Below are 288,358 nucleotides of genomic sequence, written 5' to 3' on the forward strand. Positions count from 1 at the left end.
AACGGGCCACTAAAACCGGGGAAGCCACATCTGATGCAGCGACCCACTCAGGATGAGGGAAATGCTTCCAACGAACTAAATATTGCAAAGTATTGCGAAGGCGTCTAGAGTCCAAAATTTCTTTAACTTCAAAGTGTTGCTGACCATCAATCATGATGGGGGTGGGAGGTGGAGGTTGCCGATGCCAACGATCAGAAGGAATAGTCGGTTTGAGTAAGCTGCAATGAAAAACAGGGTGTAAGCGTTTCAGGTTATGAGGCAAATCAAGTTTAAAAGTCACAGGGTTGATCTGAGCTACAATTGGGAAAGGACCCACAAACTTAGGTGCAAGTTTCTTGGAAGGTTGTGATGACTTGATAAACTTGGTAGAAAGGTACACTGAGTCCCCAACTTGGAATGCAGGTTGGGGGGCTCGCTTCCGATCAGCATACAATTTATAATCCGCTTGAGCATCAGCCAATGCATTTTGAATCATTGGCCAAGAGTCAGCTAGTTGTGTTGACCAATCATCTGTAGTGACCGCACCTGCAGGAGGTTGTGGGAGATCAGTGATAGGAACAAAGTCTTTACCCAGAGCCACCCGAAACGGGGTCTGTCCAGTGCTTTGATGCACGGCATTGTTGTAAGCCACTTCAGCAAACGGTAGAAGGTCTACCCAATTGTCCTGCTGATAATTCACAAAAGCGCGCAGGTACTGCTCTAGAGTAGAGTTAACCGCCTCAGTGGCCCCGTCCGTTTGAGGATGCCAAGCCGTGGAGAGGGCTTGCTTCGTGCCTAACAGCTTGAGAAACGCCCGCCAAAACTGAGAGGTAAATTGTGTACCTCTGTCTGAAATCAAGCGGGAAGGACATCCGTGTAGCCTGTACACGTGTACAAGGAATAGGCGGGCCAATTGACGCGCTGACGGAATGGACACGCAGGGAATAAAGTGGGCTTGTTTGGAGAAATAATCTTTGACCACCCAAATGACCGTTTTGCGTTGGCTGGGTGGTAGCTCTACAATAAAATCCATGGAGATTTCTTCCCAAGGGGAAGAGGGGGCTGCTACCGGCTGCAACAGCCCCTGGGGCTTGCCCACCTTGCGTTTGGACATTGCACAAACAGTGCAGGAAGCAATGTAGTCTTTGACATCTTTACGTAATGTGGGCCACCAGAATTGCCTCCGAACGAGGTGCAAGGTTTTTACAAAACCGAAGTGACCCGCGAGTTTGTCATCGTGTGAACGTGTTAACACGTCTTTTCGGAGGCTTTCAGGAACGTAGAGGCGGTCGGATTTCCAAGCGAAGCCTCTGTCAAAAGTAACATTGTCTTTATTCGCCAGCAACCAAGTATCCGTTTTTAATTCTTTTAAAAACTTTTGTTGCAATTGGGAGGGAATTGACAAAGAGCTTGGCTGAGCAGCGCTTGTGGTGGGCGGTTGTTGCGCGCGCGTTTGGCTACGCGTCACAGCTTGCATGCCCAATTGGGGCGCCGACCATAGGGTGCTCACCACATCTGGCGCCGCCCCAGAGTCTTGAGGTTGCCTTGACAAGGCATCAGCCAAGAAGTTCTTTTTCCCTGGAATAAATTTGAACTGAAAATTGAATCGATTGAAAAATTGAGCCCAACGAACCTGTTTAGGGCTCAGTTTTCGAGGGGTACTAAGTGCCTCCAAGTTTTTATGATCAGTCCATACCTCAAAGGGGTGATTAGCCCCTTCCAGCAGATGCCGCCAAGCCTCTAATGCAGCTTTCACTGCAAATGCCTCCTTTTCCCAAACATGCCAACGCCTCTCAGTTTCGGAGAACTTGCGGGATAAATACGCACAGGGCTTGAGGCATCCTGCCTCGTCTTTTTGCATCAACAATGCGCCAATAGAATAATCGGAAGCATCAGCCTGTACAACAAAGGGCTTTGAAGGATCAGGGTGTTGTAAAATGGGCTCTTTGACGAAAGCTGCTTTCAGCCGCTCAAACGCCGTCTGACAAGCAGGCGTCCACCTCAACAACGCTCCGGGATTCTTGACTCGCCTAGTATCTCCCACCCCTTTCGTTCGAAGCAGGTCCGTTAAGGGCAAGGCAATCTCAGCGAACCCCCTTATGAATAATCTGTAATAGTTGCTGAACCCCAAGAAACTTTGAAGTTGCCTGCGGGTACGGGGACTCTCCCAGTCCATGATAGCCTGTACCTTGGCAGGGTCCATTTCTATACCTTTATCAGAAATCCTATACCCCAAGTAGTCAATTTGGGTCTGATGGAAGGCACATTTGGATAGCTTTGCATACAATTCAGCAGATCTGAGTTTACACAAGACTTTCTTTACCAGAGCTACATGCTCTTTCATGGTTTCCGTATAAATCAATACATCATCCAAATACACCAGTACACCTTTAAACAGATGTTCATGCAAAACTTCATTGATTAATTGCATAAATACCCCAGGGGCCCCAGCCAACCCAAACGGCAACACCTTATACTGGAAGGCTCCCAACGGGCAATTGAATGCAGTTTTCCACTCATCACCCTCCTTGATTCGTACACGATAGTAGGCTTCTCTTAAATCCAGTTTAGAGAAAATCTTGCCTTTGGCCAGATGTGACAACATGTCCTTTATCAATGGCAAGGGATATTTGTTGGAAATTGAGACGGCATTTAATCCGCGGAAATCCGTACAAAGTCTCAATGTCCCATCCTTTTTTGGGCGGAAAAGAACCGGCGCCCCCACGGGTGAATTTGCCGGCTCAATGAATCCGCGCGCCAAATTTTTGTCCACAAATTCCCTCAACAAAGTCAGTTCCTTTTGCGTCATGGAATAAATTTTTGGTTTAGGCAATTGAGTGTTGGGCAGCAGTTCTATGGCACAGTCCGTCTTTCGATGGGGGGGCAACTGGTCAGCTTCCTTTTCACCGAATACATCAGCAAACATCCTGTACTCGGCCGGCAAGCCCTCCAGAGGAGAGGCCGGGTAAGGCGGAGTCGCAGCTGCCGCAACCCCCACCATCTCCTCTGGGGCACCCTTCCCCTCTGCCGCTTGATAAAACCCATCCCTAAATGTGATGGTCCGGTAGACCCAGTTTATTTGGGGGTTTTGCTGCACCAACCATGGTACCCCCAACACCACCAATGGGCCCCCTACGGGAGCCACGACAAAAGACAACCCTTCCTGGTGACTGCCCAGTTGCAAGGCTACCCGCCCTGTAAAGTGGGTGACCGGTTTGCCCCCTGCCATGGACCCATCCAATTGAGTAAATGCGATGGGTCTTTGTAGGGGAAAAGTGGGGAGCTCCAAAGCCGCCACCACGTCGGGGTGCATCAGACACCGGGAACACCCCGAATCAATCATGGCCCATACTTCCACCGTCTTGACTTGTGAACCCAATTTCAATTTCACCATGAGTATGCGGTAAGTGCCACTCACCGCTGGAGGCTCGCGCCCGTCTTCTACCACCTGCCCAGCGGCGCCCTTTAGAGCAGGTGGCTGGCGTTTCCCGCCGGTTGCGGGATTTCGGTCTCCCCTTCAATTTCGTAGAACATCACATCGTCTCCCTCGGTCTCAGCCACCGCAGCTTTCTGTTTCCTCGGCAACGCAGGGGACTTCGCCGGCGGTTTTCCGGGCCGTTCCTCCACCTTTGCCTTCGGGCATGCTGCCACTCTATGCCCCTCCTTACCGCATCTCAGGCACAATCCTTTGGCATACCGCTTCTCACGCTCCTCGTCCCAGGGTCGCTGTCCCGGTTTTCCCCCGGTGGTCGATGTGCGGCTGGGCTTCATCTCCCGCCCCGACTTGACGGTCTTCCGCTGGGCAAAGACCTCTTGGGCATGTTCAGCCCTTCCTGCTAGCAGGATCCACTCATACAGCGTGTATGGGTCGTCCCTCCCCAGGGACCAGCGCAGCACCTCGGTATTCAAGCCATCTTTGAAGAGCTCGATAATGGTTGCTTGGGACCAGTCATCCACCTTCCCAGCTAGCGCTTTAAACTCCAAAGCATAATCGGCCACTGATCGGAACCCCTGCTTGAGTTCTTTCAGGGCTCGCTTTGCTCTCTCCTTTGCTAAGGGGTCCTCGAAGTGTTGCTTCAACGCCCAGAGGAACTCCTCGAGATTTTCCAGTTCAGGCGCTTCCGACTGGCACATCTGGACATACCAGTCTGCCGCCCTCCCCTTCAGTTTGGTGGCAATGGTGATGATTCTTGCCTTCTCCGATTGGAAAACCCCCCCCCATTCTTCCATATAAGCTTTCGCATTAGTCAGGAAGAACGAGAGTTTGGTCGGGTCCCCATCAAACTTGACAGGGAAGTCTCGCATACCGCCTCCCGCCGGGCTGCGCCCCACCACCGGGGCTGCAGCGGCTGGTGCTTCCCTGACTCGGAGCGGCACGGGGCCCCGGGGCGATCGCCCGGGCGCTGCTGCGATTTCCATCTGGACCGACTGGTCCCCTTCGCGCCTCCGCACCACCCGTCGCCGTTCCGGGGTCAGCCCCTGGGAGGAAGGGGTTGAATGCCTCTGGCTGGATTCTTCCCGGAGCTCTCGCATCGAGGTTACATCCAAGCTCAGCTGTTTCAGAATAGCCTCCAACGAATCCATTTTCGACTCCAGCACTCTGATTCGATCCGGAGTGGGTGAGCCCTCCGTTGGCTGCACCTGCACCACGTTGGGGGATAAAGGGTATCTCTGCCTCCAGGATGGGCCCCCCGCTGCTGTGGCATCTCCTCGGGTCTCATCCCAGGTGAGCAGCTCACCCGGAGAATTCACGGTGGTCTCCGGGGCCGTTTTCAGCCCCCCGGCTTCGCTCTCCGACCCGGAGCTCGCCTCCTCTCTGATGGCGGACAGCTCCCCTCCTTGGGACGGTCGGCCGGACGGCCTCACGGTCGAGTCCGGTTCCCCTTCCTCCATCATCACGATTTCGGGCTCGGTCCTCGCGGGCTCTCTCCCTCACAAGTTAGACGCTTGTCTTCCTTGGACAGGGGCCAGCGGAGTTAGGAACTGAGATTCTCAGCTTTATGTAATGATTGCCCCAGCCCCAAATACTCAGACTCACAAGAGGATGCTAAATGAGATCTGATTTATTAGAGTACTAAAAGCAATTACAGAGAAAGCTGAGAATGAGCAAAAGCGCGCCAAATACAAACTTAAACCCTTGCTTCAAACGTATCCCGCCTCCCTCATAACAGCCCCGCCCGGCACAGGTGCTAGCAATCGTCAGAGTTGCTAGCCTGGGAAAGTAACCTTGAGCGCAGTAGATAACACAAACACATTCCAAAGCAAAGCCAAAATATCATCGTTCCCATCCTCCCTAGACAAATGCAACACGCATCCAATTAATGACATGCGAAACGTTACGATGCATCGAATACATTGAAACGGCGCACATGACAGGTCCTGTTTTTCCATCTCTTACTTGTCCTCAAGTATCCATTGAGAACAAAGATTCAGCCTTGAGTGGAATCAGTTGGATGGCCTTCCCCATTCACAACCTGAGACAGAAAGTGTACAGTTGAGGCTGACAACCCAAAAGGACCATCCGCCCCAAGATGGTGGGGAAATGGCTGGTAGGAAAATCCGTAAATACGACAGAAGAGTGAAGATCTGGTTCAAATATCGGATCCTGCGGCCTTTGACAACGTGGTCTTCTGCAGATATGTTGGCTCTTAACTCCCCAGATTGGAAGCCCAGTGAAAAGTTATTGAAGTTGTATTGAAACATGACTTGGAAGTACATGTAGTCCTCACTTAACAACCACAATTGAGACCAGAATTCTGGTTGCTAAGCGAAATAGTCATTAAGCAAACCCGACTCGATTTTATGACCTTTTTTGCGGTGGCCGTTAAGTGAATCACTGCAGGCATTAAGTGAACCATATGGTCATTAAGGGAATCACACATTCCCCATTGATTTTGCTTGCCAGAAGCTGTCTGGGAATATAAAAAATGATTATCATGTGACCATGGGACACTGCAATGGTCATAAATGTGAACGGGTTGCCAAGTGCCCAAATCATGATCACATGATTGTGGGGACACTGCAATGGTCATAAGTGTGAGGACTGGTCGTAAGTTGGGTTTTTTGGCACTGTCATAAGTCCGAACTGTCACCAAATGAATGGTTGTTAAGCGAGGACCACCTGTAGCAGGTTATGGAAAACTAGTCCAGTAGAATCACGATTTCTTGCTGTGTTTCTCAACCTTGGCAACTTTAAGGTGGGTGGACTTTAACTCCAGAATTCCCCCACCAGAATGCTTTAAGATGGGTGGATGTCAACTCCCAGAATTCCCCTGCCAGCTGGGGAATTCTGGGAATTGAAGTCCACCTGTCTTAAAGTTACCAGAGTTGAGAAATATGATTTAATGGACCATTCTGGGCAGTAACTATTTAATCTAGGATTACTTCATTGATGGTCACAGGAGAAGGTTGTCCAATCATGTGATTATGCAGAAGATGCAAATGGAATCAATCATGTACATTTATATCATCTGCATAATAAGATCATTATGCAGATGACTTACTTGGCATCATTTGTGTCAATTTACATTGTTCGTCCATTATTTCGGAAGCATGTCCTGGCAGAAATTTTGCCTGTCACATCCAAAGTTGTTAAACGGAGGCCTGTTAGGGTTAAACTGAGATCTTGCCACTTCTGTTAGCAATATTTGGGTTTTCCTGCAGAGCCAAATGAAACCCTTCCAGTCTCTCTGGGCTGGATTAAAAGATGCTGCAGTATTATCAGTTGTCCTGAAGACATGTCACAATAAGTCACGGTTTATTTAATGGGCCACGTTGGTTGAGTTCACATGATGCCAGCCTTCCCAGGTGGACCAGACAGGAAGCACGACCAGATGAGCTAATTCTACTTGATTGTAAGGCTACATTGACAGAATCTGGCAAGTCTGGAAGTACAATTCTCCCCCTACCTCCTTTATATCCAGAGAATATATACCTCTTCTGAACCGCTTGCCCCACCCACTATCCAGCTGACTTCTGTGCCCTCTCTTTTCAACTGCTCCCTAGGCAGCGCCCCTTGGCCCTGTCTCCCAAGGTCATTCCCACATCCATTACACATGAGGAGTGAACAGTGTTTAATTTTAATTTAATTTAATTTAATTTAATTTAATTTAATTTAATTTAATTTAATTTAATTTAATTATTTAATTTATTCAGTTTAGGTGCCAGCCAACTCCAGAATGACTCTGGGTGGAGGTTTTGAAGGGCCAGGAGTTGCAACTTTCTGGAGGGTTTGATGACAAATTTGGTGCTACATCAGCTGTTTTTTGCTCCTGGAGCAAAGGTGGGGAATGACTCTAGCAAATACATACGGTCAAATTTTATCTCCCCAGATGGCTGAATTTTGGCAACCCGTTTTGGGGCTATTTTTCAGGATTTTGGGAATGGGAACGGAAGCCGTGTCCCATCGTTACTTTTGCCAGAGAAGAAGAAAAAATGTGATGCTGAATCAGTCCCTCTGTGGTGGAATTTTGAGGGCATTAGCTTGGGGTCAGCAGATGGTCCCGTTTGCGGGATCGAGTTACGCTTGCTTATTTATTTATTTATCGATTGATCAATTTTATATGGCTGCCCATCTCACAGGGAGTGACTCTGGGTGGCATGCAACAATTAAATAAGACAATATATAAAAACAATCGTTACAAAAATATTTTTTAAAAATTATTACTGGTAGTCCTCATTTAATGACCACAATTGGGACCGGAATTTTGGTTGCTAAGCAAAGTGGTCATTAAGCGAATCTGACCCGATTTTACAACCTTTTTGTGGCAGTTGTTAAGTGAATCATGCGGTTCCCCATTGATTTTTGCTTGCCAGAAGCTGGCCAGGAAGGTTGAAAATGGTGATCACGTGAGCACGGGCACTGTGATGGTCATAAATGCGAATCGGTTGCCAAGTGCCCAAATCATGATCATGTGACTCTGGGGACCCTGTGACGGCTGTAAGTGTGAGGACCGGTTGTAAGTTGGTTTTTCTAGCACTGTTGTAAGTCCGAACCATCACTAAACGAATGGCTGTTAAATGAGGACTACCTGTATTAAAAATTAAAATATAAAAATTAAAAATATATGCTTATGCACTCCAGCCTCTTGCCTGCTGAGTCCTAAGACTTTGGCCATACCCCTGTCTGGACAGAGTGCAGGTTCCAGCCTGTGCCTTTTGCAGAGCCTCCTAAGGGGAGCTCTGTGCTTGTTTTGGAACAGGGCAAAATGCACAACTGCCATGCGCAAACCAGTTGTGACAGTTGTGACCAGAAGCCAATGTCAAGCTCGGGCCTTCAGGAACACATGCAGAGCGCAGGCCCTTTAAAGCCACCTGGTTCTGTCTTGAACCTGGAACCAAACCAGGATGTTTTGTTTGGCACTCTGGAAGGGGGAAAAATGTTCTGTTCTGAGCCCAGAGTTCTTGCGACAGCCGTTCTGAGCTGGGAACATTTTGTGCCTCTGCGTTCCAGGGCATTTGCTGCCTTCCCACCCAATTTTGTTCCAGCTGAGCCATTTGCACAACGGAGGACAAGGACAGGGCCTCCCAGGAGGAGCCTGGAGGGGCTGCGGAGAAGTACATTGGTGGCGGATTTCAAGGTCTCTCCCCACCTTCTCTCTATCTTCTCTTGTTCCACTGTAATGCCACGAACAGCAAATTTCTCATCCTCCCTCCGCTTCTCTGTCAATGCTGCTTTTGTTATTATTCCCTCCCCCCCCTCCGCCTTCGGTAGAAGACCATCCAGGATAATGCAGTACTTAATCATCGCTGCAAGTTGTCTTTCGTGGCCTCCAGCTTGTCACTGATGTTGTCTGGTATGTGAGAGGCTTTGCCATTCTGCCAGCTAAGAAAATCACTGCATTGTTCGCCCAAATCATCATGCGAGCTTCCTCTATGTATATCTGCACCTTTTGATCTGCATTCAGTCTCAAGGTTTTTAAATACCTGCCCCCCGCCCTTGCCGCAACCGCACATACCTTTTAAAAGCTCTGCGCAAAATTACATTTGCAATTTGTTTTAGCCTGACAATGGAACAATTTTGTTGGAAACAACTTCCTTCCTTTCTCCTAGCCTTCTGCTTGTAATTCTTCGTTCTCAGACGTTTAAGGGGGAAAAGAGAGGCGCCGGGCTTGCCTTGGCTCAGCTCCGCAACTTGGGTCTGCGTATGATGCTAAACCACCATTTGCTGAACCATTGTTTGCGGAATATACCACCGTGAGTTGGGCTTGGGGATTAGGCCAAGGCAGAAGCCAGGAAGCTGAAATGATTTGAAAAGGTAGAGCAAACTTTTTCTCGTCAAGAGCCAGGTGTGTTCCAATTCATGGTGATTTATGAAAGAAACAATGGTTAAGCAAAGCATGGTTTGTTCCAGCTGGAGGAGTTGCATCTTAGTGGGGGGAAATCAGAGCAAAAAGCCCCTGAGGTGACTTCTGTTTCCTTTCATTGAGCCCATCTCTCTCTTGCTGATTATCTTACTGATAATCCCTCTGCCACTCCTTCTCCCCTCTTTCATATATTCCCACGAGGATGGCACCCTCCTCCTGCCTCATTTCTGTTATAGCAGAACTTTAGAAAAAAAAAAAGGTTTGCCAGTGAGATTTTTTACTATATCCAGTTCATCGCTTATTTTTCTTTCTTGCTTTTCAGAAGCTTATTTTTTTCCCTTCTCTTTGATGCCTCCTCTTCTGTCTGACATGCCAATTTCTTTCTTTCTCCCCCCAACACCTCCTCTCCAACTCCCTCTGCTTCTCACACGCAAAGACACCTCTCCTTCTCTCTGCCTCTCGCCAGCTGCAGACACACTAAAGGGAAAAACCTTTCAAGCACTTTTTCCGTTTACACCCCCACCCCACCCCAGAATATGAGTCCTGTTCTGGGTTGAAGTTTTGGGCTTCTCAGATGCTGGGTGAAACCTAAGTTGCCACCCTGTCGGGCAGAAGCTAAAACCCAAGAAATGCCATTGGGGTGAGGGGAAAGCAGAGTCCTGCACAAATATTGCAGTTTGAGGGCCGAGCTTCCCCATCACTGCTTTGGTGGGCAAAATGGTTCTTCTCATTTCCTTAATGCACCATTTCTCAACCTTGGCAACTCTAACATTTGCAGAGTTAAGGAAAGAAATTTCACCTCTCCCCTCCTGACAAATCTAACAAGGAGTGGGCATGTTTAATCAATCTTTTCTTAGTAAAAATTGTGAGAAAAGAAAGGGAGGAAAAGGGAGCTGAATTGGATGGGTTGGACTACAATCAGTGTTGGTCAAACTTGGCAACTTTAAGATGGGTGGCCTTCCACTCCCAGAATTCCCCAGCCAGCATGCTTTTTGTTGCCAAGTTTGAAAAACTTTGGACTACATTATACTGCAACCAGCATAATTTTGGGAGAGGCCTGGAACAGCAGCCACCCCTTCTTAAGGGTGCCAGCTTGGAGGAGCCCCATAAAATTGGGAAAGGTCTCCAGAAGAGGTGAGGATATATTGTGACATTTTGTGGCACTGCTTGCTTGCCTTTCGGAGTCCCTGCAGCCGAGCCCCATGAGCCAGCCAGACGGGTAGGGCTTTCCTGCCGGTGCCAGGAGGGAAGAAAGGTGGCCTCCCATGGCTGGTTCCAACCCCCCCTCCCCGCTCTCCTGCCAGCCGCCCTGTGCTTTCACACCCACCCATCCTCTCTACGAAAGGGGGAGGCAAGTTTGTCTAAAGTTAATTGCTGTGGCGAGGAGACTTGTCAGATCTGGCAGGTTTCCCCCCATCTGCACCTGCTTCTGGTGGAGTTGCTCCGGTGATTCAATTGCCCCAGCGTTGTTTGTAAAACAGGCGCCCCAAATCCGATCAGTGACCTCTGTTCTTTGCACATTCCCAGGCAGGAGCCTGGAGGGACTTTTTGCTTGCCTTGTCGGGTGAACAGTTGGCAGGTGCCTCCTTCAGGGGCGGTGTGCGTGTGTGCCCGCTGAAGGAGGGACTCGGGTGGAGAGAGGGGAGTGGGGAAAACAGCCCGGCTTCCTATGGGATTTGAGCAGCAATTATGGGGCAGCTGTGCCACATTCAATGGAGGTCTACGACTGGGGGCTTATCCCTCCAGGATGAGATCATGAGAAGAGTCCTGCTGGATCAGGCTGGTCCTCAGGGGTATCTGCAGGGTGTGGGGAAAAAGTCACAATGGTGGCCACGATGGTGTGATCCCAGCTCTGCCTGCTGTTCATGTGTGGTGCAGTATGTGTGATGAAAACAACAATACACTCCAAAAATAGATATATTTTTTAATCAATTCAATTGGGTCTGATTCTCTGAGGCTGCCTGGACAGTTTTCTTGGCAAGATTTTTGAGAAGTGGCTTGCCATTGCCTGCTTCCTAGGGCTGAGAGAGACTGACTGGCCCAGGGTCACCCAACTGGCTTCGTGCCCAAGGCGGGATTAGAACTCACAGATTCCTGGCTTCTGGCCTGGTGCCTTCACCGCAACACCAAACTGGCTTTCCCCAAAATATTAGAAACATTTGTTCATCCCTTTATAAAACCATCCAGCTGAGAGACCATCCTACACCTTGTGGCAAGGAATCCCACAGGTTATGGATAGATTGTGCTTCTACTAAAGCTTTCACCTGTCAGCTTACTTGGATGGAATTTGGGGAAGGACAGAATAAATTCCCCTTGTCCATTTTTTCAAGGACAGGAGTGAAAAATCTGCTCCCAAATTTTTAACATGTCTTTCTAGCTCAGTGTTCCTCAACCTTGGCCACTTTTAAGACGTGTGGACTTCAATTCCCAGAATTCCCCAGCCAGCATTGCTGGCTGGGGAATTCTGGGAGTTGAAGTCCACACGTCTTAAAGTGGCCAAGGTTGAGGAACACTGTTCTAGCCGAACAGCTTCATGCTGTTCCTGCTGATGCCCACCCAAAAGGTTGTGCATTGTCTCCATAACCTTTTTCTTGATATCCACCTCTTTAAACTTTAAATATTTTCTTGTGACACCACCTCTACTCACCCCAAACCACCTTAGTTTTCCTAAAAAGTTCTCCCTCTGCTGTGATTTGTAAAATACTTTCCTTGCTCTATTTGCTGGTCTGATTTCCCTGCTGTAGTTGCTGGTTTGTGACCAAATAAAAATGGGTTTGATATGATTTGTAAAATATTTTGCACAGTGGCATTGTCTACATCATACAGTCTTACAACTCCAGAGCCCGTGTGGCAAGGCGACTGTAGAGAAACCTGGCCAGCTTGAAAACATCTGGAGCTTTTACTGAACGGATGGCATGGGTAATATTTGATGAAAAATGGAGAAAGATTTCCCCCCTCCCCACGGATTCTGTGGCCAGCAATTAGAAGACCACATGGAACATCTGGATTTCGTCTGAGCTGCACATGTATCAGGCCTTGAAAGGAAGAAAAGGGATTTTTAAAAGATCGGAGTGAGAGATCAGGTGACCCACTGTTTTTTACATAGTGCAAACATTAGCAAGCCTAAGATTTCCAAAATGTTAAGTACCTCAATCACACCTGGGACACGTCATTCCATCCGGAATGATCAGCAAGGGAGTCAAGAAGTCAAGAGGGTGACTTTGGTCGCATGGCGCCATCTTGACTTTTTTGACCACCTCCCCTGTGTATGCCCCATGCATCCTTTAACATCATGTGCCTTTGAACAGCCCCATTCCATTGGCACCTTTAAGTTCTTTGTGTTGTCCAAAAGGCAAAGTAGAAATATATTTAAATAAATGTAACCCATCTCCTCTCTATGAAGTGTGTGTGTGTGTGTGTTTGTAGAGAACAGAACGCTCTCAATAATCTCTCGAAGTGACAGTTTATTGCTGAGTGATGCATTACAATTAGGTGGAATTAAGCTAACGAGGGCTGATGAAATCCAGGGCTCCCCCCACATCATGTTTCCCTGTACTTGATCAAGCTTTGCAACACAGCTGGGAAAAATAAAGCTACAGGCTCAGTCCAAAAACTGTAATTTCCCACATTACAGGTAGTCCTCGCTTAATGACCATTCATTTAGCGATGGTTTCGACATACAACAGCGCTGAAAAAACCAACTTACGACCAGTCCTCACACTTATGACCATCGCAGCATCCCTGCAGTCACATGATCACAGTTCAGATGCTTGGCAACCAGTTCAGGTTTATGACTTGCAGCATCCTGCCATTTTCGACCTTCCTAGCCAACATCCGGCAAGCAAAATCAATGGGGAACTGCATGATTCACTTAACGACTGCTTCACTTAGCAACCAAAATCCCGGTACCTGTACCGAAGGATTAATTTGAACCGGAAGCAAGAAAGAAGACACAGAGGCAGGAATGTTTCCAAAACATATGCCCCATAGGAATGGGACAGAAATTCTACTTTGCATTTGAATGCAGAGTTAGCCCAAATTCCACCTTTTCAAACCAGCACATAAATAGAACTGAATTATCATTAAACATTCACAGCTCTCTCACTTTTGCAACACAACCTGCCAGTGCTGACAATAGAAGTGTGACTTGGGGGAAAGTCTATACAAAAACTCATAAATTCGTGAAAATAACATGCCAATAACCAAAGTATTCTGGGAAACTGTTGTTTTAAAAAATGTATACACATTGCAACTTCAGCAAAGGATCGTTACCTTGTCGTGGTGCTGGAGCTTGAGCACCTCAATGATGCCATGAGCTAAACCGTGAAGGGCCACCCAAGACGGGAAGGTCATGACAGAGAGGTCAGACTAAATGCGATCCCTGGGGAAGGTAATGGCAACCCACCCCAGTATTCTTGCTGTGAAAACTAAATGGATCAGTACAACCAGAGATATGTCGGTATACCATCGGAAGATGAGACCCCCAGGTCGGAAGATGGTCAAAATGCTACTGGGGAGGAACAGAGGATGAGCTCAACTAGCCCCAGACGTGATGACGCAGCTAGCTCAAAGCCGAAAGGACGGCTAGCGGCCGACGGTGCTGGTGGTGAACGGCGAATCCGATGTTCTAAGGATCAACACACCATCGGAACCTGGAATGTAAGATCTATGAGCCAGGGCAAATTGGATGTGGTTATTGGTGAGATGTCAAGATTAAAGATAGACATTCTGGGCGTCAGTGAACTGAAATGGACTGGAATGGGCCACTTCACATCAAATGACCACCAGATCTACTACTGCGGACAAGAGGACCACAGAAGAAATGGAGTAGCCTTCATAATTAATAGTAAAGTGGCTAAAGCAGTGCTTGGATACAACCCAAAAAATGATAGAATGATCTCAATTCGAATTCAGGGCAAGCCATCTAACATCACAGTGATCCAAATATACGCCCCAACCACAAATGCTGAAGAAGCTGAAGTAGAGCAGTTCTATGAGGATCTGCAGCACCTACTGGACAACACGCCTAAAAGAGATGTTATTTTCATCACGGGAGACTGGAATGCTAAGGTGGGCAGTCAAATGACACCTCGAATTACAGGTAAGTATGGCCTGGGAGAACAAAACGAAGCAGGACACAGGCTGATAGAATTTTGCCAAGACAATTCACTCTGCATAACAAACACTCTCTTCCAACAACCTAAGAGACGGCTTTATACATGGACTTCACCAGATGGACAACACCGAAATCAGATTGATTACATCCTTTGCAGCCAAAGGTGGCGGACATCTGTACAGTCGGTAAAAACAAGGCCTGGAGCTGACTGTAGTTCAGATCACGAACTTCTTCTTGCACAATTTAGGATCAGACTAAAGAGATTAGGGAAGACCCACAGATCAGCTAGATATGAGCTCACTAATATTCCTAAGGAATATGCAGTGGAGGTGAAGAATAGATTTAAGGGACTGGACTTAGTAGATAGGGTCCCAGAAGAACTATGGACAGAAGTTGGCAGCATTGTTCAGGAGGCGGCAACAAAATACATCCCAAAGAAAGAGAAAACCAAGAAGGCAAAATGGCTGTCTGCTGAGACACTAGAAGTAGCCCAAGAAAGAAGGAAAGCAAAAGGCAACAGTGATAGGGGGAGATATGCCCAATTAAATGCAAAATTCCAGAGGTTAGCCAGAAGAGATAAGGAATTATTTTTAAACAAGCAATGCGCGGAAGTGGAAGAAGACAATAGAATAGGAAGGACAAGAGACCTCTTCCAGAAAATTAGAAACATTGGAGGTAAATTCCAGGCAAAAATGGGTATGATCAAAAACAAAGATGGCAAGGACCTAACAGAAGAAGAAGAGATCAAGAAAAGGTGGCAAGAATATACAGAAGACCTGTATAGGAAGGATAACAATATCGGGGATAGCTTTGACAGTGTGGTCGGTGAGCTAGAGCCAGACATCCTGAAGAGTGAGGTTGAGTGGGCCTTAAGAAGCATTGCTAATAACAAGGCAACAGGAGACGACGGCATCCCAGCTGAACTGTTCAAAATCTTGCAAGATGATGCTGTCAAGGTAATGCATGCTATATGCCAGCAAATTTGGAAAACACCAGAATGGCCATCAGACTGGAAAAAATCAACTTATATCCCCATACCAAAAAAGGGAAACACTAAAGAATGTTCAAACTATCGAACAGTGGCACTCATTTCACATGCCAGTAAGGTAATGCTCAAGATCCTGCAAGGTAGACTTCAGCAGTTCATGGAGCGAGAATTGCCAGATGTACAAGCTGGGTTTATAAAAGGCAGAGGAACTAGAGACCAAATTGCCAATATCCGCTGGATAATGGAAAAAGCCAGGGAGTTTCAGAAAAACATCTATTTCTGTTTTATTGACTATTCTAAAGCCTTTGACTGTGTGGACCATAACAAATTGTGGCAAGTTCTTAGTGGTATGGGGATACCAAGTCATCTTGTATGCCTCCTGAAGAATCTGTATAACGACCAAGTAGCAACAGTAAGAACAGACCACGGAACAACAGACTGGTTTAAGATTGGGAAAGGAGTACGGCAGGGCTGTATACTCTCACCCTACCTATTCAACTTGTATGCAGAACACATCATGCGACAAGCTGGCCTTGAGGAATCCAAGGCTGGAGTTAAAATCTCTGGAAGAAACATTAACAATCTCAGATATGCAGATGATACCACTTTGATGGCTGAAAGTGAAGAGGAACTGAGGAGCCTTATGATGAAGGTGAAAGAAGAAAGTGCAAAAGCTGGCTTGCAGCTAAACCTCAAAAAAACCAAGATTATGGCAACCAGCTTGATTGATAACTGGCAAATAGAGGGAGAAAATGTAGAAGCAGTGAAAGACTTTGTATTCCTAGGCGCAAAGATTACTGCAGATGCTGACTGCAGTCAGGAAATCAGAAGACGCTTAATCCTTGGAAGAAGAGCAATGACAAATCTCGATAAAATAGTTAAGAGCAGAGACATCACACTGACAACAAAGGCCCGCATAGTTAAAGCAATGGTGTTCCCTGTAGTAACATATGGCTGCGAGAGCTGGACCATAAGGAAGGCTGAGCGAAGGAAGATCGATGCTTTTGAACTGTGGTGTTGGAGGAAAATTCTGAGAGTGCCTCGGACTGCAAGAAGATCCAGCCAGTCCATCCTCCAGGAAATAAAGCCAGACTGCTCACTTGAGGGAATGATATTAAAGGCCAAACTGAAATACTTTGGCCACATAATGAGAAGACAGGACACCCTGGAGAAGATGCTGATGCTAGGGAGAGTGGAAGGCAAAAGGAAGAGGGGCCGACCAAGGGCAAGATGGATGGATGATATTCTAGAGGTGACGGACTCGTCCCTGGGGGAGCTGGGGGTGTTGACGACCGACAGGAAGCTCTGGCGTGGGCTGGTCCATGAAGTCACGAAGAGTCGGAAGCGACTAAACGAATAAACAACAATACACATTGCAAACTAAAATCTGTAGGTTTGCAAAAATGGACATGAAAATGCACACAAATGCAAGTGCAAACTTAAAAAAAAATAAAAATCCCTCCAGTTCAGCAAACGAAACTTGACAGATCTGCAGAAATGAGAACCTGAGAAAAAAACCAGAACTGACACTTTCCCAAAGATGAGAAGCTGACAGAAACCGAAATTGACAGCTTTCCCCGTCCTTCACGCCAAATACTTTCTCCAGGCCTCTGGAACTCAGCACTGGAACCGTGGTGTAATATTGGCAGCTAAAGGCCTTCTTGGCCTCCTTTGCGTGTGACTTTTTCGTGAGGAGATCACGGCTACCAGGTGCAAAGCTGGCTCCACACTAGGCAGAGAGAGTCGATCTGCTCCATAAACCATCGGATACTGGGTGCCCTCCGGATGTATGGATGTCTTCAGTTCCCAGAATTCCCCAGCAGCAATGGCCATGCTGCTGGGGAATTCTGGGAGTGTAAATCTACATGGGTAGGCATCAGCCCTACCAGGTGGACAAGACCAGAAAATCCACTCCACAGGAAGACTAAAACTACACTTTATGGAGATTGGCTATGATAACAGAGTCTTGCAAGTCTGCTTATAGCCCAGTGAGGACTGATCCACTTCCAAATATTATCCTGCCTCCCAGGACTTTCAATCCCCTTTGCTTGGGTAATGATCCTTGCATTTTTCCATCAAGGTCATCTCCCTTACTTTTTACAGTTGGGGGAGGCCGCTACAGTTTTCTTGAGAACTGCCGGTAAAACTCCTTGCCTGCCATCTGGCAATCCAGTGGTTGATGGACATCCGTCTGGGATGCTCCAATCTGCAGCTGTGAGCAAAGTTTTTTGTTACTGGTTTTTGTTGTTTAATTGTTCAGTCGCTTCCGACTCTTCGTGACTTTGTGGACCAGCCCACGCCAGAGCTTCCTGTCGGTCGTCAACACCCCCAGCTCCCCCAGGGACGAGTCCATCACCTCTAGAATAACATCCATCCACCTTGCCCTTGGTCGGCCCCTCTTCCTTTTGCCTTCCACTCTCCCCAGCATCAGCACCTTCTCCAGAGTGTCCTGACTTCTCATGATGTGGCCAGAGTATTTCAGTTTTGCCTTTAATATCATTCCCTCCAGTGAGCAGTCTGGCTTTATTTCCTGGAGGATGGACTGGTTGGATCTTCTTGCAGTCCAAGGCACTCTCAGAATTTTCCTCCAACACCACAGTTCAAAAGCATCGATCTTCCTTCGCTCAGCCTTCCTTATGGTCCAGCTCTCGCAGCCATATGTTACTACGGGGAACACCATTGCTTTAACTATGCGGGCCTTTGTTGTCAGTGTGATGTCTCTGCTCTTGACTATTTGATCGAGATTGGTCATTGCTCTTCTCCCAAGGGTTAAACGTCTTCTGATTTCCTGACTGCAGTCAGCATCTGCAGTAATCTTCGCACCTAGAAATACAAAGTCTTTCACTGCTTCTACATTTTCTCCCTCTATTTGCCAGTTATCCATCAAGCTGGTTGCCATAATCTTGGTTTTTTTGAGGTTTAGCTGCAAGCCAGCTTTTGCACTTTCTTCTTTCACCTTCATCATAAGGCTCCTCAGTTCCTCTTCACTTTCAGCCATCATTTGTTACTGGATGGATGAAGATTTTATTAGGAATGGCAGATTTGGACTGCAAGATACTACTGGCCACTAGATGGCAGTAAAGAAATATGGGAAACTAGTTGGTTTTTTTAGCTGCTATTTACAGCTAGTCCTCACTTAACTACCACAATTGCGATCGGGATTTTGGTTGCCAAGCGAAGTGGCCATTAAGCAAATCAAACCCTTTTTACAATCTTTTTGTGGTGGTCATTAAGTGAATCACCATAGTCATTAAGTGAACCACATGGTCATTAAGCAAATCACGTTCCCCATTGATTTTGTTTGCCAGAAGCTGTTTGGGAAGGTCAAAAATGGCGATTGCATGACCACGGGATGCTGCTATGGTCATAAATGCGAACTGGTTGCCAAGCACCCAAATCATGATTATATGACTGCATGGACACTGCAACAGTCATAAGTGTGAGCACTGGTTGTAAGTCATTTTTTTCAGCACTGTCGTAAGTCTGAACTGTCACTAAACAAATGGTCATTAAGTGAGGACTACCTGTACTGGCTGTGGGGTTTTGAGTCCAATTCTGGTAGCCCTAGTTTCTAGCTTTCACCGCTCAATACATCAATACTACTGATTAGGTTCTCGCAACACCCTTAACCTGGTTAGTTAAAGACTGAGAAGCTACAAGTGTTGAACACACTATGCTTGGTTAGACTTAATGTCTGTTTTGTGAGGAGTGCCTTAATGTCCTGTGTGAACCCAACCCATTTGTCCAATTTAGGATTCAATCTGTTGGGGAAACCCAGAAAAATTAGCTAATGCAATAACTAGGTTCAGCATTTAGGCTGGGTTTGGCACAATGCAGGGTTGGAGGCCCTGCGTTTCAGCGTCTGCAGGAACCTCACCATCTTGGCAAGCCATAATAAGGTGCATTTGGGTACTGCACATGCTACTCAGAGATGACAAAGTTTGGAGCAGTTTGCAAATTTGGGTGTCATCCCCCAGACCTTGGAGGTGAGAACGCTGCAATCTTGGGAGATGTGATTGATTGATTATGTGACATCAAGTCATTGTCAACTCTTAGTGACCACATAGATAGGTTTTCTCTGGGACGATCTGCCCCATAACGATGCCCCCACCTCTGCGGCAGCTGAGTCCATCCCCCTTGCTGCTGGTTGTCTTTTTCTCTTGCCTTCTACCCTTCCCACCGTTGTGGACTTCTCCATAATATGTCCAAAGTAGGAAAATTTGCGCCTGGTCCTTGGTGCCTCACGTGAGAATTCTGTGTGCACCAGTTTGCTTATCTTTGGTTTGTTTTCTTGGCTGTCCACGGTCTTCTCAATCGTCTTCTCCAGCACCAACCTTCAAAAGCATCAATGCTCTTCCTGTCCTGCTTCTTCAGTGTCCAACTTCTGCTTCCATAGAGGGTCACAAGGAAACCTTGGCTTGCACGATGCTGATCTTTGTAGGTAGAGGCACATCCCGGCATCTGAATATCTCCTCAAGGCCTTCATGGCTGCTCCAGTGAGTGCTCGTCTGCGGCGTGTTTGACTGCTGGTTCTTTTACTGTTGATGGTTGATCCTAAAAGGCAGAAGCTCTCCACCACTTTGTGGAGAATTCAGATGGTTTCGGGGTGGGAGGCACACCCAGAGCTGAAAGGATGGGCTCACTCTGGCTTAATGTCAGATGGGAACCTAAGCACAGATAAAGAGATACTCTGGTTAAAAGGACGTTTGACAAATCCTTCCTAGTTATTATTGTAATTTCAAATACAAGAAGCAAATCTGTGAAGAGATGCTTGCCTTGGTTGTGGTAGTGGTGGGGGAAAACTTTCTCTGGCCTTCCCAAAAACCTTGGGTCACCATGACTGGAGGGAACCCAGGCAGCCTTAATCATCCCTGGGAGGCAAAACGTGACGAGGCAGGAAATATGTCTTTTCTTTTTTATCATTGTGGTTTCACGTATTATGAAACCAGTTGGAATAACGTGGAGGTACTTTATGGGGTGGGGGATCATGGCAGGCGCAGAACAATATTCTTTATCTATTTGTTGGGTTCCCAAGCAGCCGCTCTCAATTTTGTGAAGACAAGCAATGCACTTTCTCGAAAATGTGTGATGCTTCTGTGGGGTGGAGGGGTGGGGTGAGAGTGGGCCAACCGGCAGTTTTTAAAAAGTGCTGAGTGGGGAACAGGATCTGCAATATTGCAGGACTATGCTCCGTTGAAGGAAAGAGCCAGCCCTGGTTTCGTGTCCTTCCCTCCTCCCTTTTTTCCCCACAACAACCACCTTGTGAGGTCGGTGGGGCCAAGAGGGGAGCCTTCAAGGCTGAGGGGGAGCCAGAACCTGGGCCTCCCTAGTCCAAATCCAACAACAATCCTGTGAGGTAGGCAGGGCTGAGAGAGAGGGACTGGCTCAAAGTCCCGCCAGGGAGCTTCTGTTATGAATCCTTACTATTATTATTATTATTATTATTATTAATTTTTATTGAAGAAATTTTTTACCAAATAAAAACAATACGAATTTAGAAAGGAAAAAGAGAAGTGATAAGTAAAGAAAAGAGAAAGAAAGAAAGATATAAAGATGCAACTTCCAGACTTCTGTATAGCAGTTATAAAGGCATTTATATTTTGTCTCAAAGTTACATCGTGGCTCCCTTCTTTCCATATTCTACCCTTTCTGTTCGTCAAAGCCATAAACCCCAAGTCCATTTTCTTCCGGTTTCAGCAAAAAGTCCATAAAGGGTTTCCAGTCGGGCCAATGCAGCTGTCTTTTCTCTGATCAAACAAGTCAATTCTGCCATCTTCACCAGCCATTCCTCCACTGGGGGTGTTTCAGAGTCTTTCCATCTCTGTGCATATAATAATCTTGCTGCAGTTACCACGTACAAAAACAATCTTCTGTAAGTCTTTCCTAGTTGTCTGTCCATTGGTCCCAGGAAGGAAAGTTCTGGCTGTGAGGCTTGAAACCTGATCCCCCGGCCCGGCCCGGCCCGGCCCAGCCCAGCCCCTTCACACCCGCCTGGCTGATCCGCATTCTCTGCCTGCTGCGTGCCACCTTGGACTTCAGGTTACATCTAGTTGCCTCCCGCTGCCCATTACACTCTGCCCTTCTGCAATCTTCAGGCCACCCAGACGTGGAGAAGCTAGTGCCTGGCATCAATCCCACCTGCCACAGGGCGCTCGGATGTGCCCCTTTGGGTCCAAACCAGCCGTTGCTCATCTCCTTTTTCCAGCAGATGCTGCCGGTGTTTCACTTGCCTTTGGAACAGTCATGGATTTGGGGAAAGCCTGCAAGCACCTCCCCGCTTCCGGATGCACTTTGGGTCTTGATACTGCATTGCAAAACACCAGATTATGACTAGATTATCACCATGAGACACAACACTCCAACTCAGTGTTTCTCAACCTTGGCAACTTTAAGATGGGTGGACTTCCACTCCCAGAATTCCCCAGCCAGCATGTTGAGTGGGCAGTTCTGGGAGTGGAAGTCCACCCATCTTCAGGCATGCTGGCTGGGGAAGCACTGGGCTAGATCTTTGCAACCCACAGGCATAATTCATTGGTCCCTCCAGTTAGTATTAGGCTCCAGGGCCCACAACTGAAGGGCCCTCGGTGGGGGAAGGCTGATCTAGGCAGGGCAGGGAAACCCTACCTGCACTCATTGGTGTGTGCGGATGTGCGAGTGTGGCTGGGTTGAGTCAGCCTGTGTTAGAAGCAACAGTTCTGAGTCACAACAGGATCCTGCCCATCTTGTCTCCAAAATACCGTAATGGCATCTCGCTGGGAAGGGGACAGGAAGAGGCACGCCCCAAACAGAAAGAGAGACAGCCAGGCCAAGGGGGCTTCCGCAGGAGGCCCGCGGCTGTCTTTTTATACTGGCCAATGAACAGCAATGCCGCACAGCATGCGCCTCGGTGTGTGTGGGCCTCTGTGTGAGTGGACTCAGGTGTGGCTTTATCAATAGCAACAATGCCTGGAAATGGGGAGAAGGAGGAGGGGGCTTGCTCATTGCCCCCCACCTTTATCCAGGGCGCCTCCAGAATTTAGATCGCTTCCAACCCCCACCGCAGCAGAAGATGGATAGATAGTTCCTGTCCACTCTTTACACCAGGCCTCCCCACGCCAAGGCACTCCGTGCTCCGGGAAAGGATGCACAGCCTCCCCACACGCCCCTTTCTGCCGGCGAGCGGCATCGAGCCTCCAGCTGCAGGAGCAGGGTACCCGCGAGGCCCAGGGGCTACCGGTGGAGGATTTAGGACGCCGGCTTGCCGTTAGGACGCCGCGGGGCTTCCCCGAGGCTGGGCAGGCAGGCCGATCCCCCTCCCCTCCCCTGGCCCGTATTCCGCGAGGGGGCCGAGAGGGGCCGGCGAGGCGAGGGCGGGCGGGGAACGGGCCGGCCGCCGCCCTGCCCGCGCCCCGCCGCCCTCGGCCGCCCCCTGCCCGGCCCTTCCGCGGCTCGGCTGGGCTCGGCTCGGCGGCGAGCTGGTGACATCACCCGCAATGCCCACCCCCTGCCTCTGCCTCTGCCCAGCCGCCGCCGCTCCCGCGCTGCCACCCACTCCGCCCGCCAGCAGCCAGCAGCGTGCCGGAGCTCCGGCGGGCACTCGGAGGCGCGCGGCGGGGCTGGCGACCGCCTCTCCGCGCTCTCTCGGCCGCCCGGCCATCCTCGGGCAGCGGCAGCGGCAGCGGCGGCGGCGGCGGCGGCGAAAGCGGGGCGCCCCTCCGGGAGCCGCCTGCATGACCCTGCGGAAAGGCGAGAAGCCCCCCATCAGCATCCAGGAGCACATGGCCATCGACGTCTGCCCGGGCCCCATCCGCCCCATCAAGCAGATCTCCGACTACTTTCCGCGCTTCCCGCGCGGCCTCCCCGCCGCCGTCAGCCGCAGCCACAGCCGCCGCGCCTCCGCCTCCGCCTCCGCCTCCGCCGGCCCGGCCAGCCCCAGCCCCTCGGAGACCCCCCCGCCGCGGGACGACGATGAGGACCTCGACCAGCTCTTCGGCGCCTACGGGACCGGGGCCGCCCCGCCGCCGGCCGCGGGGCGCGCCGCCCAGCAGCAGCCCCCCCCGCCGCCCGCCCCGCAGCCGCGCGAGGAGGAGGCGGGCGACGCCGACGGCTACGAGTCGGACGACTGCAGTAAGTTGCGAAGTCGCCGGCGGAGTTGGGCGCGCGGGCCGGCGCGGGGCAGCGGCGCCCGCGGGCGGCGCTCCCGGCCCGCCCCGGCTGGGGGCGGACGGGGCGGGCGCGGGGCAGGCGGAGGAGGTCGCGCGCCCCGCCCGGGAAGGACCCCCGCCGCCGGGATGCGGGTCCCTGGCGGGGTGGGGGGGCGGGGCTGCGCGCGTGCCAGACGGGGTGGGGGGGTTGGGGTGGGGCGGCCGGGCGTGCGGCGGGCCCGCGAGTGTGAGCGTGCGAGTGCGAGTGTGTCAGGGCGAGAGAGGGGAGCTGGCGAAGCGCCCTTCCGCCTCGTGGCTGGTGCGCCCTTCGTGGGTGCGGGGACGGGCCGCCTTTCGCAACTCTCAAGCTGCTGGGAAACTTGAACACGCCGAGGCACCCTCCGCCTAACACCTTCACCACCACCCCCACCACCCCCCTGGATCTCTGCTGAGTGACCATTCGCCGCTTCTTCTTCCCACTCTCCCGGGCTCCTGCGGTCTCATGCGCCCCCAAGTGTGTTTTACCTCTTAGGAACGGCCCCTTCCCCGCAACAGCACCCTGGGTTTCCAAATGTCTTTCCTGGGTCCCCTCCTGGAGTTTGCCCCCCCCCCCAGCAGTTCCACCCATTTCTAATTCCCAGAGGCCTCCTCCCTTTGCCCTCCAGCCCCCCGCCGCCCTCCCCTCGGCGTCCTTGCATCTCTGAAGACCACCTTGGGCGGGACGGACGGGTGAACACTGCGGCAGTCGCTAGCCCACTGCCGCTGCAGCAGGAAAGCCTTTCAGCCTTCTTCCTCCCCGCTGGACCAGCGGCAGCCCAGAAGGGAATCTCCCTCCCCACTTCCCTGCCTCCCCCCCCCCTCCTCAACCCCCTTGTCTAGTGCCAGGGTATTGCTGAAAACCACCAGTTGCATCTCTTTGCGAGATCAACACTGAATGGTGCGGCGACGACCGGGTGCACACGGGGCTGGGTGGGACCGAAAGGCGAGGCAGGGGGGCTTCTTGCAAAAGCGATGCGGGTAGCAAACGAAGCAGGAATTCTGCGCCTTTCGGGAGCAGAATTCCCTCGCCCGTATTCCTAGAATTCCCTCGCTGTATTCCAGTCGGCAGTGAGCAGAAGAGAGCTGTTGGCAGGGAAAATGCGGGCGGTCCGAAAACAAGGTCTCACTCACCGTCCAAGATGTTGGGGACAGGAGACAGACAGTCCCATGCAGAGATTCAGGGAAAGCAGGAGAACAACCAGGCTTAAATTCTTGGAGGACAGTGCTGGGCACAGTCAGATGCCAAGGGTGGGCTTGAGAAAAAAAAAATTCTAAAGTTTGGGTTTCTTTCTGTTTTGGTCCCACCCATGAAAACATTGGCAACCCCAGATACAAAGGAAGCCAAACAAACAAACCTGGATTGGGGGAGAGGGAAGAGGAGGAGGAGCTGGAGTTTGAGAAAAGGGCCGGTTCAGGCTTGGAGAGAAAGTGACCCCTGCCTTTTAAGAGAGGCAGTGTGGCATAGTGGTTAGTGTTTGGCTAGACCCAGGAAGATCCAGGTTCAAGTCCACTTTCCCTCTGGAAACTCATTGGGTGTGCCCTGGGGCTGGTCATTCTCCCTCAGCTCAACCTACCTCACAAGGCTGTTGTTGTGGGCATAAAAGGCAGGAGGATCATCCCAATGAGCAGGAGTGAGTTTGGGAGGAAATGTAAAAAATGGAACTAATGCAAAGAAACGTATACATTTTATCTCTTTCTGCCCCACCTTTTCTCCTACAAAGCAGCCTAGTTTTTCCCCCTCAACAACAACCTTGTAGAGTAGGAAGGGGAAAATTGCTGGTTTGAATTGCTGGTTTTAAGTGCTGCATTGAATGTTCAGTTGGACCATAGATGCTGTCTACCACCTTTAGTCATAAAATAGGTGTGGGCAGCATGGAAGTGGTTTCCTTTCCTGCTGTGATTAATTTTAATTGTTCTTTGAATAAGGGTTGCCCCTCCTCAGTTTTAAACCCTTCTTGCCTCTGTCTTGAAGGCAGAAATTCAACTGGAATGAGTTTTACTCACCACAGAGTTGCACCGTTATTAGAGAGGCTCACCTGTTGAATTTCTGTTCTCATTAAAAGCACAAAATCTTTTTCTCTCACTGTGCCAAGGACAGCCCTGGAGGTGAGCCCTCCAAGGGGCCCCTCCTGTCCCTGCTTTTCAGATTTTTCATGCCACTGGCAAAGGAGCTTGGAAAATTTGAATTCCAGTCAGTTTTGAATACTGAGGGTGGCTAAACCACCCAAACTTAATTTTACCTGTTTGTAAAAGTTCCTACTTTGCAGACAAGCAAGTTCGTGTAGAACAGCAGCACCCTCAATGAAAGGATTGCCAGGAGAAAACTCTGCTTTGACCCTGGAGGGATGCTCAGGCTTCAAAGGTGCTTTGGGGCTGCATATTCAAGACAGCAGCTAGCTCTCAACAGTGCTTTAAAATGCTGGGTCTGTGATTAGTACGAACCAGGAATTGCTGCAGAGATGCAAGATACTAAGTCTTTTTCTCTCCTCAAGAGGACTAGCAGCTTAGCTTTTCTGTTTTAGCAAGATATGGGGTTCCTGGGATCCCAGGCTTGCTGCCTGCTTTTATCAGCCATGTGTGGCTTACCACTTCTTGCGCTGAGCATCGGTCCCCTCCCCTTGATAACTTTGCTTTGGGGTTGTCGTTTCACTCCCAAATGGGAACAATTTCTGAATTAAGAAGGAGGAAACATTCTTCCTCTGCATTTACTGCTCTGTGCCTTGGCAGTTCCCTAAAACGCCTGCCATCTGCAGAAGATCCTCAGCCGGAGTGCCAGGGGTGGAGTGCCCACGCGCCCGAGACATGGCAGTTGTTCCAAATACACCAGAATGCAGAGGCTGTGTGGCTGCACGCTAGCAGGATTCAGCAGTGCCCCCTGCAATTCAGTGCTGCTGGTCTGTCTCTTCTGGTGCCACCAACATAATGTTCCTCAAAGGAGTGGATGGCTGTGTTCGGCTGCCAGCCGAGAAGGCTGGAATAATCCGGAGATGCGCTCGAGTGTCAGCGCCAGCCCTCAATTATGCTTTCACGGTGTTTATTCCCTATCTTGCCAGCCAGCCCAAGCAGGGCAAGCTGTAGCACGAGCGAAGACCTCAAGCTACGGTTTTACCCGGCGCACGCTTTTCGGGAGCCGTTGGGAATATTCCTGTGTTTGGATTTTAAGGCAGAAATGAGATGCAGCCTGAAAAAGCTCAGATGAGGGGGACGTGTAGCCTTTGAAAACGATTCTTCAGTTCAGGAATGTCCCCAGAGGGATCAAAATCTGCAAGATTTCCCATGGATCCCCCTGGTTTTGTGCTTCTCCCTCTTTCAGGTCCAGTTTTTTGGGGGTGGTCCTATCCAATCAGGGAGCAGGGCACGAAAGGGTTTTTGTTGCTGTTTGGTTTTTGGACAGCTTGCTCCCACTGTTCACATCGCAGCCCCTCCCTGTCAGGGTATGGCCAGGGAACAAAGATGCCACCAAGGTCTTGGCAGAAGTGGGGAGGGGGGACGGGGGAGAAAGGGTGAAAGATTGTGAGGCTTTTGAGCACAGCACTCACTTTTTCAAGGCTCCCACCCAGGTAGGGAGAGCATGCGGCTTGGAGGTCACATGCGGTACGTTTTGACAATGCCAGGAGCATCTTTTTGAGCATCGACCAGACAGCCTTGCGTACAGAACTTTATTTATTTATTTTCTTAAAGAAGGGGGCTACAGGGCTGGGGGAAAATGAAAGGCTGTAGATTGAATTGAAAACATGTTTCTGAGAATAAAACTAGCGTGGCATTTGCTGGGGATGAAGAAGCATTTAGTAAACTTCCCCCCCCCCAGTATAACCAGTTGCTTTGGTGGGGCTGTTCTGTCTGGTGTTTCTCTGGGCCCTCGTGTAAATCTTTCACCATGATGCTGCCTGGAATTGCAAGCAAGCGCGCGCACGGTGTCTTCCCACCGCCTGCTGCACCCTGGAGACATGGAGGACAGCAAGGCAGTTTGCGAGGGAAGCTGTCTTAGAAAGCTTTGGGGGAAAGGGAAGGGTAGGCTCCCAAAATATCAAGGAAAGCAAGCTCGCGTACTGATAGTCCTCAACTTACGACTACAGTTGGGACTGGAATTTCGGTTGCTAAGCGAAGTGGTCATTAAGGGAATCATGCCCGGTTTTACGACTGTTTGGCCATGGTCATACGAATCACTTGATCGTTAAGCGAATCCAGTTTTCCCCATTGACTTTGCTTGTTGGAAGCCGACTGTGAAGGTCGCAAATGGTGATCACATGTCCCCCGGGATGCTGCAACCGTCGTAAATGTGAATCGGTTGCCAAGAGCCTGAATCTTGATCACATGACCGCAAGGATGCTGTGATGGTCATAAGTGCGAGGACCAGTCGCAAGTAATGTTTTCCAGCACCATCATAACTTTGGATGGTTACTAAATGAATGGTCGTAAGTCGAGGACTACCTGTACTTCTATCAGTCTCCCTGGCTCCTGCTTTTCTCTGAGATGGTCAGAGATTCTTCCTGCTGACCCTGCCCCTCTGCCTTGATCAGCTGCCAACTGATTTGCGAAAGTAGGGGTGGGTTTCCTCTCCTGTTGGAAATTTAAAAAATGGGAATATGGAGGAGTTTTTAGAAGCCAAAGGAAGGAGCAATAACTTCAGCCTCCAGAGATTTACAGTCTCATTTTAAGAGCAGCTCAATTAGGTAGAAGCCACTGTATGATCACAGGGACTCTGAAAAACTAAGTGTGGTCAGAGTGGGTTAGCACGGGATGGGAGACCACCAGGAAAGCACCTTAGTTGTCTCTTTTTTAGTTTGTTTGTAATTTTATTTCTTTTTTTTTAAACACATGGTACTGTACAGTAAGCTAACCAGGAAGTTCAAAAAACATCCAGAGAGAGGTCCATGGCATCACTGGGACTGCAGCCCAACTCAAGGGAGTCTCTACCTGTTAAATAAGTGGGTGTGCAGTTTGGTGCAGTCTGTGGCGACCATCTCAGGAGGTGGCAGCACCTTGGCAATCTTGGAAGCTGAGCCGTCTGGACCAATTTCATACTGGGATGGGAGACCGCCACCAATGAAATCTCATTATTGAAGGCAATGCAAAGTACTACTCTGCTGTTGCCAGGAACACACCACGGTTTTGCCCATGGAATTATTAGCAGCTGAGCTGATTTAAGGGGAATTTTAACTTAACCTTAAGGCAGTGTTTTTCAAACTTGGCAACTTTAAGATGGGTGGACTTCAGCTCCCAGAATTCCCCAGCCAGCATGCTTTTAGATGGGTGGACTTAAACTCCCAGACCTAATGTATAAAGAGAGAAAAAAAGAAGCAAATAAGAGAAGGACAAAGCTAAAAGGGCAGGAAAAAAAAAGAAATATAAAGAAGTAAAAAACTGACCTCCAGATCTTTTCTGTAGCCGCCCAATATCACGATCCTGGCCCTGCTTACCTTTGATGCTGCCCAACCCTTCAGATCACGTCAACTTCCTTGGTGCTGAAAATATCTCATGGGCCGACTTCCACCAATGCTTTTCAGAGGTGCTGACTACAATTCCCATCCTCCTTGGCCAGAATGACCCCCTATTCCCCCCCGCCCACCCAGGCTGGGGAAAGCCCCGTGCTAAAGTGAGGCACGAGTCCAGCCATTTAGCTAGCGTGACCAGTCCAGATGGAGGGCAGCCTTTCCTGATGGAGTGAGAAAAATTGGCTTCTTGCTTGACAGCCGACAGGACAGCAGGGCGCCTGCTTTGCAGGATCAGCTCCCCGGAGGCTCTCTGACAACTTGTTTTTTCCTAGCTAGCAGCTCACCCATTCATCCTCTTTGGAATTGTACCGGCAGTTCTCCAGAGGGAAAAGTACAGCTTAAGAATAAGAGTCTCAGCACATGGAGGGGTTTTTCAGGGCTGGAAATGCGAACACCCCTGTGCCTGTTGCCCCTTTCCCTGGGGCAGCCTCGTAGGCACCGTCACGTCCTCCAATATCCTCATTTTGCAGACAAAATCTCCCCACCCTCCTCATCTGAGCTGGTTTGGGGCATCTCATTTGCTCCTTCCCCAGCCTGGCCCAGCTGCAGCATCTTTTCATCTTGAGAATTTTTTCAAACCATGTTCTTTTTCTCCTCTTGAATCCTCCTCCGTTCTGAGAATCGGTTGCAATTAAACATTTTAAAAAGACTGACAGAACTTTGCCAAGGCCATCTTTAAACTGGCAATGCATGCAGACTAATTATTGGCAACATCAGGGGACTCTTTAGCTTGGTGAAATATAATTCTGCCCGTGTGCTGTTCAACATCAAGAAATGTTTTAGAGAGCTGTTTTCCGATAAAATCATCAGCTATCCAAAGCAGAGGTGAAAACCAGGGACGGGGGCGGTTAAACTCCCAAATCTCTTGTGATCAAAGGTGAACCCACTTGGGGCAATTTAATTCCAGGCTAAAAAACAGGGGATCCTAATTGTGGGTTTGTAAGATGATGCAGGCTCTGGCCAAAAAGGTTGAAAAAAGAATTTTTCCCTCTTTCCTTTTTCACGAAGACAAGGCCCTAGCGGTCACCCGATGGGACTTGTGGCAGAAGACTTTGAGCGGAGATTTCAAAAAACGACTTTGTCTGTTGCACCAATAATGTATCCCATGGATAGGAGCAAGGAACAGGGTGGCCCTTTGCTCGGATGGCCTTCCAAGATAAAACCTACACAGGCTTGAAGTTCTTGATGGCAGCCTGTTTGAAAATGGGTAGTAATAGAAGCATTGCTGAGGATGCATGGAATCAGAATCATAGAATCACAGGGTTGGAAGGGACCTTGGAGGTCCTCTAGTCCAACCCTCTGCCCATGGCAGGAGTCCTCATACCATCTCAGACAAACAGGTGTCCCATCTTTTCTTGAAAACCTCCAGCGATGGAGCACCCACCACTCCGGGAGGTGAGCTGTCCCACTGCTCAATAGTTCTCACTGTCAGGAAATTCCTCCTCGTTCCCAGGTTGGATCTCCCTCTGAGGAGCATCCGCCCATGGCTTCTTGTCCTACCCTCAGGTGCCATGGAGAATAAATTGACGCCCTCTTCCCTGTGGCAGCCCTTCAAGAATGGGAAGTCTGCTGTCGTGTCTCCGCTCTTCGTGAAGCTAAACATACCCAGTTCCCTCAGCCGTTCTTCGTAGGATTTGGCCTCCAGACCCCTTATCATCTTTGCTGCTCTTCTCTGCCCTCTTTCCAGGGCCTCGGGATCGTTTTACTATTGTGGGGGCCAGAACTGGGCGCAGGATTCCAAGGGTGGCCTCACCAGGGCGGTATAGAGCGGCACCATCCCTTCCCGTGATCTTGACACCACCCCTTTGTCAATGCAGCCCAGGACCGCGTTGGCCTTTTTGGTGGCCGCAGTACCCTGCGGGCTCATTCTTAAGCAGTGGCCCACCAGGTCACCCAGATGCCTCTCGTAGGCACTACTGTTGAGCCAGGAACTGCTTGTGCATCTGGTTTTTCCTGCCTAAGGGCAGCGCCCTGCATTTCTCACCAATGCGGGTGGAAAGAGAGTTGCAATGCTCCTCAAATTCTGCTTGTTGCCTTTCAGAGGCTTCTGGGTGGCCGCGATGGGGCCGGGGCCGGCAGACGAGGCGAGCTGCAGCTTTGATCCAAGGAAAATCCTCTTATGTGTTTCTAATTCAGACCACAGCCACACGCTCAGTTCCCAGACTGTCTTTGCTGTTTCTTTTTTCTGAAAAGCCATATCCCTCCGCTCTGCAGATGATGTCAGGTGGCGTGCACGGGATGAAAAAAATCACCTGTGGATTTTTTTTAAAAAAAATAAGCTTTTCAAACAATATTTTAAAAGGTGGCAAGAAAAAAAAATCCTTACAAGCATATTAAGGATGCGGGCCTGCCAATCTTTGCTAGAAGAAGCTAAATCTTTGCCAGCGGTGTAAAAGGAAGAGATGGCATATTTCTGTTTAATTGTTTTTAATGTTTTAATGATTTGTTTGTTTGTACGCTGCCCAGAGTCACGTTTGTGAGATGGGTGGCTATATAAATTCGATGGAGATAGATAGATGATAGATAGATAGATAGATTAGATAGATACTGTAGATGACATAGATTAGATAGGTAGAGAGAGAGAAAGAGAGAGAGAGAAATGATAGATTGATGGATGATAGATGATAGATAGATAATAACGATGATATAGGAAGATAGATTAGATGAGTTAGAGATGATAGATAGGTAGGTAGGTAGGTAGATAAGATAGATATAAAGATAGATATTAGATAGAGATGATAGATAAGGATAGATAGAGAAGATAGATGGAAATGATAAAGATGATAGACAGACAGGCAGGCAGATGGACCCACCAAAGTCAGATGCCATTCCTTGGAAAATCCGTTTTCTAGTGAGCCTCCTGCTCCAGTTTTTGATGGCGGGTGTGGAGGAATGAAGCCCGGCCTTGCGGCTGGGGAAGGAAGGAGTGAACGTGAAGAAAAGACAGAGGAAAAATTACTCAGCCCTGAGAATGAGGAAACGACGAGAAAGGAACACAGAGTAACCCTGCCTTGATTTTGTTTGATGTGAGATAGGGCAGAGAAGAGCATGCCTGGAATCCCCACTCTTTGCGTTTCCTAACCTGGCTGACCTCGAAGGGCTGGCAGCAGGGAATGAAAACCTGGATTCTGACACTGAACAGGATCTTTTAATTGCCCTAAGGACAGTCCAAAGGAGGGCCATTTGGGGTCCAAAAAGTCAAGATGGCAGCTGGGACCACTCAATTGAATCTCTGCCCCCTTTTTTAAATATACAGTATGTTGCAATGATGAAGTGGCGGAGCTTTGATTGTTAATTCCCAGTCATCTGCACCAACCAAGGGATGGGCTGTGGCATTTTGTAAAATGTATTTCATGCATTTTGTAGTTCAGTGTTTTTCAGACTTGGCAACCTTAAGATGTGTGGACTTCAACTCCCAGAATTCATCCTGGCTGGGGAATTCTGGGAGTTGAAATCCACACATCTTGTAGTTGAAGGCAGCGTGACTAAGGATGATGGCATCCTCAAGTGATGCTACTACAGTGTAGGAATACAGATAGTCCTCACTTAACAACCATTCATTTAGTGACAGTTCAGACTTACAGTGGTGTTGAAAAAAACAACTTATGACCAGTTCTCATACTTATGACCGTCGCAGCATCCCCATGGTCACATGATCACAATTTGGGTGCTTGGCAGCCGGTTTACATTTATGACCATCACGGTGTCCCATGGTCATGTGTGATTGCCATTTTCCACCTTCCCAGGCTGGCTTCTGGCAAGCAAAATCAACCATGTGATTCACTTAATGACTGTGTGGTTCGCTTAACAACCGCTGTAAAAAACATCATAAAATCAGGTTGGATTTGTGTAATGACCACTTCGCTTAGCAACTGAAATTCGGGTCCCAATTGTGGTTGTTAAGTGAGGACTAGCTGTAAATCTTTACTGCAGTAAATTACTGCAGATGCTGACTGCAGTCAGGAAATCAGAAGACGCTTAATCCTTGGAAGAAGAGCAATGACAAATCTCGATAAAATAGTTAAGAGCAGAGACATCACACTGACAACAAAGGCCCGCATAGTTAAAGCAATGGTGTTCCCTGTAGTAACATATGGCTGCGAGAGCTGGACCATAAGGAAGGCTGAGCGAAGGAAGATCGATGCTTTTGAACTGTGGTGTTGGAGGAAAATCCTGAGAGTGCCTTGGACTGCAAGAAGATCCAACCAGTCCATCCTCCAGGAAATAAAGCCAGACTGCTCACTTGAGGGAATGATATTAAAGGCAAAACTGAAATACTTTGGCCACATAATGAGAAGACAGGACACCCTGGAGAAGATGCTGATGCTAGGGAGAGTGGAAGGCAAAAGGAAGAGGGGCCGACCAAGGGCAAGATGGATGGATGATATTCTAGAGGTGACAGACTCGTCCCTGGGGGAGCTGGGGGTGTTGACGACCGACAGGAAGCTCTGGCGTGGGCTGGTCCATGAAGTCACGAAGAGTCGGAAGCGACTAAACGAATAAACAACAAAAGCTGTAAATCGAACAAGGCAAGATTGCTGGCATGTAGTTGCCTGTTGCCTCTCCGCATGATGCTTGACTCTGCTCTATTTTTGTCTTCTCCTTTCTTTGGGGACCCTTTCAAATGCTGGTAAATCTCCAGTTTTGCAGTATGTACAATTGAGTCCCCTTAGCTTTTCTGGATGCAGAAAATTCCTACTGATCAAGGTTACTTGTCAACCTGGGTTTGCATACAGGTAGTCCTCACTTAATGACCACAATTGGGACTGGAATTTTGGTTGCTAAGCAAAGCAGTCATTAAGTGAATCTGACCCAATTTTACGACCATTTTGTGGCAGTTGTTAAGTGCATCCTGCGGTTCCCCATCAATTTTGCTTGCCAGAAGCCGGCTGGGAAGGTTGAAAATGGTGATCACATGCCCACGGGATGCTGCGATGATCATAAATGCGAACCAGTTGCCAAGTGCCCAAATCGTGACCACGTGACCACAGGGACGCTGCGATGGTAGTAAGTGCAAGGACAGGTCGCAAGTTAGCACCGTCGTAAGTCCGAATCATCACTAAACAAATGGTAGTTAAACGAGGACTAGCTGTAGTGCTTTATGCCACAAAAAGCCAGCGAAGATTGAAACGGAGTTTTGCACTATCACAGGTGATAGTTTTTCACTGACCTGCTTAGTGAGGACCCTACTATAGTGTCTTGGGATGAATTGGAGCATTCGGATTATGTCTTTCCAGCCAGCAGATGGGCACCCCGAACGGTGACTCACACAGATCCGTGACAGGTACACTCCTCTTGGCCCAGAGCATCCTTGCTTTCCTTGTTCATGATCTCCGTTTGGCCTCCACTTCAGATCGTCTCTTGCACATCCCGAAGCTCGGATGACTTTCAGAACTCCCTTTCCCACTCCGGAGCTTGTGACATTGTCGGACTACAATTCCCATCATTCACGTCGGCCTAGCAAAAGCGAGCGATGGGCAGTGTTGTCCAAATGCTCTGTTAAGCTGTTCTTCAATTTAACCAAAGCCAGATGAAAGTCCTCGGGGCTGGGGGGCTGCTTTTTCTAACGTGCTTCTCTTTTGATTCCTGTCCTTTCGTTCTGTGTTATCAACTATCGCACCCCCTGCTTATCAGTCAGAAAAAAAAAAAACCTTTCCAACCAGGCTGCCAGAAAAAGAAATAACGAACATTAATAAATAAGCCGGAAAGCTTAAAAATAGATTGGATACAAAAGATTTTTTTAAAGAGGAAAACCATGGCATGCATGGCAAGTGAAAACAGGAATAATAGTTTGGGAAGCAGCTGAGAGCAATTATAAATGGCTTTTTATGATTATGCAAACCAAAATGTGGGGGGGGGGGGTAGACACAAGAAAAGGGAGGGTTGGCAAAATGGGGGGGGTGTCTGGGGTGGGGGGCCATTGCCCAGCGTACCCTGTGCCTGGTCCACACAAACTGGGAGAATATACTGGCTTCACCCCATAATCTAGTTGATGGCAGGAGATTTTTTGCAGCAAGAAGAGAGATTAATTTTATTGGGCATTGGTGCCCCGGAAGAAGGTTTGAGGAGGAACAGAGAATGTGCCGCTGCATAGGATACATTGGGGCATCCACATGGGGTGGGTGGGTCAAAAAAGTCAAGATGGTGGCTGCCACCATGTGGTCAAAGCCCCACCATTTCTTTACATGCATCTTGACCTTTTAAACGGCTCTGGGACACATCACTAAATCTACTGATTCTTCACTTAGAGCCCCCAAAAGGTTTTGGGGAAAAATTTAAAGCAGCTAAAAAGGAAAGAGATGGGAGAGCATCTTTGGGGTGGGCTGTTGTTAAGGTATCTGCAGTGGGGGGAATGGGGTCAGACCGATGAAAGCAGCATTTTAGTGTTAGGCCACACTGCTGTTCATTTTGCACCATCCTGCATGTGCTGCTGCACATGTGCCATTGCAGCAAATGGAAGCACAGGTCGTCCTCGTTTAGCAACTGCCTTGTTTAATGACCATTTGCAGTTACGACGGTGCTGAAAAAGTAACTTTGTGACCAATCCTCGCATTGACGACCTTCGTAGGTCTGTAATGGACATAAGATTGTAAGCACAGTTGCGGTTTCACTTAGTGACTGCTTCACTTAACAGCCCATTGTGGTCGCTAAATGAGGACAACCTGTAACATTGTACAGCCCAGATTTTTTGGGCAAAGAAAGCTAAAGGAACAGGTTGGTCAGATTTGGGACATGCTGTATCACCCACATGGAACCCTATTGCTGGGAGGATTCCTTGAGGCCATCCAATCCAACCCCCATTCAGGACAGGAATTCAAATCAAACCTCCTTGACTGATGGCTGCCCACCTTCCACGTGAACAGATCCAGCAAGGCAGCCCACCCTCCCTCTGCATCATCGGCTCCACCATTAAGCAGCTGTTACAGGAGCTGGAAGATTTTTCTAGCATTCAGTTGGAATCTGCCTTTCTGAACTTAAATCCATTATCCTCTGTTCTTTGCTCTGGGAAGAAGTTGTAAGTCCTTCCTTTCTTTCCTGGGGCAATCAAAGGGTTACTGTGCCCCCTCCCAAGTCGTCTTTCCTTAAGGCTAGAGAGGTCCTTCCATTTTTCCTTGTAGGATTTATTTTCCAGCCCCCTGTTCATCCTTGCTGTCCTTCTGTGGACTTCTTCCAATTTCCCTGAATTTTTCTTAAAGCCTGGCGCCCTGAATTGGCCTCAGGTCTCAAAGTGGGGCCTGACTCCAAAGCCGAATAAAGTGGGGCCACAATTTCCTGTGATTTGGAAACTGGATTTCTGTGGAGGCTCCTGGAAATGGCATTCGGTTTTTTTTAACCGCCACTTCCTAATGCTGACTCATGTTCAGGTTGCAGCCAACTACGGTTCCAATTATAATAAATCCTCTTTAACAAAGCTAATTGTCAGCTTGGACTTGGCTTGGAAATCTAGAGGGATCCATTTATTCTGTGTCCTTCCTGGCAGGTGGATTCTCCGATTAAGTTTGGTTTTATCTGCTGGGTGGTTACAGACTGATAGCTGTTTTACAGTTTTAGGCAAGCCGGTTTGAGAAATCTCGGTCTGATAAACACTACGCAAAACACCTTTCTTACAACCTCTCTCTCTAGCCTGAGAGCTATTGAATTAGCAACTTTCAAAGGCAGTGGAATTACTGGAAAATGGCATTCCAAGCTTCTAGTCCCCATGACTGTTTATCGCAGGTCAACCACACAGTCGATACCCCTCCATTACTTTTTAATTTTCAAACGTAGCAGCGATCATAGGTGATGGTTAAATCCCTTGAGGATGTGGCTAGGATGTGCAAGATCTGCAGCTGCGGCTGCTTGACATCTTGTGAGATTTGGCACAATTTGGTGCGATTAAAAAAATCATTGGAGCTGTTGGGCAAAGCTTTATGAGGCTGTCTGGCTCCCCCCTCCCCCAGAAAGGTGGGTACACCTGATCTAAATCCCCAACAGGAAACATATGGATTTCCTCCACCCAATTTGGAAATATCGGGGTGATTTGGGTTAATGTTATGAGGTTTGCCCTTTAATCTTCACATCTGCCCCCCCCACAAAAGGGTGGAAAAAATTGGTACTGTAGCATCTAATTTGATGGTGGGGAGGGGATTATGCAGAGAGCCAGTTTGGCATTGTGGTTAAGGCATCAGGTTAGAAACTGGAAGGCCGTGAGTTCTAGTCCCGCCTTGGGCACAAAGCCAGCTGGGTGACCTTGGGCCAGTCATTCCCTCTCAGCCCCAGGAAGCAGGCAATGGCAAACCACTTCTGAAAATCCTGCCAAGAAACCTACAGGGACTTACCCAGGCAGTCTCTGAGAATTGGACACGATGGAATGGATTAAAAAAGAAGGTGGTGGTGGGGGTTAATGCAGCAAATCACCTTGCAAAATTTTTAAGATCCATCCATATTCCTAAAATACAGAATTGATCTTTTATGCAGAGCTTGGCAAAGAAGGTAAATTTTCAGAAGTGAAAAAAAAATTGTCCTGAGGTATAGATTAAAGATACTTGTTCGTTATCAGTTTGGGAACTGTCCGTATATTCTAAACATCAGCGGACGGAGCGCTGCGTTTTGATTTCATGAGCCATTCAAGGATTGAATCGATTTTAGATTGACACTCTATAGACCTTACGTACTTCAGAAGTAACCCCAATTTCAGCCCCCCCCCCAACCTATGGAACAACTTTTCCATTTACAACTTACGCAGGGAGAGCATCCTTGTCTCCTTTTCACGACGGTCATAATTTACTCCACTTACAAGGCTGCCTAATCAAACTGATTCCAGGCGGCAATCCGTGGGTTAAAAATAATAAAACTATATGGGAACCAAGACAGTAACAGCAATGCGCTAGGGAGTGCGCAGACATCAATCAAATGGTTTTAAACTTTTTCTGGAAAGTCGGCTGGGTTAGGGCCAACATGATTTGGGAGGGGGCTGTTTTTCCGGAGGGCAGGAACTGGGGCAGAGAAGACATTCCTCCAGGGTCCTAGAAGGTGATATCGTTGGGGTGATGCAGCCTGAATGTGTCTCTGCAAATATGGGACCGGGACACATCAAGATCTATGCCCTGGTCCTCTCCTATATATTGCTGCTGCTCTGTGCCAGGAGAAGAGTCTGGATCCAGCCAGTGCTTCCAATTTGCTGAGAAAATCTCTGGAAAATCAGAAACATGGCTGGGTGAAAGAAATGGTTTCCCTAAGAAGCTCTCGGAGCAGAGATGGGGTTTTCTGTTTTTCCTTTTTATTATGTTGTTATAAATCTTAATACGTTGTGTTGTTTCAATGCACTGATGGTTGTGTAATACATTTGAAAATTATTAATTTAGTTGGCTTAGAATATGGAGAATAGAAGGAGAAAGAAGAAATATTCTATCAACGTTAATTACAATTTAGGGTGTCAGAGTCACGAGCAAAGCATGATTTGGCTTTTTCATCCGAAGTCGAGTCTAATGTGGAAAAAAGCCACTGCAACTCACATCAAAATAATTGTTATATGCCAGAAGTTTTGATCTTAAGCTGATTACTTATTAAAGTTTTCCTTGTACTGTTTCTTCGTCTGTGTGTGTGCATATTAATAAAAGGAAAAAATAGAGCAATTATAAGGATTAATTACCCTAAATAATAATAATAATAATAAACTATAGTGTTTCTGACTCCCTCCTTTTTATACATCTGATCATTTGCAATATTTGTAGATATTCTGGGTCCCTTAGAAGCCAGACTGCTGCATGATGTGTTCTATATAGATGGGAACCATTCTTGCTTAAATTTAGTTAAACTTCTATTATGCAAATATACTGTTAGCTTTGCCATTTCTCTGTATTCTCCAAGTTCAAGTTCCCAATCAGATATTCTCAGAACTGTGTCTTTCTTCCAACATGAAGCAAAATTTGTTCTTGCTGCTATAAGCATATATCTCACTAAATTACGATGTTTCTTGTTGATTTTTTCTGAGATTTGTATCTAGTAGAAAAAGGCATGGATTCATTTCAAATTTAAATCGCAAGATTTCTGCATTATGCTATGAATGTCTTTCTAGAATAGGGTTATCCCTCCCTCAGCTGTTCTGTTTTTGGGGGGCTAAATGGTGTTAGAGGGTCCTCTTCTACAGGGCCGAGTGGGAAGAAAAAAGGCCCAGCGCCACTCTGGAGGTTACTGAACCGTGTTTACTTTCTGTAGGACACAGTTCCCCTGCCAGCTTTCTCCCTGTTCTGGTGAAGGTTCTGCCTGGAACAAAGAAAAGCAGATTATCTGGGGAGAGACTTGGAGGCAAGCTATTTAAGGGGTCACCCCAAATAGGAGAGTGAAGAGCACATTGCCAGGGGGTTGCTTATTGGTAGAGCTGCGTTCTTGGACTCGGTTCCTCTAAGTCAGTGTTTCCCAACCTCAGCAACTTTAAGATGGGTGGACTTCAACTCCCAGAATCCCCCAGCCAGCATGCTTTACGGTGGGTGGGCTTCAACTCCTAAATTTCCCCAGCCAGCATGCTTTAAGGTGGGTGGACTTCAACTCCCAGAATTCCCCAGCCGCATGCTTTAAGATGGGTGGACTTCAACTCCCAGAATCCCCCAGCCAGCATGCTTTACGGTGGGTGGGCTTCAACTCCTAAATTTCCCCAGCCAGCATGCTTTAAGGTGGGTGGACTTCAACTCCCAGAATTCCCCAGCCGCATGCTTTAAGATGGGTGGACTTCAACTCCCAGAATTCCCCAGCCAACACTCTTTAAGGTGGGTGGACTTCAACTCCCAGAATTCCCCAGCCAACACTCTTTAAGGTGGGTGGGTCTTTAAGATGGGTTGGTGTTCCCCGCCAACACAGGCACAGCAAGCCACTGTATACAAACAGGGAGCAAAGCCCACCCTCACCAGCACTGATGATGTTGCCTAGTTGGGTCATGAAACGTCTGCCAGCCAACAGCCAAGCTCAGAGGGCACCAGGGACTCCACAGGTCAACCCTGAGCTGCAGACATTCTCTTCTATTGGTGTCTTCCTCTGGTTGTGTGTGTGTGTGTTTTTTAATGGTGTCTGCTGCCCAGAGTTGCTGTTTGTGAGATGGGCTGTGTAGATTGATTAAATAAATCAGCAAGCAAGCAAGCAAGCAAGCAAGCAAGCCAAGATGGTTTCAGAACCATCTGAACTTTTGTTGGGAAGTTTTCATCGGCGTCCCCCCCCCGAAAGAGAAATGCTTGCGCGTGCATGCGAGGAAAAACAAGGCAATAACAGGGAAATGTAAATCAAACCTATAATTGTGCGCATAATTAAAAACACTGCCTCTGGCATTATGAATAATTAAAGCGTACCCCCTGCCTCTTTAGAAGTTTGCAGGTTTCTGTTTTGAAGCCAAGAGGCTGATCACTCTCTTCCTCTGCGTATGTGTGTGTGGGTGTGTATTTACACATGGGTGGAAGTATGCTGGTGAGGGCAGAAATATTCTTACCAAAAGGATCTAACAATGACAAATGCAGAGCAACAACCAAAATTAGTATTTACTAGGCAACCCGTGACCCGTTGGGACTGCGGAACTGCCTGCCACTTTGCTGGGGGGAGGGGATTTCCCTATTGACTTTGCTTGCTTCCTTCCCTCCCTTTTGGACCCATTCTGTAAGTTAGCCCATTTGAGGTATCTTGGTTGAAGAAGTTTTGCCCTGTGATGCACCGTTTTTCCAAATTGAAGGTTACAAACTATCAAACAGTCACAAGAGTATTAGTAGTATATAGATTCAGGCCAAATCTTTGATACCAAATGCATTCATCAAGAACCGCGTTGTATTCCAACAGTGAGGTCAAACTGAGATCTAGTAAAGTAGAGCAGAGTTTCTCAACCTCAGCAACTTTAAGATAGGTGGACTTCAACTCCCAGAATTCCCCGGCCAGCATGCTGGCTGAGGAATTCTGGGAATTGATGTCCACACACCTTAAATTTGCTAAGGCTGAGGAGTGCTGAATTAGAATTAGGCATGTGCGGCAGGGCAAGGGGACAGGTGGGAAAGATGGGCAAGTGACAAAATATGCATTGTGATGTCACAACAGAGCAACAATAAAATGGAGATTTTGTTGCAATGCTGCAACATCCCTTTCATCATTTTGATATCATTGTGACCGGGAACTCTGTATGTATGTATCCTGTGGTTTGTGGAATGAGTTATAACTGGCGGGGTTCACACAACAGCTGAAACCATCAACCATGATTTGCAAGACATGATGGCTAGGTTCATCAATTGCCCTCAGCCAAGCCTATATGAACCATGTTCTAGTTTTCTGAGTGGCGTCAATCCGGCTAGAACCCCATATGATACTTGTCTGTTGGCTGCAGTTGACCAATTATACTTTGTCATCTGTCTTAGTTTCTGTGGCACATTCCTGATCCGCTCAACTACAGTACCCATCTCTCAGGCTAATAGAAGATGGTGGAAATAGTAAGTGGGAATGATAGGCACAGCCAGCTGATACAGGCAGTCCTCGACTTACAACCATCTGTTTAACGACAGTTCAAAGTTACAACGGCCTCGGAATGGGTGCTTGACGTCCTATAAAGCACTTCCAAGTGTTGCGAAACATTGCACTACCCTCCTGCGGTCACGTGAGTGCATTTCGGTGCTTGGGAACCAGCTTGCACTTACAACCAGTTGCAGCATCCTGCGGTCATGTGATCATGCTTTGTGACATTTTTTGCCATTTTCTGGCAAAAAAAGCCAATTGGGGAAGCCGGATTCGCTTAACAACTGTGGTGATTCACTTAACAACCCATGATTCGCTTAATGCCTGCTGTGAAATGGTCATAAAATCGGGTCCGGTCACGTGGTGACTTGACTTATGACCGCAATGACTTATGATGGAAATTCCAGTTCCTGTTGTGGTCGTAGGTTGAGGATTACCTGTACAGATGGAAAGAGGCAACTAGGAACAATGTTTGGAAAGAAGGGGACTGGCCCAGCGTCATCCAGGGAGCCTCCGTGACAGAATAGGTGAGAACATGGGTCTCCCCACTTCTGGCCCCCCCTTTCCCCATTAGAGTACACTCGCATTATGGCTGAATTGGACCTCCGGGAAGTTTCCTGCTGAACATTAGGTGCCTGGTAGAATCCATGATGATGTCCCTGGCATTGTGATGGGGTCATCACGCAAATGACGTCATTGGTATCATTTGCATAATGAGGTCATGAATATGGATGATGCCACCCATCCCTCCGCAGATGTGCATGCTTCTTGGTCTTCCTTTGGGACTGAATGGAAGTCAGATGTGTAGGAGGCTGCAGAGCTGGGCAGTGGATTGCCCCAGGAAAGGGCACAGCCCCTCGATGATGCAACCACATACAAAAGGGGCGGGGCTTTGATTGTGATGCCGTGCCTGCCATCTTGCAGATTTTGACCATCCCTGCAGATGCCCCTGCTTGATACACGGGCAATGTTTAATTTAATTTAATTTAATTTAATTTAATTTAATTTAATTTAATTTAATTTAATTTAATCTAATTGCTTGTTTGTTGGCTGTGTTGAGGGCTTTTTATGATTCTCCGGCAGCTGCGTATTTTATTTCTTGTCTTATGTTTTCTACTGTACTGGGTATATTTTTATTTGTTTTTCATGTTGCGAGCCACCCAGAGTCAGGGACTTCAGGTGGGCGGCCATATAAATCTAAAGAAATAAATAAGCCAATATGCAAATATGAAGACCTGGTCTTTGTTAATTAGCCTCGGCAGGATCCATGCTTGCAGTCTGTTCAGCCTATAAAACAGATGTTCTGCAATAAATTATGTTCCTTTTCTTTACGAGCTGCTGACTGGCTAGTTTTGCAGGGCGACGAGGAATCAGCCCCCCCCCCAAAACAAAACCTGGGGACACATTAATTAATACCATTTTTGCAGCATCTCCAACAGTTTAGAGTGCTTTTGGGTTTAATGGCTTCATTATACTTACGAATGACCTTAGTCTATATTTATAAAGAAGTGTGAGCTTCAGGTTTGACCACTATTTTGCCTTGGGGGAGTTGGGGGCCTTTTTCACTCTGCCCCCTCCTCTTGGTGTGCCCTGCCAGCCCTACAAGGTAGACCAGATCAAGAAACTGACTCCACAGAATGGCTAGAACGACATTTTGTGGAGAGAGGCTGAAGCAACAGCATCTTGCAAGTCTGACTGTGTTTTTTCTCCCCTCCCTCTTACTGCCCCTTCCTAATCCCATCTCCTTTCCTCGGGCTCTGCTCTGGTTCTTTCTCAACCTTAGCAACTTTAAGATGGGTGGACTTCCACTCCCAGAATTCCCCAGCCAGCATGCTGGGTGGGGAATTCTGGGAGTGGAAGTCCATCCATCTTAAAGTTGCCAAGGCTGAGAAACACTCCTCTAACAGCTTCTGAATACTCCCTTCAAGGCCTTCTCCCCGGCTCTCTACGTTCCCCCAAACTTGCTCTAATTCTTACTCAAGGGTGTCCACTGGAGGGGGCGGGTTCTATAAAGTCAAGATGGCGACTGTGCGATTGAAGTCCCACCCCTTTTTATGTGCACATAAATGGGGCGGGGCTTTGATTGTACAGTCGCAGCTGCCATGTTGACATTTTTGACCTCGTGTGGGATGGCCCTGCCTGGGGTGAAGGAATGTTCACGGGTGTGTCAAAATTTGCAAGATGGCTGGCCCCAAATTGTGGTCCTGCAGATTCTGTCACACTCCATGTAGACATTCCCGCTGGAGGGGTAGTCAAATGGAAGGGCTGATGGAGCAGAATTGCCCAAGGGTGCAAGTATGTTGGGACAGTAATCCCCCAGAATTCCCAGTAAGCATCATTGAGGATGATGGACATTGCAGTCCCCACATATCTGACCAGTGGGAACTTTTCAGCAGAGCAATTCCTTGTAAAAATATGATTTTAAAATACACATTTTTTAAAAAAGCCCCATGCTTTGAAATATGTAATTCCCCCCACCTGCTTCCATTTTCTTTTCAAGGTTGCTGTTTTCTCTGCTAGAAAAATGAAGGGAAATATCCTTTCCAAAATGAAAAAGACCCCTTTCTCTTTGGTATATTGCAAAACCGGAAGTATTGCAGACTCTCCATATTAGCCTGAGAGGTGAAGATTGAATTAGTTTCCTCCTGAATGCTAGACAAACAGCATTATAGGCAGTCCTTGACTTATGCTCATTCATTCAGTGACCGTTTGAAGTAATAACAGTGCTGAAAAAAGTTACTTATGACCACTCCTCGCACTTACAACTGCCATAGCACCCCTTCAGTCACGTGATCAAAATTCAGGCACTTGGCAACCAGCATGTATTTACAACGGTTGCAGCATTCTGGCATCACATAATCACCATTTGCAATCTTCTCAGCCAGCTTCCAACAAGCAAAGTCAATGGGAGGAGCCAGATTCGCTTAATGTCTATATGCTTCACTTAATGACCATGGCAAAGGTTGTAAAATCAGGTGTGACTCACTTAATGACCACCTCATTTAGTGATGGAAGTTTTGGTCCCAATTGTGGTCGTAAGTCGAGGACTATCTGTATATGACACCTTGTGCCCTCTGCACATGCCTTTGGCACGTCTCAACCTTTGGGGGTTCTTGAGAACCAGCCACCATCTGCTTCTGCTGCCAACTCACTCAAGGGCTGTCTCGGCAACCAGAGTGAGCCTGCCTTCCTGCACCACGGCAAATGTGTCTTCTGGGTGTCATTTGTGGCTTCATTAAAATGCCCACCACAATCGCAGTCTTTGTTTCTTGCATGCAACTTGAGCCCTGCTGGAGTTGTCTGGGGAACCTGGTTCTTGCTTTGATCATTTTAAAAAACCCGCAGCTCTGTTTGAGTTGTCGGTTGCCGGCAGCAATCAAAAGATCCTTGGCATATTCCCCTTGGGAGTTCAGGAAGGATTAACCTGGGCCCAGAGTTGTGATGCACACAAAAACAAGACTTTCGATGCTTCTGGGTCCCACGTTTCTAAAGTGCAGCCTTGGCCAGTAAAGCTGGAATTTGAAACAACCCCAGGATTTTTCCTTGCAACTGGGTAAGCCCTCCTGGACAACTTTGCTGGGTGGAATGCCAAAAATTCCTCCTGGTGTTCCAGACAAGCTTTGGCGTTTGTTTGTTTTTTCCTCCAGAGAGAAAGAGGATTTGGGTGGCAGCCTCTTGGAGAGAATGGAGGGTGTGTGTATGTGTGACTTTGTGCTCCTTGAATGAAGAGAAAATTGTGCAATGGACAATCCAGAGGGAAATCCTGTCCTCCATTTGCCCCATTCTCTCCAAGGGTCTGCAACCTCCTTAGCTACCCAGGAAGGGTTCTCAAAACTGCTCAAGGCAGTGTTTCTTGACCTTGGCAACTTTAAGATGTGTGGACTTCAACTTCCAGAATTCCCCAGCCAGCTTTGCTTTCCCCAGGATTCTGGGAGTTGAAGTCCACACATCTTAAAGTTGCCAAGGTCAAGAAACACTGGTTCAAGGGATTTTCAGATGCCCTATAAAGGAGGGAGGGAACCCATTCTCTGTCACTTTGCAGGGCAGCCCAGAACCAGCAAGGAAATAGGTCAGGTGTAATGAGGAAGTTCTGGATAGTTAGAGCTCAGGCACTGAATTGGGTTCCCTGCTGTAAAACATTCTCTTAACATTCTAGTCCTCAAGAGACTTAAGGTTGGGGAATAGTGGACAGCCATTTTTGAGCTCATTCCAGCCTCAGTTTGGAGACCTCCAATGAACTGCCACGAGACAGCTGATGTGCTCTTCACCGAGGGATAGAAAAGCTTTCGGATATCCCGCACAGCACAGGGGTTGGACTAGTGGGCCTCTGAGGTCCCCACCAGCTCTGTGATTCTATAAAAGTGTATGCGCAGCCATTGGAGGCTTTGGCATGGTGGAGGAGCGGGCAACAGAACACAACGCCGCCAACAGAAGTCCCCTTCACCAGCCAAAACATGCCAAAGAGAAATGTGAAAGCGTTTCCCTCCGTAGAAAAACGGAAGCTTGTTTTCACAGAGGATGAAAACTTTTAAGGCTCTGCAAGGCATCATCTGGTACAGCCTTAATTGGAAGGATTATCCAGCAGATGCAAAGCAAACATGCTGAATGCTGTATGAAAACAAACATATTCCCTGCAGCACCCGGACAGCAAACTTTTCCATTTGGTTATACAATGCCCCATTTGCTTTCCCTTCAATGTCTCTCCCTCTTTGAAAAGCTTGCATTTATTTGCAACGCCTATCAGCTGCTGGATGATTTGAAGGGGGAAAACTTGCAGGAAGAGGAGAGAAAAGAGAAGACGAACCGCTTGGTTTCCAACGGAAGCCGATGACATCACACACCTTGTGACATCATCCCCCCAAAGACGGGCCTTGCCGTGAGCATCCGCGGATTAGACTTTGTGAACAAATCCAGCGTTTCCAAGAATGCCCCTTTATTGCTGCGGAGAAAACGCAGGAGCCCAGACTGAGCAAAACCTGCCTGCTGCATTTCTGCCATCGTGGCCTTTTTTATATTTTATTTTTGCTCCAACTAATAAAATGGTTTTTTTAAAAAAAAACCTCATACGTTAAACCGAGTAAAAGGTCAATTGTGGGAATGCTGCCGTGGCTCAGAGGCATCTGGAGAAGCAGGTTTGCATATATATATATATATATATATGGCTGTGGTTTTTTTTTTTTTTTGCAATCTTGGAGTTTCTAATTAAAAACGTGATTGGAGGATTAATGTCAAGCGTGAAGCACAGCAGAAGTGGGGTGGGGGGGAGAGAAAACAGCTTGCAAAGGGGCTGCTGTTTGTGCTAAGGGCCAGTGGCAGGGCATGAACCAGCTTGGCAGGCGAGAATTTGATCTCCTCACAACCCAGATTCCTTGCAGATAGAAATCCACTTAGTTGCACACTGCAGATATAACTGGTGGGGTGTTGAACTTTCTCTTGCAGCTTCTCAAAGTTTGCTTGCTCTGCCAGCTGATTCCTGTTTTTCTCCTTTTTCTCAGTATTGGTTCAGAGGCCATCCTTGGACCCAATAGTGTTGGACAGCTTTCATCCAGTATCCAACCAACCCATTTTAGGGAATGTTGTCAGCCTTCCCAGGCAGACCAGATAGGAATCTCAGCCAGATGAGTTAAATGCATTTGATCTTAATGCTACATTGACAGAATCTGGCAAGTCTGAAAGTACAATTCTCCCGCTGTCTCCTTTACAGCCTGAGAAACTAGGGAGGGTCCCTTCTGAGCCTCTTTCTCCGCCCATTATGCGGCTGTGGGCTATGCCGCCTCTTATCTGACCGTTCCCTAGGCAGCATCTCTTGGCCCCGTCTCTCCAGGTCTTTCTCACATACCGTTACAAAGGTTGGGAAGGTGATTGGCTCTCAGCTTCAGAGGACCCTGGAAGAAGTGGATTATCTGGACCCCTTTTAGTTAGGGTTCAGACCTGGGTATGAGACCAGGATGGCATTTACTGCACTCATGGATGATCTCTGGTGGGAGTGGGATGGGGAGGTGTATCCATCCTTGCTCTTCTTGACCTCTCTGCTGTGGTCACGTGATCACCATTTTTGACCTTCTTGGCCAGCTTCTGGCAAGCAAAATCAATGGGGAACTGCATGATTCATTTAATGACCATGTGGTTCGCTTAACGCCTGCAGTGATTTGCTTAATAACCGCTACAAAAAAGATCGTAAAATCAGGTCAGATTCGCTTAATGACTGCTTTGCTTAGCAACTGAAATTCCCCTCTCAGTTGTGGACATTAAGCGAGGACTCCCTGTAAATAAATAAATAAGTTTCTCTTTAATTTCTCTGGGTAGGTTTGCCAAGCTTACTCGTTAGCGTTTGGAAGTTCCTGCTGCTGGCGTAGTTTTTTTCCGTAAGCTTCCCTGGCTGTGTACATTTTCTAATCTGAGAGAGAAGAAAACTAAGACTGCTGCATGTTTTTCAACTACTTGCTATTTTTGATTTCTCTATAGACTCCTGGATAAGCCGAGAATTTTAGGTGCGAAAATGCGCCCCCAAAATTGGGTTCGGCTTATCCATGGTTAGGCTCCTTGCAAGTAAATAAGGTGATATTTTTTAAGTACCTGTATTTCCTGTATATCCTCAGGTATAAGCCCATCTGTGGATAAGCTGACCCTCGAACCTTTAACCGAAATGCCATGCAAGATGCGGTTGCCTTATCCGTGACTGGCACATTTTTCATGGTATTTTGGTTAAATATCGCGGATGGGCTTATCCTTGGGTATATATCACCCTGAAGCCTCCCTGGCTGCTGATCCATCATGTGCTGGAAAAGGCCCCTGGGGGAGAGTGTTTGCACAACCCATTTAACGTGACTGCTGAATTCATCTATTCTGTGCAAGCTACAATGAGCCACAAGCAACAGCAGTACAAGGTGGGTACAATTCCAGGTGCCACGTTTCTAGAAGGATGTTGATGGATTAGGAGAGATTCACAGGAGGGCGATGAAGATTATAGCGGCTGCAGGGCTTGCATTACTGGTTTAAGAGGATTGTGGTAGCTAGGTACCTGCCCAAAAAATGGGCCGCTGCACCCCAGGTGACGCTCTGCCAGGCGTGTGTCATGTCCGCCGTTGCAATGTTCAATGTACATCGTAACGTTTCTCATGCCATGGTGCTGACGCGCGTTCCGGTTGGGAGGGAGCTGCTGGGGGACCTTGTACCAGGCTGTCTATCTTTCTTCACTGGGATGGAATGTGTTTGGGTTATCATTTGTGTTCAAGGTCCTTTTTGCCCGTTGATTAGCAGAACTCGTTAGGGACACCTGGGATGGGGAATTTGAAATGGTTGAACGAGGGGAGGGCTTACATTCGCACCGAGGGTTTTAGTTTGTATTTGGCGCACTTCTGCTCATTCTCAGCCTTCTTTGTACTTGCACACTATTCTTAAATAAATCAGATATTACCAAGCTCCCGCTTGAGAGTCTGTGAGTGTTTTAGGATAGGCAACCGTTACAGCGTGATGCTCCAGGGGGCTGAAAACCATAGGATTTTCTATTGTAGCGTTTCAAGAAACTACGACTTCCTTCTTCTGTAAATTGGGGGAGAATCTAGAATACAGGTAGTCCTCGCTTAACAACCGTTCATTTAATGACGGTCAGAAGTTACAACGGCTTTGGAAAAAGTGCTTTATGACCTGTATTCACACTTACGACTGTTGCAAAATGTCACACCACCCCCACAGTCACATGGTCACAACTTGGGCACTTGGAAGCCGGCTCACATTTATGACCAGTTGCAGTGGCCTGCAGTCACGTGATCATGACTTGCAACCTTTTTTGCCAGTTTCTAGCAAAAAACATCCACTGGGGAAGCTGGATTCACTTAATGACTGTCATAAAAATAGTGTAAAATCGGGTCCGGTCACATGGTGACTCACTTAATGACCACACTGCTTAACAACCAGTTTTTTGGTCCATCATGGTTGTTAAGTGAGGACTACCTATTCATGATTTTGCAGTGTCCCCTTCAGTTTGAAATGGACAGGTCCAGAAAAGGACTGGGGGGGGGCATTTAGGGAAGAAGCTAGAAAGATCTGCAGGGAGGAAGGAAAGACAAATGATAAAAACAGCCCTGTTCTGTTGCAGCCCTACTCTGCTCCTTTTGTGTGTGCGGGTTGCGATGTTGCACACAGACATAAAAGCAGGGAGCTTGCATCATGATGCGCAATGCTGTTTCTGATGTTTCGGAAACAGGCATTCAAATTCCAGTTCACTTGCGGTTTCTTAGCCAATCTCCCTTTTCGCCTGAATTTCCCATCTTTAAATGGGACCTTTTGTTTCCTTATTTGATTGAATTCAGCCTTTATTTGGGAGAGTCAGCACAGCAGAGAGACTCTCCTCCATTAAATCAATGAGCCGATGGTGGTTCTCCTTTCTCATTTTTGCAAATCTTTCAAGCTGGGTTTTTCTCGGCTCATCAAAGTTGAAAATTGTTTTTAGACTTCGCTCTTCAATATTTCTGCCTGGTGGCCCACGTTTCTGCAAACATTTTGGTTTGCAGTTTTGCAGGCAGTTCCCTCTTTTCCCCAATAGATTAGGGAAATATATGCTATTTTCATAAATACATGATATTTGTATACATGGAGTCCTTGCTTAACGACCACAATTGGGACTGGAATTTTGGTTGCTAAGCAAAACAGTCATTAAGCAAACCCAACCCGAATTTACGACTTTGTTTTCAGTGGTCGTTAAGCCAACCATTTGGTCGTTAAGCGAATTGCACGGTTCCCCATTGATTTTGCTTGCCAGAAGCCAGCTGGGACAGTCGAAAATGGCGATGAAATGACCACGGGACGTTGTGATGGTCATAAATGCGAACCGGTTGCTAAGCACCCAAATCACAATCGTGTGACTGTGGGAACGCTGCGACGGTCCTAAGTGTGAGAACCGGTCATAAGTCGTTTTTCCCAACACTGTCATGTTCACTGTTTCAATGTAGTTTATACATCGTAACGTTTCACATGCCATGGCGCTGACACGCGTTTCTGTTTGGGAGGGAGCTGCTGTGAAACCTTGTGCCAAGCTCTGTATCTGTGTTTGTTTCAATGGAATGTGTTTGGGTTATGTTATCTGTTCAAGGCCTTTTCCCGCAGACCATCAGAAACTGTTAGGAGCACCTGGGATTGTGAGCTTGAGAAGATTCTACGGGGGAAGGGATCTCATTTGCACCGAGGGTTTTTAGTTTGCATTTGCGCGCTTTCATCATTCTCAGCTTTCTCTGTGATCCTGCATACTATTCTTTAATAAATCAGATATCTTTGAATTCCTGTTCATGAGTCTGACAGTGTTTTAGAATAGGCAATGATCACACACTGTTGTAAGTCCGAACCATCACTAAACAAATGGTTGTTAAGCGAGGAATACCTGTATACATTTGCCTGATATAATTGATTATCTGCCATTGAGTCAGGGTTGACTCCTGGCAACCAGATAAATACTTTTTCTCCGTGATGGTTTGTCCCTAATCTGGTCCTCCGAATCTTCCAGTGCTGCCCCATCGCCACTGTCACTGCGCCCCTCCACCTTGCTGCTGGCCGTCCTCTTCCTTCCAAAGGCAACCCCAATTTTGCCTTGTCTATTGCCTAAAAAACACCCCAACACGGAAGTAGATGGCATGATATTCGCAGGCAATCTAAATCGCTTTCTCTCCGACTTTGAAAACGTGGGCCGTAATTCCACTATCTTCTGATCTGAGCAAATGGCTTTCTGAGCAGCTGGAAGATTCAAGGTGACCTGGACTCAGGAGAGGGAATCCGTAGCACAGCCTTTCCATCCATCAGTGCCCGGTGCCAGCGCTGGCATTCCAGCTTAGCTACTTTGGGCAAATAACCCAAGGGGAGACAGTCAAGGGCACTACTGGCCTCTTTAAGGAGCAGGCGGAGCAGATGGGCCAGAGGTATTTCAACACGGGGACAGGGTGTGTGTGCGCGTGCAATTGTGCCCTGCGGGAGCTGGACTTTATGACACTAAGCCCCATGCTTCTGGATGCTGTGATGGCTTTTTGCCGGATTTCTCAGCCTGGTGTCTGCTTCCTCCTTCTCTCCACCCTCCATTTCTTCCCCCCACCATCTTTTTAAAAACTCTTTTCTTAGAGGTTTTAACAATAGAAAAAGATGATACCAACTGAAACGAAAAAGAAAGGAAAGAATAGAGAAAAGAAAAAGTGCAGAAGGAAAAAGAAAAGAGAGAAAATGAAAAAAGAATACTTAAAGAAATGACTTCCGATCTTCTTTAGAAGACATACAAGCAAACTTAGCATTTCTCTACCCTTTCTGATATTATGTTACATAAATCACTTCCTCCCATATTCCAACACTTATCCATCCACAAAAGTCATTAAACATTTCTGTCCAGGATCAGCAAAAAATCCATAAAGGCACCCAGAACCTTATAAAAGTCACTCCCCATTCCTTTTTCATGCATTTTCATGCCTCCATTCTCTAACCCAGTGTTTCTCAACTTTGGCAACTTTAAGCTGCGTGGACTTCAACTCCCAGAATTCCCCAGCCAGCATTGATGGGGAATTCTGGGAGTTGAAGTCCACACAGCTTAAAGTTGCCCGGGTTGAGAAACACTGCTCTAACCGTTGCACAGTCCTGGCTGCCATCTTGACTTTTTTGAACACACACCACTCCACAGATACTCCTTGTTCTGCTGTCTTTCTTTTTTGCTTCCTTGGGAAAACCTCAATGGAAAGCCTGCAATTTGGACTCTGGCTAGAACAATATATGTAACAATTGGCCTATGGAGCTAGAAAATACTGTGCAGTAGAGTTTACACAGTGCAGTTCATTTGATTTCTGCCTAACTTCCTTTCTGGTGGCTTTGCATGATACGCTGAGTTGTAGGCTGACCGAATGGGCTGGGTTGGCAAACCAGGACCGAGCCACCGAGAGACCCAGCAAATCGAGGTTAAGGTTCATTAGGCTTTGGAAGCTGTGTGGATCCAGGCATTGGGTAGATCGACCCTTGTTTAACTGAAACAAGGGTGATCCACACGTTTTTTCAAGCAACAGGGATTTGGAGCAAAGTCCTGGGTCGTATGTGGCTCCCCGTATAAAGCGATAAATGTTTTGCAAACGGTTAGTCCGGGCTGCGGGCAAAAGCGCCTCCCCTTTGGCAGCCCACTGGCAGGAGGAAAAGGACGGACAGAGAGAAAAAGTGCATAGAGGGAAACCAGAGTTCCAGAACCCTAGAACTGGAAGGGATCCTCTGAGGCCATCTAGTCTAACCCCCTGCTTAGGGCAGGGATGCGAAGTGAAGCATTCCAGGCAGCTGGCCGCCTCACCTCCAGCAAAGGGGAGCCCACCCCTTCTCTGGATCAGGCGTTCCCCTTTGAAACAGCTCTTCTCTCCCTGGCTCCCCCTTCTTCTATCCAGCCGCAGTTCTGTCTCCTGAAATCCCCGCGCTGCGTTCTGTCCTGCCCTTGGGGGTGACGGGGACAAGTGTGGGCCTTCTCTGCGTGTGGTGTGTTATCAGATATTTCGGGCTGTCGTATCTTCTCGAATTCTCTCTTCTCAAGGTGAAACATTCCTAGTTCCTTCCATCTCTCTGCTTAGGGTTTAAGTTTCTGTTTTCCGGTCTTCTTTTTGATTTTCTGTAAATCTCTTCCAGTTTCTCTGGATCCTTCTTAAAAGCACCAGAATGAGAATACAGAAGTTGAGGTGGGGCCTGACCAATGCAGGGAGAGGGAGGGAGGGAGGGAGGGAGGGAGGAAAAGAGAAAGAAAAAAAGAGAGAAAGAGAAAGAGAAAGGGAGGGAGGGAGGGAGGGAGGGGGGGAGGGAAAAGAGAAAGAAAGAAAGAAAGAGAAAGAGAAAGAGAAAGAGAAAGAGAAAGAGAAAGAGAAAGAGGGAGGGAGGGAGGGAGGGAGGGAAAAGAGAAGAAAAGAAGAAAGAAAGAAAGAAAGAAAGAAAGAAAGAAAGAAAGAAAGGGAGGGAGGGAGGGAGGGAGGAAAAGCGAAAGAGAAAGAGGAAAGAGAAAGAGAAAGAAAGGGAGGGAGGGAAAAGAGAAGAAAAGGAAGGAAGGAAGGAAGGAAGGAAGGAAAAGAGAAAGAAAAAGAAAAAGAGAAAGAAAGAAAGAGAAAGGGAGGGAGGGAGGGAGGGAGGGAAAGGAGAAGGAAGGAAGGAAGGAAGGAAGGAAGGAAGGAAGGTGGAGGGAGGGAGGGAGGGAGGGAGGTGGGTTTCAGCTCTGCCAATCTTTGTCATTTGACACTTGACACACAGACTGCAACAGAAAAATAAGATTTCCACATTTTCAATGCGTGGAGTAATCTTCCCAACGATTTGTGTAAGGCAGAGCAACCCTGCACTATATTTCATCTCCACCTTACTGAGAGGTGAAACGGAGGCTGAGAGATTGTGCCAGATGTAACATTTGCTCTGAGAAACACCATCCTCTCCTCCCATCTCTGGAAATCGTCCTTTTCGAATGAGACTGTTAGTCTTTTCTTGATGGCCTTGCGGAATAGAAAATGGGTTTTCAAAATATAGATCCCCCCCATCGTTTTTTTCCCAGGATGCTGAACCTTGCAGAACATATACAGTTCTTATTTTTGAGATATTTTTGTGGGTTTCCATGAGGGCTGGAACCTTAACAGATTGAACAGGGGGACCAGATGCCTTCTGCCTCCAGCCTCTGGGCCAAGGCAGGGGACAGGGGCGGGGATTCACCCATTGCATTGCGGCATGTGGCTAATTCGCCCTTTCTCACATTAGTGGCCGGGAACTGTTTGGCAAAACCGTTCTTACTGCTTGGATCCAACCAGAACCGCAGCAAGAGAGAAGCAGTGCTCTTCTGCCAAGGAAGACAGACTGCGTTTCTCACTTCGGCTTGCTTATTTGATTTAAACAAAGAGCGTCTGTTTCAATATTTAGCTTCCCTTCCTCATTGTGCGCGTTGAACTATCCTTGGATTTTCTCTGCACCTGAAGGTGGGGAAATTTCTTCCCCACCGTCTCTGGCTCCCACGCGTGCACACAGAGCTCGGCTTTTCAAGTGCAGCCTGTGGATTCCTGTCTGATTGTGTCAACTTGCGGAAAAGAGACGGGAACGTGGCTGCTCTAGAACCCCCTTGCGCAGCCCCGAGAATACAGGGGTTAAGCAGTGACTCAATTCAACAGGTAGAGATTAGAGTTATCCTAAAATCCCAATTTAACAATAATAATCTGGCTGGGTTGGACCGTACAGTAATTCAACCGGCTCCCAATGACCCTCAGGGTCAAGACGGAAGAATGTTCAGCCGTCACCCCCGATGGTCTCTTTCAGGCACCTTCCGGTGTAGCTTTGAGAACTGCTGGTGACACAATGTGTGTGTGTGACCCATTGGAGAGATTGTGCATTTGAAACTAGCTGCCACACCGTCATGAGGCTGACTTTATCTCCTCTCCTGCCCAGGAGCCATCCTGAACGTTTTTGGTCAAATAGAGGTCGTTCTTGCTTAACAACCATTCATTTAGTGAGGGTTCAGACTTATGATGGTGCTGGAAAAACGACTTAGGACCAGTCCTCACACTTACGACCGTCACAGCGGCCCCACAGTCATGTGATCATGATTTGGGCACTTGGCAACCGGTTCGCATTTAGGACTGTCTCAGCATCCCATGGTCACATGATCACCATTTCCCACCTTCCCGGCCAGCTTGTGGCAAGCAAAATCAATGGAACCGCGTGATTCACTTAACAACCGCATGGTTTACTTAACGCCCATGGTGATTTGCTTAATGGCCGCCTCAAAAAAGGTCATAAAATCAGGTCAGATTCTCTTAATGACTGCTTCACTTAGCAACCTAAATTCTGGTCCCAACTGTGATTGTTAAGTGAGGACTACCTGTAGTTCCTCCCCGCTGCTTATTCTGATGGCCCCATCCAAGGAGAGCCTTGTGTTACATCCAACCCAGTTTGCTTGGTCCCTCGATTAGGGACTGCAGTGACCTGAAACAGGCAACGGGGTGCAAGAAATTTCACATCAGCCTAGGGTTCGGCTGACTGCTGGGAAGCATTTTAATGCGGAGGTGGGGAAAAGTCCTTTTGTCGAGTGGCATGGCTATCCCTCACCGCTTGCTTAGGCTACTGCAAGGCGTTGTGCTTGGGGCTGCCTCTGAAGAGCACCAAGCTTCAGCTGGCGCAGAATGCAGCGGCACGAATGCTCACAGGGGCTTACCAGCGGGTACATATTGCAACGCACTTGTGTGTCCTGCGTTTTTGACCGGTGTTCCAGAAGTCCCTCAAGGCCTGGCTGTGTCCTCAGGCCTGGGGACTGCAGGAGACGGTGAAATTTTAAGACGGCTCCAGTACTGTGGTTAACACTGACTCCCTCCTCTGCCTTGTGGGTTTTTTTTTTAAATATATGTTACTAACGACTGGTTTATATTTTACTAATGACTGTTTTTATCTGTTTATTGTTTTAATTAATTGTTGTACACTGCCCAGAGTCGCTTTTTGTGAGATGGGCGGCCATATAAATTCGATAAACAAACCAATAAATAAAATAATGGCTTTTGCAGTTCGGCCTGGCACATCTTGCTGCTTTGATCATGCTGGGAGAAACAGCTGGCTGTCCCCCATTTGCAGGCGGTTAGGTGGCTGAAGCCCAGAGGCCTTGTTTTTTCTGCCTCGGGGGTGTCTCCCTGGCATGGCCTACAGGCCCCCAGTGTTCTCTGCCTTCTGGAAATGCAGTTTTTCTGGAGGGCGTTTGAGAGTTGGCACCAGATACCATCCTGGGATGCAAAGGATTGCTTGTTTGTTTGGGGTGTGTTTGATTTCTCATTACTCATTTCTCATTGTTTGCTTTATTTGGGGAACCTGCTGAGAGTCTATTTCAGATCGCATCAGGCTAGAAATGTGATAAATAGATATATGAATAAATAAATAATCTACAAATTTTTTTTAATCTGTTCAATCCTGTCTGATTCTCGGAGACCGCCTGGACAAGTCCCTGCAGTTTTCTTGGCAAGGTTTATCCAAAGTGGTTTGCCGTTGCCACCTTCCTAGGGCTGAGAGAAAGTGGCTGGCCCAAGATCACCCAGCTGGCTTCGTGTCCAAGGCAGGACTAGAACTCACGGTCTCCCGGTTTCTAGCCTGATGCCTTAACCACTACACTACACTGGCACTCTAATCTACACATAGCATTAGATTTATGATACATATCATAAATCACACCACCACACTGTCCTCTTTCAGGATAACTGCAAGGGTGTCTGCAGGAAGGGTCAGAAAAGTCAAGATGGCGGCTGCAACCATGCAATCCAAGCCACCCTCTTGACTTTTTTTACCCCTGTGTGTATACAAGCAATACTATGCAAAATGCAGAAAAGACCAGCAATGTTTGGCACTAAAACCTTTGTCTCTCCAGTCAGAATCTAACAACAGCCTTGTGAGGTAGGCTACATAGAAAATAGGATGGGTCCAAAGTCCCCCGGGGAGCTTCTGTGGCTAAGGGAAGGCTTGAACCTGTTTCCCCCTCCTCCTGGTTGAGCCCTTTGCCCGCTGCCTCACTCTGTCTCTCTCTTTTACCTTCTCCTCTGTCCCTTTGTCCCCCTTCTTGATGATGCCCTTTTCCATTTGAAATCAGTCCTGGGAGGATGCCAAGCCCCACATCACCCATGCGATACCCTTGCTAGCCATGCCCGTACGGCTGAATCCCATCCCATCCTGGTTGGGGATGGAAGGCCACCATCAGGGCAGGTGTGCAAAGGTGCCATCAATCACAGCTGGCATGTGGCTTTGCCCCAGCAACAGAGTGTAAGCCCAAAATGATCTCCATGCCAACCTGTCCTCACCTTGGCACCTGTACAACCCACTCCTCCCATTGGAAGGCTGTTATTAAGGCAAGGACCTTGGGAAGATGACCTGCATCTGCAAGCCTTCCGGCTCTGCTGGCAGGTGCCCAGGTGGGGGGAAGACTGTGCCGTGGATCGAATGCCCAAGATTTCCAACCCTTTGGGTTCTTCCTGCCAATCTGCAGGAGCATTTGGAAAGATGTTTTGCAACAAAGGGCTGCGTCTCAGTCCCTTTTGGCAGGAGGACTCTAAAAACAGCACCTTTGGGGACCAAATTTGGTGCAGGGGGAGAAGCCAACCAAAGGACATGCTGGCTGGGGAATTCTGGGAATTGAAGTCCACATATCTTAAAGTTGCCAAGTTTGAGAAACACTGATACAGGTAGTCCTTGACTTATGACCACAATTGGGACCGGAACATCAGTCGCTAAGTGATGCGGTCATTAAGTGAGTCACACCCGATTTTACGACCATTTTGCTGTGGTTGTTAAGTGAATCATATGGTTGTTAAGCGAATCCACCTTCCCCCATTGACTTTGCTTGTTGGAAGCCCCCTGGGAAGGTTGCAAATGGCAATCACATGACCCTGGGATGCTACAACTGTTGTAAAGACATGCCAGTTGCCAAGCAGCCAAGTTTTGACCATGTGACCATGGAGACACTGCAATGTTTGTAAGTGCGAGAACCAGTCATAAGTCACTTTTTTCAGCACCGTCGTAACTTCAAACAGTTGTTAAACAAATGGTCATAAGTCGAGGACTACCTGTATAAATTCTGCCTTGGGCTTCCCAGTACAGACATACACACACAAATACACATAGGCACAACACTATGTTGCTACCCAGTGCAGACCCCCTCCTATGGCTACCACTTCTGGTTAATGGGGTTGGAAAGATTTCCCTCCTTATCTTGCTTATTTTTGGTTTATCTCAACCGGCGAAGAATTCTGAAGATTTCAACAGGTGGCCCCCTCTTTTCATGGAGGTCTGTGGTGAGCCACCCCAACATCATGTGCTTAATTTGTGTGATGATGTTTGAGTACCGCACATTAAGTGAACTCGAAAGCGATGTGGTCTTATCCCGGATATGGGGCTGAACCTAGCTGGGGCTATTTTTGGAGGACACGCTAAACCACGATCTCGCCAACTCTATTTTCACCTACCGTGTTGTGCGAACCCAACCTGTGTCGTTTATTTGTGTGTGAATTCAGGGTGCCCTGCACTTCAGGAAACTGAGTGGGTGGGTGCCTTACCACTTCTTACCACTCCATGTACAAACCAAGAGAGGCAAGGGCTGAGTCTGGAGATGGCGTTTGCGGCCACATTTTTTTAAATGGGCTCTTTGTTTGCCTACCGTAATTGGAATCTTGACAGGGCTCTGGTGGATTCCTACCTGTCGGATTTGAACAGACTATTTTTACCTTCGGTGCCTGGCGACGGGAGAGAAAGCTGGGCCTTCCCCGGGTTGAAAACTTTGCAATCAAAAGCTTTAGTTTTGCTCCAAGGGATGTAGGGTGTTGCGGGATCTGACCTGAAGGCGTCTCGAGTGGGACGGGCCCCAACTTGCAGTCGGGAGAGGAAAAAGCAACTGCACGAATAAACAACAAAAGAACAAGATGTTTGTGAAAAGTTGGTGTTGGTTTTCTGGGCTTCCGTCTGTACATTCCCCCCTCCCCTCCCCCAATTCCTCTCTCCAGTTTATTTTCCCATCCTTTGGCTCGACGCACACATTTCCCCCAGAAATAGCACCAGGGGAAAAAGTTGAGTGCCTTGAATCATCTTGTGAAGTTTGACCTTCAGCGCAAGCCTCCTGGAGCTGCGGCCCCCGACAACTTAATGGAGCCTCCAGTTCCAAAGCCAGTCTACCTTTGGGAGCTAAATCTCCACCGTTCCCCTGCAACCTAACAGCATCTTGATTATGCTGAAACCTGCAGTTAGATCTTTTTAACTTGTACGGTATATTCGCTTCGATTGGTAGAGTATTTTAAGAGGGACAAAAAGAATTTTCCTTTAATACGCTCTGCTTACTTCCTTTGCAGCTGCGCTGGGGACGTTGGATTTCAGCTTGCTGTATGATCAGGAAAACAATGCTCTTCACTGCACCATCAACAAAGCCAAGGTAGGTGCCTACAAACCTCTGGCAATACATCGGTTGCTCTGTGAATCAAACATAATGCAATTACTAAAGTCGATGTCCTGGGCATGGCACCTTCCCGCTTGTATCTTATGGTTCAGGTGTTCAGAGTCTCTATTTTCCAGTTCATTTCAAAAGTTGCTACAGTCCATCAAGCTTGAATCTAGTCATGCCAAAACAGTTTTAGGAGCAGACGAGCACATGGAATTCATCACCACTGGCTGCATCAGCTCATGGCCAGCAGATATACACGTAGTCCTCGACTTATGACCATTCATTTAGTGACCGTTTGAAGTTACGACAGTGCTGAAAAAAGCGACTTATGACTGGTCCTCGCACTTACGACCGTCCCAGCATCCCCACGGTGACGTGATCAAAATTCAGGCGCTTGGCAACCAGTATGTATTTATGACAGTTGCAGCATCCCAGGGTCATGTGATCTCCATTTGCAACCTTCTTAGCCAGCTTCTGACAAGCCAAATTAATGGGAGAAGCCAGATTCACTTAACAGCCACATGATTCAATTAATGACCACACAATTCGCTTAATGAACACTGTGATTCTCTTAACAATGGTAGCAGAAAAGGTCGTAAAATCAGGCGTGGTCACATGATGCCTTGCTTAACAGCCTCATCACTTAGCGACTGAAGATCTGGTCCCCATTGTGGTCATAAGTTGAGGACTCCCTGTAAACACATTTTAGTTCTTCCACAGAATAAAGCGGTCAATATGAGATTCAGTATGAGATTTTTCAATCCCCAGCTCTGGTTATACTTTGTGTAGGAAAGCAGAAGGCCAGCAAATTATTTTTCCTATCTTATTAGTGTATCAGCTAAGAGATAAAAGGGTCTTCTGCTGGATCTGGGCTTTCAGGTTTTCAACAAAGGTCATCCAGATACCTCCAAGAACGAAAGAAAGGTAGCAAGGAAATATCTTTTTCCCTGTTGCTGTTCTGCAGAAACATAGACAGAACAGCCTTAGGCCTTAATCTTGGGATTTGGGGATTAACCATCAGGACTAGCACATACTGTACTGTCTTTAAAATATGGCCAAACATTTGAATATGTATATTCCCCATCTCTCCTTTTGGAGGTAGGATGGAAGGCAGGAAAGCTTTGAATAAATAGAAGTCTGGCCTTTTGGAAAGGGAAGATGAGGAATTGGTGTTCCCACAACACACTTGACCGGGTAACTGAATTAACACATTTTCTGGGTTCATGTGAGATGTTCCACCCTCTAACCAAATGTTCTGGCTTCAGCCAACCTGCAAAGCCACAAAAGAATCCACAAGCTTAGCTGGGGTTTCTGAATGACCTGGTTAAGCTTGTTGCAAGGGTGTCCCCAAGGTATGGTCAAAAAAGTCAACATGATGGCCCCAGCGGGGTGCCTGCTTTTTATAAGAGGCAGAGGCTATACAACATCATCCTGGCCTTCGTCATAACACTTTTGACCATATCCTAGAGACACCCCTGGCCTGCGGTGTCAAGGAAGCCCATGCCTCTGCTGAATACAAGGAAGAAATCGAGCTTCCACATTCAGAGGCATTCTATAGCACATCCCTGCACGTTGGTCACTGCCATCCTGCTGGAACTGGGGCACGTGTCTTTTGTTCGCAACCAGGAAAGATCTTATTTTTTTTGCCTGCTGTGAATTTGTCCTGCATGGCGAAAACGGAGATGCGGAGTCTAACCAACGAATGCCAAGACTGGGTGGTCCGTTGAGTGAAGTGCTGTGTGGCAGGGAGACAGTCAATAAGGTGTTAAAACCCAGACCGAAAACTGTGGCTCCTTCTTTCCCTGCCACTCTGAAGGTCCTCCCTCCCCTCATTTAAAAAAAAAAGGAACGTAGGAAGCTGAACATGTGGTGGTATTCAGCGCGAGAGAGCAGGTGGGCGGACGAATGGCTGGGCCTGCTCCAAAATTCAGGCCCCATGATGGACATACACATCCCAAGCAGTGAAAAAGTTGGTGGTGCAATTGGGAAGAATGAGTAATTCCCGCCTCCCCGCTCCATCTAATGTTGGTTCCTGAACCGCCCCCTGTTTTCTAATTCCTTTCCTATGCTTCTCTTTTCCCTCAATCAACATCACTGCCTGAAAATTCTGCTTTGGAAGATGGCCTGTTTAGCTGTTTCCGCTCCCACCATTTCTGAGGGAAGGAAAAGTTCCCGCTGGCCATATTGCTGGGAGTGGGAGTCGGTGTCCGGGTGTTCAGGTGGGGGCTTCTGCAGAGCAACGGGGAGGACCCATCTCTGTGGGGTTGAGGAGAGAGAGGGAAAGATCTGAAGCTGCACCGCATTTCATCTAATGAAAGCCCTACATTACAGCCCTTGGTGGCCTTTTGATGGTCCTACATAGGACCTTTGGTGGTCCCGATAGGACTTTTGGTGGCCTCAATAGAGGGTTTGGTGGTCCCACATGGGATCTTTGGAAGTTCTGGTAGCACTTTTTGGTGGTCCTCCATAGGAATTTTTGATGGCCCCAGTACAACATTTGGTGGTCCTACATAGGATCTTTGGTGTTTCTGATAGGACATTTTGGTGGTCTAAGTAGGAGATTTCAGTGGTCCTATGTAGGACCTTTGGTGGCCTCACTAGGATCTTTTTCTGGTCCTGAAGAGGAAAATTTCTTAGCCATTCTTGTAGTTAGCACAACGGCTAGGTAGAGGTTAAGAGGCTGAGGCTAGATCACCTCAGGTTACCCACCTTAACCTATGATAGGTTTCAATCGAAGTGAATATTTGTAGCTCAGGGCTGAACTGCAGAGTCCTGGGTGCTCTCTGAGCCTTGTTGTTTTCTTGCAGACGTTTCATTGCCCGACTAGGCAGCATCTTCAGTGCGAGGAGGGAGAGGGCCTTGCTCTCTGTTTATACACTATGGCTTGCCCTGCTTGTGTTGCTGGGGGGGGGGGGGTGTTCTCAGGACCAAATTGACTGGGCTGTTGTTTGCTGCTGGGTTGATGGACTGAGTTAATATGATAGGTTAATACAACCCAGAGCTGTCCAGCTCGGTGGGAACCCAAGCCCCATCATCTCCAGCCACCTGGGATTGCTGTAGTGAAGCATAGCTGGACATTGCTGTAATGAATGCCTTTACCAATGAATTGCTCAGACTCAAAAGCAAAGTTTAAGTTCTGATTTTATTAGGGATAGAGTGCAAACACAAAGAAAGCTGAGAATGAGAAAAGCGTGCCTAAAGTCAAACTAAATAGCCCCGTTACAAACAGAGTCCCACCCCCCCTTCATTCATCACAACCCCACATTCCCAGGTGCTCCTAACGAGCTCTGCTGATCAACGGGCAAAAAGACCTTGGCACAAAAAGATAACCCAAACACATTCCTGCTTGGCACAGTGAGATACAGCTTTCGGTGCAAGGTTTATCAGCAGCTCCTTCCCAGCCCGGAACGCGCGTCAGCGCTCTGGCATGCGAACCGTTACGATGTACAGACACATCGAAACGATGAACAGGACAATTGCCCACTTAGAGAAGAGAGGTCTAAATCTTGGTGGGAAGATCCATGTTCTGCCCCACATCCTGTTTTAAAGGCTACCGTGGCTGAGTGGGCAAAGCAAGAAAACTGGTGGACAGACAGTAGAGCTGGATCTCTTAGCTGGAAGTTCTGCAAATGGTCAGCAAGTATTTCTGGTGTCCAGCTGTTGAACAGTGGCTGTAGGCAAACCATTCACTTCCTCTGCCAACATATGGCCCCTAAGCCCCTTTTCTGTGGAGGATCACCGCCTTCACCTGGTCAACACCCCTGAGATGCAACAAGGAAAGTACAGATCCATTTTATGATTCATCTTATGTTCCTGACACTTGTATTCTGTTTAGACTGCATTTTTTTTGGTTTTTGTTTTAAATGACAATATATTGAGTTATCTACAATCAATTAACGATATACTGGAAAATCATTTCTACGATACTTGTAAATGCCTTGTTTTTTTCCCTTCGTTTGTCTCTTTTTGACCCCCTTTTTTAATCTTTACCCTTCTTCATTTGCATATATTTGTTTTCTAAAGAAAAAATATACAAATGAAGAAGGGTCAAGATAAAAGAAAAAATAATAATAAAGATAAAGGAAAAAATATATTAAAAAGCATCATCTCAATATCTTCAAAAAAGTAATGTAGGACTCAAAGAACTGCAGAAACAAAGGAGAATACTTAGAGGCTTGATGGAATCTGAAAATGGTATACAGGTAGTCCTCGACTTATGACCACAATTGGGACTGGAATTTCCATCATAAGTTGTTCCGGTTGTAAGCTGAGTCACCACATGACCAGACCTGATTTTATGACCATTTTTATGGCAGCTGTTAAGTGAATCACGGGTCATTAAGTGAATCACTGTGGTCGTTAAGCGAATCCAGCTTCCCCAATGAGCATTTTTTTGCTGGAAAATGTTAAACAAACAGTCATAAATTGAGGACTACCTGTGACACAAAATTTGGAGCATTTGCTGGGCCTTATTTACAAATTGTGGAGGAAATGATTTCTAAACTGAGCAAGTTAAAGTTATGATTAAATCGCTGCAGAAGCTAGATACAATAATTGCTAAGTCAGAATGGAAAAAGACATTAAATTTACACTCAGTATTATAGTTAGAGAAAACCAATATAATATGTTTTATCAATACTGTACTCCAGTATTGATTGCTAAAATGGACCACTAATTCGCTAACGTTATTGGAAATGTAACAACCAGCTTGGATCTTTTTTATCATCTTTGGTGATGACGTGAAGTTCAGGGATTTGGGGAAACCATTTTTACCTAAATGAAATTCTAAAAATTGAGTTTCTTTTCCAGCCTGCTGCATTTAACAAAATGTTGCTAAACCTTAATTTCCTGCACTGAACAAGTTCTGTGTTTCCTGTTGGAAAGTACATGGTGTTCCTTCTGCAGAAAAATGGCTAATTAAGGTGTGGGGGCACACTTTGATGTGCAAAATAACTTCCTATTTCCAAAGTAAACCTGACAGAATTGAACTGCGCTTGGAAGCCATTCTAAGAAGATAACTTTCTGTGCCACATCTGAAATTTGGGTTTCTCTTAATATTCTAGCTCTAAAGGAGTCAGCATAGATCTTCAGAAGCTTGGGTAGAATTTACAGTGGCTTTTAATCTTATTTTATGATTGAGATAACTATTTCTATAGATCAGTGTTTCTCAACCTTAGCCACTTGAAGATGTATGGACTTCAGCTCCCAGAATTCCCCAGCCAGCATGTGGTTCCATCTTCAGCTACCAACACCCAGATAAGCAGGGATTAACATCAGGCAAGCAATCAAGCTGAAGTCCAGACATCTTCAAGTGGCTAAGGTTGGTTTCATGGAAAGAACCCAGAGCATGCCCTCCCAGCTAGATCTGGTAGAGTTGGCAGAGACAACAGGGGACTATTTTCCATCTTAATACAACTAACATTTATGTTGCAGATACAACTGGACCTTTTTTTCTGACTGTTCCATTTGTGGTGTGGTCAGGTGGTTCCCTCTTCCAGAAAATTAGAAATTAGAAACATCGGAGGTAAATTCCAGGCCAAAATGGGTATGATCAAAAACAAAGATGGCAAGGACCTAAGAGAAGAAGAAGAGATCAAGAAAAGGTGGCAAGAATATACAGAAGACCTGTATAGGAAGGATAACAATATCGGGGATAGCTTTGACGGTGTGGTCAGGGAGCTAGAGCCAGACATCCTGAAGAGTGAGGTTGAGTGGGCCTTAAGAAGCATTGCTAATAACAAGGCAGCAGGAGACGACGGCATCCCAGCTGAACTGTTCAAAATCTTGCAAGATGATGCTGTCAAGGTAATGCATGCTATATGCCAGCAAATTTGGAAAACACCAGAATGGCCATCAGACTGGAAAAAAATCAACTTATATCCCCATACCAAAAAAGGGAAACACTAAAGAATCTTCAAACTATCGAACAATGGCACTCATTTCACATGCCAGTAAGGTAATGCTCAAGATCCTGCAAGGGAGACTTCAGCAATTCATGGAGCGAGAATTGCCAGATGTGCAAGCTGGGTTTAGAAAAGGCCGAGGAACTAGGGACCAAATTGCCAATATCCTCTGGATAATGGAAAAGGCCAGGGAGTTTCAGAAAAACATCTATTTCTGTTTTATTGACTCTTCTAAAGCCTTTGACTGTGTGGACCATAACAAATTGTGGCAAGTTCTTAGTGGTATGGGGATACCAAGTCATCTTGTCTGCCTCCTGAGGAATCTGTATAACGACCAAGTAGTGACAGTAAGAACAGACCACGGAACAACGGACTGGTTTAAGATTGGGAAAGGAGTACGGCAGGGCTGTATCCTCTCACCCTACCTATTCAACTTGTACGCAGAACACATCATGCGACATGCTGGGCTTGAGGAATCCAAGGCTGGAGTTAAAATCGCTGGAAGAAACATTAACAATCTCAGATATGCAGATGATGCCACTTTGATGGCTGAAAGCGAAGAGGAACTGAGGAGCCTTATGATGAAGGTGAAAGAAGAAAGTGCAAAAGCTGGCTTGCAGCTAAACCTCAACAAAACCAAGATTATGGCAACCAGCTTGATGGATAACTGGCAAATAGAGGGAGAAAATGTAGAAGCAGTGAAAGACTTTGTATTTCTAGGTGCGAAGAGGACTGCAGATGCTGACTGCAGTCAGGAAATCAGAAGACGCTTAATCCTTGGGAGAAGAGCAATGACAAATCTCGATCAAATAGTCAAGAGCAGAGACATCACACTGACAACAAAGGTCCACATAGTTAAAGCAATGGTGTTCCCCATAGTAACGTATGGCTGCGAGAGCTGGACCATAAGGAAGGCTGAGCGAAGGAAGATGGATGCTTTTGAACTGTGGTGTTGGAGGAAAATCCTGAGAGTGCCTTGGACTGCCAGAAGATCAAACCAGTCCATCCTCCAGGAAATAAAGCCAGACTGCTCACTTGAGGGAACGATATTAAAGGCAAAACTGAAGTACTTTGGCCACATCATGAGAAGACAGGACACCCTGGAGAAGATGCTGATGCTGGGGAGAGTGGAGGGCAAAAGGAAGAGGGGCCGACCAAGGGCAAGGTGGATGGATGATATTCTGGAGGTGACGGACTCGTCCCTGGGGGAGCTGGGGGTGTTGACGACCGACAGGAAGCTCTGGCGTGGGCTGGTCCATGAAGTCACGAAGAGTCGGAAGCGACTAAACGAATAAACAACAACAGGTGGTTCCTAATTACTGGGGATTAATATTTAATTAAATGATGATGATGATGCTATCCGTTCTACCATGTCTGATTCTCGGCGATTCTATGGGCTAAATATTAATATCTGTTAAACATTTATTTCAATATTTAAATTAAGTTAATATTTAAATATTTATTAAGTGTTTAATATTTAATTAAATATTGCAGTCATTAATGTTCCAATAGAAGAGAATCTCTGTAGCTCAGGGCTGAACCGTGGAGTCCCTGGTGCCCTCTGAGCTTGGCGGTTGGCTGGCAGATGTTTCATGACCCAACTAGGCAACGTCATCAGTGCTGGTGAGGGTGGGCTTTGCTCCCTGTTTGTATACAGTGGCTCGCCCTGCCAGGGTTGTTGTTGGTTTTCGCCTTGATGGTTCCTCGATTAGGGTATTGTTCTATGCTTGATTGTTTGTATGGTGTTAATCCCTGTTTATCTGGGTGTTGGTTAATTAATGCTTTACCCATCCTCAATTTATTTCTTTAATGACAGGTACTCTGTGCATTTAATCCATTGCTCATCCCATCAGATAATAATCACTTACAGTTGCATGGTACAACTAAAGCTCTGTGGGGATTGAGAGACATCCCCAACCTCAAACATTGGTGCATTTTCTGGATGAACTCAGGCATGCCTTTGACTCCTGCTGCAACGGAGATTTTTTTTTGTCCCTCTGAAGCAGTTGCATCTTGACTAAGTTCACCCACTGTTTAAGGTGGGCCATTGTGGGCCTCTGTGTGAGTCCCTGCTTCACTCTTAGCTTGCCCTCTTGCTCAGAGGAACAGAGATGCATGCAGAGTGACGTGGGTGCACCTCTGTCAGATGCAATATACTAAATCTTATTTTTTTTCCCCACCAATATCTGGGATGGGCAGATAAATTAGAATTACTCTTTTTTAAAAGTACATCGGATAGCTGAAATTTTTTAAAAAATGCTTCTTTGTACAAGCAATCATTTGTATCACTATGCCATCCATTAGAACTCCGTCATCCTTGCCTCCCCTTGCTGGTGCTTTATTTTAAGTGAGAGCCACAATCAGTGATTATTTACTTGATGTTTATCACCAGCTTGTCTGCTTAGGAATGGCTCTGTTAAACGCTCCTCATCACGTTCTGCAAATGGCTTTTCTCAGGCAGTTGCATAATTGGCAACTACAGTGGTTTTTTTATGTTCATTTTTGCAGAAGCAGGCAAAAGGAGATAGGTAGCTGTTATGATGCTCTTAGCTGTGATTGCTTAGGAATGAAACTAAGCTCTTAGGAAGCTGGAGAATACTGAAAGACATGGGTTGATTTACTATGTGCCATCAAGTTGGTGTTGACTCTTAGTGACCACCTAGATAGATGTTCTCCAGGAGGATCTGTCCCCAACCTGATCCTTCAGCTCTTCCAGTGGTGCCCCCATCACCACTGTAACTGAGCCCATCCCCCTTTCTGCTGGCCATCCTCTTCTTCTCTTTCCTGCCATCTTTCCCAGCATTAGAGCCTTTTCTAGAGAGCTGGTCTTCCCATAATTTGTCTGAAGTAGAATAATTTGAACCTGGTCATTTGTGCCTCAAATGGGAATTCTGGGTTGATTTGTTTGATGATCCATTTGTTTGTTTTCTTGGCTGTCCACGGTCTTCTCAATCATCTTCTCCAGCACCAACCTTCAAAGGCATCAATACTCTTCCTATCCTGCTTCTTCTGGGTCCAACTTCCACTTCCATAGAGGGTCACAAGGAAACCTTGGCTTGCATGATGCTGATCTTTGTAGGTAGAGGCACATCCCAGCATTTGAATATCTTTTCCAAGGCCTTCATGGCTGCCCTACCAAGTGCTAGCCTGTGGCATATTTCTTGACTCCTTGTTCCTTTCCTGTTGAGAGTTGATCCTATCAACAACTAAAAAAAAAAAAGATTTGCTGTGCTTGTGGAAATCTTAGTTTAGATGTTGTTTCTTGCATGTGAGTAGTGCCTCTTTCAAAAACTTGAGCTTCCAATATGGAAGGAACGATGGGGAATTATACAAGGGTGTGTGTCTGTGTGTTTTTAGTCTTCCTACATCCTGACAATACTGAGATGGATCTCCCTCCCCTTTCAACCTGTAATGGTATGTGGGAAAGACCTTGGGAGACGGGGCAAAGAGATGCTGCCTAGGGAATGGTCAGATAAGAGAGAATTGTACTTTCAGGCTTGCAAGATTCTGTCAATGTAGCTTTCCAATAAAGTAGAATTAGCTCATCTGGTTGTGCTTCCTGTCTGGCCTACCTGGTAAGGCTGACATCAATCTTGCAAGTCTGAGAGTACAATTCTCCTGTCATCTCCTTTGCAGCCCAAGAAACTAGGGAGGGTCCCTTCCGAGCCTCTTTCTCCCCCCATTATGCAGTTGTGGGCTATGTTCCCTGTTATCTGACCATTCCCTAGGCAGCATCTCTTTGCCCCGTCTCCCAAGGTCTTTCCCACATACCATTACACAACCACAGGTCCAAAGACCTTGTGCATTGATTGATGCTGGGCACTGCGTAATAACTGTGGCAAGGGATGGGCCTTTCTTAGCTGAAAAATCAACTGACCCTTATCTGAAGGGGAGAAGCATGGGCCTCAGTGATAGATGTGCTAGGGATCTCAAGGTTACATTAACGTAATGCGTTCTTCACAGAGCAGCCCTTGAAAACCGTCCAAAAACTGCAATGGGTCCAGAATGCCAGCCCGTGATCCCTAAGTGGTGCTGTTCAGAGGGTCTACATCACCCCAAATGGACTTGTTGCCAGTTGCTTTCAGTTTGGAAAAAGGACGTAGACCCTTGCTTGTTCACTGATTCCTGCACAGTCCGCACAGTGAGCTTAGCTATTCAGTGGGACATGTTTTGAAAAGAGACATTCTGTTTTTCTGTGGTGGCACTTTTACTGTGGCATCTACTGCCCTCCTGCCCCTTATTCCAATTTTGCAGGAGGCTTCAAGCCTTTATCCAGCTTGTAGATACAGGAAGCGATAAAAAGTGGGTGGCTCATGAACTTTAATTTTTTTTTTAACCTCCCGTCTTTCTTTCTGAGTTTGGAACTTTGCTGTGTAATGGCCCTTGGTTCCAAAATCTGTTTCCTCTGCCACGTCTGCAATCTCATTTTGCCCGGGGTACAGCCTGGAAATCTTACCAGCTTAGGACGCCATCAAAAGACAAGTAGCTGGGCCACCTTGTGCCATGCTGTTTCCTGTTTATTCTCTTGCTGACCCCAAAGATGATTACCTGTAAAACCTTTTGCTGGTTGCAGATCATCCCTCTCCATTTTTTCTTTAAGCCTTGAAAATAACCAATTTGTTTTCCTTCTTCTTGCCATCAAAAGAAGTATCATTTATATCACTTCTGATCCCCGACTGTTTTTCTTTTGGATGCTAATACGCTTCCCTTCCTTTGCCTCTTCTGTAAAGCTTAAAGTTCCAAGGGGGGGCACAGGAATCATAGCTGGTGCACATGGCAGGCGTGACTTCCCTTCCACTTTCTTCCATTTGTCTCCTCTCCTCTCCTCCAAGGTTAACGCTTGATTTAAATGCTGGGCAATTTAGAAGCCGACCAACCATCCTTGGAAGCATCAGAGTTAAGAATTAGGGCCCTGTTCAATCTGAGTGGCTAATCCAGCCTCTGATTTCCTGCGGTGTCCACTAAAGAGCAGGGCAGAGCCTTCTCTGGCTCTTACGCCCCGGCAGTTGATATTCACAGGTATACTTCCTCTAAAGGTGGAGGATCCATTGAGGTGGCATGACAAGGAGCAGTGACAAATATGCAGAGAAAGGCAGTGGCAAACTTAGACGAGATCATGAAGGACAAACATCAGAAGGGTCAAAGAAATCTTTTTTCCAGTGAGAATGTGTAGCTGTGAAAGCTGGAGATGGAGGGGGAGAGAGAAAGAAGGAAAGAAGGTAGACACCTTTAAATGACGGGTCTCTAACCTTCCCCTGTAGGAAATTCTTTTCCTAGTCTTTGTTGTGCTTTATTTCCCCTTATTGTCTTTGTTTCATCCTCTTTTCAACTGTAAATCTTGTAAATAGGATCTTTCCCTCCCTCCCTCCCTCCCCCTTTTCTCCATTCCCCTCCCTCCCTCCCTCCCTCCTTCCTTCCTTCCTTCCTCCCTCCCTCCCTCCCTCCCTCTTTTCCCTTCCCTCCCTCCCTCTTTCCTGCCCTCTTTTCTCCATTCCCCTCCCTCCCTCCCTCCCTCCCTCCCTCCTTCCTTCCTTCCTTCCTTCCTTCCTTCCTCTTTTCCCTTCCCTCCCTCCCTCTTTCCTGCCCTCTTTTCTCCATTCCCCTCCCTCCCTCCCTCCCTCCCTCCTTCCTTCCTTCCTTCCTTCCTTCCTTCCTTCCTTCCTTCCTTCCTCTTTTCCCTTCCCTCCCTCCCTCCCTCGCTCCCTCCATCTTCCTTCCTTCCTCCCTCCCTTCCTCCCTCCCTTCCTCCCTCCCTCCCTCCCTCCCTTCCTTCCTTCCTTCCTTCCTTCCTTCCTTCCTTCCTTCCTTCCTTCCTCTTTTCCCTTCCCTCCCTCCCCCTTTCCTGCCCTCTTTTCTCCATTCCCCTCCCTCCCTCCCTCCCTCCCTCCTTCCTTCCTTCCTTCCTTCCTTCCTTCCTTCCTCTTTTCCCTTCCCTCCCTCCCTCCCTCTTTCCTGCCCTCTTTTCTCCATTCCCTTCCTTTCCCACCCACCCTCCCTCCCGCTATGCTTAGTATAATGTTTTTGCAACTGGGGCTAGGCCGTTGGGTGCACCCAGGTCTGCTTTTGACTCCTGGCAATGGCATGAACCAGCACCACCCTCTCAGCCTGTCCCCAGGGACACTGCGTAGCTCTCCCAAGGGCACCCCTTTTGTCCCATCCACCTCCTTCCTGTCTTGTCTTCCCCTTCTTCTACTCCCGACCCCCTTGCTGATTCTTCCTACTCCATCATCCACTCGCACGACCTGCCCCAAGCAACTGAGAGTTTGCTGGCTGTTAGCCTTGGCCTGGCCGGGGGCTGATCGATGGGTTTCTCTTGCAGCCCGTGGCACTTAGTGAGTGTCTACCTCCTTTCTCTCTCTCTCTCTCCCCCTCCATCTCCAGCTTTCACGGCCATGTGTTCTTACTGGAAAAAACATTCCTTTGACCCTTCTGATGTTTGTCCTTCGTGATCTTGTCTAGGTCTGCCAACGCCTTTCTCCACAGGATTAATCTCCTCCTTGTTCAACAGCACCCTGTCCATCTTTATCTAAACTCTGCCACCTTCACCAATTGGCCATCAACTGTGAAGCCAGTCAGCCCGCTGGTTGGCATTAGCAGCGCCCTCTTCATATTCATCTTCATGTATTCTTCATTACCCTGGATTTTTTCGGTTTCTATTTTTACTTTCATGAAAGCTCTTCTGAGTATTTTTTTTCCCCTTTGGACTAACGTAACGGTGACATCCACCTATCTCAAATTATTAGTGTTTCTCTCTCCCATTGAGGTTCCAGCTGTCATCGCTTCCTGCTGTTCTCCTAATATATTTGCTATTGTTAAACAGATGCAGAGAAAGCATCTGTCTTTATCTCTTTCCGTTTCTTCAGACTAATTTCTTACAGTCGCTTGTTGTTCGTAGTTAAGCTTCTACAGTTCTGCTACATCCATAAGCTTTGCTGGATTTTACATTCTGCCATAGTCTGGGCCGGTGTTTCTCAACTTTAAGATGGGTGGGCTTCAACTCCCAGAATTCCCCAGCCAGCATGGCTGGCTGGGGAATTCTGGGAGTTGAAGTCCACACAACTTAAAATTGCCAAGTTTGAAAAACACTGATTTACAGAATCTTGAATAGGAGGTTGGATAATGGAGAAAAAGGAAGACTCTAAAAAAGATGCCTTTGCTTTATTGATTAAAGCAAAGACACCTTTTTTAGGGTCTTTCTTTTCCTCCATTATTATTTATTTATTTATTTATTAAATTAAATTTATATCACCGCCCATTGTGCAACTCTGGGCGGTTTACAATAAAATGACACTAAAAACATAACCACCTAAATTACCATTAAAATATAAATAAAAATAAATGTAAAATCCAAGTGGAGATGGAACACAATCACTAAGAGGTGCTATGGCGCCAGCCATCCCCAGGTGGAGCTATCACTCTCCCCGTCCCAAGCAAGGCGGCAGAACCAGGTCTTCAGTTTCTTCCGGAAGTCCCAGAGCGAGGAAACCCGTCTCACCTCCGGGGGCAAGGTGTTCCAAAGGGCGGGCGCCACTGCAGAGAAGGCCCGCCTCCTGGACCCCACTAGATGCAATTCCTTTGCTGGTGGGGTCCGCAGCATGCCCTCCCTGCCTGACCGGGTGGGACGGGTCGACGTTATGGGGATGAGATGGTCCCTCAGGTAGCCTGGTCCCATGCCATGTAGGGCTTTAAAGGTGATAACCAACACCTTGAATTGGACCCGGAAGCAGACTGGCACCCAATGCAGCTTGTGTAACAGTGGTGTCACACGGGCTGATTTTACAGCACCGGTAACTGTCCGCGCAGCCGCATTCTGGACCAGCTGAAGCTTCCGGATGCTCTTCAAGGGTAGCCCCATGTAGAGCGCATTGTAGTAGTCTGTATGGGAGATGACAAGGGCATGAGTGGCTGTTTGGAGGGCATCTCAGTCCAGGAATGGGTGTAGCTGGCGCACCACCCGGAGATGTGCAAAGGCCCTCCTGGCCGCGACTGCCACCTGCTCTTTGAGCAGGAGTCGCAAGTCCAGGAGGACCCCCAGGTTCTGCACTGGCTCCGAATGGGGCAGTGCCACCCCATCCAGAACCAAAGATGACAACTTCCTGGGACCCGAGGGGCCATCAATCCACAGCCACTCTGTCTTACCAGGGTTCAGTCGAAGCCTGTTGTTCCCCATCCAGGCCCCCACAACTCCCAGGCACCTGGAAAGGGTGGAGACCACATCACTTACTTCACCCGGGTTGGAGATATATAGCTGAGTATCATCGGCATATTGATGATACCTCATCCCGTGGTGACGGATGATCTCGCCCAGCGGTTTCATGTAGATGTTGAATAGGAAAGGAGAGAGAACCAAACCCTGCGGCACCCCACAAAGGAGGGGTCAAGGGCCGGATCTCTCCTCTCCTATCACCACCGACTGGGACCGGCCCTGGAGGAAGGAGGTGAACCAGCACAGAACTACGCCATCCACCCCCAACTCCCTGAGCCGTCCCAGAAGGATACCATGGTTGATGGTGTCGAAAGCCGCTGAGAGATCCAAGAGAGCCAGGATGGATGCACTCCCTCCATCGCACTCCCTCCAGAGATCATCCATAAGTGCGACCAGTGCCGTTTCTGTCCCATATCCTGGCCTGAAACCTGACTGAAAGGGGTCCAGATAATCCATTTCCTCCAGAATTCTCTGGAGCTGCAATGCAACCACTTTCTCAACCACCTTTCCCAAAAAGGGAAGGTGGGAGACAGGGTGAAAATTGCCCAGTACAGTGGGGTCCAAGGATGGCTTCTTGAGGAGGGGGTGCACCAGTGCCTCCTTAAAGGCAGCCGGAAATACCCCCTCCCTTAAGGATGCATTAACCATCACCTGGACCCAACCACAAGTCACTTCCTGGGCTGATTTTATCAGCCAGGGAGGGCATGGGTCAAGCTGACATGTGGTTGCATTCACAGTCCGGAGGATTCTGTCCACTTCCTCAGGCCCAACAGGATCAAACCGTTCCCAGATAACAGGGTAAGTACATTCCCCAGGCATCTCCCCAGACTCCGCTTCATGCTTAGAGTCCAACTTAGAATGGATCTGAGCAATTTTATCCTGCAGATGCTGTGAAGACTCCTCCGAACGGCCCTGTAGGGGGATCCCTGAATCTACCTGACCCAGAAGGGATCGAGCGATCTTAAACAGGGCCGTCAGGCGGCATTCTGTGGATGCAATAAGAGCGGAGAAATACCCGCGTTTTGCCACTCTTACCGCCACAAGGTAGGCCTTAATAGTGGCTCTAGCTTGTGTCCGGTCAGATTCAGTCTTCGTCTTCCTCCAGCGATGCTCCAGGCGTCTCTTGACCCTCTTCAAAACCTGCAACTCCTCCATAAACCACGGGGAGTGACGGGTTGAATGAGGCAAGAGAGGTCGCACAGGCGCGATCCTGTCCAAGGCCCCAGCTGCGGCCCCGTTCCAGGCCGTGGCTAGGGCCTCCGCTGGACCATGCAGCAGGCCCTCGGGAATAACCCCCAGCTCCCTCTGAAACCCTACTGGGTCCATCAGTTGCCTGGAGCAGACCAATTGAATGGGTCCCGGCCCCCTGCGGAGCGGGGTGGCACAATAGAATCACAATAGAATTATCCAACCTCCTATTCAAGACAGAGTTAGTTTAAATACAAAACGCTGAGCCTGGGAATTGGATGTAGAGATGCCCTACGATGCTCCAACCTGTGTGTAAAATCTAACTTTGAACCCTCCTCCTTGCTTTCCCATTTAGGTACAGTATGTATGTTTTTCCTATGTAATTATTCATTTTTGCCAACGAATAAAGCAGAACCTTGAAGGAATCGTCTTCAGATTGTTCCAAAAAGGGGTGAAGCTGAAGACAGTTGAATGAGGGCGTCATGACCCAGGAAGTGTGCCTTGGGTATCACCTTCCTGTCTCAATCGCTGGGCATGATGGGTGTTGTAGTCCAGTGTATCTGGAGCATGCCAGCTCAGGGAAGGCTCATCTGGGGCATGGATGAATAACACATGGGCACCTGGATGTTGGCTAGGATGGCCAAGGGGGATGATCAGGCAGTCCTAAATGACTGGGAGATTCTCTTAATATAATTGCTTCAATGTCCTCTGTACAGAGCTGATTGCTAGACCGTCTTCCTTGGACTTATATCTGCGTCTCTGTCTCCGTTTCAAACACCTTGTGAAGATCAGCCTGTTTCATCTCTCGTGCCAAGCTCATTCCAGAGGCTTTTTTAAAGGCCTTCCGTCCTCCCACGGGGCATATTCAAGGGCGGAGGGACCTGTAACCAAATGTTGCAGTATTTGGTCCTCTCCTCCCAGGACTTTTACATTTCCCCAGGACGCTATAAGGAGAAAGGAATGGTGATCAGACAAGCCGCACGTCTAGTTCCCCTTTCTTATCTCTTGTTTGCCGAAAAGGATTTTGTGACACCGGCAAATGTCAGTGCTCTTCCAAGCCTCCTGATTCTGCCCTTGCGTGTCCCGGGGGCTCTGTTTTAATCTGTCTCTGGCAGGACTCCCTGCTTGAGACGGTTAGGGAAAGAGATGAGGATGTTTTATTAAGAACTTCATCCGTGCAAGGCCTATTCAAGGCTGCTTTAGCCTGAACACGTCCATCCCCTGCAGAAAATTCAGCATGTGAGGATCTTCCGTCATTGCCATCTCGACTTTCGCCTTTTCCTTCTGGGTTTTAAAGGATGCTGTGGCAAAATCTCTCCGCAATTTTCTTCCCCTGCTCCGGGAAGCTTCTCTTTGCTTACACTATGCTCAGGAAGCTTGGGAAATTCTTTCAAATTTCTCTGGGATGGTTTTTTGCTGACTTTAATGTTGGAGGTGAGGGAGAAAATCCTGGAGTCCTTGGGTTGGAAGGGATGCTATAGGTCCTCTAGTCCAGGGTTCCTCAACCTTGGCAACCCTAAACTGTGCGGACCTCAACTCCCAGAATTCCCCAGCCAGCAAAGCTGGCTGGGGAATTCTGGGAGTTGAAGTCCGCAGAGCTTAGGGTTGTCAAGGTTGAGGAACCCTGCTCTAGTCCAACCCTCTAGCTGGGGCAGGAATCCAGATACCATCCCAGACTGATCATCTGACAAAGAAATCATCATAAATCCTTCCTGATTTTCCCTCTAGGATTTAATGGAGGAATGGGAAGCCAAAAGATCCGAAGAGAGGAGATTGCAAAGGGAAGGACAGGTTAATGCACACACAGATAGTACAACCACCTTATTATCACAAAATAACTGTAAGAACATTTTCCACTAGTGGGGACAGTGCGTCTGTAACAAACTACAATGACACTGAAATAAAGGGAGTCCTCATTGAGCGACCACAATTGGGACAAACAACTCGGTCATTAAACGAAGCGGTTGCTAAGTGAAACCGCAACTGTGCTTACGATCTGACTTCAGCTTTCCTTTGTTTTGCAGACCTGCAGAGGTCATAAATGTGAGGGTTGGTGGTAAAGTTACTTTTTCATCACCACCCTAACTGCAAATGGTCACTAAATGAGGCAGTTGCTAAACAAGGATTACCTGGAATAACTCATGTGCGATGTTGTAATCGTATAAATGCCGCAGTTAGATCATTGTATCAGGACATCAGAGACGGGTCATGGCATTTGCATGATTGCAGCATCACGCGTGTGTCATCATTTGCCCCCCTCCCCTGTGAATGCCCAGGATTAGGGAAATGCCCCCCGGGTGGAACCTTCTGCTCTTAATTCCTCTTTTCCTACAAAGAAGGATTGAAAGCTCATTCCATTTCATCAAATGGACAAGAATGGCCGTATTGTTTTTCTGCAAGGCGCAGAGCCCTGGAAATGAGAGGGAAGGGGGGAAAAAAACGGGATTACAAGAAATAAATTAAATATGGTGGTGATCGTGGCATCCATTGCAATGACTTCTGTAGGTTTTTAGGAGGGGAGATTTCCAAACCTGACTGAGCGAAAGCAACTTCCTGTGTCCACCATCCAAGCATGTTATTCATTTATTCTTTTGTTATTCTTTACTCATTTGTTTTCTCTTTTTCTTTCTTTTTGTGCCTCCCCCCCCTTCCTTTTGGTTGCTTCTCCCCTCCCATCTTCCATTCCGCCACATTCATTTCATTTCTCGGCTGGGAGAAACAGATGCCCCATGCTCACTACCAAAAGGTAAGGCCTGTTTTAGCCATGTACAAGTAGTCCTCGCTTAACAACCATTCATTTAGTGATGGTTCGGACTTATAACCTTGCTGAAAAAAAACTACTTTTGACTGGTCCTTACACTTATGACCATCACAGCATCCCTGCAGTCATGTGATCACAATTTGGGCGCTTGGTAACCAGTTTGCATTTATGACCATCACAGCATCCTGTGGTCATGTAATCACCATTTTCAACCTTCCTGGCCAGTTTCTGGCAAGCAAAATCAATGGGGAGCCACATGTTTCACTTAACGACCACATGGTTTGCTTAATGCCCACAGCGATTTGCTTGACGACTGCTGCAAAAAAGGTCATAAAATCGGGTCAGATTTGCTTAATGAGCTCTTCACTTAGCAACTGAAAGTCTGGTCCCAGTTGTGGTCGTTAAGTGAGGATTACCTGTAGCCCACTTAGTGGCCTCTCCAGCAGGACTGTTTTGATTGCCAAAATGTGCTCCAGAGAACCCAGGGATGCTTACTTGGTACTGAACAGCAGCAACTTAAAACGGCTGCATCAGTTCCTGGGAGCATGCGGCCATGCAACAGCTGCCGCTGCTATGTCATCCCCGGGGTGGGGGGGTGGGCGGAATGACTGTTTTTTAAATTTGAATGCGAAGACCCGGCTCTGCTGCCTTGCCTGGGGTAGGAAGGGCAATAGTTTTTCCTGGAGGTGGCTGGCACTGTAGAGCCCTCCTCACTGAATTAGATCTTATCGCAACTTGGATTTCATACCTATTTTTTTATTTATATCTGGCTGTTCGTATTGTATTTTTATATGTTTGTGGTTATAATTGTTAATTTTATTGTAAACCGCCCAGGGTCCCCCTTTTGGGGGAGATGGGCGGTGATAAAAACCTGAAAAACAAACAAACAAACGAACAAAAGCTTGCAGACCGACACTACATGAGCATTCCTGCACCCTCTGAAGCCCATTTGGAAACTGAATTGAAAACGTAGCGCAACCTGAATACCGGTGAAATGTCGGCCTGCAGAGCTAAGAGAATAACTAAAAACATAGCCGGAAAATCCATCGCAAAGAAGAAATGGGTCCAAGCTGTTGGCGAGTCTTGAACAGGGAGAGGGCCCATCCATTCAGTTGCCTCTGTAATGTCTGGGATTCAGCCCTGGGAGGAGGTCTGCAGCTCTCCGAATCTTTTAAAGCAGCCTGAGACTCAAATGCATGCCGGGGCGTGTGTTACGGAGACACAGATATATGTGTGGAAATTAGAGACGAGCGCACACGAGTGCACATATTAGAACTGATATCTCTGTACAAATTATAACGCAGGTTGTTCTCATAAAGAAATGGAGCAAAGGCAAACGAAGTGAATCAAATTTGACAAAAGCCCAGTTCTTGTTGAGAAGGCTGTATCTAGAGCAGTGTTTCTCGACCTTGGCAGCTTTGCTGGCTGGGGAATTCTGGGAGTTGAAGTCCACGCATCTTAAAGTTGCCAAGCTCGAGAAACACTGCTCTAGACGATGTGCTGTTTTGCCGGTGCACTCGAATTTTGGAGATTTCCAGCTTCCCATCACCCTCAAACCTGTGCCCTCTTTGATTTATCTTAGAATATTATATTCCTTTCCTGACAGTAGAGCTAGGAAGTTTTCTACCCCCGCCTCCCCCTTTATCATCACAGCATCCTTGTGAGGATGATTAGATTAAGAAAGGGTTGTGGACTCTGTTGCTTCATGGCAGGGTGGGAATTGAACCTGGCTGGCTCTTCCCAGCCTAGCCTGGCACTCTAACCTCTACACTGCAGTGTCAGCAGAATTGGCCAATGGAAATCATGCTGTCTGGTCCCCTCGGGCTGTGAGCTCTCTCAATCACTTCTGCGTAAGGTATTTTGTACCATTCCAGAATCACCTTGTGGCCCCTTTTTCTCACCCTGTCATCTGAGTTTCGCAATGAACTGATTTCTCTTTGGAAAGGTCTACCCTAGTTGTATGTGTATACATTTATTTGCAGCCATAGGTTTGAGCATATACAATTGCAACAGTCCATATCAGTTCAGTACTTCCCCTCTACAATTAATGCCGCTGCTTGTCAACATCTGCTTTCCTATCTTCCTGGCGGCCATTGCAAACCTTGTTTTGCTACGTGTTCATCAACATCAGTCGACGGAAAATAGATTTATTCTCCCAGAATTAGAATGATTCAGTTGGGTTAACAAAGGCACGATGAATTTAGCTCTGGGTTCCTGATATAATTTGCAAAATATCTGCCCTAGTTTAAGGTGTAAAGTTTGCTAGAGCGGAACGGTTGGGCTCCCCGTCAAACACACCATCAAGAGTCCGGTTTGTTCCAAGATACCAGACCTCACCGGTGTCTTCCAAGGTCTCGGCTCATCCAAGTACCGGTTAGCCCCATGGCACTGCGGATTGCCAGCTTGGCACAAACTCACTTAGCCTTCTGTCTTGCAACAGAGCAGTTTGACCTGGGAATTGTTCTCCTCTTGCTTCCCAATGTTAGCCTTTTAAAATAAATTGGCCCTACTTTTTGCTTGATGTGGTATTGATAAATATGCAGTACCTGAAAGACACCAGATGCAGACATGTTCGCTGTCCTGGTGGCTTGGAATCCAGAGGGGAGATAAATATTTTAAATTTAAAAAATGGCAGGCAAGACTCTTTGGCTTGCTATTTCCTGGTATTTGTAGGAGAGGTGTGCTGCAAGAACCCAAGTTGCACATCTGGATAGAGGCTGCCGATTTCTCACAGCTGTGCCCCAAGATGCACTCATCTATCTTCCCAAATTTTAAAACCAAGACCGCCCCGCTGAGCAAAGCCTATGTTTCTTGGTTGCTCCAGAATGCGTGTTCATGTATTCTTTCTGTTTTGCCTTGAGATTGTGACAGCCAGGTGCTATTACAAAGTGCTGCTGTGCAAGTATGTGTGTGTGTATGAGCATGTGCTCACATATCGTTGTGTAGGTGTGTGTTTAAAGGAAATTGATGTGACTCAAAGAGTTTCATTCAAGCAGGATCCAGCTGAATCGCCCTGCAGCAAAACAGATGCATCTGAAAAGCCACATCACAGCACCTGACATTTCAAATGCTCTCAGTATTTCAACAGGGGCTGAAAAGGCTTTATTCTTAGGTTCTTTAATACTTCATCAAAGGCTCACTTTTCCATGAAGCTTTCACTTTCACCCCTGGGCCATTGTGACTAAGGAAAACTTAACCTAAACACCTGGAATGGAAACACCTATTTTTCCCACCTAGCCCTGCCTCCCTGCGCAGAATTTCAATGGAGAAGCTTGTAGGAGGAGAACCGTGTTAATCTATGGTAGCAAAAAAATCTACAGGAGTCCAGGAGCTCCCTTTCAGACGAACCCGTTTTATTAAAAGGCAGAAGCTTTCATGAGCTCTGGTGTATTTCATCAGATGCATGGAGTGCTTCAACCAATGTAGAATTTAAGTTGAGATGAGGCGGGGAGAGGGAAGAGAGATGCCAATGCAGGTTACATGTGAGGAAGGTGGCCAGAACCTGATTAATTAACAATTGGACTGTGCTCAAACCCCAGTGTGTTTGTTGAGAACTGGGAAGTTGGTTCAAACTGGGAAGTTTGTGAACAACGTGCCTGAGCTCAAGCTTCTAGCCCTCATGGCTTGCAAGATTGCAATATTCTATTTATTTATATTATAAGATGCAGGCAGGAACAGCATGCACTGAGCAGCCCAACCAAGCGGCTGGCATTGTGTACAGGAACATCTGTGCAGTGTATGGGCTGGACCCTCCCAAGTCCAGATGGGAGATTCCACAGAGGGTCGTGGAGAATGACAGGGCTAAGATCCTGTGGGACATCCAGATCCAGACGGACAGGCAGGTACTGGTCAATTGACCAGACATCGTGGTAGTAGACAAGGACCAGAAGACAGTGGTGGTGATAGATATAGTGGTACCAAGTGAGAGCAACATCAGGAAGAAGAAGCTGGAGAAGTACCAGGGCCTGAAGGAGGAACTGGAGAGGATGTGGAAGGTGAAGGCCAAAGTGGTCCCAGTGGGGAGAGCTGGGAGAGGGGCTCCAGCAGATCCCAGGGGCAACATCAGAGCTCTCTGTCCAGAAGAGTGCAGGGCGAGGAACAGCCCAGATCCTGCACAGAACCCTCAAACTCCCAGGCCTCTGGTGCTGGGCCCGAGGCTGAGGAAGACACACACCACCCATAGGGGTGAGAAGGGAATTTTTTACATCCATCCATCCATCCATCTCTATCAATCATCCATCCATCCATCCATCCATTATCTATATCTATCCTTATTAAAATTTTAAGAAGATAAAAACTAACAAGAACTAACATTTAGAATGAAGAGAAAAAAAGAAGGAAATTAAAAAAATAAAGCCAAAAAGTGCAGGAAAAAAAAGCAGCAGCAAAATTGCATTATGCTAGAGGGAATCTGATGACGTTCTTCCCAGCCATGATGAAAGATGGGAGTTTTTGCAGTTGGTCTCCATTATAGAAGTCACAGACTTCTTCAGGATGCAGAATTTTACAAGCAGGGCCCCTGAAAAATTCAGAACGGGAGCGCCTGGGGTAGGGGCATCTGCAGAGGGAGGGGGTCAAAAAAGCCAGCAGTGCAATTGAAGCCCCACCCCTTTTTGCATGTCACCTGTGAAACGGGCAGGCCTTAATCACATGGTGGTGGCTGCCATTTTGACTTTTTTGACTTCCCTCCCCTGCAGGCACTCTGGTCCAGAGAAATTGGGAACAAGGCATATGTTTGTAAAAAGCAGGCAGTGATGTGGCTCCTGAAAAGGCGCATACAGTTTTAGGTTGCATCAGTGGAAACACGATTTCCGAATTGGTTTGGAAGTTAAGAATTAGTTGGTTAGACCAAATCTGGAACAGGTAAGAATTGGTTTGGTCAGACCAGTGTTTCTCAGCCTCAGCAACTTTAAGCCGTGTGGACTTCAACTCCCAGAATTCCCCAGCCAGCCATGCTGGTTAGAGAATTCTGGGAGTTGAAGTCCACATATGTTAACGTTGCCCAGGTTGAGAACCACTGATTTATATAGTACAGCTGGAGTCTGAATGAGGATCAGCAAAAGTACAGTGTCTGCAATATGTCACCAGAGGGTGGTTAGCGGTTGATGGCACCTCTTGTTCCAGAGCAAAACAAAATAATTTAAATAGAGATTCCTGTAGGGTTTTTTTTTATTAAAAGGCTAAGCCTTGCAAGCTGAAATTGCATTTCTTGCCCTGACCCTTTGGAACAGCTTCCCCACTGAGATTCAGAGGGCCCCCACCTTATTAGCCTTCTGTGGGGCTGTGAAGACCTGACTATCCAGCCAGGCATTGAGCTAGGAGAGAACTGAGTCCAGTAAATATGCAGGTAGTCCTCGCTTGTTGTTTATTCATTCAGTTGCTTCCGACTCTTTGTGACTTCGTGGACCAGCCCACGCCAGAGCTTCCTGTCGGTCGTCAACACCCCCAGCTCCCCCAGGGACGAGTCCGTCACCTCTAGAATATCATCCATCCATCTTGCCCTTGGTCGGCCCCTCTTCCTTTTGCCTTCCACTCTCCCCAGCATCAGCACCTTCTCCAGGGTGTCCTGTCTTCTCATTATGTGGCCAAAGTACTTCAGTTTTGCCTTTAGTATCATTCCCTCAAGTGAGCAGTCTGGCTTTATTTCCTGGAGGATGGACTGGTTTGATCTTCTTGCAGTCCAAGGCACTCTCAGGATTTTCCTCCAACACCACAGTTCAAAAGCATCGATCTTCCTTCGCTCAGCCTTCCTTATGGTCCAGCTCTCGCAGCCATATGTTACTACGGGGAACACCATTGCTTTAACTATGCGGACCTTTGTTGTCAGTGTGATGTCTCTGCTCTTGACTATTTGATCGAGATTGGTCATTGCTCTTCTCCCAAGGATTAAGCGACTTCTGATTTCCTGACTGCAGTCAGCATCTGCAGTAATCTTTGCACCTAGGAATACAAAGTCTTTCACTGCTTCTACATTCCCTCCTCTATTTGCCAGTTATCAATCAAGCTGGTTGCCATAATCTTGGTTTTGTTGAGGTTTAGCTGCAAGCCAGCTTTTGCACTTTCTTCTTTCACCTTGATCATAAGGCTCCTCAGTTCCTCTTCGCTTTCAGCCATCAAAGTGGCATCATCTGCATATCTGAGATTGTTAATATTTCTTCCAGCGATTTTAACTCCAGCCTTGGATTCCTCAAGCCCAGCATGTCGCATGATGTGTTCTGCGTACAAGTTGAATAGGTAGGGTGAGAGTAGACAGCCCTGCCGTACTCCTTTCCCAATCTTAAACCAGTCAGTTGTTCCGTGGTCTGTTCTTACTGTCGCTACTTGGTTGTTATACAGATTCTTCAGGAGGCAGACAAGATGACTTGGTATCCCCATACCACTAAGAACTTGCCACAATTTGTTATGGTCCACACAGTCAAAGGCTTTAGAAGAGTCAATAAAACAGAAATAGATCTTTTTCTGAAACTCCCTGGCCTTTTCCATTATCCATCGGATATTGGCAATTTGGTCCCTAGTTCCTCGGCCTTTTCTAAACCCAGCTTGCACATCTGGCAATTCTCGCTCCATGAATTGCTGAAGTCTCCCTTGCAGGATCTTGAGCATTACCTTACTGGCATGTGAAATGAGTGCCACTGTTTGATAGTTTGAACTTTCTTTAGTGTTTCTCTTTTTTGGTATGGGGATATAAGTTGATTTTTTCCAGTCTGATGGCCATTCTGGTGTTTTCCAAATTTGCTGGCATATAGCATGCATTACCTTGACAGCATCATCTTGCAAGATTTTGAACAGTTCAGCTGGGATGCCGTCGTCTCCTGCTGCCTTGTTATTAGCAATGCTTCTTAAGGCCCACTCAACCTCACTCTTCAGGATGTCTGGCTCTAGCTCCCTGACCACACCGTCAAAGCTATCCCCGATATTATTATCCTTCCTATACAGGTCTTCTGTATATTCTTGCCACCTTTTCTTGATCTCTTCTTCTTCTCTTAGGTCCTTGCCATCTTTGTTTTTGATCATACCCATTTTGGCCTGGAATTTACCTCCGATGTCTCTAATTTTCTGGAAGAGGTCTCTTGTCCTTCCTATTCTATTGTCTTGTTCCACTTCCACGCATTGCTTGTTTAAAAAGTCCTCGCTTAGCAACAATTCATTTAGCGATGGTTCGGACTTACGACCGTGCTGGAAAAAAAGGCTTTATGACTCACACTTATGACCGTCGCAGCATCCCCTGCGGTCACGTGATCACAATTTGACCACTTGGCAACCAGTTTGCATTTATGATTGTCGCAGTGTCCCATGGTCACGTGATCACCATTTTCGACCTTCCCCAGCTGGCTTCTGGCAAGGAAAATCAATGGGGGACAGTGCGATTCGCTTGACGACCACCACAAAGAAGGTTGTAAAATCGGTTGGATTCACTGAATGACTGCTTCGCTTAGCAACCGAAATTCCGGTCCCAATTGTGGTTGTTAAGGAAGGACTATTTGTAGAGTTGGTGGGATGTTGTGGCACTGTGATGACGACTTTTGTGGTGTTTTGTGAATTTATATTTATTTTGATTTGATGGAATGTTGCTGTGAGCCACCTGGGATGATCGTGTAGATGATGGGCAGCCAAATCACATTTCTAAATAAATAAGTAAGAGGGCCTTTCTGCTTCCCACCATGAAATATTCCCTGGATCCAGATATTGTAGGGCTGACAACCAGTGCGATCTGCTAATACTGGAGCCGAATGTGGTTTCGATGCTCTTTCCCCAGGCCCAGCAAAATCTGTGGGCTGCTGGTTGTTTCAGCTCCCCTTCTCACTGGTGAGCACCCACGTCTGCAAGCCAGGAAAATCTGCTTTCCCTGCCCATGGGAGGAAGCAAGGTGCCATTCATTTAGCAGGAGACATGAACCTTTCATTCACTGAGATCCTTCTGTGTCGAGGAGGGCTCTCTTCGTGGTTCTGTTTGCTGCTGTTTGAAACTGCAAGCAACAGTTTTAACAGTGTCATAAAAGGTGTCTTCTGTATGATTTTCCAGACCTCTGGGCTAGTCCAATGTTTTTCAAAGTTTCAGACATGTGGGCTTCCACTCTCAGAATTCCCCAGCCAGCGTGCTTTAAGATGGGTGGGGAATTCTGGGAGTGGAAGTCCACCCATCTTAAAGTTGCCAAGATTGAAAAACAGTGGGCTAGTCTAATTATTACACTATGGCGCCATTTATGTGCATAAAACTTCCCCAAATAGACTGGAGGTTCCTCTAGGCTTTCAAAAGGTAATAAATTCCAGCCCAAGAGACTAGGGAGGGTCCCTTCTGAGATGCTTGCCACGTCCCCATTCCTGCTGCGGGCTCAGCTGCCTCTTATCCGACTCTTCCCCTGGCTGTGGCTCTTTCCCTGTCTCTCAAGGTCATTCCCACATAGCGTCACATGGCCTGATCCAGCCACGCTGCTTTTTTCGTCTTACAGGTTTTTTGAAAACAGTGCAGGGGGTGTGTGGGTGTAGAAAGTGTGGTGTGGAAAGATCTTGATTTTCTGTTGCAACTGAGCTTCATTCTCTTCTGTGGCAGGGAGAGCAGGCAAGGAAGGAATGTTTGCAGGCCCTTTCTTCTACTGCTTGCCCATGGTCTTTTTCTCTTCCCCTCAAACAACCACACACAGTAATTTGTTGATTCTGCTGCAACTGAAGAATCACCTTCTGAAGAAGCGTGCTGCTGGGGGATTCTGGGAGTTGAAGTCCGCCCATCTTAAAGTTGCTAAGGTGGAGAAACGCTGCTCTAAAGCAATGCCCAGTAAGCAGAGGGTCTGCAAAATAAAGATGCCCCTGGCTCTTCCTATGGCAATCAGAAGGCCCCAACTTCATAATGATCACCAGAGATCGATGGAGAAGAGGAGGTGGAGAGGAAGAAAAATAATTCCTCAATCTGATATTTTCCCAACCTTGGACGTATCTTCTTCCAAGTGGGGAGAAAATAAATCCAGCGATGCAGCACAACAGTCATTTGGAGCAACCTTTCTTGCTGTGATCCTGCTGGATCGCTAATGTCAAGATAACACACTGGCAGATTTAAAAAATGAAACATTTCCCCATGGGGAAAAACTAAGCTTGTTTTCAGGCTGGCAAAAAGCCTCAAAATCCGGCTTCTTTTGAGGCTCACCGTGGCCAGTTCTGTGAACTGCGTGAGGCTTTTAGTATTACGTTTTCACGTTTCCCTCCTGCATTTTCTCCAAAAAGCTCGAAGCACAGTTCTGCACAATGGGAAGAAGGATTGGTTGGAGTGGGCAGAGGGCCAAAGGAGATTTGGTGAGCTTCATGGTAGATTTGAGATTTGCTCTTGAACCTCCAGAGCAGTATTGCTCAACCTTGGGCACATGAAGATGGGTAGACTTCATCTCCCAGAATTCCCCAGCCAGCCATGCTGGCTGGGGAATTCTGGGAGTTGAAGTGTACCCATCTTCAAGTGCCCAAGGTTGAGCAACACTGCTCCAGAGCCCTTGACAGACACCTGAGGACAGGAGATGTCTTTTTTTGGACCCTGGCAAATTGTTCCAGCAGACTTTGGGAATTACAACCAGGTATGTTTTATTTGCTGGCACTCAGCAGCGATGCTGGGATAAAACAGAACAGGCTTGCACATACACAGTTATCAAAAATGCCAGAGCCCTGCAATCTGGTATCTCAAGACATCATTCTGTTACTTAAGCCCAGAATTAATTCTGAGTTGGAACCAACCCAGCATTAACATCCAGAACAGCAACAAGGGTGTAATTAATTATCTAGGTGCTTATTGCTTTCTGCTCACCACTAGGATTTGAGCTGTCTGTTGACATCTGCAGAAACAAAGGTGGACTGCTTGGAAAAGCTTGAAAACACCTCACCTGTTCCTCTTCTGCCGTTTCCTGAGATGAGGGTGCAACCCTGACACCCCCTTCCTCCTCATTTTTATTTTGCTCCACGTGGCTTCTTGATGTTGTGTAACTCAGAAGGTTCTGCTCCAGCCATTTGGAATAAAATCTTTTGGATTAATATTCCAGTATCAGCAGGCAGCGGTCTTGTGACCTGTGGCAGCTGAGATGCTAAGCGGGGTCGGTTTTGGTTAATCTTTGGGTGGGAGACAACCAGGGTGGTGGATTGGAGCTGGAAATCAGAAAATATCTCAGAAGAAGGCAGCAGCAAGTTACTTAGATATTCTGGCCAAGAACATTATATGGATGTGTTTGTGAAGTCATCAGAGGTCAAGTTCAACTGATGGGGTTGTGAAGTGCCCCTTCACTGCTCCCTAAGGGGGCTGGAAAATCCCTGAGGTGCTGTACATTTAGGGGATTTGAATCAGAATTAGATTCGAGGGCATTCCCTCCCTCAAAGTCATTTGGAATGAGAGGACATGGTCTTTTAAAATCCACTTTTGTGAGCACTGGCCTTCTTCATTCATAAACTACACCCCCTTCCCCAGTGTTTCTCAGCTTATTGTAACTTGGGTTTAACCTTGGTTTTCCACTGTTTTTACTCTGTGTTGACCTAGCTGTAGTTTAGATTAGTTTGATTGTTTTTGTAAACTGCACTGGAATTTTCTGTAATAAGAGATTGTGTGGAACTACTTTGAATGAATGAGGAAGGGAGGGGAGGGGAGGGGAGGGGAGGGGAGGGAAGGAGGGAGGCAGGACATTCCTAAGGTATGTGTTCATTGTTCCATAAATGTCAGCTCCTAAGGAAAGAAACAAATTTCTAGGAAACAGCCAAAGAAAATTACAGTTGTGATCTTTCTTTCCCACCTTCACTTTTTCTGCTTCCTGGCTGGGATATGGATACCCAGTTTTGTCCCTGGCTGGGCCGTAGCAGGCACTTCTTCACCTTATTGCAGTGTCTGAACTGGGTTCTTGAATCAGGACTTCACACCTCTTCCCTTTTTCGGCCTTTCCTAGGCTACAGCCTCTGCGATAGGCACGCGTTTAATCTACTCCCCCTGGCACAATAACAGCCGGCTCTTGGGGCGGGTGGCATAATCATTAGACAGACACGAATGCACTGTGTAAACAGGAGTGGATAAATTGGTTTTGCCTGGAATAAATCAGGTGGAGACACCACGGGCTCTGAATAACAAAGAGGATGGGGGGGGTTGCTTCCCCCCTTCCTTTTAGGCTGATAGCAGGTGGAATTTCCCTATGATTATCTGTTTTTCTCTCTTTTTCTTAAGGGCCTGAAGCCAATGGACCATAATGGACTGGCTGATCCATACGTGAAATTGCACTTACTCCCTGGAGCCAGCAAGGTACAATAGTCCATCTCATTTATTTACATTGTTGGAGCACATCACTGAAGCTATTTTTCTAGTGATGGTATTCAATGCTAGACCCAGATGTTGTCGGCTTCCCCTCCTCTTAATCCAGGCATCCTCATGAGCAAGGGCAGATCAAGATCAAATGCTGGCCAGTGCACAGGATATTATACAATGAGGCATTGCCTGGAAAAGACAAAGAAGGGGAGGGGAGAAGTAAGGGCAGGAAGGCAGGAAGGCAGGGGAAGGAAGAAAGGAAGGAAGGGGAAAGAGGAAGGGAGGGAGGAGAAAGAGAGAGGAAGGAAGGAGGGAAGGAGGGAAGGAAGGAAGATGGGGAAAAGAGGGATGGAAGGAGGAGAAAAGAGGAAGGAGGGATGGAGGGAGTGAGGGAGCGAGGGAAAGAAGGAAGGCAGGCAGGAAGGCAGGGGAAGGAAGGAGGGAGGGAGGGAGGGAGGGGGATGGGGAGAGGAGAGAAGAGGAGAGGAGGAGGGGAAAAGGAGGGAGGGAGAAAACAAGAGGGACTTAAATTAAAAGAGGGGAGGGATGGGATGAGCATAAAAGTCTTTGTTGTAAAACCAGATAGACAATGGAAATTATAACTGAGGGAGGTGATGGGGGCTGTCTTGTACTTCCCCACTGAGAATGGGAGGCTGGACTAGATGTCCCTGAAAACTCCTGGTAACTTTGAATTTCTCTGTCCCTCTGTATGGGAAAGATACATAAGAAGGAACCCTTTTGATGGACATCCTCTTTGGCACAAGAGTTTGGGGCTGGAATTAGAAATATTATGTAGAAGCCAACAAAGACATCTTTGGGAGACCCACAGGCTTCAGATCAGGGCTGTGTGCATGGGTCTGTGTGCAAAAATTCAGATGTGTCCATGGCCACGTGACCAAAGCGTCACCCCTTCAATGCACATAAAAACACGGCAAGGTTTTGAGTGTGTGGTCAGGGCCGCCATCTGGAGTATTTTGGCCCTCCTGCTCTAGATGCTGCCAGAGTCCAGTTTTCAGCATTCTTACCTTCTGGCCATGTTAGCTAGCATAAAACCAGCATTTAAAAGCTCTTTCAGAAATTGGCAACACTAGGTCAGTGAATCCATAATCCCCCCACAAATTAAATAATAATAATAAAAAAAAAGAACTGGCCAGACTGAAGTCACCACATCCAGATAAATGTTGGACTTTTTTGAGAAGATCTCATTTGATCTTGGGGCAAGAGGGCTGAAATATTGAGCTGTCTTGAAGGGTTTCTCTTGATTGAGTTTAGTTGGCATTGCCATGAAGGCATAAAGTCAGCAGAACGCTGGACTGTTTCCTTCCCCAGCGGGCTGCCCACCGGTTCCCTGGGACCGCAATGCTCAAAACTCGAGTCCATTGTGGTTCCTAACAATTCTACTACATCCTTCAGGTGAAAGAGCAGAATATGAATGGATACAGTATATTAGAAAAAACAATTTGCATGGGTGAGTGGAGAAGGATATCGAAATTAAAAAGGCCTCTTGAATCTTCCCATGTTGATTAGTTGTCGCGTTATGAACGATTGCCTTTCTGCGGGACCCTGTTTGAAATGTTTGCCCCTCCTGTCCTTTGCTTTAAGAGAGTTTTATTGCTTTCGTCAAACACTGGGGAGGATTTTGCAAGATGGTAGCTGCGGAGTCACAGTCAAATATTCACGATGTGCATGGGATTCAAAGTCTGCAGGGTGGTGAGTGCTGCATTGTAATCAAAGCCCTGCCTGCCCCTTTTGGGTATGTGGATGGTTGCGAAGTTGCATCGGCCCTCTTGCAAATTTTGCCCATTCCCCTGCAGAACCTTGTCTGCTCCCCTATACAGGAGGGGACTGTTTGGATCCTGCCCTGTTTCATCTTCCCCAGCAAGAGTGGGTGAAATTATTCCAAACACGAAAAGGTGGGAATCGGTACAGACCCAGGCGTGCACCTGTGTGTGCCAAGAGGCTTGAGTCTCTCACTTCCAACTCTCTTGAGGCTGAGAAACATTGTGGATTTTTCCCAGTTGCATTGCAAAACTGCCCAGCCTTGCCTGCTAGTTTATAAATGATCATGGAATTTCATTTTGGGAAGCTTCTTCCGAAGACTCTTCAGGGTCAAGGAGGGGAGGCACCTTGATAAAGATGGAAAACTATCAGTAGCCCTTGGGGGGAGGCGAAGGAGGAGGAGGGGGAGAAAAGAAGGAGGAGGAGGAGGAGGAGGAGGAGGAGAAGTTACAATCTGGTACGGCATGCAGCCAACCTTGGTTGATCTCAAAAAACTAAACAGGATCAGATCTGAGTAGTACATGAATGGGAGACCACCAGAAATCCTGGGATTTCCTGACTGGGAAATCAAAAAGGCATTTCTAGAAGAAGGTCCTGGAAATCCACTTCAGTGTTGTTGCCCAGAAAAATACATCAACGGGTCCATGCAGTCCCCAAGAATCAAGCTCGATTTCAAAGGAGGCTTTATCGTCTCCCTCCCTGGTGCATGGGAATTTTCTGCAGATGAATGGGTCCATCATCATCACAAACCTGGTAGGTAGCTGAAATTATCTGGGGAGGTGCATCTACTTGCAGGCAGGCTCGTCTGAGGGAAGCTGCATTTGGGCATCCTCTCCTCCCGGAAATTTTTGAGGTGAATGAAGTCTTTGCTTCCATCCTCACAGGAGAAAAATCGCATAAGATCCCTGAGCTCCTGTTCCCAGGAAGGGAAGCAGATGAACTGAGTCATTTAGTGGTAACAAGAGAAAAATGAATGTCAACAAATCACCAGACCCTGATGGCATCTACCCAAGGGTTATTAAAGAGCTTAAAGCTGAAATTGTGGATCTTCTAACCCAGTGTTTTTCAACCTTGGCAACTTTAAGATGTGTGGACTTCAATGCTCATAATTCTCCAGCCAGCATGCTGGCTAGGGAATTCTGGGAGCTGAACTCCACACATCTTAAAGTTGCCAAGTTAGAAAAACAGTGTTCTAACTAAAATATGCCAACTGTCTCTACACTCAGCTTCAATGGTTGAAGACTGGAAGGAGGCCAACATAACTCCAATTTTTAAGAAGGGCTCATGGGGACATCCAGGAAATTATAGGCCTGTCAGTTTAACATCTGTTCCTGGGAAGATAGTGGAAACTGCTATTAAAGATAACATTGCCAAACATCTGGAGACATGGCTTCACTAAGGGAAGGTCTAACTAATCTACTAGAGTTTTTTGAGGGTGTTAATAAACATGTGGATAAGGGGGAGCCAGTAGACATCATCTACTTAGATTTTCAAAAAGCCCTTGATACAGCCCCTCATCAAAGACTTCTCAGTAAGCTTAACAGCCATGGAATTGAAGGGCAGCTGGCTAAGCCACTGATTAAAGAATAGAAAACCAAGGGTAGGAGTAAATGGACATTTTTCAGAATGGAGGCGTGTAACTAGCGGTATCCCCCATGGTTCAGTCTTAGGACTGGTGCTTTTTGACATACAGGTGGTCCTCATTTAGCAACTGCAATTGGGACCAGCAACTCTATAATTAAGTGAAGCGGTCGCTAAGTGGGAAATCTCACGATCGCGACTGCTTTCCTTTTCCCCACTTCCCCACCCTCGGGAATGCTCACCCCAGTGCTGGGATAATTAGCAAGAAGGGAATTAAGGTTTGTATTTACATTCACTGGGGAGGAAGGGGTTGCGAGAGAATAAGCAGGCACACAATAGGGAATACACATTGAAAGCAATGCCCTGGCACCAACAGCCCCGAGCGCACTTGGGGTTGGGAGCCTGGAGTGCACTACGCAAACATCCTGGTGTATTCCCCATTGTGTTTCCTGCTTACTCTCTTGCAATCCCTTCCTCTGCAATCTCTCCACTCTGCAAGTGGGAGGAAGAAAAAAGAAGAGTCAGACACAGGAGAGAATCCCTACAGAGAATGCTTGTCTGTTTTTTTCTCCCCCCCCCCCCACCGCTAGTTTAAGCAAACTCTGCTCTGGTGGGGTGGGGTGGGGAGAAAAAAACCCCAAGCAATCTCTGTAGGCAATCTCTCCTCTGCCTTACCCCATTTTTTTCAACGTGAGCAACTGTAAAGCGATGCACATTGTGCCAAAAATCCTAACTAGACATGCAGAGTAACGGGATCAGAGCTAGCAGTGACAGATCAGGAAAGAGGTGTTGGAGTAATGGGAAATAGATCGATGAAGGTGTTGACACAGTGTGCATTTGCTGTGAAAAAGGTCCACAGCATGTTAGGGATAATAGGAAATGGTATGGAAAATAGAGATGCCAGTATCTTGTAGAACCAACACTACTTCCTCCTCCTCCTCCTCCTCCTCTGAAGGCCCTCTGCTGGGAGACTCATGGGCCTCCTTGGGCAGTTGGTGGGCCACTCAGAGATCAGATGGTAGACTAGATGAGCCAGGAGTCAGATCCAGCAGGGCACGGCTGATGTTCCTATGCAATGCCTACTGTTACATCTTCCAAGTGCCTATTAAAGTCCTCTCTCTTTCCTCAGGCCTTCCCTGTACATACACAATGGCTGTTCTGCTTTTTTTGCATTAGTGCCTTTTAGCATTTCTGTTGTTGGGCTCTTCCAGGTTTACAATTGTGAGAAACAGTTTACCATCTGGGCTGCAAAAATTGATTCAGCCACCAGATGGCAGCAAAGAGCTAACATTTTCTGCCCTCTAGTGGTCAACCAGATTGTCTATTTGCATAGACCCACTTAATCTGCTGGGTGAAACTCATCTGGATTCCCATTTCATTTTGGCATTAAAGTCTTGATTTTTCAACCGTGGTAGAACTTTATCATTGATTGATAGATTGTCATTTTGAAGCAGTCCTTCTATTTTAATCCTTTGCTGCAGAAAGCTTGCATCTGTTCAACAGCCTTATGTTGCTTTTTGTAACATTGCAGAATGCCCAATAAATTTGTCTTTTGAAGTGGCGACCCCCCCCCCAACAGAAAGAATGCATAGACATTTATTTATAAGTTGTGGGTTATTTTATTTATTTTTGCTCCAGGTTTCTGTAAAATACACGGGGAAGTATACGCTTGAGCAAAAACGCAACTAATTAATTGGGTAATCAGTTTCCTCCCTCCCAAAATTCATGGTATTAAAACAAATAAAAAAATACTTCCTCCTTCTTCCAGAAGCTCAGAGTGGTGTTAATGAGTAAATATCACCCACTTTATCTTCATGACAAGTCTTGAAATAGGTTAGGCCAAGAGATGATGACATGCTGGAAGTAAATTAGTGACAATGTTCTGGATGTGATCTGATGCTAATCAAATACGCATAAAAATAACAAAGGTAGACAATCACAGCCCAGCCGACTTTGATATGCTTGCTTAAACAAAATTACTTGCTATTAATATTGGCAGCTTCCCTGCCTTCCCTCTGTCAGTGTTTCCGTGATTTCTTTCCCTTTCTTTGTATCGATGTTTCTCAACCTTAGCAACCTGAAGATGCGTAGATGCTTGGTATGCCCTGCCAGCCCTACAAGGTAGACCAGATCTAGAAACTGACTCCACAGGACGGCTAAAACGACATTGTGGGGAGAGAGCTGAAGCAACAGCATCTTGCGAGTCAACTGTGTTTTTTCTCCCCTCCCTCTTACTGCCCCTTCCTAATCCCATCTCCTTTCCTGGGGCTCTGCTCTGGCTCTTTCTCAGCCTTGACAGCTTTAAGATGGGTGGACTTCCACTCCCAGAATTCATATGCTGGCTGGGGAATTCTGGGAGTGGAAGTCCACGCATCTTCAAGTTGCCAAGGTTGAGAAACATTGCTTTGTAATTTATTTAACCCAAAAGGGGAATATAAAATAAGAGGAACTTTATTTCTCTGCAGTATTTCTACCCCACTGACACTCAGGAGGATTCCCAGGGGTTTACAGACCCGGTGATGAATGAGTACCTTCCTTGATCGGTTAAAAACGCTGCAAAAAAGCTTTGTTTCAACTTCCTTTCCAAAGATTGCTGCTGTTCTCTCCTGTAATCCCAGGGCATAACCAAGAGAGGTATTCTTGCCTATCCCTGGAAGAAATGGCGGTGAGGCTTAGAAAGAAAGAGAAGAAAGGCTAGACACAAACTATCGGCCTTGTGCAAACATTCTGGGGGAAAAGAGAGTGAAAAATTTCCAAGAGAATCAGCTGCAAGGAAGTTACTAACAGAAGAAAGCTGGGTGGCTCCTTTCTCCGTCTGCGGGATTCTGTACCCCGACCCCTAATTCTTAGCAGTAACACTTGTGGAAGAAAATCCATGTAAACCTTGTTTTCTTTATCATGTTCTGCAGTTAAGGGGCTTGGTGCAAACACACACACACACACCAACACTTATTACCCATGGGATAAATGAGGCAGATAGGTCATTTCTGTTTAGAAGAGGCAGCCTTGCACATATCTCAGCGCCAAGCCATAAAGGGTTTGACTTACGACCATTTGTTTAGTGACTGAAGTTATGACAGTGCTGGAAAAAGTGACTTGTGACCGGTCCTCGCACTTACGACCATCACCACATCCTTGCGGTCATGTGATCAAAATTCAGATGCTTGGCCACCAGCTCACACTTATAACAGTTGCAGCATTCCAGAGTCATGTGATCACTGTTTGCAACCTTCCCAGCTGGCTTCCGACAAGCAAAGTCAATGGGGAGACCCAGATTCACTTAACGACCGTGGCAAAAAAGATTGTAAATCAGGTGTGACTCACTTAACAACCACCTTGCTTAGCAACAGAAGTTCCAGTTCCAGTTGTCATAAGTCGAGGACTACCTGTATAGGATGAAATTATAGTAAACCATTATATCAAATGGAAACATAAGCATGTGATTGGAAGTGGTCCTAAGAACGCAGGAATAGCCTTGCTGGATCAAGGGCCATCTTAGTCCAGCATTTTGTTTCTGGGAGTGGCCAACTGGATGCCTGGGGGATACTCACAAGAGGGGAGGGAGACACCTTGTAGCTAACATTTGGAGAGAAGCTGTCCCCAACTTGGAGTTAACACCGAGTCTGTTTGCCCTTGATAGACTCATCCCCCATGAATTTAACTAATCCTTCTCTGAAGCTGTCCAAGTCCAAGCCATCACCACATCTTGTGGCAAGGAGTTCCACAGGTGAATTACGATCTTGTTTTAAAAAATGCACTGCAAGGGGGAGATTCGTTCCACTGTAACGTTACATTAAAAAGTACTAACACTTTTTGGATGCTCCTTGAAGGAATCAATGCCCGCTTAGAAACCCAGCATGCTTTATCCTTCCTGCTGTTGCCTTGGCATGCTAAACATCTTGCCTTCACAAGGGCTGCGTTCCTCAGCGGGTAAAAGATGATAAAGGGAGCCAGGAGCCCACAAACTTTTGTCAGCTAGGTTCTTGTTCATCAGTTTCATCGCAGCTTGTTATCTGGAGAAGTGGTCCAAACATTAAGAATGCAGATGCGCCCCTTTCCACTTTACATCCAATTACAGTAGAAATTGGGTGTCTGCCAAAGCTGTCCTCCGAACACGGCAGGGTAATGGAAAGGCCCTGCTTGAAACCAGCACAATTTCTTCTTCTTCTTTTTTTCCCTCTGGCAAAAGGCAACATCTCCTTTCTCGATGGAGGCTGTTCTGTCTTGGAGTGGAAGGATCAGAATTAAATAAATTCATTGGAAATCAATCTGTCAGGATTCATGACTGGAGGAGAGCAGGAGACAGATGGGGGTGCGTGCGTGCAAATGCAGCCTGCCTCAAAATCAGCGATTATTTCTAACTTCTGCGTGTTGGCAGAGGAAGTCTTCTTCCCCGCTGAGAAGGTTATTGACAGCGGTTGCTAAAGGACTCTTGGTAGGCATATAGGAATATATGGATTGCAGGCTGAGTGTGATTCTTTGATCTGTAACCTGTGTTTCATTCAGAAACTCAAGGCAGCATATGTAGAATTTTCTCCTCCAGTTTTTCCTCTCAGCACCCACCCTGCAAGGTAGGCAGGGCTGAGAGGGAGGGACTAGCCCAAAGTCCCCCATGGAGCTTCCATGGCTGAGGAGGGGATTAGAACCTGGGTCTTCCTGTTCCTGGTCTAGCACCTTCCCCACTAGACCTGATTGGCTCTTGGACTGAGAGGGAGGGACTGGCCCAGAGTTAGCCAATGAGCTTCTGTGGCTGAGGTGGGACTAGAACCTGGAGTCCCTGTTCCCAGTCCAGCATCTTGACCACTAGACCAGGCTGGATCCTTCCAAGAAGAGGGAACATATTTATCTATTTATTTGTCATATTTTCATTACTGCCCATCTCCCCCACTCGGGGGACCCTGGGTATAAAACGGTATAAAATTCAGTAAAATCAGAATAATATCAATAAATATCAATAGAAAATATAATGAAATCCAAGTGATGGCAGATCTAATTCCACCCAGAGGGGACAGGACCAGTTACGGCAGGACTAGGGAACCAACCAACCCCAAGAGTGGCTGTTTCTCTCCTGTCCTAACAGTCAGGAACCACGCTGAGACGAGGAGTAGGTCTCTAGTGTTTATTACTGCTGCATTAGACAGAAAATCCTAACAAACTGAAGAAGCGTGGGAAAACCCAGACAGATAAACCCCAAAAGTTAAGGTGGGTCTGATCTGTGTCTCTTTGAATGGCTGTTTAATTCCTCAGTACTACACATGTGTTTTCCCCCCTGGATAGAGGCCCCCTCCTGCTCACCATCAGTACTCATGACATCTCCCCACTCCAGGTGTGGTGACAAAACCAGGTCTTCAGACGTTTTCTGAAGCCCAGAAGGGAGGAGGCCAACCTCACTTCCGGGAGAAGGATGTTCCAAAGGGCAGGAGACGTATACTTTGTTCCAACCAGCGTTACTGCACCCAGAAACTTGTGACTGGAGCAATATCCAAAGATAGATGATAAAGAGAGAGAGAGAGAGAGAGATGATTGACAGGACTACTACTACAACCAGTCCATCCTATAATACTGCAGGAGCCATCAACCCAGATCTTCATGGTCCTTTCACCAGGAGTCCCTCAACAAATGAATACAGCTCAAACAGAGGAAAGCCAGAAGTTGCTGGTCTCCCACTCTCTTCCTCTGTCACACCCTGGCAGATACACACACAAACACACACACACACACACTAGACAACCATGACCTGTTGGGTCATCGTCTCAGAGATATTTCCTTACCGGATTCCTCAGCGCCTTCAACAATGGCAGAGCTTCTAATGTACGTACTGCCTTCACTGGAAAAGTTCTTAAAAATTCAGGGAGACATTCCGAGATGTATCTGCCTTGAAAGTAGCCCACTCAGACATCAGGAGTTGACCACAGGAAATGGTTTATGACATTTTGTATTATGTCACAAAATGTTTTATAACATGGGCTCATTGTTAAATTAGCCACAGTGCTGAGCATGTAGCTGAAGACAGATAGCAGGGATGTCCAGGGAGGTGATCAGGACCATGGACAGCGCAGAAAAGGCCTAGAAGCTGCCTAAATCTCAACGTGCAGAAGATGCTGCCTGTTTTGCCGGTAACTTGAACACGTGGACAGTTTATTTGTCTTTTTTGGTCAAGGTGAACAACTGTATGTTGCTGCATTTGGCGTTCTGTCTCCAAATTTTAATTCTGTGAGTTGAGAAGCTCTAAATGCTGCAAAAAAGGGCCGGCAGAGCTTGCTCACCACTGCTCAGCGCCTCAGCGCAGTTGCGAAGTTGGGGTGTAAACGCACAAGGAAGCATTCTGAAGAGCAGGACACAAAGAAGAAATGGGGAGTCCTTGCTGCTCTCGGAGCTTGGTGGTTGGCTTGCAGACGTTTCAGTCCCTGACCCGAGGGGGTGTGGGGTTTGCTCCCTGTTTATATACAGCAGCTTGCCCTGCCCATGTTGGTGGGGGTGTGGTTTCCTCCCTGGTAGTTCCTTTGATTGGGGTATTGTCTTCAGCTTGATTGTTTGCCTGCTTGTTGGTCCCTCGGTCAGGGCATTGTTTGTCTCCATGGCAGTTCCTTGATTGGGATGTTGTTTTCCGCTTGATTGTTTATCTGGTGCTTAGCCATATCATTTTTCGGTAGCTTGCCCCCCACCAAGGCAGGGCAAGCTACTATAGATAAACAGGGAGCAAACCCCACCTTCACTTGCACTGATGATGTTACCTAGTCAGGTAATGAAACGTCTGCAAGCAAAGAGCCAAGCCCAGAGGGCACCCAGGGCTCCACAGTTCAACCCTGAGCTGCAGAGATTCTCTTCTATTGGAACAAGGAAGGAAGCATGGGGAATCTTTTTTTGGAAGGTCTGGAATCTCAAGTGCTTTCTGCAGAAGTTGGGGCCTGGTGGCCCTTTTCAGGAACCGTCCAATGAGAGGATTAGATCTGTCTGTGCAAGAGTAATTTTTGGATTTGTTAATGTATGCATTGTCCTAGGAGGGCAGCTGTGTCAGTCTTTGAAGTTGAAGTCCACACACCTGAAAGTTGCTAAGGTTGAGGAACACTGCTCTAAAGTGCCAGGAATATCTTTTTTTTTTTTTTTGCTGTTCATTGTTCTAGGTTTTTTAAGTCCCCATAAATAGCTTGCGGGGGGGAGGGATTATTTCTGTGCTTCAAGGTAATGACTAATGTTTCCTCTGGCTGACTGAAAGGGTGTTCCAGGGGCACCCACAAGGTGTCATTAAAAAAGTCAAGATGAAAACTGCAATGATGCAATCAAAGCCCCGCCCAGTTATGGGCATCACACATAAAAATGGGTGGAGCCTCAATTGCACTGTTGCGGCTGTCATCTGACTTATTTTACTGTCCCCTGCAACCCCCTCCGGGATGTTCCTTCTGGTATGGAAGAAACCCCTTTTTCTAAGGCAATGCCTGGTTTGGACAGTTGTCGTCGCTTGCTGGCATTTCTCCATTTAAGCAATTTTAGTCATCTGTTGGCTTAATCAAGGTTAATTGGATCAGCATGTTTCTAATATTCCTCTTACCCATCATTGATCTGACTGATTCGTTGACTTAACCAATCTGATTTCACAGGTGAGCAGTAAACCTGATGGTTAGAGCGAAGACAATAGGGGAGGTGGGTTTGGCAAAGATGAAGGGGAAGGTCACGCAGCAAAGATTCCCAGTTGTGGTTGGATCAGTGTTAGAAAGGGCTTCCAAGGGGCATCTTCCATGCTCCAGCTACTTCTTAGTGAGGCCATGGGTGTCTTGGGGACAACGTGAGGTGATGTGACTCATGAGCATGGTTCTATGCTATTTGTTTTATGCTTGTTCGCTACCCAGAGTTGCCAGAGTGAGAAGGTGTGAGGCTTGAGTCTGACCTGGACTCTGAAAATGAAACTTATCTTGAGCCAGAAGGGGAAAACGAAATTTATCGGGAAAGAGCTGGGGAAATAGAAACTAGTAATGACTCAGCAGAGCGGGAGGATTCGGAGACGCTGATTGGGCAGAACCCGGAGGGAGGTTTGATTAGTGCGTGAGAGAGGAGAGCGGAGAAGCGCACGAAGCAAGAGGCAACCCAATTGGGCACAAAGGAGAAACGGTGCAAAAAGGACCGCATAAAAAGGCACCAGCGCCAGGAGCAAACTGCCGGAGACAACCGTTCTACTGCGCTAACAGCTTCAACAGGAGAATCCTCGCCGGGAAAGGGAGCCTTGCCTGTAGCCGACACAGAATCAGTGCCAGCTCCCTCTACTGATGTGGACCTACCTCCTTCACACCCGGATCCAGTCAAGTCCACCCTTGCATCCAGTTCAGAGTCTTGTCTTGCTGCTCCAGTCGAACCCAGCCTTGTTTCTAGTTCCAAGCCTCGTCTTGCCGCTCCAGCCATGTCCAGTTTTGCCTCGTTCTGAGTCTCGTCGATCCATCCACACCCAGCCTTGCCTCTAATTCCAAGCCTTGCCTTGCAGATCCAGCCAAGTCCAGCCTCGCCTCCAGTTCCAAGCCTTGCCTTGCTGATCCAGCCAAGTTCAGCCTTGTCTCCAGATCTGAGCCTTGCCTCGTCGCTCCAGCAGAGTCTTGGCTAGCCTCCGTGGTCAAGCCTAGCCTCACCTCCATGCCGCATCCTGCAATCAAACCTCAAGCTACCTCCTTGCCACGCACTCTAGCCACTCCTGGTCTTGCTGATTCATTGAGACAGTTAGCCGAGTTCTGTCTTGCTGTGTCGCCACAATCTCCTGCTACTCTTGATCCAGCAGCCTTGCCCTGTGTTCCTCCATTACCTGGTTGGAATTGATCAAACTATATTGCCTATTAATAAGGACTCTTCCACTGTAAATAGTTGGTTGTAAATAAAGATTTCCTTTTATAATCCTGCCTGGCCATCTCATAGTCTGAACCGGACAGAAGGTGTCATGAGTAAGGATGGCGAGCAGGGGGCTCCCATCCAGACTGTCAAGCGCATGCGTAGCACTGATGAATTGTTCAGCCATTCAAAGAGACACAGATCGGGACCGCCTTAACCCTTGGGGTTTATATGTCTGGGTTTTCCCCACACTTCTTCAGTTTGTTAGGATTCCTGTTAAGTACTAGCAATAAATATTAGAGACCAGTTCCATGTCTCAGTGTGTTTCCTGGTTGTTAGGACAGAAGGAGAGGCAATCTAAATTGAATTAATAACTAAAAACACATAAATATTTGCACAAGGACATCATGGCACATCTCACTCGAGGCACAAATGACCAGGCTCAAATTATCCTATTTTGGACACATTATGTGAAGATCCATTTCTCTGGAGAAGACTCTGATGCTGGGAAAGATGAAAGAAAAGAGAAGAGGAGGACAACCAGCAGTAAGGGTGATGGATCCAGTTACAGAGGTAATGAGTGCACCATTGGAAGCCCTGAAAGAGCAGGTTAGGGATAGATCATTGTGGAAAAATCTATGTGGTCGCTGGGAGTTGACACCGACTTGATGGCACATAATCAGTCAATGCAAAGTCCCAGCTCTCTGGAGAAGGCTCTAAAGCTGGGAAAGGTGGAAGGAAAGAGAAGAGGAGGAGGACCAGCAGCAAGGGGGAGGGACTCAGTTACAGTCACAATAAGTGCATCCTTGGAATAGCTGAAGGACCAGGTTGGGAACAGATCATCATGAGGAAAATCTGTCTATGTGGTTGCTAGGAGTCATCACCAACTTGATGGCACATAATCAATCAATCAATCAATGTCATGAGTACAATGATGACATGAAATTGAACCTATGGCACATAGGATGCCATTTACACAATTATATCATGGCGCGGTGGAGCTTCCCATCTGGGGAGGGATATGAATGTGACTTCCTGGTCGTCTAGTAGTATAAATGTTTTGGATTTTAACTGAAATTTGTTGTGTTATCTTTTGATCTATTGTACGCCGCCTGGAGTCGCAGTCTTGGAGTTGGGTAGCCATGTAAATTCTTTAAATAATTAAAATAGATGTTATTTGCACAACAATTTCATGGCTGCACGAGACTGTTGCAGCTTCTAACGGATGCCTTTGAACAAAGCATTGTCACCCCGTTTGGTAGGAAACTTTCTGTTATCGAAGTAGGACGAAAATGACAATCCAGAAACATAAACCAAAGGAATGATTAAAACAAGAGACACCAAAAAGCTGAGCCTTCTCAGAACTCCTCAATGGCATCTTAGTCATGCAGGGATAAAACTGTCCTCTGAAGATGGATGTTTCTGTTCAAGAAAACTCCACAAAATATACAAGAGCAGCAATTCCACTGAATGCCAGCAATAAATTATTATGCTGAGTTATGAAGACATTTTAAAGAGCCCAGAACCCTATTATATTCTTATTAGCTGCAATTTCTTCCCAACTGTCACATCCCGTCCCTCTCGGGGTTCTGCATAGAACCCTGACTGGTTATTTCTTCTTTACGAAAAGGTCAACTCTCTTTCTAGGAGAGCACAAGTCTTGGCAACTTCCTGGTCAAAACTATATATTTTCTTCGGCATTACACAAGGGCGTGGAATCTGCAGCAAAACACGATGATGCCAGAACGATGCTGTCTGCGTGGAACCGTGCAGCAAGTATGTATTTGCATTCCAACATCTAACGTGGCTTTTGCACAACAACATCATCCTGCACCTCTCATCAGTGATCCCCTTTTTTCCTCTCTACAGACATGGTTCTTCTGGACTGCTTTCCCAGCTTTCCTGCTGCATCGGCTGCCCATTCACGGACTAGCCGCATCTGCTTAGCTTTTCGAAATCAGCCAAGATCTGCTGGAGGCCAACAGCTCGCTTGGCTATTTCTTTCAACCCTGTCTTGCAATCTGTGGAGGTCTCGGAAAACAAGGCCCTGTTCTGTCAGGAGCTGAACAAACCAACAAGCTTCAAATCTTTAATCCCTCCTGGTTTGGGGACATTTTTAAAGAATGTGAATTTTAAGGAAAGCAGGTTGCTTTGTCCCCCAACGCACCTACACACCCACAACTGCGCCAAATAATTTCTCCCTTTCTCTGGACCCATCTGAGTTCCACATCCAACTGCTCCAGAAACTGGGAACAAATTGTACACTGTTTTGACTGTGCAAACCATCTTCTCAGGTCGGAGGGGGACATTTCAGCAGTGCCTCGAGCTCTGAGAAGCAATGGCTGCTAAGAGATTCTGCTGTGTCTCGTGGTTGCCAGACAACGGCACCCCAAGGACCAGAACATGCATCCTTTGGGATCTCAGCCACGTTCAGCATCTTTGGGGAAGCAGCGGGCCCTGCTGATGGAGGATTAACTACATTTTCATGGCTGTGCTTGCAATTCATAGCAATCCTCTTGGGATGACCTAAACCAGGTTTGGGCCCTGGAAAAACCCAAGGGACGAATTTGCCCCCTTTCTCGGTACCCAGAGAGCTGCATATAGGTAGTCCTTGCTTAATGACCATTCGTTTAGTGACAGTGCTGAAAAAACTGACTTGTGACCATTCCTCACACTGACAACTGTCGCAGTGTCCCCACGGTCACATGATCACAATTTGGGCACTTGGCAACCAGTTTGCATTTATGACTGTCACAGCATCCCATGGTCACGTGATTGCCATTTTCGACCTTCCCAGCCAGCACAATAAGTGGGGAACCGCATGATTTGCTTAATGACCACATGGCTCACTTAACGCCCACAGTGATTCGCTTAACAACCACTGCAAAAAAGGTCATAAAATCAGGTCGGATTTGCTTAATGACCACTTTGCTTAGCAACCGAAGTTCCAGTCTCAATTGTGGTTGTTAAGCGAGGACTACCTGTATTCTACTAAGCTATGGTTTTCTTAACCATGATTGGTAGAAATGATTTATAGCAAAATTCACAGTGGTATTATGATTCACACCGTACCAAAACTGAAACCTAGGTCAGAGTGTCTGCAGAGCCATTTACTCTAACCAGTGCTGGCCCAACCAATTTGATCAAATGGGGAGAAACTGTCATGAGTAAGGATGGCGAGCAGGGGGCTCCCTTCCAGACTGTCAAGCGCATGCGTAGCACTGAGGAATTGGTGAGCCATTCCATGAGGCACAGATTGGGACCGCCTTATATGGCTGGGTTTTTCCCACGCTTGTTCAGTTTGTTAGGATTACTGTTATGCATTAGCAATAAAACATTAGAGAACAGTTCCCTGTCTCAGAGTGTTTCCTGGGAGTCAGGACAGAAACCAGTATAAATTCCACATTTTTAGGAGGCTTGGGGGGCTGAAACGAGAAAGTGCTGCTTTTCGGAGGCCTCCTGGTAGAGATCAGGCAAGCCCCCTCCCGGCTGATGTTCCAGACTTTATCAAAGGTGGGGTTCTTCCAGGGAGCCTTCCCTGATTTTATCACGCCATCTTTCAATCTCCAGTGTTATTGTTTGTGTCCTTAGTATCTGGTTGGTGCAGTTTTTGTTATTGTTACGGAAGATTGCACCGCAGAGGCTTTAATCGTTTCTTCTATTCTACATAAGGCAGCGCGGGTGTTTGATTGCGGCAGGATCGAAAGGTGGAAAATAAACAAACAAAGCGTGCTTGCAAACCGTAATGCAGGGATTTAGGCAAACCGAAACACCAGAAATCAGCAACTTTGGTTCGCTCAAAGGTCACGCCAGGTTTTGAGGGCAACATTGAAAAGGGAGAATGACCAGGACCCGTTTGGAGTCTGAATGGGCGAGATCAGCAGCTGTATGGCAGGGAATGCGTAGTATTTGTTTTCACATAAAGCAAAGACCCTGTTTTTTCCTGCCTTTATTATTTTTTAAATAACTCAAGGTGGCAAACATACTTAATACTCCTTCCTCCTCCTATTTCCCCTACAACAGCCCTGTGAGGTGGGTTGGGCTGAGAGGGACTGGCCCAAGGTCACCCAGCCAGCTTTTGTGCCTAAGGCGGGACTAGAACTCTCATACCACGCCTGATTGGCTCTTGGGCTGAGAGGGAGGGACTGGCCAAGGTCACCCAGCCGGCCTTCATGCCTAAGGCGGGACTAGAACTCTCATACCACGCCTGATTGGCTCTTGGGCTGAGAGGGAGGGACTGGCCAAGGTCACCCAGCCGGCCTTCATGCCTAAGGCGGGACTAGAACTCTCATACCACGCCTGATTGGCTCTTGGGCTGAGAGGGAGGGACTGGCCAAGGTCACCCAGCCGGCCTTCATGCCTAAGGCGGGACTAGAACTCTCATACCACGCCTGATTGGCTCTTGGGCTGAGAGGGAGGGACTGGCCCGGTCACCCAGCCGGCCTTCATGCCTAAGGCGGGACTAGAACTCTCATACCACGCCTGATTGGCTCTTGGGCTGAGAGGGAGGGACTGGCCCAAGGTCACCCAGCCGGCCTTCATGCCTAAGGCGGGACTAGAACTCTCATACCACGCCTGATTGGCTCTTGGGCTGAGAGGGAGGGACTGGCCAAGGTCACCCAGCCGGCCTTCATGCCTAAGGCGGGACTAGAACTCTCATACCACGCCTGATTGGCTCTTGGGCTGAGAGGGAGGGACTGGCCCAAGGTCACCCAGCCGGCTTTCATGCCCGAGGTGGGACTAGAACTCCCAGCCTCCTGGTTTCCAGCCCGGCACCTTAACCTCTACACCTTATTGATCAAATTTATATCCATCGATCCAGTGAAACTCTGGGCAGTGAACCAAATAAAAAACACAATCAATATATAACGCCCCCCCAAAGAATCCAAGAAGACCTGTTTTGGGGGTCCTGTGGATGGCAGTCTTTGACCGGGGACAGGAGAGCAACCCGTCTTCCTAGGTCTGATCAGGAGGGCAGAGGTCGTCAAGAGAAAGCGATCCTGTAGCTATCCAGGCTCTGAATCACGTAAGGCTTGAGAGGTGGCAACCAGCCCCTGGAATCGCAGCCAGAAGCCAACTGGTGCAGCTCTCAGAGAAGGGAAGGGCTGCTGCCTGGGGCTGTCAAGGAGGAGCCATAACTACTCAATCTGCTGCCCTCTGGACCAGCTGAGGCTTCCAAACACTCTTCAAGGGCAGCCCCATGTAGAGCGCCTTGTGGTAGTCCAACCGAGACATGATTAGGGCAAGGGCAAATGTGTGAAGGGCCCCCTGTTCCAAAGAAGGTTGCAACTGGTGCAACAAATGGAGCTGTGCAAAGGCCCTCCTCGCTGCTGTGGCCACCTGCTCTGTGTGCAGGAACGGAGTCGGAGAGGACCCCAAGTTGCAAACCCACTCTGTTCAGGGAAGTGCAACCTCATTCAGAACTAAAGACGGTGCCTCCCTGGAATCAGCAGGTATTTGAACCCAGAGCCACTCTGTCTTACTGGGATCAAATCTCAGCCTGTTCCTCCCCATCCAGACCAGAGAGCTTCCAGGCACCGGGACAGCCCTTTAACTGTTCAGCCTCGGAGTCAAAATGTAAATGTGGGGACAGGTAGTCCTTGACTTACGACCACTCATTTAACAACCATTTGAAGTTACGACAGTGCTGAAAAAAGTGACTTATGACCAGTCCTCCCACTTACGACCGTTGCAGTGTCCCCACAGTCTCATGATTAAAATTCAGGTGCTTGGCAACTGGTATGTATTTACAATGGTTGCAGTGTCCCAGGGTCATGTGATCGCCATTTGTGACCAGCTCCCGACAAGGGGGACTGTGTGATTCACTTAATGACCATGGTGATTCGCTTGACTGCAGCACAAAAGGTTGTAAACTTGGGTGCGACTCGCTTAAGCCATTGCTTAGCGATGGAAGTTCCAGTCCCAGTTGTGGTTGTAAGTCAAAGACAACCTGTATTGTCAGCGTCCTGATGAAACATGAAACAAAGAATGGCCATTCTGGTCCTACAACTTAATTTTTTTCTCTTGCACAAATTCCCATTATCTGTTTAACTTTTCTTCCCCCAGGCGAATAAGCTGAGGACCAAAACTTTGCGGAACACACTGAATCCCACTTGGAACGAAACCCTCACGTACTACGGGATCACCGACGAAGACATGATCCGCAAAACGCTCAGGTGAGTCAGGGCCGTGTTTGCCTGGAGCGTCCGTCGGCTGAGTCTGGATTGCGAAGTGTTTAAATCTCCCGTTGATGGAATACTTCACAACCAGCCAGCAGGGACTTTGTCTCTCCATTGGCTAACCATTTCCCAAAGCATAAGTTTTCTGGACTGAGCTTATAACTGATTTATCTTTCCTCACTTCTCCTGTCCCCAGACAATTATTCTTCATATTTTTCTCTGCCCTTTCTCGTCTCAGTAGATTCTCAGCTTTAGCAAAAAAAAAAAAAAGTCATACCTGAAAAGACGCTGTGAGAATTCGCAGCTCCAGCTGTTGAAAATGCAAATGGTTCACTTGATTTTGATTAGCTCGTAACTCTGGACTATCCTAATCTGACTATTTGAAGGATCATGGCTGGATGCTATCGAACAGTGGGCAACTTGATTTTAATTTCACTGAGATTTTCATTTTTAAACATTTATTTTATTTATTTGTTTATTAATCAAATTTATCACCGCCCATCTCCCACAAAAGGGACTCTGGGTGGTTTACAACAAAACATAAATAAGAGGAAAATAAAACTATAAAATAATAATATAATAATTTCTCTGTATTTTCATTAGGCACTTCAAAGAAAGTATGTAAATGTTTTTAAAAGAGGATGAAATAGTAAAATACAAATAAATAAGCCAGGGATTTAGAAATGTCATGGAAGTTATCACTTGCTAATACATCACTTGGTAGTTGTAAATAATTGAGTAGGTTTAAAAGACTAAGAATTACAGATAGGTCATGAGCGTGTTGGAATAATGCGATATTCAATTTACTGTGACTTGTAAATTGATACTGGGTGGCATTTAATGTGACCCAAAATTCGGTTAATGTGAGACTAACGCGTCTGCAGTTGCAACTGGGGTTTTAGACGCTGCTGATCTTCATCTGCGCAAAATGCAGACAAGGAAAATGCCATCAGAGGAAAACAGTGCAAGTTTTAAAAAAGATGTTTTTGTCAGCATAAGCTAACCTTTGAAAATGATATTTGGAAGTTTTTTGGTTTTATTATGCTTCTTCTAAGTACTCGGTAACCTTGTTAACTGCAAATTTAAATTATAAAGTATATTCTTTTTATCCTTAACTGTAATATTCCATTAATATTAATGAATGTTAAATATTAAATATTTTATTTAACATCTACATGAGGCTGCTGGGTGAGATGATCTGATGGTTTGGGATGAGGAATCATCAGAATGCTGACTGCACCCAGCTTTACGTCTCCACCCCGGGCTGAGTGATGCCGTGGGTGCCCTGTCCCAGCGCCTGGAGGCTGTAAGGGCCTGGATGGGGCGCAATGGGCTTCGGCTGAACCCAAGTGAGAATGAGTGCCTTTGGGTATTTGGGCCTTCCAGTGTCAAGGTTGTGCCATCTTTCCTCCTGGACGGGGTGGCACTGCCCCAGACGGACCCAGAGTGTAATCTGGGGGTCCTTCTAAACTCACAGCTCCTGCTGGAAGTACAGGGGGCAGTTGTGGCCAAGAGGGGCTTTGCACACCTTTGGGTTGTGTGCCAGTTGCGCCCATTCCTGGACTGGGAGGCTCTGCTCACTGTCACTTGTGACCTCCCATTTGGACTACTGCAACGTGTACTACATGGGGCTGGTCTTGAAGAGCATTCGGAAGCTTCAGCTGGTACAGAATGCAGCTGCCCGGGTTATAAACAGTGTTGGCTATTTGGCACATGTACTCACTGCTCCTGGGGCTGCATTGGTTGCTGGTGTGTTTCCAGGTGCAATTCAAGGTGCTGGTTGCCACCTTTAAAGCCCTCCATGGCTTGGGACCGGGTTATCTGAGGAACCATCTCCTCCTAGTAATTTTGACCCGTCCAATCCGGTCTGGCAGGATGGGCATGCTCCGGGTCCCGTTAGCCAAGGAATGTTGGCTGACGGGGGCCAGGAGATATGCCTTCTCTGCCACAGACCCTGCCCTCTGGAACATCCTCCCTCCTGAGGTTAGGATGGCCCCAACCCTGTTGGCCTTTCGGAAGGCCGTGAAGACCCGGCTTTGTGCCCGGGCCTGGGGCTCTACACAGGGCTGCTCTTGAAGGGCATTTGGAAGCTTCAGCCTGGGGCTCCAAGTGTGCGAGGGGCCCCGTTTCTTGGTTATATTAACATCTACAGTTATTATTTTTCTGGGCTGGTATATATACAGTATATTTATTTTTTGTATTGCGTTTGTATTTGGTTTTGTTTTTATGATTGTAGGCCGCCCAGGGTCACTTGTTTGAGATGGGCAGCCGTAGAAATTGAATAAATACAGTAAACAAACAAATAAACATATAAAAAATTATGTTTAAAATTTTTCATTGCCTATTTCCGTCAAGCTGGAACCCATTACTCTGTTTTCCATAGAAATAATCCCTTTGAAAAGTGCAAATTCGAATCATGCGGCCATTTCGTGGGATTCACTGACCGCACTAATCAAGCTCTACCTATACTATGAAGCTTGAAGCTAAAAGCAAATATCAAGGACCGTGGTCAACTTTTTTAGATGTTAACCTCCCCCCAACAAAATCATTGCATGCAGAAAGTTAGCACTGCAGGGAGCGAGCCATGCTGAGCCTCATGAGGTGGTAGAGACAGCTAACCCAAGTAGGTTTGGCAGAAAAGCTGGGTAATCACAATGCCACACCCACCATTGCGTAGATTTTGAGATTCTGCCTGCAGAAACCTTTGCTTTCAGATCTCATCCTGTCTCCTTTCAGGCCCATCAGATCAAACCTTTATTACAGCCTTTAAGCCCATACAGGTAGTCCTCGCTTAACGATCACAATTGGGACTGGCGTTTTGGTTGCTAAGTGAAGCAGTCATTAAGCGAATCCAAACCAACTTTATGAACTTTTTTGCAGCAGTTGTTAAGTGAATCACCATGGGCATTAAGCGAACCATGTGGTCGTTAAGTGAATCACGCTATTTCCCATTGATTTTGCTTGCCAGAAGCCGGCCAGGAAGGTTGAAAATGGTGATCACGTGGCCATGGGACGCTGCAATGGTTGTAAATGGTTGCCAAGTGCCCAAATCGTGATCAAGTGACTGGGGGGATGCTGTGACGGTCATAAGTGTGAGGACAGGTCTCAAGTCGATTTTTCAGCACCATCATAAGTCCGAGCCATCACTAAACGATTGGTTGTTAAGCAAGGACTACCTGTAATGCGTTCTGGGTCTTCTCACACACACACCCCAACTTGCTTGAGATGTTCTGTCTCAGCAGCAAATCAGGAAAATATTTGGTGTTATCCCAGGTCATCATTTTTCCACGCTTTCTGCTCTCACATAAATCCCCCTGACAGCGGCTTGATCTATGCGGCCCCAGGAAGGAGCGTGAACGCGTGGGATCTCTCTCCCGAGCACTTCATCACCTGTAAAAGTTCACAGGGGCTGCAGAGTGCAAGGCACAAGATTAAAGATGCTTGCAAGGGGGGTGGGTAGTGTGCAGAGCATTGGAGAAAGGATCACAACCCAGTGCTTGGGCCGCATTTTAGAAAGGCAGGAGAAACCGAAATGAAGATGTTGAAATTCTGGCCAGAAATGACTGTCTACAAGCAGTCTGGTGTGTGCAGCGTAGGCAGATCTGAAAAGCATTTCTCTCTTTGGATGAGTTTTATTTTGTAATTTTCGCTAAGCCCTCAAATACTTGCCGATGGATGCTTTAAAAAAAACAGAAGGGAACCTCCAAACGTGAGGTTAAAAGCACAGAGTCCTTTGCCAGCACTGCCAGTATTTCTGGAAGCAGGGGCGTCCACAGAGTGTGGTCAAAAAAGTCAAGATGGCGGCCATGACGCGCAATGGAAGCTCCGCCTGTTTTTTATCTGCAAGGCATATGCAATGCTTATCAAATCAGGCAGAGCTTATATGGCACCGTGCCACCGCCATCTCGGCTTTTTTGACCACACCTTTCAGACACCCCTGTCTGGAAGGTACCAGACTGAGGAAAATTTATCTAGTATGGTGAAAAATGGGAAGAATGAGTGTTTTGCACCCTGCTTTGCTCCCCTGAAGGAAAGGGAGAATACAAATCTAATAAAAATATAAAAAGATGTACCAATATTTCCCAGAATGCAATGCATGCCACTCACAACTGGAGGTCAGGCAGATTCCACTTTCAACAGACTTCCATAACTTGCTGCCCCCCTCACCCAGTGTAGGACTGCAGCTCCCATCATCCTCAACCAGCAGTAGTTTGAGAAAGGCTGCTGTGCTGTTCCCATTCAGTTCTCCTTGCAATTTGTACCCCTGTGATTTTTTTCGTTTTTCCTTTTTAAAAACACTGGCTGTCGGTGCAACAAATGCTGAGGACTAGAAACTTTTGTAGACACATTTGCAAGGCTGCCCGGAATGTGATATGAATCAGCAAGCCATCTCAGGTCCCCATAACTCCCGAAACTTTGTCTTCATTTGGAAGGAATATTCATCCCATCAAATTTTGCCACCAGTTGTTAGAAGGGAGATCTGGAGTGCATAACCTTGAAACAGGAATCAAATTCTAGCACGGTGTCTTAAAAATAAGTTACAATCCTTGCTTTGAAAGAGGTCAGATAGTCCTCGACTTACAACCATTTGTTTAGTGACCGTTCAAAGTTACAATAGCGCTGAAAAAAGTGACTTCCAACCAGTCCTCGCACTTTGACCGTCGCAGTGTCCCCGCAGTCACATGATCAAAATTCAGGTGCTTGGCAACTGGTATGTATTTACGATGGTTGCAGCATCCTGAGGTCACGTGATCGCCATTTGCAACCTTCCCAGCTGGCTTCTAACAAGCAAAGTCAGTGGGGGAAGCCGGATTTGCTTAACAACCATGATTCTTTTAACGACTGTGGCAAAAAAGGTTGTAAAATCAGGTTTGACTTACTTAATGTCTGCCTCACTTAGTGATGGAAGTTCCAGTCCCAATTGTGGTCATAAGTCGAGGACTAGCTGTATCTTCTCTAGCCCTGGGGATTACGGAGCAAACAAATTAATGGGCAGCCCAAATAATCAAGTGGGGAACAGAGGAGGCCCCCAAGTACAGCAGGAACCAACTTATCCATAAGGTACAACAGGCCCAGTGCCTTGGGCCCATGAAAATGGTTTTAACTTTTTTTAAATCAGAAAGAATGAAACTGAAGTCGAAGTTATTGATTTTCATGCCTTGCCTTTCAGCCTTGAAAATATACGCAGTAAATGGCATACAAGTACAAATCAAATATATGTGCAACTCAAATGAAAAACTCAGTCATACATTCAGTGTCACCAAGATATTTTATAATTCTCATAATCATTCTGCAGCAACAGAATGTTATTACAAAAGAATTCCTATGTTATATACTATTCCCTCTTTCTCTGTAAAAACACAAATTAAATATTGGAAATCATATGAAATATACTGTATTATTATTATTATTATTAAGGGAGGGACCCGTGAAGGGAAAAGTGCTTAGGGCCCCCAAAAGTCATAATGTGGCCAGCATACAGACTCGCACAAAGACACCCATTACTTCCAGGATCCTGGTGGCTTGCAAAATTATGCGCAACAAGAGAACCAGAAAAGGAAAGCCATTTTCCCCCTCTTGCTCTCTGTAGCCCCAAGGGTTGTTCTGCCCCAGCACCTGGATGTTGGCATGACCTGGGAAGTCTGAGATCCATCTAGCCCAGTGTTTTGCAAACGTGGCAACTTTAAGATGGGTGGACTTCAACTCCCAGAATCCCTCAGCCAACATGGCAAGTATAAGACGTGTGCACATCAACTCCCAGAATTCCCCAGCCAGCATCCTGGCTGGGGAATTCTGGGAGTTGAAGTCTACACATCTTAAAGTTGCCAAGTTTGAAAAACACGGATCTAGTCTTATCTTCAGCCACAGCACCTTGATCCAGTTGGCACTCTGACAGCCTTCGGGCAAAGTGTTCGGGTCTCCAGAGTATGGAGAGAGCAGAATCAATACTGTACCACTGTTGGCTTCAGAGCCCTGCCTGGTGTGCGGACAGGGAAGTCTTCTTGGCCTACAGCAATTGGGGCTGCAGCGTAGTTCGCCATTCCTCTGTCTTCACGGTAGTTCCTCAAGACCTGGGCGTCACCCCTGGAACAAGCAATATGGAACCAGCCAACCCAAGGGTTCCCCAGAGTGGTCAGTATCAGCCCCCAAAGGTCAGTGGGACGATCCAGGTGATTGATAAATCTCTGGAGGTCAAAAGGGGGTCAGTAAATGTCTGGGGGTGCTTGGTGGTCAATAAATAATGGAAGGTCGATTGGGGTCAGTTGAGTTGTCTCTACCAGCTGTGTCTTGTTACTGGCCTCGTTTACCTATTGTTCATAATTTATTTGTAGTAGTATTGGTTAAAGTAGCATGCATTAAATTGTTTTCATATAATAAATGCTGGGAGATGGATAAACCATGTGAAATGTCACAAAGGGGGGGTCGATGAGCTGAAGCGTTCAGGGACCCCTGAGCCAATCCATCAGTGACCATGGGAAACCCGGGACTGACTTGTCCCCCTGTCCCCTCCCTGCTTAAGCTTGCAGCTTTTCAATGCCTGTTCGCCTGCAGGCTCCCTCCCTCCCCTAAAGTTAAAACAGCCAGAAGTTCAAGGCGACGTCAACTTCTCGCCTTCACAGGAACCCAGAATTCATTTATCACCACCTGGGTGTTAATGAACTGTGATGCTGACCTCATAAAGATTCAGGAGACAGGTCAGAGCCCCAAGGTTTTCTAGACCAGGAAAGTGGGTTAAAAACAAGCACCACCATGTATGGTAGATAGATTTCATGAAGTTGATGTGGAAGCGTTTAAACCTTTTGTGTTTCACAGGCCGCTTGGGCAGAATTTGAGGTGAAGTCCATGGGATTCTGTCAGATGGCATTCTTCCACAATGTCAGCCTAAACCAGTCCCACTAAAAAGTCATATTAAACTTGTTTATGGTGCCATCCATTAAGGACACATGTCATGGGTGGCTGCTGGTATGTCAAAATCTACAAGGTGGTAGATGCAACATCACAAAGGCTGCTCCTCCCACATGCAAAAGGGGTGGGGCTTTGATTGCAATGCCACACCCACCATCTTGTAGATTTTGACAACCGTCCCCTGCAGACAGTACTGCCATCAATAAACAAATGAAAGCCAGAGGCTGATTAAATCAGAGCAGAAAGAATTTGAATATAGCTGGATCCCAACTCTAAGCTAGGATGGGATCATCATTAGAAGCTTGGTTCACATGTCACACTAAACCATGGGGGGGGTTAAGTATTTGTAAGTGACAAGGTCTGAGTTTAAATATGGGAGTAAGCCATGGTTTCCTTTAAACATTGTCTGATTTTTTTTAATTTTTACTTTTGTTGAACAGGAATTAACAAAATGTTATCAAGTACAGCAACTGTGATGAAAATCTGTGATGCACAGAGACAAAAAATGTGCTGAAGAGTAAACAGAAACAAATTTTAAGTTCATACTTACCATTTAAACATTGCCGAGAGTAGGTCTGTGGCAATTAAGATAAAATATAAACACTGCCCGAGTTTGATAGAACTGTGGTTCCCATCTCTGACGTTTCATTATTTTAACTTTATCTGTAATTTTCTTCGAACGTGGCGCTCAAAGGCATCGTTTGATGACCAAGCCACAGTGTCTGGCTTCACTCTTAACCCAAAACCCCGTGGCTTGTCGATCAAAGTGGCTGGTTTACGCATTGTACTGGACCAGAACTAAATAAAACCCTTTATGGCTTAGCATGTGGTGCAAACTCAAGGACTCCATCAGCCTGCAGGGTGGCTATGAGAATGAAAGAGGTATAGCCCACTTTTCTGATTTCTTTCCCTAAGGAAGTAAATTCACTTTCACCAAAAACTACCCTCGAGTTTTCTGTTCTTTCATTCAGAGTTTGCCTTAAGCCTTTGCATCATACAGTAATTCCTGGCCACGGCTATTCCTCTTTGATTACATTTCCCCATTTTTCATTTCTTTAATTATATTCCATTCCTGGTTTGGTCCCAAGTTCCTTTGGGAAGCATCTGCCCCAAGTAAGATTGGACCCACCCAGACCAATGTGTATTGGGGGGGGGGGTGTTCTTCGTGTCCTGTCTCTAAAGGTTGGGGGGGAATTGGACCCCAAGGAAGTCTGGAATGCCCCCCTCACATGTTGTGGAACACTGGGCCTCCTGAGATATACCCGAGGCCCCCTCTGTTGATCTGCCACAAGGCTGCGGAGATAATGTGTCTAGCAGATTAGGAAATCTTTCAGCTTGCTGATTTGAGTATTTCTAATAAGATTTTATGGGGATCGAGCTGCTATTTTTTAATTCTTACATGGACTGCATTCCATTTTCTACATTGCTTCTTTGACTGGTTTTAATCCTAGACTGTAAACTGCTCAGAGTCTTGGGAACTGGGTGGTAGATAACTGTTAGCTAATTAATTAATCAGTTGGTTCTTGGTTGTATGTACTAAATAAGTAAATAGTTAGTACCCTGGAGATTCTTGAAAGTAATAGGGGAAGAAGGGGCTGTGTAAGGATGAGAAATAAATAGCTTTTCTTCCCTCTTATAATGCAGTAGAATAGAATCGTTGGATATAATTTGATGTGGCATCAAAGCCTTGATTCCTTAGGTCATTACAGGTAGCCCCCACTTAATGACCATTCGCTTAGTGACAGTTCAGACTTATGATGGTGCTGATAAAACTGACGTACAACTGGTGCTCACACTTACAACCATTGCAGCATCCCTGTGGTCACGTGATCACGATTTGGGTGCTTGGCAACCAGTTTGCATTTATGACCATCATAGTGTCCTGTGGTCATGTGATTGTCATTTTCGACCTTCCCAGCCGGCTTCTGGCAAGCAAAATCAATGGGGAACTGCGTGATTTGCTTAATGACCATGGTGATTTGCTTCATAACTGCTGCAAAAAAGGGTGTAAAATCAGGTCGGATTTGCTTAATGACCACTTTGCTTAGCAACTGAAATTCCGGTCCCAACTGTGGTACTTAAGCGAGGACTACCTGTATTAGCATAATGTCAGAATGTAAAGGTTGGAAGGGGCCTTTGAGATCATCTAGGCCATCCCTGTGCAGAGGCTGTTTATTGGGGTACCCTGGCTGCATTCATATAACATACAAGGCCTAAGGAAATGAGCTGTGTGACGGTTTCACACCACAGCTTAAGTTGGCAGAACTGGTTAGTCTACGGTGACAAAAAATCAGAATGAGTCCATTAGCACCTTTTCCGACTAACAAATTTGATTAAACACTGCAGCTCGTGAAGCTTGCCCTTTTTAATAAGATTTGTTAGTCAGAAAAGGTGCTGCCCAACTCCTTCAGAGGGACTGAATTTGCAACTGTAAGCATACGGTTAGATTCTTGGTTCCTGACTCAGTTCCCTGATTAGTGGAGAATGGGAACGGGAAACTGTTCCGTTTTCCGTGAAACTGAACCGTTTTTAAACTCAGATTTTTGGCTGGTCAGTGGGTTGGGGAAGGCAACCCGACTTCCTCCTGAAGAGTTGAATCCAATTTAATTGGGGCGGACAGTTTAGGACCGAAGGAACATTCATCTGAAATATCTGGTGGCCGTAAACGTGGCAGATGGTTTTGTGGTGGGGAAAGACAAGAAAACCTAACAAACAAAATGGAGGCTGCACCCCTTTCCTCCCTGTCTTTTGGACACAAGCAGGATCAAACCCAGTTCCTCTCTTTGCCTAATCCCATCAGACCCAGATTGACCCCCCCCTGGCCCAGACAAAGCCCCTGAAATCCCATCTAGACCACAGAACTGAAGCCTGGCTAACTAGCTCACAGCCCAGCTGAAGGGCAGCCCTAATAAGGGATTGCAACATACAGGCAGTCCTCACTTAACAACCACAATTGGGACCGGAATTTCAGTTGCTAAGTGAAGTGGTCATTAAGTGAACCTGACCCAACTTTACAACCTTTTTTGCGGCGGTCGTTAAGCAAATCACCATGGGCATTAAATGAACCACGTGGTCATTGGGTGAATCACACAGTACCCCATTGATTTTGCTTGCCAGAATTCGGCCGGGAAGGTTGAAAATGGTGATCACATGCTGCGACGGTCATCAATGCAAACTGGTTGCCAAGCACCCGAATTGTGATCACATGACCGTGGGGATGCTGCGACGGTTGTAACTGTGAGGACTGGTCATAAGTCGTTTTTTTCAGCACTGTGGTAAATCTGAACCATCACTAAACGAATGGTTGTTAAGCGAGGACTACCTGCAGTAACAAGGTGAGAAACCTCAACATTCCATCCTCAATCCGGGACACGCCCCCCATTGTCTCAATGTTCCATCCTCTTAACAATGGGCTTCTTCAGTTTCTGAAAGGCCCATTTTGCCTCACAATAGAACTAACTCCAGGTGAAACCACAAGGGCCTGCCCTGCTTCCCCAAAACTGGCCAGCCAATCGGATCCCCAGGATTTCCTGCCTTGTAGCCCCCAACTTCTATAAAAAACCTTTGCTTTCCCATTGCTCAGGGTCCCTCTTCCTTGCCCAGCAGGCACCCGAGGATCGTTGCCATAAACACGGTGCCTTCTCCGTGTCGCGCCCTGTGCTTCTGCGTTTCCCACGGCCGCTCTCCCCTGTCCCCCCCAGAGGCTCGCAAGAATGAGCCTGCAAACTTTCTGCCTGGGCGACTGTGATTTCTTCAGCCTTTTTGAAACCCCGCTAGAGGACCCTTGAGCAGCATGCCTGTTTCTCGGCTGACAAAAGGTTGAGCCAAAACGGCATTTTTCGACTTCCCAGGTCCCCGTGGGGCTACCTTCATGAAAAGCACAGCTGGAGCCAGGAAACTGGGTATGCAGTTGTGTGTGTGTGTGTGTGTGTGTGTTGTTGCTTTTTGCAGCAGGAGATACAGTTTAAATTCCTCTGAATCGCTTTCTGCAACTTTCTATCCAGGAGTTGCTTGCTTTGGCAGGGATTCTTGATCTATCCTTCCCGGGGAGAGATGGGGAAGGACCAGATCATGGTTTCATTACCTGCCGCAGGGAATGGGAAAGGAGGCGACAGGCAACTGAACCTCAGGAAATTAACCTGAACGCCCCACAGTTGCAACAGTCGTAAGTCCTTCTCGTGCATCTGGGCTGGAGATGTCTGTTCTCAAACTTCTTTCAAAGCTAAAGAGGGAAGGATGCTCAGGTGGAAACCCTGAGATCTGTGGGTTTTTATGTTTTTTGTTGGCTCCTGGGGAATAGGAAGGGGCATCCATGGGCGGGGGGTCAAAAAAGTCAAGATGGCAGGCGCAAGCACAGAATTGAAGCCCCACCCTTTTCTCACACGCAGTGCAGATAAAAAGGGGCGGGGCTTCTGTTGCTCAGTCATGGCTGCCATCTTGACACACTCCGTCCCATGCCACCCCTCAGATGGCCCTGAAGAGTCCAATAATGCCAACGTTGCAAAGCAAAGGGGTTCAGGAGGAGCCACAGGTCAACAGTTGAAAGATTTGTTTGCAAGCCACAGGGCCTGGAATGGTTGCAGAGAGTCATCTGGAATAATTGAGGCCAGTGTTTCTCCAACTTGGCAACTTTAAGACCTGTGGACTTCAACTCCCAGAATTCCCCAGCCAGCATGGCTGGCTGGGGAATTCTGGGAGTTGAAGTCCACAGGTCTTAAAGTTGCCAAGTTGGAGAAACACTGATTTAATCCAAGACTCTTCATATGTCGCATAGTTGTGGTGAAAGTGTTCAGCTACAAATGGGGAGACCTGCATTCTAGCCCCATCTCAGCCATGGCAGCTCTCTGCTGGAAGCTTTCTGGCTCTATGCTCAGATTGTGTCATACAGTTAGTGGTATGTGTGTGTGTGTGCGTGTGTGTGCGTGTGTACAAGAGGTTGATCCATCCATTGATGTCACATCATCTCCAGGTTGCAATTTGGTTCTTGGGCCTAAATCTAGCTAGTTTCCAGGGTCATGCTGGTACCATATCCTCAGTAAATCCTCTTCATCCAGGATAATTGCAAATGTGCAGCAACAGGGATTTGATCCTGCCTGTCAGCTGCCTGAGCCAGATCATGGTTTGCCTGTGGCCATCCTCAGCTTCCACTCCAGATCAGAGCACATGGACTACCAACGGGCATTTGGGACCATCAGAATAACTCCATTTGCCACTCACCCAAGTCAGCAGGTTCTCAGTGTGATCCAGGAGATTCTATAGAGGGCTGTGAATTTCCTACCGATCCTGTCTTGCCAAGAGCTTTTTATGTATGTATTGATTGATTTATAAGACTTGCATGGCCACCATCTGAGAGCACAATTCTACTTGTACCCCGAGTCTGGATTTTAACATTTTCCTATCAATGACTTGGAAGAAAACGTGAGAGGAACCAAAACCTGCACATGGGCAAAAGTGAAAATGGATCGATTGATTTCGCCCTAGTTGAGTCCTGAAGAACAATTCTAGAACTTCATTCTCTGGGATGAGGGAAGCAAGATTTATCCGCACCCTTTCTTCTCTATCAACCAGGAGAACAAGGGATATAAGGACCCCCTGTGTCCTGGGAAGAACATCAGTGCAAGGAAGAGATTAACTTAAACTTCCCACCCAACCGCCAGGGCAGGCCCTCTGTTCATCCTGAGGTGTCAATGTCTCCTCTGTGGACCAGGGCCCCAAATGCTGAAATGTACTTTCGGACTTGTACGATGGATGTCCGCCTTGCAAGGTAGTCCAAACAAGAAGCCCGGCCAGATGAACGAATTCTACCTTATTGTAATCTAATCTAATTAAGTTAATTTAATTAACTTACTTAATTTAATTAAGATACAATTAAATCTTGTAACTGAAGATACAGGTCAACAACTTTTGCAGGCTGAAATTCACACTTTGTGAATGCCCAAATGGTGATGTCGTGTCGATAATGCCAAAACGACAAACCATGCATCGTGACAAAAGCTCCACCCTTTTACACATAAGGAAAAGAGTTTGTACCGCAGGATCACAATGCTCATTTCTGCACTTGCCACCCCATCCTTATATCCCAATGCTGCGGGCACCTGTGCAAAAGCAGGTATGTATGTGTCAGCCCTTCGAGGTAGTCCAGACAAGAAAACAAAACCCCAAGTACTAACACTACCTTGATTGTAAGGTTACATTAAGGTTACATCTTGCAAGCCTGAAAGTACATTTCTCTCCCATCATCTGTACAGCTCAAGAAACTAGGGAGGGTCCCTACTGAGATGTCTGCCATGTCCCCATTCCTGCTACAGGCTCAGCCGCCTCTTATCCGACTGTTCCCTGGCTGCATTTCTTCCCTCTGTCTCCCAAGGTCATTCCCACATACCATTACAAAAATAGACAGGGGTGCTGCCAAGTTGCACTCTCCCCAGAAGCAGAAGAAATCTTGCATGGCCCGTGCACTCTTCCAAATGCGCCACCTCGCAGCATCTCTTCCTTTCTCCTGCTGTTTCCTTCCCCCTTCCCTCTTCCCACTGCCCACCTCTCTCCCCATCTGTGTTTGTTTTTCCTTTTCCTTCCAGCTAAGCTGATTTCCTCTCTTTCCTTGAATACTTGGAGGAGACTAAATTTGGGTGTGCTGCGAAGCTGAGGTGCATGCCAAACATTTTTATTTTTTCAGAGATCTCTAGGAGAGAGGGGGTGGAAGAAAGAAGATGGGAGCTGTGCCTAGTGTTTGTGGGGGGCGTTGAGGGGGGAATATATAGGCCTCTGAAAGTTGATCCTCCAGGTTGCAGGTTCAACCCAAGTGATAACTGTTGAATAGGGATGCCCAGTTTCGGTTCACAGCTTGTGTTCCCGACTCACAGAAGGAGCACAGAATCATAGAATTAAGGCCTTGCAAGGAACCACAAGCATCATCTAGTCCAGTGTTTTTCAACCTTGGCCACTTTAAGATGTGGGACTTCAACTCCCAGAATTCCCCAGTGAGCAAGCTGGCAGTTAGTCCGCACATCTTAGAGTGGCCAAGGTCGAAAAACACTGAAGTAGTCCAACTCAGCAATGTGCAGAAAAATCAGTTAAATCATTCTTGAGAGGGGGCTGCCAGCTTCTTCTTAAAAACCTCCCAAGTTGGCGAATTTTCCTTTTCCCCCATGTTCTCTTGCCGTAGCACATCTCGTCTTTTGAATGATTAAGTTGTAAATGGCCTCAACTGAGATCCATGATCAGGCACCATAAAATAAGAGCATCCCTTCCTAACCAGGATGGAGACCCAGTTTCTTTGAACTGCTTATATCCCCATAGCACCTCAACCCCTGCATTTCATCCCCACCTCTCCTCATCTGCCAGTTTGTCAAACACGCTGGAAAAGGTAAGAGATGTTACAGGACCTGAGATTTTGTCAGTGTCCTGTTTCTACTTGTTAAAAGACGCAATCACACTTTTGGCAAATCTCAGGAGGAGGAAATTGAAGCCAGCTTGGTGGGATTTAACTTTGGAAGGGGAGAATGGTGTTGCTTTAAATACAATATGTGTGTACATATCCTTAATTAACAGGGTGAGGTGCAAAGTTATAAAATATCACAGTTCCAAAGCTGGTATTATGCAAAATGCTGGAGAGATTTTGTGTAAGGTTGGGGTTCTCCAATCAGGCTGATTTCAAGAGTTTGGAACTCAAGCTCCCTTCACGTCCAACCAGCGAAGTCAGATGATGGGACCTGTAGTCTCCACATCCGTTAGCCCTGTGAGGTAGTCCAGAGAAGAAGCACAACCAGGAGCACTAGCTCTATCTTTATGGTAAGGTTATATTAACAGGATCTTGCAAGACTGAAAGTATTTCTCCCCTCTTTTCCTTTTACTCTCCAGAAAAGTAGTGTACAGGTAGTCCTCGTTTAACAACTGCCTCCTTTAGCAACAGTTTGCAGTTGCGATGGTGATGAAAAAGTAACTTTACAACCAATCTCTTCTGTAAAGCAAAAGAGAGCTGAAGTAAGATCTTAAGCATAGTTGTGGTTTCACTTAGCGACCGCTTTGCTTAATGACTGAGTTGCTGGTCCCAATTGCGGTCACTAAATGAGGACTCTCTGTAATGATATGTGGGAATGACCTTGTGAGAATGGGCCCAGAGATGCTGCCTAGGAAATGGTCAGATAAGAGATAGCATAGTCCACAGCTGGATACTGGGCAGGGCAAGAGACTCAGAAGGGACCCCCCCTAGTTTCTTGGGAGGGGGGAGAATTGTACTTTCAGACTTGCAAGATTGATGTCAGCCTTACCAAGTAGACCAGACAGGAAACACGACCAGATCAGCTAATTCTACTTTATTGTAAGGCTACATTGACAGAATCTGGCAAGTCTGAAAGTACTTTTCTTCCCTGTCCCCTTTACAGCCTAAAAAACTAGGGAGGGTCCCTTCTGAGCGTCTTGCCCATCCCACACTCCTGTTGTGGGCTCAGCTGCCTTTTATCTGACTGTTCCCTTGGCTGCCTCTCTTCGCCCCGTCTCCCGAGGTCATTCCCACACATCATTACAACATCTGGAGGCTGTCGGGTTGATGAAAACCGGTAATCTGGTGGAGATTTGTGTGTGTGAGAGGGTTTGTGAGTTTGTAATGGCTTTCATTCCTGCAGCTTAAATCCTGAAGCAAGGTCAACGAAACACCATCTTGTGGTGTCCCTGGTGCTCTCTGAGCCTTGTTGTTTTCTCGCAGATGTTTCATTGCCAGACTAGGCAACATCTTCAGTGTGAAAACCATCTTGTGTTCCTAAAGGCGTTCTCAGTGACAAAACATGCATCGCAACTGTCTCTCACATACTTGTGTGTGAAGCCACAATGCAGAAATGAAAGGGTGATGCTTGTGCTGTGACTTCACAAGGTATGTTGCATCAGGCTGGCATCTACGTGATTAGGAATAGGCACCTTCCCATAACATGTTACATCCAAATGAACATTTTATATCAGGCTTAAAAGTGATGCCCTGATTCACACCACTTGTTTGTGGACCCAGCCAAACTATTTTCTAAATACATTTAGACGTTTGATTTTCCAACATGTACTGATGATGTGTACTTTTCTCTAAAAAGATGGACTGAGGTACATTTTTAAAGGCTGCTGGAATTGGGTGTGTGTGTGAAATTCCACTATCTGACTCTGATTTTCATTGGTTAGGGCTCTCCACGTCAAATACTCAAGGATCTCTCAACAAGAGCCCCAAATAGAAGGAGAGGCACTTCATAAGCTCACAGATGCTCTTACGAAATGCAGAGGAATGGAAAATCAAAAGTGTTGCTATCCATTAGCTTTACTGTATATTCTGTGTTTTGCTCAGGAGGGCAGATACTGTGCTCCTGTTTTTCCCTATAACAACCTTGTGAGGTAGGCTGGCTTCAGAAAGAATAATTGGCCCCAAGTCAGCCAGGGAGCTCTGGGGGTGGGGGGCAGAACCTGGGTTTCCCAATTCCTTTGCCACAATCCCACCCTGGTTCAGGGGCTGGGAGGGAGGGAGAGGTCTCTCAGGTTGCTTCTGTAGCTGAATGGGGACTAGAATCTGGGTCTCCCCTCTCTTACTCCAACATCACCCCTACCCCACACTGGCTCTGAAACGTGTAATCACAGGGTTTATAATTAAGGGGCAATCTAAGGATGATGACGAAGATGTGCCATCAAGTCATTGTCGACGGTTAGTTACCACATAGATGGATTTTCTCCAGGATGATCTGTTCCTAACCAGGTCTTTCTGGTCTCCCAATGGTGCCCCCATCACCACTGTGAGGCCCTCCACTTTGCTGCTGGTCCTCCTCTTCTTCCCTTTCCTTCCAACTTTTCCAGCGTTAGAGCCTTCTCCAGAGAGCTGGGTCTTTGCATTGGTTGATTGATTATGGGGCATCAGATCAGTGTCAACTCTTAGTGACTACCTAGTTACAGGTAGTCCTCGCTTAACGACTACAATTCAGACCAGAATTTCAGTTGCTAAGTGAAGTGGTCATTAAGTGAATCCAACCCGATTTAACACCCTTTTTTGAGGTGGTCGTTAAGTGAATCACCATGGGTGCTAAGCGAACCACATGGTTGTTAAGCGAATCACACAGTTCCCCATTGATTTTGCTTGCCGGAAGCCAGCTGGGAAGGTTGAAAACGTCAATCGTAATAGCACAACAGCACCCAAATCTTGATCATGTGACTGTGGGGAAGCTGCAATGGTCATAAGTGTGAGAACCAGTCATAAGTAGTTTTTTTCAACACCGATGTAAGTCCAAACTGTCACTAAATGAATGGTTGTTAAGTGAGGACTACCTGTAGATTTTTCCATGATGGTCTGTCCCTAACTTGGTCTTTCAGGTCTTCAAACAGTGCACTCATCACCTCTGTAACTGCATCCATCCATCTTGCTGCTGGTCGTCCTCTTCTTCTCTTTCCTTCAACATTTCCCACCATTAGAGCCTTCTCCAGAGTTGGGTCTTCATATAATGTGTCTGAAATAGGATCATTTGAGCCTGGTCATTGGTGCCTTGAGGGAGAACTCTGGGTTGACTTGTTTAATGATCTGTTGGTTCATTTTCTTGGCTGTCCATGGTCTTCTCGGGAGTCTTCTCCAACAGTAAAGTTCAAAAACATCAATACTCTTGCTATCTCACTTCTTCAAAGTCCAGTCTTGGCCTACAGCAGGGCTTCTCAACCTTGGCAACTTCAAGGTGTGTGGACTTCAACTCCCAGAATCCCCCAGCCACCATTTTCCAAGTGTGTGTCTGTGTGTGAGATTAAAGGCGTGCAACGGTGTGCAATCCCACATGCAAAGCCATCAAGGAACCCCTTGTGAGGGGAGGTGAAGGGCGTTTCGCCCTTGGGTTGAAAGTTGCAATATCAGGGCAATGTTTGCTCTCCCCTGGTGTGGGATCCATTGCAAAGTACCTTGAAAATGGATTACTTTGATTAATCTATTTACGCCCTGCCTTTGGCTTCTAAATGCACGAAAAAGGCTTCCCGTGATTTAAGAACCTCTCAGATATAAAACTCAGCAAGTCAAATCTGTACAGTGCAATCAAAATCAATATTGTTAAGATCAATGATGAAGGAAAGAGATGTGTTTCTTCCCCCGCAAAAGGGCAACAAACTCCATATTAATGGCCTTTGAACACACACACACACAGGCTCATCTGCTTTGGAAAGAGGTGCAGGTACCTTGAAGGAAAGGAATTGTCTTGGGGCAGATGTGCTGTTCTCCCTGCTAGGATGCCCATGTCACAGATGGGGCTGCAAAAGACTCCTACAGGTTGACCTGGAAGGAGGGAGTGTGACCGAGTGGCTACAGTGCTCTTAAACACACAGAATACCCTGAGTTCAGTCCCGCTGTTTGGGGGCTGGAGGGACGCTCAGAAGCTCTCCAACCAGACCAGGTAAAGACTCAGCAGATGCATCCTACAATTCCAGCTCAACTAACGTTAACCTAGGTTTATTCGCTTTTTACTGTCCCAGCAGCTTCGTCTTTGGAATGATGGAACCAATTATGTACTGCAAAATGGGCCCGCAACCAGCCATCTTCAAAGCCTTTGAGCAAATCATGTATTATTCACAAGAATGGAGTTACCAGCCAATAACGACACTGTTCCCTGATGGGTTTTGGCAGATAACAGCCTTACTTGAGGCATGAGTTATTGACAAGAACCATCTTGGCCGTCTCTACGGGATGCATCGGCCCATTTGGGTTTCTGTCCTATCTGTTCTGCACTTGGGGGAGCTGGGCAGAGGGGGTTCTGAAAGTGGACTCTGGTTGGGAGGGGAAGGGCAGTGTGCCCCCCAGAACCGGAGCTTGGTAGTTGGGAGAAGCAGAACAGGGTGAACCCCCCCAAACTGGCACTTGCTGGTTGGGAGGAGCAGAATAGGGTAAACCCTGAAACTGGACCTCTCTTGTCCAACTCTCAGTCCCACGGCTTCTTGAAAAAAGCTCTTCAGTGGGAAACCCACCAGTCAGCACCATCTGCATGCCAACACCAGCATGTCACGTGCGAAACCCCACCAGTGGCATTAAGGAAACGGAAACATGGCTGAAACTCCACAAGGTTTGATGTTTTCGTGACATCAGAGTCCTTCTTTAACTTTAATTTGCCGCTACCATCACACCAAATTCTGTGAGAAGGTGGGCCGTTGAACAGTGTGAAGCCTGTAACATTCTCTGGCAATTTTTTTTCAAACTTAGTTTTAAGAGACCCTAAACTCCTTCAGAAACTTCTTGGAGATGTTTTCACGCAAAACTCAGGCTGCCCCTCACCGTCTCCTCCAAAGTTTCAACTCCTTCACCCACCCAAAATGGGTGAAGCCAGAAAAAAATTCAAAAGTGTATATAGGTAGTCCTCGACTTATGACCATTCATTTAGTGACCATTCAAAGTTACGACGGCACTGGAAAAATTGACTTATGACTGGTCCTCGCACTTACGACAGTTGCAGTGTCCCTGCAGCCATGCAATCAGAATTCAGGCACTTGGCAACCGGAATGTATTTACAACAGTTGCAGTGTCCTGGTGTCACATGATCACCATTTGCGACCTTCCCAGCTGGCTTCTGACAAGCAAAGTCAATGGGGGAAGCCAGATTTGCTTAACAAACATGTGATTCACTTAATGACCATGGTGATTCGCTTAACATAAAATCAGGCATGACTCACTTAACAACTGCCTCGCTTAGTGATGGAAGTTCTGGTCCCAATTGTGGTTGTAAGTCAAGGACTACCTGTAATCCAGTTCATGTGATTATTTCAGAAGCCTCCTGCCTTCATTCGCACAACATCCAAGGCTGGTTTGTGTTAGCCAGTTAGTTTTTCAGGCTTACTGTGATCTACATATCAAACCCAGGGGATTGATCTAGGAGTCTGTAGGTTGCACAAAACCCTGAAAAGGAAATTAGTTTGGGGACCAAGGGGAAAACGTTCCCTGATTTAAAATTTTCCACTTTTTAGATGGCACTTATGCTGTAATGGGGGTGCTTTAAAAAGATGGCAGCCATGCAATTGAAGCCCCACCCCATTTTTGCATGCATTGGCACATGGAAAAGAGGGCATGGCTTCAGCGGCATGGTTGTGGAGATCATCTTAACTTTTCTGAACACCCCCCCCATTGCCCCCGTTGTCAAACTTGAACGAAGGGCCAAAGTGAAGATATGCGTCTGTGTGTGTGTGTGCACGCACTTGTGTGCTTGAATTTAATAAACAATGCCAAAATAATCTCTGCAAATTATTTTTAATGGTTGCGTGGAACTTCTTTTGGCTTCCCGCAGATCAATATTTATTTATTTATTTATTTGATCACCTGGTGTGCTTTTTTTTTTAAGCGTGCATGAGCAATGTGGCGTGCTGCATTGATTCCTTGTAATAAAATGCAGAGACAGATGTAATTGCCTCGAATGTCTCTCAGTGAGAGAAAAAACAGCCAGGCAATGGGACCATCCGTTCTCTCTGCCCCGAGCTGAGAGCCGTTGCCCCCGTCAGCAGTGGTTTCTGGACCCCTGGCAAGCCAGAACGAACATCCTGATGAGGTTAAAACATCCTGCATTACAGCCGGATTGCAGGTTAAACCAGTTGGAGCCCGGAGAGGCATTAGCATCCGAAGGAAGGAATAGATAAGGGGAATTCATCTTGCAAAGCATGAGGTCAGCTTAAAGAAGGCTGTCCCTTATGCAACTGAGTGAAGGAGAAGAGGATGTGACTTTTTTTGAAGCCAGTGTGGAGCCTTATAAAGGAATAATTCCAAAATGCTCGGGGCGGTAAGCCTTGATACGGTTGGGGTAGCTAATCCACCAGAAGAGAGAATTAAGATTCAAACTGAACTTGATGATTTCAGGGCAATGGGCTGAAAAGGAGAGAATGGGATTTAAGAGGGGAGGGGGCAGCAGGGGGCCAGTTTGGCTGATATGAGTCTACCTGGACCATCTGTCACTTCCATCCTGATCGCCACCCATCAGGACTGCTGCAATGCGCCTTTGGAGACAAGCCAGAAGCTACAGCTGGCACAAAATGTTGGCCAGGCTCCTGATGGGACAACTTCACTAGTCCAGAATTATACCTGTGTTAAAGTCACAGCACTGGTGCCAGTAAGCTTCTGGTCGCAATTTAGTCATGATCTTTAAAGCACTAAATGGTGAAACACTGGGAAATATCTGGATACATCAGTTTCTTGCCAGAATTGAACCTGTCCATCAGACCTAGTCATCAAGTGAAGGCCTCCTGAAGTCTCCCTTTTGGGAGATATATAGGGATGGGATGAGATGGCTGGTTCTCCCTTCCTCAGAAGTACCCATGGCCTCCACTTCATAGACGTTCTGGAACAACCTAGAACAGTTTTATTCCAATGAACCATTGGCTCCAGTTGATTGGTTGTGGGTGATGATTAATTGTTTATGTGCCATCAAGATGGTGATGACTCTTAGAGACCACATAGATAGATTTTCTCTATGATGATCTGTCCCTAACCTGGTCCTTCAGCACTTCCCATGGTGCATCCATCTCTGTTGTAACTGAGTCCATCCTCCTTGCTGCTGGTTGTCTTCTTCTTCTCTTTCCTTCCACCCTTCCCACCATTATGGACTTCTCCAGAGAACTGGATTTTCACATAACATGTCTGAAGTAGGACAATTTGAGCCTGATCATTGGTGCCTCCAGTGAGAACTTTGGGTTGACTTGTTCGATGATCGAACAAGTGGTTTGTTTTCTTGGCTGTCCACGGTCTTCTCGGGAGTCTTCTCCAACACCAAAGTTCAAAGGCATCAATACTCTTCCTATCCTGCTTCTTTAAAGTCCAACTCTTGCTTCCATAGAGTGTCACAGGGAAAACCATGGTTTGAGAGTCCCGATCTTTGTAGCTACAGACACATCTTGGCATCTGAATATGTTTTTCAAGGACTTTCTGGCTGTTCCACCGAGTGCTATAGTCTAAGGCGTTTTTCTCAACTGCTGGTTCTTTTCCTGTTGACGATTGATCCTAAAAGGCAGAAGCTGTCCACCACTTCAATACCTTCATTGTTAATTCTAATGTCTTGAATTTATCTCTGGTTTCTGATGATATTTTGATTGTGATGTTGGCTTCTTGTATTTTGTTGCTGTGCTCTCCATGACTGGGCTGGGTTACATGTACCAATGAAAAAAAAAACAGATTAATGCAAGGTTCTTCACTTAGGAAACATTTTTTTTTTAAAAAATGGGAGCATTGTGGCCATCATGTGATTCTAGTGGGTTTTCCATCTCAATTTTTTAAAGCAGAGGAATGAACAGCTATCTGTTCCAGGGTATCCTGGATCTTCTGCATGAAGCAAAGGATGAAACTTGATGGCCACCTCCAGAATCTAGAACCATAGATCTATAGCTGTGTTCAGACCACACTGGTAATCAGATTAGGTAAAAAACCCAGCAGTTGCACTCACATGGCACACTGTATTTGATTGGTGTTACCCTTGGTTAGTTTTTGGTGGCGTAGAATTTGTATGCAATCTTGTTTAATGGAAACATTCATAGAATAAAATGAGGCCATTTAGATCTTAATTGGAACCTCAAAACTATGCTTGATTCTGCATTATGGCTCCCTCTCCTGATGGCTATTTTTCTACCTGCCCTTTTCTTCTCCTTTTTTGTTGTTGTTGCAGCTGTCCTATTAACCGAGTTTATATCGAGTCTTTAATCATTTCACCTTCAGAGATAATTGACTAAGGGACCTTAATTTCTCTAGAGAGTCTGAGAGGGAATTGAGAACATTTCCCGGAGCATAAAGTTCATTGTTTCTCCCTTCATTTCTTCCTTAATCTTTGACAGTCTTCTCCAATCTGGTGCCAGATTGGAACCGAGTTTCCCAGAATATCCATGGCCCAGGCTGTTTGGGAATTCTGGGGGTGGGAGGCTCTGCATTTGGAGGGCATTGGGGATTCTGTGGGTGGGGCAAAAAGGTCAGGGTGGTGGGTGTGACCACATGCTTGATGTTTTAGCCGTTTTGATGTACCTTGCAAGTGTGATGCATTTAAGAACGGGTGGGGCTTCAACTCACTGTTGTGGCCGCTATCTTGACTTTTTTGACACACACACCCCTCCATGGGTGCCCCTGGCCCTGGGGATGGTGGATGGAAATTTAGCACAAGCAACATCTATCTTGAAGGAACAACATGCTATAGAAATGCTTGTTTCATAAAACTTGGAAGTCATATTTCTTGGTTGCATCTAATGTGGAAATTTAACCCACATTGGAACTATGGAGGAAGAATATGGTGTCAATAAAAGGACAGGGAAAAAACATTTTTACCGCCTGTATCAAGACCCAGCCATCTTGGATTTCAGACCCTATTGTCTGATCCGGTTGTCCCTGAGGGGTAAACCAGACAGGAAACAGGACAAGATGCACTAATTCTACTTTATTGTAAGGCTACATTGACAGAACCTTGCAAGTCTGAAAGTACAATATCCTCCCCCACATATCCTCCCCCCCACCATCTTCTTTACAGCCCAAGAAACTAGGGAGGTTCCCTTCTGAGCCTCTTTCTCCATCCATTATGCAGCTGCGGGCTCTGCCTCCTCTTATCTGACTGTTCCCTTGGCAGCATATCTTGGCCCCGTCTCCCAAGGCCTTTCCCACCTACCATTACAGGTCCTGCCTGGTCATACCAATTGCTAAAGCCTTGCAAGATTGCATAGAGTCCTAGTGGTGGAAGTTGCCCTTGAGGTCATCCAGTGCAACACCTTGCACAGTGCAGGGATCCAAATTAAAGTACTCCCCCACCCCCACAGAGAGCTGTCCAGTCTCTGCTTGAAGACAGCGAACGAATGGGAGCCCACCACTTTTTGGATCCTCCTGTTGCTGGTCTCCTTGGGGTCTTTTCCTTAACAGTCCTTCAGAAGCTGCCTTCAACCAGATCCTGCAGGAGACTACCCAAATCCCAGGAGGTTTCCGCCTCCCTGCACCGTTTAGTGAGATTGTGATTTATTTTTTTTTAATTCAAAAGCATTCAGGGAACTGAGTATCTCTAAATGCCTTTGGGGCAGAACCGGAGATCCTAAAGCCACCCACTTCCACTCCCCGCAGGTCTACAATGAGCTCCCCCCAGAGAGGGGGGGAAATTGGTAACAAAAGCTGTTACCAATTTCCCCTACTTTATGGGACAGAACGTTATTGCAATGATGGTATGGCATTTTAACTCAATGTAGCTGGAGAGGAAAGGCAGTAAAATTTAATTTTGGCCCTATGCTTTTTTTTTTCTGATTGTGGTCCCTAGACTGCAAATCAGTCTTCTTCTTCTGGGCAAATATGGGTCTTCTGTTCATCCTTATTTACTTATTTACAGTTGTTATAAACCTGCCACAATCCCCAGGCAGCATGCAACAGAATAGCCATGGATAAACAGCCTGGAAGATTGACTTTGCCCCCCACCCTCCAAGAGAGATGCAATTACACCATTGTTTTTCAACTTTGGCCACTTTAAGACGTGTGGACTTCAGCTCCCAGAATTCCCCAGCCAGCCATGCTGGCTGGGGAATTCTGGGAGTTGAAGTCCACACGTCTTAAAGTGGCCAAGGTTGAGAAACACTTGAGTTAGAGAGAGAAGAGATGAAAATGCTCTTTTTTTTTTTTGGTCCTCTTCTGGAAAAATGTGCAAATAAAACAAGGATAAGGTGGGGTAATTCTCCACCTTCATCTTAATTGATTTTTTTTTAAAGAGGGGCACTACTCGGATCTCCCCAGTGGGGTTTTAATTGTCAACAGACTCAGCATGGATTCCCATTATTGGCAACCCTCACAAGCACGGTTTCCTATCGGCTGGGCCCAGCTGCCCGAAAAATCAGATTAACCCCCCCCCCCTTTCCCATTTGCCTTGTTCCCATTTTTCCCTGCTGTCTGTTTGCTCTAGATAATTCTGCACAAACACAATGGTTTCTCTCCTTTGCATTGAGAACGAAATTCAGAGTGGCCAGGTTGGAGATGATCGGTGAGATTCTTGACAACCCATTTGCGTCTTGATTTTCTGCCCTAATTAAGGGAAATGGGGGTGCTTCAAGCTCTTTAGTCAACAGAACTGGTAGGGAAAGAAAGTAATCGAGAAATTGCTTCTTTTTGCCATTATGGGAATTATGAGGCTGGGGTCTTCCTTTCTTTACCAGCAAGAAAAGGAACAGTTTTAGCACGGCTACCAGAACATTATGTCATTCCCAAGTTATACCAGATGCCAGGGAGCTGCCGAGAAATTTCGTTCTTTGATTTAGTTAATTTAAAAAGCAAGTCACCCTATAAAATGAACCCAGCTCAGGAACCACCCTTCCAAATGTTTCCAGGACATTTCTCCCCCTTACCTCCCCCTTGCATGGAAAACGGTGGGATGCCATGCCTTTTGCAGTTCGTTTTTTTCAAGAAGCATTATTTTCCCCCTTTTATTTCATGTTATAAATCTTGACACATTGCTTTATTTCAGTGCAGATCTCAACGCAGTAAGATTTATATAATACGATTGACTGTGATTGACATTCTATTATTTTATTTATTTTATTTACTTATCTAATTTATCCCTGCCCATCTCCTCCCATCGGAAGCCTCTGGGTGGTTTACAACAAATGATTAAAACCATCAGAATAATAAAATACAATAAAAATACTATAAATAGAAATAAAAATAAAGAATAAAAATCCAAGTGATGAAAGATCTAAAACAGTCCAAGTGTGGGAGGAATGGTCTATAGCAACCATCCCCATGTAGCTCTATTCCCCTCTCTACCCCAGCGAGGCGGCAGAGCCAGGTCTTCAGACTCCGCCGAAAGGCCAGGAGCGATGGGGCCAATCTCACCTCTGGGGGCAGCATGTTCCACAGGGCGGGCGCCACTGCGGAGAAGGCCTGCTTCCTGGACCCCGCCAGATGAAATTCTCTTGCAGACGGGGTCCGCAGCATGCCCGCTCTGCACGATCGGGTGGGACGGGTTGATGTTATGGGGATGAGACGGTCCCTCAGGTAGCCTGGCCCCAAGCCATGTAGGGCTTTAAAGGTGATAACCAACACCTTGAATTGGACCCGGAAGCAGACTGGCACCCAATGCAGCTCGTGCAGCAGTGGTGTTACATGTGCCCTTCTGGGGGCACCAAAAACAGCTTGCGCAGCTGCATTCTGGACCAGCTGAAGCTTCCGGATACTTTTAAAAGCTTTAAAGCACTGAAAATAAAAAGAGAGAAGTAAAATTTTATTACACTTAACGATCTCCTCACTTCTCTCCTCACTTATCTCCTCACTTAACGATCGCAATTGGGACTGGAATTTCAGTTGCTAAGTGAAGCAGTCATTAAGCGAATCTGACCTGATTTTATGGCCTTTCTTGCGGCAGTCGTTAAGCAAATCATGGGGTTCCCCATTGACTTTGCTTGCCAGAAGCCAGCCAGGGATGTCGAAAATGGTGATCACGTGACCACGGGATGCTGCGATGGTCATAAATGCAAAGTGGTTGCCAAGTGCCCAAATCATGATCGTGTGACTGTGGGGATATTACAACAGTCGTAAGTGTGAGGACCTGTTGTAAATCTTTTTTTCAGCACTGTTGTAAGTCCAAACTGTCACTAAACGAATGACTGTTAGGCAAGGACTACCTGTAGTATTAATTGCCATTTTGGATGTCAATGTTAGAAGCATAAGATTGTTTAACTTTTCATTGAAAGTTGAGTATGAAGGAAAAAAGCATTATTTTTAACAGTGGGGCAATGGTGGTGTTTTGTATTATCCTGTGCCCAAGGCTCTTTCAAGAGGAAAACTGGCATGTCTGAGACAGTTTGGCCTAGTGGTTAAGGTGCTGGCCTAGAAACCAGGAGACTGCGAGTTCTAGTCCCGCCTTGGGCATGAAAGCCGGCTGGGTAACTTTGGGCCAGTCCTCAGCCGAACTCACCTCACAGGGTTGTTGTTGTGGGGAAAATAGGAGGAGGAAGGAGTATTAGGTATGTTCGCCACCTTGAGTTATATATAAAAATGGTGGGATAAAAAAAATCTAAAAATAATAATATTTGTGTTGGAGCATTAGGGCTGCGAAGGGATGGGACAGAGAGAGATAAATGTGATAAATAAATAAATTAAAATGGTATCTTTTGCTTCCACCCTTGAAATGGGATCTAAGGAGGAAACTCAGATTAAGAAGCCTGAGTTAATTGCAGAGATGGCTAAACTGACTTTCTTGATGAGGGAAAAGATGATGTCTACATTTAGAGCTGACTGGAAACTATTTAAAGACTTTTAGCATGGAACAGAAAAAAATGTAGCACTTAGGACTTGTGGTTTCGATGGTTAGAAAAAAATCGGATCATAGAAAAACAGTTAGCATTTTTTATAACTGTAGAGTCAGAGATAATTTTGTAATCATACTTATAGAATTATAAGTATGGCTGCAAAGGAAATGGAAAGCTTTTTCTTTCTATTTCTTTCTGTACTTTTCCTTCTCTTTTCCTTTCTTTCTTTTCTTTATTCTGTATTAGCTTGTGTTAGTTTTTATGTTCCCTTTAAAACTTTTAATAACATTTATGCCAAAAAAAAGTTTAAGAAGCCCGAGATAAGAAATGTGAGGGTTCCAGGAACCCCAAATTTCTTATCTCAGGCTTCTTCTTAAGCCAAATGTAAGAAGATCAGGCCAAAAGTTCTTGCTTGTCGCCTTTGATTTCCCAGGTGGACGGAGGCTGTTCCAAACCTAGAAATTTGCCCTGGTTATCCTACAGAAAAAAATTAAAATCACCAGCGCTATGTGATATTGAAGGCCAAGCATCAGAGGAGGAGGTGAAGCATCAGAGCTCTTGGGAGATAAAGGAAAATCAAATTTTGCTTCTTTTGTTCGATTTCCCCCTTTTTCTCTTACCCTTCCTTGTCCGCCCTTCCTTTTTATTAGCTCCTGATCACCAGCCGGTTATGAGACAAGAGACAATCTTGTTCACTCTACATTTCAAGCCATTCCACTCCTTCCGGAGACTCACTTACACACGCTCTCGCTCTCTCCTGTTTTAGAGAGGGTTTAAAGGTTTTTCTCTGTCGCTTTCTCGTCTTAGGAGGTGGAGAAATTTCACCCGCTGGGGGACCAAAGGGAGAAAATCTGATCAAATTGTTTTCTTCCTGTTTCCAAATTCTCTGTTCTAGTCGCAGATGTCCTCTCAGAAATCCTTGCGGTTTTTTAAAGTGACTAATCCTCATGGTTAGGTTTCTGTTCTACATCTCTTTCTACAGGTAGTCCTCACTTAACGACCACAATTGGGACCTGAATTTTGGTCACTAAGCAAAGCAGTCATGAAGCGAATATGACCCAATTTAATGACCTTTTTTGCAGCCATGGGCGTTAGGCAAACCACGTGGGCGTTAAGCGAATCACGTCGTTCCCCAGTGATTTTGCTTGCCAGAAGCCAGCCAGAAAGGTCGAAAACGGCAATCACATAACCCTGTGACGCTGCGACAGTCATAAATGCAAATTGGTTGCCAAGTATCCAAATCATGATAATGTGACTGTGGGGATGCTGCAACTGTCATAAGTGTGAGGACTGATTGTAAGCCAGTTTTTCCAGCACTGTCGTAAGTCTGAACTGTCACTAAATGAATGGTTGTTAAGCGAGGACTACCTGTATTCTTATCTCAGAAATGAGAGCTAAAAGTCACGAAGACTTTCACATTTTGTGGGTTTGTGTGTTGTGAGTGTGTGTTGCTTGGCAGGATTAGGAGGCTGGATTTTAAGATGCATCATAAAAATGTATTTTTATATGACGTATCTTAGAATCCAGCCTCCTAATCCTGCAGAGCCACATTGCTTTTTGGGTGAAACAGATGCTTTTGAGCCTCGTTAATGCTCCCCACTTAAAAAAAATATTCAACAGTTCCATAATCAAGCCCTCTGAAAGCATCTGTTGAAAACAAGAGACTAATGGGATTCGTCTGAAGTTGTTGCAATGAGCTGCAAAAAATGTAAGTGCCGTTTTAAGATTAAGATAGTCTTAAGGGAGAGAAGGATCTCAGAATAGCATCAGGGTCTGAATGCTGGCAGTCTGCTAACCCTCTGATATCTTGCTGATGTGCTTTTTTCCAGCAGATAAAAATACCCTGATTTTGAATAGAAGGGAAAATAAAACATTGATAGCACTATTCTCTATGTATCCATTCAGGCATCATTCCCGTTAACTCCAGTGGAATTTACTCCCGTGTAAGCCCCAGAAGGGGGTGGCATTTAGCCAACATTGGAGTTTCATTTCATTTTTTGACACCCCTCTGTAGACACCCCTGGACTTAGGACAGATTGAAATCCTCCCACCCTGCCCCAATGCGCTGAGCTTTCCCCGAACCAGCAGCAAAATTCAGATTCTCAAACCTGAAGTGGTTTCCACAGCATGTTAGGGTTTCTCTGCTTACCTCTTTATTGAAAGGGAACTAGGATTCAGATAGGAGACCACCAGGTGATCCCGGGGCTTTATAGGCTAAGTTGGGAAGTAGAAAAAATGTCCTGTAAGAAGGCAAAATCATCTCCATGCTGCCTCCCAAAAACATGGATATGTCCATAGAGTCTATTTAGGCTTAGTGGCTCAATTTGTCTGGTTTGTGCATGGATGGGGGACTACCAGGAGTAGGCTACATTGCAGACTTGTAGGCTAAATTGGGAATATATATAAATTCCAGAAAAAGGCAACGGAAAATACTGCTGCCAAGAAAACATGAACATGTCTGTACAATACCAGAGGCCAAACGCAATTTGAGTGTGCCTTAAGTTTTATTTTATTCCATAATGATTTCAGATGGACTATGGTTTGAACGTCAGGACAGATTCGCGTTTTAGAAGGGAAACTTTCAAAAATTGTCATGGAATATATATAGGATATGTGATTGCCAAAGTCAACAATGGGGGAAAGTTTAGAATCCTTAAAAAAAGAAGAATCCTCTGGGATAAAACATTTACCAGCAGCTGTTTTTCGCCATCAGCTAGGCAGGAGGTTTGAAACCTGCACGGCCACCCTTAAAAATGGACCTTCTGAAAAGAAAAAAAAAAGATCCATAAATTGGAATGCATGCATCTCCTTGGAAAGGAAAAAGTGGCAAAAAAGTGCTTGCAGCCTGGAGGAAAAATGTCGCTTTACAAATCAGGGCAGTGTTTTTTTTCCTCATTGGGGATTAATGGCCATCTCCCTTTCATTGAAATGTTCTCTGCCAGTTTGAGAGGAAGTTGCCCGTCTTGCCACTGATTGCGATCAAGCCACAGAGAAAAACTCCTAAGGTAGACTGCCCCCAACGGGTCTCCTCCACCAGCGGTGCCAACGGATGGGAATTTTCTGCATCCCGCAGTGCCTGGAGGTTGTGATTGCCCCAAAGAATCAGCCTCAAAGCAGCCAGGGAGCGTAAATCCGTTTTCTGTTTTTTTGCCTCTGGCTCCGCCCACCCAACACCCATTTTCACATAGTTGGGCCCAGTCATGGCACTATTTTGTCCCTGGCTCAGCCTATGCAAGCTCACTTTCCACCTAGCCCCGCCTACTTGCTCCTCCCATTTGCTTCTGGCTCCACCCACCCACCATGCATTTTTACATATTTTGAGCCTCCCTTAGCCACCATGTTGCCTCTTGGCTCTGCCCACTTTAATCCCCATTTTGCACCTGATGGGTCTTAGGATTCCAGTGGAAAAGAAATGTTGATCCCCTTAAACCAGTGTTTCGCAAACTTGGCAACTTTGAGATGCGTGGACTTCAACTCCCAGAATTCTTCAGCCAGCCATGCTGGCTGGGGAATTCTGGGAGTTGAAGTCCACGCATCTCAAAGTTGCCAAAGTTTGAGGAACACTGCAGAACTGATGCCTGCCCAGCCTTACTCTATTTTGGCTCAGGGAATTAGAAGTCCTTTCAGGAGGAGAACCATAAAGACTTAGTCCAGGTGGGAAAAAGAATCAGAAAATAAGCTTTTGGCTTTGGTTAGAAGAAAACGATGTTCCCACTGAATGAGACAGTAAAATTTGAGCTCTCTCCTTTCTTCAGCACCTCTGCAAGGCAGACTACAATACAGAAGTATAATCTGTAAACTCATAAAGGGGAGGACTTTTTAAGCAATACAGGTAGTCCTTGACTTACGACCATTCATTTAGTGACCAAAGTTACAATGGCGCAGAAAAAAGGTCCTCCCACTTATGACCGTCACGGCGTCCCCGCAGTCATGTGATCAAAATTCGGGCTCTCGGCAACTGGCATGTATTTACAATGGTTGCAGCATCCTGGGGTCACGTGATCGCCATTTGCGACCTTCCCAGCCGGCTTCCGACAAGCAAAATCAACGGGGAACTGCATGATTCACTTAACGACCACTGCAAAAAATGTGGTAAAATCAGGTGCAGTCACATGATGCCTCACTTAATGACCACTTAACCATGAATTTTCTGGTCTCTATTGTGGTCATAAGTCGAGGACTGCCTGTATATTTCCACCCCTGTTATTCGCATGCACATGCACGTTGCCTATAATTTTTGAAAGCACAGGAATGTTCCCTCCCATCCAACGCCGTGTCTCCAACACCAATACGTGTTCCATCAGGTGATGCATAACCCACTTGTGGGATTTGAGCCAACAGCTGCCTGCAGGCGACTGATCGTCTCGCACCTTTCCCCAGCTTCCCTGTCTTTCCTCCTTCGTTAATGCTTGCTAATGAGGAGCACTCTAATACCTGTGTTTCTAGAAAGCCTTAGGGAGTGAGGATGATAAACAGCTTTTTTGGAGATGTTGTGGCTGAGGACCAAAGCCGGAGGAGTTTTCAAGAGGAGGATAACGTGGGTCTGCGCTGAATCTGAGGGAACCTTGAGGCCATCAAGCCCAACCCTGGCTCAAAGCAGAAATCTCACTTGAAGTATCCCAACCAGAAGGCTGTCAGCCTTCCCAGGAAGGAAACACAACCAGAAGCTAATTCTATTTTATTGTAAAGCTACACTGACGGAATCTGGCAAGTCTGAAAGTGCAATTCTCCTGCCGTCTCTTTACAGCCTGAGAAACTAGGGACGGTCCCTTCTGAGCCTCTTTCTCCACCCATTATGCAGCTGTGGGCTATGCCGCCTCTTATCTGACCCTTCCCTAGGCAGCATCTCTTGGCCCCGTCTCCCAAGGACTTTCCCACATACCATTACAAAGGCTGTCTGGCCTTTTCTTGAACTCATCCAGGAAAGGGGAGCCCATCAGCTTTCAGGGAAGTGGGTTCCCTTGCCCAGTGCTTTGACCACGAGGGGTCTTTTTTTTAACATTACATTGGAATCTTTGTTTCTGTGACTTAAATTCATCATTCCAAATCCTGCACCCTGAAATGAGAGAGCGTGAGCTCTGGCCTTCTTCTGTGTGACATTTTTTCAGTTATTTCAAGAATGCTATGATGCCCCCCTTCAGCAAAGGATCGTTACCTTGTCGTGGTGCTGGAGCTTGAGCACCTCAATGATGCCATGAGCTAAACCGTGAAGGGCCACCCAAGACGGGAAGGTCATGACAGAGAGGTCAGACTAAATGCGATCCCTGGGGAAGGTAATGGCAACCCACCCCAGTATTCTTGCCGTGAAAACTAAATGGATCAGTACAACCAGAGATATGTCGGTATACCATCGGAAGGTGAGACCCCCAGGTCGGAAGATGGTCAAAATGCTACTGGGGAGGAACAGAGGATGAGCTCAACTAGCCCCAGACGTGATGACGCAGCTAGCTCAAAGCCGAAAGGACGGCTAGCGGCCGACGGTGCTGGTGGTGAACGGCGAATCCGATGTTCTAAGGATCAACACACCATTGGAACCTGGAATGTAAGATCTATGAGCCAGGGCAAATTGGATGTGGTTATTGGTGAGATGTCAAGATTAAAGATAGACATTCTGGGCGTCAGTGAACTGAAATGGACTGGAATGGGCCACTTCACCTCAAATGACCACCAGATCTACTACTGTGGACAAGAGGACCACAGAAGAAATGGAGTAGCCTTCATAATTAATAGTAAAGTGGCTAAAGCAGTGCTTGGATACAACCCAAAAAACGACAGAATGATCTCAATTCGAATTCAGGGCAAGCCATCTAACATCACAGTGATCCAAATATACGCCCCAACCACAAATGCTGAAGAAGCTGAAGTAGAGCAGTTCTATGAGGATCTGCAGCACCTACTGGACAACACGCCTAAAAGAGATGTTATTTTCATCACAGGAGACTGGAATGCTAAGGTGGGCAGTCAAATGACACCTCGAATTACAGGTAAGTATGGCCTGGGAGAACAAAATGAAGCAGGACATAGGCTGATAGAATTTTGCCAAGACAATTCACTCTGCATAACAAACACTCTCTTCCAACAACCTAAGAGACGGCTTTATACATGGACTTCACCAGATGGACAACACCGAAATCAGATTGACTACATCCTTTGCAGCCAAAGGTGGCGGACATCTGTACAGTCGGTAAAAACAAGGCCTGGAGCTGACTGTAGTTCAGATCACGAACTTCTTCTTGCACAATTTAGGATCAGACTAAAGAGATTAGGGAAGACCCACAGATCAGCTAGATATGAGCTCACTAATATTCCTAAGGAATATGCAGTGGAGGTGAAGAATCGATTTAAGGGACTGGACTTAGTAGATAGGGTCCCGGAAGAACTATGGACAGAAGTTGGCAGCATTGTTCAGGAGGCAGCAACAAAATACATCCCAAAGAAAGAGAAAACCAAGAAGGCAAAATGGCTGTCTGCTGAGACACTAGAAGTAGCCCAAGAAAGAAGGAAAGCAAAAGGCAACAGTGATAGGGGGAGATATGCCCAATTAAATGCAAAATTCCAGAGGTTAGCCAGAAGAGATAAGGAATTATTTTTAAACAAGCAATGCGCGGAAGTGGAAGAAGACAACAGAATAGGAAGGACAAGAGACCTCTTCCAGAAAATTAGAAACATTGGAGGTAAATTCCAGGCCAAAATGGGTATGATCAAAAACAAAGATGGCAAGGACCTAACAGAAGAAGAAGAGATCAAGAAAAGGTGGCAAGAATATACGGAAGATCTGTATAGGAAGGATAACAATATCGGGGATAGCTTTGACGGTGTGGTCAGTGAGCTAGAGCCAGACATCCTGAAGAGTGAGGTTGAGTGGGCCTTAAGAAGCATTGCTAATAACAAGGCAGCAGGAGACGACGGCATCCCAGCGGAACTGTTCAAAATCTTGCAAGATGATGCTGTCAAGGTAATGCATGCTATATGCCAGCAAATTTGGAAAACACAAGAATGGCCATCAGATTGGAAAAAATCAACTTATATCCCCATACCAAAAAAGGGAAACACTAAAGAATGTTCAAACTATCGAACAGTGGCACTCATTTCGCATGCCAGTAAGGTAATGCTCAAGATCCTGCAAGGTAGACTTCAGCAGTTCATGGAGCGAGAATTGCCAGATGTACAAGCTGGGTTTAGAAAAGGCAGAGGAACTAGAGACCAAATTGCCAATATCCGCTGGATAATGGAAAAAGCCAGGGAGTTTCAGAAAAACATCTATTTCTGTTTTATTGACTATTCTAAAGCCTTTGACTGTGTGGACCATAACAAATTGTGGCAAGTTCTTAGCGGTATGGGGATACCAAGTCATCTTGTCTGCCTCCTGAAGAATCTGTATAACGACCAAGTAGCAACAGTAAGAACAGACCACGGAACAACTGACTGGTTTAGGATTGGGAAAGGAGTACGGCAGGGCTGTATACTCTCACCCTACCTATTCAACTTGTATTCAGAACACATCATGCGACAAGCTGGGCTTGAGGAATCCAAGGTTGGAGTTAAAATCTCTGGAAGAAACATTAACAATCTCAGATATGCAGATGATACCACTTTGATGGCTGAAAGCGAAGAGGAACTGAGGAGCCTTATGATGAAGGTGAAAGAAGAAAGTGCAAAAGCTGGTTTGCAGCTAAACCTCAAAAAAACCAAGATTATGGCAACCAGCTTGATTGATAACTGGCAAATAGAGGGAGAAAATGTAGAAGCAGTGAAAGACTTTGTATTTCTAGGTGCAAAGATTACTGCAGATGCTGACTGCAGTCAGGAAATCAGAAGACGCTTAATCCTTGGGAGAAGAGCAATGACAAATCTCGATAAAATAGTTAAGAGCAGAGACATCACACTGACAACAAAGGTCCGCATAGTTAAAGCAATGGTGTTCCCCGTAGTAACATATGGCTGCGAGAGCTGGACCATAAGGAAGGCTGAGCGAAGGAAGATCGATGCTTTTGAACTGTGGTGTTGGAGGAAAATTCTGAGAGTGCCTTGGACTGCAAGAAGATCAAACCAGTCCATCCTCCAGGAAATAAAGCCAGACTGCTCACTTGAGGGAATGATATTAAAGGCAAAACTGAAATACTTTGGCCACATAATGAGAAGACAGGACACCCTGGAGAAGATGCTGATGCTAGGGAGAGTGGAAGGCAAAAGGAAGAGGGGCCGACCAAGGGCAAGGTGGATGGATGATATTCTAGAGGTGACGGACTCGTCCCTGGGGGAGCTGGGGGTGTTGACGACCGACAGGAAGCTCTGGCGTGGGCTGGTCCATGAAGTCACGAAGAGTCGGAAGCGACTAAACGAATAAACAACAATGATGCCCCCACCCCAAGTCTTCTCAGAGCAAAACTTCCCAGATCCTTCCATCACTCTTTATAGGACTTAAGTTTCTAGTCCCTGGTCATCCTAATTACTCTTCTCTGGACCTGTTCTCTGAACCTTTAAATGGAGGTGCCCAGAACCAGACACAGTATTTGACATAGGATCTTATCAGTTCAAAATAAAGTGCAAGCATTTTTTCCAATGATTTGAAATCTCTATTTCTGCTGAGGCACCTAAATTGCATTTGCTGTTTTGCTGTCATGTCATATTGATTACTCATATTCCGTTCGTAATCACCTCCTATTCTTTTTTCACAGGACAGGTATTCTCACCCATTCACTGTCCATTTGATTTGTTTCCTAACTGAAGAAATTTGCTTTAGTGTCCATTAAGTTTTATTCTGTTAAATTCAGCCCACTTCTCTAACCTATCAAATATCATATTTTATTTTGTTAATTCTAGAATATCTTATCCAGTTTTCTTCTGGGTTTTTTTCAAAAGTTGTTTACAAATTACAAGGACGAATCGACAAAATACTTAAATACACTTAAAAAAAAACCCATACACAATTAACAAAACAGTCTTTAAACTTAAAGAAAACATTTATTTGTTCGTTTGTTTGCTTGTCTGTCATATTTCTTTACCGCCCATCTCGTATTGCAACGACTCTGGGTGGTTAATTAATTAATTAATATTTGTTATTAATTGAATTAATAGAAACAACAACAACAAAAGAGGAATTAGGCACAACCCCCCCCCCAACAAACTAAGAAAAAAAGAAAAGTAAAAAAGTTTTGTTATCATTTGCAAATTTGATAAACATACCCTCCATACCTACAATGCAGAAAATTACTGAAAAGTACTAGGACAGAATCTTATGGCACCCCACTCAAAATCTCACTTCACTTTGTAGCAACATCCTTAATTCTCATGCTTTGAGTACAATTGTCATACCGGTCATTCATCTATCTAACCATCATGCCATCCAATCCACATGTAGCTACGTTGCTGATCAGCGTATCATGGGGTATTCTCTCCGATGCTTTACTGAAGATAAGATATATTATGTCTACAAGCATTCCCACGATCTATTAAGGAAATCACCAGATCAGAACATGAAATAAAATTAATCTGGCAAGATTCATTTTTGACGATTAAATGCTACCTTGATAGTTTTTGTACTGTTTTCAGGGTGTTTACAGTCCAATCTCTTTATGATCTGCCCTAGAATCTTCTCAAATATTAGGGAAGGAAGGAAGGAAAAAATGTTTGTGAAAGATGCATCCAATATATAGATATACTTATGAAAACTGCATTAAAAAGGGGATAATGTAAAAAAAGCTTACACAAGGAAAATCTTTCATGAAGGACATTCATAGCAAAAAAAGTTTCCTCCAGGAATTTATCTTCAGTGAAGCCCTTGGTACGCTGTGAGCTTGGTTCTTTGCTTGCAGACGTTTCATGACCCGACTAGGTAACATCATCAGTGCGAAGGGGTGTGGGGTTTGCTCCCTGTTTATATACAGTAGCTCGCCCTGCCAGGGTTGGTGGGGGTGTGGTTTTCTTCATGGTGGTTCCCTGATTCGGGTATTGTCTTCTGCCTGATTGCTTGTCTGCCTGAGTGTTTGTCTCATTGGTAGTTCCTTGGCTGGAGTGTTGTTTTCTGCTTGATTGTTCGTCTAGTGTTAATCAACGGCTTATCTGAGTTTTGGCTGCTGGAGAGGATGCGTTCCGGTCCTTTTGTTCCCTTCTTAGCTTTTTTGTCGCCTCTTTTGAATGGTGTATAAATATGGTTTATCTCCATGTGTCTATTGATGTCTGGTTTGTCTGAATGCCAAGCTTTCAGGAATTCCCTCATGTTTTTGGGTTTGGCTCGGCCTAGGACGCTCACAGCTTCTTCCCAGTTGAAACTGTGGTTGAGTCTGCCCATGTGTGGTGAGGTTGAGGAGTTTCTATCGTGTCTTCTGACTGCCAGTTGGTGTTTGTGGATGCGCCCTGCTGGTCTTCTGCCTGTCTGTCCTACACAGTGGCTCTTACAGTCCTTGCGTTATATATCGTAGCTGATTCCTGTTTTTTCTTCCTGGGCTGCTGGGTCTTTTGGTTTGCTTAAGATGCTCCGGAGGGCTCTCGTTGGTCTGCGTGCTACGCTGATGCCGTGTGGTTGTCATAGGCTGTTGGTTGTTTCTGAGATGCTTTTGATGCGTGGTGGTGTTATCCTTCTCATAGCTTGTGCTGGTTATGCTTGATAAAATTGTGTGGGTATCCATTTTTGTGGAAGATGTTGTGCAGGTGGCCTGTTCCTTTTTTCTGGCGTTCTGGATTGCTGCAATTTATCTTCAAAACATACTTTAAAGAAGCTGTTTTCTTATATCTCGTCTTTCGAGGGATGTGTGTGTGAAGGATTTAGAAAAATAAAGTTTCTTTTAAGGAAAAAAATAGTTCTTGGGTGAGGTTCTGTCCTCCCCCGCAGTCCAAGCAGAAATGGCCATGGAGTTTCAGAGCCCAACAGCTGCATAGGAGGGAATAGTCCTGCTATGATCCATTTAGGACCACACAGGTCGCTGAACCTCCGAAAACGCTGACTGCTGTATGTGATCAAGAAAGAGTTTTTGTCTGTTTTCTCCTGGAAAACACACTTTCCTGCTTGATCTGGCTTTGCCTACCTCAGCAGCAGGCCAGCCCTGGGATCAGCAGCATCTGCAGGGGAAGGGAAGCAAAAGCAGCAAGGTGGGACCCCCCACCACCTTGCTGGTTTTGATCACGCCCCCATGCAGAAGCCGCTGCCCAAGATGGAGGCTCTGCTGTGAAGACAGATCCTCAATGACTGGTAAGTGGGCCATCCTGCAGCCAGGAAGGGAAGCAACGTGGCAGACCATAACACGGGGAGAATTTCTATTGGACAGCGCATTTCTAAATTGGAAAACTCCCCAGCATGGCGGGTCAGAGCTGAGCTCTGTTAGACATTGGGGCAGAGGAACATCAATGCCCAGCTGAGTCAAGGTATTTGCAGTTATCCACATGGGTGGCTCCTAGGAGTCATTTTTATGTGCCTTCCCATTTGGGGAGGGGGCAGTGGCCAGGAAGGAGGAGAAGCAGAATCGAAGCATCTGATGGGACTCTGTTGCTATAGACCAGTGTTTTTCAACCTTGGCAACTTTAGGATGGATGGACTCCAACTCCCAGAATTCCCCAGCCAGCATGCTGAGTTAAAGTCCACCCATCTTAAAGTGTGCTGGCTGGGGGATTCTGGGAGTTGGAGTCCACCCATCTTAAAGCGTGTTGGCTGGGGGCTTCTGGGAGTTGGAGTCCACCCATCTTAAAGAATGCTGGCTGGGGGATTCTGGGAGTTGGAGTCCACCCATCTTAAAGTTGCCAAGGTTGAAAAACACCGCTAAAGACAATTCCTAATGTGCAGTCCTGCTATTTTTCCATGCAAGGAATCTATAAATTGAGCCCAAACTCGTCTTTTCCACCCCCATACCAGTTCCTCTCTTCCCCACACACCACGCCCTGCGTCTAAGGAGTGCAGACCCTCTTCCTTTCTTCCAAAACTCAGGACAGCCACTCTGCAGATCCTCCACTCCCTTCCGAGGAAACACCTTCCCCTCCCCACACCTGCGGAAGAGCTGGATGTCACATTTAATCATCCCTAATTATGCTGATCTTTCTTGGCCCCAGTTGTGGCTCCCAGGGGGAAAAACAATAGCAGCCTTGGGCAGCTGTAATTAAGATACACTTTGACAGGCCCCCTCTTTCGAGCATTGGTTCCACGCTCATGGGCGAGGGAGGCAGTGTGTACAGGAGAGATTCACACACGCACACACGCACATATACACAGAGCAAATTTGAGACCGCAAAGGGACCTTTGCAGCAAGTTCCACTCCCCAGCAGAAAAGAGGCCCGATCTATTAACGTTATTTTTTTTTATGTGTGGAGGACAATAAAGGCTTAAATAGAAAGCTCCTGGGGTCAGCAGGAATGAATTACATTAATATTATTGTTATGATGATGATTAAATTTTTGTGGGCTACCCATAAGTTTCCCACTCTGGCCAGGATCTGCAGATTTCCCCGGGCTGACTCTCTTGATGGCGTAGAGCCGGTGCACAATCCCACAACGGCTTTATCTGGCTTGAAAGACTGAGCAAGCGCATTCACAGGACACGCGATGCTTGGTTGCAGTAACCTTGGTTAGTTACTGGTGGCTTATCCTGTTATGCAAACATAACCCCTTTAGCTGTGATTCAGTATCTGCTGTTTCTCAAGCCTAGCAACTTTAAGATGGGTGGACTTCAACTCCCAGAATTCCCTAGCCAGCATGCTGAGTTAAAGTCCACACGTCTTAAAGAATGCTGGCTGGGGGATTCTGGGAGTTGGAGTCCGCACATCTTACTGCAAACTGGCTGGGGGATTCTGGGAGTTGAAGTCCACCCATCTTAAAGTTGCTAGGCTTGAGAAACACTGAGTGATCCTAGGGAATGGATTTATTCTGGAATCCAGTTTAGCGCTAGATGTCGACTCAGTGTTTTAAAAGAAGGGGGTGGTGGATGGGTTGATGTTGCTATGAAGCGACTACTGTCTAAATTATTGCTTCTATTTTTCTAAAAAGAATACAGAGCTGTGAATCAATAAATGGTTGCAAAGATTTCAGGACCATTTTCTCACTGCTGGGAGAAAAGTTGGACCAGCTGCTGAGTTCCTTCTCACAACAACATTTTCCCTGGGCAAGGAGGACTGTCCTGTTCTTTTTCCTGGATGGAAAAAAAAATCAGAACCCTCTTCTATATTCTTTATTCCTCCAGCAATATGCATTTTGATCCCACCACGCTCTTTCGAAGTTGCGACAGCCATGTCTAGCCCCGTTTTGTTTTCACGATTCTCATAGAGACCCAGGGTGAGCGGGAATGCTTTACACAAGGTTCACTAGTGAAAGTGTAAAGGTTAAGCAGGAATTTCAATTCAGGTTGTCGGTCTTTTGCCTTCATGCCTTAAACCATTGCACATCCCTGCTGTTAACCCCCCAGGCTAAAGCCTTGCTACTGCTGACTTAGCAAGGACTCCGTTTCACCAAGGGGGAGGTTGGGCTGATTTGGAGCTACAGGTCCTCGACTTACAACCATTCATTTAGCGACCATTCAAAGTTACGACAACACTGGAAAAAATGACTTACAACTGGTCCTCACACTTACGACTGTCGCAGCATCCATGCAGTCATGTGATCAAAATTCAGGTGCTTGGCAACTGTCATGTATTTACAATGGTTGCAGCATTCCAGGGTCGCATGATTGCCATTTGCGATTTTCCCAGCTGGCTTCTGGTAAGCAAAGTCAATGAGGGGGGGAAGCTGGATTCGTTTAACAACCGCATGATTCATTTAATGATTGGGGCAAAAAAGGTCATAAAATCAGGTGTGACTCACTTAATGATTGCCTCACTTAGTGACAGAAGTTTTGGTCCCAATTGTGGTCGTAACAGGTAGTTATGATGACAGGTACAGGAAGTCCTCACTTAATGACTACAATTGAGACCAGATTTTTGGTTGCTAAGCGAAGCGGTCGTTAAATCCAACTAAATTTTACAACTTTTTTTGCAGCAGTTATTAAGCAAATCATGTGGTTGTTAAGCAAATCAGGTGGCTCCTCATTGATTTTGCTTGCCAGAAGCCAGCCGGGAAAGTTGAAAATGGCAATCACACGACCACGGGATGCTGCAATGGTCATAAATGTGAAGCGGTTGCCAAACACCCAAATGGTGATCACATGACCATGGGGAAGCTGCAAGGATCATAAGTGTGAGCACTGGTAGTAAGTTGTTTTTTTCAGCACCATTGTAAGTCTGAGCCATCACTAAATGAATGGTCATTAAGTGAGGACTACCTGTATTGCTAACCATTGGCACTTCCCAATTGTTGGCTTGTTCGCCCATATCCCCTCCCTTCTTCTGTGCCTTTCAGAATTTCGGTTTGCGATGAAGACAAATTCCGTCACAATGAGTTCATTGGAGAAACGAGGATTCCTCTCAAGAAACTGAAGCCTAACCAGACTAAAAAATTCAACATTTGCCTGGAAAAGCAGCTTCCGGTGAGTGATGCTAAAATGTCAGGTGGCAATTTGAAAAAGCCCATTGCTGATAGCAAGTTAATAAACACCATCAGTTGGTAAGTCAAGGAGAAGCAACCCGGTGCGCGGGGCAGGGGGCAAAAAAGAAGATGGAGGCTGTATCTGTGCAAGCAAAGCCCCCACCCCCCTTCTTTATTTGCACGACATGTTTGTGGTGGACTCCCAGGAGAGTCTAGAGAAGTCACAGAAAATAACTGAGTTCTGGGAAAGTAGAAAGTATGAGAAAAAACATCAAGTCATGAGTTCTTGCATTTCCTGTTTCATGACCAATGCCATGCCTGTGCAGAAGTTCTGGTGGCACATGTGCAACCTGATAAAAAAAGTGCCAGGATGTCAGTTGTACGGCCACCCTGCCATCTTTACCTTTCTGAGTGCTGCCGCCTACTTTTCCTTCTCCCTAGCACTTTGCAGCTTGATCTTTTGTCATTTCTGTGGATCTGCTGCTGTCCAGTTTTTTCAGCCATTTCAGCCCTGCAAATTCTAACTCAGTGTTTTCCCACCTTTAAGCTGTGTGGACTTCAAATCCCAGAATTCCCATTCCTTGCTGGCTGGAGAATTCTGGGAGTTGGAGTCCACACAGCTTAAACTTTTTAAGGTCAAGAAACACTCTTCTAACTAATACCCAACAGAAGTCGAAGGAACGAAGGAAGGAAGGAAGGAAGGAAGGAAGGAAGGAAGGAGGGAGGGAGGGAGGGAGGGAGGGAGGAAGGAAGGAAGGAAAGAGGGAGGGAGGGAGGGAGGGAGGGAGGGAGGGAGGGAGGGAGACAAAATCTTGGAAACTACTCAGGAGTTCTTGATGAGCAATTTCAGGAAAAAGAGAAATGTGTGGGAGGCAAGAGATTGAGAGAAACTCTGGTAGGGAAGAAACAGGCAGCAGAGACGTGGAAGAAGAAGACTGCATTTTGTCTCACCTCAGGCTGATGGCCAGAGGGAGAAGCATCTTCTTGCCTTGATCCAGGGGCCTCTTCTGTCCCCTGCTTCTCCAAATTCAAACTAAGGAGGATGCTTTTACAAAACTTCAACTGCATCAGCAAAACACCCAGATAGACACACGTGCTTTTAAACGTATCCCCACCAGACTGAAATTCAACTGATGTGACTTTTGATTCACTTTCTCACATCGCACACCAGCCCACTATCCTGCTCTCTTGCCCAGCCATTGTTGTTGTTTATTCGTTTAGTCGCTTCCGACTCTTCGTGACTTCACGGACCAGCCCACGCCAGAGCTTCCTGTCGGTCGTCAACACCCCCAGCTCCCCCAGGGACGAGTCCGTCACCTCGAGAATGTCATCCATCCACCTTGCCCTTGGTCGGCCCCTCTTCCTCTTGCCCTCCACTCTCCCCAGCATCAGCATCTTCTCCAGGGTGTCCTGTCTTCTCATGATGTGGCCAAAGTATTTCAGTTTTGCCTTGAATATCATTCCCTCAAGTGAGCAGTCTGGCTTTATTTCCTGGAGGATGGACTGGTTTGATCTTCTTGCAGTCCAAGGCACTCTCAGGATTTTCCTCCAACACCACAGTTCAAAAGCATCCATCTTCCTTCTCTCAGCCTTCCTTATGGTCCAGCTCTCGCAGCCATGTGTTACTACGGGGAACACCATTGCTTTAACTATGCGGACCTTTGTTGTCAGTGTGATGTCTCTGCTCTTGACTATTTGATCGAGATTTGTCATTGCTCTTCTCCCAAGGATTAAGCGTCTTCTGATTTCCTGACTGCAGTCAGCATCTGCAGTAATCTTCGCACCTAGAAATACAAAGTCTTTCACTGCTTCTACACTTTCTCCCTCTATTTGCCAGTTGTCCATCAAGCTGGTTGCCAAAATCTTGGTTTTTTCAGGTTTAGCTGCAAACCAGCTTTTGCACTTTCTTCTTTCACCTTCATCATAAGGCTCCTCAGTTCCTCTTCGCTTTCAGCCATCAAAGTGGCATCATCTGCATATCTGAGATTGTTCATGTTTCTTCCAGAGATTTTAACTCCAGCCTTGGATTCCTCAAGCCCAGCATGTCGCACGGTGTGTTCTGCGTACAAGTTGAATAGGTAGGGTGAGAGTAGACAGCCCTGCCATACTCCTTTCCCAATCTGAAACCAGTCTGTTGTTCCGTGGTCTGTTCTTACTGTTGCTACTTGGTCGTTATACAGATTCCTCAGGAGGCAGACAAGATGACTTGGTATCCCCATACCACTAAGAACTTGCCACAATTTGTTATGGTCCACACAGTCAAAGGCTTTAGAATAGTCAATAAAACAGAAATAGATGTTTTTCTGAAACTCCCTGGCCTTTTCCATTATCCATCAGATATTGGCAATTTGGTCTCTAGTTCCTCTGCCTTTTCTAAACCCAGCTTGTACATCTGGCAATTCTCGCTCCATGAACTGCTGAAGTCTACCTTGCAGGATCTTGAGCATTACCTTACTGGCATGTGAAATGAGTGCCATTGTTCGATAGTTTGAACAGTCTTTAGTGTTTCCCTTTTTTGGTATGGGGATATAAGTTGATTTTTTCCAATCTGAGGGCCATTCTTGTGTTTTCCAAATCGATTCTTCACCTCCACTGCATATTCCTTAGGAATATTAGTGAGCTCATATCTAGCTGATCTGTGGGTCTTCCCTAATCTCTTTAGTCTGATCCTAAATTGTGCAAGAAGAAGTTCGTGATCTGAACTACAGTCAGCTCCAGGCCTTGTTTTTACCGACTGTACAGATGTCCGCCACCTTTGGCTGCAAAGGATGTAGTCGATCTGATTTCGGTGTTGTCCATCTGGTGAAGCCCATGTATAAAGCCGTCTCTTAGGTTGTTGGAAGAGAGTGTTTGTTATGCAGAGTGAGTTGTCTTGGCAAAATTCTATCAGCCTATGTCCTGCTTCGTTTTGTTCTCCCAGGCCATGCTTACCTGTCATTCCAGGTGTCCTTTGACTGCCCACCTTAGCATTCCAGTCTCCTGTGATGAAAATAACGTCTCTTTTAGGCGTGTTGTCCGGTAGGTGCTGCAGATCCTCATAGAACTGCTCTACTTCAGCTTCTTCAGCATCTGTGGTTGGGGCGTATATTCGATCACGGTGATGTTCGATGGCTTGCCCTGAATTCGAATTGAGATCATTCTATCATTTTTTGGATTGTATCCAAGCACTGCTTTAGCCACTTTACTATTAATTATGAAGGCTACTCCATTTCTTCTGTGGTCCTCTTGTCCACAGTAGTAGATCTGGTGGTCATCTGATGTGAAGTGGCCCATTCCAGTCCATTTCAGTTCACTGACGCCCAGAATGTCTATCTTTAATCTTGACATCTCACCAATGACCACCTCCAATTTGCCCTGGCTCATAGATCTTACATTCCAGGTTCCAATGGTTTGTTGATCCTTAGAACATCGGATTCGCCGTTCACCACCAGCACCGTTGGCCGCTAGCCGTCCTTTCGGCTTTGAGCTAGCTGTGTCATCACGTCTGGGGCTAGTTGAGCTCATCCTCTGTTCCTCCCCAGTAGCATTTTGACCATCTTCCGACCTGGGGGTCTCATCTTCTGATGGTATACCGACATATCTCTGGTTGTAGTGATCCATTTAGTTTTCACGGCAAGAATACTGGGGTGGGTTGCCATTACCTTCCCCGGGGATCGCATTTAGTCTGACCTCTCTGTCATGACCTTCCCGTCTTGGGTGGCCCTTCACGGTTTAGCTCATGGCATCATTGAGGTGCTCAAGCTCCAGCACCATGACAAGGTAACGATCCTTTGCTGAAGTGCCCAGCCGTGATGTCTCCCTTTTCTTGAGAATAAAGTAAAATCACAGAAGGAAAGGGCTTTTGCCTTTGAATTAAATGTTAGTCGGAAAAGGTGTTACCAGAGTCCTGATTTTAGCATACTTGCTTATCACACACATTTGCAAGACTCCGAATGGCAAAAGGCAGGGTGAGACAACTCACCGCCCCCCTCACTAACACCATTCCAGGAACACTAATTCCAGGAAACGAACCATATAAATATAAAACATATCCAAGGAAACTCAACATAAGGCAGCCCAGTTTTGCTAAATTCCCCACTGCCTGGTGGAATAAAAGAGTTTTAACCGTCGTTCTGAAGATGAGAAGATGGGGCCCAGCCACCCCTTGTTCCATCCGTGGCAGCAAAAGTCTGCTTCTTGGAGGGTGGATACCTGAAGCATTCCTCCCCCAGGACAGGCAGTCCCAAAATAAATTCAGTCATAATTAACAGCAGCACCAGCAGGGTCTGCAGGGACAGGGCAGGGGTAACAAAAGCAGCATTGCACTTCCAGAGTGCAAACCCCACCCATTTTGCACATGCATCACACCCCCATGCACACATGGAAGGGGCAGAGCTTGCATGCAACTGTGCAGCGCGACTTCCATCATTTGCACAAAATCACCCAGATCCAGCAGATCTAAATCACCAGCCCTTAGAAGCCTCCTGGCAACCAGTGCTTGGCCCCCGAATGGGTTCTACTGCAAAATAACCCACTAGTCAGCAGCCAGCTGGACTCTCTATCGATTAAAGTTTCCAGATGGTCTTCAAGGGGAGCCCCAGGTAGAGTGTGTTGCAGTAGTTCAGCCTAGAGGTGATAAGGATGGGAAGCCCAGTTGCTAACAGGGGGGACCTGCAGAAGAGACACTGCCGAGAGTGTGGACTGGACAGAATTAGGCAGTCCTCCTGGTAACTTGGGTTTAAACTGAGTCCACCCGCATTTGGGAATTCCTATCCAGATACAATGAGCTGTGAGAATAACCCTGAGGAACAAGAGGAGCAGCACATGCAAGACAGATAAAAGAAATTTGAGTCCGGGTCAGAAAGGTACTTTGAGGAAGCATCTCAGATGCTCAGATGCTCAGATTTGACCCTCTTGAGGATAAACGCCCCTTCAGAGTTGCAGGGTTCTGTTACGGCAACCCTATAATAAAAGTAGTACAGGTAGTCCTCACTTACTGACTGCAGTTGGGACTGGCATTTCCATTGCTAAGTGACACGGTCATAAAGTGAAACATCACATGACCATGCCAGACTTACGTCACTTCCACTGTGGCCGTTAAGCAAGTCACTGCATGTTGTTAAGCACGACGTCATGTGACTGCAAGATGCGACTTCCTGCCTCCATTGACTTTGCTTGTCGGAAGCTGGCAGGAAAGGTTGCAAAGGGTGATTATGTGACCGCGGGACACTGCGACCATCATGAGTGTGCGCCTGTTGCTAAGTGCCCAAATCGTGATCACATGGCCGTGGGGACACTGTGACAGCCGCAACTTCAAGGACCAGTCGTAAGTCCCCCTTGTTCAGTGCCGTCATAACTTTGAATGGTTATTGAACAAGCGGTTGGTAAGCGAGGACTACCTGTATTTGCATTCATAACTTTGGTTTCCTAGGCTAGTCCACCTCGAAGGGTTGACCCCAGAAAAGGGAGGATATCCAGACTAAGTCCAGACAGACTCCTGATTTTTGCCAACTGGACAAGGCCAGATGGTTTGGCTCTCCCGGCTCAGCGTGAGCGCTTGCGAGCAGGATCCTGATTGAATCCGACATCCCCTTAAACATGTATTCAGCTGTGATTTGAGTTGCCTTTAATCTCAACTTCGCCTTTCCGGGGATGAGTGTGTTGTTGTTCCGAGCAAGCAAATTAACTGTGTCAGATGCGCCATTGAGTTGGGGAGGAAGTATAGGGCTAAGACACCTCGCAGGTGGCTATGGAGAGATGGGGAAAGCGGGAAGGATGGAAAAATCCTGGAGGATATTCTTGACCCAACGAACCAAGAGGATGATAGAGCCATAAGAGTTGGGTGTGACCCTTGAGGTCATCTAATCCACCCCCTGCTCCACGCAGGATCCCCCAGAGCAGTGTTTCTTAAAGTGTGGTCTGAGGACCCCTGGGGATCCCCCAAGACCCTCCCAGGGGTCCATGAAATCAAAATTATTTGCTGGATATTGAAGAGACTTGCAAAAATTTAAAACAATGTCCCTCTTCTCATTATCTGTTTGTTTGTTTGTTACTTATTTGTTAAATAATAATGCATTATTGAATCTGATGCTATCTAGTGCAAAGAACTCTATGCGGGGTCACCCTTGGAAGCAATCTGGCTGTTGCAGCCTGTTAAAAACGTAGGCAGCAGGGGTGTCCGCAGGGCATGGGCATGCCAAAAAGTCAAGATGGCGGCTGTGGGGTGGAAGCCCCTCCCCTTTTTTGCATGACCCCTTCCCCACAGATGCCCCAGTGGGCAACTGGGCTGCTGAGCCATGCAAAATGCGGGAATTACATTGATGCCTATTCCAAACGCTTTCCACTGGTTGTCAGTTCCTACTGTGCAAATATTGCGAGTGGCTATCAGCCTTTAATGCCGAAACAGGTTTAAAACCTCAAATGCCTGCAGGTCTGTCGAACCAAAAAGATTGGCCGGAAGACCAATTTGAAGAGGGTTTTGTGGTTCCAGACCAGTAGATCTGGCTCGAGAGGGGTCTCCTCTTGCATTGCACCCAAGTTAAGAGGAGGGGGAAGAGGTCAAAAAGGCCATTCAAGTCACTTTAATGTAGGCTGACCATGCGTCCCGTTTTGAATGGGACAGTCCCGTTTTTTTAACATTTCCAGACCATTCTGTCGTTTTAATATAAATGTCCATTTTGTCCCGTTTTCTTAAAAACTTTACTTAAAAATTTGAAAGTTCCTGCGAACCTGTCAGAAGGCAGTCTGACTTTGAGTGGAAGGAGGGGGAGCTCAGCAGAAACAGCAGGAAAAAAGCCACAGAGCTCAACCTGCCGGGAAACCTAAAAAGAAATAACAGGATCAGCTGATAGGCGGTGATCAAAGGGCGAGCCAACTGGCTCCTCCCTTGAAATGGTGGGAAGAAAAGAATGTAAAAGCACAGCCAGAGGAGGAATGGCTTGTTGGGGACAACCGTTCACCAGACTCTCCAGCCCAGCCTTGCCTCTCGCAAACGAAGGAATCCGAAGATTCCCAGCCCGAGAAAACCAGAGAAGTTCCTGTCTGCGACCTAGCCCGTCGCCCAGCCCTGCCCCCTTTTGCCATCCCAATGTCCCGTTTTTGTCTCAGGGAAATATGGTCAGCTACTTTAATGTGGGTTTTTAACTTTTGCAGCCTGCTGTTTAAACATCACTTGCCACTTTGAGTAGGAACCTAAGTAGAAATTCGTGGTATAACTAACCTTAACACTTCCTTGCTCAGCCAGATGTGCCCATGGAGGAGAAGAAAGGCCATGCCAAGGAAAAAGAGCATTTGGGATCCAATAGATCACCCCCACTAATCCCATTCTGTTGCTACTTTGCTGTTGGGAGATCAACTCTTCCTGGAAGTTGGAGCTCCAGGCGGGAATTTGGGACTGAGCCGTTTTGCTTGTTTTCCCCTCTGTCCACAGATAGACAAAATGGAAGACAAATCACTGGAGGAACGTGGCCGGATCCTCATTTCCCTGAAATACAGCTCCCAGAAGCAGGGCCTGCTGGTGGGCATTGTCCGCTGTGCACACCTGGCTGCCATGGATGCCAACGGCTACTCAGACCCCTATGTGAAAACGTAAGTGAGCCTGGTTTAATGCCACCAGGTCTTTCCCCAGCCCAGCCAACCTTGGTTGTTCTCCAGAAGACTAAATCAGAGTCCGCATTTCTCTTTTTCATTAGACATTTTGGAGTCTCTGCTTCCTGGCCATTGGTCTATGGTTAACTATTATATTTCACTCCTCCAATTTCAAACGTTATTGTTTGATTACCATTCTGACTGCCTCGACTTCATTAGGGATGAATAAATGCTTGGCACTGGAATAATGTCCAATCAAGGCAATTGCAGAATCTGGGGATTTCTGGCACAACGCGTTCACGGCTTGCCCTGCGGCCACCTTTTAATCCTCACGTGGCTCCGCAAAGTGGGTTAGGGCGAGGAACAGTTGCTAAGCCCAAGCACCGACTGAGGTTCATAGTGAAGTGGAGACTTGAAGCTTCTGGGATAACCACTGTTATGCTGAAGGGAGAGAAGAAGCAAGAAACATTGGTTTGATTAATTATGTGCCAACACTTTCTTAGTGCTCACACAGATAAACCTTCTCCAGGAGGATCTGTCACCAACCGGGTCCTTCAGCTCTTCCAGTGGTGTCCCCATTGCCACTGTAACCGAGTCCAATGCCCTTGCTTCTGGTTGTCCTCTCCTCTTTCCTTCCACCTTTCCCAGCATTATGGACTTCCCAAGACAGCTGTGCATCATGTGTTCAAAACAGGATAATTTGAGCCGTCATGTGCTTTTGATTGATTTTGGCTTAGTTTGTTGTGTTTCTGTCCATTGTGGTTTGTTCTTTACAACTTAGCTGATGTAAACTCAGCTGATTGTGGTTTATTCAATAAGCCATGATTAAACAAACCATGTCATTGTGGCATGCGAAAGATGGACAGCTTGCAATGACATATGATTTTGTGGGTGTTAAGTTTAAAACCAGAAGGTTTATCCACGGAAGAGTGAAAAAATAGTCCGCTCAGAGCTAGGAAACCCCACATTTTCTCCTTGCTATTTTTCTTCCAAGCCCTGCTGGTGACCCAGATACTTTGATATGGATTTCTGGATTGTCTTATATTCAGCGCTCCAGGAACAGGCCTTGTCTTCACACCTGTGAAGGAAATGACGTCTCGCCAAATTCAGTCTGAGAGCTGCCACCAGTGGCCTCAAAAGGAAGGCAAACTGGTCAGCAGTCAAAGAACAGCCATTGGAAAAGAAGGAAGGAAGAAAAGGTTCCTGAAATTTTTTTAAAAGGCAGCTATGTACCAAGGAACCTGCCCACTGTATCTCTGTTTGAGTCACAGGGCTTCCCAAAGATGTTGGCTGTTGTGTCTCTGAGTCATGAGACTTCCCAAAGAAACTGCCTGTTGTGCCTCTGTTTGAGTCACGGGGCTTCCCAAAGATATTGCCTGTTGTGTCTCTGTTTGAGTCACAGGATGTCTCTGCCTGCAGCCAGTTTCTTAGCGTGTTATTCTGTTGCATCAGGGCACCATTTCCAGTGAAGTAACACAGCTGAATTACAGTAGACTCCCAATTAACCGGAACGCAAGCAACCGGCACTCTCAAGCAACTGGCACAAAAATTGAACCAGGAAAAAAACCAGCACTCTCAAGCAACCAGCAAAAAAATCTGTATCTCTCTGCTGCCATCTAGTGGGTATTAGGGTTTAACAGTAACTCTCATGCAACCAGGAGCTACGTTTAACCGGCATCTACCAATCCCCATGGGTGCCAGTTAACTGGGAGTCTACTGTACCTACACTATCAGAAGACACTCTCTGGAGCTTCCCTGCATGAGTTCCTGCTCTGAGTATATCCCTTCCTAGTCTCAAACAGAAGCATTAGGAGCAGGCAGTGCTGATGAAAGGAAATCCAAGCCCATAGAGAGGAACCTTGCACCATCGTTGACCTCTTTGCCCATTGAATGAATCCAACTAATTGCTGCTTATTCAACAAACCATGTTTAAAACATGGCTTAGTGTGATATGTGAACTCCACCTTGCTCTCCTGGGTAAAATTCAAGCTTCCAAGCATTTATTTTTTTACCCCCACTCCTCAGCTCTGCTGCTTGCTCTAGGCAACCATGATTTACGCCACAAAAAATTCAATCTCCCAGTTTACAATGCACAGGGTAGATTTATAAGGCAATCCACAAGATCGTAATTTTAACCCACACACACACGCATGCACGCACAGGCTACAAAGGGAAAGAGCGTATAATAAATAAAATATGGTAATAAAGCAGCAAGACGATAAAAGAGCCACAAAGAATCATAGGATTAAATGCCAAAGCAGCAATAAAACAGTGTGCCCCTTCTGTTTAATTAAAAACTCCAGAGAAAATAATTGCTTTACTCCAGTGCCTCAGTTAAACGCTGGAGTTCTACATGTCCTGGAAGATTTTGTTAAATCCTAGAGCTGAAAGGGTCCCTCGAGGCCATCTAGTCCAACCCCCCACCCCCCCTGCTCTGGGCAGGAGTCCAAGCGAAAGCTCCTCGACAGATGGCTGTCCAACCTCTCCTTGAACATGTCCAGCAAAGGGCAGCCTGCTTCCTCTGCGGGTCATTGATGCCGCTCTCCGCCTGTTCTCAGTCTTTCAGGCATCACTTTTAACATTCAGTTGGAATCTGCGTTTCTGTCGCTTGAATCCGTTATTTGGTGCCGGCCTTCTGGAAGGGCTTGACCATCTCCTGCCTGACTCCTTTCCTGTCCCTGGAAGAGAGTCCTCCTCCCCCTAGATTCGCTGCCCCCCCCAGGCTAAGCACCCCACTTCTTAGTCCCTCTTCCTTTGTTTCTACTTCTTTGATCCTCTTTATTGCCCTTCTCTGAATCTGTCCTCATTCCTCTGAATCCTTCTTAAGGCCAGAATTAGATCCAGTTCTCCAGGTGGGGCGTGACCAACACAGAGTCAAGGAGAACCAATGCTTCCTGGAGAGCCAGTTTGGTCTAGCGGTTAAGGTGCTGGGCTAGAAACCAGGAGTCTGTGAGTTCTAGTCCCGCCTCGGGCATGAAAGCCGGCTGGGTGACCTTGGGCCAGTCCCTCTCTCTCAGCCCAAGAGCGAATCAGGCGCGGTAGGAGAGTTCTAGTCCCGCCTCGGGCATGAAAGCCGGCTGGGTGACCTTGGGCCAGTCCCTCTCTCTCAGCCCAAGAGCGAATCAGGCACGGTAGGAGAGTTCTAGTCCCGCCCAAAGCTGGCTGGGTGACCCTGGGCCAGTCCCTCCCTCTCAGCCCAAGAGCGAATCAGGCGCGGTAGGAGAGTTCTAGTCCCGCCTCGGGCATGAAAGCCGGCTGGGTGACCTTGGGCCAGTCCCTCCCTCTCAGCCCCAGAGCCAATCAGGCGTGGTAGGAGAGTTCTAGTCCCGCCTTAGGCACGAAAGCCGGCTGGGTGACCGTGGGCCAGTCACTTTCTCTCACCCCAACTAGGTGCAATGTGAACTAGCCTCCTCATGGTGCACCCTGGGCAACGTCACTTGTCACGGCTAAATAGTCCACACATCTGGCTGCTGGACCTCACAAGGATTTCCCAGCAAGAAAAGCAGCATGAACACCAAACTGCTATGCCATAAGATAAAAAAAAAAAAACTTCCTGCCATTGGGAAATTCTGTTTATTTGGGTAGAGATGGGAAAGGGAGAGCTGTGATAATCTGTCGTAGCTCTAAATCAGAAGGAGCCTGGTAGCACCTTTTCTCACTACAGGTAGTCCTCGCTTAACAACCATTCATTTAGTGATGGCTCAGACTTACGACAGTGCTGGGGAAACCGACTTATGGCCAGTCCTCACACTTATGACCATCACAGCATCCCCACAATCACGTGATCATGATTTGGGCGTTTGGCGACTGGTTCGTATTTATGACCATCGCAGTCATGTGATCATCATTTTTGACCTTCCCAGCCAGCTTCTGGCAAGCAAAATCAATGGGGAATCTCATGATTTGCTTAATGACCACATGGTTCACTTAATGCCTGCAGTGATTCGCTTAACAACCATCGCAAAAAAGAACGTAAAATCAGGTCAGATTTGCTTAGGAACCAAAATTCAGGTTCTGATTGTGGTCGTTAAGCGAGGACTACCTAACAATTATATTATTAAAGTGCATCAGGCTTGCACATGCTACAGCTTATGCCTTTTAATAAAATTTGTTAGAAAAGACACTACCAGGTTCCCTTCTGATCTATTGCTGTTGATATAGCCTAACATGGCATTGGCCATTTTTGCAGCTGTATCACACTACTGGCTCAGACTGTGTTTTGCATTGCATTGCATTACTGCTCCAAGATGTCTTCCAGAAATAGCATATTTACAGTATAGGAAAACAAGATCTTTCTCCTAAATTGTGGGTAGGGGATAGGTTGATGCTGTTGAAAGCAAATGAACGTGTAGCAAGTACAAATTGCCACAGAAAAGGCCTGAATTCCTTTCAAGACAAACTGTTGCTTGGAGAGATTATTCCCTGATTAATTTTAATCACTTCTGTGTGTCGGAATGGGATTTTTTTCCTCTTCTTTCCATACCCCTGCCCTTTTTTATAAATTGGAGCTATTGGCAGGTATATATACAAACACATACATACAGGTACGTCTGTGCATAAAGGCTTATTGGAAGGTGTGAAAATCTCTACCCCTTTTTTTAGCTGGAGTGGGCAACCCCAAGGCAGGGATGTTTGATATTCCACAAGATTTTTGTCTGTTTTAATAATCCTATTTGTGTCTACATTTTTTCTGATGGGAAGGATTATCTCAAGTTAGAGGACCTCTTCCTTTGGGGTAAATGTGGTGGCCAAGCTGGCTATTCCTGTACCTGTGATTTAATTCCTGTGCCCTGCACAAGCAACGTGGGTGATCCTGAGTGTGTGTTAGTACGCTGCCCGTACCTCTAAGCAGATGTAGAGGAGTATATTGATGGCCGTGAAGAAAAGATGTGGCAGTCATTAGGAAAACATAAATTCAGCCCAGGAACTCAGGAAGGGGTGAGAAAGAAGCTCAAGATTGCTCTGCCTTGACTGTCTTTCTTGTAAGAGGGAGAAAAGGGGAAATACAGTCAGGCTTTCAAGATTCTGTTACTATAGTCTAGCCTTTCTCAACCTTTTGACCCTGGAGGAACCCTTGAAATATTTTTCAGGCCCCAGGGAGCCCCTGCACATCCAGGCTCAAATATAGGCCAGGAGTTACAAAATCATTATATTCATTTCATGGGTAGGCCTGTCTAGATGCACTAACAGTGTTCTTACACTGAAAATAAAGAATGAAACTTACCTCTTTAACGTGAAGTTGCCCACATTCGAAATATATCTTTAAATAAATCATGATCTCCCAGGGAACCCCTAGTGACCTCTTGTAGAACCCGAGGGTGCCACGGAACCCTGGTTGAGAAACCCTGCTATAGTCTATATCGGTGTTTTTCAAACTTGGCAAGCTTAAGATGTGTGGACTTCAACTCCCAGAATTCATGCTGGCTGGGGACTTCTGGGAGTTGAAGTCCACACATCATAAAGTTGCCAAGGTTGAAAAACACTGGTCTGTATCAACAGACTAGCATTCCAGTATTCCTAGGGGTTTCTGACCTGGTCTGCCTTGAAGGGCTGGTGAGATAAAGGTAGCTTCTAGAGATCGTAGTTTGCAAAGAATAGCAAAAGCCTTCTTGGGTAAAACTAGGGATTGGTTCCATTCCTACCAGGCTGAATGAACTGTGCCCAAACTGACTGGCATTCTCTTTACCACCAGCCGAAACTGCTGTTTGTAGGGCAGGGATGATCAAGGCTAGTAACCTGGTTTACATCTTTTCTATCTTATGAAAAGTGTTTTCTGAAAGCCTTGATCAGCCAAAGCCATGAGGGTAGAGCCCATCTCTTGGTGATCTTGGCATATGGAAAATTGCAAGCTGGAATGGAAGAGGGCGACATGGTAAAGAACATGAATGAATAAAGGAAATGAAAGAGAGAAAAATAGAAATGATCTGAAACGAAGAGAAAGAGGAGGGCGCAAGGGATCTGAATGAAGGTGGGCTGATCTTGTGGAGTTGATGAATCCATACAGGGATGTGAAGATGTGTTAGGGCTAAAACAGGTGCCAGAAAACATGAAGTGGCGTCATCTAGATGGTTGTGGGTGCATGTGAAAATATGAGTCCATAGATCAGTGTTTCTCAACCTTGGCAACTTGAAGATGTGTGGACTTCAGCTCCCAAAATTCCCCAACCAGCATGTGGTTCCATCTCCAGCTACCAACACCCAGATAAGCAGGGATTAACATCAGGCAAGCAATCAAGCAGAAAACAATACCCTAAGCAAGGAACCACCAAGAAGACAAATGACCGAGCAGAAAACAACAGCCTAATCAAGAAACTACCAAGGAGAGAACAACAGCCCCACTAACACTGGCAAGGCAAGGCACTGTATGCACACAGGGAGCACACCCCACCTTCACTTGCACTGATGATGTTACCTAGTCGGGTAGTGAAACGTCTGCAAGCAAGCAAGCAAGCTCGGAGAGCGCCAAGGACTCCACAGGTCAACTCTGAGCTGCAGAGATTCTCTTCCATTTCTTCATTCTTTCTTCTTCGTGTGGCATTGCCGTTGTGTTTTTATTTTTTCAGACTGGGTCTGTTTTGTCGTACCTTTCTGTTTTCCTGTGGAAGCTGCCAAGAGTCCTTCTGACTGCAGGAGCACAGAGATACGTCTAATGAATAAATAAATGAACACATTTCGATAAATAGCTTTGCTGAACTTGATCAAGATGTGGCCCACCGAGCCAGGTCGACCACCCGGTGTTGGGCTTCTTGGAAGCTCTCCAAGTAGGGTGGGGGCTCTGCTTTGTTTTATATTTTGGTCCTCCACATTTTCTTTTCAGTGGTGGACAAAACAGCGCCCCCCCCCCTCCTTTTGCAACTGTAGGATCTGTACCACTGCTTCTCCGTCAGTCGAGAAGGGCTATATCCTCCCCCTCACCCATTGTGGTCCCCTTGGGGTTTCTGTTTTCCAACAGCTTTGATTCCCTGCAGCGCCTGCCGTGAGTGAGTTTTGGAGGAGACAATTGAAAGAGGGGAAAGAGGAGGTGTGGGAGATGAGCGTGCCTCTCACAAAGGAAAAAGTGCTGGAGAGAATGCGGAGAAAGCAGATTGGGAGCAAGTAGCCAAGAATGTTGGATCATGCTGGTTGTTTGCTGCACACAAAACGGGGGTGGAAAGTTTTGTCACGGTCCCAAAAAGGGGCTAGCTTCAAGAAAAGCAGTGCCAGCTTTCTATTTCCCAAGAAAACCAAGCAGCTATTCATCTCCTGTAATGGTATGTGAGAGACACCTTGGGAGATGGGGCGAAGAGATGCTGCCAAGGGATCTTGGTCGGATAAGAGGAGGCATAGCCCACAGCTGCATAATGGACGGAGAAAGAGGCTCAGAAGGGACTCTCCCTAAATTCTCAAACTGTAAGAGAGACAGCGGGAGATTTGTACTTTCAAACTTGCCAGATTCTGTCAATGTAGCCTTACAATAAAGTAGAATTAGCTCATCTGGGCATGTTCCCTGTCTGGTCCACCTGGGAAGGCTGGCATCTCCCCTTGCTGCAGATCTGGGGCTAACAAAGGTTCCTACCATTCAGGTGGTAAACAGCAACATTCCTTTGTGGAAGAAGGCCCCAGAGAGGCCAGGGAGAAGATCAGAACGTGTTTCTTTGGGCTGAGGCTGAGGCTGAGGCTGTGGGCCGCTGTGGAATTGCATTTGGGCCTCACAGGGTGGTTAGATTCCCCACGCCAAGTTCTCCAACTTGAATATGAAACCAGCCAGAGCAGAAGGAATGAGGGAAGAGGAGCAGCTCCTGCTTTGTTGGGTTCTTGATGTTGTCTGAACTTGGTGGTTTCCTGCAGACGTTTCATGACCAGGCTAGGTAACTTCATCAGTGCAGGGGAGGGTGGAGTGTGCTGGTTATTTATGGAGAGTAGTTCGTCCTCCCAGTCTTGGTTGGGGTGTGATTTCTTCCTTGATGGTTCCTTGGTGAGGGTATGGTTTCTTCTGTGATTGTTTATCTAGTGCGGTTTCCTGTATATCTGGGTCCTGCCTGCTAGGAAGAATGTACTCTGGTCTGTTTCCTTCCTTCCCTGACTTTTCGTTGTGTCCCTGCTGTCTCTTCCATGGCCCATTTGGTTGATGCAAATTGGAACCCATCATATACAGGTAGTCCTTGTTTAACAACCACAACTGGGCATTTTGGTTGCTAAATGAAGCAGTCATTAAGCAAAGCCAACCCAATTTTACGACCTTTTTGTGGCGGCTGTTAGCTGAATCACAGTTGTTAAGCGAGCCATGTGGTTGTTAAGCAAATCACATGGTTCCCCATTGATTTTGCTTGCCAGAAGCCAGCTGGGAAGGTCAAAAATGGCGATGCTGGGACACTGTGACGGTCATAAGTGCGAGGACCGGTCACAAGTTGGTTTTTTCAGCACTGTCATAAATCCAAACCATCGCTAAGCAAATGGTTGTTAAGCGAGGACTACCTGTACTTTATCAATTCTATTTTCTGGATTAGGTGTGACTAACTCAGCCTGGGTGATGTCATTTAGCCAGGGCTGACCTTCAGCTCCCAGGACTCCCACTGTGCCTGCTTCTATCTTTTCTCTAAAAGGAAATCCTAGAATCCCATGGTTGTAAGGGCCTTGGAGGATTTCTTGTTCAGTCCTCTGACCATCCCAGGCAAACAGCAGTCCAACCTTGCTTGAAAATCTCAATTGATGGAGCCTCCATGATTCCAAGGGTATTCCGCTGCTTAATAGCTCTGACGGTCAGGAAATGCTCCTTATTTCAGGTTAGGATCTCTCTGTATAAACCTTTGATCCACTGATTCTTGTCTTACCCTCAGACACAACAGAGAATAGTGTCTATGACGGCTAAACGTCCACAGTTCCTTTAACCGTTCTTCAAGCCCTTCCCCATCTTTGTTGCTCTTCTCTGCCCTCCTTCCAGTTCCTCAGCATCTTTCTTGCATTGTGGCAACCACAACAGGACACAGTATTCCAGGTGTGGTCTGACCAGGTGTCAGCCTTGCAAGGTAGTCCAGACAGGAAACATGCCCAGATGAACTAAGTGTACTTTATTGTAAGGTTACATTAACTGAATCTTGCAAGTCTGAAAGGACATCTCTCCCCACTCACCTTGACAGCCCAAGAAACTAGGGAGGGCCCCTTCTGAGAGGTTTGCTACCCCCACGTTCCTGCTGCGGGCTCAGCTGCCTCTTAAGGAAACAGACTCTCCAAAAAATACTTTTATCGATGTAGGCTAGAATAACAGAATCTTGAAAGCCTGATAGCAGGTCAGTTTAACATTCTTCTTTTCCAGGGCTTAAATCACGCTTTGCTAACCATCGCAACTTCCTGGAGAGGGGTGTGTGTGAAGCGTTGCACAGTGGTGGGCAGCCACCTGTTTTTCCACACGCAGCTGGTCTCGGATTCAATTCAGGGAGGCATCTCCCATTAAAAAGATAATTGGGCAAGACAGAGCCCAAGGGAGGCTGCTGTAAGTCAGAATCCAGATACTTCCCCTTCAGTTAAGATGCTCCAGATCCCTTTCACTGCAGACAAGCATCGCTGACTCTTATTCCATCTCCCAAAGATTTGGTCAAACAGCCAGTTCCCATTAAAAAAAAAAAAGGCGGTGCTTTGATTGCATCGTTGTGGCCACCATTTTGACTTTTTTGACCATACATAGCGGGCATCCAGGATTCCCCACCTCCCATCAAAATGCCCCCTCTGTGCCTCAGCCCTTCCAAGCCCTCTCTGTTGTTTGCAGCTTTCTCCTTCTCGCAAATACTCCCGTCTGTTGCCATCTCTAAAGTTCGAGCAACTCCAGAAAAGATGTACAGACCAGAAAATAAATTCAGAGGCAGCGGTGTGTAATTTGCCACTTGTGGTCCTGCAAGGCAGGTTGGAGAGCTGAGCTGACACTACTATCTCTAAAGAGCAGATGTATGCCAAAAATATGTGGCTGAAGACGGTGATGAGAGCCGGGCATTGTACTGTATAGACTTGGGGATAAGTCAAGAATTTTAGGTTCCAAAATACACCCCCAGAATTGGGTTTGGCTTACCTGCAGGCCACAGCTCAGATTTTTTAAAGTCCATCACAGCCTTAAAGCCGTGCAGTTTCATTATTAATTATTATTATTAATTATTCTTATTGTTACATCATAATAAATGACATGACTGTTTGCAGTTTCCTGAATGTCACTGCGGATAAAAATTCAAGTCGTCTTATGGGGGTTTTCGGTTGAAATTTCAGGAGTTGGCTTATCCGCAGATGGGTTTATCTGCAATTCTATACAGGATGAATTTTTTTTCTTATGTGATTTGTAACGCTCAAAACAGCATGGCGTATTTGCTTCTGAAAGGTGGGCTGTGGGGATGGGTTGCCAACCAAAATTTCGATAGGGTGGGTGGTTGTAGAAGGCAGAGGGAATGGCCTTGAAGGAAAGGAGGAAGAGCCACTACAAGCAATGGCCAGATAAGAGGGGCTTGAGCCCAGGCCATTTTTATTTCACTAGAGAAATCTGGCTTTCTGTTCACTCTAAAGGCCTTCCTTGCTTTATCTGACTTTATTTATACAACTTACATCCTGCCTTGATTTATACAACCCAAGGTGATGTGATAGGCTCCCTCCTCCTATTTTTCCCCCAACAACAACCCTGTGAGATTGGTTAGGCTGAGAGAGGGTGGCTCCAAGTCACCAAGCTGGTATCCATGTCAAAGGGAGGACAAGGACTTGCAGAATCCTAGCTTCTATATGGTCACATTATTCGAATTCACCCTACAGGTAGTCCTCGCTTAACGACCATTTGTACAGCTGCCATTTGAAGTTACGATGGCGCTGAACAAATGGTACTTAGGCCCGGTCCTCGAAGTTATAGCCGCTTCACCCTGCACTGCTGGGCTGCAGTGCTGGGGCAGCTACCCCAACAGCAGCCCTGCATGAGCTCGCCACAACTGCATGTGCACTAGCCTTGCATTAACTGAATTTTAAGGTAAAGATAAAGATTTCCCTTGACATGAAGTCCAGTCGCGTCCGACTCTAGGGGGCGGTGCTCATCTCCGTTTCAAAGCCGAAGAGCCGACGTTTGTCCGTAGACACTTCCTCTGTGGTCATGTGGCCGGCATGACTTAACGGAATGCTGTTACCTGCCCGCCGAAGCGGTACCTATTAATCTACTCACATTTGCATGTTTTCGAACTGCTAGGTTGGCAGGAGCTGGGCCTAGCAACAGGAGCTCACCCCGTCACATGGATTCGAACCTCCGACCTTCCGATCGGCAAGCTCGGCAGCTCAGTGGTTTATCCATTTACAATTTGCACTAAATCTAATATCGCATTATTCGAACTTGCACTAATTGCAACCTACCTGTAATATTAATAATAATAATAAACTTGTATGCCACCTGACTCTCAACGACTCTCAAAGGACTCAAGAAACCTTGAGGTCAGCTAATCCAACCCCTGCACAAGGCTAAAATCCACGATACAGCATTCCCAACAGATGGCTGTCCATCCTCGCTGCAAATGCATCCAGCGAAGGGGAGCCCAGCCCTTCAGCATCATTGGTTTCGCTGCCAAACGGCTCTTCCTGTTAGGAAGATTTTTTTCTAAGCCAACTGGAATACCTTCCTGCAATTTAAATCCATAATTCTGCAGATGCAACCAGACAGAGGCACATTAGAACCCTTCCCACCATCTGGCAGAAAAAAAATATGCCAGCATAAAGTTCCCTGCCTTGTTAACTGAGCCCTATTTTCTCCAGTAATGAGGTTGGCAACTGTGCTGTTTTTAACTGGTTTAAGCGAAGATGAGTTTAAGTGGATTCTTCCAACTTTGTCTTCCCTTCCAAAAAGCATTGCCTGCCAACAAAAAAATAGCCACCGATCACTCTCAGCCCAGTCTGGACCACCAGTTCTGACTTTATGGGCATCATTAGTCCTGGAAATGGGCTCCTTTGGATGTCCCCAAGATCCCTGCCTTGGTTCCATGTTTAGATGATCTTAATTAAAAGAATTAAATGGGTTCTTTTCAAGCTGCAAAGCACTGCTTTTATTTCCATGAGGGCTACTGCATCTTGCAGAGATTCCAAGCAGACAGGGTCCCTGTGTGCAATGGTATGTGGAAATGACCTTGGGAGATGGGGGAAGAGATGCTGCCTAGGAATGGTCAGATAAGAGACAGCTGAGCCTGCAGCTGGATACTGGGCAGGGCAAGAGGCTCAGAAGGGACCCTCCCTAGTTTCTCGGGCTGTAAAAGAGATGGCGGGAGATTTGTACTCCCAAACTTGCAAGATTGATGTCAGCCTTCCCAGGTGGACCAGACAGGAAACATGACCAGATGAGCTAATTCTACTTTATTGTAAAGCTACATGAACAGAATCGGGCAAGTGTGGACTAACTCTGGTCCTCCTCTCATAAGACAACACCTTCCTTGAAGCAACCCAAATCTTGTGGTCAGCCTCACTCAGTGCAGTAGATGGAACAGTGTGGAATGTATTGAAAAGGTAGCAAATTATCAATTATTGAAACCAGAATAATTGGTAATAGAGCCATGCTGGATCAGGTCCCCTTAATTAAGAACCATATAGAACAATATAGTTGGATGTGGGTATAGCAAGTGGATACAAGTTACTTTGTTAAAGTACGCAGCTATCTTATGGTTGGTCGCACAGTCGGCCAGATGTTTAGACTGGATTTGGCAGTTTTGTCCACCTGTCAAGTCTTTCCCAAGGACTTGGGATAGACAGATGTTGTTTAATAATATTAAAGGTTTCGTCGCAGGATGTCAGCTGTTCCAAGCAAAGCTGCCTTTTGCAATTGACCAGTGGTGATTTTGCCAATGCCGATGGTGTCCAAGGGGTGCTCCAGATGTTTTGGGAGTGCACCCAAGATGCCTATTACTGTTGGTACTACCTTTGCTCTCTTTTGCCCCAGTCGTTCTACTTCTATTTGCAGGTCTTTGTATTTTGTGGTTTTCTCCAGTTCTTTCTCTTCTCTTCTGCTGTTTCCAGGTATTGCAATGTCCTCTATTCAGACTTCATTATCATGATCATAATCACTAATGGATTTGGTACTTTTGGCTATCAGATCATTCCCAAGGATCTAGGGTGGCGAAAGATACCGTCGTCATATATGCTCTGTTCTAAGGAATGCAACTTTTGGTCATTGATGAAATGAGATTGTTGTTGTTATCTGAGACTTGAATTATGACTCAGGTAACATATGTTGTTGTTGTTTATTCGTTTGGTCGCTTCCGACTCTTCGTGACTTGGTGGACCAGCCCACGCCAGAGCTTCCTGCCGGTCGTCACCACCCCCAGCTCCCCCTGGGACGAGTCCGTCACCTCTAGAATGTCATCCATCCATCTTGCCCTTGGTCGGCCCCTCTTCCTTTTGCCTTCCACTCTCCCTACCATCAGCATCTTCTCCAGGGTGTCCTGTCTTCTCATTATGTGGCCAAAGTATTTCAGTTCTGCCTTTAATACCATTCCCTCCAGTGAGCAGTCTGGCTTGATTTCCTGGAGGATGGACTGGTTTGAACTTCTTGCAGTCCAAGGCACTCTCAGAATTTTCCTCCAACACCACAGTTCAAAAGCATCAATCTTCCTTCACTCAGCCTTCCTTATGGTCCAGCTCTCACAGCCATATGTCACTATGGGGAATACCATTGCTTTGACTATGCGGACCTTTGTTGTCAGTGTGATGTCTCTGCTCTTGACTATTTTATTGAGATTTGTCATTGCTCTTCTCCCAAGGATTAAGCGTCTTCTGATTTCCTGACTGCAGTCAGCATCCGCAGTCATCTTCGCACCTAGAAATACAAAGTCTTTCACTGCTTCTACATTTTCTCCCTCTATTTGCCAGTTATCCATCAAGCTGGTTGCCATAATCTTGGTTTTTTTGTGGTTTAGCTGCAAGCCAGCTTTTGCACTTTCTTCTTTCACCTTCATCATAAGGCTCCTCAGTTCCTCTTCACTTTCAGCCATCAAAGTGGTATCATCTGCATATCTGAGATTGTTAATGTTTCTTCCAGAGATTTTAACTCCAGCCTTGGATTCCTCAAGCCCAGCTTGTCGCATGATGTGTTCTGCGTACAACTTGAATAGGTAGGGTGAGAGTAGACAGCCCTGCCGTACTCCTTTCCCAATCTTAAACCAGTCTGTTGTTCCGTGGTCTGTTCTTACTGTTGCTACTTGGTCGTTATACAGATTCCTCAGGAGGCAGACAAGATGACTTGGTATCCCCATACCACTAAGAACTTGCCACAATTTGTTATGGTCCACACAGTCAAAGGCTTTAGAATAGTCAATAAAACAGAAATAGATGTTTTTCTGAAACTCCCTGGCCTTTTCCATTATCCATCAGATATTGGCAATTTGGTCCCTAGTTCCTCTGCCTTTTCTAAACCCAGCTTGTACAGCTGGCAATTCTCGCTCCATGAATTGCTGAAGTCTCCCTTGCAGGATCTTGAGCATTACCTTACTGGCATGTGAAATTAGTGCCACTGTTCGATAGTTTGAACATTCTTTAGTGTTTCCCTTTTTTGGTATGGGGATATAAGTTGATTTTTTCCAGTCTGATGGCCATTCCTGTGTTTTCCAAATTTGCTGGCATATAGCATGCATTACCTTGACAGCATCATCTTGCAAGATTTTGAACAGTTCAGCTGGGATGCCGTCGTCTCCTGCTGCCTTGTTATTAGCAATGCTTCTTAAGGCCCACTCAACCTCACTCTTCAGGATGTCTGGCTCTAGCTCCCTGACAGGTAACATATATGGATGGTTTTCTTTGCAGTTACTTGAAACCTGACGAGGACAAAAAATCTAAGCATAAGACCGCAGTGAAGAAGAAAACTCTCAACCCTGAATTCCATGAGGTACGTCCGCTGTGCTATATTCTGTGTAAGAGGGAGTGCATTGGGATGAACTGAATCCAACCGTAACCCTATCTTTAAATGATGACCAGTATTCAGCAACAAATATATTTAATGGTTGGTACATGCCACGTTCCGCCATGAGATACAGCCATCTGGACTTTATTTTTATTTATATTATTAATAATATGTAATTTTATAATGTATTTTATATACTTAGCGTTTTACTGAGTATTTTGTTGTAAACCACCCAGGGTCCCTCTGGTGGGAGGAGATGGGCGGTGACAAATTTGATAGATAAATAAGTAAATAAATAAATAAGCCGCTCAGAGTCCCTCTTTGGGGGGAGATGGGCGGTAGCACAAATTTGAGAAATAAAAATAAAATAAATAAAATGAGCCCCACCCAGAAGTTTCAAGATTCTTCCAGATTCCCTCCTGGCCATTATCGGCTTTGGATGTGGTTCCACCCCATAGGATAATATTTTCCAAGATCACCAAGGCAGAGATCATTAATCTTGTAGACCCCTTGATGGCCATGCTCTAAGATTAAAATGAGGTTCTTGATGTCCTCTGAGCTTGGTTGTGGTTTTTTGCAGACGTTTCATGACCAGGCTAGGCAGCATCATCAGTGTTCCTTTGCTGATTGTTTAGCAGCCAGCAGACAGATCGGTAGGGCACAACACCAGATACACAATCAGGGAAGAAAAAGATAGCCCAATCAAGGAAGGAACCAGATCCCAACCAGGCCTGGCTGGGCAAGCTGTTATATATAAACGCCCAGCGTATTCCACTCTCTCTCCCCCTCACACTGATGTAGTTACCTAGCCTGGTTGTGAAATGTCTGCTAGAAAACCACAGAACGTCAAGAACCCAACCATTCAATCCTGAGTTACAGATTAAATTTAACCAGTCTATGTTGCTAAACCACAGTGAACCCATACATGAATAGGTGCAAATGCAAATTGGGTGACTTCCCGTTTCAACTCAAAAGGGTTTATTCCCTGGCCACCCCGTCCTTTTTAATGCCAGGCACGGTGGCTAAAGGTTCCTAATCGACATTCCAGTCACAGATACTGAGATCTGGATTCAGTCCTTCCAAAAATCAATTTTGCAAATAAACAGATCAGACCTCTGGCTGGAATAACCTGCTTGCTAATATTTATACCACCATGAACCTCAAACCCAGGGAAAATAATTGTTTCATTCACATTTAAATGCAGATTAATCTCATTTCATGTTTTCAAGGCAATCAAACTGAAGCAAAGCTAATTTTTGGAATTCAGACCTCCAAATTTTAGAATGTCGCTTGCTAATTTAAATAGCATGTGTTAGAAAAAAGGATGTGCAAAAAAGGCATACATTCTTGGGAGGGATGATTAAAATGTGTTATATGGAAACCTGTGAAAATGGTGTATATGAGGCAGCATGGCATGCAATCACATTGGCAAATTGGGGAGCTATTACGAAAATGCCTACAATTGTGCAAAGTTTAAACAAATCTCAAGAGCAACAGATTAGATTTCACAGATCGTGTTTAAAAAAAATGTTGTCGAGAGTAGAGTAGATGCCACTGCAAGTTTCATTATTAACAGTGCTTTGGACGTACCCCTTGATAACCTCTACAGGTAGTCCTCACTTAACAACCATTCATTTAGTGATGGTTCGGACTTACAACAGTGTTGGAAGAACGGACTTATGACTGGTCCTCACACTTAAAACCGTCTCAGCATCCTGCAGTCATGTAATCACAGTTTGGATGCTTGGCAACCGGTCCACATTTATGACTGTCGCAGCATCCCATGGTCATGTGATTTTTTACGCTTAATGACCACTGCAAATAAAGGTTGTAAAAGCAGTTTGGATTTGCTTAATGACTGCTTTGCTTAGCAACTGAAATTCCTGTCCTAATTGTGGTTGTTAAGCAAGGACTACCTGTAATTAGTTAAAATATTCTTACTATGGTGAGTTCCTGGAAGGAAGTTAAAATTTCAGAGTGTTGAAGTGTTGCTAAACGATTTTCCAAAAAATTTAGCGTGTGTGTATTTATGAGGAACTTCGAATTTACTATGCTTGTACTCGGCCCCAAAGCCATCCTGTGTTTTTGGTGTACCAAACATCGAAAAAAGGCTGAAATGAAATGTATTTTTCTCAGCCTTTGAATCAGCATAGCAGAAAGGCAAGGCACGATGATTGTGGACGGCCAAGGTTCGCTTCATTGCTTAAAAACCTTGGAAGGCTTGTTTGTCCCTAATGTAGGTCTGCTACTTAATTATGGAATGGAAGTTTCCTCCTGCCTCCTAAATTCCTTTTTTTTCTGCAGGAATTTTGCTACGAGATAAAGCATGGGGACTTGGCCAAGAAGACCTTGGAGGTTACAGTCTGGGATTATGACATTGGCAAATCCAACGACTTTATTGGTAAATATGGGCTCCCAAGTGAGATTGGTGGTGTCTTGGGACCTTGAGCTGCCCCAGCTCTCCTCTGCAGTGGATCGCACAGATTCTCATCGGCTCTGATTCTGTCACCATCAAACCCTAACCCAGCCATCTTTCAAACCCACTTCTTCAATAAGTCCACCCAGCAGCATTTATGGTCCAATTAGGCCTCCCTTCTGAATTATTTTTAGGGGGTCACACTTTGAAATACAGATTTGGATGAAACTGGTAAAGTCAGGGAGAAAAACCTATGGATTTATTTATGTCAGAGCTGCAAAATCTGAGGCATCAGGACCACACATGGTTTCCCCAAGTCCTGGCTGTAGCTTGGGGTGTCCGTGGGGAAGGAAGGGTCAAAAATGGCAGCTGTGACTGTGTGATCGAAGCCGCCTCCCTTTTCAATGTGCGCTGCAGATGCAGTCAGTGTGAAAAAGGGGCGGGGTTTCCATTGCACACCCATAGCCACCACCTTGACTTGCTAGCTGGGGAATTCTGGGAGTTGAAGTCCAGACCTCTTAAAGTTGCCAACATTGAGAAGCACTGTGATAGATGCATTCAGGCAGTAAAATAATCTTTGGAAAGGTCTGTGCCAAGATCACCTCAAGAGTTCCTACAGTGTTTGGGGTTTCCGCACACATTCTTGTTTCCTGTGGCATTAACTTCAAGGGGCTGAAGTAAACGATGGAGAAAAATTATCATGTGGATGTAGGACTTAGACTGAAGAAATCATGGCGTGGGATGCTTAATTGAACTTTCTGCCCCGAGACCTACAGAGTCTTCAAAGACTTTGAGACAGATTGAAGGAGAGGTCTTCATCCTGCTCCTTGGATTTAGGCTAGCTCCAAATTCTAATCCATGGACAGCTAATGATTTGTGGCCTTCCTTAAAGCAGCTGAGCCTCTCTAGCTAATGGAAAGGCCGGCTCTTGTACATACAGGTAGTCCTTGACTTACGACCACAATAGGGAACTTCATCATTAAGCAGTGCAGTCATTAAGTGAGGCATCATGTGACCGCACCCAATTTTATGACTTTTTTGCGGCGTTCATTAAGTGAATCATGCGGTTCCCCATTGATTTTGCTTTCGGAAGCTGGCTGGCAAATGGCAATCAGGTGACTGTGGGATGTGGCAACCCACGTAAATGCACACCAGGTGCCAAGCACCCGAATTTTGATCACGTGACCACTGGGACGTTGCAACGTCATAAGTGCGAGGACCCACTGCGAGTCACTTTTTTCAGTGCCGTCGTAACTCTGGTCACTAAGCGAATGGTCGTAAATTGAGGACTACCTGTATGTGAATCTATGAGATTGTGGATCTCTGTGTCGATCACCCCAGTTACCTGACGCGCATCTGTTCCTCCCGTTTGTGCATCCAGGTGGCGTTGTCCTAGGAATCAACGCCAAAGGGGAACGGCTGAAGCACTGGTTTGACTGCTTAAAAAACAAGGATAAGAAAATCGAACGGTGGCACACTCTGACAAATGAACTGCCAGGAGCTCTGCTTAGTGACTGACTGCTCGGGCCAGGGACCTGGGACATCCCACACCAACCGTCAGAGGAACAGATGGCCTTGGACTTTAGCACACGCTATTCAGCGAGGGGCTCCTGAGGCAGAAGGAACAAAGGGGCCTGGTTATTTGGGAGGCGGGCGTTGCTAATTTTCAGGGGATGCAATTTTGCTTCTGGGTGGTTTGGCAAACCAGTCCGAGAGATTTTTCCGGGATGCCTTGAAACCGCTCTTGCAGCAAGCCATGGTGGTGGTGTGTGTGTGTGTGTGTGTGTGATGTGCGTGTGTTTGTCTGTCTGTGTGTTTGGGGGAAAAGTAGACCTGCATGCATTACAGTTGTGGTTTATTTGATCTACTGAACTTAAGGCTCGGAGCGGCAGCCGAATGCCCGGCTTCTAAATAAATTTCAGCAGGTTTATTGACTCTCTCAAGAAGACACGCTGGATTCCATTTCTGATTGCCCGATGATTTGGGGCAGGGTCTTTTCCTGGGTTTGAAGTTTCCAGTGGTTTTAGTACTTGGTTGGTGTGTGTGTTTGCATGCACATATACATGTGGGTCTGTGTGGTCACAGGTGTGCCTGAGAGTTTGCTTTTCTTTTGGCCTCCCCAGTGGTTTAGCTGCCCTTCCTGACAATCTGTACAACACAACAAAGGGCTTGTGTAATTAATCACCCCCAATAATGCTTCTGTTTCTTCCGCTTTTGCTCTCATTTAAAAAAATGCAAGAGGCTCTCTAAAACAGCGTTTCTCAACCTTGGCCACTTTAAGATGTGTGGACTTCAACTCCCAGAATTCCCCAGCCAGCTTTGCTTTCCCCAGGATTCTGGGAGTTGAAGTCCACAATCTTAAAGTGGCCAAGGTTGAGGAACACTGCCCTAAATGATGGATTTCCCATTGATTTAAAATATCCCATTAATTCAGAAGATTCAGAATCTTGATCCAAGATTCCCCATTGATTCAAAAGAAGGAATGAGAGGAATATCTTATCCTTTGCTCCCATTAGTTCTCTGTATGCAGCTAAACACTGTTAAAAACCTAAGCCGGCTTTGTTGGTTAACTTCAAACAGCGCACTTTTCCTCCATCTGTGCTACCACCCACATCTTTTATTAAATGGAGGTCTAGAGCAGGCCTTTCTGTTACTCAGTAAAAGTTTTTACAGAGCCAGGTAAGGTGGGCAGCTTCAGTGACCCTCAAACATTGGATGTTTAGCCAGGCCAAACATTGAATGTGCCTAAAAAAAATCACATTTGGGCTTCTCCCTAAATTTTCTGCTGATAGCACAATTCAGATTCTCTGGATCAGGACAGTCAATTTCTTCTTGGCATTAATTTTTCATTTTCTCTTCTCCAAGACATCTGCACCTACTGTCCTATAAAAGGGGAAGGAGAGGAAGTTAGAAGTGCAAAAAGTTGCTTGCAGTGAATTAGTGCTACTGATAATCATGAGCAATCCCCACCAATGTGCACAACCTGCCTAGCATGGATTTTATTCCTCAGAAATTTCATCTCTATTTAGTTATATGCATAGGTGTAATTTTTTTTTGCATAAAATACACATTTTCTACGTTTCCTTTAACATTCTTCTGCCCACTCTCCAACACTTTTTACACCAATTTTTATGGAAATCCTCATTCCTGGTTTAATTATTAATTAATTAAAGTGTTAATTAATAAGTGATCGATTGATTAAATTATTGATTAAATATTAATTACTCGGCCCCAATAGGCAAGTAAGAGGCACTACTTTTCAGCTGTTCCTGTTCTGGCCCAGAAATCAAACATTTCTACAGCACAGCTGAGCGCCTTCTGTGTTTTCACATGTAAGCCTGAAACGGTGCTTACATCGGGCGTAGAAAACAATAGTGCTTGACCCACTCTAGAAGAACCTTGGAGAAACTTAATCTTTGAACCCTATTTCCATGGTGAGAGCACAGGGCAAATTCTGTTTCCCATACAAAATATTTTACCTATGTAGGGTGAACTTTCGACTTTATACAGGAACAGTGAAGGACCGTTCTCCTTCCAAGATGCGCTTAGAATTAGGAACAGGTGGCCCCGATCCATCTCGAAAGAGCAGGGCTATGCCTTTTTCTTCACATAACACGTTGCACGTTGTGTAAAGCACATCGCCTTCTGCTGGTTTTCATATCCATTGGTCTGTTGTGGATTCTTTTACAGGTAGTCCTCGCTTAACAACCACAATTGGGACTGGAATTTTGGTTGCTAAGCGAAGCGGTCATTAAGCAAATGTGACCCAATTTTACGACCTTTTTTGTGGCAGTTATTAAGCGAATCACCATGGGCGTTAAGCGAACCATGTGGTCGTTAAGTGAATCACTCGGTTCCCCATTGATTTCGTTTCCCAGAAGCCAGCCAGGAAGGTTGAAAATGGCAATCATGTGACCACATGATGCTCCAACAGTCGTAAATGCGAACCGGTTGCCAAGTGCCCAAATTGTGATCATGTAACCGTGGGGACACTGCAACGGTGGTAAGTGTGAGGCCCAGTCATAAGTCGGTTTTTTCAGCACCATCATAAGTCTGAACTGTCACTAAACAAATGGTCGTTAAGCGAGCACTACCTATATTTTGTATTAAAGACTTTTTTTTCCACCTGAAACTATGTATAAATCGACATATACAGTACATAGATATCATTATACAGCATATAAATATATAAATACACACCAATTAAATGAAATACATTATTGCATGCCAGTGGGTAGTTGTCATGCAAAAGACTTGTTAAATGTTTGATACCAATGTTTTGCTACCATGTGGTCTGCTGAAGACAGTCCTGACTACAACTTCAGAGATAAATTTTGTATTCCAGTATTATTACGTGTACTTTTTTTTTTTTTGGTCAAAGTGGTCTAATCTTTAGAACCTCAAATCTTTTCTTTTTTGAAAAAACGTGCACCTCTGCACACACTGTGGAAAGTTTCCAAAGCTCATACTAAACCTTGGTAAAAGCCATTGTGAGAACACATAGCCTAGGAAAAGTCCTTGTTGGAAGGCTGTGTGACATGGTTCTTAACAGGCGAGTACTGATTGATTATGGGACAACTCTTAGGGACCACCTTGATAGACCTTCTCCAGGAGGATCTGCCTGTCCCCATCCTGGCCCTTCAGTCTTCCAACTGAGTCCCTCCCCTTTGCTGCTGGTTGTCCTCCTCTTTCCTTCCACCTTTCCCAGCATCAGAGCTGAGCAGGGTCTTTGCATAATGTGTCTGAAGTAGGATATTTTGAGCCTGGTCATTGGTGCCTCAAAGGAGAACTCTGGGTTGATTTGTTTGATGATCCATCGGTTTGTTTTCTTCTCCAACACCTAAGTTCAAAGACATCAATGCTCTTCCTATCCTGCTTCTTCAAAGTCCAACTTCCGCTTCCATAAAGTGTCACAAGAAATACCATTCCCTGCACAATTCTGATCTTAGACAAGTGTGGGACTGTCCAATTAAACAGACCTCTGACCAAAAGAGACATGCTAGCCATTCGCATTAGACTGCTTTAAAATACTATGCGATCGGCGCATGGTACGAGCCGTGACGATGTAACACACACCATGATGGCATTTATGCAATGACGTCACGGTTGAGCACTTCCCGCATCTGCAGACACCTGTGGCCCAGATGGTTTGTGTGGGATTTTGGACCATTTTTCATGCAGATTAGAGAGTTTCGTCACATTTTTAACCTGCAGCTGTATGGCACCACAGAAACAATGATCGCAAGGGGAGAAAAGAGGATTTAACTTCATCCCCCTCCTACACACACAAATTGGTAACTGAGGGAGGAATGTTGGATGTATTTTGGGGAATGCCCGCAATTCTGAAGATCATCTGCATGCCAAGGTGCTGTTGTGCCCTTGAGTTATGGCATATAAGTATGGTCGCTGGGTATGTGAAGCTTAGACTGGACTCAACCAGGGACTTGGGAGGTTCAGGAATCAGCTAGCAGGTCAGCTAAACCATAGTTTGAGATAGATTGGAGGGGAACACAGTTTGAATTTCTACGCTGTAGAAGCTGCCTTGAAAATCCTTCGGAGTTGCACGCAAAGGTGGAATTCTGCAGATTGGCTGAAATGAGTCCCCGAGGAGCCCATGACATTATAATCTGGCTGGAAAATGCCCAAATTCTCAGTCGATTCCCGTTGTTTCCAGGGTTTCCAGGCACTTGGGTTTCCAGGTAATTTTATCTTATTTATTTATTTATCGATCATATTTTTATCACTGCCCATCTCCCCCACACAGGGGACCCTGGGCTGTTCACAATAAAAACAGTTTAAAATTCAATAAAATACTTTCTCCAAAACTGACAGGTCACAACAACAATAACAAAAAGCTGAAGTAACTTGGTGCTTTGGTCCAGCAGCCAACAAAGTGGGGAGCTTTTTCTCTGTGACCCCTTCAGAAGAAAACTGACAGTTCCCACTGATTGGTTGCTAATTCATATTGGTGAATTTTATCCCTGCTCTCCTTCCTTCTACTACTGTATTGTTAGCCCTGCGAGGTAGTCCAGAGAAGATGCACACCCAGGAGTACTAGCTCTATCATAAGGTTACATTAACAGAGTGTTTCTCAACTTCGGCCACTTTAAGATGGGTGGACTTCAACTCCCAGAATTCCCCAGCCAGCATGGCTGGCTGGGGAATTCTGGGAATTGAAGTCCACTTATCTTAAATTTGCCAAGGCTGCATTAAGAGAATCTTGCAATCTGGAAGTGCCTTTTGTCAGTCAAGGTCCCACCTTTCCAAATTTGGCACCTTCCATGGGTATTTGGGACCATATTCCCCAGCCATTCAGTTGGCTGGGACTTCTGGGAACTGGAATCCCAGAAGATCCAGCCAGCACCAAGTTGAGGAAGGCTGTTCTCAATTTTGCATTGGAAGTTAACAATGGAATGGTTTTATTCAACCCATTTAAAAATAGTTTTGTAATTAGCTATACATGGGAGCCAAAAGGTAGGAAAACTAGTCGGTCTCAGTGAAAACACCTCCCAGGAGACCAGATCCATCCAATGACCCTGATAAAAAGGATGAGTTTTTATATGCAAGATCTCGATTGGTTCAAACACCAAAAGCTGCAGAGGAAACTGTATCAACTTTTCCTAGCCTTGTGAGCACCATCACAAAATGGCTACCAAGAGGCATTTGCTCAAAACTCCAGCCCAACCAGTGAGATAACTCATTTCATGATTAATTTAATTAATTTATGTCCTGCTGGAGGTCAAAGTGTAGATTAAACTTAAATTAAATTACATAAATTAAAGCATAAATTAAACTTCACACTAAGCCTAACACAGAGGAACACTTAGGAGATGCACTTTGACAGACTGGATAAACGGCTGAACTGGGGTGTAAATGGGTTCCCCGGTCTGGATGAACCTTTTCCCTTCTTTGGGGATATTTAAGCACAGGAGAAACAGCTGTCTGTCACTGATACGCAGCGGCAGCTTTCCTGCGCTGAACTGAATGATGGATTAGGGTTGCTCCCAACTTTACGGCAGCATTCGCAGGGCACATTTAAATGTTCAAGATTCTGTCATGATACCCTAACAGCGATTAAGAACATTCTTGGCATGCCAGCTGCTGTTTCTTGCCCGAGCCCACTCTGGAAGGTCGACAACAATCTTGAAAGCCTGTTAGAATTTCTCTCTACTATCACTTATAGTTAGATCCTTTAATTCGATCTGTTGTTTTATTATTTTCCTTGTTCCTGACAACAAATCGTTGGATTAAACTATTTTCTTTTATTATAAAGGCTGGTCAAGGACCGTAATAAAGATGTTCATTCATATTCATTCTTTCATTCTTTCCTATCAAAATCAAGGCGGTGTTAATCTGAGTTCCTTTCCCTGGCTTTCTTCTTTTTCAGGACTGAATAAAATCTTCCTGAAACTTCTCCCTCTTTACACATCATCATATCCACTAACAGTTTGACCATTGGACTAAAAGGACTTTTGACTCTTTACATTTTAAGATAGCCCATAATTTTAAACCAGAAGTCTTCTTGTTTTCTAATTAGCATTTGAAAAATGGACTGTGGTGATTAATGGCCTAATATGGAAGGGAGGGACATTTTAATCATTCTCCCCCTTCCCTTTTATATCCCCCTGCTCCGTCTGTCTGGGGCTCTTGAAATTTATTTTGCTACTGAGGCCTGAGCAAGCCTGCTCCAAAGATGTTGAATGGTAGCAGGCAGAGTTCCCAAAGGGATCACTCTTCAAGTCTACAAAGAGATCTAGCAATGGCTGCCATTAAAGATTACAGGGAAGGGCCTAAAACACTCCAGAAATTGTTCTTCAACAGTTAAGACCAAGCCAGGAAGAAGTCTAGACCAGAAGGCACGATTAGCCATTGACAGGAACTAGTTCAGTAATTTTCAAACTTGGCCACTTTAAGATGTGTGGACTCCAACTCCCAGAATTCCCCAGCCAGCATGTTTCAAATCAGCTGAGCCAATTCAAGCCTTCATTTTCTGGTGACAGCAGGGACATCAGTCTTGATTCCCAGATGGATAAAAGAGTCAAAACACTGTTACGTAAACTGCCAGCTGCAGACTTCTGCCAGCGAAGAAACTCACCAGCTTGCCCAATCACAGGAAGTCTGTTAGAAAATCAGAAAGATTCAGCATCTATCTGATGCAGAGATGTGTTGGTTCTAAAGGAGAATCTGTTGAGTTGCTTTCATTCTTGCAAGCCACCCCTTCCATCTCAATAAATCTTGCTAAAGAAAACTCTGGCAGAATTGTGCTGGAAGAAAACCATTTTCAGCGTGGGGCAGATGCCAAACAGCCTAACAAAATTTAGAAGCAGAGGTCTTCAAGGGAAGACCACCTCCTCTCTAATACAGGGTCTTCCATTTACCTTCCCAAAGATATGTGCCACTGACTGCTCGTGCCACTGTTGCTCGGTGCCATCCCTGCCCTGCTGGGACTCACAGTGGTGCCCTCAAGATGGCAGCGTTGCCACCCTCAAGATGGCGGCATCTTGCATGGCTGGTGGTTTGCCACCTGGTTCCCCAATGTGGCACCCACAGGTGGTAATGGGTACAAAAATACCTTCTTCTTGGCACCCCTCAGGCTGAAGTCTGTGGGCCTGATTTGATTTCTGACAGTCTTTCAATTTTAGAAATATGGGAAGCCAGCATGAGAAGTCACCCACACGTACAAGAAAGGGGTGGGGTTTTGATCACACTGTGCCCACCCTCTTGCAGATTTTGGCACACAACCTCACGGGTGCCCAGGTTCAGTTTAACCCCCTTTGCATTTTCACAGATAATTCTTGGGAAGCCAGAGAGATAAACTGCTAATTTTGAACACAGCTACACTAGAAACTACACTAGAAAGGGATGTGGTGGCGCTGCGGGTTAAACCGCTGAGCTGCCGAGCTTGCTGATCGGAAGGTCGGCGGTTCGAATCCGCGTGGCAGGGTGAGCTCCCGTTGCTAGTCCCAGCTCCTGCTCACCTAGCAGTTCGAAAACATGCCAATGTGAGTCGATTAATAGGTACGCTTTGGCAGGCAGGTAACAGCATTCCTTTTAGTCATGCCAGCCACATGACCAGGGAAGTGTCTACGGACAAACGCCGGCTCTTCGGCTTCGAAACGGAGATGAGCACCGCCCACTAGAGTTGGACACGACTGGACTTAATGTCAAGGGAAACCTTTACCTTTACCTACACTAGAAACACACCTTTTATCTACAACCACAGAGGAGTGAAAGGAACCGCTTACAGCAAAACCCTCATTTTCAATTTTTTTCAGCAAAGATCTTTGTCTTTCGATCTTCCAATAAAAACTGCTGCATAAAATGTGTATGATTGTTTCTAATGACTCAAAGTGGTTTGTCACTGCTTTTACCTTTGGCAAGAAAGAAGAGCAACACATCCAATAATTAAAATTAATTATTTTCACCAGAAGGGACACGAGGTGTGAAAAACAGGCAAAAATTAAAATTTCCACTTTCGGGGCAAGGCTGGTAAACAAGCAACAGGCTTCTGTGTTTGGACTGGCTTCTTACTCCAGTTTTGCCCTACAACAACCCTGTGAGGTAGGCAGGGTGGGAGAAAATGGCTGGCCCCAAGTCACCCATGGAAATTGGAGCGGGGCTTGCTTCTGGGTCTCCCCACTGCTCATCCAACACCTTCAACAAACATGACACCCCACTGGTTCTGCTGAACCCCTGCTGGAGAACTACCGCCACCAGAAACCCCAGCCAACCTGGCCAATAACTGGCTGGGGATGCTGGGTGTTGTGGTCCCAGCACACCCATCAGAAGAAACAACTTGGGGGAAAATGATGAAGAACTAGCAATACCTGACCTTTCCTTGATCACGTTCCTGAGCAACTGAAACCAGATCATTTGACACTTCATGACAAGAAGAAGCAAGACTGCGCTGCGCATAATTTTTCAGAGAGGAGTTAGTTGCCAGCCAATTAATTAGGAACATGGTTCCATTTGAACACCGCAGACTCTCCCACCCATTCCCATCTCGTGGCCGGGTTGCTTTGCTTTCTCCCTATTAATACCGCTCACCCACTTTTTGTTTACAACTGGCGAGACTAAATGCAATTACGGAGATGCTAAATGTCACTCTCTCAAGGAGCACACGAGAAAGGGGGAAGAGGGGCTTTGTCATTAATCATTTGCAAGGCTGAGGAAGAGAGGTCGGCCGCTGTGCTCCCTGGGCCAACACCTGCCCTTGGCAATATGTGCTGTTGGGAAAGTCTTCAGACTTCCTGGTTTAAAACTGGGATAAAATCAGAGCTCTCTTTTTGCAGCCTTTAAGACACCATCACAGCAGCAAAACTGCATGGCAAAACTACAAGATTCAGCAATGTAAAATTTCAGGGTATTTTCTCTAAAACCCATGTAAGAAATAAGGTGCCTGAGGACAAACAGCTTCTTTTTCGTCCTCCACCTTAAAGGGCCCACATTTCAGCCTCTCTGCCCTGGGGGTATCACCATATTAATTCCACCCACCCTGCGCCTGTTGGAGGCAGAATATTAAAACCCCCAAATTTCTCCCCAAGGCAAAACAATGCTTTTGAACTCCCTTGTCTTTGCTTGGCCATCCTGCAGCAAGATTTCGAATTACAAGATCCAACTGTGTATCTTCCTCTTGTGAGATCCCTTTCAAGCATGAGAAATAGCCACAAGATCACTTTGCTGCTGGCAGCATCCCCCGTGTGAACCCAGGGCTGGTGCTTCCTTTATGGGAAGGCCTTGGCGGGGCCACTTCAGACCCACTGGCTGGCCCAAAATCTTGTCAGGCTTTGCAAAGACAGACAAACAGCCCAGTCCTACAGGTGAGTTGATTCAAGGACATTTGCCCCAAGCTAAGCAGCATCCCAGGGACGCGGTGGCGCTGCGGGTTAAACCGCTGAGCTGTCGATCGGAAGGTCGGTGGTTCAAAACCGCGCGGCAGGGTGAGCTCCCGTTGCTCGTCCCAGCTCCTGCTCACCTAGCAGTTCGAAAACATGCAAATGTGAGTAGATCAATAGGTACCGCTTCGGCGGGAAGGTAACGGCGTTCCGAGTCGTCATGCTGGCCACATGACCCGGAAGTGTCTATGACAACGCCGGCTCCAAGGCTTAGAAACGGAGATGAGCAGCGCCCCCTAGAGTCGGACTCGACTGGACTTTACGTCAAGGGAAACCTTTACCTTTACCTAAGCAGCATCCCAGGAGATGGAAGACAACTGGGAATCTTCACCTCTACAGGAATCCTTATGACCACAGTTGGGACCAGAACTTCTGTTGCTAAGCAAGGCAGTCATTAAGTGAGTCACACCCTATTTTACCTTTTTTGCAGCGGTTGATAAGCAAATCATGTGGTCGTTAAGTGAATCCGACTTCCCCCATTTACTTTGCTTGTCCGAAGCCAGCTGGGAAGGTTGCAAATGGTGATCACGTGACCCTGGGATGCTGCAACCGCAAGCATCCAAATTTTGATCATGTGACCATGGGGACACTGTGACAGTTTTAAGTGTGAGGACAGGTCATAAGTCACTTTTTCCAGCACTGCTGTAACTTTGAATGGTCGCTAAATGAATGGTTGTAAGTCGAGGACTCCCTGTATTTCCAATGCTCAGAGGTCAATCTTGTTTCATACACTGCCAACAATAAATTAGGTGGGATGCAAGTGACATCTTGAGGTCAGGACCCAACCTGGCATGAAGGTCCTGTGTGTCAGTGTTCTGAAACTTGGCCCCAATATTTGCACCTTCTGCATCAGATCCAGAACATGCACCAGTGCCCAAATCAGCATTGGTGGGTGGTCTTAACACAGGAGCTAGGAAAAAATGCCCCACTGAATGGATGCTTAAAAAGCCTTTACTATAACTTGACACTTTCCTCAAGAGATGACTTGGTTGGCTCCCATCTTGTTGCAAGTCTGCTTCTGTCTCCTACATCAGGAAGGTCTGATCCCGTGATCAACCTTAATTGATCTGCCCTAAAGTTCAGCCACAAAAATTTTTGTTGGAGGCTGGCAAATGCCTTCCCCTCTTTTCCTCTGCTTATTTGACTCAGCTTCAATTTAAAGAAAAAATGTCTCACCAACCATGGGTGGCCAAAGTTTAGTCTTGGAGCAGAGCCCCAAAAAGAGCATCCATGGGGGGGTCAAAAGAGTCAAGATGGCAGCCATAACTATGCAATCAATCCATATTAAAGAGGTGGAACTGCCTGGCTGTGGCCACCATCTTGACTTCTTTGACCCCCTCCCACACATGCCCCTAATCCCAATTTAAATGTCCCCAAGGAAGGGATTTATACTTTGCCTGCCAGTTAATCCTCTAGCACACCAGCTTTAAGCCTGTTAGAAAGGATTTGTGGCATAACAAACACATTTTCCAGTTCCCTTTTTTATTTAACTCTGGGACCAGCAATCCAATATTCACAGGATTTGTTGGACTCTGAAACAGCATCCAGCAACTTCCGGACTCATTTTTTAAAACTTACATTTGAAACCAGGTTTGCTACTGTGTGAGATTTTACTGATCTTATGCGAGAACAATACAAATCTCAAAACAGCTTTGCGCAAACAAAATCAGGATGAAATTACTGAATGATTTGGGAGCTCCTAAAATTGAATTGATGCCTTAATTGATGCCAGGTAGCATCTGAAAAACGGTGGCCCCTGAGAAGATACCCCATCTGCTCCATGTCTTGTGTTGAAATAACTAATTTAAGGCAGAGGGGGGAAAAAAGGCTTTTTTGCTTGTCAACAACCTCAGCCTTTGAGCATTACATTGGGAGGGGGGGAATCATGCTCCAGAACGCAGACATAATCAAGGCAAACGAGTTGACCAGAGCCAAGACCCAAATTAAATGTTTTAAATTTAACAGACATTAATTGAAGCTAATTACCGTTAATATGATTGCTCCCATGGCTTTGATGACTGTTTTTCCCCCCTCGTGCTGCATTAAAAGATACAAGCGGGGGACGATTCTTAGGTCTTGGGGGAAAAAAGGATGCTAGAGACTTTGCAATTTTGCATTAAGGAATGGCTGCGTAAATCAAGCCTGTCCGTCAAAATGCAAGAGGGGCTCTTTTATGGAACCTGAATGCACATTCTGAGGTCTTGCTGGACCAAGCACAGAGAGGGAATTGCAGCGCTTTGAACTGAAAGAACGTTAAGAAACCTGTTGGCTTCCTCAAACACACGAATTCCTGCACAGCCCCAAATATTTTTTTAAAAAAATAATTCCCCTGTTCTACCAAACTATTCCTCATGTCTTACATCTCCCAGACCTGGAGATCCAGCGAACGGCATCAATCTCAGGAGTGCCCCATCCCCTTGCACTTGTGAAATGTATTGTAGCTTGCTCTGAAAATCGCTTGAGCTGGCATCAATATGCTGTTTTCACACATTCCTCCATAAAACTAACAGTGTTCATTAAGTTATCTTTCTAGCATATGGCTGTTTTTTTCCCCCTTCCGGGCTGTTTTTATTTCCCAGTTTTTTTAAAATTTGTTTTTTATTTCTGCCTGCAGGATCATCCCTTGCTTTGACACTCGACTCAGCACAGTTCAGCTCTTAAGAGTAAACTGGGGAGCAGATGTTGTTCCCTGGTTAGATCTTGGATGACAGGAAGTCTCCCGTGCTCTGGAATGGATGGAACAAGATCACCACGTTCTGGAGAGGTCAGATACTAAATTAGTAAATTAATTGTCCCAAGTTTGGACAATTTTATGTAGAAGAATATCAGATGTAGTGGGGGCAGCATTCCAGCTTTCTATCCTAACACCTGGAATAAGGGTGTTAAGGCCAACTCCAGATGTTGCTAACCATCCCCAGCAACCTTAGGAAGCTTGACTAGCAGGAAGAGCAGCTGGGATCTGGTTTCCTCCACATCTGGATAACTGCTGATCCATGTTTAAGGCCCATCTGTTCTAGGTCCAGGCACCTTATTGGACCCTTTGCAAAAGAAAAAAAAATCACATTGGACTGGATGTTGAGGACTGTTAGCTTGTATTAACTGCAGGAAGTAATCAATGACATGATGCAATGCCGTGGTGCAGTTAGGAACACTTGATGAGGGTCACAATGGGATTAACCGCCCGGAGTCGTTTGTCGAGATGGGCGGTGAAGAAATGTGATAAATAAAATTAATTACAGAGGGGTGGTTAAGGGAAGCTCGTATTCCAAGGTCTGGCAAAGTCTGCCACAAAATCCTGACCTCACGCTCTACGTATCTACCTTTTGCAAACATTTTGCATGTCTGCAACTATGCTTCTAAACCAGGAGAACTGCATCATGAATGGAGCTCCGTGGCCCACCTTTCACTACATGTGGTTTCTGTGAATCTAGGAATTCACCCCATCCTAAAATAAGGGCTGGCAAGGTCTTCTCCCCTCCTCTTCATCAGGACTTGGGTGTTACATGAGACAGGAGAGGAAAAAAAGGGGTGATTTTAAGAGGGGTTTAGATAACACACCAGGTTAGAGAGACTGGGAAGAGGGAATACACTTCACTGCAAGACTGCTTTTCAAAAATACTGTTATTTAGAAAATAAATGGCTGGTGATGTAGAGTTCTCCCTACCGAATGGACATTTTCCCACTTGGGTTTTATATTTATATTTATTATTTTAGTTTGGTAGATGCTGATTTGGTAATTTTAGGTGTTGAGGTTTTAACGGAGTATTTTATTGTAAACTGGCCAGAGTCCCCCTCTTCAGGGGGAGATGGGCAGTAATAGAAATTTGAATATTAAGGAAGGAAGGAAGGAAGGAAGGAAGGAAAGGGAAAGGGAAAGGGAAAAGAAAAAGAAGGAAGGAAAAAGAAAGGGAAAAGAAAGAAGAAAAAAGGCAGGCAGGCAGGCATTTGGCATCTTGTTTCTAAGCACCTACTGGATCAAGTGGATGTTCAGGTCTGCTGGAACAGACATGAAAAATAAGTCTCCACTGCTGGCTTGGCTCCATGACAGCCAAATCCCTGCCAGGCTATCCTCAATAGGCGATGATCGATCCCAAGGAGGTGAAAAGGTGGGGGAAAGGGGATCGGCCATCCAAGGTTCATCAGCTCACTTTTCTGGCTCCTCAGCTGCTTTCCTCTGATCCAGAATGATTACCCAGAGGGCAGGGAAACAGCCCTTAATATGGGGGATCTACTGGGGCTGCAGATTTATTTAAGGACCCTCCAATGATAAGTTTAGTGAAAAGGATTAAGCATCAGCATTTCTCAACCCACTTCCTTGTCTGCACAGATAGTCCTTGACTTACAACCACAGTTGGGACTGGAACTTCCATTGCTAAGTGAGGCAGTTGTTAAGTGAGTCATGCCCAATTTTACGTCTTCCCCATGGTCATTAAACGAATCATGTGGTTGTTAAAACGAATCTGGCTTCCCCCATTGACTTAGTCTGAGGCCAGCTGGGAAGGTCACAAATGGCGATCATGTGTCCCTGGGATGCTGCAACCATTGTAAACACATGCCGGTTGCCAAGCGCCTGAATTTTGATCACGTGACCGCAGGGATGCTGCATGATCCTAAGCGTGAGGACCGGTCATAAGTCACTTTCCAGCACCGTCATAACTTTGCGTGGTCACTAAATGAATGGTCATAAGTCGAGGACTTCCTGTACAGGAAACCTGGGCAGCCAAAATCTCAGCAGCCAGAGGAGGAAGGACTTCAAAAATAATCTTGTCCTGGAAGGGCTGAGGAAAAAAGGAACAAGCTGGCTTTTTGTGGAACAAACGAAGGGATTATCCACATTCCAATTTTTCTTCCTCAACCGATCAAGTCAAGTCAAAGTGAAAAATAAAGAGAAACATGCAACCACTCTCAATTTACCCAGACCAGTGTTACTTAAACTTTTTCCTCCTAGGACCCCTTCCCACCTTCAAAAATTATGGACGACCCCAAAAGGGCTTTTGTGTGTATGGATTATGCTTATTGCTATTTACTGTCTTAAAAATTAAAATGGATGCATTTGCTGCTGCTACTCACAATTGTTGGATGGGATTTTAATACTGGATTATTTTTCAACATAGGCTGGCAAATAATTCTGATCTCGAGGACCCCTGAGAGGGCTGTGGGGGACCCCCAGGGATCCTAGGACCGCACTTTAAGGAACACTGACATAGACAATGGGGTGTGTGTGTGTGCACATGTGCGCAGAATTTGGAGGGAGTGATTTCTATTTTTAAAAAATTATTTCCAATTACCTAAAGCCCTGCGTGTGGTATCAAACCCATGACTTGTGAGTTATCAACCCGGTAGGCAGGGGATCCAAGCGCTGATGGGGCTGCGTTTTTGAGAAGTGCCAACCCTCTGCTGGTCACTTAAAAGGGTTTATTGCAGTGTTTTTCAAACTTGTAAACTTTAAGATGGGTGAACCTCTACTCCCAGAATTCCCCAGCCAGCAGACTTTAAGGTGTGTGGACTTGAACTCCAGAATTCCCCAGCCAGCATGCTGGCTGGGGAATTCTGGGAGTTGAAGTCCACTCATCTTGAAGTTGCCAAGTTTGAAAAACACTCGTTTATTGCAAACTCACATGAACCAGGGTTTTTCTAGACATTGTTAGTGTGTTTGTAACAAATCACCCCGCCCCCTTGCTGGTTTCAAACACCATACGTAAGAAATAACAGGAGCCAAATAATTAGCCAGCCGAGTTTCGGTTTATCTTTTCCGCTCAAGAAAGTCCTTCAACGTTTTCGATGGATCCTTCGGATTCGCTGAAACTTTCTTCAGCTGCCCCTTTCATCTCAATGTTCCCGTGGTGGGCACAGCTCGGCTCCCCCCTTCAAGGACAGAGAAGTCTGTGTCAAATGCAGCTTTTACGAGCGCTCTGAGAGGGGATTAAGCAAGCATCGGCATGCATAATTTATCAGAGAATCAGAATATAACAAATGTCTTTTCCTTGGCTCCGAGGAAGAAGAATTACACTTTTTTTTTTCCTGGCCAGCGCAGGTAGGTACAGCAGAGGAAGCTCAGCACAACTGTTCATTTCAGTAGCTCTTGGGGGGCACATAAAGAAACACCAGTTTTCCATCCCAACCAGCTTCTGATGAACACGTAAGCATTGGCGCTCCCAGCTTAAGCTTGTGCACAACACAGCTCAGATCAATTTGCTTCCCACGCTTCCCTGCTTGAAATTAATAGCTCCTATCAATTGCTGGATTATTATAACAGTATGTGGGAATGACCTTGGGAGACAGGAGGGAGAGCTGCAGACTGGACCACCAGTGGGTAAAAGATGTCTCAGCCCACAGAAGGAAGGAAGACATGGGAAACGTTTCAGAAGGGACCCTCCCTAGTTTTCTGAAGAGTAAAAGGAAAGGAGGGGAGGAATACTTTCAGACTTGCAAGATTCTGTTAATGTAACTTTACAGTAAAGGTAGAGTTAGTATTCATGGTGTAATTGTATATGGGAATGACCTTGGGAGTCAGAGGGAAGACATGCAGCCAGGGGAACAGTCGGATAAGAGGCGGCTGAGCCTGTAGCAGGAATGGGTGTGGCAAACATCTCAGAAGGGATCCTTCTAGTTTCTTGGACTGTAAAGGCGAGTGGGGGAGAGACGTACTTTCAGACTTGCAAGATTCTCTTAATAATAAACTTAGAGCTAGTACTTCTGGGTGTGCTTCTTGTCTGGATTAACTCACAAGGCTGACACATGGTGTGTGCTTTTTGTCTGGACTATCTCGAAGGGCCGACATCCATCTTGCAAGTCTGCAAGCCCTCCTCCACTCTTCTCCTTTTCCTTTCCCAAAAACTAGGGAGGGTCCCTTCTGAAACCTCCCCCATGCCCCTCTGCTTCTGTGGGCTGAGATACCTTTTCCATGACGGTGGTCTAGTCTGAGGCTCTTCCTCCTGTCTCCCAAGGTCATTCCCACAGACCGTTACAATGATTTAGGTTAGGTTTTAATTCCACCTTTCCTCTGGGAGCAAAAGGGGGCAACGGTTGTGCTTCTTCCAGTGATTTCCCCCCCCTAACCACAACCATTCGATCAGGTAAGTTGGGTTGAGAGAGAGGGATGAGTCCAGAGTCGCTCCATAAGCTTCTGTGGCTGAGAGCAGATCAGAATCTGGGTCTCCCCACTCCTAGTCCAGCACCTTCACCCCTGAACCAAACTGGCATTTAATGCTAACAAAGATTAGTTTACACAACAGATGGCCACACCTAGGTCCCCTTGAAAAGTAAAGCAATTCAAGCTGGTTAGGGCTCGGAGGGGAGACCACAAGGAAATCCCAAGCTTTGGGGCTAGTCTGAAAACCATCCAGGAGTAGAAACTGGCAGACCGCTTCTACATTATCGCCCAGAAAACTAAATGAATGGAAGGAGACCTTTTCCTTAAGATTTAATGACCATGGACGAAAACTATACCGGGGGGTGGGGGGGAGGAATGGGGACTTGTAACCCAGTTTTATGGGAATAGATATGGACCATTTTTGTAAAAGACACCTTGGCTGTGCAGGTTAGCGCAACTCTTAAAGCAGCCACATCTGTTCTTTCAGGCTCTCATGGAAGCCTTAAGAAAAACAGAGCTGCTTTAATGAACAGCTGAGAATGGGAGGTCTGGAGCGCTGCTCCCAAACTGCGTTCAAAGAGAAAATGGAGAAAAGTAGCAGAGCCAGGGGTTCTGCATAATACAGGTAATCCCCAACTTACGACCACAATAGGGACCGCAAAATTCATCATTAAGCAGTGTGTTTGTTAAGCGAGGCATCACGTGACCCCACCCGATTTTATGACATTTTTTGTAGTGGTCGTTAAGCAAATCACATGGTTGTTAAGCGAATCATGTAGTTCCCCGTTGATTTTGCTTGTCGGAAGCCAGCTGGGAAGGTCGCAAATGGGTATGTTACCCCGGGATGCTGCAACTGTCGTAAATACACACCGGTTGCCAAGTGCCTGAATTTTGATCATGTGACAGCATGGACACCGCGACGGTCGTAAGTGTGAGGACTGGTTGCAAGTCACTTTTTCAGTGCTGTCATAACTTCCAACAGTCGCTAAACAAATGGTTGTGTCGAGGACTACCTCTATACCTAACATGCTGCCGTGATGTGCTTGCTGTCAATCTAGGTCTTTCTGCCATCAAAAGCATTTTAGGTGACGTCGATGGGATGGACGTGATCCATCATCACCCTTACCTCTGGATGGCATCTGGCAGACCTTTGTTTAGGTTGTGGCTGTCAGCAATTGGACAAAGAACTTCTTCCAAAACTTTGTCAAGGCTTGAATGAGCTCTGCGAGGAGAGGAAAGGAAAAGAAAGGAAAAGAAAGGAAAGATTATTAGCAAGGACAGCCGCAGTTGGACTGATGGAGAGAGACTCCTGGCTTTTGTTATCGTTGTCATTTACACACCCCTGGAGCTTATTGGCCTGGAAAAACACATCCAATGTAATTTGCTAACGTGCCCGTTTTTGCTGGCTTAATCTAAGTGGGCAGGCAGCAACTACAGATGTGCACGCTGTTCCATGCACAAATTGTTCCTTGCAGGGAACAGCTATTTCTGCGAGGCCTGTGCCAGAACCGAAAGCTGGCATGGCTCAGTATGGGGCTGCTGGTTCCAGGCAAAAGGTTCCCCCTACCTCACCCCACCCCACCCCACCTTTTCAGGGAGATTAGAGCAGGAAAGGCACTTGAGGGAAAGTGGGGGAAGCAAGGAGCAGGGAAGATGGATGCTCGCTTGGAATATCAGCGCGGCAGCCATGGCCAATGGGAAGATCAAGGCGGGAAACAGGACATCCTGCACTGGAGGCTGTTTAAGGGACAAAGGGGGGAAAAATGGGCGGCAGGGACATGCCTTTCCCTCCTTGCCCAAAGCATTTCCAAGATCCGGAGGTTTTGTTTCCAAACCCCTCCGTCCTTTGTTTCTGCAGCAACAGGGTCTGGCTCGCTCGAAACTTCCCGGGCATCCACGCTCTGTGCCTCTGTTTGCTGCAAGTGAGCCTTGCGTGGCCGAGCGGCTTTCAGTGGGACGTTCAAGTGGCCCTTTCCTTTGGATGTTAAGAATCTACTGGGCCACTTCAGGGGCTCTGGGGCAAAACCAACCGTAAGCTTTTCAGTGAAATCTGCCTGCGGCTCCCGGCCATCCGAGAGACCGTTCTGAGCCCCAAGGGTTAGACCCAGCTCCACCCAAGCCCAGGAGGAGGACAGGGGTGTCAAGAAAGTCAAGATGGTGGCCGTGGCCGCCATCTTGATTTTTTGGATCCCACCTGTGCACACATCTGGATTCAGGATTTAGAAACAAGGGCCAGGAGAGGGAAAAAGCCACTTTGCAAACCAGTGCCATCTGCAATAAAGAAGAAATGGAATGGAAAAAGGCACTGCGTTGTCCTATATAAGATCAAATCTTCCAAGTTTTTTTTGCTTAAGACAGCAAGATATGAAGGCAACTCAACGGTCTTGGAAAACACAAAACTTTGTAGTCAACTCAATGGCTGCCAAGCGGAATTAAGCGCCCTAACCCTTGCTCTCTAACCTTCAGCACCTGCAGGTGAAAGATTACAGGTAGTCCTCGCTTAACAACCACAATTGGGACTGGCATTTCAGTTGCTAAGTGAAGCAGTCATTAAGCGAATCCAACCCGATTTTATGACCTTTTTTGCAGCAATTATTAAGCAAATCACCGCAGGTGTTAAGCGAACCACGTGGGTGTTAAGCGAATCACGCGGTTCCCCACTGATTTTGCTTGCCGGAAGCTGGCCAGGAAGGTCGAAAATGGTGATCACATGACTGTGGGATGCTTCGACTGTCATAAATGCGAACCAGTTGCCAAGCGCCCAAATCATGATCACATGGCTGTGACACTGCAAATCATAAGTGCAAGGACTGGTCATAAATTGGTTTTTTCAGCACCGTCGTAAGTCCGAACCATCGCTAAATGGATGGTCGTTAAGCGAGGACTACCTGTGATTCGCATATGGGCTTCCCTAAGGCAATGTCCTGCAGGTGTGATCAGATGCAATTCTGGGGGTGGGCTATTGGAAGTTGTGGTCCCAATGTACTGGATTGGAGAAAGCATGATGTGGGTGTTCTGTTTAGCAACAACAGAGGGATTCAAAACTTTGAAAAGATCAGGGTATGTCAAGAGACAGCGAGACTTCTGGGGGAGGGCATCAAACAAGTCCAAATGGTGATTGCAATGCACATATAGAAGAGAGGGGCCTTGAACATGTAGCCACGACCCCAATTTTGACTTTTCTTGACACCCCTCCGTAGATCCCCATTTCCCTTCTTAAAGGAGATTTATACCTTTCTGTATCTTCTCCCAGACACGTGCTCTCGCTGAACCAGAGGCTGTCCTCAGCTTTGCTCACACTGGGTGTTTTCTCTTCCGGCTTCTCTTGGTCTTCTGAATCAAGCCGATCAGGAGCTCCTGACAAAAAGCAGTTGGAAGCAGCTCGAGATATCCCGGTGCGTTGTCAGGAAGAAGGCCTTCCGTTTCAACGCTTGGCAGGGATCCCCTGACTTCGTACTCCAAACTGTACCTTCGCTCAAAATGTATATCCTGCGTCCTCCCCTGCTTTGTTAAAAAGTTTACCAGGCACAGCTCTCCAAGTGGGCTGAAACTACCAATATAAATTGGGGTGGCGGGGTCAGAGAAGCACCTAAAATACAACACAACTGCCGTGTTACTTGGACTCCTGGGGAGGGCTGGATCTCCAAGGAACCACCTTACTTTGCACAGAGGAGATCCAGGTTCACCCACAGCATCCCCAAATGGGGTTGGGAAAAAAATTATGTAGCAAAGCTCCGAAGCTCCAGCTCGATTAAAGCTGCCTCCCTTTAGAAAGCTTAACAGAAATGCTCTACTAGACTCGTTAAGTTCCAGGATACTTTCAACCAGGAGCATCTGCAGGGGGACAGTAAAAAAAAGTCAATTCGATTGTGCCATGACGGCACAATCGAAGCTGGCATGTTGATTTTTTGGACCCGCTCCTCACCCCCACTGCTTATTTTATTTTATTTTATTTTACTTATTTATTTTATGTTTATCCTGCCTTCGTTATTTTTATAAATAACTCAAGGCGACAAGCCTATCTATTACTCCTTCCTCTTCCTATACAGCACTTACGGTAAAAATGACACAGGTATTTCTGTTTTTGGAAAACATCAGCACTAGAATTGGAATACAGGTAGTCCTTGCTTAATGACCACAACCGGGACCAGAATTTTGGTTGCTAAGCGAAGCAGTCATTAAGCAAATCCAACCTGATTTTACCACCTTTTTTGCAGCAGTTGTTAAGCAAATCACCACAGGCGTTAAGCGAACCACATGGCTCTTAAGCGAATTACGCGGTTCCTCGTTGATTTTGCTTGCCAGAAGCTAACCAGGAAGATTGAAAATCAAGTGACCACAGGACACTGTGGTCATAAATGCGAACCGGTTGCCAAGTGTCCAAATCGTAATCACATGACTGTGGGGATGCTGTGACAGCTGCAAGTTGGTTTTTTCAGCACCGTCGTAAGTCTGAACCATCACTAAACAAATGGTTGTTAAGCGAAGACTACCTGTACTCCATCCCTCCAAAGCTGCCTCATAAACACTGATCATGCACCAGGTGTGGCTGATGGGGACAAAGCCCCAGAACAGCTGTCCAACCCCATCTGGATGGCTGCATGTTACCCACCTCAGCTTAGGAAGTTAAAAGAATGACAATCTGGAATGGTGACAATGGCTCTTTGCGGGGTTCTCCCCCCTTTGGTTTTTAAGAAAAAGGACAGATCTTTAATTAACAACAATCTGTCAGAAGCTGCAAGGAAAGGAGATGAGAGGAAGTCAACTGCGGACCACAATCTCTTGCTCTGATCACAACCGTAATGGTTTTCCAATGGGGCCAATGAAGTAAAAATGGTCGTAAAATCGGTCCGGCCTCGTGGTGACTCGACTTACGACTGCAACAACTTAACGATGGAAATTCCCAGTTGCAGTCGCAAGTCGCGGACTACCCGTAGACTCTTTGCAGAGGCCTTTGTACAAACAGCAATTTAATAATACCTGTCTGGGATGTACTTGGACATGTCTGTAGGACATCAACCTACCTTTCCCGGGGGGGCTATGCTGAGTAGAAGGAAACTCCCTCCCCGATTCTGCCTGACCCCTCGAAAGGGGCAGCCAAAGATTACTGTCCTGCAAAACATAAAAGGGCAAAAGTGGAGTGGGAGGTGAGCTGGGAAGTTGGGCGTGTTAGAAGTGGGGGCTGAACTGCTTTCCCCAACCTGGTGCCCTCAGATGCTCTGGGCTTCAGCTTCCGTTACGGGGCCGAACAGCCCTGCGGGCGTCTGACTTGGAGCAGGACCGGGCTGCAAATCTCCCTCCCTGCCCTCACAGGGTTTAACTGCAGTCTTTTCAACGCTGGAAAGTGGCTTGGCTAGATAAGAATCTCTACTGCAAACTCAACTGAAGCTACGTTAAGCATTTCATTGCCCTCTATCAAGAGTCAAAGCGTAGCAGTCTTAACGTAAGGGGAAGGAGCAATTGTTTTTAGTGATTTTAATGTGTCTATGGAGCAATTGACTGAAATAATGTGATTTTGGTTAGATTTAGAGTAAGGGATTAATTACGGGAATTGCTGTATATTCTTGCTGTTGAAAGTCGGAAGTCATCCTGTAGCATCTTTTTAAAAATCTTTTTTCATTTTGTATTTTTTCACTTTTTCCCCTTTTTTCCCTGTAGTTTTTGTTTTGCTTTTTTGTAGTTTTTATCTTTGCTTTAAACTTAATAAAACTTTTATTCAAAAAAAAAGTCAGAGTGTAGCTCCCTTTCATCCCCCCAGCAGTGCGAATCCATTCCTTCCCACCTTCTCCAAGTTTCAACAACTCTGGTTTGCCCTTTGAGGCCTTGAAGCTGGGCAAAGGCCGGTTGTTGACAGAACTGGCATCTCTGCCCTGAAAAAGGCTAACTCCCACCTTGAGTCTCCCACCGGGACCACAGTAGAGAAGGGCCGGTGCGGACAATCAGAAGTAGGAAATAGTAGACAGGAAAAGGTAAATAAATCTCTTAAATTTGAAAAATACATAAATAAATCTCATTAGCAAAGATCATGTGACGACGGGCAGGCACGGCTCTTAGGAAGTCAGCAGAAGGCTGTTTTAATTCTTCAGCGCTCAAAACAAAACACACATTTGTTCCCAATGCAAAACAAACATCAGCCGTTCCGGGCCGTGCGACTGGACTTCTTCCTGCCCTGTGGGTTGGGCAGCTTTTTTTCAATCTTTTTCCATTACGGCAGCTTTTAGACTGGATGTGAGAGCCAGTTTGGTGTGGTGGTGAAGCACCAGGCTAGAAACTGGGAGATGTGAGTTCTAGTCCCGCCTTAGGCACAAAGCCAGCTGGGTGACCTTGAGCCAGCCACTTTCTCTCAGCCCTAGGAAGGAGGCAATGACAAACCACTTCTGAAAACTCCTGACTTGTCCAGGCAGTCTCCAAGAATCGAACCCCATTGAACTGATTGAAAATTAAAAAAAAAGACTAGGTGAGGATTGTGGGTTGAGAAGATCTGGCGCATTGCTCCATGCTGCTTGATCTCATTGAGCTTCTGGGATCCCCCTTTGAACCCAGCACTCCTGATGCAAGTACTATTTTAAAGAGGCAGGCAGGAATGGCAGTGTGTGTACGCGCGCACGTGCGCTTCCCTTCTCTCTTTAAACTCAGCTCCTGCATCAGGAATGCCGAGTTTGAAAGGACGAGGACCAGGGTGGTAGGGGGCTTCCAAGCACCATCAGGAGAGCCCTTAAGTCAAGGCAGGGAATGGTGGCATGAGGGATGGTGGGGAAGGAATGGAAGATTCAATGTCAAGACTCAAGAGAAAGAAAGGGAGCCTGTGGGTTGCATCTCTTGTAACCTGAGAGAAGTGTTTCAAATCCAGCCAAGATTTTCCTTAATGAACCCATGAGAAAGGAGGCTGGGAAGAGGCCTCCAAGATTCTGTATTCAGCCCAAGCCTGGCATCAGAGCAGCGTTTCTCAACCTTGCCACCTTGAAGATGTTTGGACTTCAACTCCCAGAATTCCCCAAGCACCCATTCCAAGGCCGTCATAACTTGAGACCATTATTAAACAAATGGTCGTGAGTCGAGGACCACCTTTATTGCAATGACCACCTTGCAAGGAAATACCTAGGGAGATCACACGAGTCTTACCCCAAGTGTCTTCTCTCTGACACCAGCCAGTATCTTTCTCCGCATTTCCCAAGTTTTGTACAGGTGCGGCGTGAATTTACCAGCAGATAGCACACACAAATGGAGAATGTGAATTGTATCGTTTGCATTTTACAGCTTACAATTGTAATTGTGTCTGACGTATGATGGTGGCTGGGGAATTCTGGGAGTTGAAGTCTACACATCTTCAAGGGGCCAAGGTTGAGAAACACTGCATTAGGGAAGGAGGAGGAGGAGTTGCACAGAGCCCCATGGCTGGATGGGTAGGGGTCAGTTCTGCAGGAGGCCAACTGGAGCCTCCCCCAAGACCTCCTCCCCACAAATCAGAACAAGGAGGCTTCTCTGTTTCCCCATGAGAAACCCCTTGTCTCCTGGATAACTTCAATCCAGCTTCAGCCTACCTTAGCAGCAGGATGGCACCAAGATGGAGGCTCTGGGGTGAGGACCCATCCTTCCAAAATGTAACTTGCTGGGTGTGGGTGGGTGTGTGTGTGTGTGTGCCCAGAGCAATGCAATTGCTTGCAACTGGGTACTTCTCTGCCAGCTTGGTGAATTGTTCCTCTCTTTGAAAAAATCTTTGCTATGGGGAAATTCATGTTCATATAGAGCCAACATTGCTTTGCAACTGTGCATGGTTTCAACATTTGTTTCCTTGAGCTTCAAAAAAACAACAACTCCACAGTAAAGGGCTGGCAGGCTAAATCTTGTTCTTTCCAGGAGTGCATTTTGCCTGCTGTTGTTAAAGTCTAAGTGCCTGCTAACTGATAAAGTAGGTAATAATGGAAAGAATATTGCACAATTACCTTGTAGTCTCTTTGTGGTAGCTGAGGGCCTCAAACAAGTTATTTAACTAACTGAAGACTGTTTGCTTAGAAGGGGAGGGAGGTCAGAGGCAAGTTCCTTAAATTCTATTCTATGGAAGATTTTTGAACTTTCAAAAATATTTTTTTAAAATAAGCCCTTTGGCTATTATTTTTTGCAAGTTGGCGGTCTGGTAGTAACTGCCTAGGTTTACTCCAGCAACTGAGGCCACATACAGGTCGACTGAGAGATCAGCACAAACAGCTACCCACTTATTCTTAGGGTGTCAAGATGAAAAACAAGGGAGGAGGAGGTTCATACCAAATTCCTATTGATACTCATGGCTTGAACACATAAAAAGAGTTCCTCTGGCGGGAGGAGATGAGCAGTGACAAATTTGATAGATAGATAGATAGATAGATAGATAGATAGATAGATAGATAGCCTAGAATTTAATGATAGAACACTTGAGTTGTCTTAAATTCTGTTCTGTCAGAATGCAGCCAAGACAAAATGACCCCAAAAGACATTTTGAATGAGACTGTTTTATTCATAATGATACAAAACCCATTTTCGATTTTATGTGCATCCCTAACGAGCAAATCCCAAGAGCATCCAACCCTTGGACTGATCTCTGGCAGGAATAACTTGTCTGTTCTTGTAATGGTATGTGGGAAAGACCTTGGGAGACGGGGCCAAGAGATGCTGCCAAGGGAACCGTCAGATAAGAGGGGGCATAGCCCACAGCTGCATAATGGGTGGAGAAAGAGGCTCAGAAGGAGATGGCGGGAGAACTGTACTTTCAGACTTGCCAGATTCTGTTAATGTAGCTTTACAATAAAACAGAATTAGCTCCTCTGGTCGTGTTTCCTGTCTGGTCTACCCAGTAAGGCTGAGAGTTCTCTGGCAGTTGTTGCTGAGTCTGTTACACAGTCAGACCAACCATCTGTATGTCTGAATACATTCTACGTTGATTCACAATTGCCCACGAGAGGGTTTCCGGCCAATCTGGCTTCATCTGGAAAGTGGGTTGGGGTAGGGATTTAACTTTGGATCTTAGCTGCCCCTCCCTAGTTTGGGGAAAGACTTCTTTTCCCACCACCAAATCTCTGGAGGAGGTGATGATCCATATTGACTGTTACTAGAGGAGGGAAGCTGATTACAGTTTCTCCCGGCACTTTGCCTGGAGCTCAGACAAACATTTTCACCCCTTCTAGGGGAACAAACAAGCTCTTAAGAAGGAAAATCTTTTCAGTGATTTATCCTTCATTTCTATCAGACCTGATTTCCTGAGCTGGGGCCCTGCAAAGCCATCCCAGCCGAGATGAATCTGCAGCTCCTAATGAGCTTATTAAGCACAGCCTGGCTGACCTGTCAATCCACAGAGGAAGAGGTGAGAGAAGCTGACCAGGGGCAGCTGCTGCTGGTCTGGCTCAATGACCTCTAATGCCTCTAATTCCTTCCTCTAATTCCATCTCAATCTGCAGACAGCAGGAGAGATGCAAAGAAGGAGACCATTCCTCAGATGAAGTGGTTTGAATGGCAGGCTAGATAACCCAGAAGAACAGCTGCTGTGAAGATCAGGGTGGGGGGGGCAGCTAAGTTTGCATTGAAAATGCACCAAACGAAGAAAGCTGGGAGCCGGCTGACCATACCCAGCTGATGATGATGTCCCCGAAGCCGGATGCTTGCAGAACAGGCACATTAAATCCTTTTCCTGTGCTGCCGTCTGCTCTCCTAACTTTAAGGTGCATCTCAGAGCCGCCCCAACTGTATGCTCCTGTGTTGTGGGAATGAAGCTAGAGGACTGGCACGGCAGGGTCTTGGCTCTAAAGTTTCAAACTATCCTGCCCGGAGTGATGCTCGGCAGACTGGCCTTGGGACCCATCAGCTCCTCTCCTTCTGGCAACCTTACCAGGTTCCAGGGAGGGTGGGAAGAAAAGCAGATGGGGGCTGTGGGACACTGCTTCCCCCGCCCTGAGCCGCTGGAAGGAAGGGAGAATAGAAATATACTAAATAAATCTGCAGGGTTTGTTCCTCCCTGTTTGTGCCTCCCTGGAAACTGACAGCACAAGGGACTGGTCCAGCCTTCGCGGAGGCTGCGCAAGGATTCTCTTGCTATTTCTGACTCACCTCAAGCCCCACAGACAGCCCGTTTGGGGTAGTGGTTAAAGCACAAGGCTAGAAACCGGGAGGCCGTGAGTTCTAGTCCTGCCTTAGGCACGAAGCCAGCTGGGTGACCTTGGGCCAGTCGCTCCATCGGCCCTGGGAAGGAGGCAATGGCAAACCACTTCCAGAAAACCTTGCCAAGGGAACTGCAGAGACGTCTCCAGGCAGCTGCCGGGAGTCAGAAACTGACTTGAAGGCGCACGCACACACACAAAAGCCCCCAGGCCTGGTTCCCTGAACCAACTTACGGGTTCTAAGAGCCCAGCGGATGGGTGCTGGGCAGCAGGCGCCACTTCCGTAATCACTCCTTTCGCACGGGCGGCAGGAAACGTGCTGAGTCCTAGCAAGGAGACGTCATGGGTAGCCCAGCATGATGTATCTATGGTCATCACACAATAATCCTTGTATTTTGTGACAGTGGAGGAAAATTTTGGTGCGGGATCCGCTGGGGGAAAGAGAAGGAAGGAGAAAACCCAATCATGGAACGATTTTTAAGCCCCCTTCTCTCTCTCCGCCCCCCCACACCCAGACCCTTTATTAAAGCAGCGTTCTAAATAGCTCCTTTCTGTTCACCTACGTTGGGTACAAATTACTGGCAGATGTTCAGACAGAGAAGTCGCTACCAGCTCGGTTTTCCTCCCTCCTCTCTAAAAATTCAACCAATTTGTAGTACTCTGCAGCCACTCTTTAACTGTTCAATACTGTGAAAATTGCTTATTGAGCACAAGATCCCGATCTGCCACTCTCCAAATTCTGCTCTTCTGCAACGCACTAGCAATGGCAGCCCAAAGGGCTCAGGATCCCTCGGCCTGCCCAGATTCATCAACCCGTTTTATTGACGATGCCTGCTAAGATGCCACGTCAAAACCATGACGACCCGAGCAACTCACAGCAACCGTCATGATACAATTCACTCTATAATAATCGTAAGAACAACAACAGAAAAACCGTAATTGTCCTAAGGTAGCTCTCACTTAATGACCACAATTGGGACCAGAATTTTGGTTGCTAAGTGAAGCGGTCACTAAACAAATCTGACCCGCTTTTATGACCTTTGCTGCAGCAGTCGTTAAGCGAATCACCATGGGTGTTAAGCAAACCATGTGGTCGTTAAGCGAATCACACAGTCCCCCACTGATTTTGCTTGCCAGAAGCCAGCCAGGAAGGTCAAAAATGGCAACCATGTGACCACAGGATGCTGCAACGGTCATAAATGCAAACTGGTTGCCAAGTGCCCAAATCGTGATCACATGACTGTGGGGATGCTGCAATGGTTGTAAGTGTGAGGACCAGTTGCAAGTCATTTTTTCCAGCACTGTCCTAAGTCCAAACTGACACTAAATGAATGGTCGTTAAGCGAGGACTACCTGTAATTCAAACCATAACCATATGCCACTGACCACTAGAACATTACTGTATACATCCTAAGTCCTCCATTATACACCTCTTAGTCCCCAAATGTTCTTTAAGAGGCAGCTTTCCCAAAACTTTCTAAACATCTTGTGATGGTGGTGACCTCTGTCTCCTACAAAAGGACACTTTGGAGGAAGGGGTTTCCTGCAGAGAAGCTGCATTTGCCAGTCCTGCTTGCCAGACTTCTGTGGAGTATGGGGTCTTTGAACAGGCCACTGACAGACATGCTTTGGTTGGGCATGGGGCAGGAGCTCTTAGAGATAGCCAGGCCCAGCCCATGCAGGACTAAGGTCCTGCATGGACCAGCATGTTGAATTGCATCTGGAAACAACACAGCTCCTGCACTGCTGGTGTTGGATGACAATACTGGCTTGTTCCCATTAATATGTAGGCAACTGCATGTTGTATAAGTTGTAGTCTGGGCTGGTCTTCAAGGGCAGTCTGTCCAAGTGACGGTGAGGGCGTGAGGGCGTTGTCAGGGCCTTCTGTTCCAGGAACAGCCCCAAATGGGGCATCAACTGGAGTTGGGCACAGGCCTCCCTGGCTGCAGCTCCCACCTGCTGTTCCAGTAGGAGTTGAAAGTCCAGGAGCACCCCAAAATTGTGCACCAGCTCTTTCTGGGGGAGCCCAACAGTTGCTGTTGTCCTGGAATCAGGACCCAGGGCCACTCCGCCTTGCTGGGGTTAAGCCTCAGCCTGTCTCTCCTCAACCGGACCTTCCGCATACCTGGTCAAGACGTCCACTGCCTGGGTTTGAAACGTCCAACCGGGTATCGTCAGAATTTTGATTATATCGAACCCCAAATCATTTGGTGACCTCCCCCAGTGGTTCCATGGGGGTGCTAAATAGGACCTAGGAGAGGGTTGAGGGCACTCCATATTACAAGGCCTGCAGACCCAACTCCCCCCCTCCCCAGCAGAAGATGCATTCATGGAGCTGAACCACACTCCCGCTCCAAGCCCCGCCACAGGTTATCAAGAAGACAGACCTATGTAGCTTCCATCCCATGCCTAAAAAGGGTCCAGATAATCTGCTACTCCAGAGCCCACTGCAGCTGATGCCCCACCGCCTTTTCACTATCCTTCCCCCAAGGGGAAGGGAACCCACCATGAGCCCTTCGATGCCCACCATTTGCCAGGCAGCACGTGGGGGCCAGGTGTGTCAGCGATCAAGCCCACAGGGGACCAAGCTCACCTACCCCAGGACTCTGTCCAGTTCCTGGGGATTGCCAACTTCAAGCTATAGAGCCAAGCGAGGCAGATGCCTGCTGTCATCTCAGATTCCACGCCTCTTAGGCAACACTGCCTCTTTCATCTTCCTCCAGCTTTCCAGATGTTCAGACCCTTGGAAGGCCAAAGGCTGCAGCTGAGCCCCAATTCTCCCACTGGGACGAGTGTCGCCCCCCCCGCCCCCCCCCAGAATTGTAAGCTAAACCCTGCTACCTCCATCAACCCTTGACTGACCTGGGCTAAGCGGGGTGCTGGCCTTAATTGGGGAGTTAGTACTTCTGGGAGTTTTAAAAGCTGACGTCTTACACGAATCCTTGCAAGAGATGCTAGATAAATCTTGAATATCTGCAAGGGATCTAAGCAAAACAAAAGGTAAGACGTAGATGAGGCGTCACCAACAGGAGTTTCTTCTCTGTCCAGGAATGCTGGACTCTGCTTTCTCCGCTAACCCTAGATTTGGATCCTCACGTGCCCGTCTTCCCTGTGTGTCACCCAACTCCCCAGTCCTTGCACGAGGATACGGACCCCTGCCTTGCCTCCCTTGGCTATGGGGCAATCTGGGATGCCAAAACCCTTGGACAGACCACGCAGATGGCCCTTTCAGGGGCAAGACACCAATATGTTAAAGGAAGGAAGGAAAGCAATCAGACGATGATGGAAACGTAACTCTGAGATCTCAGCTGAAAACACCGAGTGATCTTGCACGACTGGGATTCTATTTAAACCTTATTTAGAAGTGATTTAACTTGCAACTCTAGGATGGGCTCGATTTGGAAATGCTCCACACTTCCAAAGCTCCACAGAACATCTGCATTAACTAGGCTCCATTCCACAACTGGGTTAAAGAGTGAAGTTGTGTTAAAAGCTGAACCCAGGCTGAATCTGCCTCTTGCCCGGTGCCTGGCCTGCCCCAGCTTGGCAGCACACTGGCACGCCCGGTTCTACCCGGCTTCCCTCCACCCAACTCCACAGCAACCAACAGCGAGAGAAACCAGCTCTGCTCCAAAGCAGCGAACGGTCCTTACGGGTCTCCTTTTGATTCTCTTGGAGCTTCACCGAGCCTCCTGCCTTGTGCTGTCCCAGGGCTGTGGGGGAATAAATAGAATAAATACAAGGTGCTGAGGAGAAGCAATTCCCCTAGACCGCAAGGAAGAAGCCGTGACCTCCTGGATCGGACCCCTGGCCCATCTACCTAGCCGTCTGTTCTCCCAGCACCCAACCATCTGCCCAAGGAAGCCCGTGTGTCTCCCAGTAGGTGGCCGTGAGAGGAGGAGGAGGAGGAGGAAGAAAACCAGTAACAACAACCTAAGAAGAGAAGAAGGAGAAGGAGAAGGGAGGTAGAGGAAGGAAGGGGAAGGGGAAGGAGACCACCAATAACAACATGAGAAGAGGAGGAGTGTCATGACCTCGTTGCAAGGCACAAAGAGCCTCACAACGTGGATCATGATCATTAAGGAAAAGAGGAAGGAGATAATCAAACCAGGGATTAACACAAGCACCCAAAGGCACCCACACCCATGGACCCATAAGCAACTGAAAAGAGAGACGTCAGAGGAGTGAAGATAAGAAGCACATGGTGCCCCGGAGGACACAACCGTCGCAGGGAGACAAAGAAGACACCGGGGAAAACGCCCAGGCAGCCATTAAGGGTCCCATCAAGAGGGATCGGGGCATTGAGGGGTGGGAAAGCCCGGGGCAATACAAGAGGGTATAAAAGGGGCACCCCCACACTACCTACCCCGTTCCCGTTTTTCGTTCTGTCAGCTATCATTCCAATAAACCAGAAATCCTTAATACCCATTAAGTGAGTCTGTGTCTTATTGCGAAGCGAGGCTGGCCCTGACAAGGAGGAGGGAGGTAGAGCAGGGAAGGGGAAAGGGAAGAGGAAGGAGGAGGAGGAGGAGGAGACCACCAATAACAACATGAGAAGAGAAGGAGAGAAGGAGAAAAAGACCACCACCACCAACGTAAGAACAGAAGCCGTGCCCTGCTGAATCAGACCCCTGGCCCCTCTAGTCCAGCAGCCCGTTCTCCAACCAACCAGCTGCCCAAGGGAGCCCACGAGTCCCCCAGCAGAGGGCCTTCAGAAGTGTCAGACTGCCACCAAGGCTGACAGCCCTTGATCCCCAAGACTTCCAGGAACTGGTCCAAACCCTGTTTTGAAGCCAGCACGTGAGCGGTAAAACAAGCTCTCTGCAGAGAGGAACAGCAGCAGCTCCAGAAGAGAAGAAGTTAAGAAACATTATTAAATGAGACCTGTCCAAGAATAGGGCCAGTTTGGCATAGTGGTTAAGGCACCAGGCTAGAAACCGGGAGACTGGGAGTTCTAGTCCCACCATAGGCACAAAGCCAGCTGGGGGACCTTGGGCCAGCCACTCTCGCTCAGCCCCAGGAAGGAGGCAGTGGCAAACCACTCCCGAAAAACCTTGCCAAGGAAACTGCAGGGACTGGTCCAGGCAGTCACCGAGAGTCACAAAATGACTTGAGGGCACAATTTTTAAAAAAAGCATATTTGGCTTAGTTATGGAGGGAGCCCAGAATGGCCCAATGCACTCAGTCCCAGGGAACAGGTCTGCACTCACGCGAGGCCAAAACTGCCGACATCAGACTTAACCAACAGGTTGCCCAGATGTGCTTGTCACAAGCTCAGCATCCCTTCAGACAGCAGAGAATTCAACTCAAGAAATATCAAGAGAATTATTTCAAGAAATAAGGGAAGTAGTAATATTTCTGATATTAAGGGTTGGATGCAACAGACGTGTGACTTACCCCTTCTCGAAAAGGCAGTTTTGCTGACCAATCTGAAAACATCTCCCTTGTGTTCTTCTGTGCACAGCATTGTGCTTTTCCGTGGCACAGGTTTTATGAAATTTTATAACGTTAGAGAAATGTACCCCAAGGTACATTTAGAAATCCGCTGAACATTTAATTCAGATGGGACACGCATCATTTCCCCCTTTTCTGTTTTTTTTTTTTTTGGTTTGTTTTCCATTTAGTTTGGGTAGCTGTGTTTATGTTATATAAATTATTATATTATATAAATTTTTCATATATTATTTTTCCTGGCTTTTTCATACTTGGTATTTTTTTCCCCTATTCCTTTCTATAAAACTTGTTAGGCTAAATAAAGAAATATATTTAAAAAATAAAGCAATCGATTGCTGTGATGGATTGAAGAGAGAGAAACAGATACAAACCGTTGTGTTCCTTCTCTTGCGTTCTGTGGTTGCCGGTTCTAACCAGCATCCATGAGCAGGGATGGCTTTCAGTTTCCAAAAGTCCCTGGCCTTGGATGCTGGTTAGAAGAGGTAACCACAGAACGCAAGAAAAAGAAAGGAAAAAGGAAGGGATAACTGGGTGGGGTGGGGTCACCCTTCCTGGCATCCTCCAACTGTTCTCCAACCTGCTTCTCTCTCCTCATGCTCACCTGGACAGGTAATCTCTCATATCAAGCACTCCATAGCCAAGAAGAGCACTGTGGGTCAAAGGCCACAGAGTGGAACAGGACCCAAGCCGAGTGCCCCTAATCCTTCCTCCCTGTGGTTCCCTGGTGCATTCACTTGACCAACTAAGACCAATATATAAGAGCCTGGGAAGAGAGTTGGACCCGATCAGCGTTTTTCAAACTTGGCAACTTTAAGATGCATCTCAAAGTTGCCAAGTTTGTGACTAGACATCTCCAAACTCCCTTCCGGTCCTTACGTTTTATGGTTCCAGGAACCAAGAATTCTGAGTATGAGCTATAAGGCTGGTGCTGGAACTGGTACCATTCCGCAGTGCCAGATTTCAACTGCTATATAGGTTGTCCTCATTTAGCGACCGCAATTGGGACTGGCCACTTGGTTAAGCAAAGTGATCACTAAGTGAAACCATGACTGTGCTTATTTATTTATTTATAAATGTATTCACTGCCCATCTCCCCCTCACAGGGGACTCTGGGCTGCTTACAATAAAACAAGGTTCACATTTAAAACCATTCCAAATACAGTAATACAATAAAATAGAAATACGATAAAATCTAAATGGCAAGAGATTTTAATCAGTCCGTGAGTGTAGGACACCCCTCAAAATCACTTAGGGCGCTAGCCATCCCCAGGTATAACTGTTCCCCCTCCCATTCCAAGCCTGCAGACAGAACCAGGTCTTTAAGTCATTTTCGGAAGTCCAGGAGCAAGGGGGCCTGTCTCACCTCTGGGGGAAGGATGTTCCAAAGGGCAGGGGCCACTGCAGAGAAGGCACGCTTCCGAGACCCCGCTAGATGGAATTCTTTTATAGATGGGGTCTGTAACATGCCCTCCCTGCATGACCGGGTGGGACGGGTCGATGTAATAGGGATGAGACAGTCCCTCAGATATCCTGGTCCCATGCTTATGATCTTATTTCAGCTTTCCTTTGCTTTACAGACCTGCGAAGGTTGTAAATGCGAGGACTGGTCACCAAGTTACTTTTTCATCACCGTTGTGACTGCAAATGGTCACTGTCCAAGACAGTCGTTAAACGAGGACTACCTGTATGTATTTGTTTACTTATAGGGCTTATAGGCCACCCTGATCAACCAACTCTGAGTAGCGTACTACTTCCCCATCTGTAATTTGGGGTTAAAAACAGATTAATAGCTAAATTTAAAATTAAAACATTGTCACAACCAGGGATCAACCTTCTATACGATAAAACCGAGACACAGTTATGGCGGGTTGGTACCTCCCCTGCTGATTGTGAGAATGGGAGTTACAGTCCAACACATCTGGACTTCAACCAGACTGGCAAAAGTTGGGGTGAAGCTAAGCAATGTCAAGCTTATAAACAAGACAGCAATGTTTTCATGTTCTAAAATATACACACCTTACATGGGCAGGAAATAATTCAGAGGGATTACTAGTAATACAGCGTGCAATCTTGTTTATTTATTTATAGGAATGTTGATGCTATTCCTTCATTAAACAGTCCCAAACAGCTTACAAAAGCAGTAAAATCATTTTAAAACAAACAAGCTGGTAACAAAAGACGAACCGAAAAGCAGAAGGAAACGAGGCAAAAACAGAAGAGAAGCAACCCAATAAAATAATACAAGCCAATGTAAAAAGGTAGTTTTCATCTAAGTGGCTGTCTGAACATAAAAAAAAAAAAACTTTCCTACCTGATTGCAGGAGGAAATCTCTCTCTCCTTGGCACATCGTCATGGATGTATTTTGTACCTGTCCCACAGGAAAACTCTCTTCCTATTGAATACAAATAGCAACGTGCTCAGGGAACCTGAAATATACTGCTAAATAGAAAAATACGCATTTATTATATTTTCAGGACCAACATCTTTTGCTTCCAGCAACTTGCAAAGACAATGGTTTTAAAGAGGCCTCTTTGTCTTCTAGACAATGTTTCTAAAGAGGTCTGTCGTCTTCTTTTTTTAATAAACACATTCAGAATTCCCCAAGGATGAAATATTTACAAATCTCCAGTGAATATAACCCAATGTTAGAGCAGATGCACGAGACCACCTTGTCTCTCTCCAGGGCAGAAGATGGAAATCAGGATATTGCATGTTGAAAATCTAATTGAAATCTCCAAATCCCCTACAGATGTTAAGCTACTTTTAAGCTGCTTCAGGGCTAAGAAATTTACTTGCCAAAGTGCAGGTGAGAATCTCCCCCTCCGCTTGCGCGCAGACTTCACCTGAACAAGGTTTGTGTGCAGGGAATCCTAAACTCAATTCTCTCCTTTTGAGGTTTTACAGATGTCCTCAGCGGAGATGGTGAGCGTATAGAGATGTATGTAGCATTATGAAACCCATATTGATTTTACACCATCTGAACTGTTACAGCTTTCTCCAAAGAAATCTAGAAATTCTACTTCCTGGTGATGCAGTTAGAGATCTAACACAAAAGGAAATGCAGGATTTATGCAGCAAAGGGACTGAGGAATAGGCAATTCGTCTTCTGGGGGAGATAAGAACTAGAGAAATGGTCTTGACTGGGAGCACGCAGGGTATGTTAAAGAAGCGAAGATGACGTTTCACGTAAAAAAGGAACATGGCTTTGATTACGGGTAGTCCTCCTTTAGTGACTGCAATTGGGACTGGGAACTCAGTGGTTAAGTGAGGTGGTCGCTAAGTGAAAAATCACATGACCACGACTGTGCTTATGATTTTCCTTCAGCTTTCCCCTGCTTTACTGCGTCAGAAGGATATGACCTCAAACAGCCAAGTGGGCCCAAACTCAATTCACGAGGAAACCAACTAAAAGGGCAAATCTTATAGCCCTTTTCCCCCCCTCCCCTGCCCTTTGGAATGCTTACCCCGCCCTAAGCAAGGCGGCAGAGCCAAGTCTTCAGGTTCCTCTGGAAGGCCAGGAGCGATGGGGCTAATCTCACCTCCGGGGGCAAGACCTTCCAGAGGGCGGGCGCTACTGCAGAGAAGGCCCGCCTCCTGGACCCCACCAGACAGAATTCTCTTACCAACGGGGTCTGCAGCATGCCCGCTCTGCATGACTGGGAGGGACGGGCTGATGTAATGGGGAAGAGGCAGTCCCTCAGGTAGCCTGGCCCCCTGCCATGCAGGGCTTTAAAGGTGATAACCAACACCTTTTAATCACTCCTGAAGGTAGAAAGCAAGACGCGTGGTCCGTGGCAGCTCAGAGAATGCTTATTTGACAGTGTTGATAGAAAATGTGGTGGCAGCACCTTTTAAAGCTTGATTTCCACAGGAACATAAACTCACTGATATGTCGAAAAAAATGCAATCAATGCACTGGGAAAACAGAAAAGCCAAGTGATTAAACTTACTTTTGGAGAATCTTAGAGGACAAATTTTTACTTCTCCATCACCCATGGAAATGAGATGGATTTTTCTAAGTAATTAAGAGGAGAGGATCAGTTAATATTGAAAAAAAAGACTCACTCTGCCCGGCATCGATGGGATGTTCTTTCTGACCACAGATTACTTGAGACTGTTTCGACTGTTCCTTCTGCCCACAGATTTCCTCCGTTATTTCTAGAATATCTTCTTCTTCTTCCTCTTCAGCCGTTGAATACTGAAAGGATAAATCGGAGTTCCTCTGGGACAAACAGTGGAAGGATTCACTTCTCTCAACTAAGCCCCAAACTTGGCACACAAGATGACTTATTTGCTCATATATTTGCCATAGTAAATAGCTGAGTAAATAATTTCTACAGTCTTTGGAAAATTACACCAAAATTAACACACTCTACCTCATTGTGAAAGAACAAGTTGGGGATAGATCATCACGGAGAACACCTACCTATGTGGTCGCTAAACAACTTGATGGCACACAATCAATCAATCAGTCAATCAATCAATCAATCACTTCAAACTGGTGTCCTCCAGCTGTTGGCCAATTCATGTGTCCCTGGAGTCAGTAGCTCAAAGGCCCTGAAGAGGCTTCAGGATAGGTTGAACTACAGATTATCGCATCCAACACCTTCCCAGCCTCTCAGGAACTGATGTTCAGGCTCAAATAATAACTCACCTATAATTTCTAGGCTATCTCATCCACACAGGAATCTGAGGCTTTAAAAAGGGTGGCTGGCTCTTTAGTGGCAACATCAAGTGGGATGGAAATAAGGGATCATCTGGGTTGGGGAACCTAATTAATTACCCAGGACCAGTGTTGGACCAACAGAGTAACCCAGCCTTTAGCTCAGGGTTTCTCAACCAGGGTTCTGTGGCACCCTAGCGTTCTGCGAGAGGTCCCTAGGGGTTCCCTGGGAGATCATGGTTAATTTAAAAAATTATTTCAAACGTGGGCAACTTCGTATGAAAGAGGTAAGTTTCATTCTTTATTTTTAGTTTAAGAACACTGTTGATGCATATATACAGGCCTGCCCATGAAACGAATATAATGATTTTGTAGCTTCTGGCCTAGATGTGCCTGGATGTGCAGGGGTTCCCCCAGGCCTGGAAAATATTTCAAGGGTTCCTCCAGGATCAAAAGGTTGAGAAAGGCCACACCAGCTTCTTGTTGGGAGCTCTCCAGGGTGCTGAAGGAGCAGTTTCCCGGCAAAAGGTGAGCCAGCCTTTGACTTCTTGTGGGGGGCTCTCCAGGGTGCTGACCACAAGATGGCCCGGTCTAGCCAGGGAGGCAAATGTTCTTTAGATTTCCGGTTTGGGTTTCCAATGGCTGCAAGGGGCATGCCATGACATAGGGCTGATGTGTGGGTGGCCTTTTTCCACTGGGGGGTGGAGCAGGAGACGTTAAAAGGAGGAAATGAGGTGAAAATTTTACTCTTATTTATTTATATTTATTAGAGTAATTTTTATATTGGTATATTCTATTTTTATTGTATGGTTGTTGTTTTAATCAATTATTGTAAACTGCCCAGAGTCCCCCACCCCCGCCGACGGGAGGAGATGGGCGGGGACAAATAAAGTAAATAAATAAATAATCATAGTTTGGCAGTGCAGTTTGCTGGATGGCCTGGAAGGGTCCAAATCAGGACCGGGGGTGACATGTGGCCTGCTGGCTGTTCATTCCCACCCCCCAGTCGGCGTTTCTTCCACTAACTAGTATCAGCTTCTTGACATCTACCTCAAACCAAAGCTTTCCCCCCTCCCCCAGCACAATTTCCACAAAGTTCTCTTTTCTCTCTCTATATAAAGTCTCCCTTTTTTCTTACTTCCAATTCAGAATGCTCATGAGGAGCAGAACCACCAAAAAAATAGTCAGGGTCCGGAGTTAAAAACTCCTCCGACACGTTAAGGGAGGAAGATGGCGAGTGGGTCTGCTCTTCCAGCTGTTCCTGCAAGAGACATGGAAATTAGAACGGCAACTTCATCGAAAACGGAGCTGGGATTGCGATGGGGCAACACTGGTTTCATCACTTGCCCCACACCTGTTTAATATTCTGCTTTTCCTTGAGACTCAAGACAACATGCACAAGTGTCTTTGGTCCCCTCATTGTCTCCACATTAAGTGACTCACTTAATGACCACCTCACTTAGCAATGGAAGTTCCAGTCCCAATTGTGTCCATAAGTCAAGGACTACCTGCATTAGCATCTTGGGGCTTTCGCTAGGAACCCCCTTCTGGAACGCTCTCCCTATCTGAATCCTTACCTCGTTTGCTTGCTGAAGCATTGGGGTCAAGGAACCTGCAGGGAGGTGGCGGGGAGCAGGTAGGCAAACCCATGATTGATTTGTACATATTTCTTTCAAACAACCTGCTGAACTCATTTTTTGCCAAACGAAACACCAAACACCGGCAAAACTCCCAGGCCACCCTTCTCGTGAACACATTTTTAATCTCCAGATAACATAGCAGGAAACAAGACTGCATACCAAGTTGCTGGGAGGGCACAAAATGGGATCCTTGTATATTCCCCTGAGGGGTGGCAAGGAAAGGCAAGTTCACAACTAAGACAAAAACACCAATGGGGGCAAAATAGGGAAGAAACAATACCCTGACTGAGGTGGGACCCATCAAGGAGAAACCATCCACACTCACAGCAGGACCAGCAGGGCAAGTGACTCTGTAAAAATAGCCAGCACACTCCACTCTCCCTCACAGTGATGAGGTTATCTAGCCTGGTCATGAAAGGTCTGCAAGCTCAAAGAACACCAGGACCCAACAAGGGGATAAATGGTTGAGAGAAGGGAACGGCGTAACGAATATGGTTGGCTGTGTTGGCTTGGAAACTTCTGAGAAAGTAGCATGGAGTTCCACCTTGAAATAATGGTTCCTGCCTTCTTCCTTGACATCTGCAGAAGAGCAACTGGGGCAACCTTCTCCAACCTTACCTCCCCCCCCCCCAGAAACACCCAGAATTAGCTGGGGAAATCTTGGGGGCAGCAGCTGTACTGCACACAGCATCCTTCTCCAATTCCAGGAGCCTTCCAGATGGACTTCAGCTCCCAGAATTCCCCAGCCAACATGGCTATCACTAAGAATTCTGGGAACTGACATCCACCCACCCACCTGGTTCAGGAAGCCTGATATTTGTCAACCTTTGGCACAAAGGCCTCCCCTGTTTCTCTTTCCCCCAAACTTCACAATGAGTTGATCTGCCCTGATGTAAAGCGCCAGCCGGATCCCGCATCAGGCTGTTTGAAAAGCACCCGAAATTTTCAAATTTTTCAGCGTGCCACTGCATTTAAACATATCTCCAGAATGGCTTGCTGCTGTGATTTACCCTTATTTTGGTCAATGATCTGGATCTGGATTGGCTCATTGGGTGAAAAACAATTGCTTAATTATTTAGCGGGCCAAAGGAGCAAAACGGGGGGAAGCTAACATAAGCATACCCTGCAAGAATCCTCGGTGGTGAGAGAACGGCCCACGTGGTTGTGTGATGCTGCGCCACCCTCGCCGGCTGGAATTGGACTGCGTTTTCCTAATAATAAATTAGACAACACGAAATGCAACATCACCACCAAGAAAAATGAGGGGGGTGGAAGCTGGAATTAGCATGCAAAGGAAAAACTCTGCTTCTTGGCCAACTGACAGACTCTAAAAACAAATAAATCAGAAAATGCCAGCAGAGGCTGAGTTGACAGGGGACGGTGATGATAATGGCAATTAAATGCCCCGTCCACAGAGCCAAAACCATCTATCCTTTCAAGAGGGGTGTCATGCGCTGCCTACCTCTGAATAACGTTCAGACACTGGGTTGCAAATCAGGTTCTGGTTTATTTCAGGGCAGGTACAACGTTGGTAGAAAAAAGCTGAGAGTGACAGGAGCGTGCCGGTGCGGGGTTTAAATACCCCGCGCCGGTCAGCGCCCCCTCGCTCACGGTCACGTCACCCCCCTTTGTCCCATGCGTTGCCCTGCCGTTGGTTGAGGGTTTCCAGGATCGCCCATCCTCAGGTTTCCATTCTTCTGCTGATTGCTTTCAGCTGGGCGATCCCCGTTGTATTGCCGCTGATGGCTTGGGTGGCTCCGTGTTCCGTTTAGCTATTGTTTGTTAGCCGTTAGTCGTTGTGGGTTGATGGCTACTCAACTTGTGCCCCTTCACTTATTTCCTTGTCATTGTCATGTGTGCCATTGCGCTGATGACTTTAGCTCAACGGCACTCATGACATACTGCCCCCTTTTCGAATAGTGTTCTCCCCCGGTTTTCTTGGTTTTCCCCGTGGAGCTGTCAAAACGCCAGATTTTTTTTTTTTTTTTTTCAAAGTTCCCGCCGGAGTAGTTGTTGCCCCTCCCTTTGCTCCTCCCTCTACCACGTGCCTTCCCAGGGTGTGTCCATGGTGCGCATGCTCGGGTTCTGACCTGGCGTGCGCATGCTCCAACCACACCCTGTTTGTTTGGCTCAGTTCGGCGAGGCGAGAGGCGTGGCTGGTCGGGTGCTTCTCAGCTCCAGGTAGGGCCCTTCTTTTCTTATTTAGAGTGCGTCGCCTTTGTTGTGTCTCCTGGGCGTTGCCCCCAGGTTGCCCTGTTGACTTGCTTGCCACTCCCCCGCGGCCGGGGGGCGGGGGAAGGGTGCTGGCGATCGTTTGTCACCACCCCGTGGGCCCGGGGCGGGGGGAGTGAGTCCCGGGGGGGGGAAGGTCCACCCAAGTCGCAGGCTTGGGGGGGGCCCTTTCCCTTGGGGCACGGGAGGCGGGGGGGGCCTGCGGGGGGGGGGTTTGGTTTTGCTGACCTTGGTTGCGGTTTGTCGGGGTATGCCCGGTGAAATGCTCTGGTCAGGTCAGGCGCGTTAACGTTGTGCGCCGCCACCCATTCCGGGTGGGGGAAGTGTTTCCACCTGACCAGATAGTGTAGAGTTCCTCGTTGCTTGCGGGAGTCGAGGATGTCCCTTATCTCGAAGTGGTGTTGCCCGTCGATCATTAGCGGTGCGGGCTGTGGCGTGCTTGGGTGCCATCGGGAGGTGGTTGCCGGTTTTAGGAGGCTGGTATGGAACACCGGGTGGAGTCTCCGGAGGTTGTGTGGCAGGTCCAGGCGTATTGCTACCGGGTTCACTATTTGCGTGACTCGGAACGGCCCGATGTACTTAGGCCCCAGTTTTTTCGAGGGTTGGGTTGACTTTAGGAACTTGGTGGAGAGATAGGCCATATCCCCCGCCTGGAACGTCGGTTGTTGGCGCCGGTGCTTGTCGGCCTGCTCTTTGTAAGCAGCCTGTGCCTCCTTCAGCGCCGCCGTGATTACTGGCCATGCTTCCGCGATCTTCCGTCCCCAGTCGCTGGCGTCCACCTGGGGTTCCGGGGGTTGAGGTAGCTCCGGTATGGGGACGAAGTTGCGCCCCGAGACTACTTCGAACGGGGTTTTCCCCGTGCTCGTGTGGACGGCGTTGTTGTATGCGACTTCGGCGAACGGGAGCAGTTCAGCCCAGTCGTCTTGGTGGTAGTTCGTATATGATCGTATAAATTGCTCTAAGGTGGCATTAAGAACCTCAGTGGCTCCGTCCGTCTGCGGATGCCAAGCCGTAGATAGGGCCTGTTGGGTCCCCGTCAGCTTCAGGAAGGCCCGCCAGAATTTGGAGGTGAACTGTGTGCCCCTGTCGGTCACCACACGTGCGGGACATCCGTGTAGCCTGTACACGTGGATGAGGAAGAGTTTGGCTAGTTGTTGTGAGGATGGGACCGACGTGCAGGGGATGAAGTGGGCCTGCTTTGAGAAGTAGTCCTTCACCACCCAAATGGCCGTTTTCTTCTGGCTGGGTGGGAGGTCCACTATAAAATCCATAGAGATTTCCTCCCATGGGCGGGAGGGTTCTGCCACCCGTTGCAATAGCCCCGCGGGTTTGCCTGGTGCCCGTTTGGCCCTAGCGCACGTTGGGCAGGACGCCACGTAGGTTTTTACGTCTCGCCTGAGCGCGGGCCACCAGAATTGGCGCCGTGTTAGGTGTAGGGTCTTGAGGAACCCAAAGTGTCCCGCTTGCTTGGCGTCGTGTGACCTATGCAAGATCGCCTGGCGTTGCGAGTCCGGGACGTAGATTCTGCCTTCCCCCCATGCCAGGTCTTGCGCCATCGTTACCTTGTCGGGGTTTGCCAGGAACCAGGGGTCGGTTTTGAGGGCGGCGGCGAGGTCCGTGCGCATTCCCCCTGGTAGTTGCGGTTGGCTTCTTTCCGTCGCCGGTTGTCCCGCCGTCGGCTGCGCCGTAGCGTCGAGCTGCCTCCGTGCGCCGCTTCGGGTGGTCACGGCCATCCCCAGTTGCGAGGCGGATAGGACCGTCCCAATGGTGTCTGGGGCGGGCTCTTCGTCTTGGGGCAGCCGGGAGAGGGCGTCGGCCAGGAAGTTCTTCTTGCCCGGCATGAACTTCAGCTGGAAATCAAAGCGGCTGAAGAATTGGGCCCATCGGACCTGTTTTGGGCTAAGGCGACTAGGCGTTCGTAGGGCCTCGAGGTTCCGGTGGTCCGTCCAGACCTCGAATGGTTGGGTGGCTCCCTCGAGTAGGTGTCGCCATGTCTCTAGTGCCGATTTCACCGCGAAGGCTTCTTTCTCCCAGACGTGCCATCGCCTCTCTGTCTCGGAGAACTTCCTTGACAGGTAGGCGCATGGTTTCAGGAGCCCCGTGGAGTCTTTTTGTAGCAGGATGGCTCCCAGGGAGAAGTCTGAGGCGTCGGCTTGGACCACGAACGGCCGTTCTGGGTCCGGGTGCGCGAGGATTGGCTCCGTCGTGAACAGCGCTTTCAGCTTGTCGAATGCGGTCTGGCACGCGGGAGTCCAATTTAGCACTGTGCCTGGGTTCTTGGCGCGTCGGGTGTCCCCCACCCCTTTGGTTTTGAGGAGGTCCGTTAAGGGGAGGGCTATCTCAGCGAACCCCCGGGCGAATGACCTGTAGAAATTCGCGAATCCCAGGAAGCTCTGTAGTTGCCGTCTGTTGCGGGGCCGCTCCCAGTTTAGCACCGCTTCGACTTTTGCGGGGTCCATTTCGATGCCGTCCCCGGAGATTCGATACCCCAAATAGTCTAGGCGTTCTTTGTGAAACTCGCACTTTGTAGGCTTTGCATAGAGCTGCGCCCTTCTGAGCTTGTCGAGGACTTGCCTGACTAAGGTTACGTGTTCCTCGTGTGTTTTTGTGTAAATGAGGACGTCGTCGATGTAGACCAGGACCCCTTTAAACAGATGTTCATGCAGTACCTCATTGATGAGCTGCATGAACACCCCAGGGGCCCCCGCGAGTCCGAAGGGCAGTACCTTGTACTGGAAAGCGCCTAGGGGGCAGTTAAACGCCGTCTTCCATTCGTCCCCCTCCCTGATTCGGATGCGATAGTACGCCTCGCGAAGGTCCAATTTGGAAAAGACTTTGCCCGTGGACAGGTGGGCGAGCATGTCCTTCACGAGGGGTAAGGGGTATTTGTTGGACAGGGAAGCCGCGTTTAGGCCCCGGTAGTCGGTGCAGAGCCGTAGGGTCCCGTCTTTCTTCTCCCGGAATAAGACGGGGGCTCCGACCGGTGAGCATGCTGGCTCTATGAATCCCCTGTCTAGGTTTTTATCGATGAACTCCTGGAGGGTTGCCATCTCCTTCGGGGTCATCGAATAGATCTTTGGTCTAGGTAGGGGGACGTCGGGCAGTAGGTCGATCCGGCAATCCGTCTTGCGGTGGGGGGGTAGTTGGTCTGCCTCTGCCTCTCCGAAGACCTCGGAGAAGTCGGCGTATTGTTCTGGTAGGTCTGCTGTGGTAGCGGCGTTGTCTTGTGTGGTCGCCTCCGCTCGTCCTACCGTGGGGTTGCTTTTGCCAGCTGGTACTGGTGCTCGATACTCGCCGTCGCCGAATGTGAAGGTGCGGGTCGCCCAGTTGATCCGCGGGTTGTTTTTCGCGAGCCATGGCATCCCCAGGACTGCAATGGGCCGTCCGATGGGCGTGACTACGAACGATGTGCGCTCGGTGTGAGTGCCCATTTGCAGGGTGACCGGCTCGGTTTGTAGCGTGGCTGGTTTCCCTCCCGCTGTAGAGCCGTCCAGCTGGTGGAATGCCAGCGGCGTGGGGAGGGGGAAGCAGCGGAGGTCGAGTTTGGCGACTAGGTCGGGGTGGATGAGGTTTTTTGAGCACCCCGAGTCCACTAGTGCCGCGGCCGTGGTGGCTCCGTTGCCGGCAGAGAGTTGAATTGCTGCCAATATTACGGAGCTTTTGTCGTTTCGTTGAGGTGGTCCGCGTTGCTGTCCCACCGCCTGCCTCGCCACGCGTCTCAGAGCAAGCGGGGAGCATTTCCCGCCGGCTGGTCGGGGTCGGTATTGTCCTCTTCCCCCCAGTAAGCGTCCCAGCCCTCTTCCGGTGTCGCTGTGGCCACGGTCATTCGGCGGTGAGGGGGCGGCCCCGGGTTGGGTGGTTTGGGGCTAATTTTCGGGGCGGGCTTGGGCGCGCTGGTCGGCGGTCGGTTGGCGAAGCAATCCGCCGTCTTGTGCCCTAATTTGCCACACCTCCCGCAGGGCTCCCGGTTGAACTTCTTTTTTGGGTATATGGGGCCGGCCATCCCCCCGTGTGGTGCGGGTACCTTTTTCCCGGCATAGTTTGTGTCTTCCGTGGTTGTCATAAGGAAGGTGCGGTGCGCGTGTTCGGCTTTCCCCGCGAGGTGGATCCACCCGTGTAACGTTTCTGGGTCGTCGCGGTAGAGGGCCCATTGGAGAACGTCGCGGTTGAGCCCCCTTTTGAAGATTTCCAGCAGGGTGGTCTCAGACCAGTCGCAGACCTTTCCCGCGAGGGCTTTGAACTCCAGGGCGTAGTCAGGGACCGTGCGTGTGCCCTGTTTAAGTCTCTGGAGTGCGCTTTTCGCCCGTACTTTAGCTAGGGGGTCTTCGAAGTAGTTTTTCATCTCTTTGATGAAAGCAGGGAAGGTGGCGAGGGCGGGGGAGCTGGACTCGTACAGTTGGACGTACCAGTCCGCCGCCCTGTCTTGGAGTTTGATCGCCACGGCGGCGATCTTGTCGGCCTCGGAGTCATAGGAGTGTCCGTGCCTCCCCATGAACTCCCTAGCGTTGGTCACGAAAAACGAGAGTTTTGAGGGGGTCCCATCGAAGAAGATGGGGAAGTCCTTTGGGGCCCGGGCGTTTTGTGCGGCCCCGCCTCTCGCTTCCCGGGGTGTGGTGTCGGCCGCCTGTGCCGTCTGCTGGCTCTCCGCTGGCCCGTGTGGGTTCGGTGCTTCGCTCGGGGTGTGGGCTTGTGCGGGGACGTCGTTGGGTGGCGCGGGGTCCTCCGCTGGTTTCGGAAGTCGTGCTGCTCCCTCCCGCGGTCGGGTTGCCTCCGTCGCCATCTCCCCTTGGGGTTGGAGCTGAGGCTCGGGTCGGGTGGGGTGGGCGTCCATGGCTCCGGGAGTCCGCGGTGCCTCTGGCCTCGTTCGGTCCTCCTCTGTCTCTTGCCGCGCGGCTCGCCCTCCTTGCCCGCGCCGTTCCGGCCTCATCTTGCTGGTCTTCTCGCCGTCTACTCCTCCCGCGGCTCGTTGTCGTCCGGTGGGGCTCGGCGAGGCTGAGTTTATGACTCTCAGCTTTATGTCATGCGCTGCCTACCTCTGAATAACGTTCAGACACTGGGTTGCAAATCAGGTTCTGGTTTATTTCAGGGCAGGTACAACGTTGGTAGAAAAAAGCTGAGAGTGACAGGAGCGCGCCGGTGCGGGGTTTAAATACCCCGCGCCGGTCAGCGCCCCCTCGCTCACGGTCACGTCACCCCCCTTTGTCCCATGCGTTGCCCTGCCGTTGGTTGAGGGTTTCCAGGATCGCCCATCCTCAGGTTTCCATTCTTCTGCTGATTGCTTTCAGCTGGGCGATCCCCGTTGTATTGCCGCTGATGGCTTGGGTGGCTCCGTGTTCCGTTTAGCTATTGTTTGTTAGCCGTTAGTCGTTGTGGGTTGATGGCTACTCAACTTGTGCCCCTTCACTTATTTCCTTGTCATTGTCATGTGTGCCATTGCGCTGATGACTTTAGCTCAACGGCACTCATGACAAGGGGGGACAAAGCATGCCCAACAAACAACTTTTCAGAAACAGCACCTGATAATCCATCTTTTTGTTCTCCTGGGCCCCAGAAAAACAAATCCTCACTGCCAAGAACGATAGCGTCAAAGCCGTTAGGAAAATGGGACGGACCCAGAACGCCGAAATTGCTGCAAACAGCCTCTCGTTTCACACCAATTATGTAAGAGCCCAGTTGCATTTCTGCTCCTTGGCCATTTTATTCTGGGGGCTCTTCCTTCTAGCCAAGGGGCGGGCAATTCCCAGCACAACGTCTGTAATTCGCCCCTTCCTGCTCAGGGGTACCCACGGGGCACGGTCAAAAGAAGCCAAGATGGTGGCCGCCACAGCGAGATCAAAGTTCACCTGCGTCGCTGGGGCTGCTAAAATTGGACAGCAACATGGATGAATTTTGGTTGCAGTTTTTGAGTGTGTCTGGTTTTTCTTACAATCCCTGTGGGTACTTTGCAAGGCAAGGCATTCTTGTTCCCGCTTGTAGCGTTCTCAAACGGCAGCATCCGTCTACCAGGTGGGGAGAACAGTCGCAGCAATGAGATCAGAGCCCCACCGCTTTCTGCAGCTGTGCCACTTTGATGCACAGACTCAACGGCTGTAATGGTCTGTGGGAATGACCGTGGGAGACAGGAGGAAGAGCTGCAGACAATGGTCAGATAAGAGGCAGCTGAGCCTGCAGAAGGAATGGGGGGGTGGCAAGCATCACAGAAGGGACCCTCCCTAGTTTCTTGGACTGTAAAGGCAAAGAGGGGGAGAGATGTACTTTCAGACTTGCAAGATTCTGTTAATGTAAATTTACAATACAGGTAATCCTCACTTAACGACCACAATTGAGACTGGCATTTCAGTTGCTAAGCAAAGTGGACATTAAGCGAATCTGACCCGATTAATGACCTTTTGTGGCAGTCGTTAAGTGAACCATGTAGTCATTAAGCGAATCGTGCGGTTCCCCATCAATTTTGCTTGCCAGAAGCTGGCTGGGAAGGTCAAAAATGGTGACCACATGACCATGGGACGCTGCGATGGTCACAAATGCAAACCGGTTGCCAAGCACCCAAATTGTGATGACGTGATTGCGGGGACATTGTGATGGTCATAAGCGCGAGAACCGGTCCTAAGTTGTTATTTTCAACACCACTGTAAGTCCGAACCATCGCTAAACGAATGGTGGTTTAGTGACGACTACCTTGTTAAGTTAGAACTAGTACTTCTGGGTGTGCTTCTTGTCTGGAAGGCTGACAATTGCCCTGTGGTGACCAACGTCTTGCCTGTTTTGACCCCACCCCACCCCCGGGGACACTGCTGCTGGCACAGCAAGCAAAACCCGACAAAAACATTTTCCAACCAGCCTTGCGTCCTCCGTAAGAACAGAATGTGGAACTGCAAACACTGCCCGCCCTGTTCTGGCATTCTGTCTGCCGGCATCTTGAACAGTACCTTGATCAACCCTCTTCGCCAAACACCAAGTGTGGTGCAATTAAGGCACCTGAACCCAGCTAGCTCTTTACCACCCCCATTTTCTCGAGAGCGGTGTGGGCTGCACACAAGCCAAACCCCTGTGCTATTTTCTGAGCATAGCTCTGAGGGGCCTGGCAGCATTTTTAGAAAGTTTTTCCAGCTTCGCCTTTAATTCCATTTTAATTAAAAGAATGCTTTTCTTTTTAACGTCTGGCGCGGCTGGGAGCAAGGGACATCAAAGGATTTGTCCGCTAACCAACCGGGGTCTCCAGAGGCCAAGACCCTATTGCTCTAACAGGCACCTTCCTGGAGTTTCCAGGTCAACAGCGAACTCGGGTGGGCAATTCTGCCCTAAATAATCCAAGGATCTAACTGAAGATAAGGCAACTTTCATTCATACTTGATTCAAAGACTGTATTGTGAATCAGCTAAGCATACGGCGGCACAGCTGGTTCCCAACCCTTCGCTCTTAGTAGATGTTTTGTAAGTGGGCCACTGGTGTCCCCAGGAGGTCAAGGGACAAAATGTCTGCCAGGATGCAAATTTTGTCCCTTACCTGTTTGTGTGCAATGTTGGGATGCATGAATGGAAGGGCAGCCATTGCATCGATAATGCCCCAATTCATGTTCCATTGGTTGATGTCATCATGGTTAGGCAGGGGAGTGACTTCATTCAGTCCTCACTCTAACCTGGTGTTTCTCAACCTTGGCCACTTGAAGATGTGCGGACTCCAACTCCCAGGATTCCCCAGCCAGCATTGCTGGCTGGGGAATCCTGGGAGTTGGAGTCCGCACATCTTCAAGTGGCCAAGGTCGAGAAACGCTGCTGTAACCCAACCCTTCTCACCTTGCTTCTCCAGTCTTGTGGCTCTTCCCAACGGGCTGTTCAGGTTTCTCTCGTCATGGTCAGAAAGCACCTTATAGTCTCCGATTGCCCTCCTGGGCTGCCCCTTCCCCACCTCGCCATTCTCCTGGCAGAATCTGACCCTCTCGCGGTAGGCGGGGCTTGGAAAAACGGTCCTGATGTCCTCGGCCTCGCTCTCCAACATCCATCTGCTGGCAGGGTGCTGGGCCGGGAAGCCAAGCTGCCCCGATGCCACCTTCTTTGCCATCTGCTTCACTTCGGCTGGAGCAAGACAGTAAGAAGGAAAAGTTGGTTGGGATAAAACAAAACAAAACAAAAATCTTTGGGACTGGTTTTAGTGGGACTGGGCCATTCCAGCTGATGCAATAAGGAAACTGGGCAATGCGCAGGATTTGGGGCACATTTATCCTGGTTTTGTGCAATCTCCCTTCTTGAGGACTACCGTCTTAAATTCAGGGCTGCCCGCTCTGGGATAGACGTGGCAACTTAGTCTGAGTGGTGCTTTGAATGAGTTTGTTCTGTATTTTAATTTTCCCTTATTGCTGATCAACTCGGAAAGACATTTCTCAGCTAGCAGATAACGGGATGAAAACAACTACACCGAAGGGGTGCGGTAGGAGTGCCGTGTTAGTGCAAAACACTGCAGGGCCAGAAGAGATGTTGTGTTCCTTCTTATGTGCCAAGAGGGAAGAAATACGCCATTGCATCCAGAAGCACTCAGAAAGAGGATCAAAGATGCCCCTCCTTTCAGCCTCACTGAAAAATAGGGGCTGAAGGACAACACCCAGCTTCCAAGATTCGGCAACCTGAGATTTCTTCCTTTCGATAAATCTGAGACTCGGAGAATTTCGCGTTCTTGCCGGCGAGAGGCCGTTACAGGCTTGGAAGATGGAAAGAGGGCTGCACACGCTTTGAAGGGGACACTGAAGTGCTCTGGACCTGGGACATCGACTCCCACCCAGGCCCCCAAAGCGAGAAAATTAGGATCGATGGCTTTGAGGCACGGTGGGCTTCCCCCAGTTCCCTTGCTGCTGAATGGTGAAGGGCACTGAAAATCAGAAGTTGAAGATCATGGGGATGTGTCCCCTGGGGCTAGGCAGGCCCCAGTCCCCAACCTGTCCCGGTTCTGCGTGGCTTGTGCTAGGAGACAAAAAGGACCACCCCTCTGGAGGCTGCATCTGCAACGGGCTGGGACGGCCTGCAAAGGTTGTGCATTTGAGCCTCAGCATCCATACGTGGGCATTTTCACGCAGGGGAGAGCAGGACACGTGAATGAGCAATGCTTTCTTTTCTTTGACTCTTACTGCCACCCAGTGGGCAGACAGGGACAACTGGGCCACTTTTCCATGTACGAGATTGTGAGAGGGTATGGCTAATGCCGCCAATCCTACTTGCCAATGGCCAATTTGACAGGCTCAGATTATCCTACTGCGAACACGTTGCGCATAGACCTAACTCTCTAGGGCAGAGTTTCTCAACCTCGGCAACTTCAAGCTGGGTGGACTTCAACTCCCAGCATTCCCCAGCCAGGACGGCTGGCTGGGGAATGCTGGGAGTTGAAGTCCACCCAGCTTGAAGTTGCCGAGGTTGAGAAACACTGCTCTTGAGAAGGTTCTGATGCTGGGAAAGGTGGAAGGAAAAGGAAGAAGAGGATGACCAGCGGGATGACCAACATTGAACTCAGTTACGGTGGCAATGGGGGCACTGTTGGAAGAGCTGAAGGACCAGGTTGGGGACAGATCGTCATGGAGAAAATCTATCTATGTGGTCCCTAAGAGTCAACGACGATTGGATGGCACACAATCAATCTTAGCGTAGGGATTCATGGAAAAATCTTGGAACAGGTGTCCAGAAGCCTATGTTGCGCCCAGGGCTGGGGGTAGGAAAGTATTAAGAGTGGGTCCCCCAAGGGAAAACGCAGGCAGACTTGCAAGATTTTGTTATATTGGGCAATCTCAGCTGGGTACAGTTCTTGCCTTCCCATGCAGTCAATTTCCTGATCTGTCCATCTTCTAGGCCTGATACTTAGGCATGGAAGCCAACTGGGCAACTTTGGCCCAGTCCCTCCCTCTCAGCCCAGCCCAGTCCCCCTCACAGGATTGATGTTGTGGGGAAACTAGGAGGCAAGAGCATTAAGTACACCACCTTGAATTGTACAATATAAAGGCAGAATATGAAAACCTACAAATAAACTAAAAATAACGATACACCGTCATTGTCTAGCTGTAATTATCCAGTGGAATTCACTGCCACAGGGCATGGTCAGGGCCACTAACTAACTAGGATGACTTTTAAAGGGGGATCTCTCCATCTTCTGCTTGTGGGCCCCCCAGAAGCACCTGGTGGGCTGTTTTGTAAGGGACCATGATGCTCAACTAATTGGGGCTTCAGCCAGATCCAGGAGGGCTGTTCCTACGTCCATCTCAGACCGGTGGCTCTCAGACCTCCCTCTGAACTCATCCAAGGCTGGGGGAGGCCACCACCTCTCTTTAGCTTGCAAAAAAAGTAACTGACCAGGACAGAACTAAGGTTCACATGTGGCCTGAAGAAGGTGGACGTGGGAAGCTCCGTCAAAATACCAGAACCAGCTGTAATCCAAAGAAGTTAATGGGCAGGAGTGAACCAGCCATAACCAGTTACATCATAAATCTGTGTAACTCACTGCCACAAACCTTGGATGGTTTTAGAGGGGGGTGGATAAACTCCTGAAAGAAGGTCTTTCAAGGGCTACCCATCTTGAACATGGTACCTCCAGGCTAAATCCTAGTCGCAGGAACAACGGGGAGAGGGGAATTATCTCCATCTCCTGAGCCCCCAAGAGGCATCTAGCAGACCCCAAATGCTGGACTAGGAGAAGCATTACCTGATCCAACAGGGTTGTTCTCCTGACTCGGGGGCTGAGAAGGCTGGATGCTGAAATCCCAACCTACTTGAAGGGCATTCAAGTTCAGAAGACTGGAAAAGGAAGAAATACAACCCCAAAACTCACTTGTCCATTCACACTGAGCCATTCTCCTCTCTTCTCTTCTCAAGTTCGCTCTGCAGGTTTCAGGAGCTATTTTTTCCAGGGACCTGCAAAACCAGGTTACTTCAAGGGAGGCGGGCATCATTTCTACTGACCACAGGATGCATCACGTTTAGACCCCACTTTTTCTAACGTTCCCCCAAACACCCTACAGGGCTTTCCTCCGCCTCCCTCTTCATCAGCACAAAGCCTTGCCAATAAGGCCGGCCTCAGAGACCACAGCCAAGCCAAGGACGCTTTTCTTCACAAACTACCAGCTTCCCAGACAGCAGACATCGCCTCTCTCCTACTCCGACAGGATTTAGCAAGTTCAAGCGGAGAACGTCCATCAATCTGCTCAACGGACAAATCCTACCAGGGTGGGGGGAACTACAGGAAAGGACTGAATGAGTACGCAGCGTAAGTAAATTGATCAAGATGAAGAATTGGTTAAAAAAATGATTTTTTTTCTAAATTAAATCATCGTTGTCGTAGCAAAGCCAATCCGTGAGTATGACCACCAGAATGGCATCAATAACGGGAAGCTTTCTCGACTGCAATAGAGCAGGATGAAAGTTATAGAAGCTGAAGTCCAAGAGAGAGTACCAGGTCACGAGGAGGTCCATGGAAGGTGGGTCAAAGAAGTCAAGATGGTGTCCACAACTGTAGTCAACCATATGGATGTATGCATGATGGTGCATTAAAAAAGGACAGGGTTCTTATCAAGTGGTCATGGATGCCACCTTGACAGTTTTTATTTACTCCTCCTGGCATGGACATCTCTGGACATGTGCTGGATCCCTATTTTCTCACCTTGGATAGATTTTGATGTTGGAAGTTCTTTCCTGGGTTTTTCTTTTTTGTTTGAGGTTGACTTTGTCATTCTGCACCCCCAAAGTGGTTCAGTATCAGGGCAGGTTATAAGCATCATTAAGCAAACCAGCTTAATGCTTTATGGGTCCTCTGAATCCCACATCCTGTTTCTCTTGATGCAGGATTCAGACAATCTTCCCGCAGGTTTCTTTTTGGGTACAACTTACTCTCAGCTCTGAGTTTTTCTTCTGCCCACCACACCCCCGTTTCTCTCGTGCTCTAGCTGGGGACTGAGGAACAGGACTCACCCATCTGCCACTTTGATCCCGTCCAACACGGAGCTGCCTCGACGCAGGTGGGGGCTCTTCCTCCTCCGGAAGGACATGCCTGGGTGCAAGAGCTAAAAACCACATTGATAAGGAGGCAATCTGGGCCAGGGGGCACCACATGTACCTGGGAGGGGAGCTTGGATTAACCCTCTGCCGCTTTGTGATACAGCTTCTGTCTGATGCACTATTTTCTACCCTGTCAATGCAATCTCTGGAGCGGGACAACCATTTCTGTCCTTAGCATTTGATAGCTGCTAACCAGTGAGCCAGTCTGGTGTAGTGGTACCAGGCTAGAAACTGGGAGACTGGGAGTTCTAGTCCAGCCTTAGGCACGAAGCCAGCTAGGTGACCTTGGGCCAGTCCCTCTCTCTCAGCCCAGGGAAGCAGGCAATGGCAAACCACTTCCGAAATCTTGCCAAGAAAACTGCAGGGACTCGTCCAGGCAGTTGCCAGGAGTCAAGGCAGACTTGAAGGCCCCCCCAAAAAACAACCAGTAACTACAGGCAGTCCTCAACTTACAATCATCTGTTTAGCAACCATTCAAAGTTACGATGGCATTGAAAAAAGCTCTTATGACCAGTCCTCGCACTTACGACCATTGCAGCATCCATGCAGTCATGTGACCACGATTCAGGTGTTTGGCAACTGGCTCCTGATTACGATGTCGCAGCATCCTGTGGTCACGTGATCACCGTTTGTGACCTTCCCAGCCAGCTTCCAACAAGCCAAGTCAATGGGGAAGCTGGCAGGAGATCGCAAATCACGGTTATGTGATGACTCGCTTAATGACTGCACAGCTTAATGATTTTCTGGTCCCTCTTGTGGCCGTAAGTCGAGGACTACCTGTATACGGACCCATGTCTTTCCCCCTTTAGCTACTTTCTTTCACAAGGATCTTAAGAAGAGGGAGGGAGTTTTCTGCCGCGAAAAACCAGCAGCTTTAAGCAGGATGGATAGGAGAGGACCTTGTCAAGGATCTTGCTCAAGACTGCTAGCCTCTGATTACAATTTGCCATGTTTCCTATCTGCCAATCAGCTAGTCAGATGGGAAATTAGGCCAAGCTGAAGGCTGCCTTCAGCATCAAGAGAAGACCCAGCTGACAATCAGAAAAATAACCAGTTAACCTATTGCAGCATTTCCCAATCTTGGCAACTTTAAGCTGTGTGGCCCTCAACACCCAGAATTCCCCAAGCAGCATGCTTTTAAGATGGGTGGATTTCCACTCCCAGAATTCCCCAGCCAGGATGCTTTAAGATGGGTGGAGTTCATCTCCCAGAATTCCCCAGCTAACAAACTGGCTAGGGAATTCTGGGTGTTGAAATCCATACATCTTAAGCTTGCTGAGGTTGAGAAACACTGGTTTATTGCAACAAAACCCACCAGGCGTGGCAAAGACACAGCAGTTTTGTGCATGCATAAACTAGAGTTAATTTCTAGTCCATAACACAGCTTGCATAACCTGAAGGTGCTCCAAGGCCTTCCCAACCTTCTTTATCTGCAACTTGTTGATTACTTGAGCCTGACAAGCTGACCTTCAGTGAAGTCCCTTAAACAAGGACTGGTCCTCCCAGATGAACCCAAATCACAGTTTTAATAAAAGCATTAATACTCCTGCTTTTATATCTTTATATTTGATTGCATATTCATACTATGTGAGCTGCCAAAGTGCTGCGATTGTGATGGGATACAGATTAGATCAGTGTTTCTCAACTGTGGCAACTTTAAGATGCCTGGACTTCAACTCCCAGAATGCCCCAGCCAGCCATGCTGGCTGGGGCATTCTGGGAGTTGAAGTCCAGGCATCTTAAAGTTGCCACAGTTGAGAAACACTGGATTAGACAGACGATTGACTGATTTATAGATGTGTTCAAATAATGCCAGATTTTCTAGGAATTCAAAAACTCACTCAAGCAGATAGATGAGTACTTAAGAGAATTTCTAAAACCTGCTTCACGTACCATCTTTTTCTGTCCGATGGATGTTTCTAAAGGCACCCCTTTCCCCACCAAGATAGCTTCCTGTGCTCAGTTTCCACATTCAACTAGGCTTTGTCACATCTTATAAAGCACACAAGCCAACTCTCTTGCTTTGGTGGCACAAGCAAGGCAATTGTCCTTTGAGAGTTTCAAGGTGCCTGCCCAGGCTCAAAGAACCACACGGTCACCAGCTGGGTTTCTGAGGTCCTTTCCTATGGAAGGGACAAGCCACTGGCTGAACGGGAAGCTCAGTAAACAAAAAAAACCCTACATCGGCAGGAGTGACATCCAAAGCAAACCACAATCGCTCCAAGACCGCGAGATGCACGCAGTGACATCGTGCACAAAGGCCACTCTGACATACTTGCATCCTGACACCTGGCGCAAGTACACCGCTTGCCGTGTGTCCAGAATGCTGTCACGCACGTTTAATTGTTTGCGTCCCCTCGCCTCCTCTCCGGACGGCCAGGGCTGGTAAAGCTATCCAAGGAATCCAGCCGGAAATTGTTGGACTATCATGAAGGGGTCCTACAGCTAAACCGACTCGCGTTCCTCTTTCCCTCGAAAGCAAGGAAGTATTAACGCTGCTAGCAAAGCCTGTACAGGGTGCAGAGGAACCTCCCCTCCCCGTCCCACTTTACCTGATAGTTCGGTTCTGTTCCTCTTTGATTTAAGGGACTTTTGGCTGCTTCCAGTCCAAAATCGCTCCAGTAGGTGGCATCCTGGCTCTGGCTGACATTCTTGGGTCTGTTTTCGACAGCCTGGTAAGAGTGAATCACCAGGGGTCTGCAGGTCCCCGGGATCCGGAAAGGCGGAGACACATAGGTCTCCACCGGGGGAGCGGCAGCCTTCCACTGCAGGGCACGGTCTCCATTTAAGGGAGCCCTAATATTTCTCAAGATGGTCTCCAGCTTCTCTTGGCAGACCCTGGCAGGAATCACAACGGCGGGCTGCTCCCTTGCCTGAGTCCCCCAAAAGAGCCGCCGGGGTTTGCCCAAGGTCTCCAGCGCGCCTAGTTTGGCTTCTGTCCGGGAGAGGGAGTCCGTGGCTTGCTGGAGCAGAGTTTGGCAAATCTTCAGGTCGAGGACACACTTTCCAAATTTGTACTCAAACTGGGACTGGATATCCCCACCTTTGCTCCGGGCGCTCCTTAGCACCTCGTTCATCACGGATACGCCGTTCAGCTCCTCCTGACTGCATTCCGTTTCGGTGTCTGAGGACAGGCCCGCCTCGCATTCCTGGATTTCAGCAGCTCGAGGGGATGCGACTTGGGCTGCGTCCCCTGGAGCATCCTGCAACTCCTCCCCAGCATCGGGATTCTTCCTTATTCTTGCCACCTCTGCGTCCTCCTCCGTCCCTTCACACAGCTCTGGGTAGCAAGTGTAGATCTCATTGATTTCCACGCTGCAAAGGCTCAAGTTTGCATTTCTGGCTTCCTCAAAGTCTTCCAAATGCCCCTCTAAAATCGGGCTCGACTGAGCCATGCGAAGAACTGGCTCGGAGACTTGGACGACGGCAGGTTTGATCTCCGGGGAGGAAACGGCGCACCTGGTCATGGTGAAGCTCCTGGCTGAGAAATGAAGCAAGAATCCCAATGGAAGGCGGCTTGCAAAGCCCCTCAACCTAATTTCTCACCTGCTCACAATGCCGGTCTTGCGCATGGGGACGGCTGGAGACAAGAGGCTGACTCACGCAGGGGCTGACAACCCAGAGCAAGGGTGACTGCAGGAGAGTGGAAGGGGGCAAGGGACATCATGCACGGGAGGCAATTTATGGTGCAAATTCCATAAGTCACATCATTTGAGCATGTGTAATGGGCAGTAGGAATGACCTTGAGGAAGAGGAGGAAGAGCTGCAATCAAGACAACAGTAAGGTAAGAGAAATCTGAGTCCGAGGCAGAAATGTAATTTGGGAAAGCGTCTCAGACCTGACCCTCCCTAGCTCTCACAAAGATTCGAAGGGGGGGGGGGGAGTGCCTTCAGATGTGCAAGGTTCTGTTATTGTAAAGTAACATAATGCTAAACATACTAACATACTAACATAAACACACCACCATAATACTAAAGTAGTATTAGCTTGTCTGTCTTTGGTTTCCAAGTCTGGTCTACCTCGAAGGGCTGACATCATGACACTGGGACTTGAGATGTCACTGTGGCTTCTCGCAAACTGTTATTTACTCATTGAATCGGTTTATAGGGCCACCCGTCTCACCAGCGTTACTCTGGGTGGCCAACCACACGTTAAAAACAACGAAGAACAGTATTAACAGACGAAAAGAACTTCCAGCGCTGAAGTTAAACTCAGGCAAAACAATCAACAAAATCCTCTCAATGGCCATCTAGCTACCCAGTCCCTGGAGAACATCCAGGTCGGCAACCTTTTAGGGCGTTCCAGAGGGCAGGTGCTGAGGGAGAGGCTTCCAAGATCCCAGAAGAGGACATTCTTTAATTGAAGGGACCCGCAAGGTCCCTCCTGGCCCCGCAAATAGCCCTGGAGGGCTTCAGAGGTGACAACAACCTTGCAGATTTTGAGGCACGTGTTGGCATTTATTGCCCTGAAACAAATCATGGTTTATTCACTTTCTATTCATCAATCACCCAGAGGCAAAATGGTTCGTTGGCCAGAACCTCCAGCATTCGAATAAACAGAGAAACAATACCCGTTATTGTTTAACACAACTATAGGGAGTCCTCACTTAACAGCCATTCGTTTAGTGATGGTTCAGACAAGAGTGTTGAAAAAAACAATTTACAACCGGTTCTCACACTTACGACCGTCACCGTGTCCTCACAGTCATGTGATCACAATTTGGGTGCTTGGCAACCGGTTCGCATTTATGACCATCACAGCATCGGTCATGTGATCGCCATTTTTGACCTCCCAAGCCAGCTTCTGGCAAGCAAAATCAATGAGGAACTGTGTGATTTGCTTAACGACCACATGGTTTGCTTAAAACGCCCATGGCGTTTTGCTTAAAGACTTCCGCAAAAAAGGTCATAAAATTGGGTCAGATTTGCTTAATGACTGCCTCACTTAGCAACCAAAATCCCAGTCCCAATTGTGATTGTTAAGGGAGGACTGCCTATATGTGAGCCCTGGCTATATAAATCCTGCAATAAGCTTATTTAACAAGCCCAGTGAATCTACCTTATTCTGATGTGTTTTTTTAAAAGAAGCAGTGGGACAAAATTCGTATCAGCATTACAAGAACTTGGGGGGGGGGGTATACCAACTCTCTCTCTCTCACACACACACACACACACACACACACACACCACAGCTGCAATCACATGGATGCAATGCCCAAAGAAATGAACACACGATTCACCCTACATACAAAGTCAACTATCTGAGTTGCCAAAACTTGCCAACACACGAACAACGCAATCCAGGGTTAGCTTAGCAATTTACGCCAGGTTACCTGTGCTTCTAGCTCAAAATTGCTCCCTGCGGCTCCCAAAATCTGCTCTCCCCCAAATTTTGGAGTCCCATGATTCTTTGTCCCTCCCGGGTGGTAGGGAAACTGCACCGGCTGAGATCTTCCTGATACACCCAGCCTCCCACCCCAAAAAGGACACAGACCTATGTGAGCCGTCTCTTCTTGCGGCTGTGGCTTCTTCACGAGAGCCGAGGCGGAGGGCAAGCAGATGTTGATATTGGGGTGCATTTCAGGCTTGGGGGACACTGGTTCTGCACAAGGGCGGTTCCTGCGAGACTCGAGCAAATCCTGCAAAAGGAAAAGGAGAACAGGGAACCGATCAGCGGAATGTTTTTTCTCCCCGTCCCTTTTCTGTGAATTAAATAAATCTGTGCTATTTGGCCAGCCAGTTGGTTCTGATCACGGGCTCGGGGTCCAAATCCCTCCTGTTCCTCGCTCTTCAAACCACCCTGCTTTCTCAGCTCTAAGCTTTCCACCAAAATTCTTCAGAAGGTTTAGTTTTTAAAAAGGAGGACTTATAGATTTGACAGAAGGCCACCAGCAATAAATGTGTCAAACTAATTTATTTATTTTGACTAAATTTGGAGGCTGCCTGACTCTAGGCGATTCTGGGTGGCTTATGCCTTAAAAAAGAAAGAACAATTAAATGGGGGGAGAAAAATCACGTATATCCACAAAAGAGAGCCAGGGTTTTGATCCTGCAGGTCTGGCTGCCATCTTGCCTTTTTTGACCTACCCTGTGGTCAGCCCCAATCCTGTTTGAGAAATGACTACAGCCTCTGAGACTTTTTACCCCATAGTGAACGCAGGTTACAGGGACATAGGATGTCCTGACAAAATTAGACATGGCACAGAATATGTGGAAGGAGTTAACTTTTTCACACTCTCTATGCTAAAACTTCAGATCGGCCCCTGAAACCAACTGCAGGGAGACTGAAGGACTAATACAGGTAGTCCTCGACTTACGACCACAACTGGGACCAGAATTTCCATCGTAACGGGAAAAAACATCGCAAAATGTGATCACGCGACCACAGGAGGCGGCAACTGGTCATACACGTGAGCCGGTTGCCAAGTGCCCGAAACGTGAGCATGTGGCAGGGGGGTGATGCGACATTTCGCAATGCTCAGGTGTGCTTTGCAGACCATAAAGCACATGTTCGAAGGCTGTCGTAGCTTCAGACCGTCGTTAAACGAACGGTCGTAAGTCAAGGACTACCTGTAAAAGGAAGTACTTCTTGACAAAAACTTAGAAGAATTCACAGCCATCAGATTCTGAGACACGTTTAGATCAGTGTCAACACGAGAGCTTCCCGGAAGCATCTGGTGGACCACTACATGTGAGAGATTGTGAAGGCACCAGGAAAGGGAGGGAAGGGACGGGACAACAGACGTAAATAACCCACAGACAGAAGGGAAGTTCACCGGTTGTTTATCTCATAAATGGCAACCTAGCCTGGATGGCGAGAAACCCAGGAAGAAGTGTTTCAAAGCACTCCAAGAGACCCTGCCTTAATGGACTCGCTACAGGTAGTCCTCGCTTAATGACAATTGGGACCAGAATTTCAGTTGCTAAGCGATGCGCTCGTTAAGAGAATCCGACCCGATTTTACGACCATTTTTATGGCAGTTGTCAAGTGAACCACGTGGTCGTTAAGCAAATCACGCGGTTCCCCACTGATTTTACTTGCGGGAAGCTGACTGGGAAGGTCAAAAATGGTGATCGCGTGACCGTGGGAGGCTGCAACGGTTGTAAATGCGAACCAGTTGCCAAGTGCCCGAATCACAATCACGTGACCACAAGGGACACTGTGATGGTGGCAAGTGCGAGAACCAGTCACGTCAGGTTTTAGTGCCGTCGTAAGTCCGAACCGTTGCTAAACAAATGGTTGTTAAGTGAGGACTTCCTGCATAAAGGAAGGTGGGAAGTTCTTCCTGAAGTTTCTAAGATTCTGCATTTACCCCCAACTCGCATTAACGGCACCTGGCTGAAGCCTGTGCAGGCCCTGCTCCCTTGATCTTGCCCAGTGGCCAGAATCCTATCACCAATCTTAGAAACTAACTCTTCCCATCCTAATTTACAGTGTGTTTCTCTCTGCCTGGACTAAGTAGTTATTTATGACTTAAGTTGCTCATAGACTCTTATCCCTTGTTTCCCTTTCCTTTCTCAGCCTTCCCGCAATCTCTCACGAGGAGGGAGACCGAATGCCGGGCCCGGCGGGCCCATGGCCTGATCCGGCAAGATCCTTCCGATGGGCTTAAATTCATCAGGAGGTTGAGCTTAAGATACGAATGGCGTCAGATCAAACTTTTCTGGGATAGAGGCAGCTTTGCAAATTCAGTTGTTTTTAGAACAAAAGCAGCTGCACATTAAATTCTGCCTTTGCCGAAGACAGAAGCTTGTCCAATTTTTAATCTGCCAACTGGCAGCCTGTGCCTAGACTTCCTTCAATATTTAGACCTTAAGGCAGTGTTTCTCAACCTTGGCAGCTTGGAGATGCGTGGACTTCAAGGCTGGCTGGGGAATTCTGGGAGTTGAAGTCCACACATCTCCAAGCTGCCAAGGTTGAGAAACACTGCCTCAAGCCTTTCCTTAGCTCCTCGCCCAGAGGAGGTGGTCAGTGACGGGGAATGACGCCCCCCCCGTTCACCTTCAAGTCGTTCTTCAGGACGTAACGAATGTCCTGCAGGTTCATCGTGCGCTGCTTCTGCCTGGACTCGAGGCCGGTCTTCACAACGTCGTAGTAGGGCTTGGGCAGCCTGGCGTCGGCTTCCAGCCATTGTCCCGAGATTATGAGATCTTTGACGGCCGAACCTTCCAGTCCATCCCAGGGAATGGTGTCTGGAAAACACACGTCCTGAATGCACAGCCTGATGTGGGGAGGCACCCCAAGAAAACTAGAAGGGCAGGATCTCGCTGCCACAGTCTACGTGGAGTAGGGACCATCTTCCACCTTTATTTTGTAGTGACGTCCGTGGAGCGATGGGCATTGCACCGCAGCATCCCCCTCCCTCTCCCTCCCTCAAGTAGTGTTAACGGCATGTGGGAACAACCTTGGGAGACAGGAGGGAGAGCCGCAGACTGGACAACGGGCGGTAAAAGGGGTCTCGGCCCACAGAAGGAAAAGGGGCACGGGAAGCATTTCAGAAGGGACCCTCCCTCAGTTTCCAGGGAGCAAAAAGGAAAAGAGGGGAGAAATACTTCCAGACTTGCAAGGATCCGTTAATGTCACCTTACCACAAAGGTTGAGCTAGTTCCCCTGGTTGGGCTCCTTGTCGGGACAACCACGAAGGGTTAACAAGTAGTGACATGTTTTGACCTTTCTTTTTTTCAGCCCTAGGGAATGTTGGAAAGGGACTGGGAAAAGGGGCTGGAGACTTCAGTTCAGCAAGATTAACTCTCCCAAAGAGGGAAACGGGAACACATCGGCAGTTGGGTAGTGGCTTCGAGTGCGGCTGACCGCGCCATTCTAAGCACCCGGCTTCCTGGCCACGTGACCCTGAGCGGAGCATATGGATCCCACCCCATTCTTCCCAGCGCACCAATGTAAGAATTAAGAACGAGTCAGCTTAAGAATGAGCCCGCAGGGTGCTGCGGCCGCCAAAAAGGCCAACGCGGTCCTGGGCTGCATTGACAAAGGGGTGGTGTCAAGATCACGGGAAGGGATGGTGCCGCTCTATACCGCCCTGGTGAGGCCACCCTTGGAATCCTGCGCCCAGTTCTGGCCCCCACAATAGTAAAACGATCCCGAGGCCCTGGAAAGAGGGCAGAGAAGAGCAGCAAAGATGATAAGGGGTCTGGAGGCCAAATCCTACGAAGAACGGCTGAGGGAACTGGGTATGTTTAGCTTCACGAAGAGCGGAGACACGACAGCAGACTTCCCATTTTTGAAGGGCTGCCACAGGGAAGAGGGCGTCAATTCATTCTCCATGGCACCCGAGGGTAGGACAAGAAGCCATGGGCGGATGCTCCTCAGAGGGAGATCCAACCTGGGAACGAGGAGGAATTTTCTGACAGTGAGAACTATTGAGCAGTGGGACAGCTCACCTCCCAGAGTGGTGGGTGCTCCATCGCTGGAGGTTTTCAAGAAAAGATGGGACAACCATTTGTCTGAGATGGTATGAGGACTCCTGCCTTGGGCAGGGGGTTGGACTAGCGGACCTCCAAGGTCCCTTCCAACCCTGTGATTCTATACCTCCAGATGCAATGCACTGCTGGAGAACAGAAGAAAATACAGATGCTTCCTGCCACTGCTGGTAAAGGGGCTGGGACAAAGTCCAGGCGCCAAGCTCTGCAGACCTCAAGGCTTGTTCCTTTCTGCTTTAATGACGGCCCCCCGGAGGCCTGCCTGTGTCTAAAGCTGGTTTTATTTACACCACAAACATGTAAATAAAAAGACCTTGAAGAGTCAACTTTGGTTTCCAGCTCCAAAGGAAGGCCAATAAAAGGTGTGTTAGTTTTTAAAAAATGCAAAAAAAAAAAAAGCAAAGAACACACCTTGAAATAAATCCTGAAGTACAAAGCAGGAAAAGTACGTTCAGAGGTCAAAAGCAACTCAAGCAAAATAAAACAGACAAGCCAAAAAAAAAAACCCTCCTGGATAGAGGTGTTTGCAGAGCCTGGTCAAAAGAGTCAAGAAGGTGCCTGAATGGCACGATCAAAGCTCCATCTGTTTTTTATGCGACACACGTAAAAAAACAGGCAGAGCTTCCACTGCACCTTGTGGCCACCATCTTGACTTTTTTGACCACACCTTGCAAACACCCCTCCTCCAGGACAAGACAGTGAAGAGGCTGGAGACAAGACTGTCCACCCCTCGCTGCTTAGGGAAGATGAGAATTCCTGAATTGGACACGGGAGGTTTTTGCAGACCGAGAATGGCACTGTGAGGCCGAGAGAGGCAGGAAGGTGGTCCCCACCCCCAGTTTGGCAAGAAAAATCCTTTTCTTTGGAGATCCAGAAGAGGATCCCAAGGGCCTCTCCGCTGATGATGTTCTGGATTCCTTTCAGGAGACCCATTGCCCCAAACCTTGGTTCAGAGGAAGAGACCTCTAGTCTCTGCCCGGGAAGGGCGTCCTTCTGCCTTGGAGAAGAACAAGCAATGGGCAAGAGTAATCAGAAGCTCCCCACTGAGAAAGACCCATGTTGCAATCCGTGGGCCGTATGGTCTAGACGTCCTCACAGAAGAGCTGGTTGGAAAGAGAAGGGCAGAAGGAGTGGTGAAAGGAGATGACCACATCTCCCTGGGGTTCAAGGTGCTGGAGAGCAAAACGGGAACAGAGCTGTCCATGTCCACTAGATCTGAGAAGCCAACCGCAGCAAGCATAGAGAAGTACAAGGCCGGATCCTTGGGTCAAAGGGAGTTCAAGGGTGGAGAACTTCTGAAAAAGGTGATATGGAAAATATAATCCTGCACCATTCCGGGGAAGGACAAAAGAGGAGCGCCGCTTAGGAAACTGATGCTCAGGGAGTTAAGGGGACACGGAGAAGGAATCACCAAAGGAGATGCAGCTCCGGGAAGGAACGCCGGACATCAAGGGAAGCGGAAAGCAACGTAATGGGCTTTTGTGCTTCTGTCCATACAAAGAAACATCCATTTACCACACCTCAGACCAACTTCTGCACCGATTAGCCTGATTTCCGTACAATATCGATGTCATCACCGTTTTCTTCCCCCCCGCCCTTTTTTGCAACGAATGGGACTCAGGAGAGGGTCTTCGTTATTGGGGAATCTCTCTTCGATCATTGAGGACATCGTCCACAGCGATTTGAATCCCTTGCATAATGACGCAGCAACACCGATCGCCACGGGGGAAGTACGATTTAATGGGCCTTCGGGAATCACCGTATCCCTTCCTGGATGTAAAATTTACGGGCTCCATCTGAATTTTATCGCATGGCAGGCGGGCAATGGCTTTGAGGGAAAAAACGAACCAAGCGTGGTGAGGAACATGGCCTCGGAAGTGTGAAGATCAGAGGCTGGCCGGGGGGATCTAGATCAGACCGGAAAGTGGCCACGTGGTGCCCGTTGAGCAGGGAAGCTTCCCGAGCTAGGCCACGGTGGGGTAGAGAGTAAAAGGTGGATATACTGTAAAAAAGGGTGCTGGGCAGGGGCCAGGGTGGAAGATACCCCTTGTACATGCAACCATCTGGATTGTGACCCGTCTCCTCCCCTCCCCTCCAATTTCACAATCAGCTACTTTGGCAGAGTTTGCTGAGCACGTGAAAAAAAAAGGGGTGTGTGTGCAGGATGAAGCCAAGCCACGCTCTCACGCAGTCAATAAAGCTTGGAGGTTAACAAAGAATTCTCTCGTAGCTGGGTGCAAATCTCTTGCTCATCCAAGATCCCAGAAGCGTTGGCATCCCGCTGCAAGGGGCGTGAGGGTGTGCCCTGCATGAGCTCCTGACCGCTCACCGGGGCTGCCTCTCCAGAAACTTCAAGGTGGCCATTCCTGGTCGTTCCCAAGCTGTGCAGAATTGCAAGTGGGGGGAACTGGTATTGTGTGCGTCAGGGAGCAGTGCAAGGAAGACTGATTGAGATAAAACAACCCTCCAATGCAGTGCTTCTCAACCTTGGCAGGTTAAAGATGTGTGGACTTCAACTTCCAGAATTCCCCAGCCAGCATTGCTCGCTGGGGAATACTAGGAGTTGAAGTCCACACATCTTAAACCTGCTGAGGTTGAGCAACACTGCTCCAATAAGTCCATTAAAACAAGGCTTCACTAAGTGAAGACAGAGACATTAAAACAAGGCTTCGCTAAGTGAAGACAGAGACATTAAAACAAGGCTTCGCTAAGTGAAGACAGAGATGAAGAAGGAAATGTGCCTATTGGCAGGCGAAGATGATGGGGTCGTAACAGGTGCCAGGGACAGGTAAGGGCTCAACTCCTACTTCGATTCTGTCTTCTCTCCAGAGGGAGCGCCTGGGTACTCCCTAATGAGTTTTAAGTCTCCAACAGAAGAGAATATAGCTAGCTCAGGGCTGAACTGTGCAGCCCTTGGTGCTCTCTGAGCTTGGTGGCTGGCTTGCAGATGTTTCATTACCCAACCAGGTGACAACATCAGTGCGACTTATCATCGCACTGCTGATGTTACCTAGTTGGATAATGAAACTATGCTATGCTGGCTGGGGAATTCCACACTTGTTCAAGTTGCCAAGGTCGAGAAATGCCGGACTAGGTGACCTCTAAGGCCCCTTCCAACAATTCTGTTCTGTAACTCAGCGATCAGGAAGAATATTTCTGTTCTGCTTAACGACGATCTTGCAGTATCCCTTTGAGATGTTTGGGTTAGGGGGATTTTTTCTGATCCACTGAATACTGCAGATAAACTGCACCACTCTCTAATTTCAGTTGGCTTTGGAAGGAGCAAAGGATTAAAAAAAAAAGAACAGGAGCTGTAAGTTTCCTATCCTTACTTTGCTTAAGAGTTAAGAAATCTGAAGCTGTGCAATTCCTATGAAGGCAGGGGAGACACAGTGGGGTCAAAAAAGTCAAGGTGGCGGAGTCACTTGTGCATTTGAAGCTCTGCTGTTTTATGTGCGTCGCAGAGCCTCAATCCCACATGTGACACACACAAAAAAAGCGGCAGATCTTTGACTGCACAGGTGTGGCCTCCATCTTGACTTTTTTGACCCCCCAGGCAGATGCCCCCGTCTAGCATCATTTTGAGCAGTGTTAGTTTAAATAAATCCAAAGAGAGGAACTGTCATGCCCCGTTCTAAGGCATGCATGCCTCACAATGTGATCATGCCTTCCTGTTGGAAGGGAGGGGCAGGAAGCATGCATAGGCTTATCCCCTCAAGAACAGATTGCATGGGTGGCTCGCCCAAGGCCGGGCGGCCATCAACATAATCACCGGCCACTCCAAAGGGCCCCAGGGTATTCACCTGGGACGCACACAGGAGGAGGAGAATGGCAGTCGGACGGCACCCGCCCGAATCACCCATCAAGGCTATTGTCTCACCAGGATCACCCATCAAGAGGGCCGGGAACGGACACATGGACAGGGGAGCGGGAAGGGGCAAGGCCGACACAAGTGTATATAAAGGGAAGGAGCCCAACACGTGCTCATTCCCATCTTTCTCTAGCGACCGTATCCTTCTCAATAAACCAGCTTTCCTTAGCCAGTCTAAGTCCGAGCCTGCGCCTTATTGGGGAGAAGCTACGCATCACAGGAACCTCTGTGGCCCAGCGTTTTTACCCACTGTTTTCCTTTCCTTTTTAAACGTATTTAGTTTATGCACATACACTGAACAAGACAATCTTTAATCTTACAGAGGAAAAAAACGAAGAAATTAAAAAGATATGAACTAAGAAAGAAAAGAAAAAAAAAAACGGACCTTATATTTTATACTTTGCTTACCTGTAAACACCTCCTGCATGACGGCGCAAAAACTATAGATGTCCGATTTTTGAGTCGCAGTTCGTTCAAGGATCACTTCTGGGGCGCACCATTTATACAGCTGGGGAGGGATGGGCACCCGCGTCAGGTCACTGTGCTCCCCTCCGTCTTTGCTGTCGACATGGGAAGATGCTCAGAATTGGAGAAGAACAGATGCCCCCTCTGGGGGCCAAGACAACAGTCTTTTTAAAATCTCTCGCAATCTGGCAGACCATGTACTGGTATGTGGGAAAGGCCTTGGGAGATGGGGCAAAGAGAGGCTGCAAAGGGACTGGTCAGATAAGAGACAGCTGAGCCCACAGCTGGATAGTGGGATGGGCAAGAGGCTCAGAAGAGGTATATGTTCTTGGGCCGTAAAGGAGACAGTGGGAGAATTGTACTTCCAGACTTGCAAGATTCTGTCAATGGAGTGTTACGATAAAATGGATTTAACTCATCTGGCCGAGATTCCTATCTGGCTTACGCGGCAAGGCCGACACAGAATCCCTGCAGGGTCTGTTTTTTGACCTGGCCTACCTCAAAGGGCTGATAGGAGAGGAGGAAGGAAAGACATTCCATCAGCCTGCTACGGAAAGGACGCAGAACCGGGCCTGGGAATAGCCAGGAAAAAAGCCACACAAGGTGCCGCCGAGGGTAGCGTAAGTCCCTGTGTCGCGCAGGCAAGCTTCCCTTGCTCACTGAGCAGCTGAACTAATTCGTCGTTCAGCTGCACCTTGTTTTAAGTCATCTGATCAGCCACGATGCACCCAGGCTTTCCCTCCCCATCCAGCCACAGTTGGCTTCGACCCTGATTTGCCGAGCAAGCCACAAAGGCCGGTCACAAGTCACAGCGGGGCAGAGCCCAGCGCGCGAAGCCCAGATACGCACGGAGACGTGCCTATGCTGGAGCTGAGGCTGGGGTGCACGTACCTCTCGATCATGTGCTCCAGGTTGGTCAGCTTGGCTTCCCCGGCCAGCACAACCACCACGGCGTAGGAGCTGAGGGTGCGGTGGATGAAGCCACGCAAATGCAGGTATCGCAGCGCGTCGCTCACCTGGATCAGCAAGTGCACAATCGTCTCCATGTGCAGCACTGGGAATTCGGAGCGCTAGAACAGCCGAGGGAAAGGGGTCAAGGGAGGAACGGGAGGAAACGTCGGCTTCCAGAGTGCGAACCCCCCGAGAGTCCACGGGGAGTCGGCAGTACAGAAATACTGCAGGCGAGCAAACAAATAAACGAATATTTAAAACCGATGAGACTCTCTTCTGCAGATAGAATCTGCCTGCCATGAGTAACATGGCCAGGAGAGGGCACTGTGGCTCTATGTAGGTAAAGGTAACGGTTTCCCTTGACATGAAGTCCAGGCGTGTCCGACTCTAGGGGGCGGCGCTCATCTCCGTTTCAAAGCCGAAGAGCCGGCGTTTGTCCGTAGACACTTCCCTGGTCATGTGGCCGGCATGACTACACGGAACGCTGTTACCTGCCCGCCGAAGCGGTACCTATTAATCGACTCACATCGGCATGTTTTCGAACTGCCAGGTTGGCAGAAGCTGGGACTAGCAACGGGAGCTCACCCCGTCATGCGGATTTGAACCGCCAACCTTCCGATCGGCAAGCTCAGCAGCTCAGCGGTTCAACCCTCAGCGCCACCCCATCCCTCTGTGGCTCTATATACATACACACAAACACAGACACAAACACACACACATTCTCAGCACAGCCCCCTTACTCTGCAATAGATGGGCGGCTGTAGAAATTGAAGTAAGTAAATAAATAAATAAATAAATAGCATAGCCCTGAGAACAGGTGAGCGCCCCCCCCTTTATTCTTTAGGAAACAGGGAAAAATGTATTTGGGGTATTTGGGGACCATGTTTTAATGAAAGGCCATGGGAGACTTTTTACAATTTACTATTTCTTAAATGAGATTTAACTAACTCACTTAACGACCACAATTGAGACCGGAATTTCGGTTGCTAAGCAAAGTGGCCATTAAGCAAATCCGACCTGATTTTACAACCGTTTTTGAAGCAATTGTTATCATCACAGGCATTAAGCGAACCATGCGGTTGTTAAATGAATCATGTGGTTCCCCACTGATTTTGCTTGCCAGAAGCCAGCCAGGAAGATTGAAAATGGTGATCACATGACCATAGGATGCTCTGATGGTCATAAATGCGAACCGGTTGCCAAGCACCCAAATCATGATCACGTGACCGCAGGGTTGATGCAATGGTTGTAAGTCAGGTTTTTCAGCACCGTCATAAGTCTGAACCATCACTAAATGGATGGTTGTTAAGTGAGGACTACCTGTAATTGTTGGAAGCTTACAGGAGTCACTCCAATCGCAGCATACAAATGACTGCAATTATAAAGAAAAAAACAAAATTCTCTTCCATCCCCAAGATAGGAAGGGATGCTCTTCCGCAAAGGAGGGAGAAATTCAATTTTGTAGTCCCCCCAACCCCAGGAATGGATGGAAAGAGCTGATCCAGGCAAGGGAGTGAGTCCTTTTCCTCCACCGCCAAGAGAAAAATGGCAAGGTGACTTGGAGCGGGGGGGATAATGTGCAGCAGCCCCACCACACACACTTGGGTGCCCCGGGACGGGTGAAAGGCCAGGCGGAGAGCTGGTGGGACATCAGCGGAGCCGTCCCAGCTTCCCCTAAACTACAGGGAAAACGTGGAGAGATTATTTGGGGGTGCTGAGTTTGCACTGAAGGGCTTGGAGAAAGAGTGGGGTGGGAGTGAAACTGGGCCATCTGCAGGGCAGGGAAGCACAGCCTCACACTCCTGCCGAAATCGGCTTTCATCCGCAGAAAGGACACAGCTGGGACCCCTCATTCAGGCAAGAATCCCTTCACAGTTCAGTCTCCAACAGAGGAGAATCTCTGCAGCTCAGGGTCGAGCTGCGGAGCCCTGGGTGCCTTCTCGGCTTCGCTCGTTGCTTGCAGACTTTTCTGGGCTGCCTAGGCAACATCTTCAGCGCTGGTGAGGGTGGGCTTTGCTCCCTGTCTGTATACAGTACCTTGCCCGGCCAGTGTGGCGAGGGTGTTGTTTTCTCCTTAACCTCACAACACGTGGGCAGACTCAACCATACTTTCACCTGGGAAACTGCGAGCATCCGAGACCAAGCCAAGTCCAAAAACGCAAGGGAATTCCTGGGAGCTTGGCATTCAGACACGTCAGCCATCCATAGGCACATGGAGATAAACCACACTGACACCCCATAAAAGAGACAATAAAAAAGCTAAGGAGGAAACAAAAAGACCAGAGCACATCCTCCCCAATAGCTGACTGTCATGCGCTGCCTCCCTCTGAATAACATTCAGACACTGGTTTGCGAATCAGGCTCTGGTTTATTGCAGGGCAGGTACAGCGTTGGTAGAAAAAAGCTGAGAGTGACAGGAGCGCGCCGGTGCGGGGTTTAAATACCCCGCGCCGGTCAGCGCCCCCTCGCTCACGGTCACGTCACCCCCCTTTGTCCCATGCGTTGCCCTGCCGGTGGGTGAGGGTCTCCGGGATCGCCCATCATCAGGTTTCCATTCTTCTGCTGATTGCTTTCAGCTGGGCGATCCCCGTTGTATTGCCGCTGATGGCTTGGGTGGCTCCGTGATCCGTTTAGCTATTGTTTGTTAGCCGTTAGTCGTTGTGGGTTGATGGCTACTTAACTTGTACCCCTTCACCTATTTCCTTGTCATTGTCATGTGTGCCATTGCGCTGATGACTTTAGCTCAACGGCACTCATGACATACTGCCCCCTTTTCGAATAGTGTTCTCCCCCGGTTTTCTGGGTTTTCCCCGTGGAGCTGTCAAACGCCAAAATTTTTTTTTTTTTTTTTTTTTCAAAGTTCCCGCCGGAGTAGTCGCCCCTCCCTTTGCTCCTCCCTCTGCCACGTGCCTTCCCAGGGTGTCCATGGTGCGCATGCTCGGGTCCTGACCTGGCGTGCGCATGCTCCAGCCACACCCTGTTTGTTTGGCTCAGTTCGGCGAGGCGAGAGGCGTGGCTGGTCGGGTGCTTCTCAGCTCCAGGTAGGGCCCTTCTTTTCTTATTTAGAGTGCGTCGCCTTTGTTGTGTCTCCTGGGCGTTGCCCCCAGGTTGCCCTGTTGACTTGCTTGCCACTCCCCCGCGGCCGGGGGGCGGGGGGAGGGTGCTGGCGATCATTTGTCACCACCCCGTGGGCCCGGGGCGGGGGGAGTGAGTCCCGGGGGGGGGAAGGTCCACCCAAGTCGCGGGCTTGGGGGGGGCCCTTTCCCTTGGGGCACGGGAGGCGGGGGGGGGCCTGCGGGGGGGGGTTTAGTTTTGCTGACCTTGGTTGCGGTTTGTCGGGGTATGCCCGGTGAAATGCTCTGGTCAGGTCAGGCGCGTTAACGTTGTGCGCCGCCACCCATTCCGGGTGGGGGAAGTGTTTCCACCTGACCAGATAGTGTAGAGTTCCTCGTTGCTTGCGGGAGTCGAGAATGTCCCTTATCTCGAAGTGGTGCTGCCCGTCGATCATTAGCGGTGCGGGCTGTGGCGTGCTTGGGTGCCATCGGGAGGTGGTTGCCGGTTTTAGGAGGCTGGTGTGGAACACCGGGTGGAGTCTCCGGAGGTTGTGTGGCAGGTCCAGGCGTATTGCTACCGGGTTCACTATTTGCGTGACTCGGAACGGCCCGATGTACTTAGGCCCCAGTTTTTTCGAGGGTTGGGTTGACTTTAGGAACTTGGTGGATAGATAGGCCATATCCCCCGCCTGGAACGTCGGTTGTTGGCGCCGGTGCTTGTCGGCCTGCTCTTTGTAGGCAGCCTGTGCCTCCTTCAGCGCCGCCGTGATTACTGGCCATGCTTCCGCGATCTTCCGTCCCCAGTCGCTAGCGTCCACCTGGGGTTCCGGGGGTCGAGGTAGCTCCGGTATGGGGACGAAGTCGCGCCCCGAGACTACTTCGAACGGAGTTTTCCCCGTGCTCGTGTGGACGGCGTTGTTGTATGCGACTTCGGCGAACGGGAGCAGTTCAGCCCAGTCGTCTTGGTGGTAGTTAGTATATGATCGTATAAATTGCTCTAAGGTGGCATTAAGAACCTCAGTGGCTCCGTCCGTCTGAGGGTGCCAAGCCGTAGATAGGGCCTGTTGGGTCCCCGTCAGCTTCAGGAAGGCCCGCCAGAATTTGGAGGTGAACTGTGTGCCCCTGTCGGTCACCACACGTGCGGGACATCCGTGTAGCCTGTACACGTGGATGAGGAAGAGTTTGGCTAGTTGTTGTGAGGATGGGACCGACGTGCAGGGGATGAAGTGGGCCTGCTTTGAGAAGTAGTCCTTCACCACCCAAATGGCCGTTTTCTTCTGGCTGGGTGGGAGGTCCACTATAAAATCCATAGAGATTTCCTCCCATGGGCGGGAGGGTTCTGCCACCCGTTGCAATAGCCCCGCGGGTTTGCCTGGTGCCCGTTTGACCCTAGCGCACGTTGGGCAGGACGCCACGTAGGTTTTTACGTCTCGCCTGAGCGCGGGCCACCAGAATTGACGCCGTGTTAGGTGTAGGGTCTTGAGGAACCCAAAGTGTCCCGCTTGCTTGGCGTCGTGTGACCTATGCAAGATCGCCTGGCGTTGCGAGTCCGGGACGTAGATTCTGCCTTCCCCCCATGCCAGGTCTTGCGCCATCGTTACCTTGTCGGGGTTTGCCAGGAACCAGGGGTCGGTTTTGAGGGCGGCGGCGAGGTCCGTGCGCATTCCCCCTGGTAGTTGCGGTTGGCTTCTTTCCGTCGCCGGTTGTCCCGCCGTCGGCTGCGCCGTAGAGTCGAGCTGCCTCCGTGCGCCGCTTCGGGTGGTCACGGCCATCCCCAGTTGCAAGGCGGATAGGACCGTCCCAATGGTGTCTGGGGCGGGCTCTTCGTCTTGAGGCAGTCGGGAGAGGGCGTCGGCCAGGAAGTTCTTCTTGCCCGGCAGGAACTTCAGCTGGAAATCAAAGCGGCTGAAGAATTGGGCCCATCGGACCTGTTTTGGGCTAAGGCGTCTAGGCGTTCGTAGGGCCTCGAGGTTCCGGTGGTCCGTCCAGACCTCGAATGGTTGGGTGGCTCCCTCGAGTAGGTGTCGCCATGTCTCTAGTGCCGATTTCACCGCGAAGGCTTCTTTCTCCCAGACGTGCCATCGCCTCTCTGTCTCGGAGAACTTCCTTGACAGGTAGGCGCATGGTTTCAGGAGTCCCGTGGGGTCTTTCTGTAGCAGGATGGCTCCCAGGGAGAAGTCTGAGGCGTCGGCTTGGACCACGAACGGCCGTTCTGGGTCCGGGTGCGCGAGGATTGGCTCCGTAGTGAACAGCGCTTTCAGGTTGTCGAATGCGGTCCGGCACGCGGGAGTCCAATTCAGCACTGTGCCTGGGTTCTTGGCGCGTCGGGTGTCCCCCACCCCTTTGGTTTTGAGGAGGTCCGTTAAGGGGAGGGCTATCTCAGCGAACCCCCGGGCGAATGACCTGTAGAAATTCGCGAATCCCAGGAAGCTCTGTAGTTGCCGTCTGTTGCGGGGCCGCTCCCAGTTTAGCACCGCTTCGACTTTTGCGGGGTCCATTTCGATGCCGTCCCCGGAGATTCGATACCCCAGATAGTCTAGGCGCTCTTTGTGAAACTCGCACTTTGTAGGCTTTGCATAGAGCTGCGCCCTTCTGAGCTTGTCGAGGACTTGCCTGACTAGGGTTACATGTTCCTCGTGCGTTTTTGTGTAAATAAGGACGTCGTCGATGTAGACCAGGACCCCTTTAAACAGATGTTCATGCAGTACCTCATTGATGAGCTGCATGAACACCCCAGGGGCCCCCGCGAGTCCGAAGGGCAGTACCTTGTACTGGAAAGCGCCTAGGGGGCAGTTAAACGCCGTCTTCCATTCGTCCCCCTCCCTGATTCGGATGCGATAGTACGCCTCGCGAAGGTCCAATTTGGAAAAGACTTTGCCCGTGGACAGGTGGGCGAGCATGTCCTTCACCAGGGGTAAGGGGTATTTGTTGGACAGGGAAGCCGCGTTTAGGCCCCGGTAGTCGGTGCAGAGCCGTAGGGTCCCGTCTTTCTTCTCCCGGAATAAGACGGGGGCTCCGACCGGTGAGCATGCTGGCTCTATGAATCCCCTGTCTAGGTTTTTATCGATGAACTCCCGGAGGGTTGCCATCTCCTTCGGGGTCATCGAATAGATCTTTGGTCGAGGTAAGGGGACGTCGGGCAGTAGGTCGATCCGGCAATCCGTCTTGCGGTGGGGGGGTAGTTGGTCAGCCTCTGCCTCTCCGAAGACCTCGGAGAAGTCGGCGTATTGTTCTGGTAGGTCTGCTGTGGTAGCGGCGTTGTCTTGTGTGGTCGCCTCCGCTCGTCCTACCGTGGGGTTGCTTTTGCCAGCTGGAACTGGTGCTCGATACTCGCCGTCGCCGAATGTGAAGGTGCGGGTCGCCCAGTTGATCCGCGGGTTGTTTGTCACGAGCCATGGCATCCCCAGGACTGCAATGGGCCGTCCGATGTGCGTGACTACGAACGATGTGCGCTCGGTGTGAGTGCCCATTTGCAGGGTGACCGGCTCGGTTTGTAGCGTGGCTGGTTTCCCTCCCGCTGTAGAGCCGTCCAGCTGGTGGAATGCCAGCGGCGTGGGGAGGGGGAAGCAGCGGAGGTCGAGTTTGGCGACTAGGTCGGGGTGGATGAGGTTTTTTGAGCACCCCGAGTCCACTAGTGCCGCGGCCGTGGTGGCTCCGTTGCCGGCAGAGAGTTGAATTGCTGCCAATATTACGGAGCTTTTGTCGTTTCGTTGAGGTGGTCCGCGTTGCTGTCCCACCGCCTGCCTCGCCACGCGTCTCAGAGCAGGCGGGGAGCATTTCCCGCCGGCTGGTCGGGGTCGGTATTGTCCTCTTCCCCCCAGTAAGCGTCCCAGCCCTCTTCCGGTGTCGCTGTGGCCACGGTCATTCGGCGGTGAGGCGGCGGCCCCGGGTTGGGTGGTTTGGGGCTAATTTTCGGGGTGGGCTTGGGCGCGCTGGTCGGCGGTCGGTTGGCGAAGCAATCCGCCGTCTTGTGCCCTAATTTGCCACACCTCCCGCAGGGCTCCCGGTTGAACTTCTTTTTTGGGTATATGGGGCCGGCCATCCCCCCGTGTGGTGCGGGTACCTTTTTCCCGGCATAGTTTGTGTCTTCCGTGGTTGTCATGAGGAAGGTGCGGTGCGCGTGTTCGGCTTTCCCCGCGAGGTGGATCCACCCGTGTAACGTTTCTGGGTCGTCGCGGTAGAGGGCCCATTGGAGAACGTCGCGGTTGAGCCCCCTTTTGAAGATTTCCAGCAGGGTGGTCTCGGACCAGTCGCTGACCTTCCCCGCGAGGGCTTTGAACTCCAGGGCGTAGTCAGGGACCGTGCGGGTGCCCTGTTTAAGTCTTTGGAGTGCGCTTTTCGCCCGTACTTTGGCTAGGGGGTCTTCGAAGTAGTTTTTCATCTCTTTGATGAAAGCAGGGAAGGTGGCGAGGGCGGGGGAGCTGGACTCGTACAGTTGGACGTACCAGTCCGCCGCCCTGTCTTGGAGTTTGATCGCCACGGCGGCGATCTTGTCGGCCTCGGAGTCATAGGAGTGTCCGTGCCTCCCCATGAACTCCCTAGCGTTGGTCACGAAAAACGAGAGTTTTGTGGGGGTCCCATCGAAGAAGATGGGGAAGTCCTTTGGGGCCCGGGCGTTTTGTGCGGCCCCGCCTCTCGCTTCTCGGGGTGTGGTGTCGGCCGCCTGTGCCGTCTGCTGGCCCTCCGCTGGCCCGTGTGGGTTCGGTGCTTCGCTCGGGGTGTGGGCTTGTGCGGGGACGTCGTTGGGTGGCGCGGGGGGCATAAGCGCCTGGAGCATGGTCCGGAGTTCCGTCAGCTGAGCCCGCATGGCCGCGAGTTCAGCTCGTGCCTCCTCGTCCACAGCCCGCGCCGCCGCTGGGGCCGGTTCCATTGGCGCGTCCTCGGGGGTGGGTTGCCGGCGGGGTTCATCGTCCCTCTGCCGCGGGTCCGCTTCCTCCGCCGTCTGATGGGTGTCTCCATCGTCCTCCTCCGTGTTGAGCGCCGTGGGGCTGTCGCTCCACGCCCGTTGCTGGGGTGCGATGTGGAGCGCGGGGTCCTCCGCTGGTTTCGGAAGTCGTGCTGCTCCCTCCCGCGGTCGGGTTGCCTCCGTCGCCATCTCCCCTTGGGGTTGGAGCTGAGGCTCGGGTCGGGTGGGGTGGGCGTCCATGGCTCCGGGAGTCCGCGGTGCCTCTGGCCTTGGTCGGTCCTCCTCTGTCTCTTGCCGCGCGGCTCGCCCTCCTTGCCCGCGCCGTTCCGGCCTCATCTTGCTGGTCTTCTCGCCGTCTACTCCTCCCGCGGCTCGTTGTCGTCCGGTGGGGCTCGGCGAGGCTGAGTTTATGACTCTCAGCTTTATGTCATGCGCTGCCTCCCTCTGAATAACATTCAGACACTGGTTTGCGAATCAGGCTCTGGTTTATTGCAGGGCAGGTACAGCGTTGGTAGAAAAAAGCTGAGAGTGACAGGAGCGCGCCGGTGCGGGGTTTAAATACCCCGCGCCGGTCAGCGCCCCCTCGCTCACGGTCACGTCACCCCCCTTTGTCCCATGCGTTGCCCTGCCGGTGGGTGAGGGTCTCCGGGATCGCCCATCATCAGGTTTCCATTCTTCTGCTGATTGCTTTCAGCTGGGCGATCCCCGTTGTATTGCCGCTGATGGCTTGGGTGGCTCCGTGATCCGTTTAGCTATTGTTTGTTAGCCGTTAGTCGTTGTGGGTTGATGGCTACTTAACTTGTACCCCTTCACCTATTTCCTTGTCATTGTCATGTGTGCCATTGCGCTGATGACTTTAGCTCAACGGCACTCATGACACTGACACCCAGATGAGCAGGGGTTAACACCAGACAAAGAATCAAGCAGAAAACAATACCGTAATCAAGGAACTACCAAGGAGACAGACAGACATACAATCAAGCAGAAAACACCCCCCATGAAGGAACTGCCAAGCAGACAAACAATGCCCCAATCAAATTACTACCAAGAAGATGTGCAATCAATCAATCAATCAGAAAACAATACCCCAATCAAGGAACTACCAAGGAGACAAACAATCAAGCAGACAAACAATCAAACAGAAGACAATACCCTAATCAAGGAGCCACCAAGGAGAAAACCCCACCCCCACCAACACTAGCAGGGCGAGCTGCTGTATACAAACAGGGAGCACACCCCACCCTCATCCGCACTGATGACGTTACCTAGTTGGGTACTGAAACGTCTGCAAGCCAAGCTCAGAGAGCACCAAGGACCCCACAGTTCAATCCCTTTCCTCCACTGTGTTCTTACACACTGAACGTACCAAGGTTGTATTTGATACCATACAAAGCCCATCCGTCCATCCCAAACCTACTTTTATCGTGGATCAGTGATCATGGATCAGGTGGTTAGAAATATCCAAGGTCCCTAAGCCAGCAAACAAGAGTATCAGCAGTGATCCCCATCATCTGCTCCCTACATGTCAGCTAGCACAACATTCTGACAAGGTAGGAAGGACAAAGAACTTATTTCAAGCAGGGGAGAAGAGAAGAGGCCAGGACTTGGTTGAAGCCTCGCCAACGAAAGGGTAACGCAGGGAAGGTGACAATGTCTGAACAGGAACTAATACTCTGGTTAAGGGCTAATGGCAGAGTAGTTGGACAGGGTTCAGACTGGCGAGGCACATGTTTCAATCTGGGACCTGATGTTCGCTGAACCTGCTTCTTCTCTTACAGAGCAGCCTACCTGGCAGGGTTGTTCAAGGACAAACAAGGGGGCAAAGCAGTGTTTCTCAACCGTGGCAACTTTAAGATGTGCCATTGGGGAATTCTGGGAGTTGAAGTCCACAGGTCTTAAAGTTGCCGAGGTCGAGAAATGCTGGGGTGGAGAGAGGCACTCGCAGCTCAGGAGCCGCCCGAAACCATAGGTGGAAAGAGACAAGAAACACGCAACGAACAGCTCTTAGGAAGACGTGGGCTGCCACTTTACCCGCTCGTGAAGGATGCTGTAGAGAGACCCAAAGTTCACCCTCTCAAACACCAGGCGGGTTTTCTCCAAGTCGTTGGACAGACAGACGGCCATCAGCAGCAGCAGGTGGGGGTGGTGGAGTTGGCTGCCAAGGAGGAAGAGGGGAAAAGCGGTTAGGGGAACACATGCTTAGCTGCGGGGCAGAGGGATGCCGTTTCTAGAGAGGATGGACAACTGAAGGAAAATGAGTCGTGGAAGCTAGGGTGTCTGCAGGAGGGGGCAAAGCAGTCAAGATGGCTTCCAGGGTGGTGCAAAGCCCCACCTCCTTGTGCACACACGATGCACGTTTAAAAGGGGTGGGCTTCAGCCATGGGTGCCATCTTGATTTGGTTGACCTGCTCCCCCTGCACAGAAGATGGCTCAGGATGACAGCCTATTTCAGGAATATAGTCCTCGACTTATGACCATTCGTTTAACGACAGTCCGAAGTTTTGACAACCTCAGAATGGTTTCTTTATAGCCGGTAAAGCCCTTCCAAGCATCACAAAATGTCGCACACACACACACACATCCCGGTCCCTTGATTGCATTTACAACCAGTTGCAGCATCCGTGGTCCCATTTTTGAGACTTTTTTGCTGTTTCTTGGCAAAAAACACCCATTGGGGAAGTGGAATTTGCTTAACGAGTGCTGTAAAAATGGTCGTAAAATTGGGTCTGGTCATGTGGTGACTCGACTTACGACCGCAACGACTTACGATGGGAATTCCGCTCCCAACTGTGGTCGTAAGTCAAGGACTACCTGTGTTTCTCCAGTCAGCATTCATCCCTCAGGCTTAACCCTGGACCCAGGCCATGGTTACGCTTCCTGGAGATGCAGCGGCCCAGCAAATAAACCACATCCTATCTCACACAAAAGGCTGCTTCCTTCATACGTGGTTTTGCCATGTCTTAAACTTGGCTCTTCCTGGAAGATGTTCCAATTCCTAATTGGACTTTGAGATGTTTTAGCATGTTCAGATGGCAGCCTTCTTTTGATCAACTACGTGCAAATTGACAGCTGGACGGTGGAAATGGATTCACCGCCTCCTTCTGAATAAGAAACTTGTCTATCAGGACTGAAAAGATCAATTTATCAACGATTCAGTGGACTGAAGGCCTGATCCCACTTCTGAAGGAGCTGCTGACACCCCCTGCATGGATGGTGACGATGGTACCTGCTCCTTCTTGCTTTTTGAGTAAAACTCAACAACCCTACACACAGACATGAAATGCCCTTATACTGGCTGTAGGTGTGCGCTATTTCCCCCCTTTTCTGTTTTTTTGGTTTGTTCATTTAAGTAAATCAATACAAAGGAAAAAAAGAGAGAGAGCGTAGGAAGGAAGGAGGAAGTAGGAGGAGGGAGGGAGAAGAGGAAGGAAGGGGAAGGAAGAAAGAGGAAGAAAGAAGGGAAGAAAGGTGGAAGAAGGGAAGGAAGGAGGAAGAAAAGAAGAGAGAAAAAGAGAAGGAAGAAAAACGAAAGGGAAGGAGGGAGGGAAGGGAAGAAAGAAGGGAAGAAAGGTGGAAGGAAGGAAGGAAGGAAGGAAGGAGGAAGAAAAGAAAAAAAGAAAAAAGAAAGAAAGAAAGAAAGAAAAAGAGAGAGAGAGAGAGAAAGTCAGGAAGGAAGGAAAAGATGATGGAGGGATGGTTGTGCAGAAGGAAGGGAAGGGGGGATGATCCGTACAATACGATCAGCCAACAGCAGCTGGTCCCACCCCAGGCAAAACCCTCGATGGCCCAACTCCACTTCCGCCTGTCCTCGGGGGCCGTGCAAACGCCCCCCGGGATACCCACCTCCCAGAAAGCCACCAAGGGCCTTCCCACCGCCAACCCCCCCCCCCCCCCGCACACCTGCTGTATTCCTGCTCGGCCAGGAGGAGGTCAGAGAGGCGCAGCTTGCTGCAGTGCTGGTGCGGCTTCATGCTCAGCTCCTTCACGGTGACACGGTTGCCACCCCACATCAGGCTGCGGGAAGAAAGGGGTCGGTTTGCCACCCAGCCGCCTGCGTCGGCACCAGGGCTGGCCTGCAAGCACAGTCCCGAGGCCGGTCTGTCCTCTGCAAGACTTACTTGGTCATGCTCATGTACGGCCCGGTGGAGAAAGAGAAGGTGGGCTCGTCATCGGCCTGGACGACCTCTTTATCCGCTATGATGGGAAGGGAAGCGAGGTAACCCATCTGCCTCTTGCTGGTGAGAAAAAACTGGAGAAGGAAGGAAGGAAGGAAGGAAGGGAGGGAGGGAGGGAGGAAGGGAGGGAGGGAGGGAGGGAGTAAAAGAAAGGAAGGAAGGAGAGAGAGAGAGAGAAGGAAGGAAGGAGACTGAGAACTGGAAGACTTGAGATGGGAGTTTCATACACAGGAATGCTAACACCTATAATACTTTTAAGATACAAAAGATGGCGTTTAAATTTTTGGAGGTGTCTTTGAGTCAGTCTTGACTCTTGGTGACTACACAGAGCAGCCCCTGCAGTTTCCTTGGCAAGATTTTCCAAAGGGATTTGCCCTTCCCCCCTTCTTCCTGGGGCTGAGAGAGAGGGATTGGCCCGGAAACACTCAGCTGGCTTTGTGCCCAAGGCAGGACTAACCTTCATGTTTCCCTGCCCCTGGTCCAGCACATTAACCGCTGTGCCAAACTGTCTCTCTTTGAGTCAGTCCTGATTCTTGGGGACTGCATGGACAGGACCCTGCAATTTTCTTGGCAAGATTTTCCAAAGGGGTTTTCAGAAGGCAGGATTAGAACTCATGGTCCCCCCATTCCTAGTCCAGCACCTTAATGGCCAGACCAAACTGTCTTTCTGTCAGGAAAAAAAGCCTCTAATGCCTGAGAGCAGTTTGACTAAATACCCAGAAGCTTGCTGGACGCGTTCAGATTAAAGCATGCTAATGACCGGGCAGCCATCTGTTAGGGCTGCTTTAATAGGGATGCCTACACGGAGCAGAAGGCTGGACTGGATGGCCTCAAGGAACCCTCCCAACTCCAGGATGCACTTTGGCTAGCTTTCTTTACAGCTTCATGAGAATCAAAGAGTTGGAAGGGATGTTGGAGGTCATTGCTAGAGTATCTCTGTGACCAGGCAACCTCTCTTCAACTTTAAGATGGGTGGACTTCAACTCCCAGAATTCTGGGAGTTGAAGTCCACCCATCTTAAAGTTGAGGAGGTTGAGAAACAACGTCCTGGACGAATGGAGCTCCCAGTATCTCCACCATCTTGAACCTGTTGTCTTACCTTCCCGAACCCAAAACTGAAGATGTTTTGGGACACGCTGTTCCCACGTTTCATGAACCTCCCTAGTGGGCTGTCAGCTGCCCTGAAGAGCAAAATGGAGAATTGTGAGGGGGGGGGGTGTCTTTTGGGAGATGGTACAGAACAGCAAAAGGGACGTGGTGGCGCTGCAGGTTAAACCGCTGAGCTGCTGAGCCTGCCGATCGGAAGGTCGGCAATTCGAATCTGCATGACGGGGTGAGCTCCCGTTGCTAGTCCCAGCTCCTGCCAACCTAGCAGTTCGAAAACATGTCAATGCGAGTAGATTAATAGGTACCACTTTGGCAGGCAGGTAACAGCGTTCCGTTTAGCCATGCCGGCCACATGACCAGGGAAGTGTCTACAGACAAACGCCAGCTCTTCGGCTTTGAAACGGAGGTAAGCACCACCCCCTAGAGTTGGACACGACTGGACTTAATGTCAGGGGAAACCTTTACCTTTACCTACAGAACAGCAAGAGAGGCGGTTTTGATCTTCCCTGGGTTTCCCCAGGGAGGTTATTTTTAAAAAATTCAGTAGGCTTGTCCATTTTGGACAAACCTACTTATTTTCTATTTATTACAAGCCTGTGCTATCTTACACTGTTCCTCTACTAACATCTATGTCTGGATCTTATTCCTAAATGGTCAATTCTTCTGTGTTGCTTGAGCTGACACCAAAGTCTTTAGCCACCATTTAGCCACCTTCAAGGCGGCATCGGTCGGGCCCTTTCTCAGTCTGTGCTGGGTGGGAAAAAGAAGGGGTTTTGCCAGGTGCTGACAGGAGCTTCTCAGCGTTGCTGCTGGAGCAAAAAGGCTGCTGGTTCGGCTTCTCCAAGTCAGGGGGAACAGGAAGGATGTCTCCCCCTGTAATGGTATGTGGGAAAGGCCTTGGGAGACAGGAGAGAGCGCCACAGCCCAGCCAATGGTCTGACAAGAGAAATCTGAGTCCAAAGGAGAGACAGAGGTGGAGAAAGCGTCTCAGAAGGGACCCCCCCTAGTTTTCAGGAGAATACAGGTAGTCCTCGCTTAATGACCACAATGGGGACCAGCCACTCCGTCGCTAAGCAATGCGGTTGAAAAGCAAGACATCACACGACCACGACAGACTTATGACGTCACTTCCACTGCGGTCGTTAAGCAAATCACCATGGCTTGTTAGGTGAGACGTCACATCTTATAGCAGGCTGGCTGGGGAATTCTGGGAGCGAAGTCCACCCATCTTAAAGTTGCCAAGTTTGAAAACCTCTGCTCTAGAGCAATGCGACCTGCTTTTTCTTCTTACTCGCCGTCTTAAGCCTGGCTCTAAACCAAGCCAATAACTGACCTCATGCCAGCGGATCCCTGCCCTGCGATCAAAACACGCCCTGCTGTTAGGAAGCTCCTCCTAGCAACCATCTTGCCCCACTGCAGCATCTGGATTTTGGCATTCTCCCCACCCAGGGGGGAGACATCTGCAGGAACGCAGATAAAATCTCTTCCACCGAGGAACGCTCGGTTATTATCGGAGGGGGAAAGAACAGAATTCCTTTGGCTTACCCCTGCGTAATTCCCCCAAACTTGGACGGGCTGTGGACCAGGGCCCTGGGCGAGTCCACTTTCCTCAGCAGATCCAAGGACTGATTCTGGAGGACGACTTGCATGTGAGTGGTGCAGCGCTGAATGAATTCAAGCATCTGAAAGCAGAGGAGGGCGAAGGGCACTATGCAAAGTGGAAAGGGGTTTTCCATGGGGAAGGGGGCAGGAGGGAAGGGCCACTTTTAAAAGCACAGAAAGGAGGAAAAAACACCGCCCGGTGGAATTCTTTAAAGGTTCTTTCGGTTTCTTTGCAGAACAAGAAAGTAGGGACACCAAGCTTCCCACGATGCTGGATTTTTCCAAGACCAGTTCGGGGAGAGGGAGGCAGACATCGGTCCTGGGGGGACAAAATCCAGGCTTCGGGTTGCATTTTTTATTCCAATTATTCTGGCAGGCCAGCAAGGCAAAGCATTGCAGGCACCCAATTAAGCACCATGAAAAACTTAATGTTGAATTAATTTTCATTTGAGATTAATACTTTTTTTAAAAAATGAGAACCTAGATTTGCAAAAAAAAATGTTTTTAAGTTACAGCCATTTTCAGTACATGGGGAAAAGTGAGGGAAGTAACACAGTTCAGGGCAGTTCTTTCGGAAAGATCCGTGGTACTCAGTGGGAGGAAGGACTGAAATGGTTCTAAGCCACAAAAGATGCCCTTTCCACTTCAATACAATACGGGTAGTCCTCAACTTACAACCACAGTTGGGACCAGAATTTCCATCGTAAGTCAAGTCACCACCGATTTTACAACCATTTTTACAGCAGTCGTTAAGCAAATCACAAGTTGTTAAGCAAATCTCCGCAGTCATTAAGTGAATCCAGCTTCCCCAGTGGGTATTGCCAGAAAACGGCAAAAAATGTTGCAAAACTTGATCACGTAACTGCGGGATGCTGCCACCAGTCGTAAATGTGAGCTGGTTGCCAAGCACCCGAAATGCAATCATGTGATTATGGGGGGGCAACGGTTTGCGACGCTTGAAGCGCTTTACAGACTGCAAGGCACCCATTCCGAGGCTGTCGTAACTTCGGACTATTGTTAAATGAATGGTCGTAAGTCGAGGACTACCTGTATGCTGTGATTCCCCTCCAGTGTTTCATGAATATAAGGAGCAGCTTTTTCCTATGGGTAAGAGGAAGGCACTGGCCCAAAATTCCCCAGCTGGCTTTGTGCCTAACGCAGGACTAGAACTCACAGCCTCTAGTCCAGCGCCTTTAACCACTACACCAAACAGCCTCTCTGAAGCTATTTAGGGAAGCCTGCAATAGTCAGCAAGTGGGGTGAGTTGAGAAATGGTGAACATTTCACCATTCGGATAAGGACCAGGCTTTCACACTAGTCGCTCACCCACAGCAGCCGCCACTTTCAGGGCCCTCCTCTGTGGCTCCTGGCGAGCGTTGAATGGGATTATTGTATTTTGCTGACATACTCAAAGCATTTTGCACACTGCTGATTAGCTAGAGAGTTCCCAGAGTGGCTAAAGTATTGATTAAAAGGGATGGTTCTCTGTGTCAGGTTCATTATCCAAAATGGCACAGCAGAAAAGGAAAAAAGGCTGAGGTGGGAAGAGGAAAACAAGGATACCCAAATAACACTCTTCAACCCAACTGGCTCTCAGTGTTTGCTTACTTCCTACCAAATGTTGTAACTTCACCCACACTTGCAGGCACATCTCTAAGCGCCCCCAATTACACACCTGCGCACTGCTTTCTTTCCCCGCGGTCACAGCCCAGCTTTGGGGGGTCCTCCCATCCTTGTCATGGAGTCGCAGATCCCCACCGGCGTCAAGCAGTTTGCTAAGAATGAACTGGCTTCCCGAGAAGGCCGCCGCATGGATCGGGGTGCTCCCATCGTAACAACGGCTGAAATAACAACAACAGTAAAGCTATGACTTTATGCACAATTTCTGTATTTTCTCTAACTACGTAAAGCGATTCCTTTAGTCATTCCTTGTCAGCTCTGGTGGGAAATGACACCAAGATTCCTTGGAAAAAAAATGCTACCAAAGCTAAGATGAAACTGTACCCCCTTCTTCCTTTTCTTAATTATTTTCTTTATATTGAATTTTCTTTATTTTTTTTATTTTCTATCCCGCCTTTATTATTTTTACAAATAACTCAAGGCAGGGAACATACCTAGTACTCCTTCCTCCTCCTATTTTCCTCACAACAACCACCCTGTGAGGTGGGTTGGGCTGAGAGGGAGGGACTGGCCCAGGGTCACCCAGCCAGCTTTGGGCGGGACTAGAACTCTCCTACCACGCCTGATTGGCTCTTGGGCTGAGAGAGAGGGACTGGCCCAGGGTCACCCAGCCGGCTTTCATGCCTAAGGCGGGACTAGAACTCTCCTACCACGCCTGATTGGCTCTTGGGCTGAGAGAGAGGGACTGGCCCAGGGTCACCCAGCCGGCTTTCATGCCTAAGGCGGGACTAGAACTCTCCTACCACGCCTGATTGGCTCTTGGGCTGAGAGAGAGGGACTGGCCCAGGGTCACCCAGCCGGCTTTCATGCCTAAGGCGGGACTAGAACTCTCCTACCACGCCTGATTGGCTCTTGGGCTGAGAGGGAGGGACTGGCCCAGGGTCACCCAGCCGGCTTTCATGCCTAAGGCGGGACTAGAACTCTCCTACCACACCTGATTGGCTCTTGGGCTGAGAGAGAGGGACTGGCCCAAGGCCTGTTTTGTATTAAAAGCTAAGATGAAACTGCACCCACATGGAATAGCGGGACTTGCAGCCCACACATCTTAAAGTTCCCAAGGTTGAGAAATATTGGTCCTGCCGTTTCAAGGCTGAAAACACCCCCAAAGTCACGTCAACTGAAAACAGGCTTAAGGTTCTTAACCCACCCGAACCATAAAAATACAGAAAATGGGGGATTAATCATATGCCTAATACAGCTGGGGTTGTTTCAATTGTTAATCCCCCCACTGTGGCCCTTAATCTCGCAGGAAACATTGAGTGGGAGGCCCAGCTTTTAAAAGCTGGGAGCATCCTCAGGGGGGAGTCAACAAAATCCAGATGTGGTCATGACAGCAGTGCCTGGTGACTTGGGCAGGGCTCCAATCCTGCAGCCATGTGCGCCATCTTGACTTTTTTGACCCCCCTCGGGATACTGCAGGCTCTCACTTTCAGCCTGCTGGAGATGGCCTGCCCTCTTGTCCACAAGAGTTGCAACGGAGAACTAAAGAGTGGGTTTTTTCTCACACCTTCTGCAGAACTGCAAAATAATTTTTTTTAAAAAAAACGGTAATTTGACCTGAGTCCCAATTCCCACCCAATGCTTTGTACTTACTGGTTCGGGTCCGAACCATAATCCAGAAGGATATCCACAAGTTTTCCCAGTCCGAGCAAGGCAGCTGTGAAGAGAGGGGTTTGTCCTAGGGAGTTGAGCGAGTGGGTAGAGATTCCTACACAGGGGGGAAAAATGGGAAAACATCAATGTGAGTCTTGCTGGGGGAACCATCTGGACTTTCTAAGCTTTGGACTTCAGCTCCCATTATCCACTGGCAAGCCAACCATTTATGGCCCTGCCTGGAATATGGAATGAAGTACAGATAGCCCTCGACTTACAACCACAATAGGGACCAGAAAACCCATCGTTAAGAGAGGCATCACATAACCACACCTGATTTTTTGCAGCAGTCATTAATCACCATGAATCATGTGGTCCTTAAGCAAATCGCACAGCTCCCCTTGATTTTGCTTGTCAGAAGCTGGCTGGGAAGGTCACAAATGGCAACCCACCCCAGTATTCTTGCCGTGAAAACTAAATGGATCAGTAAACCAGAGATATGTCGGTATACCATCGAAAGATGAGACCCCCAGGTCGGAAGATGGTCAAAATGCTACTGGGGAGGAACAGAGGATGAGCTCAACTAGCCCCAGACGTGATGACGCAGCTAGCTCAAAGCCGAAAGGACGGCTAGCGGCCGACGGTGCTGGTGGCGAACGGCGAATCCCATGTTCTAAGGATCAACACGCCATTGGAACCTGGAATGTAAGATCTATGAGCCAGGGCAAATTGGATGTGGTTATTGGTGAGATGTCAAGATTAAAGATAGACATTTTGGGCGTCAGTGAACTGAAATGGACTGGAATGGGCCACTTCACATCAAATGACCACCAGATCTACTACTGTGGACAAGAGGACCACAGAAGAAATGGAGTAGCCTTCATAATTAATAGTAAAGTGGCTAAAGCAGTGCTTGGATACAATCCAAAAAATGACAGAATGATCTCAGTTCGAATTCAGGTCAAGCCATCTAACATCACAGTGATCCAAATATACGCCCCAACCACAGATGCTGAAGAAGCTGAAGTAGAGCAGTTCTATGAGGATCTGCAGCACCTACTGGACAACACGCCTAAAAGAGATGTTATTTTCATCACGGGAGACTGGAATGCTAAGGTGGGCAGTCAAATGACACCTGGAATTACAGGTAAGCATGGCCTGGGAGAACAAAATGAAGCAGGACGTAGGCTGATAGGATTTTGCCAAGACAACTCACTCTGCATAACAAACACTCTCTTCCAACAACCTAAGAGACGGCTTTATACATGGACTTCACCAGATAGACAACACCGAAATCAGATTGACTACATCCTTTGCAGCCAAAGGTGGCGGACATCTATACAGTCGGTAAAAACAAGACCTGGAGCTGACTGTAGTTCCGATCACGAACTTCTTCTTGCACAATTTAGGATCAGACTAAAGAGATTAGGGAAGACCCACAGATCAGCTAGATATGAGCTCACTAATATTCCTAAGGAATATGCAGTGGAGGTGAAGAATAGATTTAAGGGACTGGACTTAGTAGACAGGGTCCCGGAAGAACTCTGGACAGAAGTTCGCAACATTGTTCAGGAGGCGGCAACAAAATGCATCCCAAAGAAAGAGAAAACCAAGAAGGCAAAATGGCTGTCTGCTGAGACGCTAGAAGTAGCCCAAGAAAGAAGGAAAGCAAAAGGCAACAGCGATAGGGGGAGATATGCCCAATTAAATGCAAAATTCCAGAGGTTAGCCAGAAGAGATAAGGAATTATTTTTAAACAAGCAGTGTGCGGAAGTGGAAGAAGACAATAGAATAGGAAGGACAAGAGACCTCTTCCAGAAAATTAGAACCATCGGAGGTAAATTCCAGGCAAAAATGGGTATGATCAAAAACAAAGATGGCAAGGACCTAAGAGAAGAAGAAGAGATCAAGAAAAGGTGGCAAGAATATACCAAAGACCTGTAGGAAGAATAACAATATCGGGGATAGCTTTGACGGTGTGGTCAGTGAGCTAGAGCCAGACATCCTGAAGAGTGAGTTTAGGTGGGCCTTAAGAAGCATTGCTAATAACAAGGCAGCAGGAGACGATGGCATCCCAGCTGAACTGTTCAAAATCTTGCAAGATGATGCTGTCAAGGTAATGCATACTATATGCCTGCAAATGTGGAAAACACAAGAATGGCCATCAGACTGGAAAAAATCAACTTATATTCCCATACCAAAAAAGGGAAACACTAAAGAAAGTTCAAACTATCGAGCAGTGGCACTCATTTCACATGCCAGTAAGGTAATGCTCAAGATCCTGCAAGGGAGACTTCAGCAATTCATGGAGCGAGAATTGCCAGATGTACAAGCTGGGTTTAGAAAAGGCAGAGGAACTAGGGACCAAATTGCCAATATCCGCTGGATACTGGAAAAGACCAGGGAGTTTCAGAAAAACATCTATTTCTGTTTTATTGACTCTTCTAAAGCCTTTGACTGTGTGGACCAGAACAAATTGTGGCAAGTTCTTAGCGGTATGGGGATACCAAGTCATCTTGTCTGCCTCCTGAGGAATCTGTATAACGACCAAGTAGCAACAGTAAGAACAGACCACGGAACAACGGACTGGTTTAAGATTGGGAAAGGAGTACGGCAGGGCTGTCTACTCTCACCCTACCTATTCAACTTGTATGCAGAACACATCATGCGACATGCTGGGCTTGAGGAATCCAAGGCTGGAGTTAAAATCGCTGGAAGAAACATTAACAATCTCAGATGTGCAGATGATACCACTTTGATGGCTGAAAGCGAAGAGGAACTGAGGAGCCTTATGATGAAGGTGAAAGAAGAAAGTGCAAAAGCTGGCTTGCAGCTAAACCTCAAAAAAACCAAGATTATGGCAACCAACTTGATGGACAACTGGCAAATAGAGGGAGAAAATGTAGAAGCAGTGAAAGACTTTGTATTCCTAGGTGCAAAGATTACTGCAGATGCTGACTGCAGTCAGGAAATCAGAAGACGCTTAATCCTTGGGAGAAGAGCAATGACAAATCTCAATAAAATAGTCAAGAGCAGAGACATCACACTGACAACAAAGGTCCGCATAGTCAAAGCAATGGTATTCCCCATAGTGACATATGGCTGTGAGAGCTGGACCATAAGGAAGGCTGAGCGAAGGAAGATCGATGCTTTTGAACTGTGGTGTTGGAGGAAAATTCTGAGAGTGCCTTGGACTGCCAGAAGATCCAGCCAGTCCATCCTCCAGGAAATAAAGCCAGACTGCTCACTTGAGGGAATGATATTAAAGGCAAAACTGAAATACTTTGGCCACATAATGAGAAGACAGGACACCCTGGAGAAGGTGCTGATGCTGGGGAAAGCGGAGGGCAAAAGGAAGAGGGGCCGACCAAGGGCCAGGTGGATGGATGACATTCCAGAGGTGACAGACTCGTCCCTGGGGGAGCTGGGTATGCAAATTTTGCATCCACCTGATAAAAGTCTTGCACATTGCAAGAGCACCAACACTCATAAAACTGACCTGAAGGTCAGCACTGTCTGAAGTACACGCACTGAAGCGTTCACTGGATTTTAAAAAAAATGTGGGGGGGAATAAAGAAATTGAGCGAACCACTCAGACTGCGTCCTCTCCCTCCGACCTCCTCGCAAAGAAAAGGCGGAACGGTCATCAATAGCGGGCGGCAGCCACTCCAAGAGGCACCGCCCGCTCGTTTCGCGCTCAGGAGAACACGCTTCGCCTCCTCCTCGTGGTTCGCTCAGCCAATCACTTTCGAGTGCATTTCTCTAGTTGGATACTATAGAAATGATCCCTGAAAGTATAGTCTTAACCTCACCAGCCGCGCCGACAAGCCCTCACCCCCACCCACCCGTCTTCACGTCACAGGGACCGCGACCCTGCCCACAAACGAGGCCTCGCCGCCTTCGCTCCCGCCGCAGCGCGTAATCAGCCACGAACACCCCCGCAGAATTTCTTCACGAAAACGCCGTTCCACAGCCGAAATTCTCAGTGATCCTTGCAAGACCATAAGTCCCCTTGCTTACATTTGCATCGGGGAACCAGACAACCAATCACGCTTCACCTGGAGGGAGGCTTCTCTTTGCTCGGGGGCTCAACGACACGCCCTCGGCTTCCGGAAGAGGCGGGTCTCGCAGGCGTCACTCTCTGGAAAGGACGCTCTGTTAACTATTTCACTGCCGATAGCGCCGCGGACGTCCGCGAATCCCTTTCACACGAGACCTGCGGCTGCTGCCCGACAAGGAACAAGCTGGTTCCCGCTCCAGTTGCTAAGCGTTCGTCCTATGCCCCTGGCTTTTGAAATAAACGTCCCTGAACTCGGGGAGACGGTATTGCAAAGCCTTCCAACCGCTGGAAGGAAGCAAAATTTGGATGTGCATCCTGAGATCAGAAAGCCAACTAATTTTTGCAACATCTTAATTCCCAAACCCCTTCAACCCTCATTGAGTTTGATTTTCACTTAGCATTGTGGATTGTAAACATGGGGTGCTCCTTAATGCAACAAGTTGTTGTTGGTTGCCATCGAGACATTAACGACTCCTGGTGACCCTATCAGACATATGCACTGTGAGGTTTTTAAGGATACTAATCCACTTCCATAACACTACCATTGACTAACACAGCTGTCTCTCTACAACGGTGTTTCTCAACCTCAGCAACTTTAAGACGTGTGGACTTCAGCTCCCAGAATTCCCCAGCCAGCATGCTGGGCTGGGGAATTCTGGGAGTTGAAGTCCACACGTCTTAAAAGTTGCTGAGGTTGAGAAACATCCTGTGGAACTGGACTCCTGCTGAATTAATGCACATGTTTCTGATAGGAGACCAGGAGGACCCAGGTGGCGCTTTTCCCAGCTAACAAATTCTATTAAAAGGCACATGTTTTTAACAAAACCTATTTATTGGAAAAGGTGCTACTGGACCAGACTCCCTTTCAGCTGGACTGGAGGGAGGTTTTTCTGTACCAGACCGAAGCTTATTCAATACCAAATCTCTCTCAGGATATATCTCTTAACTCCAGAGAACACAAAGTATGTCGTCCCCTCTGAGGTCAGGAAATGACCTGGGCAAACCCAGCCATTATGTTTTGTGACACTTCAATGAGTTGTGCACATCCCAAAAAGGAGGTTGCTGGTCCTACCCAGCCAGCCTTTCTCTTGGCCACCCGCATGACATCTGACTGATTTTTAAGACTCAAGCAGTGTTTCTCAACCTGGGTAACTTGGAGATGTGTGGACTTCACCTCTCAGAATTTCCCCAGCCAACACCCAATCTAAATACAAGCCCATTTGATCAGGATAGGCAGGAAGATTTACTTCTGAGCAATCACATGGTCAAACGCTGTTCTCCTCTGCAACACACAAGATATTCCACATGCATTTTATAACAAACAGAAGGCTCACAATCCAACAGCGCACTGGACCTCGGAAAAAACTTCAGATTGGCAATCAGCTTTTGCAAACACACTTCAACTTGGTTTATTTCAAACCAGTTTAACCAGGTTAAGCATTCTAGGCAGCGGCACCTGGCTGACCTTGGAAGCTAAGCAGGAACAGGAGTGGTCAGTGCTTGGATGGGGGAGAAAGAGAAATGTCCACCTTCCCTGCTGGAGTGGGGAAGACAGAGGGAGGAAGGGAGGGAGAAACTACTGCAGCCACGTAAATGGAAGTGAACTAGAGTGAATGCGTATTTGCATTGGATGAAATCAACTGCTAGGAAGTAAATCAAGGAATTACTAAAACTGCAGAGAATTGGTAATCCACGTTTCCCCACAGAAAAGCACTACACAACGGGGAACACGTGAAGTCCAGCACCTTGCAAACACCACCGCTGGCAATCAAACACAGCTGTAAATTCATGGCTGTGGTAACCCAACCGCTAGGCGGACCAGAGCAAGTACACAATCACAGCAAAAAAGAAAATTTACTTTTCATTGACTCGATTCAAAAATTGAGCGAACCACTCAGACTGCGTCCTCTCCCTCCGACCTCCTCGCAAAGAAAAGGCGGAACGGTCATCAATAGCGGGCGGCAGCCACTCCAAGAGGCACCGCCCGCTCGCTTCGCGCTCAGGAGAACACGCTTCGCCTCCTCCTCGTGGTTCGCTCAGCCAATCACTTTCGAGTGCATTTCTCTAGTTGGATACTATAGAAATGATCCCTGAAAGTATAGTCTTAACCTCACCAGCCGCGCCGACAAGCCCTCACCCCCACCCACCCGTCTTCACGTCACAGGGACCGCGACCCTGCCCACAAACGAGGCCTCGCCGCCTTCGCTCCCGCCGCAGCGCGTAATCAGCCACGAACACCCCCGCAGAATTTCTTCACGAAAACGCCGTTCCACAGCCGAAATTCTCAGTGATCCTTGCAAGACCATAAGTCCCCTTGCTTACATTTGCATCGGGGAACCAGACAACCAATCACGCTTCACCTGGAGGGAGGCTTCTCTTTGCTCGGGGGCTCAACGACACGCCCTCGGCTTCCGGAAGAGGCGGGTCTCGCAGGCGTCACTCTCTGGAAAGGACGCTCTGTTAACCATTTCACTGCCGATAGCGCCGCGGACGTCCGCGAATCCCTTTCACACGAGACCTGCGGCTGCTGCCCGACAAGGAACAAGCTGGCTCCCGCTCCCGTTGCTAAGCGTTCGTCCTATGCCCCTGGCTTTTGGAATGAACGTCCCTGAACTTGGGGAGACAGTATTGCAAAGCCTTCCATCCGCTGGAAAGAAGTAGAAATTGCTGCAATTCGGATTAGCATCCTGGATCAGAAATCTCCTTGATTCATACATTGCCTTAAACCAGTGTTTTTCAAACTTGGCAACTCTTAAAACATGGCAGTGTTTCTTAACCTTGGCAACTTTAAGATGTCTGGACTTCAACTCCCAGAATTCCCCAGCCAGTATGCTGGCTCAGGAATTCTGGGAGTTGAAGTTCACACAACTGAACTTTCCAAATTGAAAAATACTGCCTTAAACCATCATAGTTTCATTTTTACTAGCATTATGGTTTGGAAACCAATGTTTGTGGCTGTGTAGTTTTTCTCGAGATCCCGGCAACCTTTGTGCAAGATGACTTCTCCTGTTTTGTTTGTGTTGCAAATATGGGCTGAAGATCATCACTAATTGAGTAATCCTTGTGCCAGTGCTCCAACAGGTTTGGGAACCTGTGAGCTGAAAACTGAGTGGCAGCAGAGACCATATTGGTGAATGACCTCTGCTCTATCGCTGTTCCTGAAAAACACTTTAATTGTCAAAAGAACTAGCAGGTGGCTTAAAGGATTCCCCCCTGCAGCAATGGGTTGGACTAGATGACCTCTGAGGTCCATTCCACTCATGCATCCTACATTTCTATGACTAATGGCAGCTTTAATGTAACTGTCTGGTTCAGAAAACAAACAGGACCATGATTAAGGAAGCCTGGCTACAAGATGTCAGTTATAAATTATGGTTAAGCTGTTAAGTACAGTCTGGCCCTCAGTCCAGGTTGGAACAAGATGGCAAACCAACAACTGGAATTGCAAAGGCAGTTAAAAGAGGCCAACGTGGACTGGCATGGGGCATCTTTTGGGGAGGGCCTTCTGAGGTTCCTGTGTCCTGGTGCGTTTCCAAAATGAGAAATCCTATTTGTGGAAAAAGCAAAATTCATGTCATTGTCTGCCTGTTCATCCAATGGCCAAAGCAAAATCTAGAATTGACCCTGTCTGCTTCACACCAAATTAATGACAACTTGGCCTTGGTTGATTTCAAAAGGCAAGCCAGGGCCAGGTTTGGCTTAGGGTTGGATGGGAAACCATCATTCCAAAGCTATAAACTAGTCTGGTAAATTGAAAAATTCTCCAGAAGGCAATGTAGACCACTTCCCACCTGCTGTCATGCAAACTGCATGGCCGTATTTCTAAATCCATCCGATCTATATGATAATAAATCTATATTAGAATCATAGAATCATAGGGGTTGGAAGGGACCTTGGAGGTCTTCTAGTCCAACCCCTGCTCAAGGCAGGAATCCTTATATTATAGGATATATTTTAAATCCTCTTTTTAATTAAAAATTAAAGAGCCAGTTTGGTCTAGTGGTTAAGGCACCTGGCTAGAAACCTGGAGACAGTGATGGCATGAAAGCATGGCTGGCTGACCTTGGGCCAGTCACTTTCTCTCAGCCCAACCCACCTCACAGGGTTGTTGTGGGGAAAATAGGAGGAGGAAGGAGTACTAGGTATGTTCCCCACCTTGAGTTATTTGTAAAAATAATAAAGGTGGGATAAAAAATCTAATAAATAAAATAAAAATAAATAAATCCCCCTTTTTCAGTTACAGGGGACAAAGGACATGTGAGATTCCTGACTCCCAGCACAAAGATAGACCGGTGCACATCCAGAAAAGGGGTTAAGTGCTGCGACCCACCGAGGCTCTCTTCTGGAGTCTTACACGGCTGTACAGCGATTCTGAAGACATCCAGTATTAATACAAGCACATTTGTTTCGGATAGAAGAAAAACAGATGTCCTGTAGTTCTGAGGAATCGCATTACTCGTCATCGTTAAAACCCAACAGCCTGCAGGAGCTGGAAGCTGAACTTCAGACTGGCAAGAAGATTCCAATCTCTTGTTTTTAATCCTGGATTGCAGGATTAGATACTACAGATAGGGGCACCCGGCTGGGTTCGGCTGGGCTCCGAAGCTAAGCAGGTTCGGGACTGGTTGGGACGAGAAAGGGCAGCCAGAACGCTTGGGGAAGTCCAGAAAGGAATTCAGGGTCAGTGGCAAAATACTTCTGACCTCGCTGGGTTTGTTTATTTGTTCAGTCGCTTCCGACTCTTCGTGACTTCGTGGACCAGCCCACGCCAGGGCTTCCTCTCGGTCATCAACACCCCCAGCTCCCCCAGGGACGAGTCCGTCACCTCTAGAATGTCATCCACCCACCTTGCCCTTGGTCGGCCCCTCTTCCTTTTGCCCTCCACTCTCCCCAGCATCAGCACCTTCTCCAGGGTGTCCTGTCTTCTCATTGTGTGGCCAAAGTATTTCAGTTTTGCCTTTAATACCGTTCCCTCAAGTGAGCAGTCTGGCTTTATTTCTTGGAGGATGGACTGGTTGGATCTCCTTGCAGTCCAAGGCACTCTCAGGATTTTCCTCCAATGCCACAGTTCAAAAGCATCGATCTTCCTTCGCTCAGCCTTCCTTATGGTCCAGCTCTCGCAGCCATGTGTTACTAGACCTCGCTGGCTAAGTACCCCAAAAGCAAGCAGTATTAAGGAAGAACCACGTTACAGTTGGACGCTATCAACATCATCTCGCCAGCTCAGCGCTACGCGCCCAATTTCTCTTCTGCAAAGGGACGCCACCCTCCGTGCACACAACGTTTAACCACCACTGGGGTTGCATCCTAAGTTAAGCGATGACCGATACAAATCTCGGCCCTGGACCGTGCCCGGCTTGCGGCCTGCGGAATTCGACGTCCCCACAATCTTTCCAAAAACCTCCTACCCTCGCCGCTACTCAAGGCCACGCCGACGGCGCGCAAAGCAAAACGTCGCAGCACACTGCTTCGGGCCCGGGCAAAAGCGGCTGGCGGGGGGGCGAGGGAAGGGTGCACCCAGCACCGCCCTTGCGAGGTGGAAAGCGAAGCCCGGCACGGCGCAAATCTTTGCACTAGTCCCGGGTCCGCGCGCGCAAAAGGCGCCGCCGAAACTCACCCTGCAGTTTCCGACGCGCGCAGCGCAAGCGTGCAAGCCAGAGCCAGCCACCGCTTCCACAGCCGCAAGCAAACGAGGCACCCACGTCCGAGTGCAATTCTCGACTCTTTCCTAGACAAAACGCCTTTGAAGGAAACAGCCGCGGGTCCGGGTGACCCGAACGTCTGCAACGAGAAACCTTGGCCGCAAGAAGCGACGCCAGCCGCACACGCCGCCCTTTGCATCTCGCCCTCGGCGCGCCCCGCCTGCTAAAATCCCCTCCACCCCCCACATTACCTTTCTTGAGCAGCTTCTTCACTTTCACGTAGTTCCCCTGCTTCACGTAATCGTGCAACCGAGCCTCAGGGCTCTCGAGTTTGACCGTCCCGAGTTTGACCGGGCAGGGAACGGGAAGGGTATGGGCCATGATTCCTGTTGGGAAGAAGCGTTAGCGGGGCTTCCGCCAGACTTCCGTCCCTGGGGGAGGCGAGGCAGTCTCCCCCACCCCCAGCTTTGCAAGCTTTCACACCTCCACGGGCCTCTGGGTGGCCGTGTGAACCCATCCAACTCGGGGCCCTGCCCGCCCGCTCGCTCGTTCGCTGCAGGCTCTTTGGGGAACCGTCGGGGTCTCTCGTTTCGTTCGGATGCACCCATTTCCTCGCTAGGGGTTTAGAGAGCACGTGCACAAGCACGCAAAGGGGAGGAGGGGGCGATTCAAGCTATCCTGAAAGACCTTAAAAATAAACAGAGTTGATAAACTACTATCCAGTGTAGGATGGTGGAGGTGGTAATGATTGCAATCTACGCCTCACTGCATCGTAATAAAACGTCACTGTTTCTCAACCTGGGCAACCTGAAGATGGGTGGACTTCAACTCCCAGAATTCCCCAGCCATGCTGGCTGGGGAATTCTAGGAGTTGAAGTCCACCCATCTTCAGGTTGCCCAGGTTGAGAAACACTGATCCAGCGTGCGATAACCCCGTTTCCGATTGACCCATTTTTATTAAAAGGCCAACGTTTTCCTGAGCTTAGCCGTTTTAATAAAATCACGACATTTAATTTGATAAAACCGGGAAGCTCGGCCTTTTAACAAGACGGGTCAGTCGGAAAAGCGTTTTTTGCCATTCTAGACTAACTCCTGCTATGCCCCACTTAGCGCGTGGATGTGAAAAATCCCTATTCGCGAAGTTTATTCCTGCCCTTGCCGCCCTCTCCCCTCCTCCACGAATTCGGATTTTCCTTGGCTTCTCCTCTGGGGCTGTCCCTTTGTCTGATTTTACTTAAAAGCTTTGGGTACCGCGTCTGCTAAAGGCCACCGGCGGTCGCTCTGTGTCTCTCCGCCGCGGATCTCCTTAAAGTCTCGGGTCGTTCCGCGCCCCCGCCTGCCCAACCGCGCCGCCTGGTCGCCTGCTCCGCGCCCCCCGTTCCCGCAAAGAAACCCGGTTGGCCCCCGAATGCCCGCTCTTCCCTTCGCCAGGCCGCCCAACCCACCTCGGCGGCCGACTTTTCCTTTTCCAACTGCCGAGGAATTCAGTTGAGGCCGGCGGATTCCGTCACCGCGTTCTCCCCACTGCGTAACTGCAGCGGGAGAAGAAGCGGAGGAGGGAGCGCAAAGTCGGGGCGCGCTTCCCCCGGTGTGGCTTGCAAAGAGTGCGCCATGCAGACGCGCCCGGGATGCGTTTGCACGGGAATATCTCCGGGATGCGTTTGCGCGGGAGCGGCGTTCAAAATGCAGGACTGCGCGAAAGCCCGCGTCTCTCCAGGCTGGGTGCGCCCCCTTCTCCCGGCTGGCGAGGCGAGGCGAGACGAGGTGCGCGGGCGTTTTGCAAGCAGGATCTACGATTTCTGCACCCGCGACGGCGTCGCCTCTTCTCCAGAAAAGAGGCTTACGGGTGCATCAGAAAGCTTCTTCTTTTTTCTTTCTGTGGAGGATTTGGGGAAACGGGATTCCACCGCGGATTCGGATGCTCAAAACTAGATAAATGGTTGATTTATGATGATGGGGGGGTGTTTTAATTTAGTGAGCCTCAGTGATCAGTATATCCTCTGGGATCACAGAATTCCATAAGGAAACAACTGCTAGGGGATTAGACCCGTCTGTGTGAGAGAGGTGGAGGCTTAAATTGAATATTCAGAGGAGCTCTATCTTTAAATGACAGCTTTGGGCGAGATAACAATTTTGGGGAGACTTTAAAAGCTTCTCGAGAAGAGAGTCCGGTTGAATCAGGGAAGGTGGAAAGAACTCGAAACCCTGTACTATTTTTTTTTTTATGCATGAATGGAGCAAGCTTGCGAGTGCCACAGGGTTCCTCTCTGGAGGAAGTGTTCTGCCGGACGTGAAGCTTTGCACGTTTTGTTGCTTTTTGCTTTGGCGTGGCATCCGGACTGATCCTCATCCAGGCATCGATCCAACTCAGCTCCTTGGTGGATTGTTTTGTTTTTGCACCCGCACAAAGGAGCGCGCGCGCCTGCCCGAAGCTAGACTTCAACTCCCAGAATCCTCTCCAGCGAGCCCATGCTCGTGGGAGCACGCCGCAAAGCTGTCGCCTCTGCGGGGGAGCTGGACTTCAACTCCCGGAATCCTCCCCAGCCGGCGCATGCTCGTGCTAGCCTGCACAAAGCAAATGCCCGCCCCCCCGCCGCCGCGAGTGGATGGATTACAACGCCGCCGCATTCTTGCTTCGGCGCAGGCGTGCTAGCCTGGAGGCTTCTGGGAGTTGAAGTCCAGCGCCTCAGGAAGGCGCCTGCGTCGAGAAGGCGGGGAAGCATGGACAGTCCCCGCTCTTTTCCCTCATGGAGCAGAGGGATGTGGGCACCTTCCCCTTGGCGCCGGCTTGGCGGGCGAAGCTAACGGCCGCCGGTTTCCAGACGGCCCAGGAGGTGCTGGAGGTCGGGCCTTGCCAGCTGAGCAAAGGTACCGCCGCGGGCTGAGGAAGGTTTTCCCGCCCAAACAAAACTTCGCTCGTTTGGGCCAAAGGGAGCTTTTCTCTTCGGATCCTTCCTCAGGGCGACCTCCTGGCGGGCTTTATTTACCGCCGGGGCTTGAATTCTTACTGTCCTCCGTCGTTTGGGGCGCTTGATGGCTCCTTCGGGGAAAAGCTTTGAACTCGGATGGATGTCTGGGCCTCGATATTGGAGAAAATCGCCGTTTCGTGATAGGATTTCACCCCCTCCCCGGTCACCCAAACGCTCGCGCGGTAGAGTCGCTGAGAGTCGGGTGGCATATACTTTGACACGTTAGTCGTGGGGGTAGTAATCTACAATTAGGTTCACGGACTAAGTCTGGTGGAGACTTCATAATTCAAACCCTAACCTATTATTATTATTATTATTATTATTATTATTATTATTATTATTATTATTATTATTATTTAAAAGAAGCATGCCAGACAGGTCTGAAGGAGGAAATTTTATGTGGCTCAAGGGTGTGTGTGACCCAAACTAGTGCACATCTAGCTATAAATAAATCCAGGGTCGATATTAAAAACAGTAACTACATAATTACATGTTTAACTTTATCTCTATCACTATATTCACTGTAAATACAACTCTGGGTGTGTATAGAGAGAGAGAGAAAGGGAAAGAGATTATGTATGTCGGGGTGTGTGTGTATAATATTTGTTGTTGTTTATTCGTTCGGTCGCTTCCGCCTCTTCGTGACTTCATGGACCAGCCCACGCCAGAGCTTCCTGTCGGTCGTCAACACCCCCAGCTCCCCCAGGGACGAGTCCGTCACCTCTAGAATATCATCCATCCACCTTGCCCTTGGTCGGCCCCTCTTCCTTTTGCCCTCCACTCTCCCCAGCATCAGCACCTTCTCCAGGGTGTCCTGTCTTCTCATTATGTGGCCAAAGTATTTCAGTTTTGCCTTTAATACCGTTCCCTCAAGTGAGCAGTCTGGCTTCATTTCCTGGAATATGGACTGGTTGGATCTTCTTGCAGTCCAAGGCACTCTCAGAATTTTCCTCCAACACCACAGTTCAAAAGCATCGATCTTCCTTCTCTCAGCCTTCCTTATGGCCCAGCTCTCGCAGCCATATGTTACTACGGGGAACACCATTGCTTTAACTATGCGGACCTTTGTTGTCAGTATGATGTCTCTGCTCTTAACTATTTGATCGAGATTTGTCATTGCTCTTCTCCCAAGGATTAAGCGTCTTCTGATTTCCTGACTGCAGTCAGCATCTGCAGTAATCTTTGCACCTAGGAATACAAAGTCTTTCACTGCTTCTACATTTTCTCCCTCTATTTGCCAGTTATCAATCGAGCTGGTTGCCATAATCTTGGTTTTTTTGAGGTTTAGCTGCAAACCAGCTTTTGCACTTTCTTCTTTCACCTTCATCATAAGGCTCCTCAGTTCCTCTTCGCTTTCAGCCATCAAAGTGGTATCATCTGCATATCTGAGATTGTTAATGTTTCTTCCAGAGATTTTAACTCCAGCCTTGGATTCCTCAAGCCCAGCATGTCGCATGATGTGTTCTGCGTATAAGTTGAATAGGTAGGGTAAGAGGATACAGCCCTGCCGTACTCCTTTCCCAATCTTAAACCAGTCCGTTGTTCCGTGGTCTGTTCTTACTGTTGCTACTTGGTCGTTATACAGATTCTTCAGGAGGCATACAAGATGACTTGGTATCCCCATACCACTAAGAACTTGCCACAATTTGTTCTGGTCCACACAGTCAAAGGCTTTAGAATAGTCAATAAAACAGAAATAGATGTTTTTCTGGAACTCCCTGGCTTTTTCCATTATCCAGCGGATATTGGCAATCTGGTCCATAGTTCTTCTGCCTTTTCTAAACCCAGCTTGTACATCTGGCAATTCTCGCTCCATGAACTGCTGAAGTCTACCTTGCAGGATCTTGAGCATTACCTTACTGGCATGTGAAATGAGTGCCACTGTTCGATAGTTTGAACATTCTTTAGTGTTTCCCTTTTTTGGTATGGGGATATAAGTTGATTTTTTCCAATCTGATGGCCATTCTTGTGTTTTCCAAATTTGCTGGCATATAGCATGCATTACCTTGACAGCATCATCTTGTAAGATTTTGAACAGTTCAGCTGGGATGCCATCATCTCCTGCTGCCTTCTTATTAGCAATGCTTCTTAAGGCCCACTCAACCTCACTCTTCAGGATGTCTGGCTCTAGCTCCCTGACCACACCGTCAAAGCTATCCCCGATATTGTTATCCTTCCTATACAGGTCTTCTGTATATTCTTGCCACCTTTTCTTGATCTCTTCTTCTTCTGTTAGGTCCTTGCCATCTTTGTTTTTGATCATACCCATTTTTGCCTGGAATTTACCTCCAATGTTTCTGATTTTCTGGAAGAGGTCTCTTGTCCTTCCTATTCTATTGTCCTCTTCCACTTCCACGCATTGCTTGTTTAAAAATAATTCCTTATCTCTGGAATTTTGCATTTAATTGGGCATATCTCCCCCTATCACTGTTGCCTTTTGCTTTCCTTCTTTCTTGGGCTACTTCTAGTGTCTCAGCAGACAGCCATTTTGCCTTCTTGGTTTTCTCTTTCTTTGGGATGTATTTTGTTGCCGCCTCGTGAACAATGTTGCGGACTTCTGTCCAGAGTTCTTCCGGGACCCTATCTACTAAGTCCAGTCCCTTAAATCGATTCTTCACCTCCACTGCATATTCCTTAGGAATATGAGTGAGCTCATATCTAGCTGATCTGTGGGTCTTCCCTAATCTCTTTAGTCTGATCCTAAATTGTGCAAGAAGAAGTTCGTGATCTGAACTACAGTCAGCTCCAGGTCTTGTTTTTACCGACTGTATAGATGTCCGCCACCTTTGGCTGCAAAGGATGTAGTCAATCTGATTTCAGTGTTGTCCATCTGGTGAAGTCCATGTATAAAGCTGTCTCTTAGGTTGTTGGAAGAGAGTGTTTGTTATGCAGAGTGAGTTGTCTTGGCAAAATTCTATCAGCCTATGTCCTGCTTCGTTTTGTTCTCCCAGGCCATGCTTACCTGTAATTCCAGGTGTCCTTTGACTGCCCACCTTAGCATTCCAGTCTCCCGTGATGAAAATAACATCTCTTTGAGGCGTGTTGTCCAGTAGGTGCTGCAGATCCTCATAGAACCGCTCTATTTCAGCTTCTTCAGCATCTGTGGTTGGGGCGTATATTTGGATCACTGTGATGTTAGATGGCTTGCCCTGAATTCGAATTGAGATCATTCTGTCGTTTTTTGGGTTGTATCCAAGCACTGCTTTAGCCACTTTACTATTAATTATGAAGGCTACTCCATTTCTTCTGTGGTCCTCTTTTCCACAGTAGTAGATCTGGTGGTCATTTGATGTGAAGTGGCCCATTCCAGTCCATTTCAGTTCACTGACGCCCAAAATGTCTATCTTTAATCTTGACATCTCACCAATAACCACATCCAATTTGCCCTGGCTCATAGATCTTACATTCTGGGTTCCAATGGCGTGTTGATCCTTAGAACATCGGATTCGCCGTTCCCCACCAGCACCGTTGGCCGCTAGCCGTCCTTTCGGCTTTGAGATAGCTGCGTCATCACGTCTGGGGCTAGTTGAGCTCATCCTCTGTTCCTCCCTAGTAGCATTTTGACCATCTTCCGACCTGGGGGTCTCATCTTCCGATGGTATACTGTATAATATATATAATATATATAAACATAAATTACACACACACACAAACACACACACACACACACACACAGGGTGTATCCCAAGTCAGGCCCTGTAGGCCAATCACAGTATGTTTCATTAGTATTTTTTTCCCCCAGAGGAAATGTGCTTGATTGCTACTGTTCTGGCTGTTTTTAGTTTGGACTGCCCACCTTGTTTTCTGTTTCTTCAGCTGTTCTAACTGCTGATGTGTGTTTTGTACGCCGCCCAGAGGCTACTGGAGTGGGCGGCCATAGCACATTTAATGAATAATCGTAATAAAAAGGTTTCTGTGCTTAGGAATGTTCAGAGGTCATGAGTCAAACGGGTAAGGAAGTGTTCAGAAGAAAATGGGAACCCATTTGAACATTGAATGAAACTCAAATAATAAACGGTGTTTGGGGCCTGACTTTTGGCACGCCCTGTGTATGTACGTGTGGTACCAGGTTCAGCAGCAGTATTTGCGAGAAAGGTCTGGTGATCTTGGTAGACCACCGATTAAGGATGAGCCAGCACTGTGCTACGGCTGCCAAAAAAGCAAATGCAGTATAGAGGCATAATGTCACGATCATGGGAAGAGAGAGTACTGATTTGTGCTGCGCTGGTCAGACTACACCTAGAATACTGTGTCTAATTTTGGTCACCACCATGCAGAAAGGATGTTGAGAAAGTGGAAAGGGGGCAGAGAAGAGTAACAAAGGTAGTAAGGGGCTTGGAGGCTAAATCCTACAAACAGCAGTTAAAGGAACTTGGTGTGTTTAGATTAAGAAGAGAAGGTTAAGGGGAGACATGATAGCATTCTTTCAGTACAGGTAGTCCTCGTTGAGCGACCACAATTGGGATAAACAACTTGGTCATTAAACAAAGTGGTCGCTAAGCGAAGCTGCAACTGTGCTTACGATCGTACTTCAGCTTTCCTTTGCTTTACAGGCCTGTGAAGGTTGTAAATGTGAGGATTGGTTGTAAAGTTACTTCATCGCCCTTACAACTTCGAATGGTCACTAAATAAGGCAGTTGCTAAATGAGAACTACCTATACATGAAGGGATGTCAGACACCTAAAGATTCTGGGTGGCGAACAATCATGACATCCATTAAAACTAAGTACAAACACAATACAAAAATAAATATATATAGCAGCCAAGAAAAAGTATAACCATAGATGTCAGTATAACCAGGAAATGGGGCACTTAATATATTCCAAGGCTCGGGCACATAACCAGGTCTTCAGGGCCTTACGAAAGGCCAGCAGGGTCGGGGCCATCCTACTCTCTGAAGGGAGAGAGTTCCAGAGAGCAAGGTCTATGGCAGAGAAGGCACACTCCTAGTCCCTGCCAGCCAATGTTCCTTGGCTGACAGGACCCGTAGCATGCCCAGCCTGCCAGACAAAATTGTATCCATATCTTGTGGGTTTGTGTTTTTTTCTTTTTATGGAATGTTGCTACGAACAGCCCAGGATTAGCAGGTATCAGATAGATGACCATATACATTTTATAAACAAATTGCTATCTGCATCTAGTAGCATGGGCTAGTGGGGAAGGTGCTGAACCATGAGTAGGGAGATGCCGATTCTGGTCCCCTTCAGCTACAGAAGCTCCCTGACCCCCAATCCTTCTCTCTGCCCAGTCTACCTCACAAGGTTGTCGGATATGGACTACAGAGACCCAAGTTCTAGTCTCTTCAGCTTCGGAAGTTCATTTGGGGAGTCTAGGACAGTCGCTCAAATCCTGAATCAATATGGGATAGTGGGGAAGAGGCTGGACTAGGAGTGGGGAGACCCAGGTTCTGGTCTGCTTTTTAGTCATGAAGACGTCTTAGGGGGCTTTGGGCCAGTCCCTCCCTTTCAGCCCAAGAGCCGGGGTGGTGCAGGGGTGAAGGTGCTGGACTGAGTGGGAAGACCTGGGTTCTAGTCCACCCTCAGCCATAGGAGCTCCTTGGGTACACTGGCACAGTCCCAGAGCCAGCGAGTGTAGTATGTACTAGGAATGGGGATGCCCATTGGAGCTCTATTTTTTATCCTTATTTTTTGTTTATAGGTTAGATTTTTTTCCTTTAATTGTTGTAAGCTGTCCAAAATCATTGAGAGTCAGAGTCAGGAGGTGTACAAGTTTAATAAATTATTGTTATTGTTAGTATAGGTAAAGGGTTAATAAAATATTCCTCCAATCGAGCCCAGCTCCTACTGGCCTATATGGGTGCCTAGCTGGGCATAAGAAATAGGATCATTATTGCTTATTTGCTACTTGCTGTGATATAGTCCTGGGAATTGAATCTGATGCATGAAACAGACGTAATAATATATGCTATATAACTGCACGAAAGTAACATTATACAGAACTCAGAAAAAATAGTTGTTGTTGTTGCTGTTCTTCAGTGGTTGTGTCCGACTCTTTGTGACCTCATGGACCATAGCACACCAGGCCTTCCTGTCCTCCGCTCCCTCCTGGAGTTTACTCAGATTCATGTTCATTGCATCGGTGATGCTGTCTAACCATCTCATCCTCTGCCTCCCCCTTCTCCAGTCTTTCCCAGCATCAGGGCCTTTTCCAGTGAGTCCTCTCTTCGCATTAGGTGGCCAAAGTATTTGCACTTCAGCTTCAGTATCTCTCCTTCCAATGAGCAGTCAGGGTTGATTTTCTGTAGGACTGACTGATTTGACCTCCTTGCAGTCCAAGGGACTCTCAAGAGTCTTCTCCAGCACCACAGTTCGAAAGCCTCAGTTCTTCGGCGCCCAGCCTTCCTTACGGTCCAACTCTCACAGCTACACATCACTACTGGGAAACCCATAGCTGTGATTATACAGACCTTTGAAGGCAAGGTGACGTCTCTGCTTTTTAATATGCTTTCTAGGTTTGCCAAAGCTTTCCTCCCAAGGAGCAGGCGCCTTTTAATTTCATGGCTGCAGTCACCGTCTGTGGTGATCTTGGAGCCCAAGAAAATAAAATTGGTCACTGCTTCCATTTCTTCCCCTTCTATTTGCCAGGAAGTGATGGGGCCAGATGCCATGATCTTAGTTTTTTTAACATTGAGTTTCAAGCCAGCTTTTGCACTCTCCTTTTTCACCCTCATCAAGAGGCTCTTTAGTTCCTCTTCACTTTCTGCCATTAGGGTGATATCATCCGCATATCTAAGGTTATTGATATTTCTTCCGGCAATCTTAATTCCGGCTTGTGATTCATCCAGCCCTGCATTTCTCATGATGTACTCTGTATATACGTTAAATAAGCAGGGTGACAATATACAGCCCTGTCATACTCCTTTCCCAATTTTGAACCAGTCGGTAGTTCCATGTCCGGTTCTAACTGTTGCTTTCTGACCCTCATACAGGTTTCTCAGGAGACAGGTAAGGTGGTCCGGTACTCCCATCTCTTTAAGAATTTGCCACAGTTTGTTGTGATCCACACAATCAAGGGCTTTAGCGTAGTCAATGAAGCAGAAGTAAATGTTTTTCTGGACGTCTCTTGCTTTCTCCGTGATCTCGTGAATGTTGGCAATTTGATCTCTAGTTCCTCTGTCTCTTCGAAACCCAGCTTGTACTTCTGGTAGTTCTCGGTTCATATATTGCTGAAGGCTAGCCTATTCAACTTGTACGCAGAACACATCATGCGACATGCTGGGCTGGATGAATCCAAGGCTGGAGTTAAGATCGCTGGAAGAAACATTAACAATCTCAGATATGCAGATGATACCACTGTGATGGCTGAAAGCGAAGAGGAGCTGAGGAGCCTTATGATGAAGGTGAAAGAAGAAAGTGCAAAAGCTGGCCTGCAGCTAAACCTCAAAGAAACCAAGATTATGGCAACCAGCTTGATGGACAACTGGCAAATAGAGGGAGAAAACGTAGAAGCAGTGAAAGACTTTGTATTCCTAGGTGCAAAGATTACTGCAGATGCTGACTGCAGTCAGGAAATCAGAAGACGCTTAATCCTTGGGAGAAGAGCAATGACCAATCTCGATCAAATAGTCAAGAGCAGAGACATCACTCTGACAACAAAGGTCCGCATAGTCAAAGCAATGGTGTTCCCCGTAGTAACGTATGGCTGCGAGAGCTGGACCATAAGGAAGGCTGAGAGAAGGAAGATCGATGCTTTTGAACTGTGGTGCTGGAGGAAAATTCTGAGAGTGCCTTGGACTGCCAGAAGATCAAACCAGTCCATCCTCCAGGAAATAAAGCCAGACTGCTCACTTGAGGGAACGATATTAAAGGCAAAACTGAAATACTTTGGCCACATAATGAGAAGACAGGACACCCTGGAGAAGATGCTGATGCTAGGGAGAGTGGAGGGCAAAAGGAAGAGGGGCCGACCAAGGGCAAGGTGGACAGATGATATTCTAGAGGGGATGGACTCGTCCCTGGGGGAGCTGGGGGTGGTGATGACCGACAGGAAACTTTTCTGATCTATGAAGTCACGAAGAGTCAGAAGCAACTGAACAAATAAACAACAACAAAGCTTGTAGGATTTTGAGCATAACCTTGCTAGCATGTAAAATGAGCACAATTGTGCGGTAGTTTGAACATTTTTTGGCATTGCCCTTCTTTGGAATTGGAATGTAAACTGACCTTTTCCACTGTTGAGTTTTCCAAATTTGTTGGCATATTGAGCGCAGCACTTTAACAGCATCATCCTTTAGGATTTTACTGTCCATGGGGTTTTAAGAGTAAGTAGTCATAAACGAAAGAAATAAAGTTAAGAGGTAAGGAAAGGAAACATATATATATATATAGAGAGAGAGAGTGAGAGGCTGTGTGCACTTCAAAAACACCGTGGGGCGTCTCTTGGCTATCTATTAAAACAGACTGGCTTTTTTCCTGGCATCTACAAGAATCAGAATTAAGATGCCACTGTTGAAGGAGTTAACTCCTAATGTGAGTTCTAGAGCAGATGCAAAAAATCACATGTCACTTTCTGCATTTTTATGGCATTTTATAAACTACTCTGCGGTACATTTATTAATTTCTAAGGTGACAAAAAAAAATTGGTGACTAACTGCTTTTCAGCAGACAAGTGTAGGAAGGAATGTGCTGTTATCCTCGTAATTGGTATTTGTAACCACAAGGTGGTGCTGTCTTACCACACCAGTTTTAATCTCCACTTTATTTTTTTAAACAGGTGAGTTTGAAGAAGCATTAATAAAAAGGATTTTTAGATATATCAAAACCCTAACAAAATATAATGCTGATTAATTTTATGAAAGTTTCATACTTTTTCCTTCATTAGCAATGTTTATTCATACTCTGTCCTGCTCCTCTACAATTTTATGCCAATATATAAAAAAGTAGAGTTATAAAAAACTGGTTGAAATACTTCTGACAGTAAGATGAGCAATTAAAAAGCAAGTGCCCAGCAGCATCAACAGCAAAAAACAACCCCCCCCCAAAAAAACCTTGTTAAAAGTTTCAGATACTAGAACATTCTGTTTAGGGATTCCCTAAAGAGGGATACCTTTTTAACTGGCTATTTTAGCTTATCCAGTAACAGGAGAAGATGCCAATATCAAATAATATGAGTTAACAAGCTGTGTCTCTTTTTAATAATCATATTAATGTGTATCCTGTGTTTTGATTTTTCAGAGATTGGCATTTCTAAAGAGGATGCCCTAGAAATTTTAAAGGTGATCAGACGGGGACGGCAGAGTGATGGAGCAAAGCCTTCTGAGGAACCGGAAACCTCTAGGAAATATACAGCTCTGGAACTTTTGGAAAAGGAGCAGACTCAAGGTTTCATCATCACCTTTTGCTCTGCACTGGATGACATCCTCGGTGGGGGTGTGCAGCTAACCAAAATTACCGAGATCTGCGGAGTGCCAGGTGTCGGGAAAACACAACTGTGGTAAACACACACACCACCAAAGCTCAGATTTCTGTATCTGCCCTTCATTTACCATTCTCTGAAAAATCTTGGTGACTTCATCAGCTGTTCAAATGGATGCCATCAACTCTTGATGAACAGTGTTTGGTCTCATTTCCCAGTGTTTGGCATCCAGAAGGCCCTCCCCAAAATAGATTGAGTGGCTGGAGGCGGGGAAAGGACTTCCTCTCTCTGAGGAGATGTAGAGCTACTGCCAGCCAGACCAGATAACCGGGAAAGAGTCAAAACTGGCTAGATAGCAAAAATCTGGCCTTAAAAGACAGCAGCTGCTTATACTCGTTGCTTACTGGCATTTCTGTCAGGGAGCTACTGCAGACTGAAAAATCCCTGGATTAGCTTTTGATCCTGAATTTACTGGCTGGCTTTCAGCAAATTCATTTCAGCTACTTTATGCCACTTTAATGTAGGTTGTAATACTGGCATCTGTCCTCAAAAGTTGTAAGAATTCCTATTACTGACATAATGGCTGGATTTCCACACTTTGTTGAACCTGTGGTTTCTTTTGGCTTTAGCTTTGGCTTGGCTTAGCATAATCTGTGAACCAAGCCATCATATTTAAAGAACTTGAGTTGAATACATAGAGCCTATTGCCACCAGGATAGTTTAAGACTTAGAAAATGACAGCAGGAGCTGCACTTCCAGGCAGAGGTTTCCCTTCCTGCTCATCGAATCAAATATGGTACAATCATGATCAGCTGGGGTCCTTTCCCATTCTGAGAGAAGGCAGATACAAAATCAGGAGTTTTGGAGCTCTGCCTTTTTACCATTACTGCATTGCCACTTTCTCCTTTCAATGGATCTGTATTTTCTTTAGCTTTCCTTTAGTTCCGTCACGTCCGAATAACTTTTTGTTGTTGTTATTTCTGGTATCTTGAAAGTCTCAACTCACTCTGTGCTCTACCTTTTCTGACAGATCCTACAGTTTCTGGAGACAATCTTGTATTCTTCTTTACGTTCCCCTCCTTCCATTTCCTATATTTGCCCCTTTTTCTCTTCGGCATTTTGGATATTTCTGCGCATGCCCACACTGACCTCTTTAGATTTCTCTCATGTTTATTTCTTGTGGGGATTGTTTGTGATTGCACTTTCAGTATTTCATTTTGTAGAATTTCCTATCCTTCCTGTACAATTTTCTCTGTTAGGATTTCAGGCCATTGGATCTGATTTATCTTTCCTGAGAGTTCATCAAAACCTGCTTTTCTGAAATCCAGTAGGCAAATTGGCTCTTCCCAGCTTCTCCTCCTCTGGATACCACTAATTCAAGGACAATATGCTCGCTTTCCCAAGGTACCTGTCACTTTCACTTCTCCAAATAATTAATGGTGAGAATTAGGTCCAGGAAAGCAGGTCCCCTTGTTCTTCTTCTTTTTTTTTTTTGTACCTTCTGAGAAATGAAGTCAGCAAGACAGAACAAGAATTTGTTGGACCTCTGACTCTTGGCAGATTCCCAGCAGGTGTCAGGATAATTGAAATTCTCCATTATCAATATTGCATGCCTCTTTCAAAGACTGGTCATCTAATGCAGAAAGATCAATGGCTATTAGCCTTGATGGCAGCGTGACAGCCACTGAAATCCATCTGCTGGGAGACTAGTGGGCTTCCTTGTGCAGTTGGTTGGCCACTCTGAGAACAGTTTGCTGGACTAGATGGGCACTGATTATGTTCTTACGACCTCATCTATATTTTTTGCCTGTTCGGATGGTCAGTAATAAACTCCCATAGTGATATCCCTTTTGTTTCTCTCTCTGTATTCTTAGCCACGTATTTCATACAGGATTTCCACGCTCTGATTCCTGAATTTCTGAACAAGTATATTTCTTCTTTACGTTGAATGCAACGCCCCCGCCCTTTCTGTTAAGTTTGTTCAACTGAATAAATGGTTGCCTTCCACTGCTGTCTGACAATCATAAGTATCATCCCACCAAGTTTCAGCAATGCCCACCTCAACATATTTGTCTTCCTGATTTTTTTTTAAATCCATCCAGTTGTGTCCGATTCTCAGAGACTGCCTGGACAAGCCCCTGCAGTTTTCTTGGCAAGGTTTTTCAGAAGGGGTTTGCCATTGCCTGCTTCCTGGGGCTGAGAGAGAGGGGCTGGCCCAAGGTCACCTGGCTGGCCTGGGGCCTTAACCACGACATCAAACTGGCGCTCTCTTCCTGATTTAGGACCTCCCTATTTATCTCCTGTACTCTGTGCACTGGCGTAAAAACTTCAGAGGTTTTGAATTCTACCTACTGATGCCCTGCAAAATTCCCCATCCTGGCTCCTGCTCCTCCGCTCTCTTCTGTTTTCTTGGCCCCAGTCCTTGGCTGCGTATTAGTGCGAGTCCCGTCTCTCCCCAGGAGCCCTTCGTAAAGGTAGGACAGGTAACGGTCATGGAGTCCAAACTCTTCTAATAACCCTAATAAACAGGCTCTCGAATGCAAGAGTGAAGTTGTAGAACAGCTTCTCAAGGAAAGGGTCTGACCTAATTCTGTAATGATGCTTTTGTAAAAATGCTGTTCCGTTTTTTCCCATTATGTAACTACTTTGTGAGTCCTGAGTCCATGAGATAGAAAGGTGGCGCATAAATGGTTGCAATAAACAGTACGCAGCATCCTCTCCACTGGCTTTGTTTGGCTTTGTTGCTAAAATGCTTTTAACAACTTTGCTGAGGTCTGACTCTGACACTTGATACATTCAAAGACACATTTAGCCTATGGAGCTGTGGCTTGCAGGATTCCGTTGGGAGTCACAATAAACTGGAAGCTTCTGTCTTGATGTGCTCAGACAAATCCAACACGCTTTTAAAGTAGCATTTCCTTCTGGCTTCTCTCTCCCTTTCTGTGGGGAAAGCAGCAGAGCCATCCATCTGAAGCCACTACTCAGAGCAGCATTTTTCTGAGTTTTACCCTCCATCTTTCCATGAGTAGATCTCCAAAGCCACCTCGTGACATCTGGGAGGGAGGAGGCCCAAAAAATCATCCTTCCTCCAGATGATTCTACTGCTTGTCCCGGTAAAATATGGCCGAAGCATTTCCCCGCCTTCCTCACCTGTGCAGAAGCAGAGGGGAGTTGGAAGCTGTCACTTTCATTTTTATGGAACTGACACAGTCTGGTTAATCTTAACCAGGGTTTGTGTCACATTTCACACTACAGTCTTGTTTCATGAAATTGTCGTTTAGGATCACTCTCAGTTTAAGATTCAGATGTAAGGCTAAATTGATGGATTGAAACAGAAGGAAAAACTTCTGTTATAGCTGGGCCAGAATGAGAGAGGGAGGTGTTGAAATCAGAATGAGGCTTGTTCCCATCACAATAAACCATGGCTTATTATGTATCTGAACCCTGCCATTATAAATATATGGATTGCATAAAATGCTGAATAATAAGGTGCTGCACTGCTTTGGAAATAATGCAGAAAATGTGGCACCTGTCTGCAATTCCTTAAAGCAGGGGACAGCTGCAGAAGCTCAGGGAAGCCACTCCTACACACTCTGGAACACCTTTTCTGAATTATTTCCAAAGCTCTGCACGGCCTTACCGAGTCGGAGTATTTTGCAAGATGAAGCTGCTCTGGGAAGAAAGAAAACCAAGCAGATTACCTGAGATGCGCTGCGCTCTTACTGATTTGCCAAATAACAGGGTTCATATCAAGCCGTAAAATGGATGGAGTGGCTTTGCCTTGGTTTGTGGCACGTTAAACCGGTTCCCGTTAAACGAACCGTGTGTCTATGAATCATGCGTATGCTTTGGGGGACTTCGTTGTGTTGGTCCTACTGCTCACAATCCATAGTCGCTGCCCCAGGCTTGTTTGTATGTCCTGACATTGAGACCTTACTGCCATTTATGGGATTTCCAAAGAAACAGCCTTAATTTTTATGGAGAGCCAGTCTGGTGCAGTGGTTAAAGGCACCTAGCTAAAAACTGGGTCACTGAGTTCTAGTCCTGCCTTAGGCGTGAAGCCGGGCTGGATGACTCTGGGCTGCTCACCCAGCTGCAGGAAGAAGGAAAGGGCAAACCACCTCCAGAAAATGTTGCCAAGGGAAAACTGCAGGGACTTACCTAGGCAGTCACCAGGAGTCAAGTCTGCCTCCTGCCTCCCCCTCCCCCTCCCCCTCCAGACCACGGATCCTAAGAGTTCCCCACCACGGAACTTGCAGTGGCGACGCTTCACGTCCCGTATACCCTTTGCAGAAGAAGCGTTGATTTCTCTGGAGTTAGGCGATGCTTGATTGATGGATCGTGTGCTATCGAGTTGGTGTCAACTCTCAGTGATCTCATAAATAGGTTTTTTCCCATGACGGTCTGTCCCTGACCTGGTCCTTCAGCTCTTCGAACAGTGCACTCGTTGCCCCTGGGACTGAGTCCCTCCCCCTTGCCGCTGGTCGTCCTCTTCGCCTCTTTCCTTCCACCCTTCCCAGCATTAGAGCCTTCTCCAGAGAGCATTACGGGTCTTCGCATCAAGTGTCTGAAGCAGGATCATTTGAGCCTGGCCACTTGTGCCTTGAGTGAGAGCTCTGGGTGGATTTGTTCGATGATCCACTCGATTGTTTTCTTGGCTGTCCGTGGTCTTCCCAGGAGCCTCTTCCAACACTAAAATTCAAAAGCATCAATATTCTTCCTGTCCTGCTTCAAAGTCCAGCTCTCGCTTCCATAGACGCTCACGTAGACGGTACCATGGCTTACGCAATTCTGACCTTCGTAGGTATGAACACGTCATGGCATCTGAATGTCTTTTCCAAGGCCTTCATGGCTGCTGTACCGAGTTCTAGTCTGCAGCGTATTTCTTGCCTGATGGTCCCTTTACTGTTGATGGTTGCTCCTAAAAGGCAGACGCTGTCCACCGCCCCTATACCTTCTTCGTCAGTTCTCGGGCTGGTTGTTGCACCTGCTGTCATTAAGTTGGTCGTCTGATGTTTAATCTCAGTCTCATTTTTTCATTGTGCTCTTTAGCTTTTATTACAAGAGCTTGCAGATCCTTTGTATTTTCAGCTGTCCGAGTAGTTAAGCAATGAGCTGATTTTCAATAACTTTGCTGGCATTTTATTGCCCTTCTGCTGCTGTCCCTCTTTCTTCTCAGCATGCAACTGGTGGTGGATGTTCAGATTCCAGAATGCTTTGGTGGACTTGCTGGAGAAGCCGTATTCATCGATACCGAGGGGAGCTTTATGGTGGACCGAGTGGTGGAAATAGCAGAAGCCTGCATTCATCACTGTCGGCTTATTGCTGAAATGCACCCAGAAGAAGGTTAGCGACCAAACTGTATTTGCCCTAATGCAAAGTGTGGTTTCTCCCTGGCAACTTATTCAAACGGTTCAGTTTATTCTATTACAGTCGTAGATCAGTTCAATATTTATTCAAATGTAGGAAGCGACTGTATACTGTACTGGCTCAGGCTGCTTTGTTCGACCAGAATCAGACAGCAGTGCTGAACCAGTGCGCGTTCCCAAATTTGGAATAAGAGAAGGGCCATTGGGTGCCTAAGCCTAGAAGTTTCTTGTGCCCATCCAAAGCATATAAGATGATGAAGGCACATAAAGGAAAAGGCCCAGAGGCAGGTTCTCCTTGTTCCAAACAAATAAAACCTTGACAAATGTCTGGTAGAGTGAATTGATGGTGGTGGACTTAATACTTGAATCAGATGTGTATCCAAGCTGTGCTGTTAACTCTCTAGCATTTTACATTAGCTCTGGATTCTTTGCTGGATTTTGTGAAAACTGCTTGGAGATTGCTGCATTTCAAGGCTTGCTTTTTAAGTACCATTTTGGAAG

The 288,358-nt window shown here is 47.5% G+C and overlaps 3 protein-coding genes and 2 non-coding genes across 8 annotated transcripts in view; 2 read left to right on the top strand and 3 right to left on the bottom strand.

The window, feature by feature from the left end:
- Positions 1-23,096: 23,096 nt before the first annotated feature.
- On the top strand, positions 23,097-175,086 carry DOC2B (double C2 domain beta). Its single transcript, XM_063296438.1, has 9 exons — positions 23,097-23,494; positions 59,327-59,406; positions 88,649-88,723; positions 106,961-107,070; positions 148,501-148,627; positions 156,035-156,192; positions 170,961-171,042; positions 173,362-173,458; positions 174,855-175,086. The coding sequence occupies exons 1-9, from the start codon at positions 23,098-23,100 to the stop codon at positions 174,989-174,991; spliced, it is 1,263 nt and encodes a 420-aa protein (XP_063152508.1). The 5' UTR covers position 23,097; the 3' UTR covers positions 174,992-175,086.
- A 15,004-nt stretch (positions 175,087-190,090) lies between these two features.
- TEX14 (testis expressed 14, intercellular bridge forming factor) lies at positions 190,091-271,796 on the bottom strand. The gene is given in 28 exon segments (XM_063291095.1): positions 190,091-190,233; positions 192,588-192,683; positions 194,695-194,842; positions 196,486-196,573; positions 201,820-202,016; positions 204,448-204,569; positions 205,194-205,298; positions 209,351-209,432; positions 211,106-211,238; positions 212,842-212,964; positions 214,466-214,554; positions 223,372-223,650; positions 226,379-226,461; positions 227,515-227,606; positions 230,154-231,082; positions 233,096-233,240; positions 235,604-235,794; positions 241,319-241,470; positions 242,267-242,445; positions 252,317-252,440; positions 254,186-254,299; positions 254,404-254,534; positions 255,560-255,641; positions 257,113-257,249; positions 258,845-259,010; positions 260,443-260,557; positions 270,396-270,530; positions 271,590-271,796. Coding segments are annotated over 27 exon segments (4,341 nt in total). The 5' UTR covers positions 270,526-270,530; positions 271,590-271,796; the 3' UTR covers positions 190,091-190,124.
- LOC134488654 (small nucleolar RNA U3) lies at positions 264,030-264,246 on the bottom strand. Its single transcript, XR_010066983.1, has one exon. It is a non-coding gene; the product is annotated as a small nucleolar RNA U3 (small nucleolar RNA).
- On the bottom strand, positions 266,392-266,608 carry LOC134488653 (small nucleolar RNA U3). The gene has a single exon (XR_010066982.1). It is a non-coding gene; the product is annotated as a small nucleolar RNA U3 (small nucleolar RNA).
- A 1,019-nt stretch (positions 271,797-272,815) lies between the features above and the next one.
- The window catches only part of RAD51C (RAD51 paralog C), a 51,887-nt gene continuing 36,344 nt past the window's right edge, over positions 272,816-288,358 (top strand). For 2 of the 4 annotated variants that reach the window (XM_063296206.1, XM_063296215.1), the window contains exons 1-3: positions 272,816-273,012; positions 282,308-282,566; positions 287,668-287,834. In XM_063296206.1, the coding sequence (XP_063152276.1) occupies positions 272,892-273,012; positions 282,308-282,566; positions 287,668-287,834 (547 nt within the window). In that variant the 5' untranslated portion in view covers positions 272,816-272,891. The remainder of the gene's footprint in view (positions 273,013-282,307; positions 282,567-287,667; positions 287,835-288,358) is intronic. The other 2 variants (XR_010067387.1, XM_063296193.1) reach the window with 1 other exon arrangement.

The sequence above is a fragment of the Candoia aspera genome, chromosome 1 (assembly GCF_035149785.1).
Source record: "Candoia aspera isolate rCanAsp1 chromosome 1, rCanAsp1.hap2, whole genome shotgun sequence".
Classification (NCBI taxonomy): Eukaryota; Metazoa; Chordata; class Lepidosauria; order Squamata; family Boidae; genus Candoia; species Candoia aspera.

Excerpts from the sequence above, each read along its gene's own strand:
- DOC2B (XM_063296438.1), top strand. The coding sequence starts at position 23,098 with ATGACCCTGCGGAAAGGCGAGAAGCCCCCCATCAGCATCCAGGAGCAC. Across the intron at positions 23,495-59,326 it reads CTACGAGTCGGACGACTGCA|CTGCGCTGGGGACGTTGGAT; the intron begins GTAAGTTGCGAA and ends CTTCCTTTGCAG. Across the intron at positions 148,628-156,034 it reads GCCTGGAAAAGCAGCTTCCG|ATAGACAAAATGGAAGACAA; the intron begins GTGAGTGATGCT and ends CTCTGTCCACAG.